Here is a 277,622-nt window from a genome sequence, read left to right on the forward strand (position 1 = left end):
CGCGGGGCGTAAAGAGGGGAAGGCAGCGGGGCTCGGGGCAGGGCGGGCGCCTTCGGGAGCCGCGGGGCCGCCCGGCAAGCGGCCGGCACGGCCGGCGGGGCCCTTCCGAGGGGCGGCCGGCGGGGCCGGGCTGCCCGGCTGCGGGAAGGGGAGCACCGGCCGCTCCCGCTCCCACTGCCCTCGGGGGTGCCCTACAAAAAGCGGGGGGCTCCGGGGCCGCCGCCGCCCCCCCCCCCCCCCCGGGGGGATTTGCGCGGAGGCTCCGCGGGCGCGGAGCGGCGGCGGCTGCAGCACCATGGCCAGAGCCTTGCCCGCCCCGCCCCGTCGGGGAGGCAGAACCTCCGCCTGGCCGTTTGGGAGATCTCCCCGCTTTTTTAAATTTTTTTTTTAATTATTATTATTTTTATTTTTTTTTTCACCGTCCTTCTCGGCTAAACCGGGCCGCGGCCCGGGGGGTCGTTTTCCCCCGTTGTTCTGCCTGTGAGTGCAGGGAAGGGCAGTCCCCGGTGCCCCCCATCCCGGTGCCCCCCCCCCCGACCCTCCCGGTCCCCCAGGTGAGGCCGGGCGCTGGCTGCCTCCGGGCTCTGCCCGCTGCGGCCTTCGGAGCCCCCCGCTCGCTCCCCGCTCCGCTCGCCGCTGCTTTGCGATGTGCCAAGGAGCCATTTTGTACGCGTCCTGCTTAAACTGCGCCCTAAATAATAATAAAAATAATAATAATAATAAAAATAAAAATATATAAACCAACGCCCAAGCGGTAGGAAAAAATCCCCCAAAGGCCAGCAGCGTTTTTCTCCTAGGTGCCGGGCCTCCGCCTGCACGGAGCGGGTCGAGGCGGGGGGCTCGGAGCCGAGCGAAGCGTTGCCGAAAAGCAGCAGGGAAGAATCCCGGGATTTATTTCTGCGGAGAGAAATCCCTTCCCTTACCCGGCGGAGAAAGGGGGGCCCGCTCCCTGTACCCCAGCAGGGGGACCGGGACCGGAGCGGGGCCGCATCGCCGCGGCCGCCGGCAGCCCCCCGGTGCTCCCCGCGGCCGGGGGATAACGGGGACACCCCCGGGGGGAAACTGAGGCCGGGCCGCGGCCCGGGAGAGCCCCTTTCGTGGGCACCGGGCTGCGGGCACCGCTCGGTATCGCCACCACCGAGGGGCAGCCCCGGGGAGCGGGGCCGGTGGGCACCTTCCCCGGCCCCGGCCGGGGAACGCACGGGCAGCAATCACCGTAACGACGGCAGCAATAAATTAGGGGAAAATCCACAGCCGGAAAATTAAGGAGATCCGATTTGTAGTGGATTTTTATTTTTTTTTCCTCTCTCTCCAGGGCAGGTTAGAATAACCTCAGCCAAGCCCCCTCCCGAGCGGCTCGGGGGCGCGGGGATGGCACCGAGGGGCTGGGGAAGGAGCAAAGATTCCTCCCCACCCGCCGCAGCCCCGTCGGGGTGCCCGGGGCACCCCCGGGCCCGTTTCTCGTTAGGGAGGAGGAGGAAGGCAGCCGGGAGGCAGGCAGGGCGGCTCGGCTCGGCTGCGCGCCGGGAGCGCGGAGGGGCTGCCAGGGCTGAGCTTTGAGCTTTCAGCCTAATTGAGCTCCCGTATTTTTATTTTTTTTTTTATTTAATTTTTATTATTTTATTATTATTATTATTATTTTTCAAAGGAAAGGCGGGGAGGGGGGAAGCGAGGAGAGGAAGAAATAAAGAAGCCGAGCGGAGCTCGCCGAGAGCCGGAGCTGCCGGGACCGGCAGGCTGCGCTCAGCCGCGGCTGCTCCCGCAGCGATCGCTTCGTTCCGCGGCTCCCCCGTTTCGCAGCAGGTCACGTTTTAGCTAAGCCTCAGATTTAAGGCAAAGCAACGTTTAGGAGCGGCGACGGATTACAATTTTTATTTTTATTTTTATTTTTTTATTTTTTTTGCGGGGCAGGTCAGATAAGCATCCCAGATAATCACATTTACCTCCCGGCATTTTATTATTCTTATTGCTGCTGTTGGATTTGTATGCGCCGCGTTCGTCGCCGCACGCACGGCGCGCTAAGAACCGGCGAGGGAAAGAGCAAAACCTAGAGGGGAAATAATGAAAACGGAGGGGAAAAAGGGGTGTCGAGAGGATCCGGGCGGGATCGCAGGCGTATTCCCGGCCCGGCTGCTCCTCGGCCCCGCGTTGGCTGCGGGGAAGGCGCCCTCCGGGCTGCCCCGACGCCCGGCCAGGTGCAGAGGCCGGACGGGGCGGGCGCTGCTGCAGGAGGAGAGGCTGTGAGGGACGGGGGGGGGCAACGGCGTGCTGGGACCGGGGAAAGGCAGAAGGAAAGGGGAGGGAAAAAGGGAAGGAAAATGTACGGGGAAGGGAAGGGAGGGGAAAAAGGAAAGGCCGGGGAAAGGGAGAGGGGAAAGGGCGAAGGGAGGGCGAAGGACAAGGAGAGGGAAGTTAGCTGCAGGTGGGTCCGCTGTGCCGTGCCGTGCCGTGCCGGGTGCTGCCCGCCCGTGCCCCCTCGTTGTTGCCGAGGGGGGCACTATGGGGCTGGGGGGGGGGGCACCCCACAACGCGGCTCCTCCAGCACGGGCGGGGAGGCGAAGCGCGGCGGGCGGGGGGCAGGCGGGTGCCGGGGCGCCGCGGGAGGAGGGTGCAGCTGGGGGCGTTCCGCTGCGCTCCGCGCCGAGCCGTGCCGAGCCGTGCCGAGCCCGCCCCGTCCCGCCCGCCCCGTCCAGCAGCGGGGGCTCGGCCGGGGCCGGGGCGCCAAAACGCGGGAAAAGGGGGCGCGGATTTAAATGCGGGGCCGGCGATTGGCTGGGGGCCGCGTGACGTCACTTCCCAAAGGGGGCGATTACCATGCGAGGGGAGTAGAAGTTGGGCGGCGGGGCGGGAGCGGGAGCGCTGCTGCTGCCGCCCGGGTCGGGACCGCGCGGGGCTCGGCTCGGCTCGGCTCGGCTCGGCTCGGCTCGGCTCGGCACGGCTCTGCCCGGCTCGGCACGGCTCTGCCCGGCTCGGCACAGCACGGCTCGGCTCCCCGCAGCCCCTTACGGTGCCTTGCTCGCTCCCGCAGCGCGGCTCCGTCTCCTCCGCTCCTCGTATTTATCTTTTTTTTTTTTTTTTTTCTCTTTTTCCCCCTTTTTCCCCCCTCTCTCTCTCCCTCTGTGGCTCCCCGCTGGCAGATCCCGGCCGCTCTGCCTCCCCTCTCCCCCCCGCCACCGCCGTGTGCCCTCTCCCCGCAGCCGACGGCAGCCCCGCCGGAGGGATGTTTCTGTCTTTGGTTATCTAGCTGTATGAGTGTTGTGGAGCCATCATAAAGCTAGATAACCGAAAGTAGAAATGACTTCCAAACCTGCTCGCCCCCGGGGAAGAGGCTGCAGCAGGACCGGCGCCGCTGGAGCCCGGAGCAGAGGCGAGTCGCGGCCCCGCCACCTCGGGGCTCCAGGTAAGCGCCGCGCCCGCCCCGTCGGGGCGCTCCCGGGGCTCCGGGCGGCGGGACGGGAGGGCGGGGAGAGGCGGCCGAGCCCCGCGCACACGCCCGCAGCGCTCCGGGGCTCAGCACGCCGGGAAGCAGCCCTACAAACCCGCTCCCGGCTGCGGGCGGCCGCCGGGTCCGGGTCCGGGAGGCTGGAGGGGACGAGCGCCCCGGGCGCCTGTCCTAACAAAGCCTCCCCCGTGCCCACCCCGCGGGTCCGACCTCAAAACCCCCCGGGTTTGGGATATTTTCCTTCTCTCTTCCTCGCTGTCTCTCTTCTCTCTCTCTCTCTTTTTTTTTTTTTTCCTTTTTGGCTTGATTCTGGCCTCCCTCTTGGAAGGTCAGCTCGCTGATAACGCGATCGCTCTCCCCCCCCCCCACGCGTTGGCTCTCGCTTTTGTCCGTAGCTGGGGGTCCCCGGGGAGGAGGGGGGGTCCCCTGGGAAGGGAAGGGGTCCCGCTGCTGGGTGCACCCCTCCTGGCGTGCAGCCGCCGGCCCCGCAGCTTCCCCGGGAGCCGAGCAGTTGGCAGGCACAAAGCCTCCCTCACCTCCGCTGCAAGCCCGAGAAGTTGAAACATAATATGTATTACAATGTCTGGCAAATAAAAAAAAAAAAAAAAGGAAAGAAAGAAGGAGGAAAAAAAAAAAAAGCAATTGGCAAATCTGCATTCCGTTCCCATGGCGACACAAAGCACCGCGCTCTCCGCCGAGCCTCCCCAGCACGTTTCCCCAGCCGGTGTGGGGCGAGCGCCCTCGGCCGGGGTTGGGGTCTCCAGGGCCCCCCCCAGCACCCTGGGGTCCGCACGGGGCATCGCCGCCAGCCCCTCGCCTGCATCCTGCGGGGATGGTCCCCACGCCGCCGTCAGCCCCCGTGGGCTGTGACATCCCCGGGGAGGCCGCAGGGAGAACCCTTCCCGCGGCTCCAGTGGGCTCCTCACGGGGTCTCTGCCCCCCGGGAGCCGCAGCGGGAGCTGGGGGCGCCGCGGCCGTGCTCCCACCGCTGGCAGAGGTGGGCTGCGGGTGCCCGGCCTGCGGGCGAGGGCAGCGTCGGGGGGCTGAGCCGCCCGTGCCCACCGGGGAGGCGAGAGGAGGGAGCCCCGCGCAGCCCCGAGGCAGGTTTTCCAGCAGCCCTTGCACGGGGGAATGGCGTCAGACGCCACGTAGGCCCGCAAAGCTAAATATGCCTGTGCACCCTTCCAGGGCCGGCAAAGCGTCGCCATAACCGCAGTAAGGAGAAAGGATCTCAGCCTGAATTGGGCTATACCGCGAGAAAGAAAAGTTCTGAGGAGCTGTTGGTATTATGTATTCTAATGAGGAGTCATTGGAGAAATTAAAAAGGGCAGAGAGAGACGACGACGGCAGCACTAATTCCGCAGGAAGCCTCCCAGGGAAAAGGCTGTGTGAGTGTGAACGCTGAAAAGCATGAAGGCCTGGAATTAGACTATCATTTAGAGAGCGTTACTAATCCGAAGTTACAGCAGTAATTCCATGATTTGCTGGGTCCCACACGCAGCGCCAGAATTAAAGATACGGATTTTCTAGAAATGTAACTCAACTGTGGCACCGAGTCTCGGCGAGATCCGAATGAATCATTCATTCCAAAGGCAGCGAAAGACGTGTCATTAAGAACCAACCTCCTTCTCTCCAGCCCATCTGGAATATGTATGCTCAATGCAATCCCAGAAATTGTGGAAGAGATCGGAGGTGGGGAGGAGGGAATGTAGTGCTTTCCCTCCTTTATCATGGTGGTTATTTTTAAGAAATAATTTTCCAATTATTTCCACAATATTGTGAGTGGCACTCGATTCGATTCTTCTTCTATTTATTTTTTTTTCCCCCTTCCGTATGATAGCATCGAGTCAGGTGCAAACGGTTTCGGTGGAGATGCTTTAAAACTAGAGCGAACAAAGCAGGAGAGAACCGAGCAAGGTGGTTGATGAATGCATTTATTCCGGAGTAATGATTTGATGGGGGATGGAGGAAAGAAACATTCAAATTCCTAATGAATATAATTCAGGAGGAATCACTCGACCAGCGTGGTAGAGAAAATCTGTTTGGTGGGAGTGTTTCTGCGCTGGCAGAGCCCAGGAGGTATTTCTGTCCCTGGCTTTTGTAATTGCAAAAGGTGAAAATTTAAAAAGAGGATTGGAGGAAAAAAAATTATATATATATACACGCATATACTAAATGTGTTTGTATGTGTGTATATAAATACATATTATATATATATAATTTTACGAAATAAAATGGAAGTGTGGAAATCAGTGTCTACATGTAAACTCTTACAAAGGATCGAAGCAAGCTTTTTCGCCTTGCTATTGGATCCGTCGTTCAGAAACCACCCTTGGCTCCTCAGTTTTTTCTCCTCCAGAGCCCGCGTTCTGGGCGGATTTTTCGGGTATTTTCGCAGGCTGTGGGGCTGGTTGGTGTAACCCACAGCAGTCCCCCCCCAAAACGGGGTTGAGGCGGGGACGGAGCGGTCTGGCCTTTAGTTTCCAGCGGGGAGAAGCCGTGGTTGAATTTTTGCTAGCGCTGAATTCTTCCTTTCCGCCCTCCCTGCCTGCACGTTTGGGGGAGGCGCGGAGGCAGCCCCGGCCTGATTAACAGGGAGGCTGAGGCTGGCAGTGAAGGATGGGGACCGTGGCAGGAGCCTCGCCAGCTCGTGTGCGTGGGCGGAGGGCAAAGATGCGGATAAAGCCCCCGGGTAAACCCATCCTCGTGCAAAACCCACCGCCTCTTTCCTTCCTTGCAGCCTGGTGCCAGCTCCTCGCTTTGTGCCCTTTCTGAAGCCCTGGCGGAAGGGGGTCACCGATTCATTTCCTTAGGGCCGGGGGTGGATTTTGGCGAGCGGGACCTCAGCCGAAACATCCTGGCAGCCCCCACGGGTCCCCCCGCATCCGAGCCTTTGCCCTGCTCGTGTAGCTGTTGGCGTCAGCGGGATCCTTCCTCCCACCCCCAGGAGGGAAGGGGTCTCCTGCTGCTGCCCTGCCCCATCGCTTGTGGGGCAGGGGCGATGCCGTGGGCAGGGAGGAGAGCCCAGGTCCCAGGGGGCCGCCCGGCGCCCTCGGCTCTTCCCTCCTCGGTGGGGCTCTGGCGGAGGAGATGGGACGCGGCGCAGGCCAGGCGCGGGTGAGGTCTCTGGAGCTGGGCCCTGATGTCTTTGTTCTTCAGGCAGTGCTGGGGATGGGCAGAGGGAGCCAGGAGCGTAAAGGAGCGGCGTGCGTGGTTTGGGGGTAAGTGGAAAACGTCAGCTGTGGGTTTACCCCGGGGGATCGACGCCCCGGGACGTCGAGTGCTCAAACTCTTCTCTTTATTTCTCTTCTTTCCCCAAAACTTCTCCCCCGTGCAGCAGGCTGGGCTCCCGGCACGAGGTGAGGGGGTTTGCACCAGGTAGCCGAGAAAGCCCAACCCGGTGCGGCTCCGGGGGCAGGTGGAGAAGGGGCTGCTCGGTGCCTGCCGTTTGAACCAGCTGCCTGTGAATGGAGGCAGGGCTGCGTGAGCCCGGCCGCTCGGTTCTGGATGAAATCCCATCAATGGGCATTTTTGTGGAATCGCCTGGCAATGGCTGGTGTGAAGCTGGAGGCCTGGCTCTCTCGTTTCTTTTGTCTCCCTCGGCTCCCACCCCCTCCGTGCGCCCTTGACTCAGGCGGACGGTGCCTCCGCTTACCTGCCCCTCGTCCCGGGCTTTGTCCGTGCCGTCGGGGAAGGGGCAGAGCCAGGGGCACAGCTCGGTGGCTTTGAGGGCGCATCCTGCTCGTGGCTGTGCCCGGGTCTGCAGAGCACGGACAGCGGCTCCCTGACGCACGCGGCTCCGTGGGTGCGAGGTGCTAATTTGGGTGCGAGGTGCTAATTTGGGTGCCGGGAGTTTTTCCGAGGTGTGAGCGCGGAGGTGTTGGCGTCTGGCCGCGCGGCACCTGGGCAATTTGTCACCCCTTCCCACTCCAAGCCCCTGGGAGCCCTCGGGACCAGCGGTGCGAGGTGGGTGCGGTGCCACCAGGCACCTGCAGTCACTCTGCCCCGGTGGGTTTGCCGCTTTTCAGCGTTTCTTACCCGGCGGGGGTGCATTTGCCAAGAGCCCGGCTCGCAGAAGCGAGGTCTGGCGCTGCTCTCCCGGCCGGCAGCACGTGCTGGGGACCTGAGCTCGTGCTGGCCCGGCGGAGCCGTCGCCCTGCCGCAGCCAGGCTGCCCGTGTCCGCCGTGGGTGAGGGCGGACGGGGCTTTGGGGTCGGCGTTTTCAGGTGCCGCCCTCCGTGTTTGTTCAGCGGCTCAGGTTTGGTTAGGAGCGTTCGCCTCCAAAGCTCAGGAGTGGGGGGAAAAAAAAAAGAAAATGGGGGGGAGGAAAGAACACAATCTCCGTCAGTTAGCTGTCTCTTGGAAACTCAGCTTGCTGTTCCTATAGAGGCTTTCTCTTTTCCTTCACCCTGGTCTGGCCTTAAGTACCACTTTAAGTGGGCTTTGCTCATTCACATCCAGGCTCCTTAGAGCAATTGAGCCCGCGGGGGTTTGAAAAGAAGGGACAGTCCCTCAATGGCAGGACCTTGGGCCAGGCTAATTGGTTTTGGTTCAAGGGGATACTGGATTTGTGAAAAGCCCAAAGACATCTTTCCCACGCCAAATCCCAGCTCTTCAGAGGGGGAAGTGAGGGGTGCCGGGTGGGGAAAGGAGCTGAAAGAAAGGTGGGGTGGTCGGACCTCCGAAACGACCCCAACACCCACCGGCCTCAGCTGGGACGGGGCACCCAGGGGTGGCACGGGGACGGGGTCCCTCCTTCTTGGGGCGGGTGGAAGGCAGGGACGGGCCTGGCGGTGGCTGGGTGCTGAGCACACCGTCCGTGGTGGCCTGGTGTCATTAAAACCAGGCTTTTTCTGTGCAAGACTACCATGGAGATGCCGGGAGGAACAGGAGGATGGGACCTGGGGAGCACCAAATCGCTTGTGTGTGTCCATAGGGGGGATTTGCTGAGGTCTTTTGTATCTCGTTTTGGTTTGGGATTTTTTTTTTCCTTATGCTGAATGTCTCTGGCACCATTCCAGCAGTCCCATGACCTTTACTCTCCCAGATCCATAAAAATCACTTAATTATTGGGCCGAAAATCAAGGCTTGGAAACAAAGCCAGCTTATGGGACCATCATTTCTTGATATATTTCCTGAGAGGACATATTTCTGGGCACCTTCAGAGCAGTGCGCGCAGCTTGTTGGATATGAGATATCAAGGCATTATTTATTGAGGAAGTCTTCACACTCCCTCATCTGTTATAATTAACTGATGACATTTTTTCTTAGGTTCAAAATATGGTGAAAAAGTATAATTAGCACGAAGCTGAGGCACTGCATTAAAATGTCTCCTATAGTTAATGTAAGATAGCCCTGCTATTTATTATAGGAGGAGCTGGCTCTGACCTCTGTGTTGCCTAACACTTTTTATTGTAAAGATTCTTGAACTTTTTTTTTTTCTTTTTGAGAACCTCTGACACTCCCATTGTTTGCTGCGGGCCCTTGAAATTCGGCGGGGGGAAGCTTTTCGGCTAGAGAAATGCCTATTCTTTGTCCCCGAAATTCCTTTCAGGTTTAGCTGAATTATGAATTGTTCGGGATCGCAATTTCCCTTCGGTTGCCTCTTTTGTGGCGCGGGGAGGGGGGGAAAAAGGGGTAAAATCGGTGTTTCACTGAAATAATCACAGACCGGGAGCAGGGTAGAGCGCTGCGGTGCGCTGGCACGGCTGGGCTGGGCGGGAGGACAGTCACGGCCAACTCCACGATCCCTTTCCACATCCAGCTGATCTTCCCGCGCCGTGTCCCAGCCTCCCGGGAGCGAGCTCCTCCAGGTCCTGGGCGGGGGGGGAAAAAATTGCGTTTGTGTGCGTGCGGGGCCTGGGTCCTGCCAGCCCCAGCGGTTCACCTTCCCTGCACCGCCGGCCCCGGGAGAGCAGCCTTCTGCCGCTGCCAGATAACATTAGCCCTGTATTTCCCAGTGGCAGAAAGCTGTGCCGAGGCTCGGGGCTCCAAATCCCTCTCCCCGTGCAGGACGAAGGTGGCGATGGGTGTGGGGCGGAGGGAGGGGGAATTCGCCACCCTCGCGTACAATTGTTTTTCTTTTCTTTTTTTTTTTTTGGCTTATATAAACAATCTATTATTTATTAGCCATAAATAATACATTTTCTGTATGTTTAGAATGCACGTGATTGCTGCGGATTAAAAACGTGCCCGGTTTAAGGCGCCGAAGCAGGTCGGGGGCACCCGGCTGCGGTTTGGCCACGGGGTGTGAACGCAGGCTGTGCCCGCAGCGGGCTGTGATGGCTCGGTCACAGCCTATTTTTAGCTCCCTCCCTCTTTCCCTGGCCAGGGTGGCTGCACAGCGAGGTGGAATTAAGGTTGCAGGGACGGCCATAAATTGAGCATTTCCGAACTTCTGAAGTGCCCGACCACGCGGTCCGAGCGAGGCCTTTTCAGGGTAGGGTTTCTGCGCTGACCGCCTCGGTTGGGGACAGCGAGCGCAGGGGTAGAGGAGCAGAAAAGACCCATCAGGGTATTGAAAGTGCTCGTCTGAATAGGTGGGGGAGTCACCGGAGCCTACACTTGATCTGAGCTAAATGGCCAAGAAGATGTCTCCAAGCTGAAAGGGGGAAGCCTTTGTTCCTCCAGCAGCGGCCTTGATGTTTTCTTTGCCTTTGGTTTTGCCTCATTCACTCCTGGGGAGGTTCGGGCTCCTTCTCTTGAGGAATCTTCAGCACGTTCAGTGAATCTGCGGGCTGGTGGAAGCGAGCGTGTCCCCAGGAGCGTGCACGCACCCGGCATCGCCCGGCCAGACGTGCACTGCCAGCTCGCAGGCACCGCTGCCTGGCACCCTGGCCTTGCACGCTCGTTCTTCCCCGTGACACTACTGGGAGCCGTCGCACGTGGTGGAGGGAAAGGGGAGGCCTTTGTGCATTAAACGGGAGATCTAATCTCTTCTTTTAACTGCCGGAAGAATTTCCTCCACTTTACCTGGGAGGTGATTACATGCAATGCAGATTTATCTGTGCTCAAGATGGCTTTTTTTTTTTTTTTTTCCTTTGTTTACTGGGAATTTCTCCATTCTGGCTCGCGATATCGACCAGGAAACATTTGGCTCTTCCTGCCCTGTAGCAGAGCGGACTCTAGGTGAGCAAATTTGTCTGGGGAAGTAGGCGGCCGCTCTTTTGTTTTACTTTCCTGGGTCTCGTCCAGTGTTGTCCCCTCGCACACACCCGGTGCTGACACTGGCGCACACTCTCCGGCCAGCAGTGTATTTGCTCTGGGTTATAATTGTACGACCTTAGGGTTTTTTGCCTTGTGGATTCCTGGAGCCTGGTCCCTGCTGGGGGCTGTTCCTGACACAGATACCTACCTACGCTTTGGGTTTCCATTGTGTGGGTACGGCCTGGTGCTTCACGAGCTTCTTTTTCATAACTTTCCCCCTCTCTCCTGCATCTCAGTTCAGCAAAGGGCCTGTCTATCTGGATGCAGGCAATAAACGTCTGTTCTCACCCTGACTTCTATTAATGAGATAGAGACAGGTAAGCATCACACATACCAACTTTCCTGCTCTCAGCAACATCAAGGAAACGGTGACAAGCTATTAATGGAAAGTGATGGTCTGGGTGCTAATTAGTGCTTCCTTTTCAACTTTTACCTACATGTCTGCCGCGATGCCCACCCCAGCCTCTCCTCTCTCCTTGCATCCCTTTGTTTCCAGCGCGTTCTTCGTTCACCGCACGCATCCCATGTCGAAGGGGCTTCTCTCTTTATTTATTTATTTTTTCTACCAATTTCTTTCTGCATCTCTTCATTCCCTTTTTATCCTCTTTTTCCCTTGGTACTTGCTGCCTGCACCCTCTTCCTCCCGTGGCTGCTCCCAGCAAAAAAAAAAAAAAATCAGCATGATGTTGTAGTGGGATCTGAGACCTCGGGGATGGGGCTGCACAAAGTCGCCCGGAGTTTCTCATCTCCATCACCGGGTAGCAATACTCGCTTGTGGCACCAGTGCACGGGGTCAAATCACCCCGGGGACGTGAGGTCAGAGATCTGTCCCCTCTTCCCACAGGTAATGCTGTAGGGAGGCTCTCGGCAGCTCACAGGTCTTGGTCATGGAGCAATTAGTATTTAAAGCAGCTCCTCTGGTGATGCCCAGAGACCGAGGAGGAGGGCTCTCTGCTGCCTGAGCCTGTAGGAGATGGCAGGTCCAGCCCCACAGAGCTTGCGGTCTAAACCCTAAATGCACTCGCTCTCCACCAGGCACCAAAGTGGCTGGTTTTTGAGATCCACCCTGATTCCTGCTGCTGCAGCAGTGTGATGCCTGGTCTCAGCTCGGTGCCCAGGCTCTCCCACATCTCTTTCTCCCGACCCTTAGGCTCTGCCCCTTCCCCAAGGACCCTAACCGTCCCCTCCTCGCCTTTTTCATGGGCTGTGGGTTTGCTGTGTCCCGAGGCGTGTCCCAAGGAGCTGCCTAATCTGCCCCTGTCATTCCCAGTCACAGGCTCGGCACACACCGTAGCTTTGCGGGGAGCGCTCGCAGGGCAGCGGGCAGAGGCAGCCATGGTTTGCATATTAGCTAATTAATTTTCATGACTGAACGATGCTGCCTGGTCTCCTGCTTATGCTCCTCGCCGCTCCCCTTCTCCCCCCCGCCTCGCTGACACACACACAAGACGACACATCTCGGACGAACGTCAGCATCCTTCCACAGCCCCGAGACGCGAGCGGTTATTCTGCTGGCTTGTCAGACGCGGGTTTCCCTGCTTCATGGTACACAGGGGCCCCCTGCTTCACGTTTGCTGATTCTTATTAGACCCAGCGCGCGAGGGCCCCGTCTCTCCCAGCAAAGCAACGCGCTGCATCCCATCCATAAATCCAGCCCTGGAACAAAGCCTCCTCTACCCTGCCCCATATTTCTACCCAGCCTGCCCGCTTTCCCCTCTCTCTCTCTTTCTCTCTCTCTCTCTCTCTCTCCTCTCTCTCCCATGCTGAAGGTTTCCTAGTGCCAGGGAGATATGATAATTCTTGTGAAGAGAGCATGAAATGCCTCTGCTCTTTGTGTCTGTTTAATTCAATGAGAATCCCAGCCCCAGATGTCATGAATGGTGGGCTTTGTGCTGGCCCTTCCTAAGCCCTAACCGCCAGCCCTGCTCTCTGTCTTTCTTGTTTCCCACCACTGGATACTGATTAACAAACTAAATTATTTTTCCTCCCTAATGATGTTTTCCCACTTTGCCCACCAGGCTGGAAGAAGCCACGGGGAGGAAAGAGTTTGTGCAAAGGATGAGATAGCCAGGGAGAAAATTAAAGAGACAGTGTTGCTCTCTGGGCTCTGGCAACGCAGGTCCGCTCGGCTTTATTTCCTTATTAGAGGACGTGGCCGTGTCTGGCTGTATTTTATGTGGCCGTGTGTATTTCAGCTGAGGGGACGGGCTTGAAAGCGTCTGCACAAGGTATGCTCTGAAGCATGCCAAGCTCCGTAACTCAATTGCAATCGTGTGCGCGAGTTTGCACGGTCCCAAATTTAAGGTCTCTTTTCCAGCCATTTCTTCATGAGTGACACTTGGTAACTGCTTGACACCCATCCGTACGTGTGGGAGCCTCTTTCTAATTGAGACAAATTCTCTTTTCCTTAATCAGACGTGACTGCGAGTTCGCGGAGTGGGATGCCTTGGGAAGGGCTGGGACGTCTCCACCTGAGCGAGGAGAGGTGAGTCCCTGGGAGTCTCGCTGAAGGACCGAGGCCAACCTGGGCATGGGGGACCAGCTCTTTTACCTGATCCCTTCCTCCGCAGCCAAATTTCCCAGCTAGGCTTTTGAAACAGGGCCAGTTCGCTGCTGCTAGAGAAGGCCAGCAGCGATAATCCAGTGAGCCTGGGTGGACCTGGAGGCAGGCGGCCAAGGCAGGTCCGTGCAAAGCCACCTGCTTCCCGGCCTCCTTGCTGGGCACCAACCAAGCTGTGGCCGGCAAATTCCCTCCTGAAGCAGGGAGAGAGGATGGGTGCAACCGTTGCGAGCAGAAAAAGCAATAGGGAGGGTGAGAGCCTTTCAAAAAAAATAAAAATAAAAATGAGGGTTTGAATTGGGTAGCTGGGAGTTACTGAGCGGGGGAGTGGATTTGGCATTTTGTTTGGTTGGTTTGTTTTGTTCAGAGAAAAGGGGCTCGCGCAGGCTCAGCCTGTACAGCAGCTGCTGCCCTCAGTGCTTCGGTGCCCTGCCATGGCTCCCGTTTTCCTCCGCTTAGACTCAGGCAGGAGAAATAAGCAGAGAGAAGGGTGTTGCTTGTCTGCACCCACCAAGCCCCTGCAAGCACAGCCACCGCATCCAGCAAAGTACTGCCTTGTGTACGGCCTTTGCTTCCCGCTGCAGTCACATCTGACCCTTATTACTTCTGCAAGGTAGAACAAGGCAGGAAAAATGGCTGTGCAGTGAGTTTCTTCATGCGCCAGGATTTATTAAGAACAATAGGGGAAATCAATCCATCTATGTAGAATACATCGCAGGCTGCAATGGGATAAAGCATTTATTCCGCTCTTGAAGGGTAGAGCTATAACTCATGGGAGGCAAAACCCTTAGCGCTCCGGAGTCCCTTCCCTTCATGTGTGCAAAGAAATGCTTTAGCCCATGGCAACCTACCAGCTATTGAATTTGTGTGGAGAATCTGCCGCCCTTCCCCTCCGCTGGCCCCTTTTTGGAAGGCAAGTCACTCATTAAAACACACCTCTGGAAAAATGAAGGGGCTGTCTGTTCGAAGGCATCTCTGCATCTCGGCTTTACTTAAAACAGAAAGTCAAGGCAGAGGAGAGAATAGAAATGTCTCGGTGACGTAAAAGCAACCCCCCACCAATTTCGAACAGAAAGATTAAACCGGCGCTGGTTTTGCTGAACTTTCTGCTGATGCCCAAGAACCAGGCATTACAATTACAGCGCAGAGGGACAGGTTGGGGTGTTGTGGCAGGGCGAGGTGATGTGCAGGGAGATCTGTGCTCTGTAGCAGAGTATCTCCACTGCTGACTACATGTGTGTCTGTATATGTCAGCACTGCTCTCTGCCCGGCTCTCCGGCTCGCAGTAGACGGCGTGCAGTGCAAAGACTGGAGCAGTAGTTAGCAGGGGCAAAAGGTGACCGGGATTTGTTATAATCTTTCTGGGTGTGTGAGAGTGTGAAGGCGGGGGGGGGGCATTAATAGTGAAATGGTATTTTCACTAAGCCTATTTTCACTGGGTCTAATCTATCTTGTGGGAAGAGGATCTCTTCAATAGGGCAGACCCAGCGAGGCTCAGGAGCTGTTTGGAGGGGGTCTGGAGAGCCGAGGAGCACGGGCAGGGGGAGGCGTAGCAATTGAGCGGACACATGTCAGACGGTCTTCCTCAGCAGAGATGACTTGGTAGGTAGCGTGCTGTTGGGCAGATGGGGTTAATTCTTACACCCAAATCAAAAGGCGACCGAGGGGGGAATGTTTTATTAATGAAAGCAGCCCTTTGTGAGTATTCCTCCTGAGGCACGTTCCCTCCACCCGCTGCCTTCCCCCCTGGCTGCTGTCTGGCCCCGCGTCTTGCTCAGTACCTGCTCAGCTGCCACTCACCCACTGATGGGTTTCATCAAGAACTGTCTCTGCATGTCTGAGTTGTGGGCCCGGGCGAGCAAGGCCATGCAGGAGGAGGGACCGGTCCTCAGCCAGCCTGGAGAGAGGACGCGCCACAGGCAGGCAGAGCTCGGGCTGTCACAGGTTGCATGTCAGCCCATCGATTGCTGCAGGGTCACTTTTTGCTGGTATCAAAGAGCGAGGGACACCGTGGTTTGCAGAGCACAAGGAAAAATGCAGGTCAAAAGCGGGCACCTCAGTGGGCTGCAGATGAAGGGGACAACTGGAGGTTGGGCTGGGGAGGTTCAGAGTGCCTCACCCACCATCTAGCCCTCTTCCCATCCCACTGTCTTGCTGTCCTGACAAGAAATGGGCTCAAGAGAAAGGGCAGAGGAGCTGGTTTCTGTGCACCAGAATGCATTCCTGCCTGCTTCCTCAGGCAGACTGGGCAGCTTGTGCTAAAGGACCGGGCTGTGGGAGTGGGAAGATCTGTGAGCAGAATTTATTTCTGTCGCTTTGTTAAAAATAAAACAAAAGCTGTTTTATGACAATTGATTTAGAAGAAGGAGGAAGCGGAGCTCAATTCCCAGAGCTCCTTTTAGAAAGGCTCTGCATGTGTGCGTGCGCGTTGTATGTGTGTCAGAACAGAGCACCCAAGGAAGGTCGGGTCGGGAAACCTCGCATGGAAGCGGGGAAGAGACCCCGGTGCATGGCTGCTTCCCTGAGGGAACCCCCGCAGGGCTAATGTTTGATCTGAGGCTCGGCTGTACTCCTCTGAAACCTTGGGATGTCAGGAGCTCGAAGGGAGCCTGGGACGGAAGAGGATGCTATTTGCATTTTCCTATGAATGCATCTATGTGTATAAATATGGTGTCTCCGTGCATGCGCACACTCCCCTACGCATGCATTTGTTTGAAGAGCAACGCACTGTCCCCGTGGTGTTCTCCGCTCAGGGCCAGAATTGGTTAGCCTGAAATTCAGACTCTTCCTGGAGGAGCTGTAACTCCCCTCCCTGCTCCAAATCTAGCGATGGCTATGGACGCAGGAGTCCCGAGATGTTTTGCCGTGCGATAGCAGAGTTTCATTCTGGAGGATTGCAACTCCCCCTTTCAAATTTGCACAGACATCAAAAGAGTCTGGAAGGTTCAAACAGATCACAACGTAATCAAAATGCCAAGCCACCGTCTGTTTCTGCCTTTGGGTTGACAAGCAGGATTAGCACCCAAGGGAAGCAGGGTGTAATAGTGTTTCACGGGCACTGTGAACAGCCCAGAAGTGCGCAGAGTACAGAAAGGTTAGCCGAAGGGCAGGTCTAGCTACAGACTTATGGTTGGGGGGTGGATTTTAAAGCAACGAGCTGTACGCATACAACCTCTGTGGATATTTACTTCAGCAGAAGGCAGGACTGTCCTGCATATGGTTATGTCATGCTGGAAGCACTTTAAGCTAAACTGGAGAAAGCCGGTCTTGGCCTGGAATATGAGTTGGAGATGTGCACCGGAGCAGCAAGCAGCAGAATCGGTTGACCTATAGGGCTGTCATGATAACGGTGTGGCTTTCCGTGTAGACAACCCCAGAGTGGAGTAGCTAGCCTGCCATCCCTTATGTTTCACTGTCTAACTGAGATGTATAACACAGCTTGTCTGCGTGCGGCTGTAATCACCCTCTTGCCCGGGTAACGCGTGCTCTGGTTCTCAGCAGTGTACTGGAGCAGATGCCAAATTTTCTATGTGTGTCATGTGCCTGTTTTGCCACGCGAAATAGCCCCATCTTGGCTAAAGGTACATGAAATGCTTCCCAAATACCGATTTTATGTCAGTAATTGCTATAGCCATCCTGAGGACAGCCCATGACCACGGATGAGAGTTCCTCATTCGGTATTTGAGCTTACTCATTTGGAGAGGAACAACATTGATGTTTCCACTGTAAAGTTCTCATGAAATGGGAAACACCAGGTGTAGCATTGTTTGCGTCATCTGTATGACCTTACCTTTACGTTTTTATAACTGACTTTGTTTTAAATTTTTGTTAAATTGAAATTTGGGAAGGTTGTGTGTTCGTTACGGGTGCCTCTGCAGATTTAGCTTGGGATTTGTTTTGTTCCGCACAGGAGAAAGGCAGGATTTGCCCGTGACTTGTTCTGGTGGCTGGGCAGGCCATGGTTTCCCTCATAGCTCTCAGCCCAACTACCTGCGCTGCTGTAGATGTCCACAAAACCTTTCCCTGGGTCAGACCCCAGTTGGGACACAGTCTCCAGCAGCTTACGGGATTTATGGGGCACATCCAGACAGGCAGCTGTGTACTGAAAGCGCCTGCCTGTGTGCAGGGTGGACCTGAGGCCCGCCTCGGCTTCAGCAGGTGCCTAAAGGGACAGGCATTGTGAGGGCACAGCCACCTCTATAATCACAGGCAGGTTCCTGGCAACGTGCACTGCCTTGTGAAGGAGAGGTGTATTGTAGTGAATAGCCCCACGAGCTGAATTTTCAGGTCAGAAAGGCTCGGGGAGAAGCTGTGGGAGCGCTATGCACCTGGCGCCTCGGCCCTGTGAGCGAGCGGCCTGGGCTAAGATGGCCGCTCGCCCCGCCTGTGGGCACACTCAGGCCCGTGATGGCGTCTCCCTGGCTCCCAGGGCCCCCCTTTTTTCCCTTCAGGGCTGCAGGGTGGCTGCCCATGCTTCCAGCCCCCGGTGCCAGCTGCCAAGGGCCGGGCAGAGAGGAGCCCGCCGGGGCAGGCCAGCCGCAGCCCTGAGGCAGCGTGGGCCCTGGCGGCCATTTTGAGGGAGGCAAGCGCTGCCTGTAAGATGGCCGCATGGGCATGAGGTGGGGTGCAGCGCTGCCTCGTCTTCGCCACGCTGCCTCCCTCACGCCATCCCCTCCTTATCTTGCTAATTACCAATGAAGGCAGAACAATAACGGGAGCTGGCATGCCCCAGTTCTTTCTCTGCCACCTCCTTCCTCGGGCGGAAAATCTGCACGCACAACCCCCCCCCCTTCCCCCCCCGCCCGCCAGCCCCTCTGTGATATTAATTGAATTAACATACTTCCTAATTTGCCCTGTGTTTTCTGCACGCCGGCTCCCAGCCGCCTCGTCATGGCTTATCCAACTGGTGGGGAAGGAGCGAGCGCATTCTTCCCCTCCGCTCGTTTGGTTGTATGCGAAAAATCCTTAATGACATATAAAAGGGGTGGCGTGGGGGTGGGGATGGCGGGACAATAGCCCATGAGGGATTTGGCAGGAGACGTGCAATATTTACCGAGATAGACCATCCTTGCTGTCGTTTTGTTGGTGGATTACGACGGCCGTTTTCACCGCGTTCCTCCATTTATTTATTTTTCCGATGGCAGGGGGGACGCGTTGGCACGCTGCTGCTTTGTACGCCTTGCTTCACCTATGAAAAGGACACATTAAGGTGTTTCCATAAACCCCTGGATGACAAAGAAAGCGCCTTTCTGCTCGGCTCGTATGCAACAATGACAGAAGCCTTTAAAACCATGATTTTTCCCCCCCAACGATTGCAGAAGGCTTCCCCTAAAAGGAACTTAAATACATATCATTAAATCTAAAGCACTAAGCTCCGCTCCTGCTAACTATGCCATGCTTTTTGTTTCTGATAGTATTTGTCCATTGCACAGAGCAAGCGATGGATGCGGAGCCTCCCCCGCCCTCCTCCCTTTGTTTAAATGACAAAATGTTTCTATGTTTTTGTTTAGAAAATAAACCTTTGTGTTTTTTTCAGCTTTTATTTTTATTTTGCGTTTATCCTGGCATGAAATCCAAACTCCCCCTCTTCCCAGATCTTGGGAATCCATGTTCCTTGTGATCGTTTTTCCCTCCTTTATCTAAAAATGCAATGCTATTTTACAGTATTTCTCTGAAAACGCACCAATAATATTTTGAATTTGAGTATTTGGGGCTTCAGGATATTGCTTTTTTTTTTATATATATATAAGCGATGAATGAAAAGCAGTGATTTAAGTGTGTAATGCACAATACAGATGCCATGCATTGTAAATACATTTCAGGGGCATAAAATCCAACACAGAGAGCCGGTGTTCCACGAAAGCCGGGAGTCCAAAAATAACTGTAAAAATGAATTGTCTGTCGGGACGAATCTCTCAGATCCCATCCAATATTTGCAAGGTTACAATATACAACTGGGTTACTTATTGGCATACATATCTCATTTTAAAATGCTGATGACAAACTAAAAAAAAAAGAGGTGAAGGAGATATTTGACTGATTATTGAATAACGTGGATTCCTTGCATTTAATTTCATACTTACATGCTATTTGCTTATCCCATGTTTATGGGTATGTGCTTTAGCTTCGTATAAATCTCTCCTGTCTGTCTGTCTCGCCGTGTTCTTTTCTGTTCTGCTATCCCATCTGCTTCTCATGGTCCTTCTCCTGAAACCACATCACAGGGTCCGATGGGGATAAAGGGAATCTGCCTCTGGTCTCTATCATAAACATGCCAATGTGGGCTATTGTGTCGGGAGCCGGCGGTCACCAGATGGTGCTTGGTTGCCCAGGGTCTGTGTCGCTGGGTTTGGTCTCTCTGTAAGCCAACAAGCCCTTTAGTATTGTGTCCCCTCAAGATCTACCCGTCCTGTCCAAGGACGATGTAGGGACCTTGGGTGATGTATCCCAGAGAGGAGATGCTTCTGGAAGTGCTCAGCGCTTTGCAGCCTCAGCCATGCAGATACGAGCTACCCTTGCAAAGCTGAGATTTGTTAATCCCCGTGCTCAGCCGTGTTCACCCCATCTGCATTCATGGGAAGGAAAATTAGCATGTTAGTTTGTGTAGGACTAAATGCTGTCCTCATGCAAAAAAAAAAGGTCTGTGCCAGCTTGAGCAGACATCTCCCCTTGGTAGCTTTAAGCACCAGGCTTGGGAAGACAGGGCAGTGATACCTCTGCATCTGTAGGGTGCAGACAAAAATCAAGGTATCTCATGTTGCCTGGTGTTTGCAAAAGGACTGGCTTGTGTGGGTATTATTGAGAAATGGTTACAGAGAGCAGCTGAGGTATGGGGCTTTCCCCGAGAAAAAACGTTCAGTGCGTCCAGCCAGGAGAGACTTGGGACAAATCCTGCTCTTCACTTGGTGTCTGCACATCCTCAGGAGGTCCTGGACGTTGTTGTGCATGTAAGCTGCAGAGGGGGAATTAATGCAGAAATAAAGATTGAGAATAAAAACACTGAATGCAGACAGATGGAGAGAGCCTGGCATAATTACATTTAGTGGAGGGCCGCCATGAATGAAACCAATTAAAGGAGAAGCAATGCTTCTATGAGAGAGAGAGGGGGGAAGATGGCCACCTCTCTGTGACTTCTTAGGCATCCATCGTCCGGTGGGGGTGAGTCCCCAGGTCACGAGGGAAAATGTGCACGCTTAGCGGGACTTCACTTATCTGCCAGGGCAAAAAAAAAGAAGGAAATGGGAAATGGAGGACACTGGCAGGGCAGGAGCGGAGCTGGCTTGCAGCCAGCGCCAGCCTCGCGGTCCCCATTGTCTCATGGCTTTAATGCGTGCCTAGAAATCCAGTATTTAGGATTCAGGTTGCCGCTGTAAAGCAGAAAGGTCGTGCTCAGCGCCGCTTGGCTTGGATTCCTCAGGCAGCTCTTTTGCCTGCATGCCCCACGTTGGGGCTGGCTCAGCAGAAGGGCTCAGGCCAGGCGTGTGCAGCACCTCGCACATGGCTGTGGTGGCTTCGTGGTTTGGGGAGGGCAGCAGGAGGCGGAAGGAAATATCCAGGAAACCACACAAGGGAGAGGGTGTTGGGGTATGTGTGCATAGGCTGAGCACGCCTTATGGACAAGCTTGGCTGAAAACCTTGCAAGCCAGGAGCAGTGCTTCTCTTTCTCTGGTTCCCACCCTATCAGACACTCAGCCAAGTTCAGAGGGAGCTCTGCAAGTCGTTGCTGCAGGTGGCCAGGGCTAGAACAGTCTTTTGGGGCTATTTCTTCTGGTTTAAGCAGCACTAGGCAGAGCTTTGAGAAGCTCTGCCCGTAGAAGGCATCAGTGCCCTCTTCTAGGGTCTGTGCCGTACCCTAAACAAAGAAATAAGGCATCGGTGCCCTGCTCAGGAAAGGTGGAGGTGGGAATGCCCCCCCTGCACTCTGGGTTGGGTGCCAGAAATCCCTGTTTTCCAGCTTTCTTCCCCTCTTCCATCCCTCTCTCAGGGGTGGATGCCTTCTGGGTGGAACGGCAGCTGGCGAGGCTCGGCCAGAATGACTCTCAGGGGGTTTATCACATGGCTTGGGATTTGAGATTTTTGTTGTAAAACCCCATCACCTGGAATCAAGGGCTGCTTGAAAGTTTCAGTTTTCACTTAAAAGTAATAAAATGGTGCTAACGAGAAGTGTATTTATGGGCATCATCATTACAGGGGAAGCTCTGGAAACAAGGCAAAGACATGCTAGGGCCTGGAATTGCCAATCCTCCAAATTGCCAGATCCTCCAAATCCTCGGGTGTTTCTGGAGTCAAAATTAATGGTTTTGAGGAGTCAGATTCCTGGTATTCAGAGCTCGAGGCTGGAAGCATGAAATGCTGCATAGCTTTGACTGGGGAGTGAAAGAGAGCCTAGCAAATTCAAGTATGATGGATTGCATTGGGTTGGATGGGGTCTGGCTTGCTCCTGCTGGGTGTACTGATGACTCTCAGGAGCGGTCCAAGCCACTGATCGTAGAGAAACTTGGAAGTGAATGTCTGCGGTGTGTGCTTCAGCCTCTGACCTGTAATAGTTGGTGATGCTGGTGAAGGCACCCTGTTCTGCAGGAGATCAAGTCGGGGGTGCCCACGTGTGTGTGTGCTCGTGAAGGTGGTGAGGCTGCACAGAGGCAGACTGGCTGTGCCTGTGGACCTGTACTGGTCTGGCACACTCTGGGGACAGCTGGCAGAACATTATTTGACTTCCCCACTGCCAGGGCTCAGGAGAAAAATGCGTGGTTTTTTCATTTCTCTGGTCCTTGCTTTAACTGAGAGGTCAGTGCTGTGCTCAGTGCCATGGGGGACTCTGCTTAAGAGCCAGGGGAGAAGGCACTGTCCCTGTGCTGTCCTCCTGGGGCTGTGCAGGAGCTCCCTGGGTTGCCACAGCCACGTCCCAGGTTGCCACTCAGACCGGTCTCAAAGGGGAACATGCTCCTTCAGTCCGTTTGTGATGCGCTGCACAGGCATCACCCTCACACCAGTCACCACTTTGTCTGAACGTGCTGTAACCAGCGTGGTTTTTAATATATCTTATGTGGAAATGTGCTGGAGCTCACCGAAATGAAGGGGAAACTGCAGGCACGAGTCAGGACTTGTATGAGCTGGCCCCGTGGCTTCTTGAGTTCTTTTGGGTCTGGCTTTCATTACCCCACACAGCCGGCTCTGCTCATCCACAGCATTTAAAGCAGCTCTGGTCCTGCACCGTCCCCGGGCTGGGCTTTTCCCGGCGGTGTGGAACTGCGGAGCAGAGTGGAAACGCAGAGCGCTAATGAGCGGGTGCTAGGCCGGGGCCCATCGGGCTCGTTTTGCCCGTGATCAGGCTCAGGGGTGACGTGGCAGAGCAAGCGGAGAGCTTGGGGAGGAAACAAACGGCTCACGTACACGGGCTGGCTGGGGAGCCCCTTAGGGGACCGCTGCCTTGCGAAGGGGAGATGTTACCTGCGGCTTGCTGGGCTTCTGTAGGCTGGTGGGACCTCAGACTTGTGTCTCTTTCCATCCTCACGTGCCAGAGGTTAAATGAGCGCCTGCTCTTGCTGCGAGAGCTTTTGGATATGGTGGTTGGTCTCTGGTCCCTAACCAACAGCGCGCAACATGGCTGAGTGCTGGGGGAGCAAAGGCTCTGCTGCTTCCCTTCGTTTGTGGAAGGGCTGCCCCGTGTGAGCATGGGGCCTGGGTCCGTCGGAGCTGGCCACAGACGCCCGCTGCATGCAGGGTTTGCCTGCTCCCCGTCCTCTGGGGGCAGCCTGGGATTGCTGGCACTGGTTGCTCGTCCTGCTGAACCTTCAGACCTGTGTCCCCTGATCAGACCTGCTCGGTACGTGTCACCCGGGCAGGCACGGGGACGCCAGGCTGTGCAAACTGCACACCGTGCCCCTGAGGGACCGGCTTCACGGCTGTGCGGAATTAGTCTGCATTTTCTAGGCCACTTCTGGAAACGGCTGAAAATTTGCTTTCCTTAGCCTAAAAACCGAGCTCTCCCGTTGGCTCTTCAAGTGACGGGCAGGGACTAGAGGTCTCCTGTGACCCGAGAGCCTGACGAAGCTGTGAACGGCTCAGTGAGGGTGGAAATGGGTTTTGCAGGTCGTTCTGCACGCAGTCACGCTTGAAGCTGTTGTTCCCCTGGTTTGGGCACGAGTGCCACGGTGCTGTCGCCTTCCCCGAGCATCCCCGCTCCCCTCTGCTGCCTGGCGTGCTCCCGTGGTGCCGCGTCAGGGGGAGAGCGTTGGTGGCAAGGGGCACCTCAGGGCTGCCGAGCCCGAGGGAGAGAAGGGACGGCTCTGGTGACGACCACTCGCTCTGCCACGCAGCCCTGGGGAGCGGGAGGCTGCGTGACAGCCCGCCTGATGCTCTCCGCAGGCCCTCCTGCCCGCGGAGCTGGCGGTGACACATTTGTGACACGAACGGAGAGGAGATGCCAGCGTGAGATCCTGGTCGTGTCAGCCGGGATCGGGTACCGGGCCCGGCCGTGGCTGCCAGCAGCTGCCCTGAGCGCTGGCGAACACGATCCAGGGCTGATCCTGGGGCGTTTGCTCCACGTGCACGCCTGAGGCGAGGTGCTGTCCTAAAAGTCTCGTGGCCCCCGCTCCTGGGGCTCTCCGAAATGCCCCTGGAGCGATACCGTGGCTGCCGGAGGGACACCGGCCGCGGATGTGACAGGCTCACGCTGGGCTTGCAGTCAGACAACGGGTGCCGGCTTCGTAGGGTGCAGGCGCAAATGTTTCAGGGGGGATTTGCTTTCCTACAGATCCTATTGCTTCCCCGGAAAGACGGGAAAACTCTGGTCCTGAAGGGATGAACACTGCCTGCACTTTGATGGCAGCCGTCCCAGGAACCGTAGGGAAAAAAAGACACCCACTGCTTTTTTCATATCTCCTTGTTTCTGTCTGCCTATCAGCCTGTCAGCTAGCTAGATGCTAATCCACATCAGCAGCAGCACAAATAAAGCTAGACTGGAGGGATGCTAATTTATGCCTGGATTTCATGCTTTGTTTTACTTCCACACTTTATTGGACAGGGTAGGCTTTGTGAGTGACGTAAAATGTCGTGTGCGCTCTCCCCGTGGCAGGTTCCTGCACATGCAGCAGGAGAAGTTCATTTCTCGGCGTCCCCTGCAGCTTTGCACATGCCTTTCTCTGCCTCCCCTGGGTGTTTTTTGGGGGGGTTATTTCCGATAAACTCCCGTCCGACGAGGCCTTGCGCTGAGTTTTGCTGTGCCGCATTTAAAAGCCGGGGATGCGTTTCCAGCCTCGCCTCGCTTTCCGTGCTGGTGCAAGCGTTTCTGCATCTAAACTGTAATTTTTTATGCTCTTAACCGGGTAACGGGACTGCAGCCTCTGTAATTTGCATGAATAAATGTCATGTAAAATCATCTGCTCGTGGATAGTGACCAGCTGAAAAGTTATGTTGGGAGGCAATCCGTTCTGAGCGCTCCGCGGGTCGGTTTAATGAGACGTTGAGATTTGCACGCCTCGGTGTCTGGGAGGAGAAGCCTGGGTGGGTGGATGGAAGGTCGCAGGGGCACCCCGAGCCTGCCGCTGCCAGGGCAGTGGAGGTGCCCTGACCTGCGTGGTGCGAGCAGGGGAGGAGCTTTGTCTCTTGGCGTTGGTGAAACCCAGAGGGTTGGTCGGGAAAAAACCCCACAGCACTTTGAAATGCACTTAGGAAAAGGGGAAATGTAAAGATTATTCAAACAAGAGTTAATAATGAAGGGTCTTGCGTGGTTTCTTGCACAGGATACACGCTGTGACCCTTGGGGTCTTTGACAAGAAGAGTCAGCCCTCAGGGACAGGGACTAGGTGTGTGGAAGGTCTTCAGCCCCTGTTAAAGGGCAGGAGATGCCCAAATCCCTTTGAGTCTCTGTGCCCAAGAGGCTGGCGCTGACTTTCCCCTGCAGCCGAGGCTTCGTCAGCAAAGTGGCAAATGACTGGTTAGGGAAAAAAGAGCCAGGCCAGAGCTGGAGAGGACTTTGAACTGGCCGCGTTGGCTACCAATCGCCCTACATCTTCACCCAGCTCCCTCGCACCTCCCGCTGCCCTCTGCGATAAAGCTAGGGAGAGGAGCCCAGAGGCGGGTCCTGCACCGAGCTCTGCCCCCAGCTCCCCCGGGTTAAACCCCAAGTGGGGAGTTAATTGCGGTCGGTAAAAGCCGCCCAAATTTACAGCAGGGAAATGAGAGCGGAATCGCGTGTCCTTGTTTCTCTGTGCCGTCAAGTAGCTTCCCGCAGCCCCGCGTCCCGGCACGCTGATCTCTGGTGGGTTTTATCTCATGTGGTGTCTGCATCGCCCCGTTAAAACCAGAGCTCTGTTCCTGGTCCTGTACGTGGCACTGTGTCCAGTGCCTGTCCCCGTGTGCTGGAGGAGAGGGATGTGGCCCTAAAACTGTTCACGACTACTCGTGCGGATAAAAAGCCCAGGTTTGCCTCCTTGGCAGCAGCTTCCCCTTTCTAGCAAAAATATTTGCGCTTTCATTGTGGCACAGCGGTCACGGGAAGGATGCTTCACCCTCACTCAGGTTCTGGGGTTTCCGTGCGAAGTTTTGCCCTGCCGTGCTGGTGGCGGGGTCCAGAAACCTCTCAGAGGACACAAAAAAGCTCCGGGTGGTGGGCCTGCCTGCAGGAACAATGTCACGGGAGCCGGGCTTTCTCCAGCTCCCAGACCTCTGCCGCAGCGAGGCAGCTCTCTTTTCGGGTTTACATCACGGCTTTTTTTTTCCCGATTAAGCTGATGGCCGGGAATAGTTTCTTCCTCCCGAGGTGCATCTGTTGGTGGAGGAGGACGTGGGCTGTGGCATTTGTGTCGGCAGCTTTCGCCGGGCCCCTCCTTTACAGCTCCTCCAAAGCAGACACGCGGGGCTGGTGCCTGCTCGGCTTGGGGGGGGACACCTCCGAGCATCGCTCGGCTCTTCCTTGGGGAGCATGGGAGGTGGATGGAGGTGCTGGGCTTTGTGCGCCTGCCTCTTGGAGGTCTCTTTGTTTTGTCTCCCCCTCGAGTACCTTGTGCAGCCGTATTTGCATATATGGAAAACGCTGCCACCATCTCCTCCCCCTTTCCCCAGCCCCGCGCTGCCTTCGCTCCGCCGACTCGTGGGCATTTCCAGCTGAACGGTGTCTGCCGAGCCCGGCCAAGCGTGTGGTGGGGCTGGGGGCGAGCCCTCCTCCGTCTGCCGTTCCCTTCCCTAGAGGGCCGTGGGGTGGTCGGGGGGCGGGCAGGACATCAGGGGGATTTTTGCTTAATTCCCTCTGACTAGCAAGGAAGACGGTCAGGTCCTGGAGGGGGGTCTGCTCCGCTCCCCGAGCCCCCGGCCCCGACACCCTTCTGCTCGCCGCCTTCCTCCCGCCGTGGCGTAGCTGGCGGCAGCCCTGCGGGAAGCATCCGACCCGCGCCGCCGCTCTGCTCTCCTCCTCTCATCCACCAGGCCACGTTTAAACAATTTTCCTCCCTCTCTGGAAAGCCTGGGAGCGGGCGGTTCTACCGATAAATCCCCTGCTCCACCGGCCAGCCGTCCAGCTCCCCAAAGATGTCCTCTGCGGGACATTTTAAGTCACTAAATCCCTGCCGAGGTGCTGCAGGCTCCATCCCTGCGGTCCTCGGGCTCAGGGCTCGCTGCACGGGGACAGCCTGGGCCATTGGAGTGGCCGGGGGCGGAAGAAGGGGGTGGAGGAGAGCCGGGGCAGCTGCGGGGCTTGTGTTAGTAAACACTTCCTTGGGTTCACATTTTAATTCCTTGCCCCCCTTCCCCATCTTCTCCCCCATCCTTTCCCTTTTCTGTACGCTCACACAATGAGACCATTGTCAAGGGGTGATTTGAATGAGGGGTCTCCGGGCATGTTCCCAGCATTGTCAAACAGAGTGGGAAAAAAACCACAACTCCAGCCTAGCCAGGAGGACCAGACCAGACTGAGACAGATGCCTAAATTAGTGACAAAGCCTTTTGAATGTCCCCCCTAGACAAGGGTTGCCTTGTGCGTGTGTGCGTGTGTGTGTGCATGCTCGTGGGTGTGTGTTTGTGGCTGGGTGGCAGCTTGCATGTCTCCCCATGTTAATTAGTTTTGCATGCATGTCTGATAAGGTGCCAATGAATATATTTGTCCTCCTTCCATTGGCGAAAGCTGTCTCGGCGGCGGGGGAGATGCGGGGCGCTGGGAGGCGGCGGGGGGGGGGGGGTGCTGGGTGCAGCCCGGGGTGATTGAGCTGTGCGGAGCCAGGAGAAGCCGGGGTGAAGCTGGGCTTCCCAGCGATGCGAGCGGCTGCCCTCGCTGCAAATTGGGGAGAGTTTAAAAGAGAACCGAAGCTTTTTTGTTTTTTTTTTTTTTTGGTTCACTGGGTCTTTCTGTTCATCTTTGCTGATTGTCTGGCTGAGGGGCTGTGGGCTCTTTCTTCTCCTTTGCCCCTGTGTCTCTCTCTCGAGTCCCTTTTTTAAGGGTGTTTATTTCCAATGGGTTTGTATCCATCTTTGTATGTACACACACACACGCAATCACTCACACAAAGCCCCGCACACAAAACCTCGGCCTGCTTCTCCAGAAAGGCAGTCGGATCCAGTGCCAGCCACAAAACACGGGAAGGAAGCAAAACGGCTGGGCGTGCGGGATGGGGCGGTGGAAACAGGGGCTGGGGAGACAAAGGGGTGGGCGCTATCAAGGGCTTAAAGGATTTATAAACGTTGGCTCGGGGTGGAGTTACTAATTACAGAGAGAAAAGTCTTTCTGCACCCCCAGTGTATGGACCAGCACATAATGCTGTTCCTAGAGTGCTTTTATCATCCGTCCGTCTGTCCGTCCGTCCATCCATCCATCCATCCGCATTCGATAGGTTCACCGAAGAATCCGTAGCACACTTAGGGAAAATTAATTTCTTGTGCAATTTATTTTTTTTTTTGCATCCTTTCCCTTAAATCACCAAGACTTCAGAGCCCACGTACGTTTCTTGAGCAGACCGAGAAGAGGCCCTAGAAAGGCGTGAGATGCCATCTCTGCCCGTGCTGCCGTCCGCCTCTGAGCAGCTGCTGTGCTGAAAGAGCAGGGAGTGACGCGGCTGAGCAGCGCCCAACGCAAGGCTGCTCTGAAGCCGGGCTCGTTTGGGGAAGTTCTGCTGCACGCAGAGGTTTGGTGGCTTTGCTCTCTCTTCCACGCTGGGGTCCTGGTGCTGGCAGCGAAGGCGTGGAGGAGCAGCAGGGTCCTGCAGGAGCCTGGGTGGGAGCTGGCGGGGCGTGGGGTGAGTGCTCCGAGATCCGCGCTGCCGTTGGAGCAGCAGGCACAGCGGGCAACCCCGAGCACCCGTGGGCAGCGTGCGGGAAGAAGGGACCCTTGCGAAACGCAGGTCATCTGGTTGGAGAACAAAGGCAATTTGGTGTGACTTATCAGCGGCGCCTAATTGCGCGGGGTGAATAATGAGCAGTGGGGGAGGCAGCCCCGCCGTCCTCCCAGCGGGCTGCAGCCAGTGGCCAAGCCCCGCGTCTGGAAACCCCGAGTCGGTGCCAGCAAATCGTGGGTGTCCTCGGAGAGAGCCAGCCCGCTGCTCGGCATCTGTGCCCCTTTCAGGGCCGCTGGGGCTCCTCCATCGCAAAGCCATTGTGCTGACATTAAGTTATAAAGCAGAGGGGAGGCTGCTGGTAGGAGAAGTCGCCGTGCAGGTGCTTGGACCCATCGTTTGCTCACGGGGTGAATCTGATGCCCACAGCTGAACCCGGTGCATTGTGGCCTTTAGTCACAAGGACGAAGAGGGAAGCAGCACCCTGCAAAGTGCGGGCAGTTCCCTCCCTGCGCTTCATCCCCAAGCAAAATCCTTGCTGGAGACCCCTTCCAGCTGCTCTCCCACCCCTCCGCGCATCCCTGCCTCCTTCATCCTGCTCCCAGGCCCCACGCGGGGCTATGGAAACCGCTTTGTCAGAGCTCCTTGCCAGGCTGAGCTGCAGAAGGGTTGTGTTTTGTTTTGTTTTTTTCCCTTTCCCCCGTTGGGATGACTATTCCCACACAAGCAAAGCCTTTTAATGAATCCGTGGCAGCAAAGTAGGTAGCGCGCTCGCCCTGCCAAGGCTGCTTGGCACAGCCGGAGGCACGTAACCGCCGTGGGCTGCCGGCCGGGGACAGAGCGGGAGGAGTTAACGTGGGGACAGAGCGGGGACAGCTCATCCCCAGCGGGAAGAGTAGCACAGACCTGTCCTTCATCGGCCTCCCCCTCATCCACGCGCTCTTCCTCCCTCCGCACCGCATCCCACCTTTCTCTCCCTCTCCCACCTCCTCCCCTGGCTGCTTTCTCCTTGCACCGCTCCTCTGCCGCGTCGTTTTCTCACTCCTCCCCCGGTTTCGCTCGTGCCCCTGCTCTCTCCGGCGTGTTCCCCTCTCGCGAGCGCTCTGCCATGTCTCCGGAGCTGGCTTTCAAGTGGGAACGAGGGGCCGGGTATTTGGGCTGCGGCGGAGGTCACAGCTATATGGGGATTGTTTAAAAGAGATTTGCCCACATCCCAGCCCATGTGACCAGCCTCAGCTGCAGGTCTCTCTTTCTTAATCTGGAGATAAGCGTGATTATCCGAGGAAGGGCTGTTCGGAGCTTTGTAACTGTGACAGGGGAGCTTTCAAGTCGCACTTTGCTGGCAGAGCAGCGTTTAAAGCCGGGGAATCAGATTCCAAGCGTGGCTTTGCATCTCTTTTCTGCTGGGAGCATGGCGCAGGGCCGGCAGTGGGGATGGGAGCTTTATTAGGACTTTGCTTATGATGCGGAAAAAAGAGCTGGGGGAGGGAAATGTTGGGGGAAGAGGGAGGCGAAAAAATCCCAATTCGCCGTTTCCCAGAATAACAGAGATGCTCCTGCTCAAGGGGCCGGGCCGGCAGGAAGGGCTCCGTGGTGGCTGGGGAGGATTTCGGTGGCTGGCTCGGCGCTGCCGTGGCGGCACCCGGACGGCGAGCATGTGGCTGGGAGGTTTCACTTCTGCACGGTCCGCTCCGGGTGCGAGGCAGCCAGGCGGCATTGGGTGCTCCTGCTCTCCCGCATCGCCCCGACAAGCCCCTCGCCCAAGAGGCCTCCAGGGCCCCGTTTGGAAATGAAACGCTCCTTGGAGCCGGGATCAGCCCGTCCTGCCCGCATCGTGCCCCTGCTGCCTGTCCCCATCCAGAGGCGGGACCTTCGCGGGGCAGCTGTGCGGGGAGGATGGCGGGGACACTTGGTGGTGGTGTGGTTTAGTGTCACGGCGCTGTCCTGCGCCGCTGGAGGGGGAGGTCGTTACAAGGGCACGGTCTCTGAAGGTTTCTTTCAGCGGGGCAGGCATCAAACTAGGGGTGAGTGGGAACGTTCAGCTGAGGAGCGGGGCGCTCCTTTGCTTCTATTTGTAGAATAGGAACTCGTAGCAGAGACGCACCGCGGCGTTGCTTTTGATGGAGACGGGTCAAGGAGAGAGAAACCTGGATCCACGCCAGGGGCTGGAATCTGGGTCGAGGCTGAATCAGGACTAAGTGCCAGCGCTCCGGACTGCCGCTTGGGCAGCACTCGCTGTTCTTGCCGTATCCTCCTTGGACGTGGTTCAGCTTCCAGCGTGGCAGCTGAGGCCAGCCTGATCCGAAGGACACCCGGAACAGTTCCCGCCTGCTCCCCCCGCCCCACGCACCCGCTTCTGGCTGGTGGGAACCTGCAGGGTTCGCCCGGCTTTGTTTGAGCAGGGGCAGTTTCTTGCCTATGTCATGGCACCGAGGGGCGGCAGATACCCCTCTTCTTCCTCTTCCCTGGGGGCGCATCGTGTTTTTTGTAGCTCAGCCCTGGTGGCTATCCAACCTTACGGCAGCCCAGGTGAGAGGTGAGGCAGGTCGCGTACCTTCACCTGAAGGTAGGGGCATGGAAATGCGTGTCGGCAGGGCTGGTGGCTCGCTTTCCCTCCACCACTTTCAGGAGGGGAGCGATTGCAAATGCATCATCCTGAGAGCAAGCTCTGAAATATCTCCCACATTGTCTGCCTGTCCCTGGAGCCCCACACAGCTGGTCTGTGGGTGGAAGCTCTGTTTTCCTTGTACCCCCGTGAACTTTATTTTTTGCTATTTTTCTCTGTGCGCCGCTTACATGAATCCTCTTCGGTGCCTACAGCTGATTCCGGGGCTTTACCGAGGATCTGGCCAACATATGTAGCCTTACTCCAGGGTACGGCTCTTGAAGAAACTGGGAGCTGGACACGGCGTGCTTCTCGCCCAGCCACAGCAAGGCTGAGCAGCCCAAATCCCTACCCGCAGCCGTGTTGCACGGATAACGCACGTGCCCCGGGTGCGGGAGAACAAGAAGAGCACCCCCCCGCGCTCCTGGCAGCCTGGCAGGCGGCAGAGGGAACGTGGGCAGGAGCACGGAGGTGTTGGCGTGTGCAGGCAGGAACACGCGCACGCTGGGGCACGCGTGCCCACCCGCACGGCCACACGTGTGCTTGCACGGCAGCACGGCCCCGTGCCCCGTCCCTGCCCGAAGCCCTGGGCTGCAAGGTGAGGGCAGGGCGGCCCTCTGAAGGGCCTTCTTAAAGGGGTTTGGGTTTTACTGGCGTTGAATCGCAAGGGTTGATTTATTTGCTGGACATTTCTGCCAGCTGTCAGGGCACGCACGGGCTCAGACTGGCCGGGTGGGAAGGAAGCAGCGAGCGCTGGCGTCTCAAAGCAAAATATTAGGAATTGGAGGCTGCGCCCCCAGCTCGCCCCAGCCTGGCACCGGGGGACATCTCGGTGCTGCAGTCCCACCGGGGCGAGCTCCTCGCCAGGACTGCCTCTGCCTCCTCCCGACCTCAGGTCCCCAGCAGATTTATTTCTCGCCCACCCGCAGGAGCACCCACACGGGGCGTGATGCCGGGGACAGACGGACAGACGGACATGGGGCGGGTGTGCGGAGCCTGGTTAATGACTGCCCTGCCGGGGCACGCCGAGACCTGATCAGCCCCTTATGGAAAGCTTCTTAGCACGGCTCGGGGCTGATGGCAAGCAGAGGGATGCGAGGTAGAAGGGATTAGTGGGATGATCCACGCGGGGAAGTGTCCTGATGGGATGCACGGGAGAAGCAGCTGAAAAAAGCAAGTGGAGTGGTCGAAGGCTGTGATGGGAGCAAGGAGGAGGAGAGGTGGCAGCCAGGAGTGGTTTGTGTGCCTGGGCTTCGGGCGGTGCTGCACAGAGCGAAAGGGAAAGCACCGATGTGTCTCAATGGGTACAACTGAATGGAGATATGGGGGAGACGGGAGCAGGATGGACAGAACCAAGCCAGGTGGTTTCCCAAAGGTGAGCCGAGCCCAAAAGCCAGGACCTGAGCAAGGTTTCCAGAGAGCAAGGAGGAGCTCTGAAGGAGCCGTGGCCATGCCTGAGAGGTGGGAGAGCCGTTTCTTCTCAGAGCTCTTCTCCAAAGCGGCTGCAGGCAGGAGGAGGAGCTGACACGGATGTGTCGCGCACCTCTTGGCAAGTTAGGCTGGTGCACGCAGGGGAAGGCAGCCTGCGGTCGGGAGGGTGAGCTGGGTGACTTACCTGCTCCCAAAATGCAGCAGCCCTGGGGAGGGAGCCCTGGGGTCCTTCTCCCCACCGCCAGCACCGCGGGCAGGGAAGAGACGAGGAGTTTCTCCGGGCACCACGTTAGTCCCGGCCTGGCCTCCAGGCTGGAGTTCGGGCCCAGCACAGGGAATAACGCACACGAGGGTCTGGAGGGTCCGTTTGCTCCCCGTCCTGCACAGCGTCCCCGTGCCGCGCTGGGGCTGCAGCTCTGCCCGCACCCAATTCCCTGCGGCACGGGGACCCTGGGGGGACCGAGGGAAGAGCTTCCAGGACCGGGACGGGAAGAACTCTGGGGACCTCCCTGTGACTTTGCTGAATTCACCTGGGTGTCACCTGGCCAGCGGCTGCGACCCAGGGACAACTTGGGGACAACTCAGGGACAACTCGGGGACAACTCAGGGACAACTCAGGGACAACTCAGGGCTTTGCTCTTGGTGCCGCCCTTCGGGGCCATTTATGACGAGGCACCTTGGTGCATCAGTCCAGTTTTGGGGATTGATAAAAAGCAAAAACCTTGACCAAAAAAAAAAATAAATTTATTTGCTCACTACCTCATTGCCATAGTAACAGAGGTCCTGAGGACACCTCTGCCAAGTAGGTCACCGCAGACCCCGTTTTGCTGCCTCTCCAGGGCCGGGGCATCCCCCCGGTAGGGCACGGGAACAACGGGGCTGGCGAGCTGCCCTTCGGTGGGGCTGCTCCCCGGGGCCAGGGCTGCCAGCACCCCGTGGCGGTGCCCTCGTTGGGGACACCAGTGACAGCCCTGAGGTGCCACCGAGGGCTGTCCCACGCCCGGACACCGAACGTGGGAAACTTCTGTCCCTCCTGCCGGCTCGGCTGGTGTCCCCTAAGTCAGGGCTCCCTTCCCGGCCTCCCATCCCCCTCCGCCTCCCTGCCTCCCTCCCCCCTTTCGCCGGAGCCTCTCTCCTCCCGATTTGCATAATTTTCCATTTTCAGTGTCCCCTTTTCTTTTTTTCCTCTCCATATGGTGCGTCCCCCTCTCTGCCTGGCGCAGGAGCCTTCCTTAACAAGCTCGGCAAAGCCCTCTCTCTCAGGGGCTGCACATGAAAGATGCTCTGTAAAAACAGAGGCCGGGAAGGAGCCCTCCCCCTCTCCCCCTTGATTTATAAGGGGCCGGGATGTGGGAACGTTTCTGGGTCGTGCTTTGGAGCCGTCGGGTGCTTGCTGCCGTCTGCAGCGCCTGTTTTACCCCCGCCATTCAGCGCAGACCCCTACGGCCAGCTCTCCCCGGCTCTTTGATCTGCAATGCAAAAAGAGCGGCCGGGGCGAGCCCGTGCCCCTCGTGCCCGGCCCGACCCCTGGTTTTGGGGTGCTCCAGCCCTGCCACATCGGGGCCAGGCCCTGCCCTTGCTCTGGCTTCACCGTGCTGCACCTCAGCAAGGCTGGGACACAGGTGACACGAGCGACACAGGTGACACATCCGAGCGGCTTTTGGTGTCATCCCCATCCCACCGTGGCCTTTCCCACCTCCGGGGCGCCTCACAGAGCTCCGTCCCAGCAGCTCCGAGGCTCCGCGAGGAGCGGGACCTGGGCTCTCCGTGACACGGGGACCCCGTCACCACCCCGCGGGGAGCCCGACGGCTCCGCCAGCGCCGTGCCGCCAGGCCGGGGGTGCCGGCCGGCGGCGCCCGCCCAGCTTTTAACGGGTTAAGCCGGTCTCCAGCTAATTTCTCCCGGCGCTCCCCTCCTCCTCGCACTTCTGTATGCAGCAGGCAGGGCCTCAGCGCAGGTTCCTGCACTGAGCTGTTGCCAGGGGAGTAGTTAGGCGAGTCTGAGCTATGCGGGGAAAAGGCCCGGGCTGTCAAAGTGTCTGAGATGAACCATAGCCCGGTCCCCCTGCAGCTGGGCCCAAGCATGCATCAGCCCTTGTTTGGAGCCTGGGAATGGCAAAGCCCAGGGAGGTTCAAGGGCAAACTTGCTATTCATTAGTCAGGGGTCCTTGACGTTCCCACTCTCTGTCTCCCTTCTTCTTCTTCTTCTCTTTTCTGTCCCTCTTTTGACAGATTCCTGGGTGCTCTGGGGGGAAAGCTCCCCTCCTCCTCCTCCTCGCCCCGGCGAAAGCCCTCCACATAAACTTCCCCAGAAGACAAGGCAGGAGGACAACAATGACAGCGAGCGGCAGCCGCATCCCTCGGGCGTCCTCCCTGCCCGCTCCCCGGCCCTGCCCGCGCCGCACGCCTCCCGCCCGGCCCGCAGCTCGCCCCCGTTTCATTATCTTGATGCTTGCAGGAAATTGTAACTTGAGATAAGAAAATGTCAGCGGCGTTCTCCTCTCGCGGAGCCCCGGTTCCTCGCTCAGAAATGTAAATGCTCGCCCAGGTGCACAGGACAAGAGGTGGAGGGAGCCTCGAGAGGCCGTGCGCGCGCCCGATGCCGGGCAGGAGATAAAACTCGCCGCGGAGGCGTTAACGCGGAGCCTCCCTCCCGCCCCGCCGCGCCGAATATTCCCTTGCTCTCAGAAGCTGAAGCTCCCTTGTAATTATCCAAAGCAAACAGCATGTGTTATTAGGTTAAAATGATTTTTTCCCTCCCCAGGCCCCCGGAGCAGAATGGAGGTGTAATTGTGCTAAGGAGTTAGCAGGGGAGAGCGCAGCTTTTGGTCACATTCAAGTTGGAGGTCTTGAGCCAGGGAGGAGGTATGAAAGGCTTGTATTTGCATAAGCAGCATGCATCAGTACAAAAAGAAAGATATCAGGGGCTTGCAAAATTCAATCAAGGCTGGGAGGGAAGAAAAAGGTTGGGGGGGGGGGGAGAACGAAGGGAGGGGAAAAAAATGACAGTGAAAAAGGTTTTTCTAAGTAACACCCTGGCGAGATTAAATTGTCCAGAAAGTTTCTCCGCGCGAGCCTGCGAAGCGGAGGCTGGGCTGAGGGGAGGGGAGGAGCAGAGTCCCTCCTTCCCGGCCACAAACGGGGCATTGGCAAGGGATGGGAATGCCATTAGGCAGAGCCTCGTGCACCGGCGTGCTGTTATTTGGGGGTGTGTGCCCTTCTCCCTGCCCCGAACAGCCCCGCGGGGCAGGTTGTCGGCGTTATCTCCGGCCAGCCGCGTTGGTCTGGCGCCTCCTGCCCCCAGTTTCTTACCAAGCGCTGGTGGACATCACCAGGCGGGGTGATGTCTCGTACCAGCGAGCATCCTCCCCATCTGCGCATTAAATGGGGTTCTCAGGAGCTCGTAGCAAGCTCAGCCTGCCCAGGTGGAGGTCAGGGGCACCCAGCAAGGGTTTCCCCTGGCAAGCACAAGGGTGCACCCTCCTCCTCCTCTCCTGGGCCTTGGGAAAGCGTCCAGCACCCTTCAGCTCCCATCCGTGCTGCCCTGCCCACCGGGATGTCAGGATAAAGCACAGCTGAGCTCACCTGGGGTGGAGCTGCCTCCTGCCCCTCCAGCTTCTAGGCTCGCCTCAAAGTTGTGAAAGGGAAGGGATTTTCCTCGGATTCCCATCAAGCGCTTTATGAATACTGTAATAAAGGGGTTACAGAAGGTATCTATTTTTAAGAGGGAAAAAAAATACCCGTGAAAATTGCAGCCTGGACCCCAGAGTGCGGAGTATTTGCACAGTTCAAAGAGTGACGGCGGTTCAGCCACTCGCAGCCCAGGAACGTCGCTGTGCGACCTACAGCACATCACATGCCAGCTACTCCCAGGGCAGCTCATTAGAGAGCCACACGGAAGATTTATCTCTCAAAACGGGCTTGCAAATATTTTATAAAATTTGCAATATTTTATAAAATTACAATTTGGCGCAATAAGAAGAATAAATTAGCCGGCTGATGGCTCCTTTTGCATCCTGGGTCCAAGAGTACTCAGGAACTGGGGGGGTATTTGGCTTGGCTCCTTCCCGCACGGCGGTTTAGAAGCAAAGCAAAGGGAGGACAGCAAAGGATGGGACTGGGTTCAAAAGCTGTGCTAGGGGATCTGTGCTTGCCATGGGGAAAACAAAAAGGAAATGGAGGAAAAATCAGGAAAAATCAGGAAAAGGGGGGAAGAAGCTGCTACAAAGTGTGGGGCAAAAGCAGACGCGCAGGGAGAGCCGCAAAGGGGACGAGACGGCACTTTTGCCCAGCAAACAGCTTTGGCTCCAGCTCCGAGGCTCAGTATCACTTTCTACAGACAGCCAAGGGCGCTGAGGGCAGGGAAAGTTAACGTGAAGATTAAAACATCAGAGGGCTGTTCCTTTAGTGGCTCTGACATGCAGAGTAATCCCATGCCCCAAAGCCTACGGAGGAAGGACAAGCGGCAACCCCTCCCCGGGCTGGTGGGGCAGGGGGCGGACGGGGGTCCGGGCGGGCACGGGGGGAGCTTGGCGTCTCGGGGACCAGGGGGGACCTGGGCGAGGTGGCACCGAGCTGCGGGGCTGGAGGGGCCGGGCAGCGTGGGGTGGGGAGCTTTGGTCCACCCGTGATCCGAGGTGTTCAGCCCTCAGCCGAGCGCTGCTGCGGTTCTGCGTGCTGGTTCCGTGCCCTGCCCTGCTGCAGGCTGTAACCTCTCCGTGTTTTCCTTTCCTTCCTAGATCCCAGTGAGCGGAGAAGGGATTTCTCAAGCCTGTGAGCTCCTCGTCGCAGTTGGCTGCCGCCTGCCTGGGCTCGCTGTCTGATGCCTCCAGGATCCTCCAGGAGGGTCCCAACCTGCTGCAGCGATGGCCCTGGCGAGGAGGCGGCTTTGGCTGGTGAACACGGAGGGTTCCTGCGGTGCTTCAGATCACAGCCTGCAGCTGCGGGGAGGGACAGGGAACCAAGGGAAAATCCCGCCTAACTCCTGTACGCCTCCGGTACCCCAAATACCCCCGGCAGAACCACAGCGCTCAGATCTGAGCAAGCCACTGCCTCCACCGGCAAAATGCTGGGTGCACGAAGGGGGCGGGAGGGAGGTCGGAGCTGGCTGGACCCTGCTTCCAGCAGGTTTCTGCAGGTTGGGCTCTGCTCATGGAGCAGGGCTTGGCCCTTGCTGCTCATCCACGGGGCTGCGAGGGCACAGCCGTCCTGGTGGCACCGTGTGTGTGGAGCCCACGGGACTGTGACTGCGTCCGGGCCGGGCAGCCCTGCTGCCGTTCTCTTGCACTGTTAAAAAAAAAACAAAGTACTGTCTGTAATTGTCTCCCATTAAAACCAACCCCCACCTCTTGCACTGTTGAAAATAAACACTCCTTTTTGCAAAAGCGAGCTGTGTCATCTGCTGCGCTCTCGGGACGGAGGAGGTGACGGGCCCAGAACAACCCCAGGCGCCCGCAGACGCATCGGGAGCGGCCCAGCCCAGGCGCCCGGGCTGCGTGGTGCCCGAGCGAACGCCTCGCAGCCGAGGGCGATCTTTATTTGGTCTGCACCCTGTCTGGGAAGCAGCCGCTAAACCCAAGGCAAACAGGCCCTGTGAAAGGGGATAATGAATATGTCTCTAAAATGATTTGGAGCCCTTCTGCTTGCGGAGCGGGGTTCCCCATTGTGCCCGGCTCCCGGCGTGCTCTCGGCAGAGCGCGCGAGGTGGCTGCTTTCCCAGCTGAAACCCGAAAAAAAAAAAAAAAAAAAAAAGCAAACAATGGGTCAAGGCCCGCATTGTGCGCGCCCAGGCAGGCAGAAGGAGCGCAGCCCGGCATGGCCAAGTTCAAGGCTGGGCAGGGGGCCGGGCGCGCGGGGATGCTAATGGGGCTGCCGAGCCTCGGGGCCGGGAGCAGGGGGGCCGGGGGGCTCTGCGTGCCGTTATCCTGCGCGGCCGCCAGCGCCCCAAAAGCGCCTCGCAGGGAGCGCTGGGGATGGATGCCCGGGGGAGCGAGGGTGCTGGTGATACTGGGAGGGGGTTGGGTTATCGGGGTGCTGGTGTTATTGGGCGGAGGGGTGTACGTGCTGGGGAACCGGTGTTACTGGGGGTGGGTTAGTGAGGGTCTTGGATTAGAGGGTGAACTGGGGTCGCTGGCGGATTTTACTGGGGAAACTGGTGCTGCAGGGAGAAGGGGCATGACAAGAGAGGAGATGGCACGGCGCGGGATCCAGCCAGCCCGTGTGAAGTGCCTGGCACGGGCATCGTGCGGGGTGGGGGCGGCTTTGGGATCCCCGCAGAGGACGAGGCTCGGCCTCTCGGAGGATGCAGCCCAGTGGCAGCGGGCTCAGCCGGGGCCCCCCCGGCCCCCCCCCTCCCCCCCCAGCCCCTCTTTCCCCGCCGTTTCCCCCGGCTCCCCCCCGGCCCGGATGAAGTGTGCGGAGACAGGCGGAGCGGCCCGTGGAAAAACACCATGGAGGGCCCGCACAAAGGGGGTTTTATTCAAATTTGTTTAGAGTTTAGCGGATTTGCATGAAAAATGTGTGAGAAAAGCCGGCTCCAATGACCTCATCCCCAGCTGCCATTAATGTTCAATTAAGTGCTGAATAGCGGCAAAGGGGGGACCGGCCGGGACGTGCAGAGAATCCAGGCTCGGGCGCAGACTGTGAGAACCGGGCGGCCCCCCCCGGCCGTCTGGCCCCGGCCAGCCCCGACGGGGTCCCCGTCCCCCCCCCCGCCGCCCCCCTCGCAGCGGCGCTCCGGGAGCTGCGCTCAGCCCGACGGGGTCACCCCCCCCCCCGGTCTAAAATAAGGGGGACCCCCCCCTCCAGGGGGATGTGTCTGGGTGCTGCTGGCTCTCCCCTGCAGCCCCGGGGGGGGGGGGGGAGACGGAGCCCCCACCGCCCGGCCCGGCCGGGCCAGAGCCGCTCTCCGCCTCGCAGCCGGTGTCAAAGCCCAAGTTCAAGTCCACGCCGAGGGGGCTCTGCCCCGGGATTCCCAGCTCCTTCCCATCCTCCGCCTTTTGTTCGCCTCTGACAATTGCTCTTTATTTCTTACACACCCCCAGCCTCCCCCCCGCAAGCCCCCCCGACCCCCCCCCCCCCCCTTCCCGCACTTGGCACCGTTTAGCTGCCTGCCTTGCAAACTTAACAGCCCCGGTTCTTGGTTATAAGCACTCAAATTCCCCTTCTTTCCCCGTATAAACACGGCCCGGGGTGCGCGGCTCTCCCCCGGGGGCTGCCCCCCCCCGGTTCCCACGGCCCGGCCCCGGCCCGCCGAGGGCAGCCGCGGAGTTGCCGCTCCGGGACACGGCGGGAGCACAGGAGCGAGCCGGATCCTGCACAAATCCCCCCCCCCGGGGGCTCCCCCAGGCCGCTGCTGCCCCGGGACGGCGCTCAGGTAAGGGACCCTCCCACCCCCCCAAATTTAATCCCTGGGGGCTGCCTCTGCTGCGGGGCGCGCCGGTACGGGCAAGTGTGGGGGCTCTCTCACTGCACCCCCAGCACCCCCCCCAAAAATATATCCTTTCCCAGGGCTTGCCGGGGGGTTGCAGTGGCCGTGGGTCCCCCCAGGAGTGCCCCCCCCCCCCGCCGCACCCCTTCCCCCGCAGGGGTGCGCGGCGGCGGCCGGGCCGGGGTGCGGGGATGCTCGGCGCTGCCTGGCGGGGGGAGGTCGGGAGGCCGAGGGGGACTTCCCCAAACTTCCTCCGCCCCCCTCGGGAGGGGAACACCCACCTCGGAGCGGGCCCGGGGGGCTCGGGGGGGACCCCGGCGAGCCGGCACCCCCGGCGGCTTCGCACCTGCAGCCGGGGACCGCCGGTAAAACCGGGCCCGCTGCCGTCGGGGCGATGGGGGAAGGGGGGGGGGGGGCGATGGGGAGCAGAGGGCTCCCGGAGGGGGCTCCGGAGGGCAAACCCCACCCCCGGGGCCTCCTCCGCCCCCCCGGGGGGGCAGGTGGGCCGCTCGGGGCGCCGTGGGGTCGGGGTGCCCGTGGGGAGCGCGGTTTAACGGGGGGGGAGGGGGGGAGGGGGGGTATAAGGGGGGGACAGCAGCGGAGCCGGGGGGCCCAGCCCCGGGCTTGGCACCTGAGCTGCGGGGGCACAGCTCCGTGGCCGTGCCCTCCTCCGGGGGGGGGGGGCTTCGACCCACGCAAAGCACCCCACGCGTGCCAGCACCGCGCTGGGATGCGCTGGGGGGGAGCGGGGTCGGAGCGGGGCCGCGGGGCCGCGGCTGCCCCCAGGCCCTGGGCACGGGCGGGCAGATTTGGTTTTCCGCTTTTTTTTTTTTTTTTTTTGTATTTCTTCGAAGACAAATTTGGGCGAAGGGGGTGGAACGAATCTCCCCTCCCGCGATTAAAATAGAGATAAGGCAAGGCGGGAACGAAAACACCTTACCTAGGTGGAGAGGGCGAGATTTGGGGGGGGGGGAAAAAAAAAAAAGAACAAAAAAATAAAAAAGGGAGGCGAGAGGCTGGGATATGGCGTGGGGAAGGCAGGAAGGGGGTCCCGAGGAGCCGGGACATTTCCCCGCGCCCTGCGCAGCACCGCGGGGGCCCTTTCCCCTCGGGGGCGCCACGTTTCCTCCCCGCGCAACACGAGAGCCGTTTCCCCACGGCCGTTATCGCCCCGTCGGGAGGGGGGAGGATTTTTTTTGGGGGGGGGGGGGTCGGCTGGGCACAGCCGGTGCCCGTCCCTCGGCCCTCCCCAAAGCACGAGCCCTGCGCTTCAAGGCGGCGCACGTTTGAAAATAGCAGAACTGGCGCACATCGGGGCGCGGACCCGCCCGCTGATGTGGGAGAGGCTTTATTATCGTTATTTATTTTATTTTTTTTTCTGTAGCTATTTAAAAAAAATAAATAAATAAAAGCGCCCCGGTGCCTCTAATCTCCGTCCCATCCGTGCGCTGCCTGGCGAGCCCCCCCCCCCCTTCTCCGCCGCCGTGGGGACCCCCACGCGTGTTTGTACCCACGGGGCTGCGTGTCCCCGCGGGATTTCCCCCCCTCAAGACCCCGCAGGGATAAAACCACCTCTGGGACCCCCACCCGGGGGGCTCCGGGGGGGGGAACGCGGCCGTGGTGGACCCGCAGCGGGCACGAGGTGCTCGGGGCCGGCGTCGCAAGGCGTCGGAGCCCTTCGGGGGGGGGGGCAAAGCGACTTTCCCCCCCGCGGCCGGTCGGCAATCAGAAATCCCCTGCGCATGGAAACAGCCCTTCCCCGGCGGGGGGGGGAGGCGGGAGGGATGGAGGGGGGAAGGAGGGATGGGATGCAGGGGAGAAGGAGGGATGGAGGGAAGGAGGGATGGAGGGGGGAAGGAGGGATGGAGAGCTGGAGGGGGGGGCGGGAGGGGGGAAGGGTGCCGCGCCCCCCGATTGGCCGCTTAAGCACGAAAATCCAGCGCTGGCTTTGAGGGGAGGGGGCCCGGGGGGTGCTGGGGGGCAGAGGTGGGCGCTGGGGCCGCTGGCGGGGCCCCCCCGGCCCCCCCCTCCCGGCAGCCATTTTGCGGCAGTGCCTGCCGTCGTGCCAGGGCCGGGCGGGGCGGGGGGGGGCGGGCGGGAGGTGCTCGCTGCCCTCCCCGGCCCGGCGGGGCTGGGGGGGCTCCGTGCCACGGTGGGAAATGTATTGCCTCGCCCGGCACGCTCGCCCATTGACAGAGATAAACATGCAAATGTGACGATTTGCATGTGATTAACATACAGGCAGATTGGGGGGGGGGGGAGGGGCCGCCTGTGTGCGCACTGCAGCGTGTGTTAATGCAACACCCAAACAGCCATTGCTGATGGCTCCCGCCAGCGGCACCTGCGGGCCCCTTTTCGCCCCCCCCCCAGCTCCCCCGAAGCTGGCACCGTCCCCCCCGCGCCCCCATCCCCGACCCCCTCCGGACCCCACTCCTGTCGCCCCTTTTCCCGAGCCCGGCCGGGTGCAGGAGGGAGAAAAGCGCAGCCCCCCCCCACCCCCCCACCCCCTCCCCGGCCCCGGCCCCGGTGCGGAGCCACCCGGCCCGGTTGGGCTCGGTTCAGCCCCGCGGGACGCGGGGACACGCGTGGGTCACTACAAGGCTGCCCCGAGCCGGGGACGTGCTGGGGCTGGGTTTTCACCTTGTGCGTGGAAGGAGGCGGAGGGCTGGGGGGGCTCCGTTCAACCGCTGCTGCTTCCAGGCTCCGCCACCGCCTGAAACCGCGCGGGGAAGGGGAAAAGGGGGGCGTGGGAGCATGGCCGGGGGGGTCCCGGGCCCGGCAGTGGTCCCCGAGCGGCCCCGGAGCTGGGGGGGGCACCGGGACGCACCCCTCGGGGTGCTCCCATCGCACCGCACCCGTGGCCGAGCCTCCCTCGGGGGGTGTCCCCCCGTCCCCCCGCCGCTGTCCGTGCCCGTGCGCGGCCGCGGCCCCAAATTTTGCACACGCGTGGCCCCACCCGGGCTCACCCACGGGGGGTGTCGGCGATTTCTGCACGTGCCGCACCCCCAAACCCCCCCGGCATTCTCACACGGGGGTGTATCCGAGCCCTGTGCACCCGCACCCACCGAGGGCACCCGCACCCACCGGCTGGTCCCGCACCCACCGTGGGTGCCCGCTCCCCGGACACCCGTGGGTGCGTCCCACGGCGGGCTGAGCCCCGCAGCCGCGGCCCCAGGGGTGCGGGGAAGGCCGTGCCCCCCCCGCTCGTAGCTCAGCCGCCAGGAGCCCCCCAGGCCGGGCATCCCCTCTCCGCCGGCTGCGGTGCGGCGTGGGGGGGGCCGCGGGGCGCCCTGCCCACACCCCCGCGTGTTTTCGTTGAAGTGGGAACCTCGCCCTGCCCTGCCGGCACGGCAGGCGAAGCAGCGGGCCGCGGGGCGAGGAAAAAGCATCCACGGAGGGAGCCGGGGGGGGCGAACCCAGTCCGAAATTGGGGGGGGCACATCCCGGGTACCCGTCACGGTTCCCCCACCCCAAAAAAAAAAAAAACCCACGGAGGTTTTGGGAGAAAGCGGGGGCGGCCCCGGGGGTGCGGGGGGCGCAGCGGGCAGCGCCCGTTCCCTGCCCCGGCTGCGGGGATGCTGCGGGGATGCTGCGGGGATGCTGCGGGTCCCCGGCTCCCCTCGCTGCTCTCCGCACCCCGGGGTCCCCGTCCCCAATTTAGGGCTCCCCGGCCCCAATTTAGGTGCCCCCGAGCCGCGGCACCGTCCTCCCGCAGCCCCCAGCAGCAGGTCCCCGGTGCGCACGGGCGGTTTGCGGGGCCGGGAGCCCCGCGTTCCTCCGCCGGTCCCCGGCGGCACCGGGGGGGGGAGAGGGCTCCGGGGCCGGGCGTTATTTGGGGAGGGGGCTCAGGACCGGGGGGCTCCGGGGGTAAAGCCAAGTTGCGGCTGCCGGGGAGAAACCCAACCGCGCCGCCTCGTCCCCGCGACCCACGGCACGGGAGATTAAAGCGCCGCCGGATTTTGTTTTCCAGCACAATTTTGAAAAGCTCCCGTGTATCTGCCCGCGTTTCCTCGGGAGAGAGGGAACACGCGGAGCAGCCCTGCGATGAATTCTTCCTGCTGAAAATTCCTCCCAAATAGAGTTAATAGATTATTCTTACAAATAACGCTGCCTCTTTTCTCAGCGCCTCCATATACAAGCGGAACTTAGAAACACCAACACCGTTGTTGTCTTTTTTTTTTTTTTTTTAAATGTACCTGAAATATAATTAAGGTTCGGAAGCCCTTCAGAACAGCCCGCTGGATAATACCCAGCGGTTCCTTCTTTTAAAACGACAAAAACACCAGGTGAAACCTCCAGGAGAAGCATCGTGCCAAGGACAATGCCGAGCGGGGCTGAACGTGTCCAGCCGGTGCCACTTACGGGAATCTTTTTTTTTTTTCCCTTTTTTTTTTTTTTTTCATTTCGGTCAATTTAGGAACTACCGGAGGGTGGAGGGAGAGTGGGGAAAAGCGAGGCACGGGGGGGACACCCAGGGACCTGCGGCCACCGCGGCTGCGGGGCGGCACCGGCGGCCCCGCTCCCGGCCGCAGCCCGCAGCCAGACCCGGAGCCCTTCTCCCTGCCCCGTTTTTATTTTTTTTTTATTTTATTATTTTTTTATTTTATTCCCCGTGCCCGATTTCCCCGGCGGACGGTGGGGGCGACCCCCGCGCTCAGCCCCGGGCTGCGGCAGGGCAGAGCCAAGTTCGCAGCGCCCGGCGCTGTTAGGGCGAGGCGCGGGGTGCAGGATCCGGCCCGGCAAAATCCCGATACCCGGAACGGGATTTTTTTTGGGGGGGGGGGGGGTCAGAAGCGGTACTGCTTCGTGCCGCCCGCCCCACGCACAGCCCTGCCCCGCAGCATCCTTAGCTCCGGTTTTGGGGCCAGCGCGGGAGAAGGGGAAGCGCCGGTTAACGAAAGGGGGCTGCGTTTCTGGCAGCAGGGTCAGCTTTTCGCCGCCGGGCTCGGGCAAGGCGAGCCCCAGGCTTGGCCACCCCATTTCCCCGTCGGGGCCCGTCGGGGCGTTCACGGGGACCAGGGCCGGGGGTGCCCTTCCCTCCCCGGCCGCGGCAGCAGCCCGGCACCGGGGAGAGCGGCGGAGGCTGGCGAAGGCTCTGGGCGTTTATTACCGCGGATAATAACTGCCTTTCCCCTATAAACCCTACAAACCATTTTTAACCCTACAAACCATTTCCTCTCCCAGCCGGTTCGTTCCGCACCGAGCCCGGCACCGACCCGCATCCCAAGCGCGGCCCGGGCGGGGGCCGAGCCCAGCCCGGTACCGACTGGACAAGGGCTGGGGGGGGGGCAAGGAGCGGAGCCCCGGGACAGCCGCGGTGCTGCGGGGCCGCTCAGGACCCCACGGAGCCGCCCCCCGACGGGCGGCCCCGCCCGGCCCCTCCTGTCCAGGGTCCTGAAACCGCCCGCTCGGCGCCGACGGGGCGGGCCGGGGCAGCCGCCGACGGGCCGAGCACGGGGCCGGGAGGCACTTTAGGGACGGGGACAGGGACGGGGACGAGGGGCCGGAGCCGGGCTCCTCGCCGCGGCGGACACCGGGGGAGCCGCCGGCTCGCTTGGCGGCGAGACGGGGCGGCAGCTGTAGGGCTGCCCCGACGGCGCCTTTGCAGGCGCTATTCTTCCCCGATTTACTGCTTGTCACCGGCGGCTCAAAGCTTCCCCCCACCGGCTCCGGGACCTGAGCTGCCTTCCCCCTCCCTCGCCAGGGGCTGTGCAGAGTGGGGCCGAGGGGACCCCCCCGTTTTTCTCTCCCCCCCCCGGGCACACGGCGCTGCCCGCAGCCCGCTCCCCTGCGCGCCCGCCGCTCCGGGGAAGTTCAAGAAGTTGCTTGGCCCCGCTCCCTGCGAGCAGAGCCAGCCCAAACACCAGCGTCTGCCCCGGAATATTTCACCGTCGGGGAGAGGGGAAGCGGGGGGGGGGGGGAGACAGCTTAAAAAAAAAAAAAAAAAAAAGCCCCCTCGGGCTCTAATCTCCCATGCATCGTTACAACTGTCCGCAACGAGGCGGGGGAGGCCGGGCTGCAATTAGCTATAGAGCCGCTCGCCTTGCAAACAGAGGGGCTCGGATTATTGCAAATTCATTTCTATTTTCCAGGCCAGCGCTTGTATTCTCTGTTAGCATAAGAATAGAGCCAGGCCCTGTGAACTCCTCCGACCTACTGACCCCTCTCCCCAGAAATGAATAGCAGCACTTTCCGTCCCCCCCCCTCGCCAGCCTCTCCAGCAGACTCGAGCCACGGCCTAAATTCCTAATCAGGGTAATTTAATATATCTTAAGCCCCTGGCTGCTTTATTTTCGCTCCTTTTTTTAGTTTGTTTTAGGCATTCACTGGCTCTCACCCCGTCATTAGAGATCCTTATTTGACGGATATAAGAAGCTGTTATGAGACTACAAGTCTCTTTTTATCTTCTAAATAAGCTGTGCTTCCCTGTAATTAGAATGGTATTCCCAGCCTTTGAGGCCTTTCAGGACCGCCTAACAAAAAACTTGCAGGAGATGAATAATCCCGAAGGACAAACTCCCCGGCCCGAGTGAGGACCGGGACAGAAAGCAGCGCTGGGCCGGGGGGGGGGGGGGCACAGTGGGGGCACCCACGCGTGTGCAGGGCCGGCCCTGCCCACACCCCCCCACCGGCTCTGGGGGCGCTGGGGGTCGGCGGGGTCGGTGCAGCCGCTCGCCTCTCGTCCGGGGGTCACCCGGCGACACCGCTGTCCCCGTGTCCCCAAAGCTCCTTGCGGGGCACCAGGGTCCTTCCAGCCCTAAACCCCTTCGGGGGGGGCTCCCTCGGAAGCCCTGGGGGCAGGCACCGAGCCCTCCCCCCCTCCCCGCAGCACCTCGGGGCCACCGGGACCCCAAGCCCCGGCCACGCCCAGCCCTGTCCCCATCCCCCCGGGACCCCGCTCCCCATGTGCCCGTCGAGCCGTCGAGGGGATGGCGCCACGGCCGCTCCTCTCGGCTCTCGTTGGCCAGCTGGCGATGACGACACGAGCCAAACTCGCCAGAATTGGCTCGGATTTATGACGTCACGGCCGCTCGACGGGGGTCCCCCGTCGGGGGTCCCGCCCCGGCACGGGAGACCGAGATTTTTTTTGGGGGGGGGGAATGAGCCCCGACGGCTCTGCCTTGCCGGGACCGGGGGGGACACCCCGCCACCCGCCCGCTTCGCGTCCCCACGCGGCTCCGGAGGTTTGGGGAAAATATCACAGCTCCACACGTATAGAAAATAGATGTGGAAACGCAGGGAAAGTGGCTGCGGGATAATTAGCCTTCTTGATGTGGTTGGAGAGTTATCTAATCCAGAGGAGCCTCAAGGCATCATTACGGAGACAATATTTCAGGAAATCCAATTCATTGGAGCAAAAATATGACATTCATTTTGCTGGTTATGTTATTACAAATATCCTTCAAAGCCGACATTTCACGGCCTTCCCCCCCTCCCCCCCCAAAAAAAAAAAGAAAAAAAAAAAGAAATAAAATAAAATAAAATGACCGGCCCGAGAGCCCCTAAGCTAGGGGCTGGGTACGAGGAGGAGGGTGCTGAGCCCGGCGGCAGAGGCTCCTCGCCTCCAGGAGCGGGGCTGGGGCGGGCAGGAGGGTGTCTGGGGGGTGGGGGGGGGAGGATTTGAGGCTGGAGGGAGCTCCCGAGGGGGCACAGGGTTGAGGGGGGGGTCAGCCAGAAGCAGCGGCAAGGCGAGGGCAAGCCCCCCGGCCCCGACCGGCGGACACCGGCGCTGCAGCCGCCCGGCTCGGCGGAGGCTGCCCCGGCTTTGCCTTGCGCCGACGGTGCGCGCTATTTTCAGCTCCGCGCCGCCTTCCCGGGAGGCGGGCGGCGAGCAGCAAGGCTCTGCCTCGCCCGGTGGGGCTGCGGAGCCCCAGAGCTTTCCCTGAAACGCCGCTGGTGCCGCTGGTGCCGCTGGTGCCACTGGTGCCACTGGTGCCACTGGTGCCACTGGTGCGCGGCGCGGAGCGGCGCTGCCGGGCGGTTCGCTGCTTCTTCCCCGCTGCCTGCGGCTCCCCCGGGGTTTCCCTGCCCGGCCCCGGCCCTTCCCACCTGTTTTAGTTTGGGGTCGGGGAGGGGGAAAGCGGGGCCGGAGCCGGAGGGGGTGCGGGTGTCCGTCGGTCTCTGCCGGCGCCGGGGATGTCCGGAGCGGCGACTTGCCAACCCCTGTCAACGAAATCCGCCCCCCCGAGCGCCCCTCGACGCCCGCCCCGCTCCCCCCCCGCGCCCCGCAGCTCCCCCGGCCCACGCAGGGGCACGGACACGCGTGGCATCCCCCGCGGAAGGTTTTTTTTTTTCGGGGAAAAGACGGCGTTTCCCGTCCCTAGACGGCAGGGTCCGGGTGGCTCCGGCACACCGGGGCCGGGCCCGTCCCGCTGGGGCGACCGCGGGGGTCGCCCCCGAAGCGCGCCCATGCCGGCTCCCCCAGCTGCCGCCACGTCTCGGCTCCAAGTGGCAGCCCGGTTGTTTTGTTTAATTAAACTCAATGTCAGTGTTCATTTTCCGCCTGGCCGGGCAGCCCTGCCTTCGCCGGAGCCGCCGTGTTGGTTACAGATGTCAGGACGCCCCGTCGGGGCTGCGCCGAGCCCGTGGAGCCGCGTGGCGCCGGCCACGCGTGTCCGCGGCGGCGGGCTGGGCGCTGGGAGGAGCGGGGAAGGGGCTTCCTTTGCAAAGCTGCCCCCCCCCCCCCTTCACCCGCAACTCGGTCCCGCGTGGGCGAGCAGCGTGGCGTTTCACCAGCTTTGTGACAGGGGCGCCCCCTCGGCCCCCTACGGAGCGCCCCCGTCCCCTGGCTGCGCAGGGACAGCAGGGCAGGGGGTGCTGCGGGCGGGCCGGGGGGGTCAGAGGCACTGTGCGGCTCTGGAGGGGGGCACAGGGGAAGGACAAGGAGCTGGAGAAATGTAGGTGCTGGGGGGGTAACACGGGATGGGGTCCGTGTAAGGTTTTGGGGAGTGGTCGTCTGGGAAACGTGGGAACAGGGTTTGGGAGCGGGGAGTTGGTGCCGTCCGGTGCTTTAGGAAAAGAGCCTCCTTCCGAGGTGCTGTGGGGGACAGAGATGCTCTGGGGACGAGCAGGGGACACTGAGGCACCCCCAAACCCACGGCAGCTCCAGGGATGAGCCACCCCATCCCCACAAGAGCCCTAGCCCAGGGCAGGGCACAGGAGGGTGGCAGCGAGGGATGTGCCCTCCTGCCTGCCCGCACCCAGCAGAGCCCCCAGCCGGCTCCCCGTCAGCCCTCCCAGCAGCCAGGCACCTCTCTGCTCTTGATTTCCCAAATATTTTTCCAGCCCCTCTAAACCTGAGGCCCTGCACCCCCCAGGTGAGCGCCAGAGCTGCTCCCGTGCCGAGCGCCCAGCCGGAGCATCCGATGCCCTCTGCCTCTCCTGCTGAGACGAGCAGGGAATAATAAGTGCCCGGTCACCTTCTCCCTGCCATTCATGCTTTCACAGCCCCCTCTCTTATCCCCCTTTGTCAACTCTTTTGGCAGGCTGAAGAGCCCCAGCCTACTGAGTCCCTGCTCTGACCGCAGCTACCGCGCGTCTCCAGCCGCCGGCCTCCCTGTCCTTCCCCGCAGCCTCCCCGGCTCCTCTCCTGCCATCGCCATGCTCTGCTCTGCTCTTTCCCAGGTCATTTTGCCTCTTTGCCCCCCTGCCAGCTGGCGATGCGAGCTGTTCAAAGCCACGTCCACAGCCCGGAGCTCTCCCGCAGCCGCCTCATTGCTGCGTGGGCAGCGGATTTGCGTTCTCTGTGCACGCTCACCACCGAATCCCCTTCTCATTTTAAGGCTTTTATCAGTGCAGAGCCCCTTCTATCCCCCTCCGCGCAGTGCCAGGGCTGTACCAGCGCTGGATGTTGGCACTTGGCAGCTTCCTCCCTTTCCCCAGCCACTTCCGAGCCTCCCGAGCACCGCGCTCCTGCGCCGCAGAGGCTCTGGCGGTGACCCCTCCGCTGCGGGAGCCCCAGGTTTTGTTACGCCACTTTGTCTCCTAACTTTTAACCGGTTATTCATTCCCGAGCTGCTTTTCAAACTTCCCTTCTCAGCAACGGGACCGGCCTTATTTACCAAACAATCAGGTTTATTGCTGTTTCTACTCATTCTTTGTTACAATTTCTATCTGTTTTCCCCATTAAACTCGGGACGTTGTGATTTTCCGGACCCCCTGTCGAGCCCTTTTTCGGAAGTTGGCTATCCTCCATTCCTATTTACAAAGACCGATTCACACAGGAGGCTACGCTCCAGCTACTGAAATAGCCATTTCATATTTAAGTCCTTCCAAAACTCCTGTGGAAATCTCATCTTTTGTCACTATTTATTTCTGTGGGAGCAGCTTCTGCGACCTTTTCCACCGCTACCTGGCCTGCGAGCGCACCCAGCTCCCGTAAGAAAGCCTCCTGTGGGGGAATTTCTTTAAGGTCTTGTGAGCAATTGCCAGGGCAGGGGATTCATCTGGTTTCCTTCTTCGGCTGCCCGGCTGCCACCGCCCAGCCCTGCCTGCACGGCCACCTCTGGGGCTTTTTATTTGCCATTGGCAAATTGTTCCCGGGAAGCTCTTTGTCCTGCCTTGCGGTTTTACATCCGTGCTGGGCGTTGCTGCTCCTCCGGATTTTCCCCAGTTCCTGCGTTTTCAGGGCACGTGTTTGCTTCTGCTCTTCTGTTTGACTGCGAGATTTCTCCGGGTGGCCTTAAATCCGCGTTGGCCCACAGCACGCTTGTTATAATGTGGGATTTGGATGGGCTCCCGTCTCCTTGCCCATGTCCCAAAACCCTGTGGGCACCGACGGGTGCCGGTCCCACACATTTTGGGCAGTTCCTGCCCTTGCTGCTCCTTTCCCCCCTGCCACAGCCACCGTCCCCACCCCAGCGTCACCTCCAGGCTTGGCACGGAGCATTCTGGGGACCTTTACAAACCCACAACCATGCACCTGCCCCATCCATGTAGGGGGGATTTACACCCCGATCACCCCTTTGGGTGCTGGCAGGGTACAGGCCATGCCTGCTAGCCCCGATTTCAAGGCGGGCATCAAATCCCGGGAGGGCGACGGTGGGGCAGCGGCAGGAGAGGCGCGGGGCCGGCAGCTCGGAGCGGAGCGAGCCCCTTGGCAAGCGTCCATCCCACCGCCTGCTGGAGGTGCAGGTGGAAACGCCTCGGAAGAGAAAAACGCACCCGCAGCAGCGGGCCCGGCGTTATTGAAGCCGCTCGTAAACAAAGCCACTTGAGTGGAGAGTATTCAGGGAGCCCAACAGCCGCAGGAAACTATAATTACGTTTAAATATTGTTAGCGTCATTATCTTTTATCCGCGATCAGATTAAAACAATTATGGGCATTTTCAGGAATTGTCCTGGCATTCTCTTGACCGGCGTTATCTGTCAGGCAGGAAATGTGATTTTCTCCCCGCGCGCTGGGAGAGGCGCCAGCAGCCGCGCGGTCCCCGGCACACCGGGAGGAGCCGGCAGCCGGTGCGAATTCCCGTTTTATGGAGAAAACTTCCCTCATCCCGTTCCCATTTGTAGGGCACGAGCCGCTCCTTCCCCATCGCTCCCTTTCCAGCCTCTTGCTCTGGGTTGTCCAGCCCGGGTCCCCTGCCCGGGTGGCAGGGTGGGGACGGAGGGGGACGTGGTCCCGTGCCATCGCCTCTGCCGGCGGCGGTGGCGGCGTGCCGGAGCGGGTGGGCTTGGCAAACACGGCTCCGTGCCTGAAAGCCGTGGTGAGCAATTTACCCGAGGAACTCATTTCAGGAGATCTAGTCTAAGTTAATTAAAGATGGCTGGCTGGGGTCATCGCCTTGGCAACAATTAAGGGCAGGAAAGACGCCTCATTAGTAATAGTTTTTAACAAAAACCATAATTTTTCATATCAGGACAATTGCTGGCACACAAGGTGGGGGGGATGAGGATGCTTTGCTCTCTGTCCGTCTGTCTGTCCCCACCACGGCTGCTGGTTACCCGCAGGGCAGGACAGGGACCCTCGGCCATCGCCACCCCGAGGCTTCCTGAGCATCCTGGCCTTGGACAGGGCCTGGGGCGGCTGCTGGTGGCAGTGCCACCCCCGCCACCACCACGGCTCCATTCCTCCAGCTGTGCCCTTTTTTTTCCTTTTTTCCCTTTTTTCTCCCCCCCACCCCCCTTTGTAATCCAGAAATCTTAATGCCTCTGCCTACTAATGCCAGGCTGGGCAGAGTAGCTTTATTTTCTACTTAATTAACTGTCATCCTGTGATTGATCAATTAATGATGGAGCCATCACGGTAATGCTCTGGGAGCTGGTGCACGAGGGCCAGGCCGAGGCGGGCGCTCACCTCCCCGCTCCTACCTGCCCCGGTGCCTGGGCACACTGCCCTAAATCCTGCCCTGACAGCAAAGGTGATGGGGGCAGCCCTTTCCCCCAGTAGTTTTGGCCCTCTGCAGGGCAGCAGCAGGAGGACCAGGGCCCAGGAGCGATGCTCCTGCCCTGTTATCCCCAGCCGGGCAGCGGGGGGTCGCGTCCTCCTCCTCTTCCTCCTCTGCCTCCTCCTCCGCCTCCTTCTCCTCCACCTCCAAAGTTGCACAAATGGCTCAAACAGGAGGGATAAATATAAACTCCATTCAGATATCCATAGAAACAGAGCTGGAGATGGAAGACCCCATGCAGCTAGAACCTTCCTCCTCCTTCCCACACACTGACATTCCCAGCGTTATTCCAGAGCCCTTTACAAAACCAGGCGGGCTGGGCAGGGGCCAACAGCGATCGCCACCAAGGTGCTGCTGGAGAAACCCCGGAATCGGGGAGCGCTGCTCCCGCTGGATAATTTATCCATCGCCGTAACAAACAACAAAAAAATAATCAGCGTTGTGCTCTAAAAGCTGCGAATCCACTCGGCGTGGATCTGCCCGCTTGCACGCGCGTGTGCACGGGTAAAGCGGGCGCACCGCGAGCGCGGCGCGAGTCCCGCCGGCTAATTGCTGCTTCTCTCCTGCTCCGAAAAGTGCTGAGGTACAGATCCGACGGGCTGAAAGGCGCCTGGCATATTGTGCACCAGCCCGTCCCCGCCGCCCAACAGGTGCTGAATACGGCCCCAACACGGCCCAGCCGGGTACCTGCACCCACAGCACCGCCGCGTGTGTCTGTGCATCGGGGACAGCTCTTAGGTGTTTAGCCAGGCGAGGCGCCCCTAAACCCTGCTGGCTGGTCAAAAGGGACTAAAACCACGGTGCAGGCAAGCAGCCGCTCCTGCGGGCTGCCCCAGCAGCTCTTGTCCTGCAGGAGCTGCGCATTGAGCTGTTTGCCTCACTGCAGCGCTGCGCACACCCCCAGGCCCACACGCGTACACACATATATATATATATATATAGTCACGCGCGGACAGCCGGCATGGAACCTTACATAGTGTCGCAAACATAATGCTATTTTTCGAGTTAAAGCTCCAAATTGTTCATCGGAGATGACACACGCTGCGCGTTCGGGGCCGAGAATAGGCCAGGCTTGGAAGCAGCTCTGGAAAATATCAACGCCATCAGCACCTCCTTGCTTCCCAAACCCAGTCAGACGCAATTCCCGCTGCCGATAATGCACATCTATGGAGAGGAGATGTTGGAAGAGGCAAATCGAGGCAGCAAAAGCGGTCTCTTTTCATAGCCCCAGCTGCTGAGATGCTGGCAAGGCCCCGGCTGTCCGAGCCCTCCCAGGCGTGCTCTCCCTTCCCACTGGAGGTCTGGCGTGGAGGCCAGCACGGCACAAAGGCTGTGATGGTTTGAAGATAAGGTCCCCCACAATGAACCTGGTGGCCGAATTCAACCCCTGGCTGTCTTTGGGTTGGGACCGGAGCCTTTTCTCGGTGCCTGCAGGCTCTGGGTGCCCAGCAGTGCCCAGACGCTCGTGGCCAGGAGGAGCAGCAGGGACAAAGCTCCCGTGGTTGTGCAGAGCCTAAAAAATATCTGGGGCTTGGGCAGCGAGGGGCTTTGTGCAGCGTGCCGTGGTGTGGGACAGGATGGGGAGAGGGTGGCAAAGCAAGTCTCCCTGTTGGGGAGCACTGAGAGAAAAAGGAGGGGTAGGTAGCTGGAAAAAATGAGTATGTATTTACAAAAGCAGCGGCTGAGCATCCTCAGGGCTTCACCAGCTCCTCTCCCCTGGTTGCATCCTGGTGGTGGGGCCTTGGTGCACAACCGAGCATAGTATATGCATACCATAAGTATATGATCATGTACTTAGGGGGTTTTAGCTAAGAAAAGTCAGGTTAAAATACTAGCCTACCATGCTCACGCTTAAAGACATTTGCAGCAGCCACCACTGAAGCCGGGTTAAGAATACCAGCTTTACAGGCAACTGGAAAACGCAGGAATTGAAGGTTTCGAGTGGTTTAGTGAATCTCTTGATAAATTAAAACATTTTTAACGTGCACAAGAGCAGACCTACGTCCCGAATTTCCACGTGCTGGAAACAGACTCCCCCTGTGCAGCTGCCGGGGCTGCCCCCGTGGCTGCTGGTCCCGGGAGCACCGTGGCCGTGCGGGAGGAGCGCAGCACCCGGGGCCGCCGTGCCCGCCGTGCCCTGACCCTGTGCATTGTGGCCGGCTTGTAAAGATGCTCCGAGATGGAGCTGGAGCCATTTAAAACCAATTAATAAGCAGTAAACTGCCCCGGCCCTCGCTTTTCATTAGGCAACCACAAAGAAACTTTATTTTAGAGTTGCAGCCCTTTTTTTTTTTTTTTTTTTTTTTTTTTTTAAGAAGGAAACTTTTTAAATATGTAATTGGCTCTGGGAACCAGGACCCAAAGGGGTTGCAAAAGCAAGGGAAGCAATTGCCTTAATCAGTCCGAGATCCCTGATTTATTTATGTATTTATTTCTATTTCAAAGCGGTGCTGCTCATCATATCAGGGCCTTTAGAAGCACAATTATTCTCTCGACAGAAGACCTAACCTAGGCTGTGATTATTTGCCTTGCTGAAAGGCAGCGTGCACCCCCCCCCAGCCATCGTCCCCCCCCCCCCAGCTGAGCGATTTCGGAGCCCCCAGCCAGCCTTCCCCCGCCAAACCGCCCCTGCCAGCACGCGGCGGAGCTCCGCGGCTTCAAAGGCCGGTGCAAATGTTAACTAAATAACGCTTCTTTATTCATCTCCTTTGGCCGCTTCTCGAGTTGCGTGAGATAAACGGGCGCCCGTCCTCGCGGCTCAAACAAGGCACCCGAGGTCACCCGCGAACCCAGCCGGGGCTGCCTCGGCTCGGAAACCCGGTGGGTTTCGTACCGGGGAGCCTGGCTCGTGCCGTGAGAAGTGTTTTGTTTAACCGGTGGGAGAGGAGTGGGGCGGGATGCGGAGGGGGTGAGCCGCCAGGCAGGGCCTGCCAAGGCTGAGCGTGTTCGGGAGATGGGAGAAAATGAGGGGAAATGGGAAAAAGCAGAAACTGGGATGCTCGCAATGGGGCGAGGCCCCTCGGAGCCCGGCCAGCCCTGTCTGTAGGGTCAGGGTTTTGGGGGCCAGTGCTGGCATTTTGCACACATTATCAGGGCGGGGGGGACTTGCATTTTCCCCACCGGCTGCAAATTTTGTCCACCAGCATCCCCATCCCCACGCGCACCCCGTCCCTGGGATGTCACCGTGCCGGGGCTCGCGGCGATGCCACACTGGGCACGGGCTCGCGAGAAATTCTCCTTTGCCCTCCCCCCCCTCCCCAACTCCCGCAATGCATATTTTGTGGACGTTTAATTGGCTGCAATTATTAACTAGCACGGACACTGGAAACCTGCCAGTCAGGAAAATAATGAACCGTTTTAATACAAATTCAGCCCGTAAACAAACGCGGCTGCCAGCGCCGCTGCGGCCGCCTGGTGCTCGGCGGAGATGCTCCAGGAGGGGGTTTGCCTTGGTGGGGACCCGGGGTGGGGAACCCTCCATCCCCACAGGACCACGCGTGTCCTCGTCCCCACGGGGACCCCACGTCCCCCCGGAACGGTACCTGCACCCCCGGGCATCCCCAGAGCATCCCTTGAGGTGCAGAGCCCAGGCCTGGGGAGGGTGCTCAGCATCATCCCCATTAATGCGGGGATGAAGCCGCAGGAACCCCCCCAGCAGAAGGTGCCTGTGCACCCCCGAGCTCTCCCTAAACATTTCTGCCCAGAAAAATATTCCTGCCAAGGTGTGGAGATCGGCTCTGCCTACTTTTGATTTATTCCAAAATTCTCAATTCTCTATGCTTCTAAAAATTTTTTCTCTTTCTCTCTCTCTCTCTCTTTTTTTTTTTTTTTTTAGTAAAATGGGCTGATGTTCCTTTTAACTTTCAGTAATTTGTAGAAATTAAAAAAAAAAATCATTTGCTACGCGACCCAGATTTTAATAGCACTCTGAAATTAATGTCTCGGGGCTTTGTTTTATTTTTTAATTTTTTTTTTTTTTGGATGAACTCACTCCCTGAATGGTGAAAAACCTCTCAAATCTGGATCATGAAAGTAGTTCTGAATTGTTTTCCTGATTTTTTAAAATACGTCTGACAAATTAATTGTTCTGTATCTGAATGGAGATGAAAATCCTCTTCCTCTTGCACGTAGTTCGCAGAAGCATATTTTAGCATTATAAAATAAAGCTAAATTTTATAAAACAGAGAGATTTTCAAAATCTAAATTACTGAAGAGGTGGAGCTGTGTTTCTCTGTTCTCAGGGACATGTGTGTAAAAAGGCATTTTTCCATGTTGTCTAGGCTGAGAATATTGATGCCTGCCTTCACAAGTGACTCCTTCCCCTGAATTAAGCAACAAGGTAGTAAAGATACAGCATTTATAAGCCAAAAAAGCAGGCACAATTTATTAAACAGCTACAATGTGACAATAAATAATTTTAATGTCAATCAAAATCTGATTATTGTCACTGAAATTTGGATTGAAAAGATAAAAGCCTGAAAAGGAGAATTGAAATCAAAACCGCAGAGCAGATTCCAATATCTTTGTTCCTTGCGATAAATATTTTGGGTGATGATTTAAAACAGATAATTCTTAATTTTTTGGGGGAAAAAGGTTGAATGCGATAGGCTTTTAAGAAAGGCGGTAAGAAAATATACACAGGTTTGGGAGGCAGTGAGAAGAGCTTTTTTTTTTAATATTTTTTTTTTTGAAAAAAAAAGGCAAGAGAAAACAAACATTATTATTATTTTTTTTTAATTGAAAAAGACTGGTTTTAAAAATTTTCTGTTGACTGCAGGGCAATGGTGGGAGAGGGATGGCTCACACTCGCTGTACAATATTCCCCCTCCGTCCCCCCAGCTTGGCAAAAACAAACAAACCACCCATAAAAACCCTGGGGACGCGCTGGCCGAAGCCCAGGCTCTCTGGGTGAAAAAGCCCCGAATTAGGGCCACGCATTTATCCGTGCAGCAAAACTTCAAACGGCCGGGGAGCCCCTGCTGCCGCGGGGCCGCGCCGCCACCGCAGCCCGGGCTCGGGGACGAAGGATGCTGGCGGCTGGGGACACGGCGTGCCGGCAGCTGGGGTGGCAAACGCCGGCCATTTCTGCTCAGAAATCATTTTTTGTAGGGGAAATAGAGGTGGTTTTTAAATACTGGGGGGAAACGGTGTGATTTCCAGCAGCCTTTTGGGTGCTGCGTGTGTGGGGTAGTGAAAAAATGATTTCCCTCGCTGTGAGCTTGTCAGAGCTGAGGCCAAGGATGCAGCTGCTGGGAGGCATCCGCATCACCCTCTTTTACCCCAAAATGAGGATGCTGAGGGTGCTGCGGGGAGGATCCTTGGCATCCCTGGGGCACCGCAGGGTGCTGCAGGGCTGGTGGGCTCTGCTTGCTGCCCTTGAGGGGCCGGGTGAGACCCTCCAGGAAGGAGAAGGGTGCCCTGCATCGCCCAGCTTTCCCCTGCACGCCTGGGCAGCAGCTATGGCTTGGCACCATGTTCAAATGACGTCTAATTTGGGGACATAAAATGCTAATATTTAACAGAGTGGCTAAGGTCGGAATCCTCCGTGCACCGTTTCAGGCATTCAGTTTTATTCTGCACCCCAACCATGCCTAATTCTTCCTTCAGACATACTCCCAATTATTATTATTATTGCAAGGATTTAGGGGCACGACACAAATACGTGCACCTGTGAATATATATCTGTATCTGGGTAGCCAATATTGGCTCAACCCCTGGCAGCAGAGCCCGCGGGTTTGGAGGTTTGGGGATGTCCAAGTGTGTCCCCAGAGCGGCTGATGGATGGACAAGGAGGAACCGGGCGGTTTTAATCAGCGTGTGCGCCGCAATAGTTGGGTGAGGAAGGGACCTGACACCCGGATCCTGTATTTGTTATAAATCACACCCATAAAAGCAGGGAGGGGGAAAAAAAAAATTAAATCGAGGGGGGAATCGCGATGCTTTCAGTGCCAACTCACTCCCCGAGCTGGAACAAAGCTTTGCCAGCCCAGGAATAAATGACGCCGCACCTAATGGCTCTTATCCCTTCCCCGGTGCCTCCGACGAGGCAGCTGTAGGGGTTTAGAGATGCGGAGGTGATAGGAGGCGGCGTCCGGGCCTGGTGCTGGTTTTACCGGCGGAGGTGCTGGGACTGGCGGTGGGGCCGGGAGAGGGGCTCGGCCCCGGGTCCCCACTCGCCCCGGCTGTGCAGCCGCCGGGCTCCTCTCTCTGCTCAATTGCACAGCGCACAAATGGAATCGCTCTCCTCGCTGTGTTTGTGGCCACGGGAGTGGAAGAATTACATCGGGCTGAAAATAGTATTTACTTTTACTGATTGAAAAATAGATGTTTGAAAAAAAAATGCAAAAGCAGGAATTGAAACTATAATTACAACAAACCGTATGTAAACTCCCAGGTAAACACTGATTATACTGTGTCATTTCAGCCAGACTTTATTAGCAAGGGAAGAGGAGAATCTTCTCTCTCTCTGCCTGCGGCGGATGTGGTGTGTAGGATCCCACCGCCTGCCATTTGCAGAGCACTTTTCACCCTAAAAAATCCCACGTTTACGGCCTGATCCCGCATGGCTCTCGTCACCCCAGCTCCCTCGGAGGAGCCGTGCCGTCGCCTTGTGCACGTGCATGGGCGCAGCATGGGGCTGCGGCGCGGGGGCCTTGGGGGGAGGCTGGGAAGCGGGCAGAGGGTGCTGGGGGGATGAGGAACTTGGAATGGGGTCCTGAGGGGTGGGGTGGGGTAGGGTGGGATGGGGTGCGTGGGGTGGGGTGGGGTGCGTGGGGTGGGGTGGGATGGGGTGGGATGGGGTGGGGTGGGATGGGGTGGGATGGGGTGGGGTGGGGTGGGGTGGGATGGGGTAGAGTAGGGTGGGATGGGGTAGAGTAGGGTGGGATGGGATGGGGTCAGATGGGATGGGGTGGGATGCCCCAGCTGCAGGATCCCCTTTCCCACAGGCACCACCCAAGCACCCGTGGGCCTGGTGGGACCCATCCCTGGGGAAAGGCCGGTGCCAGCCGCAGGGCCCCCCGTGCAGCTCCCCATCGCTCAGCCACACACCACTCCTCGTCCCTGGGTTAGGCACCGTCTCCCCTTGCTCGCTGGCTCCACACCCAGCCCCAAACCTCCAGGATTTGCCCTCTCCTCTGGGCCCCACCGGTGCCGGGGGCTGCGGCCTCCGCTGCCCCCCGGGGCAGTGCCAGGCAGCCGGGGGGACGCCGCAGCACCCCTCCGCCACCTCGGGCCGCCCGGCCTCCTGCTCCCCCTGCTCTCCGACCTTCGGGGGGGAGCTTTGGGGTGGCGGTGGGGTATGGGGGACACACACACACACACACACACAACGAGAAAAACACGGGGAGCTCCAGGTAGCTCTTACACAACAGCGCTGCGGGCCCGGCGGCGCCTACAGCTTTGCCATAGTGGCACCCTGTGGCAAAAGGCGTTACTGCAGGCCTCGGGGGGGGGACACACACGGGGAGGGGGGCTTGGGGAGGGGGACAAGGCCCCTGGGGAAGGGGAGAGAGGGGCTGCTGCCCCCCGGGGGGCTGGGGCAGAGGGGGGCTGCTCTTTGTCTGCCCGCCGCCCTCCCGCCACGGCTCCCGGCGTCTGCCACCGGCAGGAGAGGGGGGCGAGGAGAAGGCCGAGCTGGCGAGAAGGGCCGGGGGGAGTTATTGACACAGAGGGCACGCTGCTAAAAATCAAATCTCTCCCTCGCTCCGGCAGTGTTGACAGAAGAGGATGGGCAGGAGATATCAGCGGCAGACACGCGCGTCCCGGGAGAGGGCGCAGGACGGCGGGCATCGCGCTGCAGCGAGTGCGGGTGCAGGAAGGCTCTGCCCAGGATCTCTGCGGGAACCCAAAACCCTGTTTGGAAGCTGGGGGGCACCCCCTGAAACCCCCACCCCACCGGGCACCGCCGGGGAGCCAGCAGCAGAAAATCTCCCCCGACCGCGGGCTGAGCTGTGGGGGCTGTCACCAGAGCTTTGGCTGCCCAGTCCTTCCAAAAAAGAGATGTGGAAGAAGAGAAACGGGACTCCTCCGCACTGGGGGGCTTGGTGCAGGGATGCTCCCCCCCTGTGGGCCCTCTTGGCTGTGCCAGATGTCACCCCACGCACAATCGCTCCGTCACCTAGAGTAGAGGCCTGCAGGTTATAGGTATGAAGCAAAAACAACCTGGGCTCGTATGAGAGAGGAAAACCCATTTCTGGAACACCTCCAGGTTCAAGCCAGGGCACCAGGCAGGTGTTTCTAGAGAGGAATTGGACTTTACATGGATTGCAGGGACAGTCAGGGTTTAAACAGTTGGTGCTGAAGAAGTTCTGGGAGGGATGGAGTTGGGTCTGACCTCCACTTGAGATACTTGGGTGAGGAAGGGGCACAGGAAGGCCGGGGCTGCCTGCAAAGCCTGCCCCTACAAGCTGCATCCCTCTTTCCCCAAACATGCATTTCTAGACCTCAGCAAATGCGAGGAAGGGGGGGGGGGTGAGGAGTGGGCCCTCTCCAGGCATTAACCAGGGCCATGGCTGTGTGACTTTGCCCCAGGGCTTCCCAGATGTCAGCCACCTCCCAGAAAAAAACATCGGGGAAGAAAGGGGAAATAAAACCCTGTGCGAGCAGCGCAGGACAAGCCCCCGGTTTGCCTTGTTCCTGCTGTCTCTGAAGGCTTGGTTGACCCCCTTTTGGGGAGTCCTGATATGAACCCCAAATACAAAGCAAACACCACATGGGGGCCCTCATTTCGCCTGCAGACCGGGGCACCCCCAGCCCCAGTTCCCACAGCAGCAGGAGCAGTGGGTGCAGACCCCAGTAGGTCCCCCCCAGGGGCACCACGGTCACCCCATTGCAGCCCCTGGTCATGGTAAGGGTGGGCACCAGGAGCAAGAGGTGTCCCAGCCCTTCCCTGGGGTGACCACGCCATTCCCACACCCTCCCTTGTCCCATCTGGCTCTCTTTGGGCTCGTGGCCCCCCTCCACCCCCAAGCTCAGCACCCCTTTCTGCTATTAACACCCTCTGGCTCTCCGCACACCTGCAGACAATCGGGTCCCCAGCCACCTCCACCTTCCCCCCGCCTCAAAAGCTCCCCTCAGCTGTCTTTAAGCCGTATCTGAAATATGCGGTATGTAGGAGGAGAAATTCAGTCTGACAGCAGTTTAAAACACTGCACTACTTGGCAGATTTAAATGCTATTTTAAATATAAGCTATGACACAACGGACAAAAATAGCATTGAAAATACCCTGTCATGTTCCATATTGCGAGGAGTAGAGAAGCAGACCAGGCTAGAAAGGAGCAGAGAAAGAGGCCAGATGGAGAGGAGAGGTTATTTTGTTTGTTTTAAAGAAACTGGATAAATGTATTTTGTATGTGACTGGGTAAATGTGTTTTATGGAGCATGGAGCCAAAAAATAAAAAATAAATAAACCTTCGCATGAAAATCTACGTGTTGTATTCCATGTGGGATCTGCCAAGCAGGTTTGCTGGTAAATAATTGGGGCGAGGATGTATTTATTACACGGCTGTGTTGGTAATACTCAACACCAGCAGCCACCGGGCTGCTATTGGATTGCACTTGGTCACCTCTGAGCCTTTTCTCCCTCTTTATTTATCCACGATTTAATAGGAATTTGATCTGCCCAAGAAAAAAGGCGCCCTGAAATAGCTGGAAGTGACGTTAACTTGCAGCCCCGCAGCCGGGCGCTGTGGGACATGGGGCGGTTTTCCTGGGTGTTCTCCCAAACACGGGCACACCTGCGGCCGGGGAGGTGAGCCCTGGCCACCTGCTGGGGTCAGGAAACCTGCTCACACCAGGGGAAGGACGGAGCCAACGAGCAGGGGAGCTCATTTATCACACTGCTAGGCCGGGGGTGCTGCCACGGGGGGACGAAGGATGGGGCTGAGCCACCGCTGACGCCCCGGGGTGTGTGTGTATGCTGGCAGATGCCGGGCGCTGGTGTGGCTGCAGAGAGCCCGTGTGGCTCTCTGTTGGTGCGGGTGCCAAGCGCTGTGTCCACCTGGGCCCCCAGGGCATGGAGCTGCAGGGGGAGGCTTCTCCTTCGCTGCCCTTTCCGAATCAAAATGCTGTGCTCTTCTCCCAGCACCTCATTGCCACGCGCAGGGCAGGACGTGTTACATCCACCCCTCTTTGGTCTTCTGCTGGAGGGGCAGAGTTTGGCCATGCGAAAACCCCCGGTGTGGTCGCTCCATCCCCAGGGCCAAAGCAGAGGCAGGGCAGGGCCGGCACCCTGCAAAAAGCAGCCTGCAGGAGGGGCTTTTTGGGGCAGCGCGGCGTGGCTCGGAAACAGCATCGCTGCTCCCAGCACCAGGCAGGGAGCGAGAGGGAAGAAAGCTGGCTAAGCTCCCAGAGCATTACCGTGACCTTCACCAGCTCAAGGCTAAGGCAACTGTCAGGGAAGGGCAGCCACGCCGCTGCATCTTAATAAAGATTTCGGAGACCTCCCAGTCGCCTCAGAAGCCCCCTGGAGCTGGGATTTGGCCCTGGGGCTCCCCAGGGCTCAGCACGATGGCCAGGGCACCGCAGCCACGCGGGTACAAAGGGCAGCAGAGGTGCTGAGCAGGGATGGGACGTGTCACCATGGCCTGCGTGGCCACCCTGCAGCCAGAAATGTCCCCCCAGGTGCACTGCAAGCCCTGAGCACACGGCACTGATGGTGCCCAGGCTTGGGCAGGTAGCAAGGGGCTCGGAGCTGCGTGCCGGAGCGGTGGCCGGTGGTGGCATCGCCATCCTGCCTCCTCCTGCCGCCCTGCCCAGCTGCAGCGGCAGCTCCGCTCCCTCCCTCGCTCTTTGTTAAGCGCTGAATTCATCTGACAACTCAAAGAGGGGAGAGACCTCGCGGCCGCAGCGGCCGCAGCGGTTCCCCGGCTCCCCCTCTGCCCTCATTTGCAATGCTTGAGTGGGGATTTCTCTATTTACTAAGCTAACAATGTGGGTTCCCAGGGCCGGGGCTGATGATGACATCCCGGCGCTGGTGGGTGGTGGGGCCGGGGGGGGATTGCATAATGCCGAGGCAGGCGTGGGAAACCCAAGCATCTGCGAGAAAAGTCGCTGCCAGCCGCTTTGAGCGGGGCTCAAAGGGCTCCCGGGGACCCGGTGCCGAGGGCCTGGCGTGGGAGAGGCTGGGGGCTGCCGCCCTGCGCCCCGGCCCGGGCCCTGCCGCCGCCACCGGCTCTGTCCCCGGAAGGGTTAAGGCGGGCCGCGGGGTCTGCTCATTACAGGGCGAAGGGGGAGATGGCACTTGCAAATCCCTCAATTACCCGGGCCAGAAGGCTGCTCAGGAAGAGCTTTATTAACGGTCGCCGTCTTCATTAACCGCTTCTCCACAGCTGCCTAATTACGGCCGCCATTAGACTTCGCGGGGTCTCCCCACCACCGCCCTGACCCCCCGGCCCCCTGATTAACCTTAATTACCCCTCCTTGGCTGGGCGCTCACCTGAGCGGGGCCGAGGCCGGGGGCTGCCTAATTGCGGGCGTCCCCGGCGGGGGCGCGGGGAGGGGGCCGGAGGCGGCCGGCGGCCGCCCGCCCGCTGCACGCCAGATGTTCGGGGCTGAAAAGCGGAGGGCTGCCCTCGCACTGAGCTAAGAGGCGGCAATGAGATCGGTAGCAGGGCATTGAGGGAGGCGGTGAAAGGGTTTCCCACCTGAGCCGATTGGGGCCGAGCGGGGTTTGCTGGCGAGGGAAGGCCGGGGACGAGGGACGCGGTGCTGATGTTTGTCCCCGCTCGGCGTCGGGATGTTGTGGGTCCTCCTCCTTGCTCCTCTCCTCCCGTCGGGCTGTGGGGCTTGGGGATGTCACCCGGGCCTGAAGGGACATCCAGCCCTGGAGGTGGCCTTACGGCGTGTGTCCGTGTTAAATATTTCGGGCTGTCCCTTGCTGCAAGGCCATGGTCGCAGTGGAGGCCACAGCAGGGTGACACCCAGAGCCCTGCAGCTCTCCCACCCGTGGGTGCAGCCACCCCCTCCCTGGAGGAGCCCTGAGCACCCCAGCCGAGCCTCAGGACACCCCAATCTTCTCGTGGTGGCCCGTTCACCATCTGCATGCCCGGGCGTACCTCCTGGGGACCCGGCGTGACCTGGCGCAGTGATGCTGCTTGCGGCCACCAAACCAGCACGGACGGCAGCGGGGGGGCCCAGGCGGGTGGGGATGGCCCAGCCCGAGGGCCCCGCACCCCCCAACCGCCCCTGCCCACCGGGGCCTCCTCCCCGAGGAGCTGCCACAAAGCCGCCGCCGCCGCTTTTCTTCTCTCTCTCGCCGAACGCGGCGAAGCACAGCTCCTTGGATGCAGGGAAAATGGAGCCTCTTTCTCCATCTCCCGCTCGGCGAGATGCCCCCACCACCTTCTTCTGCCACCCCCCCAGCCCCCAACACACACCTCCCTTTTGGGAGCAAAAAAAATAGATAATAAAGTTCTTATTTCCACCACATTTGCCATTTCCTGGTCTAAGTAAAGAGTGTCATAAGAGTGACAAGCTAAAAGCCACTGATTACTGTGGATTCATGGCATTTATTCTCCTCGTGAAAAGAGCAAACATCAGAAATAATGTGGTCCGGCCTGCCTCAGAGCCTAACCCTGCAATTAATCAGCATTCATGTGCAGAAGGTGCACGAGCATCTGATATGCAGAGAGGGAGTAATTAAAGGCAGATGCAATCTCTGCTTCCCGCGGGCCTGGGGAGGGCAGCGCAGCCCCCGCCGGGTGCAGCGCCCCAAACTCGTCCCCCTCTCCCCCGCTGCTCCTGCTCACCCCTCTGCTGCCTCGGCCGGAGGCTTTGGGGACGAGCTCTCCTCCGTTGCAGGAGCAGGATTAGAGACCCCCAGCCCACGCCGCGTCCGTGGCAGCGCTGCGTGCAACTCTCCATCTGAGTGCTGCATCCCTGCTCCCTCCCATCTTTTACAAATGACGTGGCCATGGCCCGAAACCCCCGAGGGGCGCGGGGCCGCTCGCCTAGCAAAGCGAGCGGGAGGATTTGGGGAAGCCGGTATTTAGCCGAGCTTCCGATGCCTTGAACCCTGACACGGCTCGGTGACACCGTGAGGAGGGGGTGAGGTCCCTGGGGATTGCTCCGGGCTGGGGCTTGCCCGGGACTATCAGTGGCCTCCTCCCGCCGGGGTCTGCACTGCTGCTCCCGCTGATCCTGTCGAGACCTTTAATCCATGGGGGATCAGCAAATTAATCCACTAAAGCATGAAGGGCCTGAGCTGTGTTTAATCGCTCCCTTTTGTGTCAGGGGACGGCTAAATGACCATACAAGAGAAAAACCCACAGAAGGGTCAGAGGGGAGGCGGTGGGCGATTAACCCCCGTCACCTCCCCGCCGGCTGCGGCGCGGGGCGAGACGGGACTGACCCCGTGCGCAGCCTGGTCCCCGTGTCCCCGGGATGCTGGCGGTGGGTGCGCCATGCTCCGCAGCCCCCAGCGGCACGGCCACGAGCTGCCCATCCTTGGGTGAGACGAGCTGCGAGAGGTCTCAGCCCAGCTCCCAGCGGACGAGCTCTTATCACGGCAATTACCCCCCAACGCGCCCTTCGGGAGCTATTTCGGCCGAGGGGTCAGCAGCAGCGGTGACGGGGGCCGCATCCTCTCTGTGCCCCCGGGGAGGAGGAGCTGCGGCGAGCAGAAGCCTGCTGGATCGTGCCAGCGCGTGGTTGAGCGCAGCAAGCGCTCGCAGCCAGCACCCTTCAAAAATATTGCTCGGGGAACAAGTGACACCGCCTCCCCCTCGGTGTCCTCGCACCCCAACGCCCTCGCCCCAGCAGGGGCGGCCACGCCAGCCTGGGTGCTGCACCCCCCCCCCCCCCCCCCGCCTCAGCCCTCCTTCCCCCCCCCAGTTTGCTTCAAAAGGAGAATAACCTGCAATATATATATATTTTTTTTCCTTTCTGGAAACTAATGGACTCCTTAAATAGCAAAAATTGCACCCTGTAATTAAGATCTTGCTTTTTAAATGATTAATCATTCTAACCCCTTCCAGCGGCATCCCACTTACTGCTGCTCTCATATTGAAATGCAGATCTGAGAGGGAGGGAGCCGAGCAGGTCTGCGGAGAGGAGCAATTAAATCTTCCAGCTGTCGCTGGCCCACCCCGTCCTCCTGCTTTTCGGGAAGCCCTGGGTGTTGTCCACGGGGCTCGCTCACAGCCCCACTCTGCATCCCTCCAGTTTTGGCCCTCTGCTCTCTTCTCCCCACGTCCACCCCTCCTTTTTCTGTTGCCTCCTGCTTTCTGGGCTCAGAGGTACTTCCTCAGCGCAAGGTCCGGCCTTCCTTTCCTGTGGAAATGCTGGCGGTTCCCCCCAAAATCCACCTGTCCTCCTCTTCCCAGGTGAAAGGGGGAAGGAGGACATCAGGGCCATGGAGAATTGGTGACGCCTGCACCAGGATACGCAGTGCTCCCAGGTCTCACCTCCTGCCCTTCTCTTGGTCACCCTCGGAACAGCACCTGGTCATAAAAAAATAAAATCCCACAAAAGGTGCTCATGAACATGGGCCACCTCCCTGCACAGGCTTCCCCGCAGCCTTGACGCATCGCCTCCCTCATCCACGCTTCCCTGGGACAAACCATGGGTTTCTTGTGAGAAAACTGCTCAGCTGTGTAGAAACCACAACCGAAAGTAGCCCGAATCCCTCCTGCAGATCCTCCCCGGGCTGGAGGGAGCCCTTCAGGGGGTTTCTGTGAACACGCAGGTGGTTTCCCAGCCCGTCGTGCTGGACGTATGGGTGGGTGACAGTCAGCCAGGGTGCTGGCCTGCTGTCCCCTCCGGAGCAGGCTGCCACCGGCCGCAGGGGAAGGACCTGGGGTGTGCATTTTGGTTGTAATGTTCTCCAGCAAATCCCCCTTCCCGTCCTCCCCTCAAGCCATTGTATCTCAAGGGGTGAGGAGAAGGTGCAGAAGGCAACGCCGTGGTGAGGCCTGGTCTGGTTACAGCCCTTCGCCCTCATCCTGCCGTGGAGGTATCCCAGAGGGACAAGGTCCCTAGGTGCCTGGGCACCTTTCTCCACACAGCAGATCTGTTTGGTCTTCGTGGTCATCAGGATGGCTTGTAAGGGCATGAACAGCACCGATCTGGGGCTTCATTCTCCGCAGCTAGAGCTCGGAGGCCTTATTGCTGTGACAAAATGGGGATCACAGCAGCAGAACGCATGACAAGCAGTGGGGAGCCGTGACTGCCCTCCCACAGGCCGCTCTTAGCACCACTCTCATGCAGCCTGGGCTCCCCAAAGCACCCGCTGGTCCTCGGGGATTTTGAAGCACTAAATGCCCGCTTTGCTGGCGTTTTGGCCTTGGTTTTGCTGGGAAAAACCTTAAGCGGCCTGGCATGGAAAGACCCCCCAGAGCCCCAGCAGGAAAGTGGGAAAAATCCACCACGCTCCCTACTTACGGGTCCCCACTCCTCCGCACGGCCCCTTTCTTCCTTGCCTTCGCTTTCCCCTTTTTACTCCCTGCCCCGAGCTCCAAGGCTCAGGACCCCGTCCCGTCCCCGAGCCCCCTCCACACCGTCATTTGCATTTTCACCAGCCTTGATTAATGCCGGGGCCTGTTTATAGAGTTACAATCTCCAAATTAGGTTGCCGAAGGCATCCCGGGCCAGCCCTGGAAAAATCTCAGTGGCTGAAAGGAGCCATAACTAAGCCTTAAGCAGACGTCTTTATTCAGCTGTAATTGACGTTTAACAGACGTCTGTAACTTCGTCTGGACTTATAAAAAAAAAATAAAAAAAAAAAGTTCTCCCCTCTCTTTATGTTCCCCCCTTTTATCCAGCAGTCAAAAGTGTAAGAAACCACCACACAGCCCCACTCAGTCAGCGTGCAGCAGGGGCCGTGACAATAGTGGGGCTGAGACAAAGCCGCAGCCCACGCTGCACACACTGGCGCCTTGTATGTCTATTTACCTCCTAGAGTGGTTTATGCTAATTTATTGGCGAGCGGCGACCACTCCTGCATACTGATTCGCCTTCCCGTCTTTCTGAGCCGGGGGCCCTCGTCTGCAGGGGGGGAGTGGGGTGACCCCCTCCCGGCGGCGCCCCGAGAAAGGATGCTGCAGCGCCCGCGGGTCCCACCCCTGCCAAGCCACCGCTTCCACTGCGTGGTGGCTCCTTATTTCGGGCCCTTTTGGTGTCGAAAAGGATGGGGTGCCGGCTGTGTCCCCTCGTGCGGGGACCTTCCAGCTGCTCGAGCCGCAGCGGGGGGAACCAAACCTTAGGCTGGAGCCACGGGCACAGACAGCAATGCTATAGATAGCTGCGGAGACAGCAGGATTTTCATATAAATATCTCGCTGCTGTGTGCCTGTTCTGCTGACATGTGTGAGCATGGGAGGGTGCTCACAAGTCAGGAAGACACTAGAAATCAGGATAAAATTATTTTCTTCTTTCCTGAGTGCTTACATTGTGTACTATTCTTTGCCGCACAATGGTTAATTTCGGCGCTGGGATGTGGATTCTCAGGTCGGGTTTTAGTGACTACTCCTTGAAGGCAAAATTTCCTTCCTCCCTTGAGAAGGTGTGGTGCTGGGGAAGAGCCCCAGTGCTGCCCGTGGGTGTTCCTCCAGGCAGGAGGACAGCCGGGCCCCTCTCGCAGACCGCTGCCTTCCCAGCTGAGGGTTTTACAGGGCATTTCTGCATTCCCACTACCCAGAATGGAAGAGTAAATCGGTCCTGGTGGTTCAGGACCAGGAGAAATGTAGAGCTATCACCACAGGACACCCTCCAAGCACCAGGCCAAGCGAAAGTCAAGATTTGGGGGCAAAGCCAGGAGAAGCAACCGAGGCAAAAGAAACGAAGCCAGAAGCAATTCCTTTGATGCTGGGGACTTGCCGCATGCAGCACGGGGAGGTCCCCGATAACTGGCCACTACTGCGAGGACGTGAAGGTTGGGGACAGCCAGAGCTGGGGCTTTACGCCCACAGAGGGAATATTGGGTGAGGGTTTTGCAGGTGGTACAGTGAATGAGAGGGGAGCCTATCCAAGAGGAAGGGTTTAAGGAAGAGCGGGCCAGTAAGATGTATGAAGTACATCAGACAGCCTTCGGCCTACCCAGGGGAGGAGGAAGGGCGGTGGGCTGCAGCTCCCCGGCTCTCCCACTGCTCTCCCAGCCCTGACAGGCAATTCCTGGCTGCACAGCAGGACAGGAGACCTGCCCATGCAGTGGGATGGCACACACCACCATCCCATGCCAGAGGAGAGCCCATCTCACCAGAAAAGTCATTTTTTTTTCATCTGCTTTGTGTTGCTCAAGCTCCGGAAAGGGGCTGCGTCGCAGGCACGGATCCCGCCTTTTGTGTTCCAACCCCGAAGGCCGGGGATTTCTTTCCTTTTTGTGCTGCTCGGAGCAGCAATGACTTTCTCAGTCCTTCTGGCATCTGGTTAAGCTCACGAAGGAGAGCCCCCCGCTCCCCCCAGCCCCCTGCCCGTGAGGCAGGGCCCTGGGAAGGTGCCAGCCCCGAGCCTGGCAGCCGCAGCCCTGCCTGCACCGCTGCGTGCAGGAGAGGAGGGAGATAGATGTGAGCACCATGTCTTAGGCGAGGGCACCTCATGGTGGCAGCTCCAGAAATCGCCTGGGAAGCCTTTGTTTTAGCCATTTCCCTTTTTTCTCGCAGGGCAGTTTGCCCTGGCTGCGGCTGGCAGGGGGAGAGGGAGCTCAGGAGCAGCGTGAGCCTGCAGGGACCAAAAAGCTGGCCCCGGCCTGCAGATCGCCCTCCTGGCTCTTCCGCCACATGTCCCCTTCTCGAACCCGTGCGCAGAGGCACCAATGTGTGAAGCCAAGCCCGGGTCTTGCTTGGCTGCCCGCAGAGCATCCCCTGAGGCCACATCCCCAAGGCCCCTTTGCACTCCAACCCAACGGGATACGGGGGCTGTGGGGGTGCGTGGGGCCAGGCTGGGGACACCCACAAGCGTGGCAGCAAACCACAGACATTTAGGGCTGAGGCCCTCACCCTGACACCCCAACCAGCTCTCCAGAGGCTTCTGCAATCTTCCCCTCCCCTGGGGCTCGCAGCACAGCGGGAGCATCCCCGGGGCTCGCCAGCGAGCTGTTATCTGCCAGTCAAAGGCGTGTGAGGAGAGAACCCCCCCCCCCAAAACAAGATGTCTGGTGTGAATCTCCTGATCCCGCTAACCCGTGCAAGCGTGCAAGCGGCAGCCCCGGGTCTCGCTTAGCAACAGGGCACGGAGCAGCCCGCGGCTTGCGGGAGAAAAAAGGGCCTTTTCTTGTCGGTGAAAGATTCATCGTCGGGCTGCAAGTGGCCCCTCCCCTCTTTCAAATACTTGTCAGCGGGGAGAATACAGCTTAGATACTGGGCTGATCAGATCATGGCTAATCTGTTATTCCTGCCCGCTAAAACTGCCGGAAGACTTTCAAACAACTTCACTGGGAGCGTGTGCGGCGGGAGGGAGCAGGCGGAGGCGCCGAGCCGCGGGCAGCCCCGCGCCGCAGCCCCTGGGGGCACCTCCTGAGCGTGGGGTGCACGGGGTAGGTCCCCTGGGGACGGGGGACGATGGGCTGGCCAAAGTGTCCCCTGCGGTGAGAACTGGGTCCTCCTGGCTGCGTGGCTCCTTCTTCCCAGTCCAGCTGTTTTGGGGATGTTTGTTGTTCTGGAAGGGTTCTTGCCCGGGAGCCTCAGTCACGCAGAGAGTGCCAAAAGGTGGCCAGCTCGCAGGAAGGTGCTTTCCTGGTGGTTCCCTCCCTCCGGGCTGACGTATTTGTAGAGGAAAAAAAAAAAATAGACCAGACAAATCAAATAACTCATATTCAATGGTTTGCAGGAATTTCACGTGGTGGCCTGCATTCTGCTCTCCCACATGCGGGGGTAAAGCAAGGAGATGCTGTTAGCAGGAGAGGAGGCAGCACACTCACATACACCCCCTACAAGCACTCCTGCACCCAGCACCTGGGCCAGGGTGGGCAGCCAGCCCAGGGGACAGAGGTGATGCAGGCAGTGTCCCCCGGCTCCGCTCAGCCATGTCCTCGCCGCTCCTTTTCTCCGTGCTCATTAGATCAAGCTGCTGTCACGCCAGTGCCCTGAAGTCCCAGCCAGCAGCCCGGCTGGAGCAGAGGGGGACAGCGGGAAGGCAATGCTTTTGTCTGGGAATTGAGAACCAGAACACTTTGGCCAAAGCCATGGATTTTACAATCTTTTATTTAAAAAGTAGAATTTTAAAATTAAAATTACAATCACACACTGCTCTGCCTCTCCCTAAACGCTCTGCGTACCCATGCGCCTTGCTGATGCATCTTGCCCTGCTCCCTATCTCTCTTGCTGCCTTGCCCTGCTGCAAAGCCCTGCCAGCCCAGAACTAAGCCTGGATTTAGCCCAAATCTACTTCTGTTGGGCTCGGCACTAACCGTGGTTACTGTGCAGAACCTGCCATGGAAACGGACCCTCGGTGGGACAGCTCTGGCTGTGACAGAGAGGAAAACTCCCCTGAAGTGGTCAGAGCTCATGGGAGCCCATGGGAAGGGGACGGGGTGCTCAGCGAGCCTGGGGACAGGGTCACACCCCAGCAAGCTCCTCTTAGTCAGGAATAATTAATTACCTTCTCGAGGATCTTAGCTTCAGCCCTTCCCTGCTCATGCACCAGCCCAGGAGAGGAGGGAGGGAGGGAGGGAGGAGACGGCAGCGAAGAGGGTAGAGAATTAATTGGACATTGTGTTGGGAATCGCCTCCTGGTTGCTGTCAATCTTGGGAGTGAACAGCCTCTTGTCTCACTCAATAGGAACTTTATATGCTCCTTTAATCCTTCAGTCCGTATTGTCAGGGCTTCCCCCCTCCTCCTGTCTCTCCTTCCCACCGCAGGACTTTTGATGACCCCAGCTGTCTGAGGCAATACAAAGAAGCCCCTTAACTAACACCCTGTGATCTATACAGGCAATAAAGAGGCTCCCCTTGACAAGGATTTGCGGGCAGAATATATGCAAATGCCGGGATGTGGGTGGGTGGGGAGGTGTGTCGCAGAAGCCACTGCGTGCTTTGGCACAGCTCCCGGCCCTGGGACGGGGTGAAGGGGAGATGTGGTGCAGGTGAAGGAAGGTGGCACACAGGAGCTAACAGGAGAGCCCCTGGTCAGCCGGGCTGCACGTGAAGGCATGCAGAGGGGACACGCAGTGACACCTGTACTTTGCTCCCTGCTGTCCCAGGCAGGGTGGGGATGGATGCCTTGGGTGGCAGTGAGATGGGGAGTCCTGCTTGCGGCTCTTACAGCAGCATCTCTCCAGCTCTTGGATGCTTGCAGCCCATCCCTTCCTCCTGCAGTATGGGCTCCTCTTGCTGTCACCCCTTTCTCCACATCCCCGCAGGCTCAGGACACATGGCAGTGGCAGCAGGCAGCTCAGCGTGTGCATGACCAGGCCCCTTGCCTGCTCACAAGGATGTCCGCGCAGGCAGCATCCCCCTGACCACGGATGGGTGGTGCCACCTCTCCTCCCCTTTGTTCACCACCTCTCCTTGCAGGTCTTGAGTTTTTGCCCCCTTTCCCAAGCCAGAGGGGTGAATCCCCTGGCACGGCAGCCCCGTGGTGGGGAATGAAACCCAAGGAGCAGCAACACCATGTCTTCACGTCCACAAGCACGTGGAGGCCAGAAGTCCTCATCGAGCTCCATGGCCGGGGCATGGGGTGTCTCCAGAGGCCCGGGGACACGGGGCTGGGTGCGGGCACCGCGTGCTGCTCCTCGAGAGGCCACGGCCACCTCCTGAAGTCAGGAGGCCATGCTCCTTCCCACATTAGCACATGAATGGGGCTGGGGGGGGGGGGGGAGGCGGGAAGGGGGGCAAGCCCCCACTGTCCACTCAAGCAAACAATTTGGCTAGCAAATTGACATAATTACAAGGGACAGAGAGAAAAGAAAGGCGAGCCCCCTCCCCTGCGCTCCAGAGGGCCCGACCCCTGCCGAGTTACTTAGACCCTTTGTGAGACTCAATGCTAGGTACTGATTAGGGAACGTATGCCCTTTTCAAGGGCCCTAAGTGATTGGCTGCCTTAATCTGATTACAATTTACAGCACTCCTGAAGAAGGGGCTGGAGAGCCTTTCACACAGGCGTGGACGCACCAGGTCTGACACGCACGCACTCGCACCGGCACAAAGGTGCGTAGACGTGCGGAGCCGTGCCGCAGCCAGGCGGCTGGCACGCGCCCCTGCGGGTGTGATGAGGGGCACACGCGCGTGCAACGCCGGCACGCACCCGCAGGCGTGCCAACGCCACCGGGCACACAGCGGGTGCGCTGCTGTGGCATTCAGTGAGCCAGGGCGTGTGTGTACGTGTTCGGAAAGGGTGGGTGGGTGTGCATGCGAGACAACACCCACACGGCTGCAGCGTGTGCACGGGGACAAGGGGCTTTGCACATGCTGGCACCCCACGCGTGGGACAGCCACCGAGGCTTTGGGCGTGCAGGGAGCCAGCCCCTGTCTGGGGTTACAGCACGTACCTGCCCCCACACGGGCACACATGGGCGCAGACACAAGCACGTGCCCCTTTGCCACAGATGGGGATCCTCTGCAGGGATGCAGGGGTCCCCGCCAGTCCGCGCGGCCATTCTCCAAAATCTCTGCAGCAGCTTGCAGGAGCGGGAGTGTGATCTAAGCCCACCACCTGCCTATTAAAAGCAGGATTAAATGGTGCTGTTCCCCCCTCCCCACCCCCTTCCCGCTCTCTCTAACATCATCCCCTTGGGGAAACCACCATCTTTACATGAGATTTTCTTTCTTTTTTTTTTCTTTTTTTAACCTCTTTTCTGCTTCGTGCTCCATAGCTCCCAGGGGATTAGCAGCCAGGCTGGCCCTTCCAGCCTACTTGAAGGCGGGTTGTTTCAGCCAGCCCCCCCATGGGAACCTGCCCCAGGACAGCTTTGGTCAATGCCTCCGGTGCTTCCCAGCCAATTTGTACCACCTAATCCCTGAGGGTATCAACAGCTCCTTTCTCACACGTCCTCCTGCCTGCCAGAGCAGGCCAATCCTCTGCTCCCCGTTGAGAAACCCTCCGTCCACTGCTGGGGCCGTGACCGCACTTCAAACACGCTGGCCCGACCCCAGCATTGTTTGTCAGGGAATTAAAACTGCAAGGCCGGCCCCAGAGAGTGATTTAGGTACTGAGACCAGACTGAGCCCTGCAAGAGCACAAGCAATAAAACGCTTCACTGCCCAGGAGTCTGGGCAATTCAGGTGTCTTCCCACGAGGAGGAGGCAGAGCCCAGAGGACAGGGAGTGGGGTTGGGGCTCCTTCTGCCCGCACGTGCATGTGGAGCAGGACCATCTCCTGCTGCTCACAGACCTGTCCTGATGGAGATGTGTGCCTGCAGCCTTGTTAAAACAATAAGGGCTGCTCAGTTTTTTTTTTTTGGTTACTGAACTCCATGGCTCTTTGCAAGCTGCTGGGAAGGGAGACCAGAGGCTGTAGGAGCTGGATGCGGCCTCCCCATGGTGGGACACTGCTTCCCCACCCTGCATGGGGCTGGCATGGCTGGACACATGGCTAATGCTCAAAGCCCCTCTTTTTCCCATCCCTGTACTGGTTCGGGTTGGAGAGGGCTAACTTGGCCAACTTGAGCCACCTGGCCAGTCCAGGGCAGGAGCAAAATTATCCTGGCTAAAGCCTCTTGAGTTACAGACAACAATGTCAGTGCCTGGCATGAGATGGGGGGATCTGCTATTTCGGGATGCTGAACTGGTATATTGAGGGACACCCCAAGCTCGTCCCAAGGCGGGGGGGCTAGCCCAGGGACTAGGAATGCTGCATTTTAACAGCGATTTAGCTGAAATTTCCCTTTAGATAACAAAGCCCTTTCCCTGAGTCCCACGCCACCGCTGTGTTCAAGACAATTCCTGTGGAGGATTTTAGGCCTTTTCTTTTTTAGCTGCTCCTCTTTTTATCAACAGTGAGGTTGTCTCAGGCCAAGCAGAGACAACCCTGGTTCAGAACAGAGCATCTCCTGTGCCTGGCTGTCCCCGTCCCCTCGCCATGGCGGGGGAACACAGTGTTTCGGCGCCTCCTCCTCTGTCACAATGTTTTTCAGCTCCACCAAGCAAAGTGTCCAATTAGAGCAGAGCCTCTTGCTTCCATCTTTGCCGACATTTAATTAACATGCTGCTGCTGGCAGCCGCTGACAAATTCCAGAAACATGTTGTAAAGGGTTTTTGTCTTTACCCAGCATGGAAAATGAGGGTGTCATATCCCAAGGGGATGTGAATAGCTACTTTTGACTCCCCCCCTCAGGTGTGAGAATTACAGCTAGACGCGGTGAAGAGACCTATCAGCCCTCCCACCTCCTTTTTTATTTTTTTCCCCTTTTTTTTTCTCCTGCTCCTCACACATCACCCTGGAAAACACACAGGTTTTAGGCCTGATTTTCACTCCTGTCTCCTATAACTCCGGCTGAAGCCTGATGGCCTTGCTGGCTGGAAGGAAGTGGGGTTAAGAGACGGGGCTGTGCTCTCTGCCTTTGGGCTCTTCCCACTAGAATAGCACTGTGAAGTGGGAGGAATGGTATGATGAAAATGGAAGAAATGGCTGAAACTGAAAAAGAGGAAAGGGCCTTTTCAGCCTGTGCAGTACAAGCAAAAAAGGCTCCCAAAGAGCTGATGGAGGCCTCAGCAGAGTGATCAAGAGGAGGTGGCAGTGGGAAGCACACAAATGCATTGCCAGGCTCAAAAGCAGGCCTTGGGCAGCAGTCTGAGCACAGGGACAGCCCCTGCACCCCAGCACCACCTCCCCAAAAGCACCATCCTGTGCTCCCCACAGAGCTTTAGCCTTTGCCATGGACAACCTAGCTGCCGTGCCCTTGCCTTTTATCAAGGGGATACACTATGAAAGAGAGCCCTTAGAACAACATGTATTTATTTTATTCACAGGAACTAATTACAAAACTGAACCAGCGGGCCAGGGTAGCGGGGAACAGGGAGATTTCTCCGGCCACCCGCTGTCTCCACAGGGGCAGGGTGGCGGGGCTACCCCGGCGGCGGGAAGATGGCGACCGCCATCTTCCCGCTGCTGGCGTAGCCCTGCCACCCCGCTGAGGTGGCAGCCCCAAAAGCCGGTGGCTCACGGCGAGGCAGGCTTGTCGGGGTTGTGCATGTGGTACACATCGCTCTCCTCGTCCTCAGGCACCTGCGGAGCCGTGCAGCCCCCTCAGCTCCGCCGCAGGCCCTCATGCGACGGGCGGCAGCGCCATCTTGTGCCTCCCAGCCCACCCGCCACCACCCCAGGCCTTACCTCCCAGTAGATACCATCCTCGAAGCAGTTCTCATCAGCCGCATCACCCCAGATGGGCAGCTTCAGGATGGCCCCTGGAAGAAGCCAGGGAAGGTGGTGGGCTAGTCAGGGTCACCCTGAGCACGTCCCCGGGACGCATTGCTCAGGGCTATCCCCGCCGATCAGGGCTGATTTTGGGGTGCCGCCTTGCTCGTGAAAAAAGATGCCCAAGTGATGGTGGAATTTGTGTGGGAAAGGGGTGCTCCCCAATTCTTGGCTCTGAACCCCAGTGCACAGCCCCGGTGCTGGGCTCTGACCCTGCTACTCATGGCCCTGGGTGTTGCCAGAAGAAACCACGCTGGTCGGGAGATTGGAAAGGACATGGGGTTTCTGCTGTGCTCCCGCTGCCCACGGAGTGGCAGCAAGGACATGTTGGATGGAGGAAAGGTCCAGGTGGCCAGAGTCCAGCCTTCCTAGCAGAAGAGGGAATGAGCCAAGCCCTGACGTGGTGCTCAGTGCTAGACCAACACAAGCATCCACCCGATCTCCCTGCGAGGAGAAGATGATGCTGTGGTCTGACCCACACCACAGCGAAACCCCCATTCCTCTATTTGACCTTGCTGGGATACAGTCTTCCCTCTTCACTGCCCAGTTTGGGCTTTTAGGGTAGTCCTGTCTGTAGGGAGTCAAAAGTGATGTGAGCAAGCCTGGGGCTGCCCTTTCTGTACAGCAGATGCAACCCTTGCAACACCAGTAGGAAGGACTCATCCAGCCAAGGTGCCAGTACGTGGAAGTCTCCATTTCAATTGCAGGCTGGACTTAACCCTCACCTCTCCATGTTCTCCTCCTGCTTACCTACAAGGGCCCCCCCAGCGAAAGCCATCAGCAGAGACACAAAAATGCCAGCTGCCTGGAACCCTCCTTGGACACTGGGTGTCCGCGTCTTGTAGCTGCCAGTGAAGTCAAACGCCTTAATGAACCTGCAGAGGATGGAAATGGCGAGGATTACTTCTGGCAGAGATCTACCCTGGTGGAGAAAGGTTGTGCAGAGCCAAGGTAGAGGAGCTTTGTTGCCCTGCTCCCTTGAGGGCTCCTCCCTAGCCCCATCCCTCTTTGACAATGGACCAGGAGAGTGTTGCAATGACACAAAACACTGTTCACTTCCTCCTCTTCTGGCCCCTGGCAAAACTTTACCTAGGAGGAGTCCAAAATATAAACATTTCTTTTGTTTCAGAACTTCAGCCTTACTGGAACCCCAAAACAATGCACAGATAGAGGAAGGAACATTTCCCCACCCACTGTGCCCCAGAATAATGCCAAGGAGTGGGGTTATGATTCACTTTTTGAGGACACCAGAAGTCAGCTACAGAAGATTAGTCTTTCATACTTGAGTAAGCCCAACATAGTCAGCGCACCCCATGTTTTTGAGGGGACAAGGGACAACTCTGGACATAGAGCAAAAACTATTAATTGCTCCTCTTTTCCAGCCCATAAATCCCAGGTAAAATCTATTCTTGTGGATGAATTTCAAGCTTTCTTACCCTTCCTTTCCATATACATCCTCTGTGGCTGCAGCTGCAGTGATGGCTCCCACAATGCCCCCAATAAGGCCTGGCATGCCGTGGAGGTTGTGGATGCCACATGTGTCCTGGATGTGCAACCTGGACTCCAAAACAGGCTGAAGGGAAAGGAGGCAAAGAGATCAGAGACATGAGCACAGCCCTGGAAAGGATTAGTTCCTTCCACGGAGGACTGGGATAAGCAGAGAAAGAAGATTGGTATTATGTGTCCTGTCCAAGAGTTGAGGGTTTTTAGACAACGATGTGAGTGAAGCTGAAGATAAAATAAGAATTTATCCTCCAAACACTCTCCTGTTTGGAGACTGAGCCTTCCTGAGTGTTTTGAGGCAGTTAATGGAGTGAGAAGTGCATCTCCCTAAGGGACAATGGAAAGCAGGATCACTCAAGGGGAAGTGAATCCATTCCTGGTCTCCTTGGCAGGACCAGGGCTGCAGACCCCCAGAGCAGCACTCACCGTGAGGTAGACATACCCCACCGTGGACACGATGCCACAGATGAACCCGACAATGAGGGAGCCGTATGGAGTCAGCATCATCTCTGCGCTGGTGCCCACAGCCACACCGCCAGCCAGTGTTGCATTCTGAATGTGGACCTGCAGAAATAACCGCCCCGTCTTGGCATCTCAGAGAGATCCCGATTGCTCAGGGCTGGTGCAAATGGTAGAGCAGGAGAATCAGCTCTGAAAGTGCTTCCATAGGAAATATCAGGGCCCAATTTCCTGCTCGTTGGTGAAAAACAAGAGGAGAAGAACAGGCAGCCTCTGTCAGTAGCACAGGCACACACAGACTCCCACTCCCCTACCACACACGTTCTTTGCATCCACCAATCTGGGTGGGGAGTTGTGATGAGATGGAAATTGTCTCACCCATGTGTCATGCCAGCTCTGCTGTCACACAGCTGTACGCCCACACACATAACACGTACAAGTCAGCCCCCCGATTGCTCACAAGCTGCTGCACAGGCCCCGCTCAGCTTGCTGGGGAGCGCTGCCAAACGTGGCTCTGCATCATGCCCATCAGTAGCTCTCCTGGGAGAGCTGTGTCTGAGGTTCACCACGTGCAGGGCACCAGCCTGAACCTCATGACCACCAGGACTCACTTCCCACCTGCTTTTTCAGTGCACCCTTTGGGTATCTGGTTGGAGGCTGGTTGCACCATCACGTCCCAAAACCCAGTTCAGCAAAGGACAAGTGTCACTTGCTTCCTGGGCCCTTGGTCAACCTCATTAAAAGTTCCCTGGGGAGCATAGGGCTCTCGGCTCCCAGCTTACCATGTCCAGCTTGCCTTTCTTCTGCAGCATGCTGGAGAAGGCCATTGTGGTGAGGACACAAGCAGCCAGCGAGCAGTACGTGTTAATGGCAGCCCGGTGCTGGGCATCCCCGTGCTCAGAAATGGCTGAGTTAAAACTGGGCCAGTACATCCACAGATAGAGGGTACCTGGTGGGATGGGGAGGAGGGGGCAGAGAAGAGAAAGGGAAAAGAAAGAACACAGGAATTGAAAAAAAACTCTAAAGGAAGATCTTTTTATGCAGAGGGATGTTAAATCCCTGAGTCCTGCTGGCCCAGAGCTGTGACCCCACATTGGGACCAGCACCAGGTGGGGCTGGCAGAGGAGGGGAGCCAAAACACTGCTTTGTCTTCCCAGACACCACCTCAGCTCTGGCACTGATGAGGGGAGCTGCGTAGTCCCAAGGTGCTGAGAACTGGAGCAGAGTGCTTCTCAGCCCCTGATCCTGGTTTTGCTCTGTTTTTTCCAGTGACACAAGGAGGAACCAGCTCTCTGCAGCTGAGCGGTACGCACATACCAGGGAAGATGAGGCTGCCGCTGACTCACCGATCATAGCGAAGAGGTCAGAGTGGTACACAGAGCCCTGCTTGTCCTTGCTCTGCTCCAGGTTGGGTCTGTACAGGACGCGCGTCACGGTGAGGCCAAAGTAGGCTCCGAAGGTGTGAATGGTCATGGAGCCACCTGCGTCCTTAACCTGCAGCCATGGGAAAGCAGAGGTTCGTTTCTGGAACCGCCACTCCTAGTGGAGGTGAGATGTGGTCTGCATCCAGCTCAGCTGGTCTGCCCACCCATTTTTCCAACCTGCATTCAGCCATGGGGAGAGGGGGACTGCCTAAAGCCTTACGTGAAGCAGGTTGAGGAGGATGTACTCATTCACCGCAAAGAGCGTGACTTGAAACAAGGTCATGACGAGGAGCTGTATGGGGCTGGTTTTGCCCAGGATGGCCCCAAAGGCAACGCACACAGAACCCACGCAGAAATCAGCATTGATTAGGCTGGAAAACGGGAAGAGAAATTGTGGTTTAGTAAGGAAATACTCTTCATAACTCACCCACACCCACCTCTAGAGATCCCACCCTGAGACATGTAGGTGGTTGGGAGCCAGCCCTGGGATTCCCACTGACCTTCCTCCCAGCCTGACATATTGTCCAGGCAGGGAGCTTCCCCCAAAACTGTTTCCCATGGAACAGTACCATGGGAGGTGGCACCCCAGAGCCTGTATCTCTCCTTACTTCTCCACTCCAATGAGGATCTTCCCGTTCTGGAAAGAGTGGAACCAGCCTTGCATCAGGAGAGCCCACTGGATCCCAAAGGCGGCAAGGAGGAAATTGAAACCCACGGCTCCGAATCCGTAACGCTTGAGGAATGTCATGAGGAAGCCAAAGCCCACAAAGATCATCACGTGGACGTCCTGGAAAGCTGTGCACAGGGAAGGAATCGTCAGCTCTGAGAGGATGGCAAGGCTGCGAGTGTTGCTTGAATTTGGTGGGGAAAGAAAACACACCACATCATGGCAGTAGGGAGGAAATTCAAAGGAAAATGTGTGTGTCTGTCCCATGTCCCCACATTTCTAAGTGTGAAAATGTCTTAGCTTTTGGAAACTGGATTTTTGGTTAAAAGGTTCAGTCTTGAAAGACAAAAATATTTATTAAAAGCTGTTTGCAAGAGAAGACTGGAGACTAATGGAGTGTGCAAAGGAAAACATTTTTCTATTCATGTTGTTTTCTTCCCCTTCTTAAAAAAACTCAGAAAACATCATGAGAAATGAACAGGGTCTGCCAAATATTGTTAAAACCACACAAATGGTCATTTTGGGTAGGCCCATCCAACATAGGGGTCCTGGTGATGGCTCAGAGCAAGTGTTTAGGGAAAAACACGAGAACAGGGGAAGTTTACAAATACATTTTTAATTGCTGCTGAAATCAGCGGCAAAATACCCTTGAGAACAGGATCCCACCTTGCGAGATTTTGAGTGCTTAAACCAGAGAGACCCAGTTCTTCCAAGAAGTGCTTATACCTGCGAACTGGAGCCCCTCAGATGCCCTTCCCCGGGGGAAACCATACCTGCATGAGCCTCTTGAGAGAAATACTCGGTGCAATAAACCTGCTGTACTTTTTAATGCTAAACGTTTCTTTCAGATAAGCATCACTTTGCAATTAAGTGAGCTGAAACGCTGCGTAATTACGAGTTAAACCATGCAGACCCTCACACTGGAGGCCACTGCAGTGAAAAAAAGTAGGACATGTAATAAGCTCAGGGCAGAAGAAATTCAGTGACAGAGGACCTGCTCTACCCCCGATCCTCTGCTGGCCCTTTGGCATCCAGCAGCCCTGGATCTGCTCCTCGGGGACGGTGGGGCTGTAGCCACTGCCTCCACTATGGGCTGAGTGAGGGTTTGGGTGTGTGCAACTGCAGAAGTCTTGGCTCCCATCCTCCGGTGCTTTACAAGATCTTGCAACTTGAGTGAAGACGAGCGTTTGGACAGGCTCCAGTGATGTAGCGTCAGGTTGCGGAGACAGGTTAATTCACTTGTTTTCAAAAATGCCTCCACCTATGAAGATACTCGTGAAAGATGGAGATGACGAGATCTGCAGCTGACCCTGCTCAGCAGAGGTCACTTCAAGCAGACTTCTCCCCAAGTCCTAAGAAGCGGTCTACGTAACTCTGGTTTTACCGTGCAGTCACACACGCTTTCTCTCTGCAGCTATATTTATTCTCTCCATCTTTTTTTTTCCCAAGCATAAGCAGCACAATACACAGCTATAATTATCTGCCGCCATTCGCATCATATACTCCTAATTTCATCCTGAAAGCAGAAATACACGGGTCAGAGGTAGGGCTGCGGTCTGTGTGCCCTCGGAAAATACAGAGGATCCCTGCTGCGTTAGACCCTGCAGACAACCAGGAGGAAAAGCAGGTCTTTCTTCAAACTGCATGCAGTCTAAAGCCTTTTTCTAAACCTTGCCTTTGTTTTCCCTTGAGAAGAATGACACTTGCGTTACATGGCACTGCCATGCCCTAAAGGTTTTGTGACCTTGCTTCTGTGGGAGGGCAGTTGGTGTCGCTATCCACAGGAGGCATTTGGGCTTTGGGAATACCACCTGTGCCGAAGGGTCTGATTTCTTCTCCCTAGGGCGCAGATCATTCATTCATTATGGAGTATCAGCGTGTGATACAAAATGAGAAGACAGTGTTGTGCTGCCTGGAGTCGACGGCACCAGTGACACGACTGCACGAACGCGTCCTGCACTTCCTCATCACTTCAGGTCGTCACTGCTCGCCCACTGCAACAGCTTTGGGCAGGTCCTACGGGCAGCAGCAGTCACAGACGTGTTAATACAAATGACCCTTGGGTGTTTAACCATCGTGCTCTCTTCTAAACAGAACTGGATGGACGTGGACTGAAATGCTTTGGTTCTGCCATCTTGCTGTGTTGGTCTATCCTTGTAGAGAGAGGATTTTTCTGATTAGATACTGGAGGAAAAAAAGCTCCTCTTTGGGTACGTGAGCCCTTCCTCAGGTATGGAGCAGAAACAAAACTCAAAGCTAACCTGAGCTAAACAGCCGCTCGTAGGCTGATCTAGTTGTGTGAATCCGCTCGGCCATTTGAGGAGGAGATATCTGGTGCTGCGGACCGGCGGTGGGCGGTGAGGACAGCAGGGCTGCAACGCTCTGAGCTCCTACAAGCTCGTTCTTGGCCCCCCCGGTGCCCTCCCAGCCCTTCAGCCACGAGGGTTTCTGAGCAGTGGCTTTCTGCAAGCAGCTCGTTTCTGAACCAGCTAATCCTCAGCAGCCACAGGTTTCTATAGCTCCTTTGATTTAGCAGGTGTTTTTTAATGGAAATGTTCTAAATAGATGCATGACTCAGGCCCGTTGCTTCCTTGGAAACAATTGCCTGCAGAAGCAGCCTGTTCCCCACGGCTCGCAAAGGAGATGACCAGCCCTGGAGATCAAAGCCAGCCCAGGGCACTGCCTGGCCAGAAGGGCTTCAGCCACCTGGGCAATCCCCGCGGCAATCGGGCGCCGTGAGCGATCAGCCCTGGGAAGCTGGCAGGTTACGAGGACTCTGGCATCAAAATGGCAGCAGCTAAAGGGTAATTTGCTCGTGAGGGGGAGGACGTAGGAAGGGGAGGAAGATGTCACAGGATCTCAGCAGCCGTTCCTCCGTATGCACGGGGAAGCTTGCTCTGATCCGGAGCCGAGGGAGGGGGCAGCAAGCCAAAACTTGCAGGGTGCTGGGAACACGTCAGCCCTATTCCTGGAGAAAAGACGTCACGTACTGGTGGCACGGCACCCTGCCAACAGACCCCCAGAGCACCGGAGGGCCACAAGGCTTTTCTGACACTCTTGGGTGCGCCCAGAGCAGTGTCAGGGGAAAGCCCAGCACTCCAGCAGTCAGTGGAGACATTACCTCTGAGAGGCTCTGTCCCAAGCCAGATATAAACGGGCAAGACAGGAGAAGCACTTGGGAAGGGACTATCCAGCTGAAACCTCTCCTCTAACCTCTCCCCAGACACTTGGGGCAACAAAAACATCTTCTGGGTGGTGTGTGTGTGCTGGGCTTGTTGCAATGGAGATGTTGGAGCACTCGCAGACCTGTGACACTGCCTATCCCCAGCCATGTCCTGCAGCTCTTTCCTCCTGCAAGCCCATCCTGGGATGGCCTGCCATTGAAGGTGGAAGATTAGCCCAGTGTCTGCTGCCCTTCTGGAGGTCTGCCCTTGCTTCCCCTCCTGGCAAGGGTGGTGGTCTCCAAAGCCCATCCTGGAGCTTCAGCCTCAAGATCTGAGAGACGCAGTGCTGTGGGATGGGATGGGATGGGGTGGGATGGGATGGGATGGGGTGGGATGGGATGGGATGGGATGGGATGGGATGGGGTGGGATGGGGTGGGGTGGGATGGGATGGGATGGGATGGGATGGGATGGGATGGGATGGGATGGGATGGGATGGGATGGGATGGGGTGGGATGGGATGGGATGGGGTGGGGTGGGATGGGATGGGATGGGATGGGGTGGGATGGGATGGGATGGGATGGGGTGGGATGGGATGGGATGGGATGGGGTGGGATGACGGCCAACCAGCACTGGGACTGGGCTTCCTGAATACTCACACGGGTATCGGAAGTAGAAATCGTTCTCGATGTCGCTGGTCAGGTTCATCTCGTGCTTCTCTTCCTCCCAGTGGGCATCGGCTTCGGGGCCGAAGCGCACAAAGACGCCGAAGAGGATGATCATGGCCACCTCCCAGAGGAGGCAGACGAGCGGGAGCCGCCAGCGCATGTAGGTGTTCTTCGCCATCCCCTGGTGCCTCGGCCGCTCCATCCGCAGGTACGCCCGGCGCCCCGGCACGGTGTCAGCCCGCGTCCCCGTGCCTGGCCGTCGCGGGCAACATATATACGTCGGGGAATGCGAGGTGGGGCCCAGGGAGGTGCCTCCAGCAGGATCACGTTTCAGACACGGAGACTCGCAGATTTGCTCTCTGCAAATCTCCTCCCTGGGAGGAGAGCCGGGGCTCCAGCACCTCTTCTCCCGGCAGCTCCCAGCAGCAATGAGCCCTGCCTCCCCGGGGGACTCCTAGCCGTGGAGCTGGCTGTCCTGCCCCCTGCTCTGCCCTGCCCCACAGCCCTCCCCGTCCCCTTCTCGGAGCGGGGCCAGGCGTCCTGACCCTGCCACCCCTGCAGCCTCCCTGCCCGTGCTGCCCTGCTGCCCTCGCCCCTCGTTCGGCTCTGCAAACGCCCTTCCCCATGGCCGAGGATGCCAGGGCAGCCTGAGTCACCGGGCGCAGGTCCATGAAGGTCCGTGGGACAGTCCCAGGAGGAAGAGGAAGATAGATGCTTCCAACCAAACGCCAAGGTCATGCACAGGCACGCCGTGGCCCTGCCAAGGCTGCCATGTATCTGCAGGGAAGTGGAGCTGACACATCGCATCCTTTCCAGGAGTGGGTTACGCAGCGTGTCCTCCTGGCAAGGCGAGCTGAGCTGGGGCTGCAGGAGCCGGCTGCCAGAGATGGGACTGGAGAGCTCAGCGCTGCGGGCTAAACATCCCCTTCTCCAGCTTCCTTTAGTGTTACTCTAAACACAACCTTCCTTTTTCCATCGTTCTGAACCAGGTGCTCTGCCCTCAAAGAGCCCGGCAAGTCCTTCAAGAAGAGCCCAGCTCCTTCCTCTGCCTGCGGATCCCGGAGATGCCTGTCAGTCTTCCAGAGATGAAAGACTGCAGCCCAGGCAAGCTGCCCAAATTTGCTGATGGCATCTAATTGTGGCCTGCAGGCTGAGCAAGCAGCGCTGATTTCTGTGTTGATTAGGCAATAATTTGAGTTTATTATTATTTCTTGTTTGCTTTCTTCTCAAACTGACAGATGGCAGAAAAATGCCGTGGATGGTCTTGAGAGACTGATGGCTGCACAAAATCGTTCTCCAGTCCCATTTGGGCTCCACGCAAGGCAGAGACAGCTTTGGAAAGAACCTGGGAAATGCAGCTCGGGAGCAAGGAGCAGGTTTCTGTGGCAGAGCAGCCATTGAGAGATGCACCACGGTGGGTGACCTGGGAGCACGTAACCCGTGATGCTGCCCAGCGGCTGAGAAATCCTCTGGGCATCCAACTACAGGGCATTTGCAGCCGTACACACCAAGAAGGGATCTCCGGCCAGAAAGAAGCCGAACCCCCTGAGCGACACCTGAGCCCTAATTGCCAGAAGCACTGTTGATAGTTGGGTGTCCTCCTGTCTGCTACCTGGCGGGACCAGTCCTCAGCCCTGCCCTGGAGCAGCTCTTAGAAACCTTGAGAAAGGAGACACAGAGGCACAAAGGAGCATTTCGTAACATAAGGGGACCTGCTACGGCCTGGTAGCCTGGCCCCAGCAGCTGTGCTCTATGTGGGGACTCTACTCTTTAGCAGAAGAAAGCAAACCACAGAGCTTTCCAGGCTGGGGTCTCACTGAATTGGTGGCATCCCCCAAAAAGCAGCACCAAAGCCCTGTCCCTGCAGAGCCCGGGAGGTCCCACGTGGTCTGTCCTGCGGCAGCTCCGTCCCCTGCCTCCCTCCTCAGCATCTGCGGGCAGAGCACGAGGGATAATAGCTTTTCCACTGGCCCGATAGTCTCACCTTGCTGCACCGCCTCGCACTGCCCCTTCCTTATCGACCTGCAGATCAGCACGCCGCCTCTGCCAGCCCGTCGGAGCCGGCACGCTCTGCTGGCTGCTGCACACGGGGCTCGGCCCTCATCTGCTCTCACCCGCCTGTGCCCTGGGAGCCTCTTCCAGGAGCACTGCTCCCCAGGCGGCTTTGCAGGGCGATACGGGAATTTCCACGCCAGGGTGAGCCGCAGCCGTGCCTGGTGGGGGCAACACCCGCCTAATGTGCCGCGGTCCCATCACGTCCAGCGCCCATAGTGCCAGGTCCATTGCAAGCTGCCCTTCCCCTCCCTCGCAGCAATTAACGCCTTCGAGTGTCAGCCACCAAATCCCCGTGAGCGTGCGGGTGTCTTTGAACGTACCCTCAGCCACCCTGCCCAAGGTTTGCTGAGGAAATCAGCAGGGCTGTGCAGGGACTTGGGGCAGGTCCGTTTGTCCTTCTGCTCCGGGACGTGGAACTGGGCTGGTGGCGGGCAGGTCCCGGTTGCCTTGGGAAGGCTCTGGGTGAGGGTTGTACCGGACTGGTCCCAGCTGGGTCTCTCCCAGTTCCTCACTTTTACGAGCACTAAAAATATTTCAGAGACGTAAAAACAAAATCTGGAGTGTGCAGAAATCCCTCCCTCTTGCCCGGAGGCCTCTGGGCAGCTTCGCCCAGGAGAGGAGGGCACGGGGACTCCTTGGTTCACTGCGAGCTGTCCCAGCAGATCTTATCGCTGCCCGCGCTGGGGCACGGGCGCTGGGCTGGTCCCAGAGGTGACCGCAGAAGGTATGTGCTGTGCATCGTGCTCCTCTGGAGGGAGCACAACGGGACACATCCCGCTCCACCCTGGAACTACGCCGGAGCTCACGCCAGTGAGCAGATGGAGACATCAAATTCTCTTCCATTAAGACGGAGAACCGAGGAATTGGCCCCAGTTGCAGGTATTCACAGCGCCCAACTGCTCCCCAGCAGGCAGCAGTGACCTCACCGTCACGCTGCACCCAGGCCAGTGACACCTCCGAGGACTTTAATGTCCAAGAAGCACCCAAACCTCCCTGCAGCTCCTGCTGTTGTCAGACTGCTGCCCAGAGGCACGTCGGACAGTAATGCCCAGCCCTGCTTGCTCCTCCAAAATTCGGGGCAAAGCAACAACAGCCACTACCAGCAGTGCTGGGCGCACAGGATGGACAGGGCACTGATGGGACATGACGTGGGGAAGCTCCGAAGCTTTCACGCAGCACAGGAGAGTCTCTGGGCTTCGTCCAGCATCTCAGGTGACTTGTTGTGTGTGGGTCCTTGAGGAGTGTCCTGGAAGCAAAGCACCTGAAGCGATCCAAAACAAAGCTTTCTGGCTGGCTCAGCGGAATGCAAAACAAACTTTCCACTGGGGCTGAACAAAGCGTGGGTATGGTGGGAGATCAAACCTTGCATTTAGGTCTGGGCTTCCTCAGCCCGTATCTGAAGTGAGGCCTCACCATTAAATATTGCTCAGGGAGAAATGTCGGAAAAAGGTCAAAAGAAAGCAAGACTATTCTAAGTTCAGAAAAACACTTTTTGGATCAAAGTGCCAACCAAACGTGAGCCCAATCTACAAATGATTTTTCTGGCAGCCCTTCCTCCCACAAAACCACGTTTGTCAGCAAGTAAATGATTGTCCAGCAAGAGCCCAGTGGCTTTATTGGAAAGAGGAAAAGTCAGTGTCCTTGGGGAGCGGGCGGAGAGGGCAAACCGCTCAGCGAGCAGCACAAGCGCAGAGCAGCGCAAGAACAGCGGTGTGAGCGGCTCTGGCTGTCAGGCTGGGAAACAAGCAGGTCACTGGGGCTCAGCCAACATCTCCCACAGCTTCCCCAAGAGCTGGATCAGCTTCAGGAGCAAATACCTGGCACAGGCAGGGAAGGAGCAGGGGCTTGAGCAGCAGGGAGGAGGAGAGGTGGGTGGCTGTCCCCAGGGTGGGGCTGTTGGGTCCCGTGCTGCCACACTGGGCGCTGCCACACTGTCCCTGTACCCTGCACACGTTTCTGGTCCCAGGCGGTCCCTGGTAGGGCAGGTTTTGGTCACACTCTGCTAAGTGCCCTCTTTGGGCTGCTGGGACGGATGCCAGCTGCTGTGCGGTGGCAGTGGGAGCACCAGCGCCTTGCCTCATCCTCAGGGTACACACTCACCGGTGACTTAGTGACAAGTGGCACGGCCGGGAGCAGCCCCCAGCCATGGCACCTCATATGGGGCCAAGAGCAGCCCCCAGCAGGAGGGCCGGTAGCTCCTGGGGCCCTGGCCGGCAGGGCAGACCCCGAGCAGGCTGAGAAGCAGCTCCGAGGCATTCGGCTGCCTGAGCCGTGGTTCCTCCACTTCCACGCAGGAGGGAGCTGCAGCAGAGGGGAGCAGTGGGGCACCCCGGGCTGTCATTTGCCCCCCAACAGCGTGTGCGAGGGCACTGCCCTGATGCAGATGAGCGCATGCTGGCCTCGCGGGGCGTGAACGCAAGGAAGGTCAGGGACCGCGGAAGGTTCGGGGCCAGCAGGAAAGCTCCAGGAATGGGAGACAAGGCCGGGCATTTTGCACCGACCCCAGAGCTACGTTGGGCAGCGTGAACAGAGGGGCACAGCGCGGCTCCCCGCGTCCCCGTGTCCTTCCCGTGCTCTGGGTGGCCGCTCCCGGGGCCGGGCGGCAGTTCCGGCCCATTAACGGCGCCGGGCGCTGGTGCTCCATAAACACGCCCGGCCGGGCCGGTTCAGGCCAGGGCGCGGAGCCCCGCGGCCGCGGGGGGCGGGCGGCGGCTGCCCACGAGCGGGGGACCCCTGGGGAACGGCCCCGTGCTGGGCCCAGCGGAGCGGGGCTCGGGCACCGCCGGGCTCGGGCACCCCCCGCACGTGGCCCCGCCAACACCCGCCGGCGCGCCCCCGCCGCGCTGACGTCACCGCCACGGAGCCCAATGAGAGGGCGGCCAGGCGATGACGTCACCACCGCGCCCTCCCCTCCCGCCTTTAAGTTTGAAAGCGGCAGCGGCCGCCAATCGGCTCGCCCCTAGCCCTGGCCACGCCCTCTCGATCTCCTCCCCGCCGCTCGCCAATCAGACGCCGCGCCTATCAGGCGGCGCGCGGCGCTTGCGGCCAATCAGCAGCTAGCACCGTTCCCACATGGAGCGCGGGCCCGCACAACGCGCATGCTCCCCCATTCCTAGCGAGCCAATGAGAGGCGCGGATTCAGGGAGGCGGGCTGGCGGCGGCGGCCAATGAGGGAGCGCGAAGCTGAGGCGCGAGGAGACGAGCGCGTAATGGCGGCGGTGTCGTGAGGGGGCAAGGGGCCGCCTGGGCCGTGAGGGGGCCGAGGGGCCGTGACGGGGCGGCCGCCGCGGCCGCCGCCATCATGTCGGTGCCGTGCTCGCCCAGCGCCGTGTTCCTGCTGGACACCGCCAGCCCGTGCCGGCGGGCGCAGCTGCGGCGGGGCGCCCTGCGCCTCCTCAACCACCTGTGCTGCCGCTTCGGGCCACCCCGCCTGCGCTGGGCCTTCCGCTTCTTCGACTCGCTGGGCGGCCGCGGCGGGGCCTCGCGGGGCGGCGGCTTTCGGCAGCCGGGGCCCGGCGCCTGGGCGCGCTTCGAGGAGGAGCTGGCCGAGCGCATGGGGGCCGCCGGCAGCGGCCTGCCCGGGCCCGCGCCCCGCGCCGCCCTCACGCACGGCGGGCTGAAGGAGACGCTGCTGGGCTTCCAGTGGGAGCGGCCCGAGATCGCCTCCCCCGCCAAGCCCCTCCGCGGCAGCCGCAGATCAGCGCCCGGGCCGGCGAGGGGAGAGGCCCCCGAGAGCCGGGCGGCCCCCGAGGGCTTCGCCAACGCCGTCTTCCTCTTCTCGCCCTGTCCCCACTCCGGCCGGGAGCTGCGGCAGTTCGTGTCCGGCAGCGCCGCCGCCGCCCCCCCAGAGCCGCCCACGGCCCAGGAGGTGGCAGAGAAACTCCTGCCCAGGGGCGTCCAGGAGCTGCTGGCGGACCAGAAGGTCACGCTGTACTGGGTGGACACCGCCGAGTGGTCGCAGGTAGGGAGCAAAGGCTCTGCTGGGCCATCTCTACACTGAGCTTCTGTACGAGAAGGGAGGGAAGATCGTGTACTGTGTGGTGAGCTTTGGGTGGGAAGGAGGTCTGCAGCCACTGCCACGTAGTCCTGGTCGGTAAGATGCTGACAGCTAGGATCACGGAACCATAGAATATCCCGAGTTGGAAGGGACCCATAAGGGTCATTGAGTCCAACTCCTGGCACCGCACAGGGCTACTGAAAATTCAGACCATGTGACTAAGTGCGCAGTCCAAACGCTTCTTAAACTCCAACAGCCAAGGTTGCCCTGTCCCAGGTGCAGGACCCGGCACTTGCTTCTTTTAAACTTCATGTGGTTGGTGACTGCCCAGCTCTCCAATCTGTCCAGGTCTCTCTGCAAGGCCTTTCCACCCTCATCCGAGTCCACAGCTCCTCCAAGTTTGGTGTCGTTGGCAAATTTGCTCAAAACACCTTCTAGTCCTACATCCAAATCATTTATAAAAACATTGAAGAGGACTGGCCCTAAAATAGAGCCTTGGGGGACCCCACTGGTGACCATCCGCCAGCCAGATGTGGCCTCGTTTACCACAACCCTTTGAGCCCTGCCTGTCAGCCAATTGCTCACCCATCGCATGATGGTTTTGTTTAGCTGTATGCTGGACATTTTGTCCAGTAGGGTCCTGTGGGAAACTGTGTCAAAAGCTTTGCTGAAGTCCAAAAAGATCACGTCAGCTGGTTTCCCTTGATTGACTGGATGGGTGATCTTATCATAAAAGGAAATCAGATTTGTTAGGCAGGACCTGCCCCTCATGGACCCACGTTGGCTGGGACCAATGACTGCATTGTCCCCCAGGTGCACTTCAATAACTCCAAGGATCATCTCCATAATTTCACCAGGCACTGACGTGAGACTGAGGGGCCTGTAATTACCAGGGTCATCTTCTTTCTTGCCCTTCTTGAAAATTGGCACATTTGCCAGCTTCCAGTCCAGTGGGACCTCTCCAGATTCCCAAGATCGTTGAAAAATAAATGAGAGAGGTCCCGCGATGACATCAGCCAGCTGTCTGAGCACCCTGGGATGAATCCCATCCGGACCCATGGACTTGTATGGATCCAGGAGGAGCAGCAAATCCTGCACACGGTCAGGGTCGGTTGGGAGTTTGTCATTCCCACTGTCACGGTCCTCCAGCTCAGGGCACCCTGGGTCCCGAAGCCCAGCATCAGCATTGGAGGCTGAGGCAAAGAAGGCATTAAACGTCTCTGCTTTGCCTATGTCCTTGTAATGGAAGCTGTCCTTGTAATGGAAGTTCTCCTTTTGACTGAGACGTGTCAGTGATTTAGTAACTACAGTGTTTATTGGTGGGCTGTCTGTCTTGTCCTTGGAGTTAGGTAGCAGTGTGACGGTTCAGGTGTCTAGGTACTGTACTCAAAACCTCATCCTTGAAAGGACTGGCTACCTCTTAGTTCACTTGGAGTAGTCTTTTCTCTGTTGGGTGCCCCTGGAAGTTGGTAGAGTCCACGAAAACACTTGGGAAGAACTGAGCTGCTCTGTGTATGCTTGTTACACCACTTCTTCTAAAAACATGCGGTCTTTATTTGTCGTTTGGGTAGAGATTGTCTCACTGCCAATGGTAACTCGAGGCCCCTCTGTTACTTCATTTCAGGTGATCGGATCCCCGGATCACGTTGGGTACTGGACAATGCTTGAGCTGCTCCACCAGATAGGAGGCACCATTCTGCCGTCTGAAACCTTAGTGCAGTGTCTGAGCCACCACAGGGCGCACCTTGGTCATGGCTTTCCTGAAGATCTAAGTTCCCCAGTGCCGCAGACACTGCCATGGACGTCGCTTCTGCCACTGGACTCAACCTTGAACTGCTTGTTTTCGAAGCCCTCCGTATTTCAAGCAGCATTCCCCAAGCAAGAAGGGACGTTGTTTCTCAGCACACCTGGTAATTTTCTTTAAAGGCATAATAATAAGGCTGTTAGCCAGGGTGCTTGATGAGTTCCCCTTGTGTACAACATGAGCGGGAGTAACTTTAGATGTTTAAGGGTCTGTGTTTCTTATTAGCATGTGTGTTTTTAAATCTCCAAGTGTTCTTGTTCCTCTGGTACAAGAGCTATTGGCCTGTATTCCTGTTCGGGTCTCTTCCAAGCTTTCCAGAAGTTTGGATGCATGAGGAACTCTTTGCTGGTCCCATACTATATAGGCATACAGCCTTCTACATGCTTTAGCTCAGTTTCTTCAATCTGGCTAAAGAAGATGCATAAAAAGGCCCTTCAAAAGAAAACGTAGCTTTAAAGCAGCATGCAGTGTGCGTTTTCTTTCTTTAGTAGTCCCTTCATGAGAGCCTGGGGAGATCTTACTGAAGAGCTGTTCCCTGTTTAATCTTGGTAGTTGTTTTTCTTGTCTTGAAATTGTCTCCATCCAGATAAAAGAACCTTCTACACAGTTTAGGGCTTTTGTTTTTATTTTATCGTTGCACAGGAGGAAAGAAGCAGGAAAACTGTGCTGTGATTCTGGAACCTCTAGCCATGAGCCAACAACAACTGCGTTGTCCGGTCAATATCTTCCTGAAAGGCAGCTTGACGGGTTGGAACTGGATGCAGGCTGGCAGCTTTCTCACAGAGAGCTGGATACTGCACATTTCCGAGGCTGACTGTGCAGAACATAACCGGGTACTGTTTCATCAGCTGTTGAGGAGTCTAGCGGCTGAAGAACTGCACATGGTAAATCCTTCTCTTTGCCCTAACCTAGTATCTGTTGTGAAACAAATTGTGGCAAAAAGGGTGACAGTGTCACGTTGTGAAAACAATAATGTTGGTATTTGTTACACTGCAAATTGCTCATTTGGAGCTAAATTTGGAACGTTTTTTAGAAGATCACGGATGTCTACAACCAGTTTGTAAAATGTTTGTGCTCGTTAAGTCTTTGTATATTTCCAGAAAATGTAAAAGTGTATTTTTTTTTAATGTAGGTTGCTGACGTGTCTCTATCTAAGACGTGGTGCCCCTGCACTGCTGTTCTGTCACCGCTTTCTGAGAGCGCCGCGGTTCTCACTCTCCTGCGTGCTGAGCAGACCGCAGAAGCTCAGCGGCGCAACCTTGAAGGAGCTGTGGTGGAGGACTCTTCCCAAGATCCCGCTCTGCATCTCCCAGATATTGTGCATAGTGTGTTGAGTAAAATTGACATGACAGCGGAGGATTCTCTAGCTAGCACAGGTAGGCATTAGGAAATGCAAAGCTTACCGTATTTTGATCCACTCTAGCTTCAGAGCCTTCCACTCCGAATCAGATCTCATGATTTCCTCAGTGAGGAGTCTCGTTTTGTCTTGATTTCTGTGGCTCAGGCCTTTCAGTTTTATTGACAGCGTTAGTTTCTGTTGCCTTGTAGGTAAAGCACAGCTGCACATGCCTGGGGACAAGTTTCTAAAAAGTGTCACGTGGGCTATCTCTGTAAAACCTTTGCATGTGGCTGCAAGGAGACTGATTTTGGCTCGCCTCTTTTGTGTTACTGTGAATCTTACAGGTCTCCCAGCCTGATGTATGGCTAGTAAATTGTCCCTCTGTGAGCTGAGCTCTGGAAACCTCTGTCTTAGAGCCTCTGTGGAGGCCTCAGAGCCTTCTGCCATTTCATTTAGCTTCCTTCTAATATTTTTATTTTTGTCTGTTCAGAAGAAACTCCTATGCCAGACTGGGTCCAACGGGAGCTGTCCAGTACAGGGAGCTGGCATCCTTCAGCGCTTGAAGCATGGTATCGTTCATCAAATGTTTGTGGAGCGGGCTCAGACCTGATGGAGTCATTCAGGTACTTTTTATGAAACAAGTCTGAGTAGCACTCAAGAATTTCTGCGCCCTTTTGAGGGAGCGTGGCTGTATTGTTGCTCAAAGTGCTAGAATGAAATGCTCACCTTAGTAAAGTGAGCACAGAAATAAAAGCATTATATGCTTTTGCTTCAGTATGCCTTGGTGTGTGAGACAAAAGGGAGTGGGAACAGGATATTTGGGTAGCAGTCAGCTTGCATTAAGGTCTTGACAGCTTCAGGAGTGAGATAGATGGTTTAAATGACCAAAGCTATTCAGATCTGCCAGGTGGCAGATTGCACCGCTTCTGCTTCAGTAAGATTCGCTGCAAAGTACTGGAAGACAAGTGGTTTTGTTATCGCTGTTGGTGTTTGCTGAGAACGTATTAATCTGCGTTCTTTAAAGGTCTTGCTGAATGCAACATAAAAAATGCACAACGTAGGACAGCCTAGGTAGCGTGAAGCTGCTCGTGTGCGCTTCTGACATGGATCAGTGGCATTTGTCGTACATCAGGCAACTCCTGCTGTGCTTGTTTCCAGTTTGGTGTGATTCTTTTAAGATGGTGGATTGGGTGGTTTTATTGCTTCTGTAAGGCTGTTAGGGAGCAGGCTTTAGAAGAGTACCAGCCTGTGTTACTTGCACTGTAGAGTTGTGCTTCCCTAAGGCTTAGAGGAAGAAAGGCTTGCATGTAGAAGCAGGCTCATGTGCAGTAAGAACAAGAGGTGTGCCTCCCCCTCTCTTTTTTGATACCTGTGTTGAATTGCTCTTTTATGTAGGCTCCTGCAGGTTCCTTGTGCTAACGAGAAGGATGGTGCAGACCAATCTGAAGTGGAGCTCTCAGAAAGTCTGTCTGAGCTGTACCAAAGAAAATTCAGTGAAATATCTGCCACAGCTGGACCAGGAAATAACAGAAAAAGACGTATGTATGATTTGAGATTATATGTGCATGTTACCAATTAAAGATGATAGAAATTTCTCAGCAGGCCTCCTTATTGTATAAACCCTAAAGATCCATCCTCTCCTGAGTAGTGGCATGCTTTAGATTTCTTTCTCTATTTAAAGACAGCATAACTTAAATATTAGTATTGTCCTTTAGTACGGCCCAAATGGCTTCTAAATTCAAGGCTGCACAGCGACTGACGATTAAAAAGCAGCATGCAGAGCTCTGCACTTTCACTGGTTGTTGGAACAGGGACCTCTGCAAGTTCTGCTAAATATTGGAAACCTCTTTATTTTTTCCTAGTTTGGAGAAATTAAGTACTTTGTTTTCCAGAAGAGTTTCATCGTTACATTTTAGCATGCTAACCAGTGGTGCATGTATCCTCATGATATATCCCTGTTTCAGGTACTTCTATTTCTGTGACACAAAATTGCTTCAGGTATATGCTACTTCTGATTCTACTCCTAACTTACCTGGAGTGAAAATTTTCGGTCACTTCTGACTTGGAGAACTAGCTACCTCCTCTGCTGCCTGTACATTTCATGGAGAAATACAAACCTTTTAGAGCCTATTTATTTTCAACTAAAAGTTACTAATCTTGCCTGATAGCAGCACATAACTCTAAATGATGTTCTCCCTTGGTGGTGTTCCTGCCTCATTGTTCGATGGTGGAACTAACTCGCTTCCTGTTGTGTTGCAGGTGGGGTTCCCCGAACTCCAGTCAGGCAGAAGATGAAGACCATGTCCAGATCCCTGCAGATGCTTAATGTTGCAAGACTCAATGTAAAAGCACAGAAGTTTCAACCTGATGGTGTGTCACCAACAGTGAGCGAGAAGGTTCCACAGAAGCTTTTGGCAAAAAGGTTGGATGAAAAACTGGAAGAAAAGGTGCTTAAAGTATCAATAGGTGTGTACTGACTTAGCAGTTCTGATATTTGTAGGAGGTTATGTTGAATTTTTAAGGAAGGGAGAGAGAGAGAAAATAATGGAGTACCAGTAGGTAGGGAGCAGATTGTTTGGGTTTCTATATCTTTGTGTTGGCACACATTGGTTATTACTTCTAATTTTTCACCTTTCTCTCAGTTGGTTTCTGTAAAGGTTTACGTCATAATGTTATAACTTCTGGGATTAATTTCCTGCTCCATCTGAAAAGAACAATAAAGATCTGTGGTGTCCTCTGTTGTAGTTCTGTACCAAAAGAAGTAAAGGGAAGTACCCCTTGGTGATGTGTTTGGATCATTTGTTCTGGACCTAGGGCTACTTCTGTTATTGTTCTGTGGTCTGCATGCCTCTTTGTTGGAGAAAAGTCTTGTTAACAACCTCCTATAATCCTTTCTTCAGTTGGAATGGGGTTTTCATCAGTAGGGTGTGGTAAACTGGTATTTAGTTGACTTTAACCGCTTCCCTTGCAGACTTCAAAACTGAGGAGGAACTGCAGGCCCACCTAGTTACAAGCTATCAGAAGGCTGTTGCTGAGGAAGTTCTTTCATCTGTGTGTGCCCAGAACATGATCATGGCCATTAAAAGGTTCTTGAAAGTACAAAATGCCAAAGAGAAAGAGGTAGGTGAGAATATGTAAGCAGGGTTGTTACTAATCTAGGAATTAGAGTTTTTGCTATTTCAGGCTTCTTTTTTCCTTCAACTTACCTTAATTTTTTTTATATGTTTGTACTTGGTCAAAACCACTCACTCTTATCTGTGCTGAATCAGTAGTAAAAATCTGTAGATAATTGTAAAGAATGTCAGAAAATCCATTTCAGTTATCAGTTCACACCATTGGTAAAAGATTGCAGCAGATCCTTTTTCATTTACATTGACCTCATTTTGAATTTTAATTTCGCTTAAAGACAGTATTTTAAAAAAATAGATTCTAACAAACCGTATCTTAAAGTTGTCTTCTGTTTTTGCTTTTCATGATTAATCTTTGCTAAGTCACTGAAATCAAAGCAATTCCGTCCTTGAAGGAGAAGAAAAAATCAAGCTATTCCCAAGATAGTGGCACAAAATTACAAACTTCGTTGTAATTGTGTCTTTACAGGTGGCCTGCATGGAACGAGTCAGAAACCATCTCCTGAAGACGAGCAAAGCGCTCAGACAACAGCATGGCTCAGAGAAAGGAACCAAAGTCAGAGAGTACGAGACACTTTATTTGCTTCAACTTCAGAGATGCTATAGAGTTAGTTAGCAATTCTTGATGGTAGCTTTTTTTTTGTGCAAGTGGAAAGGTATTTAAATGGGTAAACATTCTAAAGAATCTTTGGTTGCAGTAAAAACATTTCGTTAAATGCAAATATATATTATATGACGAGCATTGCAGCCAATATCTGAAATAAGACATTTCCCATGCCACCAAAAGGAAGTATTAACTGATTTGGGTTGTCAAAAGGAGCCACTTCCCCTACAATATTTACTGTTTTTTTTTTTGAGTAAACATTTTGAAGTAAATACTCAGTTTCCTCCAGACAAAGGGGGCGGTAAATGACTGCTTGTTTTCTTAGGTGTCAACTTCAGGTATTCTTGCGCCTTGAGTTGTGTCTTCAGTGCCCTTCACTACAAAGCAACACTGATGAAATGGAGCAGCTGTTAGAAGAGGTGAGTAAACTGTAGACCAAGTTGTGGTTTTGGATGGCACGAGGGATGTAGATCTGGAACTTGTAGTTTTCCCCTGATTCTACTGTAATGTTCTGTATTCCTTGTTAAAAATCTGATGTTAACAACTGTCATGGCCTAATTCATTTTCTCACCTGGCTTCCTCCTCTTCCAGATGACAGATATGCTGCGCATTTTATGTCTGACTGAAGACCCAGCTTATCTTACAAAGTTTCTAGAGGACATACTGGAATTGTAAGTTTTTTGGGGTGACTCAATTGTTACTGAGGACTCTGGTTTTAGTTGCATGCTCTCTGAGTAAACAGAAATCTACAGCTTTGATTTACTGCGTTATTGTAATTCTAAGAAGTTTAGACTATTCTGCTTGCTACACTTTTAATTAACGTAAACATAGCTGATAAGCATGTAAACTAATGGCAAAAAAGCTTTTTTTAATTGATACCTAAAGATTCCGTTTAAACCTGGGGATTGTAATGTAGTTGGTTTTGTGGGGGACTATTTGATGTGGGTTCTCTGATGCTCTAGGTATATGAATTCTATACCGAAGACCCTTGGAGATCTTTACTACAGTCTGGGTACACGAATACCACCAAAGCTGGCATCCGTTCTGCCTTCAGACTTCTTCAGCGATGATTCAGTGACTCTGGATAGCAAATCTCCGGGCCTTCCAGAGTCTTTATCATCTGCCCTAACTCCCAGTGCTGTTTGCCTACGCAGCGAGGGTGATCAGCTGGAGGAACTGCGCACCCGATCTGCCAAAAAGAGAAGGTAATAATCCCAAATAAGCAAGGCAGCTTGTTGCAGCCTGGCCCTGTGTCTGTGGAGCTAACTAAGCTATAGCTCTATCGTTTTGGTTTCTGTTGCTGAATGGCTAGCTGGGGCAAACTCTCACTTGCTGAGAGCTCTGCAAGCCTGATGGGAAATATAAAGGGCTCCCAGTTTTCATTATAACTTCCCATTGTTTTATTATATCAAAGTGCAATCCTGATTTGATTCTGTATGCCTGCTCTATGCGCAAGCAGAGTTTGTGGGCCTCTTCTCAGAGGAGTTCTACTACGCAGTTAGGTGACCCTGTATCACTAAAGTGAAAACTGCGATTTACTGGAGCCCTCTGTGTTGGGGATTCTGTGTACATTTCTGCAAACTGTGAAGTGAGTTTAATACCAACCTTAAAGTTAATTATAGTAGTTATATTGCAAATCATTTTTCAATATTGTAACAAATGATGTACTAACTAATAATTTGCAGTCTGAATTTAGATAAAGGCTTTCTATCTCAAGAGTCAAACCCATGTTTAATTGTCGTTAGGTTGATAGCTACACTTCTGATCTTATTTTAACTTCACCTTTGTATAACTTCTAAAGGAATAGTATATTAGCCAGACACAGGAGCATGACAGAAGCATCACAGAACTTGCGTCAAATTGAGATTCCCAAGACAGCCAAGACTCCCATCAGAAAGGTAAAACTCTCACAGAAGGGTTGTGTGTGGGTTGCTTGTGCAGGGGTGCAGCAACATTGTGAAGTGACACTTGAGTGGGGAAAAAAAAATCTTGCTTTGTATTAACTCAGTAGGTATGCCTTGTATCAAAACTTCCAGTGAGTCTTACTTCTTTATTTGTTTTAGGAGAGCTCACGGTCTTACCTTGCCACTGAGAAATCCCAACAAATGCCTCTGCAGAAAGAAGCAGTGCAAGGTATATTGACTTCTAGCTTTTCCATGGAAAGGTGCGTCTTCAGCACGTGCTATCCCTGTAAATTTCAGTGAGCTCATGAAATCATGCTGAAGCATCCTGGAGATCTGAAGGAAACTTCACTGAATTCTGGAAAAAAAACTTTGAGGAGAAAAATGTTTTCTGTGTGCTCACATACAGAAAACTTGCATCATATATCCTGAAAAAAACACACAACCTTTCAGTTCTTCCTTGGCTGTTGCAATTATTTCCATCTGCTCTGAAAAAAAAGTGAGGGCAGGAGAAAGCTCTTACATCTGGAAACAGGATGTTTCTCCTCAAAAATACATAATAGATTTAAATCCCACATCTGTTCCCTGAACCCACGTGTACTTCAGTTGAGACTTTGTAGCTTACTCAGTGTTGCTCCATCTGGGATGCTGGCTGGCTGCTTTTTCTGCTATGGCACCTGCTAGCAGCTTATTGCTGGAAAGCATGGATAATACAAATTTAATACAAGTCCAGGATGGATTTAGAGGATGATACAGTCCAGTAACAACTCTCCCCACCCTCCCCGATAATCATACCCCCCCCCCCAAAAAAAAAAAAAAAACACAACCAACCAAACCACGCCACTTTTCAGTGTGTTCTGGCCTCTAAAGTACTTCTGACTTTCTACTTTTTCATTTTAATCTGATTGTTTCTTGCTTTGTCTTGCCTCACAGAGGTTACAAAGGTAAGGAGGAACCTCTTCAATGAAGGAATACGTTCACCATCCAAAAGGTCTATGAAAAAGATGCCTAGAAGCCAGTCAGTATCTGCTGTGGAAGGCCTAAAATACAAATGCTCTGATGAAGGTGCTAAAGGTAGGTCATAACTTGCACGTGTAGGATAGCTGTGGAAGAGCTTCTGTAACTAATTGTGCAGTGTTTTCAATTCAGGAGAAAGCATTTTGAATCATTGCTGTGGTTGCTTGTATAGAGAATAGGATGGCATTGGAACCGAAACCTGTTTTTTACTGAATTCCGTACACCTCACAAAGAAATCAAATGTTAAAAATGCTTGGTTACAAAAAGATCTGCCAATGAAGGTTAAAGAATGAAAGTAATCTTATGTGTGTCACATTAAAGTTAGTGCTATTAATAAATTAAGAGAATAAGAAGTGTAGACACTGGACTCTTAAATATGTAAAATAATTTGAGTGCTGGGAGGCTGATGCCTAGTTGTTCCATATTGGCAGTCATTCATAAGCTGAAACCCATGTGAAATTAATTCTTTCTCCTAACTGCTTTATAATTATGTGGTGCTATATCCATTCATTGCTTGAATTTCTTTATTTTTAAGATCATCACAAGTTACTGACCAAGAGAGTTGCAGAAACACCACTACATAAGCAGGTCTCTAGGAGACTTTTGCATAGGCAGATCAAAGGCCGGTGAGTAAGCTCTTTCTGAATTTTGTCAGTAAGTGCTGGGTGTTTAACGGCCGAGCACACGAACCAGATATCTTCTTTGTGTTGAAAGTGTGTCACCTTCACCTAAGGTAGCAAAGAGAACAGAGAACCAGTGGAGGCTAAGTTTCATTGTGTAAGTAAAAGTACTTTAATTCCTGCAGCAAAGTGCTGTTTAGGTTTAGCTGCTGCTCTGAGAATTTCTGAAGAGGAAGCCTGTGCTGCAACCTGCGCAATCCAGGCTTAAACTTAGCAGTTTCATGTGGAAGCAAATGCTCTAGCTGTAGGATAGATAAAGATGCTTATACTCAGTCATGTCCTAATAGGAGGCAGAGTGCTTACTGGCTGCTCCGAGTAGCCCCCAAAGCAGTGTATTGTTGTAGAATATAGTACTGCGTTTCAGTTTTCATGGTAAGTTCCGTTTTTGTAAACGTGAACAGTATGTAAAGTCTAAATTGCTGGTTTTTTTCAAGGTCTTCTGATCCAGGCTGTGACACTGGTGTTGTAGAAGAGTCTCCAGAGAAGGCCATAATTGGTAAGCAGTAAGGTTTTTTGATTAAAGGTATTTTTGCTGTGTTGTAGTCCTTAAGGCGAGTGTGCTTCAATTTAGGTAACTCACAAATAAGTGATACAGAAGTATTCTACAGTTCTTGGTGGAGCGCAGCCTCCTCTGATGGAACTCCTTGCAGCTTGCTGCTTTGAATACCCTTTGACTACCCTCTGCATTTTCACTTGGAAAAGTTGCTATTTACCTTTCTTAAGTGAAGGTATTTGAAGGACTTCATGGGTCAACAAGACCTTGAGCTGCTGTAATTATGGTCAAACTAGCACACAGGTTTGTTTTTTTTTTTTTTGAATGTAATGTGTTAGTGCTGGGACCCTAAAACTGCTCTGACCTCTACTGTCCCAGACAGGTGTTCTGCAGAGCCAGGTGGCTATGTCATATTGGCTGCTGCTGTTTCTCTTCCCCAGGAAGGAAGAAGAAAAGAGCATGGTTGGGCAAGTAGGAAGGTAAAATATAGTAAAAAGAGGAGAGTTAACTAAGGGAGAGTTAACTAACGTAATCTGGATGTAACTTGGAATGAATATGGATTTTTCTAGTATTCCTTCTTCTGCAATTGCTGGAGAGGGAGGAAAGTGACCATGACTTAAGAGGACAGGAGACTATGATCTGGAGGGAGACTTGTGTGCATTAGTACTCCAAACATCCCAGGAAAGTAGAAGCGTTTTTCTTCACATACTTGCCTTTGTATGTGAGATAATGTTAGCTGTGTGGAAGTTTCTTCTTAGTGTGTTCTTTTCCATTGTGATCTGTTCCTGAAGATGTCCCCGTTGTTGAGGGAGAAAGAAGGCTCAGTCTCTGATGTTGCCTTTCAGAAGCAGGTTTAAGAAGAAGTCCACGCCTCAAACAACTGTCTTTGAATAGGACCCACTCTGGTGTTTTCTATTCCGCTACGCAGCCCAGCTCACAGAATTCACAGCGAGTCCACCAAGGACGAGAAGAGGAGAGCTGCACTCAGCAGGACGTAGCAGGTACTGAATGGAACTTGAGCAGGCTGATACTGCTGATCTGAAAAGCTGGCATGGATAGCCCTAAGTCTGATTCGTTCTCTAAAAGACTGTAAGGAGTGAAGAGCTATCATGTAATGCCTTCTGTAGAGAAAAACTCATCCCGACTGATTTTTGAACTGAGAATCTCCATTTGTAGGATGGAGAGGCAGCTATTTCTATGATGAACACACTGCCAGCTTCAACTAGTCAGGCCCATCTAACAGAATATCACTGATTGCCATTCTGCATCCCTTAAGTGCAGTGCAACCCTGTAAAATTTGGGACAGAAATCCTAAAGCTGCTTTGTCTCTTGGCGGCATAAAGCAATGACTGATGGGTTGTTCTTTGCTGGCTTTCTCAGTAGGATTATCAGTTGCAATGGTTTCACTTATTTCTTTGTTTTACCTACTAAAATCCTTAGTCTTGAACTAGAACTTTCTGATGCTATGAGCTGTAAATAAAATAGGAGGCTGAGCTTTTTCTTCTTTTCAGGAGCACTCTTTCTATGGATGGATATTAGTTTTAGTTTGGGAAATAATAATTCTAGTGAATCTTAACATCAGGCTAGAAAAACTGCTAGGGCAGGCGGCTTTGTACACTACCTGTCCATACATCTGAAGTGATTGAGACAATTGTTCGTGGCAGGTTACTTGGTGTTAGTTGAATTGTGCTATTCTACTTCACAGGCATTAAGCTGCACTCCAGGAGCCCCACAGTCCAGACTCCCAAGAGACTTTTTTTTGGTGCAGTCATTGATAAGTGTAGCCCTGCAGAGAAGCATCCATCTGGAAGGACGAGAACAAGAAAAGATTCTTTAAACTTGGAGGAGCTGACGGCCTGTCAGGTAAAAACACTTGCCCCTCTCTCTTCCTTCAATCCCCTTACTCTATTTATGTTTAGTGAGACCTATACATCTTAAATTTAGTGTTTAAGTCTAATCAGTTTGCTTTAAACCTTCAAGTAAATATTAAGAAGGATGGATACTACTGTTGGAATAGAACAAGGCTGATTCCGTTTTTTTCCACTGCAGACTCCTAGAAAAACACCTATTAAATCTACGCAGAAGCTACTGAGTTCTGCCAGTAAACTACCAAGGAGATCACCTCGCATTCTCCACAGGACTCCCCAAAAACTGGAGAAGACTCCCAGCAGAAGTCCAGCTGCTAAGCAGAGTGCAGCTAAGTGTTTGGGAAAGTACTTTTCTTGTCCTGTACAAGGGGTCAAGTCCCCATCTGCGTTAAGGGAAAGTAAAAGGGTTCGCTTACTGCAAGTAACATCTAAGGATTGTGCTCCACAACAGAAACTTTCCCCTCCTTGCAAAGAGGCTGGCTTACAAATGCCGGAGCGTAACGAGGCATCAAACACTGTGAACTCTTCACTACCTCGGAACAATTCAAATCCACTTGGTTCTTCCTCATCTGCCCTCCAGGAAAGTTTTCTTACAGAACTGCGAATACCAAGGTGTTCCTTGAGATCCCTCTCAAAATTATCCTCTTCAGTTGGTACTCAGAGGCATATCTTTCCAAGTGAAATCCAGGTGCAGTCAGAAGCAGTATCTCAAGCAACGGAAAGCACTCCCAGGAAGCTTGAAGGTTCAGGTTCAAAGTTACCTACCTTAGCTGCCAGCCCACCGACTGTAGGAATGGCTGAGCTCACTGTGAAGCTGGAGTCTCCCTTCAATTCTCCTCTCTGTAGAAATTCTGCAAGTGCCGCAGCAATCAGCTCTCCTTCTCATGCGCAGGCTAGCGAGTCTCACGGGGAATTTAATGCGCCTAAAAGATCTCTTCTGAAATCTCCAGGTATCTCTGGTTCTTTGCCGAAGTCCCCACTTGACACCTCCAAGCAAAGTGGATGTGAGCCAAATTCTGGAGGAGAGGACCTCACACGTGCATGTGAAACACCTTCCAGAAATAAGGACAATCATCGTGATAATGGTGATAACTCTTGTGTAGAAAGCCTCCAGCTCTGTAAGTCCCACAGTCCTGAAAATACCCCTGTGTCAGAGAAAAATAAACCGATGGATGTAATGGCTCAAAACTCTTCTCCAGGAAAGGACCCAGGAAATGTGGAAGAGCATTCCTCTCCGAAGGTGCCTGCTGGAGAACATACGCTGAGTGCTGAGATGGAGCGTGAGCAGGTGGTCAAGGGGGGTAACTCCAGTGCGAGCACCTGTGAGTCCTTCCTGAGCAGTTCTCAAACAAGCAGCGATGAGGTGGAGCCAAGGAGCCTACTGAGAGAAGAATGTACGAGGACAAAGGCTCCATCTCTTAGGAGACGCTCCAGATGTGCTCTGAGTACCTCACCTCCTCTACCGAAGTCTGCTCCTGCCTACTCCTTACGCTGCACGGCAGACAGGAGGCAGCGGGAGGCCGCAGCACGGATGGGGAACCCTGAGCTTCCAGCCAGGTTCTCCACTCCTAAAAGCCATTGCAAAGTGCCTTCTGCTAGCCCACCGACTTACGAAGTTGAACTTGAAATGCAAGCTTCAGGCCTACCCAAGCTTCGCATTAAGAAGGTTAGCTCTTGCTCAGCGCTGGAAGTTCAACCTGAAGCAAACGCCAGCAAACCCAAGGGAGGAGAAAGCCCCTTCGGTGATCTTGCGATGACCTCGTGCAGCAAACACCCAGGGAAACTTGCAGCTGCCTGTGTCTCACCCTCCTGCTTCCGCTCTTTCCACAGTACGCCTGGGAAAGGTGGGGGACAGACCTACATCTGCCAGTCGTACACCCCAACGAGCTGTGCTTCGAACGCCACCTCCCCGTCTCCCCTGGAAGCAGAAGTTCCCCAGACGCCTTCTCCAAAGCTGAAGGGGAAGAGCACCCCTGATGCTATCAAGGACTGGCCTCGGAGAAAGAGAGCAGCGGGCAGCACTGCTAACGCTAGCTGCGGTCGAAGTGAGAAGAATGCGGATGAAATAAGGATGTCAGCAGGCAGAGAAGAAGTGAAGGTCTTGGAGCACTGCAGTAGCAAAGTAATAAGTATGCTCGGAGAGTTTGAGCTGGAAGGGATTTGCAGGCTGCAGGATCAGGCGTCTCCTACCGATTCTGAACCCAGAGCTGAAGAGAGCTTTGTCGTGGGAACTTTCGGCTTAAAATCTCGGAAGCGGACCTTTACATCTCTGTCTCCGGAGAAGGAGGAGAATCATGAGGCTAAGAGAACTTGTGGTGATAAGCACAGCTCGGATCTCTGTGTCTTTTCCCCAGATGAGGGCAACAGAAGCAAATCAAGGATAGACTCGGTGCTTTCTGAGAAGCCCAGAGCGTGTTCACTCGTAACTCCTGTGCAGCACAGTTGCATGGGGGATGATGATGTCTTCCTTTTATCAGGTAATTAAGTGGCACTCTTGAAATTCAGAGATGGCTAGAAGTGTGGGGTAGGAGAGAGAAAAGGCACGACTACTTTCTTTCTGTCTTAGGGAGACTGAGGTAGAGAGGAAGAGTGGGTTGCAAATGACACGGAAGCTAATTATGTGGAGAGGCAGATCAGATGTGAGGAATTCAGCTATTGGCATTGTTTGTGAGCATTTCATCAGTGGAGTAAATTTCATCAGTGGAGTAATAATGATGCAAGAGATAATATGAAAGAGCAGGAGGCTGGAAAAATTAAAAGGAAATGTTATGAATTGCATCCAATTGCTCTCTGTAGAAGCACATAGTGAAAAAAGGTTCTGTAAGGTAACTACAGCACGCAGGATGGAATACAAACCATGACTTGAGGAAAGTGACAGCGCTTATGCTGCAGTACGTGTTGAAATTGGACCAGGCAATGGATTTTAAGAAAATGAAATGCATGAAGATGCAACTGCAGACTTGCTTGGTGCCAGAAACCCCCTGTTTTAGACAAATTCTAAATATTACTTGTGCTGATGGGAGCTTCAAGGTAGAATAAGGGCTGAGACTTAGCTAAAGGCACTCTCGAGCTGTCAGTTTGCTGCAGTGTGTCACTGTGCTTCTCCAGGCGCAACTCCACCGGTGAAGAGCGCGCTCTCTGCCAGCAGCCTTCTGGCACTGACTCAGTCTCCGCTGCTGTGTAAGGGGCAGACGCCGCCGTCTCGGAGGAAACGTGCTCGAGGTAACCACGTGTGCTGCAAGGGAAGGCTGGGCTTGAGCAGGCTGCCCAGCGTGCTCCCCTTGCCCGCAGTTAAATGAGAGCAAAAGCATGCTGGGCCAGGGCTTGGGCTTCGTGCAGAAAGCCTGTATGTGTATTGGCCACTTCTGTATCTGTCTTTCACGTTTTCAAGAAATTTGGCGTGAACTGGGAAGTTCGGAAGGTGGGGTGGCAGCAATGAAGGAAAGCGTAGCAGAACAGAAGTTCAGCGTACTGCTCCTCTTGATACTGGGTTTCTTGGAGTCACCAGGAAGTAAATTTTTTGGCAGATTGTGGCTTTAATTTCTTCATCTCTTGTAGAAAGAGAATCGGATGCCTTTGAAGCTATTACCAGCCAGGAGCTGTCTCCATTCCACGGCGTGGCTTCCAGGAAGCGGCCCCTCAGCAGGACTTACTCACGGAAAAGGCTGCTCAGCTGAATTTGGAGCCATACAACATGGGATTGCTATTATCTGAGCTGTGCCATGGGGATTTTAACAAGGAACTTTTAATTGGTGCTGTCCTGGAGCTGTCTGTATTGGTGGGAGAGGGGATGCAAGGATACAGCAGTGGAAATAAGGACTGCTCTAAAGGTTTTAACCACAATTATGGCAGCTCTCTGTCCTTTCTGACACTTCTCCCACGTGTAGTAGCTGAGTTGTGCGGTGAAGGTTCAGTCCTGCTCAGTGAAGAGGGAGAATTGTCCACCTTTGACAGCTTTCTTGTAAAAATAAACTGATGCGAGTTTTCACAATGTCACTTGGTCGGAAGTCTGTCTCTACCCCACGTTGTGGGCAAGAGGTTGTGACTGCATGAAGGAGGAGGCGAATGTACAGAAAGCAGGCTGCACGCTCCTGCTCTTTGTCTTGTCCTCATACTAACTGGGTCCCTGTTCGTGGCATGCTGGATGCAGCTAACACAGGGACTCTTCTTTGAGAGGTAAAACTTGGGATGGGATAACTGGAGATGAGATCAGAAGGTGATTTGTGCTTCTGACTGCTGGCTTCTAACTCAGTTAATGTTATACCTCAAAATGCGAAATGGTAGTTGTGGTAGTGGTGCTCACACCTTCAACTGAAGCGGGGGGCTTGTTTCTACTCAGGAGTCCCCCCATCATTAAAGCAGGTACCTGGGCCTTCAAATCTGCCTCTGCCAGGGGCGGTACACTTAGGTACTCCTCCTCCACGTGAATGGGGTCAGTGCCAAGTTACCGGCCTGTATTTAACCTCCCTTACATCTGTAAGGGAACACTGCTTTATTTAAAGCAGTTTATAGGCAGGAATGGAAAACAATATTGAAGCAGGGCTGCTTTTATCCTGGATGCTTCAGACAATTATGCTGCTGTCTGCAGCTGCTTTTCCTACTTAATATAGGAAGCCTTCCACCTCAGGCTCTGTGGGCAGAGGAAATGCTGAACTGCTGAATGACAAGCAGCGTTGTGAACAGGTATTTGTCACCGTTGTTCCAAGCACTTACAAAAGCAGACACTCTTAAGTCAACAGTGGGGCAGTGAATGGCTAAGATCTCATGCACTGAGCTGTAAATAAAACTCCTTTCCTGCATACCCGGAGTAAATGACCACTGTAGCCTCTGGCAACTGCTTCATAAAACTCACTCTGCTTTATTAGAAAAGTTACAAAAAGTTACTACAAAAACCTATTTACAAGTTCTCCGAAACTGCTGCGCATCACCCTCAGGCTGCTAGGGCTGCGCGAGCCCCGCAGCAGAGGTTTCCAAACTGTAAACAAGATTTTAGTGTCAGAGGCCAGGGTGGGAGGCGTTTCCCCCTTCCCCCTGTTCAAGCTGCGGAGGGTGCAGGAGGAAAGGCGTTGGGTCGGTGCTGTCCAGCGTGGCAGCAACACGGAGTGTAAGCCGGCTGTCCTGCGCCTCGCACGCTTGTTTCCCGTATGAAAGTCCTGTCGTTGTCTTCCTTGGGCATCTGAAATGAAACAGCGTTGTAGCCAGGCTGGCGCAGGGGGCAGAAAGGCTGTTAAGCGCCTGTCAGCAGTACCTGCTCCTTCCTGCCCCGTGCCAGGGGAGTGCTAAGCCTGCGTCTAGAGTGGGTTTTTCCTAACGTCGATCATGGCTGGATGGTGAGGCATGGGGCTCACGTTCAGGCTGGCTCGGCGGGGCTCCCAGCGGGGCTTGGCAGGAGGCAGGCCCCGGGGCAGCTGCACCTCGTGGGGCTGCCCTGCCCTGAGCAAGTGCTCTGTGTCCCTCCGCGGGTCCCCGGGGCTGTCGTTGGGCAGGGACGAACGCCTCCAGGTCGATGGCAAAGGGGCGTGCACCAGGTCCCTGCCCTCATCCCGGAGGCGATGGCTTTCTTCAGCGGTGGCCAGAGGCACGGGCAGCTCCCCAGGGCTGGGCTCCTCGCAGGTCCCAAGTGCGGGGGGAGCTCTGTCCCCAGCCCCGTGCGCGTTTCTCTCCACGCCTGCAGGGAAGGAGTGAGATGAGCATCAGGATCTCCACTCTTACATCAGAGCGAAGCACTGCCTTGAAGTCCTGCCTTGATTGTGGTAGGGAAGGCAAAGCCTGGGCCTCCTCTCACCTTTGGTCCCTCCTGGCTGGAGACTCAAGTTGCTCAGCCTCTGGCTCAGCTCCTGGTTCGCCCGCATGTACCGGCTCAGCTCCTTTTCCAGCACCTGAATCCTCCCCTCGTACTGCAGCCTGCTGCTGGCCAGCCCCTCGTCCATGTGCTCTGCAAGGGAAACCGAGGCCACCTCCAGCTCTGAAGGACAGACGCAGCGTCGCTGCCGCCCGGCTGGGAGCTGGGTGATTACCGCGGCTCTGCTGGAGCAGCAGCTGCATGTTCTGCTCGTGCTCCTTCTGCTGCAGGGTGAGCTGGCGATCCATCTCCAGGCGCTGCCGCTCCACGGCCACCTCCAGCCAGCGCACCAGCTGCTGCTGCTCCTCCAGCTGCATCTCCAGCTCCGAGAAGGCGATGTGCTGCCGGTGCTGCTCCTCCCGCAGCGTCACCACCTGCCCGGGCCCAGAAGCGAGGAACAGCTCAGCGCCTACAGAGCCTGGGAAGCCTGCCTTGCCCCGCTGCGCCTCATCGAGTTAGTTGTTTGGTACAGCGTGTGAAGGTCGTTATGAAGGGTAGTAATCCCGGGGGGGCACAGCTGCCTCGTGGAGGGAAGAGCAACGCGTGGCTGCGCTGGTGTGCACTGCAGGGGTGCAGGCTTCCCATCGCTAGTACTTAAGCCTTTCTCCCAGGTGGTGGGAGAGGTAAGGATCTATGGGGTCTCAGATTTGTAGGGCAAAAGCACGGCAAGAGGCAGGCAGAAGGCTCGAGGCAGAGGAAAACAAGAGGTTGGTCAGACACCACAGCCCCCCCCCCGCACTCCCACCTTGTCAAAGTACTTGCAGAGCAGAGCCCGGGTCTCGGAGGAGGAGAGGTAGCTGAGCTTGGCCATGAGGTTCATCTCGCACTGGGACAGCAGGCTGGCCGAGGCCCGCAGGACTCGCTGCCTGCACGTGATGGACTCGTTCTTGTACTCGATGGCTGCATCCAGCGCCTCGATCGCCTCGTCCAGCTGAAACAAGATCCGTTCTTCCTGCCGGGGCAGAGCTGCAGTTACCAGAGAGCAAAGGGTTTGCTGCCTAACCCCCGCCCTCGACCTCCTTTTTCATCTCACGGCCACGACAACGCTGACGGGGGTTGGGATGTGCCCAGTTTGGGGATGTGGAGGAGCATCTGCTGCTGACCCCATGCTCATATCTTTACTTCCAGCCCAAGAAGAGGTACCTCTGGGGACAGCAGGGTGCCCTGGCGCAGCTTGTTGTCGAGCTCCAGCCTCTGCTTGAGCAGCTGGTCCTTCTCCTGGCGCAGGCCGTTGATCTCCTGGCGGATCTGCTGCTGGTCGTGGGCACTGCCGTGACGCAGTTGCCCGTTCTTCTCAGTCAGCTCCTTCTCCAGGTGCTCCAGGCGGCTGGACACGCGCACTATGTCGTCTGTCAGCGCCTGCGGCAGAAGATGCTCGATGGGATCTGCTCCAAAGGAAAGTCCCCAGCCCCTTTCCACCCCCTCAAGTGACCCCAGGCACACGTAAGCCAACGATTTCCAAACAACCAGGTCAGAGGCACAGCACAAGCAGGCTCTCCTGTAGAGGCAGATTTCCCACCTGCTCTCCAACACCACCACCTATCCTGGTTCTGCCGGACCCAGGACAGCACCGATGTCTTTCAGCCTCCCGCCTCTGCTGGAAATCAAGCGAGGGGCAGAGGCGGCACATTCATGTCCTACCTGGCTGGAGCGCAGTCTCTTGCTCTCCAGGCCATTCTTCTCCTGCAGCAGGGCTTCCTTTTTAGCCACAATAGCTTCACGCTTCCTCAGCTCATCCTCCAGCTCATCTAGGGCCCGGCGCTGCTCGAGAACTTTATCCATCTCCATGTCCAGCCACTTCTTCTGCTCCTCAATTTTCTGAGGGAAGGAGAGACAAAAAGCCATGCACATGTGCAGACAGCAGCAGCGCCAAGGACTGCTAGCCTAAAGAGCAGTGGGGTTGATTCCATGTCTGCTAACCCGTACGGCCCAGACTTCACTGCTTTTATCCTCCCAGCTTGCCAAAACACAGAGCTGAGCCAAATCCCCAGCTGCCAAGGAGCCCTTGGGGGGCTACATCTCCCACCACCACCCTTCTGTGAACAAATGCGATTTCAAGGCTTCTCTACTGATGATTTAGGAGAGATCCTGGCCCTGGAGATAAGACGTGATTTAAGATTTTTGCTAACAGATGCAAGTGACATTATATGGACTGTCCTCCTTAAGGGAAGGACGGACTCGTAATCAAGTGTGCCAAGTCTCGAGCTGAGGCACTGGCTTCCAGGCCTCCCTGGTCAGCCTGGCACAGGGCTGCCCCCTGGACAGGACGGACGAGGCAGGCTCGCTGTGCCCGTACCTGCTGCTGCTCCAGGCTGATCACCGAGCCGTTGCTGCCGCTCCGCCGCTTCCTCTGGAAAGCTGCGATTTCCTCCGTTTTGATGCGCAGGATTTTCTGGTGCTGCTCGTGCTTCAGTTCCAGTTCCTGCACGGGAAGGAGCAACCGCTAGCCTCGAGGGGGTGCAAGCTGCTTGAGAACCGAGCACTGCAGGCTGCTGGACAGGTTATGCTCCCATCAGCTCTTTGGGAGCTCTTAAAAAAAGAAATGCAGCACCCGCCGTCCTCTCTCCAGCCTGATGCTGAGAATCACAGACAGCATCAGAGCTACCTGCCCCTGCACAGCCCATCTATCACCTCCACAAATGCAGCAGTCGCACAGCTGCTCCTGCCAGCTCCTACCTTGACGCGGTGCTGCCGCTTATTCATCTCCGTCTCCAGCCGCCGCTTCTGCTCGCTCTCCTCCCGCAGCCGCCGCTGCAGCTGGCCCTGCTGCCGCCGCATCAGCTGGATGTTCCTCTCCAGCTCCTGCACCCGCTTCTCGCTCTGGGCCGAAAGCGACACCAGCCTCTCCGTCACCTGCTTCTTCTTGCACAGGACCTGCCCGAGGGCGAAACCGCTTGGTGGCCCCCGAGCCCTTGGCAGGGTGTCCCCAGCTCCCACCACGGGGACAGGGCCAGGCGCCCTCTGTTCACACTCACCTGCGCCTTGCTCTGGGCAGCTGCCACGCGCGTGCGGTACTCCTGCAGCTTGCGCTTCTCCCCGGGGTCCCACGGCTCTTTGCCCTCCAGCTCCTGGAGCTGCTTCTGGCTGTCGCTCAGCTCGGCCCGCACCTGCTCTGCCTCCTGCTCCAGCTCGCTGATCTTCTGGCAGTACTGCTTGTTCAGGGCCTGTGCATCCTTGCCTGCAAGGCAGCCCCTCCACGATGACCTCCAGGTCCCCTTCCCTCCCAGCCAGGGCACACCTTCCCTCTCTGTCCAAATATTTTTGGCAGGTGGCTACAGACTGAGCGCAGGGACTTCCAGCCCTCCTCCTCCAGCAATTCTAGGCATGGGAATTTGGGTAGAAGCCAAGGGGAAGGGTCTTAGGCAGCAGGAGGCACAGGGAAGCAGTGCCCTGCTGCCAGCAGAAGGGACGGGGCACCCAGCGAGGGAAGGGGAGGATGGAAGCAGGGACCAAGCATCCCACCTAGAAGGAGATTTCGCAGGGGACGGCTGCACGTTCCCCAACCACCCCCTGCTTATCTGCCTCTCCGGCAGCTCTGCACCTGTCTTAATGAGCTCCGTGATCAGCTCCTCCTTCATGCGGATGTTGATGGCCAGCTCTCGGATCTTCTGCTGTGCTTGCACCAGCCTCCACTCCGAGTCCTTCCCTGGAAGGCGCTCCCGCCTCCGGCAGGCCTCTGCAACACAGATTCCCAGATAAGGACTCCCCCATCCTAGCCAGGGGACAGAAGGACAGTTAGTTAGCTGCAGCACTGCCCGGAGTCACCTGCTGCGTACCCCAGAGCAGGCAGCTCTTCCCACATCCCAGCAGGCCAAATCTCTCCTCAACAAAAGCAGTGAGAACTCTATCTGCCCCGCTTTGTCCCCTGGGTTCAGCCAGGTGGGACTCAGTGCCCTTCTACCAGAAGTACCCAAAAAGCGCCCCCAGTCCCACCACCTACGGTTGCCACTTGCCTTTTAGCAGCTCCAGCTGCTCCTCCTGAATCAGGCGGGGATTGCCTCCGCTCAGCTCCTCGCTCAACTTGCTGCACGCCTCCTTCTTGCTCCAGCTCTGAATCCCATTTCTGGAAAGAGCAGCACGTTAATCAGCTGGGGCTGGGCACCACCAGGGCTGTTCCCAGCAAGGACCTTGAGATCCAAAAGGGTCGGAAAAGATCCTGGTGAGCTCCCCAGTGAGCAGGCAGCTGTCTCAGCAGCACCGCTGACCCCAGAAGTAGCATTTGCTTCTACACCCTGTGCAGAGGAGGCTGAGCTCCCTGCTGCAGCACTGCTGTTCCCAGCTCAGGTCAGGCCAGGCTCACACACCTACCAAGGCAACGTAGGGTGCTGGGACAGCCTCAACTCACCGGCGCTGGCACAGGGACTGTTTCTGTTCCCACTCTTCCTCCTCTTCCGAGGAGAGCTCTGCCAGCTTCTCTGCGTCCTGGCTGAGCTCCCTCCTCAGCACCGTGTCTTTGACCTCTGCGTTGCTGGGCGGATGCTGCGTGTGATTCGGGTGACAGCCTGCCAGGTCCTCGTCCTGGAAGGAGGGATTGCTCTCAAGCTGCCGGGGCAGAGAATCAGACGAAAATATGCTGCAGGAGAGCCAGTGACCACAAAAGCAGCTGACTCTCATCTGGGAATCACTACTAGGCACACAGAAAAGCCACAAAATAGTGTTTGCAGGAGAACTGAGTTTTGCTAGAGGCAGACAGCTGCTGCTTAGCTGAGCAAAGTCTGGGACCTGCCACTAACATGGAGGTAAAAGCCTCAGTTTGGAAGCTTGAGCTTTTCTCGAGACGAGAATCCTTCCTGGTGTGCATGCTGAGTGTGGCTCTTTGGACTATGCCTTTGACCAGGTTCATGTTCAGGGGTGGAAATAACAATTCCTATGGCGAAGGGAATCACAGCAAAAAGGCAGCAGCTCCTCAGGGGCAGACCTGTGCTCTCACCTTCCTACAGAGGACCCTCCCACTTTGCTCGGCAGGAAGGAGCCCCGAGGGAACCACGTTGAGGCCGTGGGACTGCGCAGCAGCCAGAGGGGCCGTGTGAGGCCTCTGGGCAGCAGTGACCAGGTGAAGGTCTTCCAGCAGTTCTGGCACACACAGGTTTGGCATGGCCATCTCCAGGCGCACGTGCAGCTCGGAGATCTTATCCTGCTGTTCCTGCAGTTTGTCACTCTGAAAGCAACAAAAAAATGTCATTACATACATGTGGATCCCACACCTGCTGCAGAGGAGCCCAAAGGCCGGGTTGTACCTGCCCTGTTGCCTGGACTGGGGCAGGTCCAATTTAAGAAAGCAGAGCCCAGAAATACCTGCAGTTTGTACTGCTCCATGGCATCCTCCAGGGCAGCCAGGAAGTCACGGTTCTCCTCCTCCAGGCGCTCCACCTGTCTCTGCAGCTTGGCCACATGCTCGTCTTTGATGGACTCACACCCCTTCTCTGTGTTCACCTGTCCCCAAAATACAAGAGACAACGTCAGCATTCACCGTTGTCCGTCCCTCCCTGGGCTGGCCTCCATAAGGGCTCTGCAGGCACAGCTTTGTGGAGGTTTTGCTTGTGAAATAAATCTCCCAGCTGCAGCTGAGTCCAAGCTGTTGCTGTCTGCAACACGCTCTGGGAGGACCATGGCTTCCTGCCCCCCTGCGGCCTCTTGGCCACATTGCTTTTCCTCCACTCCCTCTCCTGCTTCTTCCACCACGTGCTGTGGCTGTTGCTTTCTGTACCAGCGGCGGGACAGGGGAACATCACCTCCTTCCCACCTCAGCGCTGAAACACCTCAAAGACTTGTTACCTGGGCTTTTGCCAGCTTTGAGCCTCGACCTTCGAGGCTCTGATCTTCTGCGGAGGTGCTCTCGATGCCGCTATCCAGCCCGGCCGAGGTCAGCTCGCTCCTCTCGCTCTCCACCGTGCACAGCCACTCCTTCACCCGCAGGATCTGCTCCACCGTGAGGTTGCTGTCCTCCTGCAGCTCCATCAGCAGCCGGTACGCGGCGTCCGTGCAGGTCCGGTAGTGCGCGCACTCGGCCAGCAGCCGAGCCGCGGGGTCTGGGGCGCCGCGTTTGGTGGTGTCGGAGCGGTTGATGATGCGGGTCTCCGAGCGGTGCCGCTGCTCCAGCGCCTTCTGCAGGTTCTTTATCTGCCGGTGAAGCTCCTCAACGTGCTCCGTCTCCTTGCGGCAGTTCACCACCGCCTTGTTCTGGATGTTCTGAGCTCGGCTGGCGTAGTTCAGCGTGTTGAGGCTCTCATCGAAGTCGGAGGAGGAAGGGCTGACGCAGGCTATCATGACAGTCTGGGCATTCCCCCCCAGGGAGTCTTTCAGGATCCTGGGGAGAGCACAGACACGTGTGATTAAAATAGCTGAAATGCAAAATAACGCAGGAACCAAAAGGTTTCCAGCCCTTTTCAAAGGCTAAGCCCAAGGAGAATGATATTCTCGCTCTGCAGCCAGCTCAGCACTATTGCAGTGAGCAGAGTGATTAAGCAGAGGACTAACAGTTTGCACCACGGCAAGTTTCCATCTGCGTAATGCCTGAAGCCGTGTGCTACCCAACTCTGTGTTCCTTGCTACGTATGTGCTGTGAGGGAACACGCTCGAGACTGCAAAGGGCACCTGCTCAAGCTAAAAACTAACCGCAGGGTGGCTCGTCACAGGCAAACCACCAAGCAAACCAAACAGAAGCATCTTTAGTCACTGCTGGGCAGAACGGCCAGGACACCCTACATGGACACCCCACCACAGATTCAGTAGCATGACTTAAGCAAGCCTCCTCTTCTGCAGCACCACCACGAGCTAGCCTGAAATTGGTAGCCTGGCCTCACTGTTTTTCAGCCTTCCCTACGTGAAAACCCCCACACAGGGCAGACTCATGAAATGCCAGAGCAGCAGAGCTCTCGCAATCAAGCAGTCACACCGAGAGCCGTGGTGTGCGAGCAGAAGGGATGAGTCGCCCTGCAAGCCCCTCTCAGTTAGCTTGGGGTCTCCGCCACCAAACCTGGCAGGCTGGGCATGGGAAAGGCCATCAGCTGGCCAGAAAGCCACAGGCAAGCATCATGTCCCTCCTGCTGGGCCACCAGCCATGAGATTGTGGGGTCCCGGTCCCAATCTGTACCTGGTGATTTTGGAATCCCTGTAGGGAATGTGGCTGCTCTTCCTCCGAGGGTCCCCCAGGGCGCTGATGACGTTGCCCAAGGCCAGCAGCCCGCTGTTGATCTGGATGCTCTCCTTCAGCCTCTCCCCCGTGTTTCCAGTCTTCACAATTCGTTCTGAGCCCGCCAGGTCCACAAAGTGAAACTTGGAGACCAGGACCTGGCCCGAGGCGGGGACCGAGGGGTGGTTGTGGAGGGCGAGGCGGGTGATGCGGCCGGCCCCGCGCCGCTGCTCCATCGTCACCGTGAAGATGGTGTGCGAACGGCTCGACTGCGCGTTGATGTGGGTGGCTCCCGTGTGCTTGGCTGTGTTGCCCATCTCCAGCAGGCTCAGCACCTCGTCCAGCCCCTCCACCTCTGACTCCTTCACGCCGCTGAGCACTGCAACAGCAAACGGAGCCACGGTCGTAAGTGATGGGCTGCCCGAGGAAGGCCTGGCCCTGCTTTCAGGTGCCTAACCCCAAAACGGCCTCGGGAACGGGGAGAAAAGGCAGCCCGAGAACAGCCACACGTACCGATGTTCCCCTTGTCATCCTCCCGGATCTGGATGTCTTTGCTGGCCGTATCCACCTGCAGCAAGTCCCGAAACTCCTCCTTGTACACCTCCAGGTAGGACACCCGCACTGTGTAGTCAATGAGGTCGTTCTCGTCGATGAGCCTGAAGGTCTCAGCCATGGCTCGCGGGATGATGCCCTGCTCATCTTCGTTGATGGAAGCTGGCAGAGAGACAAGGACACGGTCACGGGATGCAGCGGGTGCCCGTACTGGCCAGGGACAGAGGCAGGAGCCTGCCGCAGCACACATTGCTTCTGGAAAGGAGCAGCCTTGCTGCTTTCCCACTGGGAGCTGAGGTTAAACCTCCCTGTGGGTGTTTTATTTAAGACATGGGACCTTGGGGCAAATCCTATCCCCCTGCTCTCCTGCACAGCGGGGGCGGATTCGAGCACACGCTTCTTCCTAAGGTGCATTACTGAGCCAGCATCGCGCCTGAAGCTGAAACGTGCTTTCCTTTGAAACCAGCATTACTCCACAAACCTTCCTAGCTCGGAGGAGTTTTTTTGTGTGCTCGGAGACTGCTTTTACCGGGCCGTGGCACCGCGCCGTTCGAATTTCAAGTCATTCTGCTTTTGTCTCCAGCGGCCCCGTAAAACGACAGCCCCCGGAGCGGCTGGGAAGCCGAAAACAGACCGGGAACGGGGGGCGAAACGCAGCGCCTGCGACGGGCGCGGGGCGCGGAGACCGGCCGAACACCCCTGGGGGGGCTCCGTGAGGGGAGCGGGGGCTGGCACCGGGGCTGGGGCAGCAGCGAGGGGGTGGAAGCCGCCCCCCGCCCCCTCACCCTAGGCAGACCCCGAGCCCCGGGGGAGCCCCGGGGAGCCCGAGGGCCGTCCGGGGGTGTCCGTGCCGCCCGGTACCCACCGACGCTGGCCTCGCCGATGGTGTAGGTCTTGCCGGAGCCGGTCTGCCCGTAGGCGAAGACGGTGGCGTTGAAGCCCTGGAAGAAGGCCCGCAGCAGCGGCCGGACGCAGGCGCTGTACACGGCCGCCTGCCCCGCCGCCTCGGGCAGCACGGCGGCGAAGCGAAAGCGGCGGCGGTGGCCCAGGGCCACCTCCCCGGTGGCGGCGTCGCCCCGCAGGCAGGGCCGGTGGCCCCGCAGCACCTCCTTGGGCAGCAGCGGCCGCACCCGCACCGCCACCCGCACCGCGGCCCCCTCCGGGGCCATGGCCGGGCCCGGCGCGGCTCGGCGCGGGGAGATGGCGTCAGGCGGCCCCGCCCGGCCCCGCCGCTGGGGGGGAGCGGGGCGGGGGGACGGGGGGACGGGGCGGGGGGCGAGGGGGGACGGGGGGGCCGCCGTGAGGTGAGGGGGGCACCGGGCGGCCGGGGGTGTGCTCTCGCTCGGGGGGGCCCGGCGGTCCTGAGGTGCCCTGCCGGTCGTGATAGACCCCATCAGGTGGGAGATGCCCCACCGGCCGTGATATACCCCACCGGCCGTGATATACCCACCGGTCGTGATATACCCCACCGGTCGTGATATACCCCACCGGCCGTGATATACCCACCGGTCGTGAGAAGCCCCATCAGTCGTGAGATGCCCCATCTGTCATGATATACCCCACCAGCTGTATCTCACCAGTCAGTTGTGAGATACCCATCCGTCATGAGATGCCCTGTCGATCATGATCTACCCCCATTGGTCGTGATATACCCTATTGGTAGTGATGTACCCCATCAGTCTTGAGATGCCCCATCAGTCATGAGATACCCCATTGGTTGTGATATACCCTGTCGGTCGTGAGATGCCCCATCCATCATGATATACCCCACCAGTTGGGAGATGCCCCATCAGTCGTGAGATTGTGATATACCCCATCGGTTGTGAGACGTCCCATCCGTCGTGAGATGTCCCGTCAGTCATGAGATGCCCCATCCGTCTGCAGATGCCCCGTCAGTTGTGAGCTGCCCCATCTGTCATGATATACCCCACCAGTCGTGAGATGCCCCATCTGTCATTATATACCCCCTCGGTCGTGAGATGCCCCGTCAGTTGTGAGACACCCCCTCCATCACGAGACGCCCCATCGGTCGTGAGGTGCCCCATCACTTATATGGGCTGCGAGATGCCCCACCGGCCACATCGGTCGCGACACGCCTGTCACGAGATGCTCCGCGGCTCACGAGAAGCCCCGTCAACTCGTGCGACGAGCCCGCGGGGAGGTGACGAGGGACGGCGCGGCCCTGCCGAGGGACGGGGCGCCTCGCGGGCAGGCGTGGGCAGCCCGCTGGGCCGCGTGCTGCAGCACTGCTGCGGGCAGCCCGTCACGCCGCGAGATGACGGGGCCAGCCCCAGCGCTGACGTACGCCGGGACGAGCCGATCGATAGCAAAGTTTTTAATCCCGCCGTCCGCAGCCCTGGCCGCAGCTCCCCTGCGGCTGCTGGGAGCGGTGTGGCCCCGGCGGGTCCCCCGGGTGCCGTGGGACGCGCCGGTGGCCTCGGACACGCTGCCGGGACCGCTGGCAGGGCACGGCCGCGCTCGGCATGGGGCTCCGGCTGCGCAGGAGCGCCAGCTTCACCCCCGACCACCCTGCCCTCCTGGAGGTGCCCGGCCCCGCCGCCCTGAAAGCAGAAGCGAACGTGCTCGTGATGGGAGCGGACAGCGTGGGGAAATCAGGTAGGAAACGACCGCGAGCTGAGAGCTGAAACTTTACGGGCAGGGAGACCCCTTTCTACCACAAAAAAAAAAAAAAAAGACGAGAGCTGCAGCAGATTTTGGAGAATAAGCTGCGGAGAGCAACCCCGCTGTGCTCCGGGCGGGAGGGGGAGATGGGGCTCTGCTTTCGGGTACCGGGCTGGGGAATCTGAGCACGACCTTGCAGGCAGCGGGAGAGCGATGGGGAAGGCGTTTTCCACCGCGCTGCGGTCTGCTGGTGTGCTGGTTCGTGCTGTGCCCCCCCGCTGTTTGCAGACCAGTGGCTGGAAGGGAGGGAATCCGAGGTTTGTGGGGGGAACGCTGCCTGAGTGTGATTAGGGTCTGCACCGACCTTGGTCTGGGTTTACGCATGAATCCGGGAGGTTTAGGATTATTTTGTGATTCTTATTCTCCCCTTTGCAGCCCTGACTGTGCGTTTCCTCACCAGGCGCTTTATCGGGGAGTACGGAGACATGGGTGAGTGCTGGGCCAGGGCGAGTCCCGTTAAACGCCCACTGGGGACTGGGAGGTCAGAAAGTGAGCCTGATCCCGATCCTGCTGCAGGGTTTGGTTCCTTCCCATCCCCTCCTGTGCTTCCCTAGAGCCTTCGCCTGCTCCTGGGAGACTTGAAGGTTGTGATTGTTCAGTGAGCCCTTTTTTTCACTTCAGAACCATTTCTTTGGGGTGCAAAAAGGTTCAGGTGGCACAGGTGTGTGTGGGCTGAGCGTGGGGTTCTTGTGGCAGAGGTAAATCTGTCCCACGGCCCCAGCTGCTGCTGTACGGGGAGAGCCTGAGGGCTGTGCCTCGGGGCTTGCAGTCTCCCAGGGTGGGCACTAAAGGCTTTTAGGGGACAAGACCTGGTGCAAGGGAACTGTCTCTGGGGTCTATGTGGGCAAGCATCTTTGTTCTCTTTTTTTTTTGGCAGAATTCATCTACAGCCACACCCTGACTGTGGACGGCCGAGAGATTCTCTTCCACATCTGGGACGTCCCCAACTCCCAGGTGAGAGGGCTGCACTCCTCACTTGTCTTCACCCCAGGAAGAAAACCCAGCCTTTGCTAGAAGCGGCACCCACGGGCTGGGAGCCCCAGCTACACAAAGCTCTCGCGTCAGGCTCGCTCAGCAGATGGTTTGTAGGATCTGAGCCCTTTTTGCCTGCTGAGTACAGGGCAGCCGCGTTGTTCATGGCAATAGTCATCGTAGCACACGGTTTTCTGACCGGGGAGGACAGTGAGGCACTGATATTACCCCTCCGGACTGAGCACAAGGCATTAATGCAGTGGGAGTGCCCCACGGAGGACCCCACGCTGTTATTACCTGTGCCAATTCCTGTCTGTGTGGGAAGGGGAGGGCAGCAGCTCTGACTCCAGTGTCCCTTTCTGGTCACCTCCATACTGCTCACTGCCATTCCTGTCCCGATGGGTTCAGGATCTCCTCACCCTGCGCTAGCAGGCTGGCATGGAGGGGAGGAGGTGGGTAAAGACACCCTCCTTTCTCTTTCCCCAGGACCAGGCAGATGATGGCTCCTCGGAGGAGAAGCGAATCCAGTGGGCAGACAGCTTTGTCCTGGTCTACAGCATCTGCGACCGCGCCAGCTTCAACATCCTGCCCCCCAAAATCCAGTTCATCAAGGCGGCCAAGGAGGGGCAGAGCCAGGAGAAGGTGCCCATCATCATCGTGGGCAACAAACGGGACCTGCACCACCAACGGGTGGTGTCCAGCGAGGAGGGACGGCTCCTGGCCCTCTCCCTGGACTGTGGGTTCTACGAGGTCTCTGCGGCTGAGGCATATCATGGGGCCCTCATGGTCTTCCACGGGCTGGCCGAGCGCATCCCCGACACCAAACTGGCCCTGAAAAAGGGTACCGGCATCCGGGGCATCGTCAAGACCATGTCAGCGGTGTTTGCCCGCAAGCGAACGGACTCCCTCTGAGCCGCGGCCTGAGCATTGCTCCTCTGTGTGCTGCCCGGCTGGACAGAGCCTCCCCCAGGTGCCCGTGGAGATGGGGTGCGTTTCCACGAGCACGGTGGTTTCCTCGATTACCTCCGAGCCTCAGGATCTGGGTCTCCTGCCGCACGTGGCTGGCGCAGCCAAGGGTCTTCCCCCGCTAAATCCTGGCGAGCTCTTGGCTCTGTGGTGGCTTTGGGGCACGGTCTCGGCTCTTTGCCGTACCAGCTTTTTAGGTGCCCCCTGCATTCTCTGTCTGCCTCTGCAGGTAATTCCTGCTGCTCCAGGCAGTGCCATCCCCAGCTCCTTCTTTGGGAAGCCGCCTGGGTGAGCAGGGAGGACTCGCCGCCTCCGCCCCGCTCTGTGTCCCCAAGCTGTCACCTTGGCATCCTGCTGCTGACCCCGGAGGACATCAGGCAGGGTCCTTGACCCTCCCGTCCCATCCTCCTTCTCTCCGTGACTCCAGGCAGAGCTGCGCTGGTGACCTGCTCCTCCCGGCCGCAGCCTTTTGGTGGCTGTGGACATTTCCCTTGTGCAAGTGGCGCGCGGGCTGTGCATGGGAAAGTCAGGCGCCGGGCTCGTTCCCAGGATGTGGGATTGTACCGTGCGTCTCGTAAACCCAGACCTCTGTGAGCCTGCGGGTCCCCGGGGAGGAAGGGAGGTGGGGAGGAGGGCAGGGGAGGCTTTTCCCCTTCCCTGGTGTGCCTGGGAAAGCAGTGTGTAGGAAGGGGGTGGTGTGTGCGGTACAGACAGTGATTGCTCTGCTCTGTTCTCCTCTAAATGGAATAAATCTTCTTTGGCAGGAAGCCCCTGGCTCCTCGTGGCTGTGAATTTGTACTCCAGGCATGGGAAGAGGCACGTATGGTGCCGGGCACTGCCCGAGCATGGCGAAAGGCAGGGGCCCTCCTTCCCATGGTGTTCCCAGCCCTTTATGGCTCGCCGTGTATACCCAGTTAGCGCAGCCTCTGCAGGCACTTTCGGGATCCCCTTGTGTGACCAGGGGCTGATTTTTCCCTTCCTCAACCCATTCTGTTCCTGGGCTAGCTCTGGTAAAGCGAACTGCACCAGGGGCAGGTAGGGAAGGTTTATTACTGCAGCAGATACAACCACAAGTTGCGGGAAGTGGGGCAGAACTGCAGGAAAAGGGGGTCCAGGCACTCCACCCGCTGTCACCGGTCTCATTTCTGACCCTCAACAAGGACCAGGGTGGCCCAGAGCCGGTCCCTTTCTGCTCTTTTCCACATCTCCTTCCCTTCTCTGGTCCCCTCTGGTCTCTCCTCCACCTACTTCTCCCTCCAACAGCAGCACTTTTGGCTGCCTTTGCTCTCCCCCTCCTGGCCCCAGCGCACTCCTCAGGGAAGAGCCACCCCCGGGGCAGAGCAAGGACCCTCCTGTGTCCGCGGGGGGTGTGCGTGGCGGGGATGACCACAGGGCAAAGCGCCCCGTGGGTTCTCCTATGGTCTGCTTGGGCTCCAGCATAGGAACGGGGGGTTGGCACCCCAGCGGGACACAGCCATGGATGCGACCCACGAGCACGGACAGACACCCCCAGAGGGACGTCCCTGCTCGTTGGCGCACCGATATCTGTGTCCGTGCGGGGCGTGGGGACGCGGGCAGCGGCGGGGCGAAGCGTGCTGGGGGGGGCCGAGCCGTGTGCCCCCGCCATCTCAGTCCTTCTTGAAGGCCGGGCTGTAGAGGTTGGCGTAGTAGGCCCGGCTGTACATGGCCTCGGGGCCGAAGCGGTAGGAGCCCTCGCTCACCCGCCGGTTGTAGGGGGCGAAGGCGGATTTCCGCGGCAGGGGGCACTCGGGCTCGAAGGCCGGGCTGCGGTAGAGGTTGTGGCGCACGAAGAGGGGGTCCTCCAGGCCCAGGAAGGACAGCGGGTGGTGGCCGCGGTACAGCCGCCAGTCGCCCCTCAGCTGGGACTTGTCCTCGGCGGGGGCAGAGGCGGGCTTGCCGTCCTCCTCCTTCTGCTCCGTCTCAGGGCCGGCCTTGCTGCCCCCGGCCGCCGCCTCGTCCTTCACCGACTGCCTGCGGAGCTGAGAGCCGGCGTGAGCGGCGGCCCCGAGGGAGGTCTCAGGGGAGAGACCTCAGGACGGGACATTTTATCCCCACGGGGGTCCCCAAAGGAGGAGGGAGTGGGCGGCCGCAGGACACGCGGCCCCTGGGGAGCGGCGAGAGGGGACGGGCAGGAAGGGAGGCGGAGGAGCGGGAGGGGGGGACGCGGGCTCGGCCTGAACTTTTGCCTCCCCAGGAATTTACGATCCCGTCCTGGAGCACACGCAGGGCGAACGGCGTCCCGACAGGGACAGAAGGGCGTGTGTGGCGTGGTGGCTTCAGGGCCTGGTGTCACTGGGGTGTGCCCTGCCTGGGGGGTGTCGCGGGGACTCCCCATCACAGGTTTTGGTGACTCTCTGGCCCTACACGGTGCCGTGGGGGGTGCTCATGGGGAGAGGTTGGACCTAAAAGGCTTTGCTGGAGGTGGACGGGACCTGCTCTGCGATGAACTCACCGGCACGTAGCTGTACAGGGTGCCCAGCAGATGCTTGGGGGCGCTGACGAGGGTCCCCCCCAGCGCATCCACCGTCTCCATGGCCCTGGACAGCCTGCGGGGGGTGAACAGGATCAACCCCTCGGCCGCGTCCCAGGCCACGGCGGGGACCTTCTTCACGCTGGAGATGCCGGAGGCGCAGGCGCTCTGCAGGTTGTGGGCCACGCTGCCCACCAGCCCGGGGCCGTCCCCTGCCTGAAGAGAGAAGCCACCACAGCCACTCGTGCTGGCCCCCACCAGCTCCCCCCCCCTCCAGACCCTCGCAGCCCCCCGGGACCCCGCATTTCCGCTGCAGGCAAAGGCAAAGGGCACCGACCCCGACCTGCAGCTTCCCGTCCTCGCGTCCCAGCAGAGCTGCTGCCAGCGGGGAAAGTTCCCAGCCCCGGCTCTCTGTGTTGGCAGCAGGGCCCCCCCAAAACTCCATCCCCCCCACCCAGGGTCCTCCTGCCCTTTTTTTCACTGCCGGGACCGTGCAGTGGAGGGACACTCGGTGTCGAGTCCCCAAAGCAACAACTGGGAGCTTGGTGCTCGGCTGGGGAATTGGGGCACCTGCATCGTGCCCGGCCCGTAGCCATCAGATTTGGGGGGTTTAGGATTTTTTCCCCAAGGAATAAGCCAGGGAAAGTCAATCATCTGGCTCATGCCCAGCCCCTGGGAAGGTGTCAGAAAAGGAGTGCGTTTATTCGTCTTTTTGGAGAGGAGAGTGAGGACATGTTGGGACCAGGAGGATGCTTTGGGATGACCCCATCTCACCGTCCTCCTGTTTCTCCGTACCTCACTGACGTGGCTGTCCTCCTTCTTCCCCGCTTTCTCCTGCTTCTGCTCCGGCACCTTGCTCTGCCGCCGGCTCAGCCAGCCGCCCGCAGTGCCCTGCCCCTCGCCGTGGCTTTGTGGTGCCTGGGGTGCGCTCGGCTTGGCCAGGCTGCCCTGCGGGGGCAAAAACCAGAGCTCGGGGGGAGCCCCGGGGCGTTGGGACAGGCTGGGAAGGGGCTCTCACCGCAGCACGGGGTGGGAGAGGTGAGGCACCCCCCGTCCTGATGGTATCTGGTCCTCCCACGGGGCGTTTGGTGTGGGGAGGATGTTATGGTAGGGCCATAAATCAGCTATATAGATTGCAAGCCAGCTAGAAATAACTCGTCCTGCTAACGTGCTGCAAGCTGTGTGAATGTGCTGATGGCACGGAGACTGCTGGCCCCAGCTCCCACTGCTGAGCAGGGGAAAACTGGCAGCGACTGCCCCTGCTGCCTATTGTGCTCTCTGGGAACATGGGAAAAGGGCTCTCGGGTTTTACCATGGGAAAAGGCGATGAAAATCCCATCCCAGCCTTCGGTAGGAATCCCAGCATTTCAGGTCTGGCCTCAGGGTGTGCGTGTGATGCTGCACAGGGGGGTGTTCCCATAGCCCCCATTTTGCTGGGGGGTCTCTGGGGGGATTTGCAGCACTCACCACGATGGGGATCCAGGTGACCAGCTCCTGCCCTTTGGTTTTGGCGCGCTGGAGGCTCTGGGTGGTTTGCTGGTAAGCGCGGTGGGAGACGGTGCTGACCAGGGCTCCGATCCGGCCCAGGGTGCTGGGAGCACTGGGAGTGCTGGGAGCACTGGGAGCACTGGGAGCACTGGGAGCTCTGGGAGCGCTGGGCTTCCTCTGGGAGACCTTTGCTGCTGCCCCACGAGTCTCTTTGGGCTTCTGATCTAAAGGCAGAGCAGCCCAGGGCCGGGCAGCAGGGGTTACAACCCGGGGGGCAAAAACAGCCCACCTGGGCAGCCCCACACCAAAAGCCTCCGGTGGCCAAATACCAAGCATCCTCCCTCCACCTGCACCCCATAAGCGAGGTGCCACCTCTTATAGGGCCAGCCTCAGGGTGCTTCCTCCATCCCAGCCACCCCCTGCCCTGCAGGGACACCCCTCCGCAGCCCCCCTGGGGGTGATTTGGGCATCGGGACTACCTGCTTCCTCGTCCTCTTCTGGCAGCAGGTACTCCATCAGCTTCTCCAGCCCGCCCAGCGCCGTGTCGACGCCGGCGGCCGCCATCTGGCTCACCGAGTTGCTCCTCGTGTACCTGGCCGTGGTCTCCACGGTGCTCTTGGTCGCCTCATAGCCCTCCACCGCCAGCCCCAGGATCTTGTCCATGGAGTTGCCAATGGTGCTTTTGGCACTTTGGATGGGGGTGGAGATGGTGTCCTTCAGTTCGGAGGCGAGCTTCAGGCAGAGAGATGGAGAAGAGCCCTGCTGGCGTGCTCTGGGTGGCAGGGGACAGCCAGAGGGACCACGGAGCCCCCAGCCGTGGCCGCACCAGCAGACAGCCCCAGGAGGGGCATGACAATTTCCCACAGCCTGGGCTGGAGGCGGCTGGCGGGGATGGCACACAGCACACCGCTGACCTATATCTGGGAGCTACCCAACCCTTGTGGCCAGCTCCTTGCTTCGGGGTGCCCCGGAGCAGCCCCTCACCACCAGCAATGACCAGAGGCAGGCGGGAAGCCAGCCCAGAGCCTGCCCCATAGGAGAAGCAGCGTGTGCTCCACAGGGGGGCTGCAGGGTCCCAGAGGCTGCGGCTGTCCCACCCGTGACCTACCTTGTCGACGGGGTACTGCAGGGCAGGGATCTTCTCCTCCAGGTGGTCCAAGCCCCGGCAGGCCAAGTTGTTGGCTACAGTGACTGCCTCGGGCAAAAGCACGAGAGCGGGCTGGTGAGAAAGGCTGGGGGCTGCGCCGGGGGTGCTGTGTGCCGCTGCCAGCACCACGGGAGGCTCCCCCTGCCGTGTCCCCCCTGCCCCCTCCCCACCGGCAGCGCTGGAGGACTCACACTGGGGCTCCAGCCTGCGCACCACGGGCTCCACGCTCCACAAGGCCAAGGTGCTGGCGCCCTGCACGCCCCGCTCGTAGACCTCGCACACGGAGGCCATGAGCGGGTGGGCCTCCTTGGTGCTGGCGTAGGTCCGCTGGAGGCTTTCGCAGGTCGAGCTGACCACCGGCAGCTGCAGGACCCGCTGCAGCACGTTCTCCTGAGCATCAGAGGGGGACGGTTAGGGGCCAGCCAGCTCCCAAAAAACGTCCCATCACCTACGGACGTTTGGCACATCGCTGTGACCACCCAGGAGCTCAGCTCCCACTGGAGGAGGAGGGCACGTCCCCAAGCCCACTTTCCCCGCTTTCCAGTGTCAGCTCAAGGCTCTGCTGCACCAAGCAGCTGCTCAGGAGGCTGAGGGCCAGGAGGTGGCACAAGTGAGAGTCCCCCAGCCTCCTTTCCTATGGCTCAGCTGTGCAAAACCAGGCTGGCTGCTGCTGCTGGAGGAGCAGCGACCCCACAAACGACCCCACAAACGCCGTTGGAGCGCTGCTGGTCCCCACTCGCCCCATCTCCCAAGCCCGACTGTTCTCCTTCCAGCTCGGGGTTAACTTCCCTGATTCTCAACTAGATAATTTCAAGCATGCCAAACGTTATCCTTTGCTCTGTTTTATTACAGGTAAAGATACCACACGGGGCAGCACAGGGTGCGTCTCGCATCCACCTGGCGCAGCCCGTATGAGCTGCCTGGCGCTATTCACACTCTGCCCTTTCCTCTCCCTCTTCCCACACTCACCTTGGCACTTCCATCCTGCAGGGTCTGATTCTTCTTGGCCGTCATCGCGACACGTCCGCCTGCAAAGCAAAGTCCAGAGCCGCAGGCTGTGCTGTGCTGCCCCTGGGCTCCCCGCTCGCTGCTGCTCGCCCCACGATGGGCGGGAGCTGGGCTGGGACACGCGCCTCCCCTGGGTGCCACGGATGTGCCATTGCCTAAGGCATGACTTTTTACCAGTTAAACCCTACAGCCAACAACTCCACGTGCTCCTCCCCTGCTAGCGGGCCTCAGCAGCCGAGGATGCGAAGAACGGTCTGAGAGGCATCTGGTTCGGAGGAGCAGGGTAAAAGCAGGATGCAATGTGTTAGCAGGACTGGAAAGAAAGCTCAGGGTAGCCAGGATGGGGGGAGAGGTGCGGAAAGGTAGGAAGCGGGGAGAGGAGCGGAGAGAGGAGCTGCTGGCAGGATGAGGCGGGCTGAGAGGTGGTATTTGGGATGTGGGGCTGTGATGGGGACAGTGAGATCTCCCTGTGCACCACCCCATGGCTCAGCACCTTCCGCTCTGTCCCCGTGCACCCAGCTGGCGAAGCACCACGAAACCCCCAACAGTGCTGCTCCCACCTCGGTGACACCCACGAGCACAGCTCCGGCTCCCTTTTCTCAGCAGCAAACTGAATTCAGGAGATTTAAGGAATGCAGGCAATCCCTGCCCTCACCCCGACTAGTCCTGCTGAAGCTGTCCCCCCTGTGGGGACCGGAGACTCACCGAGGGTCTGCCTGTCCAGAGCAGGAGGTGGTGGCAGCGCCGTCCCTGCGTGCGGGTCCTGTGCCGGGGTGCGCGGTGCCCCAGGCACTACCACCCCCAGGCCCCACCTCCCAGCTGGGTTCGGAGCCACGGGTTGCTGTGGAAACTGGGCAAACAGCTCCCCGAGGCCACCCAAATTTGGGACGGGTGGCTGCAAAAATGGCCCCTCCGCCACCATTGCTGCAGGGCCTGGGGGCTGCGTGCGTTCGATCCTGCTCTGCCAAAAGAAGGTGGGAAGGTGCCATCCGCGGACCCGACCACCTCAAAAGCGGTAGAGTTTGAGCAACAGGCAGCCAGAGAGAAGGTGAAGGGGTCAGGCAGGGTTTCCTGCAGAAAATGGGGGTGATGGCTGCAGAAGAGGTTAAAGCCTTCCTGTGGTGCCTGGCTGTGGACTGTGACACGGCAGGAGAGGAGGAAGGGGCGTTGCAATGAAGGCCTGCAGCTCGTGGTTGATCTAACACCGAAAAAAGAGTTGAAGGAGGGAAGGAAAGGCGGATGTGATGGAGCCAAGCTGCAGGACAGGAGGATAAAAGTGTTTTGAGTGGGGATGAGCAGCACCAGGTTCCTTTACCAGGGCCAAAGGACGAGACCGTCAGCACGGGAGGCACAGGCCTGGCTGGGTGCGTCACCTCTGGGACCAGACATGATGGCAGACACTCCATCAGGAAAGCTCCAGGCATTTGGAACAGACAGAATCAGACATAAAAATCATGCTGTAAGTGATCTCTGGAGGTCACCTCCTCCAGCACCCGCTCAAAGCAGGGCTACCTTTGAAGCCTGCTCAGGCTCCTTGGGGTCAGTCAAGCCTTGCAAATCTCCAAGGCTAAAATTCCCTTCTCCCTGGGCCCCAGTTCCAGTGCTAAGCCACACTCATTGCAAATTACTGTTACCTTATGTCCAGCTGGAGCTTTCTCTGTTATTACATGCGCCTGCCACCTCTTTTCCTTGCTCTGGGCACCTCAGAGCAGTTTGTGCTCCAGCTTGCACGGCTCGTGCTGCAGACCCCTAAATGTCCTAACCCCTCGGTGATGCTGGACTCTTCTGACCCTCAGGATCTCTCCTGGGCTGGTGGGGCCAAAACAGGTCGCAGTCCCATGAATGTGGCCTACAAGCAGTGCAGCAGCTCGGCCTCTGTCCCTTAACCCCCGTGCAGGACACAGAGGTGTGCGCCCAAGCCTGCGTGGCTCTGGGCTCCTGGCAGCACGGCTCGTTCCTCCTTTCCTCCCAGAGAGCCTGGATTTGCTTCCAGCCCTGCAAAGCTCGCAGACCTGCCTTGCTTGCTGGGCTCACCCCTTGGGAAGAGGCACACCAGTGTCCTGGGACAGAGGCACACCAGGGTCCTGGACGGGCTCCAGCGCCGCAGCGGGGTGAGTCACGGCTCTCCAGACAGCGGGACAAAGGGCAGCAGCCTGCTCACAAGTTTACTCTCTTGGCACCGATGCTTCTCCCAGCTCTGCTGGCCGGGTAGGGGCAGTGCCAGCCTTCTCCCCGCCTTGGCATGAGCTGGGATCAACAGTCAGCGCAGCCTTTGCCCTGCTGTGGCCTTTCCCCTTCCCCTCGCTGCGCGGCAGAGGCTGTGCCAGCCCCATGACACACACTTTCTGCAGGCAGCATTTAGAGCCCGGATCGGCCGGGTGCAGGGCAGCAGAGGTTTACATCCTTGTCTCTGCAGTCTGCTCCATTCCCATTAATATACCATGGTTGGGGGTGAGACAGAGCCCTAAAGACACGTGAAGCATCGTTATACTTAGGTCTGTAGGGGGGCTGGAGAAGTAGTTAATTTATTTCCATGCCCAATGGCAGGATCACCATCCCCAAATCACTGCTGGCAAGTGTGTGTCCAGTTACTTCTTAAATACTGTCTTCCTTGGCAATCTATTTAGTGTTTTGTTTTACTTCAGTTCAAAATAACATCACCTGCGTGATTTAATTCTCCATTGCAGCGATATAAATGTACCTCTTGGATGGAGTTAGAGACCAATTTACTGCCTTCCACTTGGCAGAAAGCCTTTTAGACACATGAAGACCCTTCACACCCTCTCTCAGTCACCTTTCCTCTACAAAGCCAGTTCATTTGATCCCTCCCTAGAGATGTTGGGTTTTAGACCTTTGATCACTCTTGCTGCTCACCTGGGACTCTTGAATGGCTCACACGTTTCTTGAAATATCGTGCCAAGCACGGTATAAGTGCTAGGAAACCCTTGTCTGTGAGCAGATTCCTTATCTCACATACCATTCTCCTGTTAATTGCTACCATTATAAAATATATATGAGACCAGTAATTCAGAGGGAAATTCGTGCTAAATTGTTGCCGAACACAACGCTTTGTACATTACTCAGGAAGTGACATTTTGGAGCTTTTAAATTTGCAAAGCTCTTACTGCAGGGGACAGGAGTAAACAGTAAGCTACCAGCAGGAGCTCAGTTTTAATGGCTATCCCTTCCCCATCCCTCCCCGCCTCAACCAGAGATATTACCCTTCACTCTCTGCCCTGAGCAGGTGTTCATTATTAAACAACCGCAGCAATTTGCCCTACAACACAAAGAGCCATCCAAACGACAGGCTGTTTATAAGGTATTTCAGTGCAGGTGTAGCCATTCGTTTCACCTAGCTGTGCCTGTGCTGGGCTGAAGGCTCCAGCACTAACTGCTTGTACTCAAGGCAGCTGATGGCAATTCCCAAAATGCCATTTTTCAGGTGATTTCATGTGCACTTTTACCAGGTACTCACATGTTTACTTCTTAATGTTTTTGCATCTGAAATTGGGGTTGTAAATGAGCCTGTCAAATCTGGCTGCCACCCTGCTCCTGTGAAAGGAATGCTCTATAACCCGAGAACAAACACAGGCAATATGTCTTCAATAGTTTCGCCCAATTTGGAGATATGAGAGAGGATTCCTTCTTCGGCATCTCTTCTCCACCCTCTAAATCACACACAGACACGGTGTCATTCTTAGATAAGTTTATTGCTTGCGTTCAAACAGCTGTCCTTATTCCAACTGCTGGATTAGAAACATACAAAGAAAAGGCACTAAAAGGATCTTCTCCACTTGATCATGATTCTATGGCTTCAGTCGCATCACGTTAAAGTACATTAAATTACTAGCCTCCAGCTGGGGAGCAGAAAGGCAAGTGTTAGTGCTTAACATCCAGTAAAGTTACTCCTGTATGCTCCGACCTGTTCTATACAGAATGGGGCAGGTAAGGCTGAGAAAGGCTGAAAATTCATTGCCCTGTCTCCCAGGTTAAGTCTGTACTTGTTAATCCACCCCAGTCCCTCCAGGAGAAACATCAAGAACCGGCTTGTGGCTTTGCATAGTGTTTGCTTGGCACAAGGGCAAAAAACCCACACTACTCCCTCTGCAGAGGGCAGAGCGAGGTATATCTGGCCAGGGGCCACATCAGCAAGTTAATCTCTTTCCCTTTACCTACGAACTACAAGGGAAAAAGAGGAATCAGCTTGCAAAACAGCGGAAGATCTATTTTGTATCCAAGAGGTCCCCTGAGAGGAATTCGTAATGCAGCTTCTTGCAAGAAGACAAAATTCTGTAGACAAAGGGTAGCCAAACCTCCGCTGCCAGGACATCGAGATTCTTCTCCTTTCCTTAGGAGAGGAGTTAAGAGGCTGTAGGGGTTGCTGCACGCTAGGATAATGATCAATCTGACCGAGGGAGGGATGGGTCACACACTGCCAGCATCTCAAAGGCAAGGGGAGTAAAGGAACAAAACAACCACACTATTAAAAAGGGTATCAGGAGGAAGCCCTTGAAGGCAACATATCCATTATGGTCTGAACTGCCAGTACGCTCTGCTTTTAATGGTGTTCATTTCCATATTAAAAAGAAGAGCTGCTGCAGGCCATGTTTGGTCTTCAGACACACTTAATTATCCTGCTCAGCAACCTCTTTTTTCAAACCCTTCATTGGCAGCCTAAGACTTCAGATTCAAAGTGGAAGTGATTCCAGGCATGACCACAACGACTTAAGGTAAACTGGGGCACTGCATTACCGTGCCTACTCAATTCCACAGCCTTCTCCTTTTAATAAAGGAGACCAGCACCTTTTAATTTCTGTTTACAGACAGTATCAGGAATAATAAGAGAGTACCTTGGTCCTGGTTAGAGTAATCTCTGTTCACATCTCCTGACAGATGAAACAAGGAGTCCTTGCATCTGAAAGCAACAGAACACACAGGCCGAGCTCTGATGAAGAAAAGCGATAATTTTGTCTCCTACATGATGTGCAAATTTGTCTCAGACAGTGTGGTGTACTCTGCGAAGTCAGGAGCAAAGACTGCACGTCATGTAACTGTGAGACAGTTGGACACAGCATTTCTCCTTTAACCTAGATCAGTGCCTGGCAATCGTTCCCATCTAGGTAACTGAAGAGCAATCATGCTGTCACAGGGCAAATATAAGGCATTTTCAAATGGCAGAACCAGCGAGGGAATGCAAAAGAAATCTCATGGTTGTGATGGGAGGATAATGAGGATAAAGAAAGAAAATGTGAAACGTGAATGCCCAAATCCAGGTAATAAGCTTCTCTTCTCAAGGAGATTCTGATACGATCAAGTCCAACTCCATTCCCTTCCCTCCAGGAGCTTACACAACTGGAAACACACCCTTGCAGTTTGACTCGACAAGCTCCAAGACAGCCTTCTCTCCTTAAATACAGGTTCCAAAGCTCCTTATTACAGTGGATGTTTTCAAGTAAAATTAAAACAGAAGAACAAGCTGCTTATCACACTGCGATTAATGTAAAATGGTTGAATTGAGAATCATGGGGGCTTGGGAGTTAAGGTGCATGTGTAATGGGAAATGTAGTGCTCAGGAGAGGTTCCAGATTCACAGCTTTGGAAAGTCAGTTCCCTACAAATCACAGCATTATCGGCAATGAGAGCAGCTTTTCCCAGGCACTGTCCTTCACCGAAATCCTCAGCTGGAAAAGTCAGAGTAAGTGGCCAGCAGTCCTTGGCTCACATTAAGGAAAAGAAGAAGGTGCTGATGCCCTGGGACAAAGCTGGCACTCACCAGACCATAGGTCGAGCGTCAACAGTGCGTGCTCATGTAACGTGGAGATCACTGGAAGGTCAGGTAACACCACTTCTCAGTTAGCATCAAACCACCGCCCACAGACGTCAGGATCCAGCAGTCCAGTCCCATCACAACACTCCGGCTTCCCTTCAGGCCATTTAAGCAGAGTTCCTAACTTGACTGAACACGCTGTAGAAAGTTTGACTGCAGGAACCTTTGACTGGCGAATTCTAGCTTTCCAGTGTAAACACGATTAATTATGAGTCCTATTACCTATTGCAGTAGTCTAGGCAGCTATTTCGTAACCCTGTATTAAAATAAAGGATCATCAGTAGTTCCTTATCTGGCAGCCACGTTCCAAGTCCTGTCTCTGTTTGTGCAATGTTATTCTGTCTTTTCCCATCTTCACTCCATTGGGCACCATCTGCAAAGAGAGAGGGAAGGAGCAAGGGTGGAGTTCATTTATTCAGGGGACAAAACTCATCTTGAGGTTACTGTGAGATATCTTCATTTGTAAAGTGCCACAGGGAGAACAAAAACCTGTCAGAGGTTCAAAGCTGTTGGCTCACCGCACACCGTGTGGTTCCTCTCTGTCACTGTTTCAGCTTCAGATGAGGGCTTGCTAATGTGAGGATCCCCACCAGAGAGGAGAGGAGGCCACAGAAACCAATCACTCCTGGATTGGTCTTGTAGATCCCCAGTGTATCCAAAGGACCCGAGAGATCACAGAGATTCTTCACCATGTCTAGCACCAGCGGAGGATGATTTTTAAGTATCTGAAACAGGAGGAGGAAAAAACCATGCAAGCCATCACATTTCAAACAGTTTAGTTCCTGATTTCGTTTGTCCCAGGAAGAATTCTCCTTAATCTTTTCTTTCTGTACAGCGTGTTCCAGCCTCCACGAGACCTCATACCAATCCCTGGCCAGGTTCATCAGCAGCGAAAAGTAGTAGCACTTGGTAGCCCAGTTCCGCCACTTTGGCGCATCGATGTCAGGCTGGAGTCCAACGCTCTTCAACCACAGAACCGTGTCGCAGATGAAGTACAGGGCACGGGTTAGGTTGGAAGCTGTAAGGCAGACGCGAGGGACCACGTCTGGCAGCTGCGTAGTTCTCCTGGCTGCTACCAAGGCATGCACCGTGTTGCCCAGTCGGAACACTGCAAGAGACACCACAACGGTTAGCATGGCTACTGCAGAGACACAGCTCTAGGCAGGGAGACTCCGCACATCGCTGCCCACACGTACATTTCTTACATACATACTGCCCACATGTATATTTCTTACATTTACATAAACTTAACAGGCTTTGGGCATTTGTATGCTTAAACATCTTCTCCACTCTAAAGGAAAACTGCGAGTTTGCAGTGTGAGAGGCTAGTATTAGGGAGGAAAGGGGTGCAAATCCCTCAGTACTACTGTCCTAAACACAATTTTGTCAATAGCCAGGAGTTGCCAGCTTTTCCTGCTGCTCCATTTTCAGTGCTTGGGTGTGCTCTGGACCCATATGACTCTGAACAGGGCAGCGACACAAACAGAGCCTCCAGTGTCAGTGGTACACTGCTGTGAATTTCCCTTAACGCTGGACAGGAGATGTTACGGCATAAACCCCATTGCCACCACGAGCTACACCTTTCCTAAGCTTCTGCAAAAGCTGGTGATTTACATGCTGAGCACGCTGACACCCAAGTCCCTCCTCAGTCACGAATTTGTCAGAGGTACACATAGTTCCCTGCAAACAGGAGCAGTATATTCCACTTCAAGCTATAACACTTAACAAACCCTATTTCATGCCCTGCACAGTTTAGGTTTCACCTCATGAATGTTAATACTGTATCACACAAAATACTTTTAATAACCTGCTGCGCTGTAACAGTGATAGATGTTGGCTGTACCCAAGTTTAGTGGAGCTACAAGCGCCCTGAATTTAGGCCTGAAGCCTACTAGAGGTTTGTTTAGCACAAACAAGAGAATTATGGCTATGCTGATAAACCAGCTGGCCTCTCTCCTGGAAATTACCATACTCCAGAGCTAATTGGCATAATAAAACAAATCTATGGTAACACATTAAATCAGCGTACTTGCCTCACGTATTGAAATTGTTCCAGGATTGAGTAATTGATAAGTAGGTGTAAGATCAAGCTGAAAGCAAACAGGACAACCGCAGCAACAAACAGCACAGCCCTAACAGATGCAGGGGTGACACAGAATGAAGTGATGCATACAGTTAGACCATGAGAAAAGTAGGGAAGGGTACATAATTCAGTAGAGTGTAAGTGCTAAAGGAAAGTCATGTGTGAAGTAAGATTTAAGAAGCCACATTGAATGATGGTTCTTCAGAGGTGATTTTCATGGCGTGGTGATCTTTAATGTTAAGATGCCTCACTCTGTTAGCTGGGAGGACTAATGGGAGTGCAGTAAGCCAGTTGTGTGTCAGAACTCCTTGTTCTGCCCCTAAATAGGGATGACAACTTTGATTCCTGCAGCAGCAGCTGGCTGTTACCTTACTTCTCCAGTTCTCCCAGCAACAACTCATCGGAGAGGAGGCTAAAGAAGCGATAAATGTCATTTTAGCCTTACTGATTCTGGCAAGCCAAGGCAGGGTAAGGATGTTGACAGCTCTGCGAGTACATTAGAAGGGTTTTGTGGCTCTAGGTGAGGCACAGAGAGGGCCAGGCGAGTTGGGTGGAGGTGCCCGTGGCGGAGGCCGTCCCCGGGACACCGGTACTTACTCTTACGGCCAGAGCTCATGCTGGCTTCCAGCTGCTTCAGCTTCAGCACCAGCTCCTCCTTATCGGCCTTACGCTCTATGACATAGCTCAGCAGCATGCACGTGTACTGCGTGGCTCTGCAGCGGCAAACACAGCAGGAACGCGGGGTGAAAACGCGACGGGCACACGGGGCTGGGGGGCGACGACGCCGGGGCTGGGGGGGCGCCGGGGGCCCGCGGGGCGGCCCCGCACTCACCGTAGGAGCCGCTCGCGGCCCTGGCTGCGGTCGGTGAAGTCCACGAAGCGCTCCATGGCGGCGGCGGCGGCGGGGCAGCACCGGGAGGAGAACGGCGGCCGCCCCGCTCCGCTCCGCCCCACTCCGCCCCGCCGGCGGAACCTTGCCGCTGCGGCCTCTGTTCCCCGGCCGGGCGGCGTCGCTGCCGGCCCGTTGTCATGGCGACCGGCAACGGCGGAGCAGGTGCGGGCCGGTGACCCCGCGAAAAGCTTCCCCCCCCCCGGTTGTTTTTTTTTTTTTTTAATGCCTTCTCATAAATCTTAACAAACTCAGCCCTAAACTTTTCCTTTTTTTTTTTTTTTTTTTTTGTAAATGTAAAATATCAATGTCTGTGTGGCCGATATTCGCAGAGCAGAACAAAAACTATAAGTAACAGAGGGGCTGCAACAAGTGGAAATGAGCTACACAGAACAAGTTTGCTGTGCCCATGCCCAAAGGAACCCCCTTCCCTCTTAAAGATCATTAACCATATTTTCTTTTTTTTTTTCCCTTTACCTCATGAAAGTAGATATTGTGCGATTCTTCGTTCTCCTGCACCTGCTGTGGTTACTGCACCGGTGGTGTGCTCTGCACTGGGAGAGGCAGCAAGATGCCCGCGCGTGTCCGGAAGCATTCCCTGGAGATTCCTCCGCCATCTGAGGAGGACTGGCTAAAGGATGACGAGGAAGACTTCTTCCTGCAGGATCCCGAGCGAATACGTGATGCGTTGCCTCAGCCCTTCAGGATGGTCAACAAACTGGTGATGCTGGTTTTTGAAAATGCTATGGAAATCATCGAAAGAAGGGAGACGCTCCGAGAAGCACAAAAACTGAAGGTCCAGCCCACAAAATGCTTTCCTACAGCTGAATTCCAGGTACAGAGCCCCTTACACCAGGGATAGCAGCAATTAGCTTGCCGGTTTCTCTAGAGAATATCCATTCAGTTGGCTTTACATCCTCCTGTTCATCACCTTCCTCAGAATCCACCACCATCTCCCCGATTCATTTCAAAAGGCTGCAGTTTCTCAGCTTGTCTGACAGGTTCTGCTTGCCACCCATCTATCACATCTCTCTGAAAAGAAAGAAGCAGGTATTAAAGAGTACTAAATTCACCTTCTGCTTCCTTGGCTGGCTCCACCCTTGTTGGCCCAGAAGGTAATTAGTCAGTAGCATGCAAATGAGCAAGCTTGGCTTTGTGTAATAGTGAATATGCTGTGAAAGGTGGGAGCAGTTTTTTATTTTTTATTTCTGAGAGAAATAAACTCTCTAATTCCTGACAGAGCAATCTCTGTGACAGAGGAGATGAGACCTTCTTCCCCTGCTCTTCTGATGAAAGCTCATGCAAAAGCTTTTCCCTTGTAGAATAAATCAGCCTTTGCTATTGGTAAAAGGTTAGGAGAGTATTGCTAGTGTGGCTGATGTATCCTCCTCGTCTGAAGTGGGGTGCACACATCTTTTCCCTTTCTTGGTAGGTAACTGGAAGAGCCAATTGCCCGTCAGTGTCTGGAAAATTCATCTTTGTTGGTCTGTCCGTGGGTCTGGCTGCCTTCAGGAGGTACGACTGTAAGCAGGTCTGTGTTTGGGATGCAGTCAAGACAGAGATTTGTGTCATCCGCTCCTTGGACTTGGGGAACGAGCACCATGTCCTGCTCACTGTGGATGAAGTGGGTAGGTGTGACGTGGGTTTCCCTGACCTGGCTGGTGGATGGCTGCGCTCTGGAGCTGAGGGGTTGGTAGCTGCTTTATGGAAGAGTGCTAAATCAGGAGGAATGTGAGTGTGGCTGTTGTATTTCCTAGAAAGCCCTGCGAAAAAGAGTGTTAGGTAACGGGCTGTAGGGTGATAGAGTGGCCCTAAGGCCTTGGGATTAGGAAAGGGTGTGGGTTTGGTGTCGTAGATGCAGGGCTGAGGCTGAAGTGCAATAGGTTTTAGGAATAACTTGGACCAGATGAAAAGAAGCATTGCTAGGTGTGACCTCCTGCTTGTGCTTTGTTTCAGCACCTGTAATTGCACAGCCCTGTGGTAAACAAGTTTGTTTGTTGATTCATCTGAAACCTGTCATTTCTGGTGGAGGTGCTTTTCAGACTGTCTTATCCATCTCTGTGTACAATCGAGTGTTTGCTGGTGATGACAAAGGAAGCCAGTGAAAGTGTATTGCTGGAAGCAGTGGGATATTCTTCCTTGAGCCCAGAAAAAAACAAAAACATAATCCTGTCCACTCTCCTGGACATACTGTAACAGCCCTCTCCCAAGAGCATGGCTACCATCTGTTCACTTTCCTCCTCCTACTTCTGTATTTCTATTGCAGGGCTTGTCTCGCTCTTCTGCTTTCACAGGGAAAGCTTCCTACTCATTAAGATCTTAAATGAGGTGGTAAGTACTGATTTAATTGCATAGACACTGCGTAAGGACTAGTAAATAATCAATCATGAAGAGTACTAATTGCCTTCAGGAAATTCGGTCATGGGCAGCCACATGCTGACACCAGAGCTCATTCACTGAGCCAGAAGCATGCAGGTTGGCTGGTGGTGTGACATATACTCTCTGAGCGCCAAAGTCATCCCATGCCAACGTCCCAGAGATGTATCTGCAGCAAAAGCAGCTGCTGGAGGTCCCTGACACCATCCTATATGAACCAGAGGAATAAATCTTCATTTAGACTAGTCTCAGGGAAGTGATTTTCAGAACTACTGGCTTACATGCACCTTGAAAGGACAGCCTGATGCAAGGCGCAAACTAAACATCTCTGAGGTGTTTACACAGAGCACACAGGAGTAGCACTAAGGGCCACCAGACCTTCCTGCCAACCCCGAGGAAACCTGAGAAACAAAACCCTAGGCACAAGATACTTTACTGGGAAAGAATATTCAGTTCTGTTCTTCCAACAGTATTGAGAACTGTGTAAGGCCGTGGAGCTCTGTGACTCAGTGATCTTGCTTTGATGCCAGCCTGCTTTTCTTTGGCAGGAAGATATTAGCAAGTGAAGTACTTGTGTGGAGGTGGTGCTGTCCTCAGGAGGTGATTATGCAGGAGTCCTGCTGCAAGGCAAGTGCAAGAACATGGTGTGTTCGATGACGGCTGTTGTGTTCTAGCACAGGGGCCAGCAGCAATGCTTTTAAAATGTTCCAAACATTCTGGGTTCCCAGGGATCCTGTTCCTAGCCTTCCCAGTCCCTCTCCCAGCTTAGAGACATGCTTCTGCTGCTTTCTTTCCTCCCCAAAGGCCTGGTATGGATCAGCACTGATCCCAAAAGTTGGCTGACTGGAACCGGTCAGTGCATTTCCCAGCTACCATTAGGCTTAGCAAAGCAGAGGCTCAGTGAAGGCTCCTCATGTCCCCAGAATTACTTACCTCAGTTCTTCCTCTGGTTCACTATGGCTCGCTTTTATGCTGCAAGCATGTAGACCTGAAGAAATTTCTCTGCCAATGTAAGCCAGACAGCATAGAGACAATTTCTAAAAGCACTACAACCAACTCTCCTTGCTATACTGTTCTGCTGTTTCATGGCAGCTGCCTCTGTCAACTCATTTGCTGCTAGCAGGTTTTCTGGACCCCTCTTTGGTGGTACCTGCCTGGATATGTGCTGAGAACAATTTATATTTGATTGATTTAAATATGTATCTCAACCGTTTGTAGAGAGCCAGTGTGTGAAACCATGTCTCACTTTCTGCTTTACATCAGAGGCGTCAGGTCAAATTCCCTGACTGAATTGCTTGATGGAATTTGTTTGGTGGTTGTGGGGCTTTGAGGGGCTGAACTGGATGAAGGCTGTAATGTCAGCCTCAGTCAAGCATGTGAAACCCTAAGTGGGAGGAGAGGTGGGTTGTATGGAGTTCACCAGGATTTTATATTTCAAAAACTCTCCACATTTTGTTTTAATGATATAAGATAACAGAGGCTGCTTGCTTGAAAGACCTTTACTCCTTGTTTCCAGTTGCTCAACAAAGTTTCCCAATGCAGGCAGCTCAAAAGTTTGGCTGGAGGTCTACCGATTGCCTAAGGATTCCTGGCTGAAGGAGACAGAGAGGAGCCCAGGAGCTGCAGCAGGGCTGGCTTTCAGGGAGATGAGGTCAAGCTGGACATCTGTGGTACGAAACAGTTCCACCCCTCTCCATGCTATTTTTTCTTATACCCTTTTGCCTACAGGTCTTTCCCCAAACCTTGCTCTTGCAGACAGCGACAGCAAGATACAGGCTGAACAAGTCTGTCAGCCCAGGGGGATGGAGCATGTGTCTCTACAGCTGCCCATCCCACATTTCACAAGGCCTTTGTGTTATTGGGACATGTTTACTCTCCCAAGACAGGCCTTCCAATGAGGTTCCTTTGGTCCCAGGGCTAGCATTCCTGCTGCTCCTCCCTGAAACCGTCAGCTCCTTTCCCAGCAGTATTGCCCCATCTGAGGAGGCCCTGTGCAAGGGTATTCTCACAGGGTTTCTCCCTTATGTTATTAGGGGAAGGTGGAGGAGCACAGTGGGAATCAGGCCTGAGATCTCCACTCAGAAGTCTGGTCCTGCAAGGGCCTATGGCTTGGGTTCTTGTTTTAGGCTGCCTACGAGGGGGATCTGGGCGGCTCATAGCTGAATCCACCTGAGCAAGGCAATGTCTCCGCCCTGCCTCAGTTAGTTTGTTTGAACTAACCAATGCAATCACCAGTTCGTCGGCAAAAAAGTCTGGAGCCGCATGGAGACTGTTCTACAGAGTTAGTAACTGGCCTCAATGAACGTCCTGGGCTGTTGAGGGAAATCTTAAATGCTGAGTCAGTGCTTAACCCTCTCCTACATCACTTTCACCCTTCTAGATTTCACCTTTCCACACACAGACACCTTCTGCCCAGAACCTCCAGCTAACCCTCTGTAATACCTGCCTCATACCTCTTGCTTCTCCTTCAGCAGAGACTTTTCTGGGAATTCAAGAGTGAACTCCTCCACCCTTTGTAATGGTGTTAAGGAACTAGTGGACTCCTTGGGTTTCTGTGTTTTGGCCTGAAGAATGAGCCTAAAATGAGTATCTCAGTATAGGAGGCAATGTGAGATTTGCCTATGCTTCCTTCAGGAAGCATTCGATTCCCGTGAACTTCTGACAGGTGAAAACTTAGCAGCATTGAACACAACACAGCTCCAGGGAAGCCACTTCTCAGGCTGACATTTTTCTGTTGCAGGAGTCTTTCGTGTCTGCAAACAAAGCTGAGGCAAAGCTGAGTCTCCCAGTGCTGCTGCTGAAAGTGAAACCACCCAAGCCCATTACAGGTCAGGGACTGTTTCTGTACTTAGAACATGCTGTCTTCTTCAGGTGGCAAAGGAATCATGACCCTTAAGTCTACAGAACAGTCAGAAAACTTCAGTAATGTGCTCATTTGTCCCTTCCTGGCCTATCTTTGTTAGCACAAAACACTTCAGTGTGTCTGGAAGTGGTTGTCATACACCCTTGGCTTCATTGTCACCAGAGAGGGAGGAGGCTGCTCCTAGATTCTGGCAACCTGACAGCACCCTTACTTTTGTCACTCTGACTCCTGGATTCAGGAACATACTGAAGCTTTACAGAGAGGATGGGGAGGGAGCAGACATTGGGCTGGGACGATGTCAGGGAGAATGCCACAGAAAGGCAAGGTGAGCAGGGTCCTCTGACTTGTTCTAATCCCTGCCTCCAAATACTGGGAGATGGGTTAGTGATATGGAAAGTCTCAGATAATACGTTAAGGTTGAAATACTTATACCAGGAAAATGCAGTGTGGTCTTCAAGACAATGCCACCCTGAAGGTGGGATCGTAAAAGTGCATCTGGGACTCTCCCACATCTTCATGGTGCCTACTCCTCCCAGGGCTGTGCCTCTTCCCTTTATGTTTGTAATCTAGGAACTAATTTTAAGAGCCCTTTGGATGCCTTGAAGAAAGTGGATGATGGCAGCGTGCTTGGCTTGGGGCACAATCACCTGATCAAGGACTCTCAGTGGGAGCAGCAGGAGGCAATCTTCCACAGCACTTACCGGGAGTTTCTGGAGGCTGAGGGTGAGAGTGAGAGCAAGGATGAGGTTCCCAGGTGAGTGAGCGTCCCAGCCAGCATTTCATTCCATGAGACTTCAACATGGGACACTTCAAGTGTAGATGGAAACCTCTTTCTTAGCTCTGTTTCCCAGGGCTTCAGGGCAGGGGGCTAGAGCAATTCCAGAGCCTGTTGCATCACTACCTACTTATCAAGGCCTTTCTTTACTTGATTCCTTTTTCAGGCGTGCAACTTTTCATTTTCTCCTGCCCAGCTGGATCCTACAGGAGGGACTTGAAATAAAAGTACAGCCAGGTAACTCAACTGAGCAAAAACATGTTAACATGTGAAGTTTGTCATTGCATGACATTGAGCTCCAGTTAGAACTCAGTGACTCTGGGTTGGGTTGGCTCTATAAATTCCATCTTCAAAGGCATAAGTCTGGGTAAAATATCAGCCCTAAGACTTTAAAGTCAGTCACCGGCATGAAGTCAAACAAACTTGGCTCCTTGGTTTAAAATAACTAAATGAGGGGGACACATAGGCAAGGAAAAAAAAAAAAAGACAGACAAGGGAGAATTTGTTGTGTTCTAGTTTGTGGGAGCAGAGTTTCTATAAGTCTTGTCAAGGAAACCAGGAAAGCCTTGATAAGAGCTTTCTAATTGGGGTTTTGGTGTCCTGGATTGTTCCTTTCTTTGTTCCTTGATATCCTCTATTTTCATTGTCCCCATCTCCGTTCTAGATGTTCCAGCTACCATCAGTGTGTACTGGGATGGAAGCCACAATCTCTGTTTCTATTTACTTAACCGTCCACTCAAGGAAAAAGTGGATAAGGAAGTCTTACTTTCCATAACAGAGCACTTTGGGGAGTGAGAGTATTCAGTGGCCGGTAGCTGTCACTCAGCCAGATCTTCCACTATTCAGGGAAACGAGGAATGGGGAGGAGAGCTACACCATATCTTGTGTATTTGGCTGCTATTTGGATTGCAGGGTTCTGCGTTGTACAGGCTGACAGAATCTTTAGTGAAGCAACCCCATCAAGAGACTGCAGAATAGTACATGTTTTATTGGGAAACTGGAAGCTGGTACCATGAGAGAGAATGTTCTGCACTTTCTTATCTGTCTTTGTGTCCTTCTGTTTAGATGCTGATCTGAAACCTGATGTTGTGTGGCCATGTGCAGCTCCAATTGCATGCTCAGCTGTCAGTTCCTGCTCCAGGTACCTGGCACTGGCACGTGAAGATTCAGCAATAACTATTTGGGATAAACACGTAGGTGAGCTTGCCTTTTGGTACTGTGCACTGGGATCACAATGGATAGATTGTTCCCTTCCTTAGGAGTGTAAGGCTCTGGCTTGGTGTGAGCAGGGAGCTGCCAGTGAATTTACGAGCAAATCTGAAATTAGTTTGGACTCGCTTGTTCATGGGATGCTCTGCTAGAAGTTGCCAAAGCAGCCTGACTCCATAGCCCTGATAGAACCATTCCCATGCACAGCAATGCTGGGGCTGTGAACTGCTGCAGCGAGGACTGACACCTCTCTCGTCCTGAGGCTGTGGGACAGTCACTGCTTTGCCACTGCATCCTCAGGCTATCTTTGAGGCTGTTGTGGCATCACAGTCCAGGGATACTTCCATCAGTGGAAGTATCATTCTGCCACGATGCGTGATTCTTCTGGCAGAAGAATCTTCCTCTGCCATCAAGGCTATTCTGGTAGCTTTTTTTTTCTTCTTAAACTGCTGCCTTTTTATTTATTTATTTATTTAGTTGGTTAATTTTTATTTAATGCCTCTCCAGGATATCCACTGTCTGTGACTGCCATGCCAGAGAAATGTCCCATACGTAGCATCCACTTCCTGCAGAGTGCTGCAGCTGCCAGCAGTGAGACACCTTGCCCTGGTGTAGATCCTCCCTCTCCAACCGTGGAGCTTTTAGTGCTGTGTACAGATGGGTCTTTGTATTCGTTGAGAGCATCCAGGGCCAAGAAGCCCAGCATCATGCTCCTGGCAGACAGGTGAGGTAGTCTCTGATAGATCTCACTCCAGACAAAGCTGCATTATAGTGCTCAGGTCCATCAGGGAGGCCCAGATCTCTGTGGGATAGAGGACTTTCTACTGCCTTCACCCAGATAGCTCTGCCATGTTGCTGTCAGCAACAAACACGGTTTTACTAGGAGTCAGTCCCAGTCCTAAAATCCAATGGTTGTTCTAGAACGATGGGTGTTCCTGGGTTCTGTGCACCAGAACACAGGGGCTTGTAGCACTGCTGATGTTCAACTAGCTGGGTCTCTGCCAGGTACCCAGGGCACTTCTTTCTTCTGTCCTTGCCAGAGTAACTTCCACTTGGAAGTCAAATTAAGCATTTCCTGACATCTTTCTATCAACTTTACTTTCACTTATCCCCTTGGTTTGAGGAGAAGAGAGGCTGCTGCTGCTCTGGGAGCTAGGGTCTCCTGTCTCCATGTCAGGCAGGGACTTGAATCTCCAATGTAGTTCTTGTGCAGCTATGCACATGGATAGGCCTTGGGGGTTCCTGCCCAGGAGGAAGCAGGCTTTGTTTGTATAGGGAAAGGACTTGGCTGGAACCTCATGCCAGCCCCTGTACCATATATTGCCATTGCCATTATTACGGCCTCTCAGTACATGTGATATGCATGAGACAGCGGCATAACCCTGCGTCTGTTTTATAGGCCTGAAGATCCAAATCTTGTTGTCAGCGCAGTGGTGCCTGTCCTGGCATTCCCCAGTGCTGTGAGTATGGCTGTCAAGTTCTTTAAGAGCACAGGTCCATCTGGCCTAGCACCCTCTTTCCAGTGATGGCTTTAACTGGGTACCTAGAAGAACAAGAACAGGGCAAGCAGATGTTGCTCTCCTCACATTCTTTCCCAGCCTCCAGCTATTTTCAGCTCAAGGACTTCCTGCACTAGTTACAGTTCTGCATGTACCTTCTAACTCTCAAACGATTTCTCTTCCTTGATCTTACTTGGTATCCCCTTGTACCTTTCCCTTGTTCTCTAATGACCGCTGAGGTGGGAGGCACTGGAGGCCTGCATGTGGGAGCGTCCAGCTGCAAAAATGAGAGGGTCTGGCTGTGAAGCTTCCAGGATCAGAGTCAAATACAGGAGGGCATCATGGTGGGAAGTTGTAAGCACAAGTCCAGGCAGACCTTTCAAGTAGCCTCCAAGTTTTCAGGCTTGGGGAGAAAAAGACTAAAAGCCCTTCACCAGAGCCAGCCATGCAGAAGACTGCATCTACTTAATTTCTGACTTGTCCTGCTGCCCCTTCCCAATCCCAGCCCAGCAGTTCTGGTCCAAGTTCCCTGCACAGCCTGTTCTTGACTTGCTGTGGTCCTACGACTACTGGGCAAGCAAAGAAAACAGCATCATAGTTGGGGATGTCAAGTCCTGAATGACATTCCCTGCCCTTTCCAGGAAATGCCTTTCACCTCTCTTAGATCCACCTTTAAGTGTCAGCTTGCTGTTTCAGGCCCTGGTTTTCTCCTGGGATGGCACGGTGTTCTTGATGAACACTGCCACATCGCAGACTGTTTGCTGCTTCAATAGTCCACCTTCTCATGCTGTAGCATCCCCCTGGCAGCCAGTGTTCATGCTGGATACTGTGAATTGGTGCCTGCTTCTTTGAGGTGGGTATCAAGATGAAAAGTGGGACCGTGCAGTGATGTGGCAGTGAGAGGGCAAAGGACACTGCCGGGCTGTGTTTCTTGGCAGGCAAATGTCTGGGGAGGGCACAAATTCTCACAGCATGACCTCATGAGTTAATCTACAAGAATCGCTCAGACCCGACAAGCTCTTGTATACTGGTACATCTCTACTAAGAGACCTACGCTGTTCTTGTCTCTGTCTAGGAGACGAGCAGCAGGCAGATGCATTGGCACAGAGCAGAGCCAGACACAGCACCATCTTCCTCTTTTACTTCAACTCCTACCCACTGGAGGAGGCTTTCCCAAAGAAACCAGATTTGCCTTTCAAGTCCTTACAGAACATGTCGTTGTTTGAGAGATGTAACATGTTCCTGCGTGATAGGTAAGAGTCTCCTTCTGCCTGATAGGTAAGTGCATCGATGTAAGCTGTGGCGTTGCTGAGGTCCAAGCAAGGTCTCGCCTTGGAGCTTCTGGGTTCTTCTGTGTACTGTGACACAGACTTATGTCTGGATAAAGTTGATGTTCAGCTAGCTGGATCCCTGCCAGCCACCAAGAACATGTGCCCCTTCCTCCTCCCCTTCTTTCCTCCATAGAATAATGTGCAACTGTAAGTCAGGATGCCTGGGGCAGGCCTCTCATTCCAGGTAAAGAGGACTTGCTAGTTCTAAGTTACTTTTGGGTAACACAGGTTGTGCAAGGTTGTCGGATAATACGATCCTTGCTTAACTGTTGTCCTCTTCCTTTTGACCCCATAGACAGGCAGAGCTGGGATCTCTTTGTACCTTGCTGCTCACCTCCATTCTTGGGTTAATTTGTTGCTTAATTTGTAAGTTAGAGCTTAGCTGATGTGCTGAATTCATGCTGTCACTAGATGGCAATGCGACATCTCTTATTGGATGACTTTTTCCTTGAATCCTTACCTGGAGCCTGTTCCATGTCAGTGACATTCTGTTCTTTCTTATCACTCTGCTTTAATTCTCTGTTTTGAAGTGGAACAGGTGGGTACAGGTATGACCTTATAGGACTTATTAGCTAGTAGTCTTTTCTGATTCCTTGTTTCCAGGGTGAATCCTGTGGTGTTGTCTGATTAGTTAGAGACAGAAGTGTAAAAGTTTCATCCTATGCCATCGGTTTTGTCCCCCCTTCTTAAAAAGATGGAGAGCAGACTCTTGTCTGCCTCATGCCAGAAACACTGGGGAAACATCCTTTCTGGGTACTGAGAGCTCAGGCCAGAGCAGACTAGATATGACTGCAGTGAGACCTGTGTCTACAGACTCTCAGGCAAGGAGAAATACAGAGGCTACTGCTATGAAGAGCAGCCCCAGGGACCCTTGGGGAGCCAGGCTAGGGTTGTGTGAGCACTGGGAGAATGGCAGGGACTGTTCTAACCCCCTCTTCTTCCCTTGCTAGGCAGCAGCGCCTGCTAGGACTTGAGGAGCAGTTGCCTGAGTACTGGAGTCGGCTGCAGGCATGAGCAGCTGCCATGGACAAGGAGAGTCAGAAAATAAAGGGACAGAAGAAGCCATAGTCAGCCTTGCATCCTGAGGACCAGGCTCTGCACTATCCTAATCCTACAGACCCATGATCCAGCACTGATACTTTAACAGCATCTCTATTCAAATCTATCCTGCTGCTTTCCAGCCTGGGGCAATTTGTTATCTGAACTATCTGCTTGTCTGCCACAGCCACAAGGATCTGCTCCCGACTCTCTGTTTATCTAACCTTCAGCTTGTTCCATCAGGGTTCAGCTCTTCCTCATTGAAGATCAACACAGCTGATGGAAGAGTCTTCAAGTAGGAAAGAACTCTTACCAAGGTGGTAGGTGAAAAAACTTCGTGCTTCAGCTAAGGGTTTGTGCTGGATCTCTGAGTCTTCTCAGAGACCTGGAACATCAGAGCAATATGGTATGTTACAATGTCCCTCCTTAACAAAGCCTTTCCTCCAATAAATGTCTCTCACACTTCACAAGACTGGCTTTTTACCAGACTCTGATTTTCTGTCCTTCTGTTTCTGAGGCTCACCAGTATGTGTCGTCTTCTGTTCTAACCCAGATGGGCAGGCAGCAGCATCCTTGTGCTCAGCAAGGGATCTGGTCTTTTCAAACTAGGCAGCAAATCAGCCATGAAGGTGGGCATCCCGAGCATACAGGGTTGCAGGGCTAAGCCCCAGTGACCCTGCAGAGTGTTTCAGGCCTGACCTAGGCTGCTCCTCAGTCAAGTTCTTTCTTTTGACTTCAAAGAAGGAAGATTTGAGATGAGACTACTTAGGATTTGCAGGCTGGAAATGTTCACACAAGATCACTGGGTTAAGTTAAAGATAGGATTGGTGTTAGAGCCAAATATTGATGTCACTGAGGAGCAGGACAGAAGCTGGGGAGTTCAGAGAAGTCAGGGCTGCGCTGAGCCAAAGACAGGCCAGGAGCATGGCCAAGCACACAGATCAAAGGCCATAGAAAGCCGAAGCATCCCTTCAGCAGCACAGGACAAGGAAGTTCTAGGGGCAATGCAAGCATCTGTACATTTGTTTCTTGATCCAGAAGTGCTGCATTAAGTTAGTAGTTTGCCCTCTATAAGCAAAAACCTGTGCAGGCTCCCTGATCAGTCTTTCACATCAGTGTTTTCAGTCCTGTGGCAGTATCTAGATGTTAGTTTCAGAGTTTGATTGCTCAGTCAGGGGCTAACTGCATTTTTGTACTGGGTGTCTTTGCTCGGGGCAGTCAAGGGTCTTCTGGAACGTGGGGGGATTTAAGAGAGGTCACTGAAAACATGCTTTCTTGAGCATCAACTAAATATCTCTGCCTGGCTCCTGGCACTGTGTAGAAGCTGTGCTGTTACAGCTGCCACCTCAGGAGGGGTTGTGTTAGTGCATGTAAGTAAAGGTTTATATAAAATCATGAGAAAGCCTTGGTCTTTTTACAACCAATCGTGCTTCCAGGGTTAATGTCTAATCCACAAAGAATCTTACAAAGCTGCCAGCAACCATTCCTGTGTGCAAGGGTGGGCTGTATTTTTTCCAGGTCTCCATCTAGTGATTCCCCCAAAGGTTCAGCAAAGCATCAATACACAGAGCCAGAGATTCAGCACAGATTGAGCAATGTAGGCACTCCCATGCCAAAGTCCCACTTCAGTTTTTAATAGCAAATTGTCTTATTTTGAATTGGGTTTAGATGAGAGGTCTCAGCTCTTCTGGAAATAACAGCAACCAGTCTGTTTTGGAGATAGGAAACAGGAGAAGCACTCCATTTGTTTCACAAGTTTCAGATGGCTGGTTTTGCTCTGGAGAAGTGCAAGCTATTTGTATTTAAACCTTCCAGTGTGCTACCTTTGTGAAGGGTTTTGAGGGCCACAGTAAAGTGCTTTGTGCTGTCATTTTCCGTCTGCCGCAGACTACAGCTCCACAGCTCATCTGATTGTTATGGATATTGATACTGGGTTGTGTGAGCACTTGCCATCTGCTTCAGTGCAAAGTCAAGCTGGTTAGCTCAAACTACCTTCAATGCCTATTTAAACTGAGCCACCTGGTTTAGCAATAAAGTGATCAAGGAACAATCCTTGATCTTTTCCTCTGTTCTTGCTGTGGTGGCAGTAACAGCTAAATTATTTGGTTTCTATGGTAGTTTAAGAAACAATGGACCTTCTGCCATATCTGGGCACAGGGGATTACTCTGGGCAGGAAATCCTAGTTCTGCATTGCTTCCCGTTCTGCAGAGAGCCAACACAACTACTGTGTGTCTGCTTGAGCAGCACTAAATCCAATTCTTACTATTTGTGCAAATGTAAAGGGTTTGGGGATCTGTGCCCTCTAACCATACTGCGTCTGCTGCCTGCCCAGAAGTGGAACGGGGCTTGCCTAGCATCCATAGAAGAGGCAGGACATGATCTGCTAAACAGTTAGGTGTACTGTGCACCCACCAGTTTGTGTGTATTCATCTAAAGATGTGCTTGTTTGTTTGCAGTTTGAATTTACTCTAAAACCCTAATCATGTGCTTGGCCAAGATAACCAGGAGCTGGCAGGCTCCGCAGAGAAAGGAAAACAACAAGCAGCTGTGGGAGGCTGATGAAGAGCCTTTGTTTTTCCTCATGACTTCAGCAGGGGACCATTTGTTTCCTGCTTCTTGAAAGGATACAAAAAAATCGGTATGATCAGCGTGTTGACATGCGTGTTGGTCATGGAGCCGTGTGCTGAGCTCCACAGCATGTTCTGGAGAGGATCAGAGGCTCCTGATTGCTTATTCCAAAGATGATGCGCTTGCCAGCTTTTTTTTTTTTTCATTTCTGGTCTCTCTGTGAGCCTTAGACAGCTGTAGATCTGAGCCAATTTAAGCTGTTTTGATGCTGGAAATTATAGAAAGGCCTTTATGTTAGAGATACAAAGGTGAAAATCAAAAGATGAAACTGCTAGAGTTTTGGCTGGGCCAAGTCCTCGCTCAGTGACAAGTTCGGTGAACTCTGAGTTGCTTCCTGGGTATAACAGGAGCAAGTGGGCTCTGTATTCAAAAAGGAAAAAAATACCGGTTGGATTGGGAAAGATTGTGTGCAGGAGGAAGAGGAGCCCAAATCCACAGAGAGGCGCTCGAGCAGCATCGTTCCAGCTGAGCCAGGTTGCTGCCCAGCTATGCGGAGATGGTTTCTGTGGGAGAAGAGGCTGTACTTTAATCTCTCTAAATTATCTGCTGTTCTCTGCAAGAAGCCAAATGTCATCTTATTTCTTCGCATGCTTGCTTGTGCTGTGGAAGCAGAGGAAATCAGAGGCCGATCTGATAACATTCTGCCGCTCCTGAGAGCCAGCAAAGGTTTGGGCTGTTTGGGTGAGCCATGTCTATGGGGCTGTAAAGAGTGTGGTCCTCACAACAGGAGTACTGTGTGCTCCGGGAGCTGCGTTCCTTGCACCCGTGTTGCCAGCCTTGATTCAACAACCCTTTTATCCCCCAGTGCCTCACCACATACAACCTGAAGCCATCCTAAGGAGGAATCTGCAGCGATCTGTGTGTGCTATCTGGGGCAGGTAATGTCACTGCAAGGCACCGAGGGATATGCGGTGGTGGCTGGAGCAGGGCAGCCCCAGCAAGTGCTGGTTTTCTGTTTACTCTGGAAGCCGGGGCATAAGAGGTTGTAGGGGCAGCCCTACGATGCTGGGCCTAGACACAGGGGAACCAGGTACTGCATCCCATTCCTAATTGCTCAGACAGCCCTCACTGCCCAAACTAGTGTCACCTGTAATGCCAGTTCCCTGTACCAGGCCACAGTTTCTCTTCTTTGAGTCCAGGCTATAGCTGGGGATGTGCTGCTGAGCCAAGCTACGGGGATTATGCTAATAATCTCTAATGCTTTGTGTCAGGCATCTCAGTTTGGTTTAATTTTGGGTTTCTGCCCAAATTAATTTTGGGTTTCAACCCCTTCCGGGTTGTCCATGTTTCTGTCCCAGCTGGTGACTGTCTCGTGTTTCTGGTGCTGCTCTGTCTAGGACCTGGTACAGAATTTCATGTGCACTCTCATGGGCCACAGGGAGCCTGGCTCAGCTGTCTTTTATACATGCTTTTCCAAGAGCATGGCCAGTGGCTAGGATGAGAAATCAGCTGTGTTCTTGAAGCCAAAATACAGGAGGAAGTTGGCTGAGCCTCGCTGAGGGTGTTAGGAGGAGGAGATTTGCATGATTCCTAGGGTGATGCTGCGTTCTGGCCGTAACCCCGTGGATTTACAGGCACTTCACATCAACGAAGACAGACAAGGCCTTGCTGTTAACAGCTTCCCTCTATGTAGGCCAACAGAGCAGCAGAGCGGCAGCAGAGGATTTGTCATCACGAGAGCCCGGCCTTCACGTGGCACACCTCTGCGCAGCGACTGCTGCCTCAGCCCCAGGAGAGGCCTTGCTCTGAGAGGAGGGAAGGCGAGTGACTCACGTCGCTGCTGGTGCTGCAGGAGGGAATGTACCACATCTGCGTGGCTAACCGGCCTGGGCTGCCATGTGTGAAGTGCTTCTCCTGCCCTCAGCTCCTCAAACCGAAGGGCTTTGGGGTTAGGAGCTTGGTGCCAGCCCAGCTGAGCAAAGGGCAATTCTTCTCCATACACGGGGCTGGGTCATTGTCGTTCAAGGGTCAGGGGAGAGGGGAGTAAGTGTGTGATGTGAGGGGGTGTGCACAGGAAATGGGGCTCTGTGGGGGGAGAAAAACAAGTCCCGCGCTGAGCTATGAGGAAGAAACGCTAATTAGGCAAGGAGGAGGAACCTGCCAAGCTGCAATCCTGACCAAACAATCAAATAAGAGTATAATATAGCTTCGTAATGCAGAGTAAACACAGCATAGAGGATGCTTCTGAATTAATTCTGGTTTGAAACAGTGATCATTTAAAAACATCCGGCACCCTAATTTTAAACTGCATGTCACAGGCTCCATCACAGCCTGTGGTAAATCGTCCCAGTTGTTGATCTACCTGTGTTGTTCAAAACTGCACCCAGTTTTTGATCTGAGTAGGTTACGTGCCAGCCTCCAGTCCTTGGACCTTGCTGGATCTTCGTCTGGCAGCTGAAGAGCCCACCAGCAATAGGTGTGCCTCATGTTTTGGGACTTACAAGCCCCGTATGTGTGCAAAGCTGGAGTGGGGATGCTAAATGCTTCTCATTGTCCATGGTGGAGCATAGTGGTGGGTCTGAACTGCAGTAAAGGAGGCTCAATTTGGGTATGAGGAGAAATTTGTAGTGGTTACAGGTGCAGCATTGGTGTAGTTCTGCTGGGGAGCCGTGCAGCTTTCATCAGTGGAAGTTTTCTCAAGTATCTGCCAGGGATGACATAGCATAGACCTTGATCAGGGAAATTCACTAATATAAGAAGATCTTGTGAGTTGTTTCTAGCCCAAATTTCCTGTGATTCTCAGTTTCTAGCAGGGAAATGGTCTGGGCTCCTGAAACCTTCTCTGTACACTTTGTGTTCTGAGCCTCAGTCCCCACGAAGGTCAAAACATACTCTTGGTCCAGAGGAAGAAAAAAAGAGAAGAGACTTTCACACAATTCCTGGGACAGTGCAGAGAGGCAACAGCATGGGGGGCAGACCAGGAAAAGGTCTTGTAGTTGCCCAGATGGGAATTACGTGGTCAGTTCTGTGGCAGTCTCCTGGCAGATCCTGCAGCCGTGATGGTTGATGTGGCAAGGCTAAACACCTGCCATGTTGTACCTTCCTGCCACTTCGGCAGCCCTTAACCTACACAGCACTACTTTGCTGTGAGGAGGCAGTGGATGCTATGTTTTTGCCATCTCTCTCTCTCTTTTTTCCCCTCTTCCTGTGTTATTTCTGTGGAATTTTATATTTTAGCAGTTCATATTCCTAAAAATATTTCTGCTCAAATCCTCGCTAGAAGGTACATTGCACTGGTACACGTTTGTGAAGGCTGGATTGTGTTGATCAGGTTTGTGGACAAGCATCCTTCCTGCAAATTAAATGAGAGCCAGTGCTGCTGAGTGGAGTAACAAGAGGTAAAGCAGATATAAGTGATAAAAGGAGGAAGCCCAGAGTTATTTTGCTTTGCTGTGATCACTTTAATCAGCAGTTTTCAGGAACAAGTTGTATTTTTCTTCAGTGCACATTACCGGTGTTGTACATCATCATTCCTCTGGGATCAGAAGGGCTGAGGTTATTTTCTTGTGGGAACCAGAGTGAAGAGATAGACTTGCATGTTTCCTTTATAAAATTCATCGGAATCAAAAGCCTTCCTCTGTAAATTCTCCACCTCTTGAGGGAAAGCCTGAAATCCAGATCTGGATTTTACACTTGCATCCCTCTCTGACAACACCGATCCTAACCTTCCAGATCTGGGAAGAAAATATGGAGCCTAACTCTATCATTTAGGCTACCTGTTTTGCACGTGCACTTTCATTTAAGACCATCTTAACAGTTTCTCTTACTGAATACATTAGGGTAGTCTCATTATAACATAATTATTTTGCTGAAACACATGCATCTTGTTGCCTCATTTCAGAGCTTCCCAAGGAAAAGCATTAATACAGTTTCATTATCATCGTGGTGACAACTGTTTTCCCATCCAACTTTGAATTTACTTTCATTCTTTGGGAACAGGGCAACTGCTGGAGCCCCTCTCCCTTTTTCAAAGATGATATCCTGCAGTTAGGAAGTATTAACAAGGCACTGGGGTAACAGAACAGCTGCACAAAAGGCACACAATCAAATATAATGAATTGTTGGTGAAAAGATCAGCCAATTAATGCTTTCAGCTGCTGCAGCTCAAAAAAAAAAGACATATTTCTTCCCCCAAAGGTAGATCGAGCACTGTTATGAATTCCTAAAAGCCTCTTTAGAGAATTTAAATGCACCATCCAGCTTGAAGCTGTGGACTCACGTAGCATTCCAGCAATAATATTTTCCCAGGGATGAACTGTTCCTGAACAGAACAGCCACTGAAGTGCATTTCATATGGGAGGGATTTCAAGTTAGCAGGAGCTTATAGTTATATAAGTAAGGTAAGTATAATCTATCGGAAAGCGAAGTGTTTTGCCAAGAAGCTTGAAAAAATCCTGTGAAGATGTTTTCAAATTTTGAGTACAAACCCAGTATTTTTCACTTGCCTTTATTATCTAGTTAGAGGTGCAGCGTGAAGGAAGAGTAAGACCTCAAAGGAAGTAGGTTGTATTTTTTTTTATTTGTTTGGCTCAAAGGAGAAATATTGCCATATTTTTTTTCATTCATTTAAAAAAATAAAACCAACATTTTTGACTGAAATGGTCTTCTGAGCAAAATCTTGTTTCACTTAGCTCCGTGTACATGCTCAGTGTTTTGGGAAAGAATAGAGGCATGGTTTTCAAAATGAGCCATGATCTTGGATGTCTTTATGTTATAATATTCAACTAGAGCTCCTTCAAATGGACCAAGGTTTCTTTGCTGTCCCCAGAAAGCCTACTTTTAGGATTTTTCATTTGATTATAAGATATTTTACTAGAAAATACAATGAAGATTTGACTGTCATTCACTAATGATGAGGAAACAACAAAAATTTCCATTGTGCAATAAAATTGCAGTGGACTGAAATTGTGACCACCTCTGTGATTGCTGTGCCTGCAGCCTTCCTGCCAGAGGTGTGTGTTGGTGACAAACAGCTCACATAAATAGGGTGGGCCAGAGGAAAAGATGCAGGGACCTGGAAGTTGCCTCCTACTGGCAGCATGTTGCCAAGAAAGTAAGGGGGAACCTTTGAGCTAAAGCTCCTGGGCACTCAGGGACCTTCTGGGCAGGATGCTAAGGAGGGCAGGGAGCTGCAGGACTTTTTCTTTTGGGGAGCAAATGCCTTTTACGCAATCCTTTCAGACTCCCTCTTGGCTTCAGTGCTCTCCCCATCACAGTGAGGCTGATTATTTGTGCTAATGTCCTCACCTCTGGTGAACAATATTGCTGCTATATTTAATATGAGTGAGGGTTATTACAGTATTATCTGGAAGGAGCCATGCCCATTATAGGTTGCTGTGTATTTCAAAGCTAGTTTTAATTAAAACTGCCAATAACTTTTGAGGTCTTCTGGAGTGGAAGTAGAGGACCAAGGTGCTCAGGTGGTTTCACTTGATTGTTCAACTAATTATTAGAAGGGAGGAACTGGGTTCACTGGCAGCTAAGCCCTGCAGTTCCTGTGCTGGCTGTGAGTCCATCAGAGCCTGGCCAGGCTGGGCTTCCCAACATATGGGTATTTTTGGGACCAGGATATTATTGTCCGCAGAAGATGTTCACCCTCCCTCCACTTCCACATCCTCAGCTTGATCTTATTATGAGCCAAAAACGTCTGTGTTTGATCAAACACCCTGAGAGCCAGAAAAAGGATCTAGCTTTTCAGCAGTTGCTCACTCTGGATTAAACACAGGGTTTTCCTTCTCTGAGCAGCGCAGGATGTCCCCCCAGCTCCCTCCCTGAACACCCGTGTGGTGTGGGTGTGAAGGATGTGAGGAGGAGAGCCAAGCACGGCCCCAAGCTCCAGGAGATGAGGACATCACACCTCCTGCTCTGCCAGTGAGTGTGGCAACATGGGGTTGTGCCTCCCCTTACCTTCGGAGAATAGAAAAGAGCCTCACAAGTGCGATATTAAAAGACTGAAATGAACATGCAATTAGAGATCAGAGAAGCCTTCTTACAGGAAAGTGCTAATTAGTACAATCAGAAGTGCCTGCGTCTGTCTTTCCCTGGGAACATCAGAGTTCAAGCTTTTGATAGTCGGAGTGAACTTGGAAAATTCATTTTTACCCAGCACCCAATGGTTGGTATAAGCCATGTGTTTGATCTCACAATGGGTTTTCTCTATTCACCTTCATCCTCCAGGCACCAGTACACTTAATATTGTAATCACTACCTGCAGGAGAAAATCATCCCAGATTTACTCTCGTGGGAGATTTAGTCTCGGATTTGCAGCCTGTCCCTTTTCTCAGGGTGCAGAGGCAGTCCTGCAGTATTGTATGATGTGAATAGGCTGGAACAACACCAAGTCATCCATCCCATTGCTGCAATGATATGATTAGAGGCCTCTGTAAGCAGCCCTGTGTATACTTTGGCATTATTTTGATACCTAATCAGTTCACATTGAATCAGAATTAGCACCATAATACAAGGAAAAAGACAGCATATTTGTCTGGGAAAATACAGGCAGGCAATGATGGTATGTGTGAGTGATATTCCTTCTTAATGGTGCCATGTAACCATTTTTTCTTGGTCTGGAACTTCAGTCTTGTTTTCCTTAATAGCCAGTTCTTTCACTCTGTTCTCCTTCTTCAGCCTTAAAGTTATTTACAAGGTACTTCTAAAAGTGGGTGATTTAGGCTGCTCTAATGCTTGGTTTGTTTTTGTCTCATCAAATTGCCTGCTGACCTGCAAGCAACGGCCAAATCAGACTGAAATTAAAAAGGTGGTGGAATATGCCCCAGTCTCTCCTCAATCAATACCAGCCTAAATTACCGCAAACCTGGAGCCATGGTGCATGTAATACATCATTTTGTAACCCCATAAATTGCTTTTAGCCAGTCTCTTCTGATTTCTTTTTAATGGCCTTTCAGCTAAGATCAAGTGTAGCATCAGTTTCGCATCAGCTGTGTAGCCTACCCAGGGACTGCCTTGTGTTGGCACTGGGATGATCTCAGCCAAATTGTTGTGACTCCTCCATGCTAGTCATTTCTGAGCCGCCCCGAGATGCCTCCCTGTGGTGAATTGCACTCAAAGAGGCCACAGCTGCCTGCAAATCCTGCCCTTGTTTATCTCTTTTAAAATAGGAAGCAAGAGAGGTGGAGAGGGGATGCCTGCGGCCTCCAGTGAGCGCAGTGGGGTAGCAGGGCCCTGAGCAGGGCCTTGCTCCTGGGCCATCCCTTTGCTTGCACGGGGCTGTGTGAGACGTGGAGAGCAGGGGCCGAGCCTGCCCTCCTCCCGAGGCGGCCCGGGGCTTGTGTGGGGATGGAAGGTCCTCATCATCTGCTCGCCGGTCTGCTCTGTTCCCAAAACCTGCTGCAAACGCGGCCCTGACCCGCCTTCAGAGCAGGCATCTCCACAGCTCAGCCACAGCCACGGTGGGCACTGGGAGAGCGACTCGATCCCCTCCACTGATCCTCCACGTAGGATGCCAACTCTTCTGTAAAATAAAATGTATTCCACCCAGGCTAGTTTCATGGGGGTTATCAAGGGCCCACAGAATAAGAAATTGCATCGCCTTCACATTATGCAAGTCCCACTGTTGGAGGCCTTCCAGGCCATGGCTGGCTGGGAAGAGAAGTCAGCTGGAGGCCCACTGCTCCCCCTGTCCAAACATTAATTGAAAAAAAATATATTTTTTCCTGTAATTTAAGCGACATTTCTCTCAGACTTAACCTGAGGGTTGGAGGTCAGATTTCCAAATCAGAAATATCAAACACCCCCTCCTTCCACCAAAACACATCCCCTTTAAAAAGTACTTAATTGGAAAAACGTGCCTGTTATCAGAGGATAGAAATGCAAATGTCCTATTTCAAGCTGGCATTTTAGAATGAAATTTTCCATTTTGGTTTGTTTCTAGTTTTCTCATGGGAAATGCCAACATTTTTCTACTGGAACCGAGGGCTCCTTTCAAATGACTTTAGTTAGGAAGAAAATTAATTTTTCCCTTGGGACAGTCACAACATCAATCTCAAAGGAAAGAAAATGCTTCTGATGCTCCAGGAGAAAGCACTGTGTTTTCTCTTGCGTGCCAATGCCCCCTTTACTGCTCAGCCCCTGAACCAGCTGCTCATGTCCTTGCACATAAAATAAAGGTGCACAGGGCAGCGAGTAGTTCTGGGGACATGCTTGGGAGCTGTGGCAGAGCAGCCCTGGGTAGCTCTTTGCCCTCTTCACCACCATCTCCAGCCACTTGTGGTTACACCTGGACACCCACAGATGTCCCAGAAATGAACTTTTGCTAACGACCATGTTGTGAATGGGTATTTCATTGTGGAGAGCCATGAACATTCTGTACATCAGCTGCGTGAACCAACACTGGGCTATGGGACTGAGAACTGAGGCACTGGAGACACCCAGCCCTTGATGCTGCTCTGAATCAATGAACCCACTAAGGTGCTCTTCTCTTAGGGCCAGATGCTGCTGCCCTGACCCCGTGGAATAGCATTTGCTCCATAAAGAGCAGCCTGAACATCAGCAGGACTGTCTGGGGAATAACTGCTCTCCCGGTCTTTATTTTAAAGAGAAAATCAGATGGCACCACAGGGCATGCCAAAAGCTCGGAAAGCAGCACGGCAGCTTGCTGGGGCTGCAGGGAAGCATCCCACAGGGTTCCTGGGATGGGGCCAGGGGTCTGGGTAGGGTGTACCCGCTCTGGATGCTAAATGAGAGAGCTGCCTAAATGCTTTGTGGCTCCACAGACTCTCAACAGGGAGCCTTAAAGCTCCTCAGATCTTCTGTAATGAAATAACGTGCACATCCAGCTGCAAAACCTGTGCTGTAGGTAGGCAATCCCCAATTATGTGAGATTGCAGGATTCTAAACTTTCTGTTAATAATAATAAAAAAAAACCCTCTTAATTAATAGAGTCTGTAATAGCGACACTGGCATAACAGACCAAAATTTGACAAGAGGAATTACCTCAGCAGAAATGTAATAATGAACTTTTGTGCAGATCACAATACCGATAGGCATAATGTACTGCATCTGGTTTCAATTTGCTTTTTTGACCTTTTGTTGAAAATGAATTTTAATAGGCAATTGACTTAAATAATTGGTATGTGTTCAAATCAATCCTGGAACGTGATGGCTAAGTGGTTAAAATAATTGAGGTGTATGAAAGGGTTTTTAAAGATTTTTAGCTTCATATCAGAATGATGGTGTTATAGAGCTCAGCTCCATGGCTGCGATATGACTAAAGCACTGTTTGTCCGTCCCTTGGGCACTACTACTATTTTACCTCCCATAGCCTTCCCAGCAGTGTTGCAGGGTGGGTGTTTCTCCTGACCACACAAAACTTGCCCCAAGGCGTGCTCCTGATCCTGTGCAGAGATAATGGAGACGGAGGATGGATTCATTTATAAAGTATGGATAAGAGCCGGGGACACCTCATTGCGCCCCAGTAGTGTGTATGGACATGTATATAATGCTGGATATTACTAAGAACCTATTCTCTCTTCTGATATTAATGCAAACAGATTTAACCCTAGGAGCAGCAAAGGTTTCTCTTCAGCAGCATAAGCAGATACAACTCAGTGACACATTGCTGCTGAATTGCAGAAAGACATGGCTGCTCTTATTACATCTGTACGCATCTTATTTTTTTAATGGAAAAAGTGTGCTTTGCTGCTGACTCTGCCTTGAATGTCTTTTTTTTTTTTTTTTTAATCACATAGAGATGTTTGTTTCTTTGTCCAGGAAAAAAAAAAAAAAAAGAAAAAGAAAAAAGCCACCAAAAGCCTTTCCATTTGGACTCTGTCATCTCTTCCTCTAGGCTGGCCTCTCTTCTCTCTGCCATGAAGGAACACAAATGATTTGCCTTGAATGTCACATGTTTCCTACCTGGGAAGCGCATGCAGGAGGTGAAATCCAGCCAGGGAATAGCATTCTGCAGGGAGAAAAAGCAATGTGGTTGAAAACAGACTTAAAACTCCCCCAGAGCTCAGTGACAGCTTTTTCACAAGAGAGAGAGAGAGAGAGAGAGAGAGAGAGAGAGAAAGGGCCTTTTTTCTTCTATTTAAGAAGAAAAATATATGTAAAAAACAGATGTTTTGCAAAACCACCCACCTTGCTTTGTCAAAAATTCATGTTTTTGTTAGAGAAAATTTTTCAGTGGAAAGGGACCCAAAGTTCATCTTATTTCCCACAGTCAATTGCCTGCATAGAGAGCTGGCTAGCCCGAGACCCAGCATCTTTAGTTGAACACCTCGCTGTTTGCCAGCTCTGGGAGTCTGAATTAAAGATCTTTAACTCCTTGGGAATTACAGTATGTTGTTGTACACATCAGTTATTACCAACCCATCCTATCTGCAGCAAGTTCTGTTCTCCTTTTCATGCAGCTCAGAGGAGCTGGGATAAGAGCTACATTTTGTGAAAGCACCTGAGCTGTCAGGCTGACCAAAGCTGCAAAGCAAGGAGATCAAGGTCTGCTTAGGGAACCCCTGTAGAAGTCTGGGGTAGGACCTTCCAGGTGCTGATGAGGAGCTTTTTGGGGTGCATTGAATCCAGACCACCTGAAAATCATTTAGGGCCATGAGTTTATAAAAGGCTCTTTCCCAACCCAAAATGATGCTGGGTAAGTCTGTTGGGCTGCAGGGTGAAGAGCTTCTGCAGAGGAGAGGATGACTGGGGGAAGAGGAGTTGCTTAGGGTATGGATTAAGGTCAGTGGGGTACATGCTCTGCTTTTTCTTGGAACAGCAGCTTTGCTTTGGGGTTCAGTCTCTCACTGTGGGATGCTGAGGAGCAGGAAAGGGCTTGTATTTTGGCAAATCAGGTAAGAAAACAAAGCTACTGAAGTATGCTGTAGCAACCTGCTCCTTCAGGGAGCTCATTTGGCTGCAAACTCTTGCAGTTCAGGCAGCTTTCAGTAGAGCTGCTCCATCTGATGCCAGAGAAGCCCACTGTTGACTTGGGTTTGCAATAAACACCCAGGAGGCACTTAAAGATGTGAAATGCAATTCTGGCTCCACTAGTAGGTGGCAATGTACTTTGTGTCCTGGCACAATTTCTCTTCTGATATGTGTTTGCCCTAGGGAAAGAGGAGGTTGAGCTGGTTAAGCTGCCCTGCTCCTTAGGGTGAGCAGAAAGGGAAGGGCAATGGTCTTTGGTTGTTGTGCCCCAAACAATGCCTGCTCCTTTTCTTTTGCTGGCTGCAGAGAGATGACACTGAAACGTATGAGAATGTGTTTTAACTGATCAGGAAAGCTTAAAAAAAAAAAAGTAGCAACCATCTTACATCTTGCACTGTTGGTTAAGACTAGGCAATAAAGCCACTCCAAGACCTCCTGGTGGATCCGAGGGCAGGTCAGATGGAGTGCCTGGTGAGGCTGGCTGTCCTGGTACAGGGGTGGCCGAGGGGAGGGCCAGGGTGTCGCTGGGGACCACAGGCTCTTCAGTGAGTGATGCTGATGTGCTCAAGATCAGCATGGAGAAACCCTGTGCTCCCCCAGTGCATCTCTGGTGAGGAGTGGAGCCTTCCTGGCCAAGGAGGCATCTTGCAGTGCTTCGCTCCCTTGCAGACCAGCGTCATTCAAGCATGGTTTTGCTGCGTTGTGTTCAGCTAAATTTAAGATCTATTTAGGAAGAGTTGCCACTATTTTTAGCCCAGCTCAGTTCCTCAGTCTGCTTTTCTGTGCAGCTGCACATGCAGCTGTACCAGGGTGAAGGAGGGAGCAGCACAGGGCTGAGGACCAGGGTTGGACCAGGAGGGTATTCCTGTGCCTAATTCACCCCTGGGTGGGGGCTCTGAGCTCCCTGGGGGTTTGAAGCGGGGGAAAATGATAAGAAACTTGGGCTCTGTGGCTGGTGTAGCCCTGGGAAGAAGGTAACTGCTGTGGTCGTGCTCTGCCATGCCTGGCACCAGCATCTTGGCTCAGCTCAGGCTGGGTCAGGCTTGGTCCCACCTGGGAAACCAGTGCTTTGAGTGCAGGCTGGTGCCATGGTGCTCTCATCCAGCTCCCCTGCAAGGAGGTGTAAATCCTGATCACAGCTCCTGTCTTGGCTGAATGCGTAGCAAGCTGAGTTTGGGTGACATCTGGCTCCAAACATGATTTCCCTCTTTTCACCTGCTCCCAGTTTCAGAGCTGCACTCCCGGCAGTAGATTGAGCAATGACATCAACATCCTTGCCTGTATTTTAGCAAATACTTCATGCTTTTAAGACTTTTTGCCTTATTAAACCAGGCAGGCAGGAGCTGAAGGGCTAGTGAGGAGAAACCTGTTTTGTACACTTTTTTTAAAGTTGCAAATTCCATAGGTTAGAAAACATTTTTTGCTATATTTGCTCTCAGAATGGAGTGGCTGCCAGCTCAAATATTTTTGTGGTGCTTCTGTAAATAAGGCTCACAGGTAAGACTGATACAGCAATCTATCATCGTGCCAAGTGGCTGCTCCACACAGTGCCTGCGATTTGATCCTGGTGCTGAGTAACTTCTCTAATGTATAGGGTGAATAGTCACAGCTTTTTTTCTCCAGGGTATCCCTTCTCTAGAAAGGTAACCCAAATCTTTCAATCAAAGCATGTTTCCACTTAATTACTGCGTGCCACAAGCCTTTCAGTGGCCACGTTTCCCAGATGTGACAAAGATGGCAGTGGGCAGCAGGTGGATCTGATGCTGATAGAAAGGCACACGGGAAACAAATTTACCCTTTTCTCTTTAAGTGGACATCCTCAGCGGCGTATCCGTCATAGCACTGCTTAGATAATCTGTCTTCTACAGTCTGAAATCTGTTAGGGTTTGAGGGTGATGGGGTGGAAAAAACGTCTTGGCACTGTTGAGCAGGCTGGGAGACCTCATCCTGGGGTGGCATTGGCAGCGTGGGGGAGCCAGATCCTGTGAGCGTCAGAAAGCAGCCACTGCACTTATACACACACGTCCTGGAGCTCAGGTGAGTGTTGGCCACCTACTGAGAGCTGCAGCTTTCGGGCCTTTTGCATTTCTCCTGGCAGAATTGGTTGAACTGCTGTGTCGAGGTAATTTTTATAAAACGCTTTCTGCAGCTATACATTATGTACTCAAACAGTTCCCCAGCGCTCAAGCAGTGCCTGGAGGAACAGTGCCTTCTGGAGACATCATTTCATTCCAATGTCTTCTGGAAAGTTCATTGCTGCCTTGACAAAATTCAGTTTTTATTAAAAATGATTAATGTCTAGAAATTTAATCAATGCGTATTCACGCAGCAGCAGCAGCTTTACTATAATAGTTTGATTTTAAACAGCTTGTGTCCTGATGCGTGAGGTGCATTATATTATTTGACAGCGGTGACATTTATATTTGTAATTACTAAACGGTGACAATCCATTGGAAAGCCTGCCCCACTTGAGGGAGCAGAATGGATGTGAACGTGTGGCACCAAGAAGCACAAAAGTCACAACACATCAGTGGATCCTGAGATTAAAAAGCAGGGAGTGACATTCTCCTACCAACAAAAGCACACGCGCGTTCCCAAATAAATTGCTGAGTTCTAATTATTTCTTCTGTATTTGTGAAATATTCTCCTCCTGCTTGTTGCCTGACACCGTTACCTCTTTCCTAACACAGGAAGACCCTGAAAGCAGAAAATTTAGTACGCAGGAGTCATGGGCCTCTTGGGGTTTGATTACTGAATGCTGAAAAATTGGGTGAGTCGAGCTGGGATAGAGATCCCAAATTTGATATAAATCTTGATGAATTGGTCAGGGAAGATGTTTGGAGCTGCAGTTTTTAAAGCGTCGAGATGTAGGATAAACTTATCAGCTGGTGCAAGCTATTTTGGAAGCAGCTTTAGACTATTAACACTTTGCAGATACAATCCCTTCCCTGCAAGAGGAAGCTCAGTATTTATCCAAGTGCCTGAAAAACTAGGGTAGTAGGGAAAGGAGATATCCCCGGGCCTGCTGGTAATTAATAGGACTTATCTCCTACTTAAGAAAGAGCTGTGAGATGAGAATTGCTACCCAGATTGTGCAGATATAATAATCACACGGAGCTTTAAATGAAATCCATAACTTGGATGGCTTACATCATCTGCTCGGGTGCCCAGTGACACCGGGCTGAGTTTGTCCTTGACGTCTGTCTCCTTTTTTCATCTGTAAGGTCTCTTAGGGCACTTTCCATATTCCTTTTGGGGCTCTGGCCTGTCCACGCTGCAACCAATGGGAGGAAAAGACCTTGTGGGATGTGCTCAACAAGCAGAAAGCCCCTGCAGAACTGCTCCTGTACAAAACCTATTTCCTTTCCCTTTGGCCCTCCAGCAGCCCCTGAGGTGGTGCCCAGCTGTGGGGTTGAGCACCTGGCTTTGGGGCAAGGGGCACACACAGAAATGGGGTTTGCCAGATGTGCAGCAGTGTCTGGGCCAGGCTCTTTCATGTCAGACATTAATTATTAGGGCAAGACACAAGGACTGGTGTTATCTTCATGTCACTGTGGGGTCTGACAAGGTGGTCTTCAGAGCTGGTGGGAGACAGCTGTGAGAAATAGGGGCATGGACAGGCTGTCTGCTGGCTGCAGCAAGCCCAGGGTTTACAGATCGAAGGTGTCTGGGATGCTGAGGTCCTACTCAGACAACAGAGCACTGGGACTAGGGATTAGTGAGCCCCCAGACGCTGGGACTCAGGCACAGTTAGGTCAGAGGCTTTATTCTTAATTAAATCTTTCATTACAATAATCCAGCAATGGCAAAAGTAGCACAAGGCTTATGGTATCCTGCTTAGTTTAAATAAAAATGCCATCAAAAATAAGTGACCGATTTGTTATCCTGCCTTGGGTTCTTCAGAAGATAGCAGATGCCATCTTTTAGATGAGACCGAAGTTTTCCTCCCCAAGTGTTTTCCTAGTTTTTTAATCAAACTTTGCTTTCAGGAATGATCTATAAACTCTACCAGTATTTATGTAAAAAGAGGTTCATAATTCAAAATGAAGAAATGAAATATTTAGGTAAGATTAATCCTGAAGACATCAGTGCTTCAGCTGTGCAATCACTCATCTTATGTCATGGGCATATTTGTTTGGCTACGAACTTTTCTTTTGAAAAGTCTCGTTCCAGGGCAGCTTAAAATATTAAAGCAGGTGCAATGGGAACAAGTTTTGGATAGAAAAGGATAACAGTAGGGGGATGGAAGCTGATAGCCTTTAATCCAAAGGTAAACTGCCATAATCTGGCACAGGAACAAAAATAATTAAAATTGCCCTGTTTTGAGAGCAGTCTCTGACCATATGTGCCTACTCTGTGCGGTTCTATGGGTTGCTGTCTGAGATGTCCCTGGGGAGGCGGCAGGATGCTGCAGTCACATCGCCCCTGCCTGGGGGAGATGCTCTGGTGGTTCCTTTCATCCTGGGGTAGATTAAAGCTGCTGGGGCTAGAACTGTCTAAAGGGCCCTTTTGCTGCAAAGAAAGCACTGATCTGGGGGCAGTGTGGTGGAAGAAAATACAAGTACTTGCTGTATGACCCCAGAGACGGGTGTCCTGACTTAGAGCTAAACGTCCCATGGCTGCATATGCCTCAGGACCAGTTATTTCAGAAGCTGCTCCAGGTGAAGTTCATCTTGACTTACCATTAAGGAAAACACTGGCTTTCTACTGCCTGTGGTCCCTCCGAAGCTGAAAACCTAACTACAACACAGCTGCTTCTGGGGCAAGTTGGGGAAAACCTACCTCAAAAACAAGGGTTGTGTGGTCTGCTTTTGATGCAGTGCTGCTGACCTGCTCCGTGCCTTCCCTTCATTGCCAGGTGGGTCCCTCCATCCCAAGGGTGGCCCTGTGCTCTTTGGGGCTGGGGCCACCACGGAGCCCTCCTTGCTGTGTGGCTCCAGCAAAATGTTGCTGTGCGCTTCTGCCTGCGATGCTGTTGTGCCACGGTGAATTGCGGCCAGCTTCGTTAAATGAAATTGAATCTTGAATGTCCTGAGGCTGAGAGATATTTTGCTTACTTGTCTATAGTATTTCCAGACCTTAAGCCTGATTGCTGTTGTGGCAACCTTGAACTTTTGCTGTTTCTCATCTCGCAGCTAAAATGATTCAGTCTGGCAGGAGGCTGGTGAGGCACTGAGCTGCTTACGAATGCATAGCTTGTATCAATAAGGAAAATTAAATAATTCCTCAAAACCACACAACATGTCAGTTTTGCCACAACGTAGTCAGCTGTTCACTTTTTTGTTGGCTTTTTGTAGCTTAAGTTTTCTTAAGATGCATTGTGGAAGTGATACCCAGCCCCATTTGGGGGTTATGGTGACACATGGGCTGAGCAGGGAGGCTGGCAAGGATTAGTCCTCCTAGTGAGAGGTCTTGTGAGTCCTGCTGGGAGGCTGATAAGGAGTAGAAAAGATTCACTGAGAAACTTGGTGTGAAACCCGTGTGTCAGGCAGGTGGAGCCACACGGATCTCCAAGGTGTTGATTCCCACCTTGGGGCAATCATAACTCAAGACAGGGCTTCAAAAGAGTAGGGACATGGGGCTCACAGGGATCAGCTGCAGCACTGAGCTCAGACACTGTTCAATAAATCTCTGCTCCAGAAGATGCGCAGAGCATCCATCATGTCCCTACAGGCTTGGGGAGTAAAGTACAGAAGGTCTTGGTCATGCCAGCTCTAGCATGAGCTGTCCTGTCTGCGTGGGTCAGCTGTGCTGCTTGGAAGTCTGTGAGCTTCTCAGGAATCAACTTTTGCATTTGAGCAGGGGAGAGGACCAAAACATTTGTCTTTGTGCTATTGATCGCTTGCCGTGGTCCTGCGGTGAGTTGGAGAGGACTGGGAATACAACAGTAACATCAGACACCCCGTTTCTTCTCCAGACAGAAAACGCGTGCTCAAGATTGTGACATGGGAATGTTCCCCTTGTTGTTTGTAGTCTGGCTAATGCTAGTGAGGACTAGGAGAAACAAACAAAACAAAAACAAGCAGAGAGAACAGGAAGCCTGGCAAGTGCTTGTTACACAGCTCAGCCCTTTTCTGGGCACTCGGGCTGAGGAAGCTGGGTAGATCCCGAGGATGCTGGCTTCCCTCACCTGAACACCCTGCAGTGCTTGTGCAGTTGCCTGTGGTCTATGGGAGCTCCTCTAAATGCAGGTAGGATTAATTGTGACTGTTTCAGTTTGATTTGCCTTTATTCTGTGATTGCTACTGCCACAGCAAATGCGAGCTTTGTGACTTGGATTTACACAGTCTGGAGAGATTTGCATCATGGCAAAGTTGCTCTGCTCCAGCCAGGCACGCCTGGGGGTTCCTGCACCTTCTGTGTACCCACTGCTACCTGCTCAGGTGTGTGGAGCTGAGCCAGGGCATGGGAAATTCAAGGTATCTGTCCCAGGGCCTTCTCAGGTTTTAGCCTTTGGGATTACGGCAGCTGAAGCACCCTAAATTTCCTCTTCCTGCCTTGTGTTGCATGCTCTCCTCTCCTCAGCGTTGTGATGCCACCTCCTGCTTCCCCAGAGGCCTGGATGTGAGGTCTGGTGAGGGGTGTAAATAGCCGGGCTTTGCTGTATTCAGAGCAACCGAGAAGGAAAGCAGAGGCCCTGTAAAATAGCAAAGCTGTTACTGCTGTTGGGATCCATCAGGGCGACCTGTGGTGATGGAGCTGCTGGATGATGGTGATGAAGCTGTTTGAGGGTGGCTGGATGGTTTTGTGCCCACTCAAACAGTGAAGTTGCTCAAAGCATGAAAGCAAATGGGCTCTCAGGTGCTGTGCTTCTGATTTATCATTAGCAAAGAGCATCCCGGTGTCAGTCCCACAGGGGAGGTGGCTGAGACCAGTCAGCCGTATTTACAGCCTGTGCCGCTCTGCAGCGAGCCTGACCTCTGCTCTGTAGCAAAACCTTCTTGTGATTCAGGGTTGTACTGGAGTGGAGATAAATTAAAGGCCTGAGGGTTTTATCAGACTAAGTATGAATGATAAAATAGTGCTGGCATTCCTGCAGTCTTATAATTTAACATAAGGTTCATTTAGTTTGATCATGCCCCTAAATTTTTAATTTTTCACTGTTAGATTTACTTCCCTCCTTCCTTTTCTGAGAAACTTGTAACTGTTTCATGGAGATATTCTGACGAATATGAACAGCTTTGCGGATGTTACTGGGGCTCTTGGTACCCACAGAAATTGCTGTCTGGGGTCAGGGATAAAGCAAAGGAGCTGAAGGCTTGTGAGCATCTTGGCTTGAGAAGGAACCCCAGCCCTGCTCAGGGGCTGCTGCTCGGATATGCTCAGACCACCTCATGGGGAAAGGTGGGCATCAGTGGGATGGTGAGATGTCGATGTCATTGAAGAAGGAGCAAATTAGGTGCGGAGCAGGCAGCTACTGGCTGAGCCTGTGCATTACTGACTCTCAAGATCTGTCCCTCTCCTCCCATAGGAAAGCTCTTCCAGCCTTGCTTCCTCTAAGGCTTAAACACTTAACTGACCAAAGAGTTTACTGCAGAAATCATACACAAAATTCCCCTTGTGCCTAAAGATTCTATTGTCTTATGTTGCCAGTGGAGACAGGGAACATTTCGGATCTTGGGACTCAATGCAAAACCAGGCAGGGTCTGATGTTACTCTCCCTGACCTAGTTATAGACAGCAGTTGTACCCCGGTCTTTCATTTGCAAACCCAAGTGAGATATTTTTAGTCTCCTGTTGAGAGATTAGCTAAACAGCCATGCATTTTTGTACCTGTTCTGTCTTGAATTCAGGATGCCTGGCCCTGTCCTGATTTTCAGGTTCCCTACTGCTGTCTGAGCAGTGACACTAATCTCCAGCTTCTCCTGGGCAGATCTTCTGTAACAATTACAGAAACTCATTAGCCTCTCTGATGGCCCGTCACATCATCGGCTTGTTCTCCTATCAACAAATACACAAAGGTTGTTGTCTTCCTGGGGGCTATCTGCTGGACTCTCATCAAATATAATTCACAGGAAAGAATAATTTCTGTCTCCTCCTGTCCATGGTACTTTCCCTGAAATGGAGGCATACTGGTTTCAGGATCTTAGTAACTTACAGCCCCCGTATCTCTGAGAGGCATCTCTGCAGCTGAGAGGGTGAAGGATATCAGCTTAAATTTGGTATTGTCCAACAATTCTGTTGGCTTAATGGCTAATCAAAGCAGCCATGTTAATGTTGGTGTCTGACTGCCCTGCATAGTAAGAAATGGATGGGTTAGTTTACAGGTGATGCTTCTGTAGTGATGTTTTTTCACTCCCTCTGGGTTTTTCTACAGGCCTTACAAGAGTCTGGAGGGAAGGCTGCTGTGGGGTTCCAGCATCCTTGCCTGGTTTGGAAAACAGCTGGTTAGCCGACAAGGGAATTTGACTGCATCAAGGTGGATCTGGGTTTTACTGCTGTTAACTACCCTTGGCTGTTTGGAAACTTATTATTATTTTTGTGAAGAAAAATCAGAAAGTGTCTCTTGCTAGGGTAGCGTGGTTGTAATTGTAGGGACCTGAGTGGAGCTGCCTGTGTGTGAGATCCAGTTTGCCCCTCTGCACTTCAAGCTGCCACAGCTTAAAGCTCTTTAAACACCGGCTATTGGTTCTCCAGTCAAGCCAAATGAAATGCAAATATGTTGTGCGGTTACTGTTAGCCAGCTGTAGTAGCTAGTGATTTCTGAAGGGTCAGGTCAGGCTGTCTTGGGCACTTAAAAGTGGCCTCTCAGAGCAAGCCACAGCTGGGCTTTCCTTGCTCTGGGTAAAGCAATGCACAGGGCATCATCTCTAATCATCAGGTCAGTTCCTGCGAAAGAAAATCTGATCAAACCCTTAATTTATCCTCAATTGATTAGATAGCAACTGCATGTTGAGAAGACACTTACAAAGACCACTTCAACCTTAATAAATCCCAGACCAAAAGACAGCTCTTAATTTTCCAGTTGGCTACGTAGAATTTGTTAAAGCCATATTCTGTGGAAATTGGTTCGCCCTAGAGAGCTTCCAGTCAATCACGTCGTGCCTTAACAAAAGGCCTCAGTAGAGCAGCAGATGAGCATTGAGGTCCTGAATGGTTAAGCGTGGTAGGTAGCTTAAAAATTACTTATTAAAGGAATTATTAATGCCTGTGTGAGTGATACAGCTGCTCTAGAGCATTCAGTGGTCTCTGGAAAGGAGACCTTGGTACCACAACAGGAAATGCTAATTGATACAGCCAAGATGAATGTGCTTTGAATCCGCAAGTTTCTCTAACTTTCTAGGCTTATTCAGGAGTTTAAAATACATTTATTACTTTTTTTCCTCCACCAGCATCTTGCTACCCAAAGTGCAAATGGGGCTGTGTAAAGTGCCTGGTCCTCCCCACTCACGTGAAGACCTGCCAGCATCTGAGCCTGTTCACAACTTCCCAAAAGTCAATCCATGTGAGATGAAGCTGCTTGGGGCAAACCAAGGCTTTTTTTTTTCCTAATTTCTGTTGGCTGTCATTCACAAATAAAGTCAATTTTCACTGACTTCAGCAGATTGCCTCATTCCTTAGTGGAGCAATTACCAGCAATGTGAACGTCCAAGTTCCTTGTGACATTCTTTTGTGGATGTCTTGCTATAAGTCTGCTTTTTGCTGCTATCAGCTATGTTGTGACCCTTGCCAAGGCGAGTACCACATAGCGAGGCCAGGTGCTGTGGAAGAAGAGGGGTGCTTTATGCATAGGTACAATGCAGCCACCTTCCAGCTGCTGTTCTCGATCCCAGCGCCACGCAGGGCCGCAGTATTTGTAGAGCAATCCTTTCAATATTTGTTAAAGCTATCCATGGTATTGGGTAGGGCTTCCTTTTGTGTTGAAATAGTTACCGAATGTATGCACAGAGATGTTTCCAATAGGATTACTGTATAAAGCAGAAAATAAACTGAAGAGCTGCCCAGCTTGAAAAACAGGATGGATTTTTCTTAAATACCTAAAGCATACGGAAATTAAGGCTATTCTTAGTGGAGAATTTTTTTCCTTGCAGGGGTCAGTTCTGGTCTTCAGGGTCATTTTTCACTGATTTTGAGGAACATTTCATCCTAACTTGTAACCACAAGCTTTCTGCTACATAAATTATGTGAAGTAATTATAATCTAGACTGTTTATTTCTGGGTGGACGTTATGGACTTTAGATACCGTAACTGCTAGGGGGAACATCTTTTAATCAACTGTAGCTTAACTTTGTTCCTGTTTAGGTCTAGGGCTCCTACCAGCCTCCTACTTTCCCATTCAATTTTGCTAAATCCAAGTGGAAAATTGAAGGTAGTGCACGTTCCTCCTCATCTGGTGATTGAAAAGATAAAGAGTGCAGGTGAGCACCTACGATAAGAAACTTAATCCCAAGAAAATCTTTAGGTGAACTGTGGCATGGCCTCGCTTCTGTCTTCAAAAGGTCTGTGGGGGAAAAATGATGGGATGGAGCCAGGACAGGGGAGCTCTGGCCAGGTCCTGGCCTGCCATCCTTCCCCATCAAGAGCCGGGTGTTCTCAAAGGCAAGCTGGGAGCACCAGAGCAGCTCGCCTGTGCTGCAAGTATCACCGTAATGAGAGCGCCGATTGTCCTGGAGTTATGCATGGATATGAATTAAACTTTTTTCATTAAGAATAAATACATTTCTAGCTCTTGTTGTGAGAAACCTCGAGCTAAGTATAGCCTAAAGCATTTAAGCAGACGGCAGATGAAAATAATGCAATGGGGGAAGCTTTTTAATAATGATTCTTAGGGCTTAATTCATGACTTTAAAGATCTTAGGGTTGGAAGTCGGAGGACTCCTGGAGTCTGAGGCACATCAATAACAATAATGGTCTCTCTATGGATTGATGAGCTCAACAGAAAGGAAAGAAACCAGCTGTGCTTGGTAATGGTGGCAGATAAGTCACAACTTTTGAGCAGTGCCTTGTCTGCATGTACCTGGGATGCTTTCACTTGGCAAACGTGAGCCAGGAGGGTTTAACAGGGTATCCTGACCCGGTGCAGGTAGGCTGCAGTTCTCAGCCAGGCTGAAGACCTACACATCTCCAGTGAGCATGCATGTCCTTAAGGAAGGCAGGTGTCAGGGATGGTGTCTGGGCCCTTTGCAATGCCCCCAGCTTGTGCTGTGGTCCTGGTTTTTGCTCTTCAACCTCCACGTGCCAGAGCCATTGCCCAGGGGTTGTCTGTTGCATTCAAAGGGCTCTGTTGGAGATGCGTGGAAGTCAAAGCTCCGGGCCTCATGATTAATGGTAGGGGCTGCAGATGCAAATCCGTGAATTTTGTTCTGAGAATAGTAGTAAGGCAATATATCCTGGCTGTCAGGACAGTGGTAATTCCGGCAGGGCTGCTATTGCTGGGCTGGAAAGCTGTTCCTTTCCAGCAACCAGCCGTATGAATCCTTACTCCCTCCTCATCTGAATGGAGGAAAAAAAAAAACACACCAACCACCCTGTTTAGCAGGCAAGTCAGCTTTCCTGCAGCCTGATAAATACTCCAGGCTTGATAGTCTTTCTTCCTCCACAGAAATGCTAGTAACCGTTTGCCAGCTGTTTGCTCTGACCTACAGTCATCGGTGTCCATCAACATGCTTTTTCAGAGGTGACAACACGAGATCCGGTGGCAATCAAGTAATCTGCAGCACTGCCCCAAGATCTATTAGACAAACTGAGCGAGGCAGGAGCCAGGGCTGGAAATTGCCTTATGCTCCAAATCTTAACTGCAAGAGGTATTAAATAAAAAGGGCTGAAGTCAGATAAAACAACAGGGATAAGCTAGACTGCCTAGACACAGCTTCTACAGGGGTGTCTATTCAGGCTGATGTTGTTTGGGTTTAAATGAAAATATAGGAGGGACACGGAGCCCTAAGTGGGCTGTTATGTACCTTGCAATAGGAGCAGGACAACCACACATTCTTCCAGCTCATTTTCTCTGGTCAGGTTGGTTTGGTGAAGGGTTTGCATGCTGGATGAGGCAGTGCTGTGGCTGGGGGCTGCCTGCGTGCAGCCAAGTACTTCTTGTGCTGCTCCTGCTCTGTCCAAAGCCTCTGGGCAGCTCTGCTCTCATGCTTGGGGCTGAGCTGGCCCACGGGTGGGCAGTGGGGGTGTTGGTTTGTGGGATCCATGCAGGTACCATCAGGGCTTGGTCCAGACAAAACTTCTGGTTGGTAAAAGGCCTGTCCAGGGGAAAGGAGTTTGAGCTGTGCTGAATGCACAGAATTTTTCTGCACATCCCATAAATATTCTGCAGCAAATAGCAATGGCTATAAAACAAATGTATATGATTTTGTTATCAGCAAAACTCTTGTGCTGTCACTTGAATCCTCCTCAATCAGAAACTTTGCCAAAGCAGCATTTTTTTTTTATTATTGTTGCAGACGACAAAGTTTCTTGGAAACAAAATCACACTCCAGAATTAATAAACGCTGATCTGGAAGTTCCCGTTCAAGGGGATGATTTGCTGGGCAGGAATTCAAATTCTCTGCATTGTCAGATACAGCTTGTTCTCTCCTGAAGCACGAAGCACATCCCTGCACACCTGTGCCACGAGCTGCCCCCAGGAGCAGGATGTAACAGGGTCAGCTCTGCAGAGCAGCTGGAGGTCCTGCTGCTGGGCATGGCTCGTTTGTTCAGCATCTCCTGCAGGAGGGAGGCAAAGCTGCTTTCTTCTTTGGCCAGTAGCTTTGGTACAACCTAGGAAAGTGGCTTGTTCCTCCGCCTTTCTTCTCTTTGGGTGGCAGTGGTCGGGATTGAACAATCTCTGTGTGGAGATGCACGCAGGCAGGACAGCAGCACTAACTGAATGCATTTTACTGCAATCTATAGAGTTCTATTTTTTTTTTTCAGTGACTGTAGCCAATTCCCACTACAGAAGCCCAGAACGTTTCTGGTGCTCAGTGCGCTTCCAAACCCATTCTTTCTGCCCATCTCAAAGCTCCTTGCACTGTCCCCATTAACGCTGCGTTTAGGAGCTGGCTGGCACGAAGGCAGTGGCCCTTTAGCTGCCATGAGCTTAAGGCTGAAATAGCTGTTTTCTGTCTGAATGTGGAGCTGGTGCACAAGGCAGCGTGACGTGGCAGGAGCAGGGTGTCTCCTGCTTCTGTATGGCAAGGGAAGCCTTTAACAAGGGCCCTCTGCTTTAAAAAAATTTTGGTGGTCAAAAAAATAGGTAAAACAAGAATATCCCAAAGCCACTGTCCTAGAGGAAAGTGGTGTTTTTTTGAGGTCATTGGCTGTTCTGTGTTAGATCCTTAATGAACTTAAATTTAATTCTCTGTATTTAAGTCAGCCAGGTGTCTCCACCTGTAATTAGGTGGTCTCAGGCACAATTACTTCCTCAGCTTTCTTCAATCCTTTGCTCTGTGTGTTCCCAGGGACACCTGGTCAGGCCAGCAGCCCCTGTAAACCAGCACAGTTTGACTTGAGCTGTCTGCTGGTTTGGGTCTTGGACTGTCTGTCTGTCCTTTGGTTGCAAAAAGGGGCTCCCTACTGTAATGTCAAACCTGTCTGCCCCACAGTGGCCTTTTAACCCTTCCTGCTCCCTCTCTACCAGCTCACCGGGTGCTCTTGAAGCAGATATTCGCCCTGGCCAGTGTCGACAAGCTGGCTGAGCCTCCTGGTCCATCAGCCGCAGGTGCTGACTGCCAGCTACTGTCATTTGGATCATGGCAGAAATTAGTTTGCATTGGTAAGGTACAAAATGAGACCAGTTAGTGTTGCTGTCCCCCGGACACCCACACCCACCCCATGCCTTCCCATATCCCAGGTAGAGTTGGGAGGTGATGGCAAGCAGCTGGGCTGGTCCAAAAGTGCGAGCCTCCCTCCTTGCAAGGCATTAACCTCGGCATGGTGAGACGTGGCAGGGAGGGGAGGTGAGAGCTGCTCAGCTGGGCTCTAACAGCGCCTTGTCTGCTGAGCTACAAGAGCTTGTTCAACAACCACGGGAGATTTCTTTGGTTTAAGCATACATCATAGCTCGTTTTCCTGAGTATCTGCTGGAGAGCTCTTGAGGTTATGGACTTACCTCGGTAATTCTGCTCTGAAGTGCAGAGGACGCATCTTTGATTTCCTGTTTTCCCTGATGTCTCCTGCTCCCTTCTTGCTCTCCCTGATAGCAGAACTGGCTGAATGTAGGCTGGAAGGATCAAAGTAATCTCCTGACAGGCCTGCTCACCTCGAGGGGCTGGTGTGCTCCATGCAGCACGAACGTGCTTCACCTTGTGGCTCTCCTTTCAATGTTTGAGGTTGCTGAGCCAAGCTCACAGCAGAATTGGCGAGGAACTGCACTGGTGGCAACACCTCTCTGAGCTCCCACACCTGCCAATAACGACAGCCTTGGTGGAAACACCAAGGTCCCACCTCAAGGATGGAGACCAAGGAAGCTGACCTTGCACAAAGATCTTTGCAGATGGGGCCAACGTATGTGTGCAGGGACCTGTGCTGGCAGGAGAGGCACCGTGTCTCGCAGTCACACCCTTGTCTCGTGCATGTCACAGCTCCTGCACTCTGCAGAAGCACTCAGCGCTTCTCAAAATATTTGCCCTCCAACAGCTATATATCAAATAATCCTCAGTAGCATGTAGAACAAACACATCCTTGTAGAGCAAATGAATCCTGGCTAAACTGCCTCATTTCGTGGAGTGGTACAGCAACAGCCACCAAGCTGAACAGCCATTGCTGCTTAATTCTTGGCTGATGAATGAGCCAGCAGATTGTTTTTTGGGTTATCCTCGTTTTTATCCTTTCCATTGCCTTGCTTCTAGACCCATAGCCTACAGCAGTAGGTTAAGGGAAAAGCTCTGCCGAGGTGCAGCAGAGCCTCTGGAAGGCACAGCACGTGCAAATGGTGAGCTGATGTCTGTATTTTGCAGAGTAATCTGTGCCTAGTGCTTTGGGAGTGCTCTTGGCACTGGCTGTTTGTGTTAATTGGGCATCACTGCTGGAGCCCTAAGAATGCCTCGAAGACACAATTCAACTTCATAGCTTTTCTCTGTTCCTGTCTCATCTCCCTGACTTAAATGGCAGAAACCTGTAATGGTGTCGTGATGTCTTCCTGAGTTGCAAAGCCTTTAGCAGTGCCTGACAAGTCATCAGCACTGAATAAGGGCCTGTCCTTGGGGGGTGAAGCAGGTATCCTCTACCTCCCTGCACAGCAAACCCACTGCTGAAATTTGGGCAAAGCAGCTGGGAGATGCAGGGGCTCAGAGGGCTTCCTACGGCTTCTGCTGCTGCCTGGGACCACTTTTCCTGCTGCTGCAGTCTCTTCCTTCCCGTGGGCAAGGCAAGGCAAAAGGACAGACGAGGCAAAGTGACTATTGATTTGAGTCTTGTTAGCTCCTCTCTGCCTTTCTCTGGGACTGTTCAGTGGCCCTTGCTGGGATGGTATTGCCCTGTTTGAAGGTCTGTTCCAGTTGATGGCATCTTGCCTTGACTCCTCATCCACCTTTAACGACTTGGGCAAGCTACACTAGGGTAAGGCTTCACACAGCTGACAGACTGCTCTTGTCCTTTGTGTGCTGCTACTGACTGCTAATGCAGTCTGTGCAAAGGATTTTTCTTTAGAGCAGGGTGTCAGGATGCTTTCAAGTGTTTGTGTGTAAACAGGGGACATACAGTGGTCACCAGCCATCCAGCTCTGAAATGCAACTCAACCAGTGGTTGTGTAATGTGCACAGCGGAGGGAGATCTAGCAAAAAGACCTCGATTTGGTCAGTTGGTGGCCAAGCGGGGAGCTCTGTCCCATAGCAGGGTAGAGAGGGGAACCCCAGGACCTGCGTGTGCTCAGCAGCAATTTCTGATGTGCCTGGGGACAGGACAGCCATCAAGGGGAAGCCCTCTGGGTACCCTTGGAAGAAAGATGAACCACGGCCCTCTGCAAATATACCTTATTATCCATCCCTTATTTTAAGAGCTCTTTGGAGCGGTAGTGTTGCTCAAGAACTGCTCTCGCTAATGTTGGCATTAATTTGAAGGAAATGCTAGATTACATCTCCCAGCAGCGGGTTTTAATTTTAAGAAATATTGTACTTCAACCTATCAGAAGTGCTGTTTGCATACAAAACAAAAATTAAGTCCAGTGAAACTTACTGAATAAGCACTAATTACTTCAAGTCCATTACATGTGATATAGGTTATTTTCAAGAGAGCCTTAACTGAAAAAGGAGCTGGAGACTTTTAACTGCTTATCTGCCAGTCCCAGCCAATTACTGGCTGTAGACAGAGTTGAAAAGGTTTAGGTTAAATACCTTTTCACTGAAAAAAATGAACCTGCAGAATATGGAGAGACTTGGAATATCCTTGCTTTAGCTTTCAAAGCTTCTAATTTGATAAGATAGGAGATACTCCTGGAGTACGACTGCCTCATTCAAAGCCTTTGAAATCAGCAGGGCTGGGGTGGGTACGTTGCGAGAGCACCCATAAAGTACTGCCATGATCCATCTCAGCACATTTGCTTGAGCACCAAAGTCAGGATTTTATCAAGGAAGAGTTTTGTCTTGTGCAGAATCTCTACTCCAACACTGAGCACCTTTGTACCTCCCTACAAGGGGTGCTGAACACAGAGGGCATCTCGCTGCTCTTGGGCTGAGCCTGGGAAATTGGTTGGACTTGAAGGCACCCAACAATAATGCCTTCTTCCAACTTAATCTCCAATGTTTCCAAATGCACTTGGGCTCCTCAAACCCTTTAAATGTGTTTAAGAAGTGTGAAGCATTTTAAGGACAAACTTCTTTTATTTTCCAATATTATACGGGTTTAAATCTCCCTCATTCCTCATGTTGTGTTTTCTGCAAAGCAGTTATCAGCCTTTGCTAACTTACCAGTATTTAACGTTTCTGTGGCTTGTATTCTTGCTTTAAGTAGATCTTACATTCACCTGACTGGTCAACACTCGTAATATTTAAACCCACTCCATTTTAAACTCTGGTCCTGTTTTGCACTCGGAGCATGCCTATGCTGCCTTGATTGCTGATTTGGCACCGGGGATGAACCGCTGGCACCTCTGTCGCACTGGTAGCTGAGCTGTTTTGTAAGGCCACGAGAACCCAGCCCTCAGCAGAGCCACGGGCTTTGGTCAGGGCTCAGAACAGCTCTCCGTGGTGCTCGGGGCGAACGGCGAGGCTCGCTGGGGGCACCCGACCTGCTGCTGCGCAGGAGTTTGTGCTGCTCCTGCCCTCCGAGCCAACTCCGAAAGAAATGTTTTGCCTGCTGTCACCAGGCTCCTCATCAGCACGATGTGCTGAGTAAGAAAAATGTAATTCACCATATATTAGGAAGAATAAGCAATTATCCCTTGTCAATTAAGCCTTCAATCAGTGCGTATAAACAGCTGGTGATGCAGAACAGTCTTCATTTAAAATTAGCGAACCTTTTTGGAGAGCTTGTTAATTTCCATATATTTACCAAATTCCCTTCCTATAAAAATACTGTGTCTTCTTTAAAAATCTGTGACTTAATCCTCTTGGTCTCCGGGGCAAGCGAGGTATTTTTAGGAGTGACTAATTAGTGAACGTGTGGAAATGGGGAGTGTGGGGGGGGACTTTAATGCTGCTCTGAAAAGAGCGCTGTCACTTGAAATGGTCGGGTGAAGGCTGCTGGTTATTATGCATCGCCAGCTGTTCCTAGCTCGGACAGACGAAGTTGGGCTTCATCTTGCTGACAGCTGCCCCATGCGCTGGGACAACCCACGGGCAGACCCCGAGAAGCAGCAGGGTTGGTGTTGGGTGCAGGGGGTGCTCCTCGGTGAGGGCTGCTGATAAGCTACTATTAAGGCGAGGCATAACATGCATGGCAGTTCATTTTGGCTTTAATTTTATTTAATAGTTCATAACATTTAATCTCGGTGTTTAACTAGCTTAAATAGAATGAACATCTTGTGCGCTTTTTATGTTAATTGGCAATATTTTGCTGCTGACTGCTCCTGTGCTCTCGGTCCTGCTAAAGCTTTCCCTTGATCTTAATTGATGCTCTCCAGGCCTTCTGCTGTGACACAACAGAAACAGGTTGTTTCTCCTCTCTTCTCCTCTCTTCTCCTCTCTTCTCCTCTCTTCTCCTCTCTTCTCCTCTCTTCTCCTCTCTTCTCCTCTCTTCTCCTCTCTTCTCCTCTCTTCTCCTCTCTTCTCCTCTCTTCTCCTCTCTTCTCCTCTCTTCCTTCTGAATGCACAATGTTCACCAAATAGTGGAAAAACTTGGATTTCCAAACATAACTGCTTCGAATCACCCGAGATTGTGTACAGGCTGCAGTGCCGAGAGGAGGGGGAATTCTGCAGATCTTTTCCATGACTAATGTGCTCTATCTACCCAAAGAAGTTAAATTTATTTTGCTTTGCTAAATTGGCGCTGTTTTAGGCCAAAGTGGACTTTACCAAGGAGTGGAACAAATGATACCATTTTGAGGTTACGTGCAATGGACAGCTTGGGAAATGGTTGGCTTTGGGGAAGACGCAGAATCGAATGAACTGAGCCAGCTAGCGGAGTCTGCTTTGTGGAGAAAATGCCCTCGACCCTCGCCCCCAGTGCGGCAGTAATTCTTCTCTACCATCACAAGTGAACAAGAATTATTTTTCTCATCTTGAGGGATGATGGGCGGAACAGCAGCAAAAATCCTGTGCATTGTCTGCTGTCTGATTGAATTTTAGTCAGGGAACTTTCTCCTGTCCACAGCCCCTCTTGCCTGGCGCTAATAAAATGAATGGAGCACAGTAATTCACCCTGTCTGTGCTCCCCTTAATAGACTGCATCATATTAGAGGGTCTAATAGGTACTGGGAGCTCTTCTATATAACTCATCAGTATGCTTATGGAGTGCGTTTTCCCCTCACCTTTCTCCAGGGTATCTGTAAAAGTACAATATGCAGTCCGTGCTCATCATTAAACCAGAGGTAGTAGGTATTATTGCTTCTCCGGGGACTGCAGAAGTACTGGCTGTGTAAACTCATTTGCACCAGCCAGGGGTTAGAGGCCTAGATCTGAACTTCAGCCTATCACCAGAGCTAATGTCTGGCGATAGATGCTGATGGCAGGATGATTGATTGACTGAGCTTAATTTCTGCGGTGGCTGAAGGATAAGGGTAGAGAAAGGAACGTGCCTGTCTCACAAATTGCATGTTATTATATGGATATAGATATAGATATATAGATATATGGATCACCTGCTGCTGCTCGGCTTATCAGGAGAAATAGAAATGTGAATCCATGTCAAACAAAACCAGAATTATTCGTGCCCGTCTCTGTGTCTTTTTGCTTTGGATGTGAGAGGCCGTGCCTGGGGCGGGACACGTCTCCTCCATGAAACCCAGTGCCCCCAGAGCTGCTCCCTGCTGCTCTCCTTGCAGGGTTTCCTCGCCCGCTCTGCCCTTGCCCTGCTCCTGCATCATCCATCGCTCTGTGCTGGGTCTTCAGGGGCCCTCTTTCAGCTTTCCTCTCCTGCTAGGGGAAGCTCATGAATGCTGAGGCATTGGTTCCTGTGAAATTAGTGTTTCTCATCATCCAAGTTCTGTGCAGCACGTGGCTGAGTAATACCCAAGCACTTGCCTGAAGCTCCAACAATGCTACTACCAAAAACCTAAGTGTGCGTTTTGCTTGGCTCTGCCCTTTTGATAGGGAAACTCGTCAAGCCCCTCACTCCTCGTAATCCTTACAGCAGTGACGTCCGTGCCCCATGGCAGCAGGGAGATGTTGGTGGTACCTCTTCCTCCTGCTCTTCCCTCCATGTTTCCATCTGATGAATAGAAATGCCTAAAGCAGTGTACTAACTTGCAGAGTAAAACAATTAATTGCTGCTTCCTGGCCCATGAGTGAGCCCTAAGGGAGCGGTGCCACGATCCTTCATCCAGAAGTGCTGCTGGGGACCTTAGCGGGTCTGGTCTGCGGTGTTGGAGCTCAGCTAGATAGGAGAAGCACACAGCATGCCAGCCCATGTTATTTATTCTCCACAGGAAGCTGTGCTAACAGAAAATGGAATTTATAGACCCCTCTATGAGTTTATTTAAGCACATATCGGTCCCTCCCCATTTCTGCCTCTCTTGTGGATTGGTGAGGTCCCAGTTCTGCTTGGACTCTGGGGCAACCAGCTGACCGCTCCATCCGTAATGACTCAGAGCAGTAACAGGAGCAACTGCAGTTTAGCAAGTGTGAACCATGCTCTTTATTGAATTTCGTTATAGCTGCGCAATTAAGCTTGGAATAGTAAGTTACGGTTAATGTGTTTATTAGGAAATCTAGTGAACCAAAGCAAACATATCCATATCTGATCTGACAAAGTTATTTTCCACCAGAGTTAATTAAAGAAGAGAATTCCTCCTGACTTATTTTTTTTGCCTTGCACCTTAAAAGCAGGTAATTTTAAACTAATTGGATTGTTAACCGTTCTCAACAGAGAGCAATTCTTTCTGCAGGGGTTTCCCAGCCACACTGGGACGTAGCTGGGGTTTGTATCTCATGGGCCTTGTGCAGTTAAGCAGGACCGAGCCTGGTGCCAGGCAGCAGGACAGAATATTTTGATGTACAGGGCAAGCAGCAAGGAAGGGGCTCGTTCTCTGAAGCCAGGAGAAAAGTAAGTGCTGTAGGAGCACTTGTGGCAAGATGAAGGCAATTTTCAGACTTCTTAAAAGTGCATCTACCTAGAGATGGAGGTTTGCAATATCTCTGTTAAGGTAAAAGAAGCAGTGAGGAAGGCTTCTAGGCAGGTATGTTTGTTCCTGTTTTCCTTCTTCTTTCTTTTCCTAATGATATCACTGTTCCAATAAAATATGCCTTCTCTGTAAGCCTTCTGTCTCCCTTATACTCATGGACTGGAGGAGATTTATTTATTTCCAGAAGGGCAGATATGCCCCAAAAGGTGAAGGGTAGGGCATTGATGCCCACTACCTGAAGTGCTGCAGCTGCGTGGGTGCTGCTCAGCTTGGTGGGATGGATGTGGGGCAAGCCAGGGCTGCGTGCTAAGGGGGCTCATCCGACAGCTGGCTAGGGTGGAATGTCTCAAGGCAGGCTGTTTGGTGCTGCTCTTTTGCTTGTTGCTCGGTGTTTGGGGTGAATAATAAGAGATGGGTATCAGTTTTCTTGTCTCCTTTTGAAATACGTAACCTTCTGCAAATAAAATTGCCTTCTATGCGTTTCTGAGCCTCTACAAGTAGAGCTGATCTTTCCCAGTGAGCTTCCGAGATGCTGTAAGATTGAAATGTTTGCAAGCAAACTTTGTTTTCTGGAGACCGGTGCGGAGATACTGTCAGCTCTGTCATACTGTCCAGCTTAATACTGCAATCTCTTTAAAAGCTGTCATTGCATCTGCCGCCTGTTAGGCAAGAGTGATATTTTTTAATAGTGAGAAAACTGATTACTTATTGTTTGAATGTCATCTAAGATTAAAAACTTTATTCAATTACCTTCTGAATGGTATCTCGGTATGATCTGATATACGTGTAGTAACGTGAGCTGATTTGATTTTCCCTGGCTGAAATATTCATCGCAGGAGGTGAAAAAAACCAAAATATTCTTCAGCAGTAAATTAGTATTCTTCCCCTTCTCATAAAAGATCAAATGCTTGTGGTATTCACATATTTCAAGCTGGCTAGGATTCAAATCATGGATGGTCTTGTAAAGTTTTCTGTTGCCCTTTTTAAGGAATAGCTGTTTATTCATTATTTCTGTAATGAAAAGCGAGCTCTGGCTCATCAACATTGATTTCCGTTCCACAGTGTCTGAACCTCTGGTCTCACGGAGGCAGAGCCGTGAGTCAGTGGGTGTCTGAGCTGCTTTAAAATGGTTAAACAATTATAAATTACGTCAGGACTGGACCTAGTTCTGTCTCCTGTTGGCAAGTCAACTCCTGATGGCCAGTGGCGTTGTCCTTTGCAGGTGCGTGCCAGGTGGGTTGAGCACCTTCCCCTTCCCATCCCTCCTCCCGGTGTTCTTCACCATACTGAGAGGTTGCAGGACACCACAGAAAGCACAAATAAACCAAATTATGATGCTTGATGCTCTGGCAAGCCTGCTTGCTGCAGGACCCAGCTCTTCTGCAATCTCCCTGGTCGTTCTATTTCCCAAATAGGCACCTTTGCAGCATTGCCACATTACAGCCTGGAGATGGGAAAATTATGCACTGGCTTTCTTGGGAATTTTCACGTTGTTTTTCCTCTGTGGTGTTTGAGTCACTTTTTCATCATCTGCCTCGCGGTGGGTAGAGTGGAGGTCTGTACTAGTGCAGCCCTATTTGAATTTTATAGCAGTTTAGCACCACTCGCTGTGTGCAGCCTCTCCTGATTTTATTTCTTTAATAGCCATACAGATGCTTTCATGCTGCCAAACTATCTGCCACTGTTAATAAGGGGGGAATTGTGCCTCCTAGGCACCAGCTCGCGGGACTGAATAGCCACTGTGGCAAGGAGAGTTCAGGGTGGGATTGTGCTTCTGCGAGCCAAGGGGAAGATGCCTTTGTGGAAAGGTCCCCCAAGCACAACGTGGACAGCTGCAGTCCAGACCAGCATCATTCCTGTACGGTACCAGCCTTGCACTGCATGGCCAAGGGAAAGCAAAGGAAATTTACACCATGTTCATAGTCTACTTCAAGGGACAGAAAATCATTGTGTTCCTTGAAACAAGCTCATTTTGCATGTAGGTTCATAAAGTATCTGCAACATGAAAATTGAGTTTCATCAACCATAAAAACCCAGCAGAGGCCTTAATCCTTGGATGTTAATCTAAGATAAGAGATGGGAGGGCAAGAATATGACACGGAGAAAATGTTGTGTTGAAAATTGGTCTGTGCTGGGCAGGACGTGGCACAGGCAGCTGGCAAATGCTAGGCTGGGACTTGTGTGTGCCACAAGGGTCTGTTGGCTCTTTGTCTTCAGCCAAATGCAAGCTGAGTTGTTGTTATTTTTCATAAGAACAATATTACTGACCTCTAGGTGGTGTCTTTGTAACAATGGCTGGAAAGTCATCCTGTATATTATATCTGAGTGCTGGGTGGCGTTCCAGCTTTCCAAAATACAAACAATAAAACTGTGCGCATCTTTAAGGGACGCCTTGCTGCTCTCTTCTCTAACATCATGCAGGAGTTTTGGGAAACTTCTAGTGGAAATCCCCAACCTGATAAATTTTAGATTGAATTTCTCCTTTTCATGGCTATCTCATATTTGGTGGCTCATGGGGTTCCTGTCTTCTGTTGCCAACAGGTGAGATCTGAGGTCAGACCAAAAATGCTCATTAGTGCCTGGCTGTGAATTTAGAGATGAGGATTTTTTTTTTCTAATACTACTGTTTTAATTCAGCCCTGGAAGGCTGCTGTGCAGTGAAGCCCAGTTGTGTCAGAGCTGGTGTCTCCCACCCAGCTCTCCACTGATTTATGGTTGCCCTTCCTGGGCCAGTGCCATCACTGAAAGTGCCAGGCAAGATTGGTGCCAAGACCAGTGCTGGAGAGCTGAACCCTCCGGGACCAATACCCCCTCCTGGTCACCTCCTTAGCGAGTTCCTCACCCCCTGCCAGTTCTTGTAGCAGGCTCTCTCTTTTTCACTCCCAACTAGCAATTTCCCATGCAATTTTATTACCAACTTCTTTACAGATGTCCAAACAGATTAGACCTACTGTATTTCCCCTGTTGAAAACCAGTTATCTTTGTAAAGAAAGATATTGGATTCATGAGCTTCCCTTTGTAAATCCGTGCTACTTTTTATACCACTTTCCATTAACTACCATATCTTTTAATTATTGTTCCCTTCATAACTTGTTCAGGAAATCTTGCACACTATTGCAGTCAGATTAATGGGCTTCTCTTACACACTGTTTTACATTTGCTGCTCCCTAGCACACAGTGCCATCTCTGCCTTGATAGATTTACTTTTTTAATTATCACTATCCTCAGGAATTACCCAGCTCCCCAGACTTGAGTGTGCTAAGCTCCGAGTTTTACTTCTACTTCAGATGGGGGTGATTTCCATTTCTATTAACTCATTCGTATTACTCATCCTATTTGCATCCCAGAGCTCAAAATCCACCTCTTTGAGCACAAATTGAAGCTTAGTGCTCATTTAGTTTTGGGACCATACCAAGTCACGGTTATTTCTGACTGTTCCTACCATGCAGGAGGCCCCCATGGCGGGTGCTGCATTGGAGAGACTTTGGTCTGAGATGGTGGCTAGAGGAGGTTGTGTAGGGAGGAGCACAAGGGAAGCAGAACATACACTGGATTTTCCCTGGTAGTTTTCCAGTCTTTAGTCTGGAAGTCTTCACTGCAGCCACAGTGAGCCTGGAGCCTTTTTTGCCCTCTGATTTATATGGCCAGCAGCCTCTCGGGGATCACTCTTGTTTGTTTTGGTAGAGGCATTTCTCTTACTCTGGTGCCAGCTTCAGGTCCTGCCAAAGTTGTTTAAATTCTCAGGGCTCTTGCTCTCAGCATTTTTGTACTGTAATGTGCTTTCCTCTGTTGTTTCTTGCTGGCTGGATTCAATTCCCTCGGTGAGCCGGACCTCCGTTACCTCCATCACCTCCTTGAACTTGCTTCCTGAGCATCACTGGGGTCTTCCTTATTGCCCCTCCCTGCACTCAGGAACCTGAGCCCTGCTTTGAGCAAGGAAAAACACCACCACAGGAACCCACTTCTCCTTGAAAGGGGATGTCTGAGGTGCAGGGAATTCCCAGGTCCTCTCTGACACTGCTATCACTTTACATCTTGCATTTCTTTTCTCCCTTGTGTCTCTACCTTCTGTCGTGGTGGTCCTTGCAAGGCACTTGAAACCTCTGCAAGTGACACTCTCCACCCATTTCCACGGAGTAGACCAAATGGAGAAGTGTAGTAAAATGCATTCTTTCCTTTGATGAACAGTTTTCAACACTGCCTTTAGGTCCCTATGCCACATGCCCATACAGCATGCTTTAAATCCATGCCTATCCTGGGGAAGGAAATGGGGGGTTTCAGACTGGCTTAGCTTCAAGGCAGTGCTCTGGATGTCTCCAAAGTGAGATGCACCAAGGCAGAGACTGCAAAACCAGGATATGTGGAGAGAAAAGCAGGAAAAGCCTCTGGGTTTTCCCATTAGGGAGGTGGCTGCCAGCAGCGAGGTGCCCCTTGTCATCCCCTGCTCTACAAATATGACCTGAACGATGAAGCAGGATGTGCTGGGTGGGAGCGACATGTTCAGGAGAGGAAGAGGATGGCAGTGTCCGGGAGGAAGGCTGGTAAACGGGTGTGCTCAGGGAAGGAGAGCTGTGTCTGATCTGGGGGGGGAGAAGACAGAGCCATGTCCACCCCTCCTGCCAGGACTGTCTGTGGGGATGGGGAGGTGTTGTCGTGGGAGGTAAAGGAGCTCAGAGAAGCTGAGCACCCACTGGAGCACAGGGTGCATGACACTTCCCGATTACCAGAGTTTCCCAGTCCTCACACTTAGCCAGAGAACAAGCTTCTGCTAAAATAGACGCTGGCGCCGTGCCTTGGAGCTAAGCAAGAAATGCCTGCAGGGTTTCACCGGAGAGAACAAGAAGAAGAAAAAAGCCATCCTTCCTGATCTGATATGCAGTGCAGCGTGTTCTGGGTTTCTTAACGCACTCTGGGAGACGCCATTCCCTCTGCGATGCTGTTATTTGCTTTATAGTTATCGCTTATTTCTATTTATGCTTTCTAAACTGCTCCTGCCCTGGGTGCAAGTACAAGACATGCTTCGGGAAGGGAGGAGGATGATCTGAAATGTCTGGGCATTTCTGAGCAGGGAACGACCTGGAGGTGACAGCCTGCGGGCGGCATAGATGCTGGGTCCGGCCGCAGGGCAGATCTGGAGGCAGGAGCCGAGCTGTGGTGGGCACCAGGGCTGCAGCCACCTCCTGCCGCTTTCCTTGGGTGTTTTGGGGCTGGCCTGGTGGGGTCTGAAGACTCTGGGCTGGCGCAAGCTCAGCACCGATGCCCCATGGGGTAAATACTGAGCAGGGGGCAGGAGCTTGCCCACTGACTGCGTGGGCTGATGCTGAGGTTTGTTCGGGAGGGGACAGCTCACCAACCACAGCTAAAGATGCAATCACCTAGTGAGGTGCTGGGCCTTGGGGTAACACCTCCAAAGCTTGGCCACAGCTGAGAAAAAAACAGAATTTACCTCCAGGTGCATCCAAATCACCTGTGAAAGGGCTGGGTCTGGGGACAGAACTTAGCTCTTTCTTTTTTCTCTTCCCTTAAAAAAGCTTCTTGAAATTCTCTAGGGATGGTTTGTTCTGCAGCTTCTCCAGGTAAGATGTGTTCTCCTGCAAAGTAAAGCTTTGCTGCTGTCACGTGTCTCTGTTTCAGTGGCTTTAGTGGATACTTCTCAGGCCCAGTCTAGACACAGGATTCTGTTATTCTGTTTACTAGAGAAAACAAACAAACAAACAATTTTTCTTAACAGCAGTTTAAAAAAATGGCCCTGGTTAATGCAGTTTGCTGTGGCAAGGAGTGCAGTGTTATTTAAAGAAGAAAAAAAAACATTCAATTTGGTATAAAGCTGAAACCTGCCCTGAAAGAAATGTGTTTGCAATCTCTTTTTGTATTTTTTCCTTTCATATGAGAAAACATGAGTATGCAGCCTGAAAGATGTCTAAGTCTCATTGTGCTCACAGGCTTTTTCTGTGATCAAAAGCGAGCCCTTTCAGCTCCCCATCAGCTCTGTATCTAAGCCCAATTTGCATTGATGTGGCTGTGCAGTGCCCCAAAATACGCTTTTATTGGTATTTGCAAATAATTAATTGAGGGGTTTGTTGATGTTATTGCACACACTAAAGCCTTATAGGTTAAAGGAGAGCATCAAGCCTTGTAGCAGCGTTAATTAGGAGAGGAAAGAAAGCCACAACAAGTGGGAACTCACACTAGCAGCCTGGTGGGGATGAATCTGTTCTCCCAGGCACAGCAGCAGGCGTGTGGGGCTCTGGGAGGTCTGAAGAGCAGAAATAACCAGGACCAGAGGTGTCTCTGTGCTCCAGAGAATGCCAGCAAAAGGTCTAATTGCGAAACGCTAGTTTGAAGCCGTTTGTAGTTGTTTGTTAATGACGGTTTTTCTGCATGTGGAGGGGTTTTCCTGTTCCAGATGGGGGTTGTGATGGAAAGACACAAGTTTTTTTAAAAGGAAGAGAAAAATAAAAAGTGGCTCTAGGCCAGCTCAGAGTTTGTTTGTGCAGGGAAAAAAAAATAAATTAAAATCTCCGCTTGCTGGCTCTGCTGATTTTAGGATGCTGGGGAAGTTGTGCACAAGGAGGTCAGGCGTACAAATGGCCTTGATGAGACTGTTTGGACAGAATAACGTTGAAACTAGTCCCTGATCAAAATATTACTTAGAAACATATAAACAAAAACTGCAGAGAGTTGAAAGCTGAATAGTACCCTGTGATGTCAGCACACTGCTAGAATAAGTTGGTGTGGGTTGTAATTCTTCCTGGGTGCTCCTCTCTGGACACACCTTTTTGGAAACACTGCTATCCTTTACTGCTGTAAGCACAGGGGTAATTCATCAGTGTGTTTTTCTTTTTCTTTTTTTAAACATCGCTAACCCTGCAAATTAAAAAGAGACCCATGAGTAATTAGGCTTTTCTTTTTCCTTTGTTAAGTGCATAAGCAATGGTGACAGCTGAAAAATGCACATGTTTTTCTCGCTCCGATTCTGCAGACCTTGGAGGTCCCTGAGTGCAGGAAAAAATGTTCCGAGATACAGATTTCCTTGGATTCCCCGCAGAATATTTTCCTCCGTCTTTTCAATTGTCTCTGTCTACACAGGTTATAAATCTAGTTCAGTAGAAGCAAGACAATTTTTAATGGAATTTTTTTTGTTAAAACTAATTAAACATCTGTCTCCCTCATCACCACAAATGGACAGAAGATTAACTACAAAATAATGGCCAACTTGGAATTTGAGCAAGAAGTTTGGAAGACTTGATAACTTGCATTCACCTTCTGCTTCATAGGTTACTGTGTTTTCTGGATGTTACAGGAAATCACTGGCAGCTCGGGTTTCTGTGGTCACTTGAAATGGCCTGTAGAGCAGAGTTAATATTGGCAAACGTTCAAGGAATAGAAACTAATTGATTAAGACCACCATCTCCAAGAGTGATTTTTATTCCCTTAATCACGTCTTCATCATCTGCAGTTTGCAGGCAAGTCCTGACTTCATGCATCACAGTTCTGTCAAAAATCACACCGTCTGTTATGGAAATGCTGGGAGGCTCTTGACAAATTTGGAGCAGACACCTTTATTTCACTCTGACATTTTGTTGTAGGCAAGGCTTAATTAGGTTTCAGGAGTGATGGCCTTTCCCGTGGATGGTGTTTTTGCAAGTATAACGTCTTCCCGCAAGAGACGGTCACAAAGCACTCTGTCTCCTGAGCACTGGATGTGAACCTATCTATGTTTGCGGGTTTTAGTTCCCTGCTAGCACCACGCCTGTCCCTTCCCCTGGTTTTAGACAGCTGCAGGAAGATGCCAGTCCTCCAGCACCTGGCACAAGGGGGTTATGGTGTGTGGTTTAATGCAGGCAAGCACCAGCAGCCCTCTCTCTACATCTGCTGAGCTCCTGGGGGACTGTTCCTCCAAGTTATTGCACATTTTGGGTTGACCTTCATTTGTTGGCCTTGCTCAGAAAGAAGCAGCACACGCTCCCTGCCAGGATGACAGCAGCAAGTGGTGGAAGGGAAGCCAGTGGTTCCCCCAGGGGGTCCCCTGCCCAGGCACAGAGACCCCATCCTTGTGCTGTCCAACCTGGGAAGGGTGGCTCTAGTGCCTGAGGAGCCCTGGGGATAACAGGAATGCCCCTGGATAACAGGAACACATTGGGATCACACAAGTTTCTTCAGTCAGCATTTCTCTTCACCTTATGTTTTTAATTGTTCAGCACATTCATTTAATATTTCAGTCGTTTTATTCTCTCCAGTTTTCAGATATGAAAGTCTTTCAAGCGATTTTGGCAAGAAATCCACGAGCGCGTTGGCTCGATATTCCTCCCTGTTTCATATTTTGATGTAGCTCTTTTATTTCCTTTTCCTCCTTTCTTTTTCTCTTTTGGCACCTCAGCCTTCATTTGTTAAGGAAAGAAACCTTCAAAACCAAGGAGTTTCTTGTTTATAATATCGTGAATAAATGAATGTGAGCTCTGTGATTAATGTGCCTTTACACAGAGCATCGTCACGGTGCTGGGGGGCAGAGAATGCTTTGTGCTGGCTTTCTAGAGAGCATGCGGGGAGCTGGAGACAGTGCCCAGCACTCTGGGAGAAGATAACAGCAATAAAAGGATGCGGATGCTCTGAACGCAGAGGTTTATTACAAAAAAAGCTATTGATAGGCTTTAATACAATGAGCCTGGGCTTGTGCAGGGCAGAGGTGTTTCCCTCTTTAGCTCAGGAGAGCTGCCATCTTCAAACCGAAGCCGTGGTTATAAGCCAGGACGGTGGAGCTGTAACTCCTGCTGCTTCTGCACCACCACCAGCAGTGGCTGGTGCCACGGTGCCAGCGGGCAGCACCCTGTGGCAGTGCTGTCCTTGCTGATTTCAGGACAGAAGCAAGGCAATGAATCCATGAGGAATTAATTGTCCCCTCCAGCTGGCACCCTGGTGGCCCCCAGAAGCACTGGGAAGAGGAGGATGTCCTGGAGGCATGCGGGGCATCTCCTCCCATGGTAATTTACCCACCCCAAGTACTTGGGCTGGCATTTGCCCTCCAAAGGGCTGAGCTCCGTGAGCAAGCAAGAACAAAACAAAAAGTGGCACCTTGACACTAATAGAAACCAATAATGTGGTGCCAAAGCAGAGTAGATCCAAACCCTATAAAAACAAAGGTTGGAGCCAAGATCAATGCCTTTGACATTCAGCTGCTTTTAGCACGGAAATCACATAAGATATTCACTTAGCAGGAGAAAACGAGGTTAAATGGTTAGCTGAGAGAATAATTAGGCAATGTCCATGATTTTTTTTTTCTTTTCAAAAGCAAATTCAATTTATCTGACTGTGAAGGCTCTTTTCCATTGTTTGTGTCTGACCAAGGGCATGGGATCAAATCTCTCTGCTTTGGAGCATCTCCAGAATAGAACAGGGGCAGGCAGGTGCCCACCTTTGCCCGTAGGGTCTATGTCAAGCATGTCCAGGTTGCTAGGGCAACTGGGGACCAGTGGTACTCTTGCACCAGGCTTCCTCTTTGGAGTGTGGGGTGGAAGTGGAATCCAAAAAACCTAATGTAACGCCAAACCTAAGCTATTATGGCATTTCAAGGGACTTTTAAATAAGCACAGCGTCAGTTTTACATCATACCATTCACTTGTTATCCTGAGGGATGGCGTGGCTTTTCTGCTCATTTCCTTGGCATTGTCTGTGATGGATATAGCTGCCTTCATCTCTGTGAGGTCTTGTAATCTAGCAAGCCTTGACATCTAATGCAATGACATCTAACGCAATTTGAATAATCAACAGAAGCAGATAATGAAATGCCAGTGTCGAGAGGAAAATTCCCACAGCTTAATGTCCCAGTGCAGAGCATGGTGAGATGTACCGAGTTCTGTAACCTACTAAACTAACAGTGGAGCCGACTGAGCCGTACACGTGAGGTATCTTCTGGTGTGCCTGGATATTAACCTTTGAAAGCAGGTGGATTCTGTCCTGAGGTCTGGGGCTTGAAGCTGTCAGATTTTCTGTAGGAAATGAGGGTCCTGGGTTCCTTATCCAGCGTAGAGCTGGATGATGCTTGGGGCTGGTTTGCAGGAGAAGACTCAAAGTTTGTGAGTCTTCATCTCCTGTTGTTTGTACCTGTGAACATTTGAGATATCAGTACTGCATGGCACGAGGTGCATCCCTGCACTAATAAAATCTCTTTGTTGTGCCTAACAGCACTTCACATAACTTCAAGGGAAGATCACCTGGTCGTCCAGATCCTCAGTTCTCTGATAACTTCAGAAAAACAACAAAAAGCCTTCTAGAAGAGCTGTAAAATAGTTCTGGTCCTTTGGGGGTAAGTAACATTAAAACTTAGCAATTGGGTGACGTTGTGGTGTAAATAGGAAGGACTCGGGGAAGTGGGGGAGGAGGAAACAGCTTCATCCAGATGGCATATTTTGGGTGCATGTTGCAATAAGCACTATCTGAGAAGGGGTGGAGGGATCTGTCTTTTCTACCTTCCCCATCTTCATGTAAATCTCCAAGAATAAGTGATTTTGCATTTTTTTTTTTGGGGGGGGGGAACACGGGGTAAACACTGGCAAGGACAGCCTTTCAGCATCTCTCCTTCTGAGCTTGGAGAAAGCAAGGGCATGTGGTGGAGATCCAGGATATGCTGCGTGCTGCTTGCTGTGCCAAAGGTCTTAGCAGCTGCCTTGCTCTGGCCTCATCCTGCTGTGAGTGTGCAACATGTAACGGGATTTGCATTCACTGCTTGCAGTCAAGGAGCCAAAGCTGGCTCGGTCTGAATGTTTTCTGGGTTTTCCAGATGTTTGCAGTCCTGATGTGAACTCCCACGCCGCTTTTACAGGCTTCACATGAAGGACAGAAGGAGAGAAATCTCCTCTGAATGGGCTGAGGGCAGGTGAATGAACTGATTTCATTATGCTTTTGTGCATTTCTTTAGTCCATTAGAGTTTTTAATGCATTTAAATTAATGTGTGGCAGCATTAACGAGGGTAATGTTGATCGCTGACCTATGTGATAACCACTAATACAGTCTCCAATTGTTTTTTCGGTATTTTCTTTTGCTGTGCTATTTTATCGGCGACTAACCTCTCTTATGCTGGATATAAAAACATCCTTCCTCAAAATAACATGTTTCTTTTTGGAGGGATTTTGAGAACAGAATTGCTCCAGTGACTTATTACATGCCCAAAAGAATTCTCCAGCACCACCTCCATATTACATTTGTTTTCTTTTTAGCAGCTGAATTCTCATATTTGTGAAATCTTTGCCCATGAAAGGCTCGGGTGTAACCTGCCTGCCACAGACATGGTTTTTGGATGCTGGGTGCCCAAGTGCCCAGTGATGTGTCCTACTGGCACGAGGAGAGTGGGAACGATGCCTGATGGGACCAGGGTGCTGCTGGCTGCAGGGGATGTGGGCTTGGGGAAGAGAGCCCTGCTGCTGCTACTTAGGTTAGGGGAAAATGGGTGAGACTGCAATAAAAATAAGCTTAATCACATTGATAAAAGAGGTAATAGGTAACCTAGTTTTGCGCAGGCTTGGGGCTGCTGTTCAGTCTTTTCTAGAGTCACCAGAAATGAAAGAAAGGATGGGGCAGAGCAAAACAGATGTCCCAGATACAGCTGGCATTTCTGATAAGCTGACTCCGAAAATAATCTTGCTTTGTAAAAATTGATTTTTTTTTCCTTTTTTTTTTTCCAAAGAACAATAGAGAGCGAGTTCTTGCTTCCACAAATCCTCTCTGAAGGCACAGTACTATATAAATAAAACTCTGGTTCAGGGGGGTTGTTTATTTATTTATTTATTTTATCTTTAATATTTAATTTAAACCATCAGTTTGGACTGACATGTATTCACTTCAAAAGGGCATCCCATTTTTTTCTTTAAGGAATTGATATTTCCCCTTTTAATGGAACCTTTATATCATGTGAAGGGAAGAGGAGAAGGCTAGTATTTCCCTAAACATCATCGTGCTCCCACAACCTTGTTTTCTCTGCGATGGACTCAGATTAAAATCAGGTCCTTTATGTTCCTCCTCTCCTAAAGAACAGGCCCACTAGGAGGATTTACGGCATACCAGGACAAAAACAGAGGGCTGGGGTGTGTGAGGCTGGCTGCCCTTACTGCTCTTCTTGCCCAGGTCCACTGCGACCAGAGCTGCTCATGGACCATTGCACCAGTGGGAGCCAGCATTGAGCCTTGCACTGGGGGGTCTCTGGGTTGATGCTTGGAAATGGGGGGGCTACACGGGTCCTAGGAGCACCCCTGAACCACCTGCCACGTCTGCAACCCCAGCATCTGTACAAGCTGCCCAGCTCTTTTAGGCACATCACATTACAGAGAGCAAGTTCCCAGGGCCAGCAGAGCTTTGGAGCAAATACTTTGTTCATTTTTTTTTTTTTTTTTCCTTAAAAGTGTTCTTTATGTAGGGGAAAACATATTTTAAAATCCAGCAGTAGGCATTAAAATGAATGTGTTTCTCTTCCAGGAGTTTGTTCAATGTGCAAATAAAATCTGCCTTCACGCACAGAAAATCTGGAAGGTTTCAATTTAAAATTCATTGGCCTTTCTAGAACAGTGTGTAATTTTTTTGTGTGTGCATGTAGAAATGTATTGAGAAGGTTCATCTCATCTGCATAAACCACCAGAGAGTAAATGCCAGTTACAGATTCATAGACCTACAAAAATATACATTACTCTTGATTTATCCTTCTGATAAGATTTATAAAGAACGGCGATAGTCTCTGTTAAAGGGAATGACTCCAGCTGGCATAAATAAAAATAAAGTTAATGGCACAAGTGATGATATCAGCCCAGAATGTGATCTGAGCAGTAAGAAGCAACACAAATTAGTAGCTGATGTCCAGAGTAGAGGATTGCATTTCCTATTTGCACTAGCGGGGTGTGAGAGCTCATTTGGGTCTGCAGGAGAGTCCTCATGCGTGACTCGAAGGAAGAGCAATGAGAATTATGTTGCTGTTGCCCCGCTCGTCGAAACAGCAGTGTACACTTAAGTCTCTGCTGCTGAATTTGACTCGTTTATTGCTAGATCATTTGACACTTTCCAGCGTGATGCGCAGGGACTTAAAATGCATACATCTCAGGAGCCCTCTATCTAATTTCATTGCAGGCTGCAACAAAATGTAAACGCGGAGCCCCACATTAGCTGCCATCAAATCAGCTCTGCTGCAATAATGTAAAAATACTCAAGAAAATGATGTATTTGCCCTGAGAAAAAAAAACAAAACACCTGCTCGGGGAGGATGCTAGAATATATTGTCTGAAGGGGAGAGAGCATCCAAACTGAGAGTGAGCGCGCTGCGCTGAGAGATTCAGCGTGACAAAATGAATTCCCGGCTGTTGTGCTTCTTTGTGGGAAGGGAAGCCATGGCCGTGGCTCGAGCAAGGCACAGTGGAGCTGGGAAAAGCCACTCCTGACCTCTGTGGTGGCTTGCTTTCTGACCTGGGCAGCAGCTATTTTAGGTACTTGCATAGCTAGAGCAGGGTAATTAAATCTCAAAGGGATGATTTGAGGTAGGGGCAAGTTGTGACACTGACTTTCTGTGCCTCAGTTTCCCAGATACTGTTAGTATCATGGTGTGTTAACCATGATTATGTTTGGTATTTTGAGAGTCATAATTATATTGTTGTATATAAGCATGCATAACATTTTTTTTTGCGTGGTTTACAATCCCACTGCATCACTACTATAAGGATTGAGTCCAGTATTATGGTTTCTGATTCCCATAATTATCCCATAATTCACAAATCTCTGGAAAGCTGGAAGCCAGCACTGATATTTCAGTTAATATTGACAGGATGTTTTTTTTTTTTTCCTTTTTGGTTTTTTTTTTCCTTTTTTTTTTTTTTCCTTTTTTCTCCCATTGCGTGAACCCTTCTCGCTGAGCCTTGCTGCCTTTTGGTGCCCTCTTCCATCGGATAGCGGGATCAGACACGGATAGCTGTGGGGTTGTCAGCAGGTCTCTTGGGAACCCCCCCAGAGCAGGACGCAGGTGAGGAAGAGCTGGCTCTGTTGGTCCCCTCTGGGTTTTCCAGGAAGGGGTAGCACCGGAGGGGTGCTGCGGAAAGCAGTCCTGCCTGGCCTCCACGCTGCCTCTTCCTCTGCGTGTACAAGAGATTTGGAAAGGAGGCGATGATGCTCATGTCCCTGCTGTGCTCCTACAACGCAACTGAGCTGGTCTGAGCGTTCCCCGCCCCAGTGCACGATCTGAGAAGCATCAATGAGCTCGGCAAGGAACGCCTGGCTGGAGGGCTGGGACCTTTGCTTGGTGGTGCCAACCTTGTTACCGTGATTCTTGTCGCCTGCCTGGCACTCCTTGCATGCAGCACCTGGACTCAGAGAGATGAAATAAGGGAGAAATGCATTGCCTGTTACCAAGGCTGATGCTTGGATTGCTTTCAAGCAGCCACTGGCCCACGAGCAGGAAATCACAGCCTTGGTGGAATACCTTTTAAAAAAGAAAGTGGAAACTCTTGGAAAGTTTGCAGAGGGTATGAGTTGAATGGAGGCTTGGAGAGCTCCAGGATATCAGAGGTATCAGTCGGTAGGTCTTGTGTCTGCTCGGCATGAGAGCCTAAACCTAGGAGGATGGCTGGGCAGCAGCTTGCTGTCCTCACACCTGGACTTGCCCTACAAACGTGTCTGAGGCTGGGGGAGAATGACAAAGTGTATTCTCCCTCTGTCAGGCTTTTCCAGAGACCCACTTCTATGGAAAAATTTTTTTCTAATCCCTAGTGTAAATTTGTTCTTCATCAATTTACATCTATTTGTTCTTGTGCCAATATTCTTCCTTAGCTTAAATCTCTCTTCTCTCTCCCTCATGTTTACCCCCTTGATGTATTTATAGGAAATAACCCAGCCCCTCTCAGACTTGGTTTTGCAAGGCTAAATGAGGCAACTTGTGCAGTCTCCTCTTACAATGTGGGCTTATCCTGGTTCCTTTCCTCCTTGCTCTGAGCTGGACATTGCTGCGCACAGGGGACCACAAGGGGCAGGGTGTTCCCAGCGAGGCTGTGCCTGCTGTTACCAGTGATGCATGCCCTGTTCTGTGCCCAATAAATGCACCAACATCTCACCACTGTGCATAAAGCCACAGAAGGCAGTAGTGCCTTTGTGCTCTGTGCAGGAGTAAGTAATGAAAATATTAACAAGATGGGTCCCAGACTTGGAGGAATTCCTCTAGTGACCCCCACCCAGCCTACAAATCCCCTTTTGAGGTGGTATGTCAGCATCTCTCCTGCAGGAGGGTGGCAAACTACACAGCAGTCTTGAGTTAATCCAAATCATTTCCAATGAACTTAATTTTTCTGTCAGCTGCTTTGCTGAAGCCCAGATAGGTTATATGTGCTACTTTAAAAAATGGGGATTTTTATCAGAGAGAGATAACGGCGTAGCTGGGTGTGATTTATCTTCGTGCGTTTCCTCCTGCCGCCATTTGCTTTCGGAGCCCTTTCACAGATTCACAGATTCACAGATTTTTCTAGGTTGGAAGAGACCTCAAGATCATCGAGTCCAACCTCCGACCTAACACTAAGTACTCCACTAAACCATATCCCCAAGCTCTACATCTAAACGTCTTTTAAAGACCTCCAGGGATGGTGACTCCACCACCTCCCTGGGCAGCCCGTTCCAATGCTTAATAACCCTTTCGGTAAAGAAGTACTTCCTAACATCCAACCTAAAACTCCCCTGTCGCAACTTTAGCCCATTCCCCCTCGTCCTGTCACCAGGCACGTGGGAGAATAGACCAACCCCCACCTCTCTACAGCCTCCTTTCAGGTAACTGTAGAGAGCGATGAGGTCGCCCCTGAGCCTCCTCTTCTCCAGGCTGAACAAGCCCAGCTCCCTCAGCCGCTCCTCGTAAGACTTGTTCTCCAGACCCCTCACCAGCTTGGTCGCCCTTCTCTGGACTCGCTCGAGCACGTCCATGTCCTTCCTGTAGCGAGGGGCCCAAAACTGAACACAGTACTCGAGGTGCGGCCTCACCAGAGCCGAGTACAGGGGCACAATCACTTCCCTCGACCTGCTGGCCACACTGCTTCTTATACAGGCCAGGATGCCGTTGGCCTTCTTGGCCACCTGGGCACACTGCTGGCTCATATTCAGCCGACTATCCACCAATACTCCCAGGTCCTTCTCGGCCAGGCAGCTTTCCAGCCACTCATCTCCCAGCCTGTAGCTCTGCTTGGGGTTGTTGCAGCCCAGGTGCAGGACCCGGCACTTGGCCTTGTTGAACTTCACGCAGTTGACCTCAGCCCATCGCTCCAGCCTATGCAGATCCTCCTGCAGAGCCTTCCTGCCCTCGAGCAGATCGACACACGCACTTAGCTTGGTGTCGTCTGCAAACTTACTGAGGGTGCACTGGACGCCCTCATCCAGATCATCAATAAAGATATTAAAGAGGACCGGCCCCAGTACCGAGCCCTGGGGGACTCCACTAGTGACCGGCCTCCAGCCAGATTTGACTCCATTCACCACAACTCTCTGGGCCCGGCCATCCAGCCAGTTTCTAACCCAGCGAAGCGTACGCCAGTCCAAGCCCCGAGCAGCCAGTTTCTCGAGGAGAATGTTGTGGGGAACGGTGTCAAAAGCCTTACTGAGGTCAAGGTAGACCACGTCCACAGCCTTTCCTTCAGCGTGTATTAAAAAGCCTCACTTGCTTGTGAATTCAGACTAAAGAGCCCATCGTTGTCCAGATTACTTGTCTACACTTCCAAAAAAAAAAATTGTAATATCATATTTTCTTATTCTATCTGATTGCACAGATTTAATAAATAAATCCTTGCCTTGTAGCTATCTTACATCCAGATTTCCACATCGGTGCAGGGAGGGCGCTGGTTCCTTCTGTGATGAAATCTGTTGAAAAAGACCAGCAAATGAATCCCAGTCACCATGCCTGTAAAAACAAATGCAGGCAAATAAAGCATCCTTGGGCACCCTCATTTTTCAGGCTGTGTTTAAGCAGCACGGCTTCAGGTTGCAGCACTGTCTCAGTGTATTTAACCACCGTGCCTTCTGCAGGAACAAGCAGTTCGGATACGACACAAAGCATTTGGCAAAGAATGGCTGCAGAAAGGTTTGCAACGAGCTCTGTGCCACAGAGGTTTGTCGTTCAAGCAGAATATCCTGTACGTACACTCCAACTTCTATCATTCTCCAAAAAACTGCAAGCTAACGTGGTCTTAGCTGAGCTAGTATGATAGATGGCTGTGTTATAATTGAATTAGTTGGGAAGCATTGACCTTTTTGATATATAATGTCTCTGAATGTGAACAACAAATACAAACTAATGCTTTTATGAGTTTGCTGGGCGAGTTTGGTCATCAATTGACTCGTGATAAATAAGATGTTGTACGCTCCAGTCAATGGAAAACATGTTTGCAGGTCCTCTGCTTGTACTTGTGCGCTTTGTGAAATCAGCTCTGCAGGCACATCATACTCAGGTGCAGCTTTTATATTATGAACTGGACTCGGATGCGGATTCGAGTCCTCAGAGGACCTCGTATTTCCTGGGTAATGACGAGCCCAGCAGCCGGTGCTTGGTGTTAATTGTTTGCTCCCTCCCTGCGTGGCCAGATTAGCTGACAACGACCTGATGAGATTTCTGCTGTTTCTGCAGCACCTCTCCTGGTCAAAATAGTTATAGATCAATAGCTGTTACCTCCAGAAGTTGTACTGAAAGTGAAGGGAGAGGGGAAATGCAATTAGAAGAGAGGAAGCTATTTGCAAAGAATCCACGTTGTTTGTTTTTGTGGTGTTGCTGCATCCTGCTCCTTCCAGCTTCACAGCAGAAAATGAAACTTTACCGTTTATCTTTTATTTGGTTTGGATTTGACAGAAGAGTCACTGTTTCTCTAACATGGGACAATTTGTTAGTGTTCATTTGGCCCTGATAAACTCATATTGCTACTTGTACTGGAGTCAAAATAACTGGTCTCCAGGAGGTGCTGGGGGAGCCAAAAGCTGTCTGATCTGCCTCTTCCCATCCAGCCTGGGCCAGGAAAGCTTGTCCTGCACCCGCTTGCTGGCTCATGTGCAATGAGCTGATGGGTCTCAGCCTACACATGGACATTACTCACCTTCAAAAAGGCTGGGGGCTGGGAGCAGGAGGGTTGTCTGCTACCCCTTGTGCCAATTTGCAAGCGTAGATAATTCCTGGAGGCTTCTTTGGGTTTTCTGCACCTTTCATGTGTGGTTTGCAGGTGCTTTCTTATGCGCAGGAATTGCCAAATCCCTCTCCAGATCTGAGAGTCACCAAAAGTCTAGCAAAGAGCCCAACAGCCACAGCAGCTTCTTGCAAGCACTATTGATTTAGGTAAAAACATAAACATTGCATTCTTCCAGTTTGTGTCTCTGTCTCTGGCCTCAGGCTCTTCCTTTTCCTCTGCGGGATCAATTACCTTCTTCTGCTTTGATGCAGAACCTGGCATGCCCTTTTGGAGCACAGGAGCGGGGGCACTGCTGGAACAGATCGGATCAGACGGATCTCTCTGCTGCAGGATGCTGTCTCCAGGAGGGCCAGCAGCGGGCATTTTAGGGAGCACTGCAGAAATGCATTGTCATGGCTTAGTTTTCACCCGAGGGAAAAAAACCAAACACATCAAAGTACCTCCAAAGTGTTGTCGGTGTAATCCACACAAGAGCAAAACCAGACCAACCAACCAGCTACAGGAAGAAATTAAAGTTATCACTTTGTTGCTTTTGGACATCTCTGACCCGTCCTCCCCTTTCACCCCCCCATCTTTGAACACCTCACAAAACCCCTCTGTGTTTTTGATGTTTATTGCTCTAATCCTAGGTCGTTTCAGTGTCCATAAAATAGTTAAAAATACATAAAGCCACCTCAAAAAGCATCCCAAGGGCAGCCCAGCCAAGGGGGAGATGGAAGCACAGCACCAGCCCTGTGCCCTCCCTGCACAGAGAGCTGGGTGCCCGCAGCTGCATCTAGGAGCTGGACTCGATGATCCTTGTGGGTCTGACTTGGGATATTCTGTGATGCTGGGATTCCTTCTTCTACGGTTATCCAGTGGTAGTCTTAAACTGAAAGCAGTGACAGCAGTGCTGCCTTTTGCTCTGCAGAGCACCTACAGCCCTGACCCTGAAACACGTTGTGCAAAAGCTGGTGTCAGGAGTTGTGCTCAACTGGTTCTTGGTATCGTCGTGCTCCTGGGCAATCCTGCTCAGCTCCCTGTCTCCTGGTGAGACTTTCCTGAGTCCTCCAGCATTTGATGTGCTAAAGCAGGTCAGATACGACATGCCCCACGGCTCCTCCCTGGTACAGAGCAGAAAAGCGATCTCTTTAAGATTTACACCTTTCCCATATGCAAAACCCATCGTGTCAAAACCACCATGTAAGATGTGGTTCTATGTGGTCCCCACTGATAAAGCAATTATGGAAGAACTAGACTTCGACATTCGTATAATCCCCCCAGAAACTGCAGGGGAAGTGTAAGGACTTAGAATAACTCACCCAGGGAGGAAACCTTGCAAACCTAATTAAATTCGATAGAGATATATAGAAAGAAGAGACATTCTTTTTCTCTCTGACCTGCTCATAGTCAATGGGAGAAAAGATTAAATACTAGAAAGGTTTCAATCTATTTATTGTGGTTAAAGAGCCTCGTGCAGGATGTGTCACAAGCAGTTCACTGTCTAGGTAATGTAATTTAACTTATTGTGATCCATGTGGGTCATTTGTCTGTCTTCTACTATTTTTCCGAGCATGGGGAAGCCTGATTTCCTGGCTAATAAAGGCGAGTTGTTATCATGCATCTTATTATGTCATGCGGTACTTTATGTGAATGATCCAGTGACCCATCACAGAGTGGTTATGAGGGGAAGGAACACAAGAGAATGGGGATACCTGAAGATGTAATTCCCTTGTTCTCTGATGGCAGCCAGGTGGAGGAATCCCAGGGCTGGAGAAATCCCAGGGCTGCTGAAATCAATAGTGTTGTTTATTTTTTTATTTACTGCCAGCCATTCGAAATGAAGTGAATGATTTAACCCCAGCTGAGCCTGAAGACAAAACCCGGTGTGTGCTGCTGCCTGGCTGTTTGGATTGCAACCAGCACCCTTTGTGCCAGATCAAGGTAAAGGTATCCTGAAGAAGCCAAAAAGGAACGGGCTCGGCCATAGTGAAGTTCTGACTTGCTCTGCACACCGGACACCACCCGTGGCTAGGAGCACGAGACCATGCATACCTTCAAAGGATGGTAAAGCAGACAAATGCAGCTCAAAGGAACGGATCTTAGGAACAGTGAACAGTGCAGAGACTTGGGACAAAACGTGAGACAGCTCCTCTAGTGCATCTGCAAGTCGCCCCGCACAGGCCTGGTGTGTGGGAGGTCAGGAGAAAGTCGTCTCCCAGGGAAGCTGACCTTGACCCCCACACAGCCATTGCCTTCTGCCTTCCCATTTGTCTCTCCCCTTTCCATGGACTGAGCCAGGACATATTGCTTAATCCATGAAAGCCGTGGAGCATCTGGTTGATACATGATCTGTATTCCCACTGTGAGGATGCAGGAAACAGATAAAAACAAAAGCAATGCCAAGGAAGCCCGAGGTTATGTGGAGGTGTGTCCCTGCCCACCATCAGACACGAACAAGCTTGGGCCTAGGACAGCTCGCAGAATAAGACACTGCTTCCTGGTGCAAAACTGACAGAGAAGATGGGAAACTAGAGCTTAGAACAAGTGAGAAAACAATACTGAGAGCAAAAGGCAAATAGGTGCAACTTTTGATCTGCTAGCAAGAGTCAGAATTAATCCTCTCTGTTGCAGTGATGGTTGCTTTCCCTGAGCCCTTGGGGCCACCTTGAAAATGAGAGCTTCTTGTCCTTTCACTCACCCGTGATTTGCAAAGGCTTTTCATTCATTTTCCAAATCACAAGGCTGAAATTAGGAGGAAGGGCTCCATCCCGTAGGACAGTGCCAGGCATTTCTCTGCAAGGGAAGCCGTGATGTGCTGCGGGGCACGCAAACGTGAGGATGCTGAGTGTGGGTTGGGGCTTCAGATGTTGGTGTTCCCCAGCTGAGCATCCAGAAGTATTCAAATCTGTGGGGAAATTTTGCAGTAAATTTGTTTCACTTTTAAACTCAAGAGGGATTGAGCACTAGACAACCACAGAAGGCAATGATAGCTTCTTCATTCCTTGATGTCTTCGGTGGAGACTGCAGGCCTTCCTGGAAGATATTTTTTAATCAAATACATACCGCTGAGCTAAACACAGTAGTTATTGAGTGAAATGCTATGGGATACGTTATTCTGCAGACCGATGAGCTAATAGCCTCTGCTGGCCTTAAAACCTGGATGGGCATTTTAAGAGGATTCTATAAAAAGGCCCTCCCGATAAATAATTACTCAGGGCGGTAAAAGCTAAGCATTTGTGAATTCCTCAGTGACCACGAGAGATTTAAAGACTGTTTAACATATTACCCAACTGCCAGTGAGGGCAGTCTGATGTCCGTCGGTACGACTAGAAGCTCTCCCTTGGTTTCTGCGGGCACTCAGTCAGAGAAGCGGTGCCAGGGCTAAAGGCAGGCAGGGCAGTGCCACCCTCCATCTCAGAGTGTTGCTGGAGGTGAAATGCCTGCCTCCAGCTTTTAGCTCTCCTGGGAAGGTTATTCTGATTTTCCTCTAGAAAACCTCGATGGGTAAGACTTGGGGACAAGCCAGTAACCAACGGAGAGACAGATTGCATAGACAATCCACCTGAACGTGCAAGAAATCAGCACGCGCTTTGCACAGCTTGGAAACACCATCTCCTCTCCGGTACTCGGTATGGGAGGTAACACCTTCCTCAGAGCTCCCACTGCACAAATACCCCTCCAGCCTTGACCCGAGGTCCTACGCAGCCTGTTGTTGAGCTGTGGTCATGGAAGTATTGCAAAGAGGACAGGTGGTGACCTGTCACACTCGCTGCTGTCGGATGAAGAGGGACCGGTGCCTAAGCAGGCAGAGCAAGGGCTGAGCGCAGATAAATGTGAGCCACGCTGACTCCATCTGCACAGCCTTCCAGCACCCTGCAAGGTGCTCCTTCCCTCCTAGGGGCTGCATTTGAAAAGCAGCCCTTGATTATCTCCCCCTCCACACACACACTTTCCACCTAAAAATCAGTTGCATCTGTGCATGTTCACTCAAGGAAGAGAGCTTGAAAGTGCTGCTACCTGGGAAGTGTCTGAATCTTTTGCTCGTGATTAACTATGCATTCTGAAAGATCCAAAAGAAAGAGCCAAGGTGAAGGCTCATTTATAAAAATATTGTTCATGAATATAAATACTTGAGTCGTTGTGGGTCTGCTTCACTTGGCCAAACAAGCTTAAATATAAAGTTTCTTCTCTTAGATGAATTAGCCTGCGACCATTTCAGTCATCTGTGTTTTTATACAAGGTCTTAAAAATTCATTTTACAAATGGTTGAACATGTATCATTGGGCTGCTGGTGGTGTTTATTTCTGATGGGCATTTACGCCAGCAAAAGCCAGTTGTTTCCACGCCCACTGGAAAGGAATTCAGCATAGCAGAGGGAAGCTCATTAAAACATTTCAACCAATATTCAAAAAAAGTAAATTATCCATTGCACTCCAGATTTACTTTTCTCTTTGTTTGTAAATATATCGGGGGAAAAAATCACTTCTGCTTAGGTCTGGTGTCAAGTGTGCTGGTTTGAAGGATTTGGCATATTCTCCACTCAGCACATCTGGTATGGGTGGATGCTGTTCAATACATTTTTTTTTTGTCATTGTTATATTTCAAGTGATCTTGAGCCAAAAAACATTTAGCCGAACAAGAAGTTTGCCCATTATCAATCACTCCCTGATAACCACTGCCAAGTTGAAGACGCATCTTTCCAGGCACGGCCTGCATGCTTGCTGGCCACAGAAGGCAACTTAAGCAATATTGATACCCTACTGAGATACCCGAGGAAGTGCAAACATGGAGTGCTTGATAAAAATAGCAAACTGCAGGCTGCGTATTGCTAAGTGCTATTTAATGATGCAGGAAGTTTTGGTATTTGTCCTACCCTCCGAAAGAATAAGATGCTTCACCCAGGCTGCGACAGGGAAGAAGAAAGCAGCTGGGTCATGTCCAAGGTAAAATGAAAATGTATTTTCTTTTACCTCTCAGTGAAAGAGATTCATCAGGAAATGATTTGGGGGTTCCTGAGAGGTCCTAAAACACTAAGTTGGGTGTTGGGTTGCTGGTATGTTGAGCTCTTGTATTTCTAAAGGTATGATCTTTCCCAGAGGCTGCAATGAGGAAGATGAGCAAAAGGTTTACTGCGTGGTAGTTTAGTTTTAAAACTAAACAGCACCATCATTGCTCTGTGAAAGGACAGGACGGTGTCAGAAATATCTTTATATCAGGGTGATGTATGCAGGAAAGAGACTGTGGCCCCCGTAAGGAGCTGGGCACTGGCTAAGGGTGCAGAAGGCGGGTGTGCAGAGCCCTGGCTTGGGGGGATGTCACCAGCAGGTCACCTAAATTTGCCGGAAGATGCTGGAAGGGAAGATCAGAGCCCTGGGGGGAAGGAGGAGGCTATGGAGGAGTCAGACAAGGAAAATGTGCCAGCGACTGAAGGAAAGAGGAGATGAAAGGGAAAAGGAGTGTGGAGAACAAAGCGCAGACGTCAAGGAAATGTGGGGAGGGGAAACAGAGATGATGGTGCTAAAATTAGATGGGGAACAGGGACAGGGAGAGCTGATCTGGTGCCCTCCCCTCAGATAAATTCCCACTGAAGCTGCTGTCAAACCTGGCTTGGGACAGGGGGTTGAGAATTGGGGTCACTGGGGTCCAGGTGGGAAAGTGAGGTCTCTGCAGCAGGTTTAACTGTTTCAAACCAATTTTCCAGGTGACTCCTAATTATATGCTACCAGTCACAGCCTATGAAAGGCTAATGAAACCTTTGTCATTAATTAAATGTAATTTCTACATGCTGAGGGGGGAGTGAGGGAGCGAAACAACGGGAAAAGTGACCGAACCTGGCTCCAGCTGTGGTCTGGGTTCAGGGCATGGCTCCTCTCCGTTGTGCTCTCCTTGCAGAGCATGGTTTGATGGATCTGGGGCTGTGGGAACAACATTTTGCACAAAACATGCTGCACGTGAGGCAGGAGCAGGGCCTGTGCGTGGAGGAGCAGGGGTGCAGTGCTCCCATCCACTGCCATCCAAACCCCCGCACTTCAGCAGACATCTTATGCTAGATAAGGGATGTGGTTCCCTTCCTCTGAAGTTTTGAGCTTTCAAGTCACTGCAGATTCTCCCCCAGGTTTTTGCAGTTTCCTGTCCCAGCTACAACTCAGGCCAGTGAATGCATGCAGGACGGCCCACCAAGCATGTGTGAGCTGATGCTCGCCTGCCTTTTCCTCCCAGGAGGAGCTCAGGATTAGGTGCTTGGGGGCACCCTGTCGGACAGGGTGTTGTCGATCAGACCTCCTCTTTCACAACTGCACTATTATTTTTATTTCTTTAATTTCTAGCAGACCAGCTTTTGTTATGGGAGCCAACACTGGAAACCTATCACCGTGGTTTTGGGCATCGTCAGTGCAGCTCCAGCCTTTAGAGCTTCAGTCAAATACTGAGCCTGGGCTAAACCAAATAATATCAGCCAGACCTGGACAGGTGGTAAGAAACATTTCCTACTTTTGCCTTGGTATTTGCAATTCTGAGGGGCAGAGAGAGCTTTCTGGTGAATTTTCCCGTTTCCCGTGACCTGGAGGCGTGCTCTATAGGATGTGGTATGGGGCTGAAATCATCCAAGCATGCAATTTGCAAGTAAATGGTTCCTTACGGCACAAAACTAGCTGAAGGAAGCATGCAAAATGGGGCTCAAGGACACTGCCTCTTTCACTGCTGATAAGTAGTGGTAAGAATAAATGTAGTTCAAACACCTTCTTCTTCCATTTGCAAAGAAGTATGCTTGCCTTCTCCCCTTGTATTGGTTGTTGTATGCGTAAGTGCCTTTACAGATATATGCACACTGAATCACATACAGTTTTCCTCAAAGTCAGTGGAAGGACTTGCACATCAGTGGGTTTCTGACAAAAAAAACCCTCTCCTGATCCCTTGTTTCTTCCAGAAAAGCAGAAATCTGTATCTAAGGTTGTCAGAGTAGGGAAAACACACAGCTTTATGCCAATTCGGCCAGAGTGGTGTGATGTCCATGGTGTGTTTGTGCACGCAGCCCTTCCAATTGCTTCGTCTGGGAGAGAAAACCCGATATTCCACCTCCTGAAGGTTACTAATGAAACGAAAAGTCAAGGCTCTGACATCTTACTGCTTTATTCACCCGGCAACACCTCTATTAAAAACTCTCTGCAGTACTTTCTGGGTGGCACAGCAAGCTGGCCATCGGCCGGGAGAGAAGCCCTGCTGGGACATGAGGTAAGCTCCTTACCTAACACCCGAGGTGGGGACAACCACGTCGTGTGGCCCACACAGTACCTTGTACATGGTGGTCCATGCCGGTGACCCCATCCGAGCTAGGGCCACCATCCCTTTTTTTGCGAGAGGAGTTTGGGTACCGCCGGCAGCAGCCACCCGTGCGCCCCAAGCCCGTTGCCCCCTGAGCACCGCGGGCACGCAGGGATGGATGCTGGGGGAGCGATGTCCTCCCCACCCAGACACAACTGGAGAGATGCTCCACCGCATCTGTCCCCAAACACCTTCCGGAGGATTTGGGGTGCAGCAGGGTGGGGAAATAGCAGGGCTGAAATTGGGGCCGCAGCTGGGCGCCTGCTGCCCCCCCCGCCTCCTGGGGGCTCCGGGTGGCTGAGAGAGCCGGCGGCACTCGCGAGAAGAATAAATAAAATAATCAGAAAGGGTTTGCAAAGCCCGAGCGAGCATCCCCGGTGCCGCAGCGCTGGCTCCCGCCGGGCCGCGCCGAGCCGAGCCGGGCCGGGGCCCCCTCCCGTATCTGCGGGCTCGGGGGCGGCGCAGGGAGGCTCGGCTTGTGCAGCCCCCTCCCTCCTCTCCTCCTCCTCCTCCTCCTCCTCCTCTCCTCCTCCTCCTCCCATGCCAACCTGCTGCCGCCTTTGTCAGCGCAGCCCGGCGCTATGGCATCCTGCTGGGGCTTCAGGCTCGGGCTCTTCCTCCTCCTCTTCCTCCCGGCTGGCAAGCGGCTGCTGCAGCGGCAGGGCCAGCCCTGACGGGCAAGAAGGAGGCAGGCGGAGCCCCCCCAGGTGAGCCCCAGGTGCCGGGGGGAGGCATGCAGAAAGGGGCACCGGGGACAAGCGCTCCCCAGCCCCCGGGGAGGATGCGGGGACGTGGGGGGGGGCAGGGGGGGTGGCCTCAGCACCGGCACCCCCCGGGGGTGGGGACACGGGGGGGGGGGGGTGCAGGTTGGAAGCCCCCCAGCCCGGGCACCCCGAGGTGTCACCTCTTTGTCGGGACTCAGAGAAGGGGGGGGACTCGAAAATCTTAAAATTCCGTGACTTCGGCAGCTGCGCTTTGGTCCCGCACTGCTGGATCTGTCCGCGGGCAGCCGGAGGGGAGAGAGCGGGGGACCCCCAGCCTGCACCCCTAAATCCCTACTGGGAAGGGATGGGGAGCACACGGGGCCGGGGATGCTGCACCCACTGGTGGGGGGGAACGGTCTGAGCAAAGTCAGCTGTGGGGTGGCAGCGGGGGGGGTGGGTTTGCCACGCAGAGACGCAGGCTGAGCACAGAGGGAACGAATCGCTCACGTTTAACTCGCTCAGACCTCTCCGTATCTATCTGACGGTGTTTGCAGGGGTGTCTCATTGTGCACGAATTTGGGGGGGAAAAACCGAACTCAGATGTGCTCTAATAACGCATCGACAGGAGAGTGTTGGTGTGTGTCTGTATGGGCCGATAGTTGGCAAAGGATAGCCGGGAGCATATGATGCAGTAATAATTCAAGTAATTTACTGCACAGTTTTAGAGTGATTGACTGCACTTTTCCAGACCATGTAGAAACCTTAACCTGGGTTATGTAACTGAACAATACAAATAATAAACCCGATGTTATTGTGCAAGAAAAACCTAAGGCAAACCCTGTTCGACTTGAGCGCTGACACCGCTGCGGGGGCACGCTGTCTTTGCCCACAAGTTCCCCACCAATTTGTGGAGGAGGCTTTAGGGGCTGCTGAATTTTGCAGGGGGACTGAAGTCCCCGTACAGCTCATCCTGCTTCTGCCGAGGAGCCTGGGTTTGCCCGTTTGTCCCCTTTGGCTCTGGAAGAGCGAATAAAAATCCCGGCAGGGAGCCAGCACAGGTCCCTCCACCCTGCTCTTGCACGCCTGGGGGGACAGTCCCATCGAGACTGCATGAGCCCGGCTGCTCGAGAGGACTTTTCAGAGGTGCTGAGAAGCCATCGTGGGGATGGGGCTCCAAAGTGCACTTTTTCGTTATCTTTTTAACGGGCAGCAAAAGGCAGGGGGAGGAATAAGGTGTGTGGAAAGGGACTCTGTTTCTGCTGGGTGTGCGCGCGGTGGAAGGCAGACGGAGCTCAGGATGTCTGTCTGTCAGAAATTCCTTCTTGTTTTGACAGGGAAATGGATCTGTGAGTATGGGGGGAAACAAAACTGAATCCCGTCTCCAAGCGTTGTATGTTTCATGTGAGGCGTGCGCTGCCTGCCTTGTTTTATTGTATCTGGCGCTGGGAAGACAGGCTGAAAGATTTATGAGCTCAAGTTAATAGTAAAACAGCATATTACAGCCTCTGTATTAATGTTCTCCTGCACTGAAGTAGCTTGCTCTTTCTGGGGGAATTTATGCAAGGATCGCTCGCTCTATCTGTCGTCGTGGTAATGGTATTATAGGGTGGCCCGTTAGTCACCGTGGGGGCAATCAAAACCAGGATGCTGCCTCCCTTTCAGCAAATCAAAGGGAGAGGGAAATGATGACTCCAGCAACTATACAGCCTGTGTGTTAGCTGCACCTGCTGTGGGCACTGGGAAACGGGGAGGACAAATGTCAGAGGCACCAAGAACAGCGAAGGAAATGAAGGAGGACATAGCAGAAGAAGATAACACGAGCTGTCTGCCAGCAGCCGTGATTCGGGCTCATCCAAGGCACCTTTTCAATGCCAGTGGCGGGACTTTCTCTTGAATCACATCCTGGGATTGATGTGCCCCAATATGCACTGCCCTTAGTGGATGCAGTGGCGGCTGAAGGTGCCACTTGGCATCTGGGAGCAGTGGCACTGATGAAATGAATTGCTGTGAATGGTGAATTTACAGGGGAACCAGCAGGTGGAGGGGACCCTCGCTCCAGTGCTGGTCTGGGGAGTTGAGGAGGGAAATTTTATTCTGGCAGGTTTCCCTGGGCCACGGGGGAGAGTTCTTACAGAGGATTGATTCCCAAAGACACCAGAAAATAGAACAGCATCTTCCCCTTGTGCAGCCGTGAGGGATGGAGGTTGCAATCGCAGTACTCTTGGTCTGCGCCTCCAGAGGCTGAGGTAGCAGCTTAACGGTAAGAAGAGAGCTCAGTTCATTGCTTTGGTGCAGGGCAAGAAGGCATCGATTTGTGGTGAGCCCGGAGCTCATCTGTGCACAGAGTCAGACCCCAGCGACTGGCCGTGCAATACGATGCTGTACGAGCCCGTGCTGCCATATAATTGTGCTGCCAGGGCTGCAAATGTTGAGCCTGAGGAGCTAAGTCACAGCCCCCCTCCCTGTGTTAATAAGACAAAGTCATTAAGAGTGAAATGTTAAGTGGCTCATTTGGTCAGAGGCTGTCTGGCTGAGGATAAATAAGCAAGGTCCTGGCCCTGTGCCCGATTTTCTCCATGACTCTGGAGATCAGTGGCAGTTTAGGGGGTGTGAAGGGTGCGTGGTTGTGCTGGTAGCGAGGATCAGGCAGGACTTTGGTGGAATTGAGGCCATCCGAGCAACCCCATGCTGCTATGCGTGCTGTGGGTACTTTCATTTACTCTGCTGCTTTTGACTGGTTCACGACTCTGTACCCTCTCTGAAAGGTCTTCCTATGCTCATTTTGGAGCTTTGCATTTACGTGCCAGGTCCAGGTCTATTCTGGTCCTGCTCTGAGAGGTGGTGAATGATCATGGACCTGAGATGGTGCCTGGCCAAATGCTCAGAGCCTGGGATGTGCAGCTCCCAGGGTGACTTGACAAGAGACGGGGGAGACTAATGTGCAGCTAAAAGCTTTGGCACCAGGTTTGCCTGATTTTTGCATCTCTGACCCTGGAAGTAAGGTTTTAAGGCTTTGTCCTTATGGGGTATTACATCCTGTTCCCTTTATTATTCTGTTCTTTGCAGCCCGAATCTGCTGGGTGTTCCAGGGGCAGTGTTTCTGATGCTCTGGAACAAGAGAGCACACATTTCCATGCCCAGCCTGAAGCCCAAAGGTATCTTTTACACCTGAGTGCGTTCACACCAGAAAGGTGTTTGTGAGCAGCCAAGGGATGAAGAGGAAATTATTCCAGCTCCTAGATACCTTGCTTTTCCTCAAGGCCTGCATTTAATCTTGCAACCTGCCTTTTCAATTCCCACCTCCCATAGCTGAGCCTCAGTTGAGCAAATTGGCCAAATTCCCACCTCTACAGGCTCAGCTCTCTCCCAGTGACCCTTGTCTCAAAGCCTCTATCATCCCCTGTCCCCTCTCTGCTTTACAGCTGACTGCCACCTTCCAGGCTTGGCTCTGGGAAAGAAGGAGACAAACAAACTGGTCCCAGCCTGAGCTAGACCAGGTCTGGCAGAGCAGCTCCATGTAGGATCCGTGCTTCAGTGCCGCTGCCTTATGGCTTGGCCGTGGGTTGAAGTCCCCAAAAAAGGCTCCTTGTTGGTACTGATGCAGCTAAGTAAAAGCAATATGAGGTATGTGGGGCTTCCTCTGAACCTACTGAAGATGTCAGCACGCAGCACCTTTGAAAATCAGGCTGACCCAAGTTTTACCAAGTCATAGGATTTGGAAACCTGAATGGAAGTTTGCAGTACTGTAAGAATGGCTTCCTGCAAAATAGAAAAAATTCAAGAAATGCTACCCAGGTTACCCTCACTGGGATGAGAGAGCACAGAAGGAGTGCTGGGAAAGGAAGGGAACAAAATGGGTTGTCAGTTTTGAGAAGTATTTTATTGCAAACTGACTAGTGGTGTATTTTAGCAGGACTGTGAGCAGGGAGAAAGCAGGGCTCTGGCAGGTCAGTGCAGGCAGAGCAGTGTGTGTGTCAGGCTGTGAACATGCATATCCAGGTGCAGGTTTTGTGAGAAGCTGTGAAGTTACAAAAGGGAGGAGATATTTGCTGTTGCTTGTATTCAGCACGGAGGTGACAAAAAGACAGATTTCCACTCCTGCCGCAAATGGCAGATTTATAACGTGCTGAAAATTGAGTTGCAGAGGCAGTCCCCTGGCAGCCGGGACTGTCTCCTGCAAGCCCCACATTTGAAGTTTACTCCGGGAGTGCTTGGTGGCTTTGGTGGCAGGTAGAGCAGCTTGGACACAGCCAGGGTGCTTCATTTCCTGACGGTGACATGTCAGAGAGATGCAAAGGCAGGCTGATAAAGAGGCTGTGCCTCCAAGCACACTCAGTTGATAAAGAGAGAAGGGATACAACCATCCTCCTCCAGCTTTTAGCATTACTTTCTGCAGCCAGGCGCTGAGCAATATAACATTTCTGCTCTCTTGTCAGTTAGCAGAAAAGCTTTGCTGCTGTGCATAATACAGGAGCTTTAAAAGCAAACATGCATGCTACGGAGGAACTGGAAAATCCCTGTAGTCATTGGTTTCTGAGAGCGGTGTTTACAATCACTGGAATACATTCATGCTGCTGCTCAACTTCTGATCAGAGGCAGCAGAAAGATGTTTCTTAAATAAACAGCCAAGTCTGCATGGAGATCTCCTTCAGATTCACATAGGCAACTTGTTTTTCTTTTTTTCTCTCTCTGGAAGCTGCTGCTGTGGCGTTTGCTATGAAAGCTGATGTACGGCAGCTTCTGACACTGCTGGTGATCAGCAGCGTAATGTGGGGTCAGGATGAAAGGCTACAAGAGAGGGAGGAGTTGTTCAGGGTTCCTGGGACCATGCTCAGGAGTCCTGATGTTTTTGGGTGGGAATCGGCTTTTTTAAGGAGTAATAAGAAACCTTGCAAGCCTGACTTGTGCTTTGCCACTCAGGTGGATATTCTGCTCTTGATGCAGATGGAGAGACTCGCTCCTGGGGTCATTGCAGGGTGGGAGTGAATGGGGGAGGCACCATAGCTCTTTGGGAAAGGAGAAATATTATTGTCATTCCTGTCAGTAAGAATAACAGTGTCCAAACATAAGAACTGCAGCATCCCATGATCTGTCTAGTTTTGTAAACTGCCTCTCCTAGTAGCCAGCAGCAGGCATCGACAAGAATATTCACTACAGGCAGATGAAAAATAACCTGCATCCCATCAGCAGCCTTTCTTAATCTATAATAGCTAGAGGTTGGCTTCCACTCTGAAAGCGGGGTTTTACATCCTTCCCAAGATGTTTGCTCGTGTTAGCTGTGCTTGCCTGAGCTATTCTTATTACCCATATAAATGTGCAGCCTTTGCTCTCCACCTCTGCCCTGGCTCTTCAGACTGGCGAATGAAGCTGCACTGCCTGGGTTTCTTTGGGAGCCCATTACTGAAGAGGATGTGCTCCGTCCTTGATATTTCTCAGTCTTCACATGCTCCCTGATTGGCAGACAGTCCTCTAACATCTGCTGGATTTGTTTCAAGATTCAGTGGGATATTTTATTTTTTAACTCTTTCGGCTCTTTTCTAAATTTTGCACTTTATTTCTGAAATGGGGCTCAAAGATTTTCAGATGTGGCCGGGCAGCTCTTCCATTCCTGAATTGTAAAGTCAGGAAAAGGTATTTCTGCAAAGTGTATCATACTATCTATAAGAAATAATATAGAATAGAGAGTAATGTTTTTAAAAAAGCATGATGCTTAGATAACTTCTAGCAGATAACTTCTAACTTTCTTACTATCAGAAAATCTTCCTGTGAGCATTTTGCAGTCAATATGGAAACAGCTGGAGTTGTCATGGTGTGGTAGATCACCTCTGGTTACAGAACAGGGGTAGAACTATTGCCAAACAACTCGACACATCTGCACTTTCATAAGTTGATCAGATGTTCTGTGAAAGCCCACTAGCAAGCAGGCTGTGGTGTTGTATCTGCCATGAGTTCAGCCCCTGCAAAGCTTCTGCTGTTTATTCACTTGCTCACTTTGGCAGATAGTGACACAAATGGGCTTCCTTGGATGAAATCCTGATCCCATTTAAGTATTATTGACTTCACTGATGCTAGGATTACAGCCATGGAGTTTGGAAACAAGAGGATGGGTTATACAACCAAGCCCCTGACTTCATGGTCAGGGAGGCAGGTCCAGGCTGTGGCTGAATTACAAGATTCTGAACATTATCTATGGGTGACTTACAATCTTTTTTTGTTTGCTGTTGTGTGTTGCTGTAGAAGTGGAGCACAGTTTCCAGGATAAACAACAAAATACGCTTGAGCTATGGAGTCCAACCAGGAAACCTCACTCTTCCTGGTGAAGATCTTGGAGGAGCTGGACACAAAGCAGAACACCGTTTCTTACCAGGATCTCTGCAAGTCACTCTGTGCAAGGTTTGATTTGTCCCAGTTGGCCAAACTCAGAAGTGTGCTGTTTTACACTGCTTGCCTGGATCCTAATTTCCCAGCGACTTTGTTCAAAGACAAAATGAGATGCACTGTAAACAATCAGCAATCAAAGAAAATCATGGTTGCAGCAGATATAGTAACAATATTCAACCTCATACAAATGAATGGGGGAGTGGCCAAGGAGAAGCTTCCAGTTGCAAGGCAGAAAGTGAAGAAGAAAGAGTCCTTCGAGTCCTGCAGATCCGACACGGAAATCTGCAACGTGGCAGACTGCGTGCCCAATTGCGAGCTGAACGACCAGGACTTTAACCAGGGCTTTCCGGTCAGAAGGTCTTCAAAATGCAGGAAGATGGACTGCAAAGACTGCCAACAGTTCGTTCCCTCATCAGAACCCAACTTTTTGCTTGGGGTCAATAAGGAGATGAAGGGCCGGGCTGCCTCTCTGGACAGGCTGCAGGCACTGGCATCCTACTCCATCGCCACGTCTCCGCCGTGCGAGATGCAGAGTACATACTTCCCCATGAACATTGAAAACGAATCTATTTCAGACCAGGACTCCTTGCCAATAAGCGCAGGTCTGAAAGAAACCTTCATTTCAAATGATGAGCCGTTTGTGATGCAGTCGTGCATCCAGAAAAGGAATATATTCAAAGAAGATTTTCATAATCTGATTACAATATCTCCCAACTTAATACCACCCAACAAAAAGCCAGAAGATGGACACAGAGAGCCTCAGAACAGGAAAGAAAGCTCTAAGCAGGCTTTCTTCAACCACAGCTTTGAAATGCCATACAGCAGCCAGTACTTGAATCCAGTTTATTCTCCTATACCAGACAAAAGACGAGCGAAGCATGAAAGCCTAGATGATCTTCAAGCTTCAACGTATTTTGGCCCAACTACTATTCTTGGGCCCCAGGACAACAAAAAGTGGACAGGAAAACCAACCAAACAAACTGCCTGGCCAGCTAAAAGCTGGAGCTTAAATACTGAGGAGGTACCTGACTTTGAACGATCATTTTTTAATAGGAAGCAGTCAGAAGAGAAGATGCGCTACCAGAGTTCGAACAACCCGTCTCCAAACTTTCCTTCAGCTGACAGGCATCAGTCCTACCTAAATGCAAAGGATCAGCAACCAATTATGCAGACAAATTACGCTGTGAAACAAAACGGGCATAAACCCAAGGAAATTCCTTCCATTCTAGATGTGGAAAAACATGAGCCGGTCAAAAAGTTTAAGGACAAAAGCATTAATTGTACTTCTGTTCAGATCTTAAGCATTGACAGGACCACGAGTGTCGGGACACAAACAGAGCAACAGGTCCTGGACCACAAAAAATGCAAGGATATGTGTGCACCAGGCCAAGCCAAGTATGGAGAGCGGCACTCCCTTAAGCACTCAGATGATGACTCTGAAATTGTGAGTGATGATATCAGTGACATTTTCCGGTTTTTGGACGACATGAGTATCAGTGGGTCCACGGGAGTGATGCAGTCTTCGTGCTACAACAGCACTGGTTCCCTGTCTCAGGTGCATAAATCAGACTGTGACAGCTCACCTGAGCATAATTTGACTAAAATCTCCAACGGGAGTGCCTGCAACAAATTAGAAAAAGTGGTCCGGGCAGATGTCAGTAACACTGACGATGAACTGAAAACAAGTGTCTGCAAATTGGTTTTGAGGATTGGTGAAATAGAGAAGAAACTGGAGTCTCTCTCAGGCGTCCGTGAAGAAATCTCCCAAGTCCTGGGAAAATTAAGCAAGCTGGATCAAAAAATTCAGCAGCCAGAGAAGGTCAGTGTACAAATAGATCTTAATTCACTGACAAGCGAGGCCGCGTCAGATGAAAGTAACTCCCCGCAGATATTTCAGTGCCACAACACTCCTCATGGAGGCAAGCTGGAGAATAATCCAGAATGGTGCTGTTCAGACGCCAGTGGAAGTAACAGCGAAAGTCTTCGGGTAAAAGCCTTGAAAAAAAGTTTATTTACTAGGAGGTCATCAAGATCATTAACAGAGGAAAATAGTGCAACTGAATCCAAAATAGCAAGTATTTCAAACTCTCCCCGAGACTGGAGAGCTATTACGTATAGCAACCAAGTTGGCATTACAGAAGAGGAGATGAAAGAGAGAGATGGAGGAGAAAATAAAGACTGGCACAGGAAATCTAAAGAGGTAATTTCAACCTTAACTCACATAATAAGCATTTGAAAATAATCTAGTTATGAATGTCTTCCGCAGTCATCACAAGCCTTGGGGTATGACAATGCTTTGCCCCGCCATATTATGCCTGTCTTTATTGTTATCATAATTGAGTGATTTTGTACCTATATATTCTTGCTTGGCAGCTGCAATATGGTCAAGTTGTTCCTAAAAGCATTTTGCTCTTTTGAAAAGGGAGGGGGGTAATTTGGGTGAAATCTTCGAAAGAGGATGATGTTCTTCATCATCAGGGGCGATATAACGGAGGCTGGGTAATTAACTTGGTGAAAAGAGCGTGAGGAAAATTGTTACAGTCTGAAATTCTCCAGAGGTTGGTTTAGAAGGGATAGTTTGAAATTGCATTGTGATGGCTTTTATCAGAGAGTACATGCATATTTAAAAGGCAACAAAGTAGATTCGTGGATTCAAGTCCCTCAAGAAAAAAATCCCTCTGTGTGCACCATGAGATGCAAACTGTAGTCATGTTTTCTTTGTCTGACTTTCATGGTCATTGACATGCATCTTAAACCTTCCATGGTGGAAATGCAGCATAGCTGCCCTCTTGGTTTGGTCAGCCAGAAAAAACTCTGCCCAAATCCCTCCCAGCAGCTGCCCACTGCTGTCTTTGCAGATCGCATCCTTATCGTGGCTGTCCTTACACTTGGCTCTGGTTGCTGCTTGGTTAAAAGTGTGCATGCTGAGGGTTATTGTTTCTGTTTTGTGGAAGTGGAGCCCACTGGAGAGGGTTGGGGACCCTTCAGCTTCCCAGTCTATCAGGAACACGTGGTGGGCATGCTGTGCTTCCTTAGGAGGGGGATCAAGGGCAAAGAATGATTGAGGAGGGAGAAGATGAGGTTTGATAGGGGTAAGTGCAATTGGATTGAACGAGAAACCATAAACTATGGTTTATTAGCAGGTTGCAGATGGGGAAAGGGGTTACCTTTATCAAGCCCAAACCCTGGCATTTCTGTACATTGGTCTGCCCAGGATGAAGTAAAGACTTTGAAGGTCGCTTCCTCACTCCTGTGGTAGACCATGGCTGATGCTAGATTGGTAGCATGGATGATGTGGTGCCAAGGGGGTAGCACCTGGAGGCTCCCCCCACGACTTCATCCTGTTGAGATTTGATCTGGAAACACAAATTTTGAAGCTTGTATGGGGCTCCGAGCTTTACCAGATCAGGTAGGCATTTCTGAATGTTCAGGCTATTTTCAGAATAGTTTTATAACCCGTAAACAATACAAAACCTAAATTTCCTCTTCTGCGTCAGCTTTGTGATCATGTTATGGAGACTTGTCTGTAAAATACCTCTTTGATCTGGTTGTGAGAAGAGGGTGGGCAAACAGATTAAGTCCACCATCCGAAAACTTTGTTCTAGCTGATACTTCTCTTATCTTGGCTTAAGCAGTATCATATAGTGAGTCTGAAAGGAATATCTTTGTCCTTTGTGTTTAACCCCCTCATAGTCCTGTTTCTTCTCTCAAATTCTTTTGAACCCTATTGCAGGCAGACAGGCAATACGAAATCCCACAGCCACATAGACTCTCTAAACAGCCAAAAGATGCTTTCTTGATTGAACAAGTCTTTAGTCCTCATCCCTACCCTGCATCACTCAAGTCACACATGAAGAGCAACCCGCTCTACACGGACATGAGGCTGACGGAGCTGGCTGAAGTGAAACGCGCCCAGCCATCATGGACCATAGAGGAATACACAAGGAATTCGGGGGATAAAGGCAAGATTGCAGCATTGGATCTACAAGTGAGTCCCATTTGTTTAATTTGAATGGCTTGTTTGTGAATGGATGTTACCAGAAAATGAATTTAATAAGGGATTTGGATAGCTCAGGAAGGAGCTATGCAGTGTTGAGCCTCTAATCTTGCTGATCCCTATCCATCCTGGCTAAGGACAAAGAAAAATGTGGATGTTTGATTGCTGAGTGATGATCATTGACAGGTTGGTGCTTCCACTTTGTTCTGTAATGGAGAGATGTCTGCTAAGCCATCGCACTGTTGTTAACTCTAAAGAAGAGGCTGGGGATAAAGGGATGGACAAAAGGGGGAGGTGAAACTGGTCCCTAATTGCAGTAAGGTGGTGGTGCAGAATCTGGCATTGCTGCTTTTTCTTTTATCCTTGTTCTCTCTGAATTGTTCACAGAGAATTTAAGTGTTAACACTTTTTCCATTTTGCTATGAACATGAAACAAAATATTTGTAGAAGACATTCAATACCATCACTCTTTTTGAAATACACAGCTGTTTGAAGCTCTGAAGTGGCTGTTGGAAACTACAGTCATGTGAAGGGCAGATCAGTTAATGGTGGGTCATATTTTAGTTCAGCTTGGAAATGTGCCTTTGAGGTAGATCTCCCAATGGTCTCTGCTTGGGAGAGTGATCTCTGAGAGTGGAAACCGAGTTTGTTTGTTTGAAACTACACCACATGTTGTGTTCCCTGAGTAAACAATGCATTCCCAACCACTAACAGGCCAGACCAGATCTAGCCCAGATCTATATCCTCCCCTTTAAAGGCAAAAGGGGAGACCCTGCGTCTTCACCATTTCTCTACTGATTTGTTCCTACCAGGCTGCACAGCTTGCCAATGCAGGCATAGCCTACATAGGTATATAACCTAAAAAGAATAACCAGGCTCTTCTTCCCGGTTAGTCTGATAAACACAAAACATCTTCTAGGAAGGAAGATCTCTGAGCCTAAAGGGGAAACATAAAGAATGTCATCCAAAATGTGTAAAGACCAAACAGCTGTTGCAGCATTGGGTCGTGAAACACAAAAAGCATCACATAATGAAATCAGCCCTTGATGCACAAATCATGGTGTATCGCATGTATACATTTATATAGCAGCATGCAGAGCCAGCGGAGGGGACCGGTGCTGCCCTCAGATGTCTTGGGCTGGAATTTGCTTGTGCAGGAATTTGTGCAGACTGCATCAACCTCCAGGCACAGCTCATGCAAACGTCCTTGACCTCACCAGCCTCTGCTCCTTGCTGTGCTAAAGCATACCTGGAGAGAAACCGAGTAGCACAGGGAACAGGCTGCAACTTGCCTCAGCTGCCTGCTGCTGTTTGGGATTTAAAAGCATCAGAGGGGTTACTAAATTCCTATCCCTGGCACTGCAGACCATATGCTGGAGTAGGAATAGACTGAAAGAAGTTCCTCTGCAGTAGGCAGCCACAAAGCATCCCTTACCTGCTGTGCGGAGGCAACAGGGGAGGTGATATTTGGAAGCACAGCTCCCCTGGGAGAAGTGTTCTCCATCTGGTCCTTGTAGGACCGTTTTCTTCCATGTCAGCAGCTCTGCATCACTGTGAGCAAACCAGAGAAAGCAGCTTATTGCCATCATTTATCTTTAGGATAAAGGTGATAAAACTTTACAGGTTTGATTCTCTCCCTGCAAAAGGACTGTCAGAATTGCATCTACTCTGCAAAACCCATGTCTAGACTTTATAATAGAGCTTACTGACAAACTTAAAAAATAGACACAGACTGATGAGTGGGTTTTTTCCTAGTGATTAAGTTTATTAGAACTGAAAGTAAATACATTATGCTTTAATGAACATTCCTACGTCTGGCAATGAAATGGGAAAGGAAGCTGATTAACAGTAATGGGCCTTTTTAATAATGCATCTTCCTTCTGAAGTAGTTAAAAGGTCAATATCAAGGCAGAGAGGTCCAAAACTATAATTTCCTTGAAGCATAGCTGTCTTTTATTTTTTTTTTGTGTGTGTGTGTGTGTTTTTAACCTTGGTTTGCTCATTTAAAATTTCTCCCAGTCTTCTTTTAAAGCAGAAACTGCAAAAAACTACAGTCATGCCAAAGCTTGTCCCAGCACAGGGTCTGTTTAAATCTCATTGCTTTGCCCTGCATATGAGGAGACGCTGGGATGAAGCATTCAGTCAGGCTATTTTTTTCTGATGCCCTTAGAGATGAGGTTGCTGTTTTATTTCTGGTTTTCTCTTCAAAAGGCTGGAATAGGTCATTCACAGATCGAATGGTACACTCTGAAGACTCAGCTTGATGGTGTCTGCTTCAGAGTACAGGCATTGTCATAGAGATCTCCATTAATTGATCATAAAACTGTTGCTTAATTTTAATTGTTTGTTTCTGGGGCAGCTATAAAACCACTTCTTGTAGTAGTTCTGTACATAAAGCAAATAGCGCTGTCAGGCAAAGCAAGGTTTCAGCTGGTAGCTCATGGCCACAAAATCTGAATTAGCCAATTAAAGGCTTACCCAAATCCCTCTCAAGTCTGCTGGGGTTTCTTTGTGCTGGGTCCAGTGAGCTTTGGATCAGACCCATTGCAAGCACAAAAAAGGTATGTGTTGGTATTCTCACAGGAACGTTTCTATATGGAACCTTTTTCAGTTGTTAAAGAATTGGCCTTTTGGGCCTCAGACACGGGAGACAGCTTCAAGGAAAAGCTGTCATTTTTCAAACATTTTTTTCTCCTCTTCTTCACATTTTTGCTTTATTTCTTTCTTCTGGTAAGTGCGGTATAGTGTCTAGTGTTGGGTTTTCCCTTTTTCCCCCCCCATTTTACCTTAGAGACAGGATGAAAGGAAAAAAACAAGCAAGGTGGAAATGCAAAGCATTAAGAGATTGAAAATTCTAAAGAAGAAAAAAAGACAAAAAGAAAAAAAACTATATGAAATGCAACATTCAAATGAAGGCACTGATAGAGTCCCCCAGGTTGCCTTTCATTTTGTGCCCAATTCAGATTTCAGATTTCCCTTTTTTTTTTTTTTTTTTTCCACCCAGAGAGAATCAGATCAGACTTTGACAATGAGCAGAGTATTGCTTCTGTGGAAATGTAGTTTGTGCCCTTGAGGTTAAATGGTCTCACCTGTAGAGATGGTCTGGAGATGGTGTAATATGGAGTAGAAAATCTTGTCCTATGTGTACAGATCCTCCTCTTGCCTCAAAAACTGAGAGTACATCTTGCTGAGTGCATGGGTCTTTCCCTAGCTGCTGTCCCTCATTCCTGTGTGGTTTTTGGTGTAAAGAAACAGGTTGGCTCATGAAAGACATGAGAACTTGTGAGATCTTAACATCACCTGTGGCATGTATGAGGTATATGTACCTCAATGCCACATGCAAGAGTAAATGCCGCAGCACTCTCTGCCATGCGTAGTGACCTCTTCCGTGGGCAGAAGGGAGGATGTAGCAGAAGATGAAGTTGTACAAGGAGGATGAGGAGACCTGCCTTTGCAGGCAAGTCAAGGAAGCGAAATTAGGGTTAGCTTTGTAAAATGTAGTTCATAAGGAGTGTGTGTTAAGAACCTTTCTCACCAGCTGGGCTTTAATAATTTAAAAAGCAGTAACAGACCGGTAGTTGCTGACATCTCTGCTGTCTAGGAGATAAAAGAGATCTTATTTAAATGCCACCAAGGATGACGAAGTTTCCGGCAAATCAGAAGTATGTCAGGGATTTTGAAGCAGAATTAAACTGTTGCGGGAGTTTATTTTTTGCAGTGTTTTATTGCCACTTTCATCAGCCTTATGGAACTGGGACCTGGAGAAATGGAGTTGAAGGGATGTGAGCAGCAGCAATAACCCACTTTATCCTGACAGCAGACCCAGATGCAGCTGAGAGGCCTCCAGACACACCTGCTTTATTTACTTATTTTATTAATAACAGATCCCAGGCAATTAACAACTGTTTCCTTTTAATTTTTAGACTCAAGAATCTTTAAACCCAAACAACTTAGAATACTGGATGGAAGACATTTATACTCCTGGCTATGATTCCTTATTAAAACGCAAAGAAGCCGAGTTCAGAAGAGCAAAGGTTTGCAAGATAGCTGCCCTAATAGCAGCGGCAGCTTGTACAGTTATTCTGGTCATTGTAGTTCCCATTTGTACAATGAAATCCTGAGTACGTGGACAGACTCGTGACTCCCAGCTGTGCGCATCTCAGATAGCTCATTCTGTATTTCAAGCACCCGATGGCAAAACTGTAAGGAATTTGCTAAGGAAGAATGTTCTGAGGATATCCTGGTGGAGATTGCTGTAAACGTAGACAGAACACAAAACGACGAGAGAAACATTTTTTTTCAAGAAGTATTATTTTAAATAACAGAGCATGTGGCAGAGTTGATGGGAACTCGGTTCGATTTTTATGCATTTTTAAAAGTGCAATATTTTTTTTCCTAAAGAAACAATATAATGTTTTACAGAATCAGAGACTGACAAGAATCCAGGCAAAAGAGGAAGGTTGTCTGAGCTATGTTGCATTTACTGGAGGTGTGAGTACCTGGAGGTAGCACTGTATAGAAGGGAATGTTCTATATGCATTACATCGGGGAGCTAAGAATGTCTTAAAGCTCTCTACAATGTAGAAAACTCTGAATGTATTGTATTTATTTACAGCATTTATGTATTTCATGATCATTTGATTGAAAGCAGACTGTGTAGCCATGAACAGAGTTCATTCCTGTGTTCAGATTAAAAAGGGCTTTTTATATTTGGTCTTGCCCTAAGACCCACTCTATCATCACTGAGTACTTATCTAAGTGCAATGTGCTGCAGACCAAAAAGATTATGTTTTAAAGCAATCAAAAGAGGTTTTAGTTGCTTCTGTTGAATAACATTTGCATAGAGCTGGCAAACATGCCTTGCCAAAAGGGTATTCTTTACCTCTGCAGACAGTGAAACTGTCTCAATTTCACTCCTGCCAGCAAGCAAAGCTGGCAAATCCAAGCAACACTCAGTTAAAGTTCTCATAAATGTAATCTGAACAGTTATAATTTTGTCACAAAGTCTTTGTGCCTTTTTTTAGACTGTAGATGAAACAGAACTGTTTAATTTTGCTATTTTGAGCCCATAACATAAATCACAACATAATGGGTACTAATGGAGGTTCTCTTCCCGCAAGCCTTCTATACAGTTCAGATTGCTCCTCAGATTGCAGGGCTGGAGGTTACTGAGCGCTTACATTAAGGGCACAGTCTTACAGCACGGGTGGAAACTTGCTGTTAGTGCAATGCATTCGGCACAGGGAGCTCGTCTGCTTCCCTTAGTGCTAATGTACTTAAGAATGATGGTTGACTCTGTTGGACAGCAAGCAGTCTGTAACCCCACGAGAAACATCCATTTAATGCTTTATCCCAAATGCACGTAGCAGTTTAAAAGGACTTCTCGAGTTATGATAGAAATGATGTGCCATGGTTAGTGAAAGCAAATGCCCAGACAGTATTTCTCTTCTGTCACGAGTGGATGTGGGGGGGGGGAGGGTAAGAAAAACAAAAATAATAAAAAAAAAATCAGGAAATAATGTGAACTTGCTGGTCTGCTAAGGGAAAGGTGATTCTTGTGGTGAAAGCTCTTTATGGAGGTTCACTGGGTTCCTTTGGAAGCAGCCCCCTGGTCACACCGCAGCTGAGAGCATCCCCTGTCTGGCTCTTGAGCTGCTGGGTCTCTCTGGGCTCATGGGGTGTGCACCCTAAACCTGCACCTCCTTGGTGCAATCCTGACCCAAATTCTGTGGTTTTAGCCCCTTCCTGATGCCAAGATTTCTCTCCTTCCAGATGCTGCAGGATGGAGTCACAGCAGAGAGGGAGTAATTCACACTGTCTATTTTGGGCTCCCCTTAGGCCTTCAATCACGGTGTGATTCAGAGCACCTAAGTTTAGGAGCTCAGGATCCATACGTAGTAAATATAGACAGGTAGAGAAACCTCCAGGGATGTTTCAGAGCTGCCAGCAAGATGTCTAATATTAGACATGTGAACATGCTCTGCGGGGGCATTGCTCTGCAGTTTACCTTACGCACAATTTAGGTTGGTTGTGTATGTAGAAATCTCTTCCTGGTTCCAGGCAGCATCAGAAAGACCTCAAGTCCCTCGTTGGCCCCACTACAGCAAGCAGAAGATGTCAGAAATAGGCAGAGTGGCCCCGTGGTTGCAGAGTCAGGTCCCATCTGCTCATGCTGGCAGAGTTGTGTCCCTCAGAGGGTGCAGGATGGGTGCTGGGTGGACACCGGACAGACACAAGGCCTCCACCAACCCCTCCTCTGCCAACACGAGCGGTCTGACCGTGTGAGACCCAAACCTCCCAGCTGAAATCAGCAGTCTTAGTAATTTACATTTAGGAAATATCTGATTATCTGAGATAGGGAAAAGATGCAGGTAATGGTATTGATCGCGGGCAGGTTGGGGCCGTGCTTGCACTGCTGCATTAGAGGAGGTTGAAGGGTAGAGGAGGTTGTGTGTTTAGGGGTTGCCATCAGCTCCGCAGAAGTGCTTGGTGCTGGCACAGGAGGAGCTTTTGCATTAGGGATGCCCAAAATCGTAAGAAGGATCTGGGAGGTGATGGAGTCATGGGCGATGTGGAGCTGGTCCAACCCAAGCACTCAGCACCCCGAGCATCCACGCTGCCCCTGACTGAGTGAGGTGCTTTTGCCCATCCTCCCTTTGCACAGGCAGCCGGTGGCACCCATCCCCATCGAGGCAGTGATTTCCCTACACAGGGTTTGGCACAAATCCCCTCTTTGGAGCTTGACTCGGCTCCTGCAACCCCTGTGAGCATCCCAGCAGTGCCAGGAGCCCGAGGGGAGAGGGGAAGACAGAGCCTGGCTCCACCTCTGCACCCCACAGATACCTCCAGGAGCCGCTGCCTTGCCTTCCCTGGGGATGATGGCCATCACTAGGCGTTCCCAGGAGGTTCTACATCTGGCCAATGTCTTTTTGCTTAAAATAGGTAAGGTGGTGCAGTGGTGGGTTGCCACCACCAGAGGAGAGCTGCCCAGGGAGGACGGACCCTGCAGTTCTGCAGGGAGTATATCAGCTAGGGGAAATCCTGACAGTATTAACCTGCGAGAATATTGTGATCGACCTTGTGAACCAGTTATCAACTAGTATATGCTGTATACTACATGATAGACTTTTGTATTAAAAAACAATAAAAATAAATTAAAGCTATAGGTACATTGTAATCCTTGGTGTGATTGAAAAAAAAGTGTCCTAGATTGTATTATTAATTAAAATAATGATGAGCATATTGAACTGTTTTTCGTATTTATGCCTTATAAACTTGATATATTACACGATAAAATGCAACTGCAAGAATTATAAAAAAATAAATACTATTTGAGGGGCAAATCTCATTTGCTTTTCCTAAAACAAGAGTACTGCTCAAATCAGCTCAATAAATCATGTGTGTAGAAAAGCAAGAGCAGGATCTGTCCCCAAATGACTTTTTAGGATTTTTTTTTTTAAATGGGGCTTTGGTTAATGTACTATGTAATAATTTTATTTTATAAAGTTACTGTACAATGTTGCCTTTTGGTTCATTTAAATATAATACCAAATAAATTTGAAAAATTACAGTGTCCCAAGTTTTAATGAAACAGTTATAATAATTTATTACTCCATTGCTTTTCCTCTTTTTCTTTTCCAGGGACATCAAGATAGCCACGGGATGTGAGTGTCTCAGTGTTAGATAACTAAGCATCCTATCTAGTTCTTGGCAGAATTGCTAATGGATTTCTTACTTGTGAAATAATAAGATGGCAGAAGATAATGAAAAATGAGTTTGTTGGGTTTCTTTTAAAATCTTCTTTGCATTACGTTGTCTGGGCTTCTGGAAGATTAGCTCTTGACACTAATCGTAATATTTCATTTTATAGGTCATTTCATGTCTGTGTTATGCCATATCAACTGTTCTAACAAGGTCATGACTAATATTTTGGTATTTATTTCCCTTATGTGTTTATGCAACTACTGTCCCTTTTAAGTCAGTACTATAGATAACTATTTATAGTCACTTACCTATCAGCAAGCAATCAGTTTGCTCAGGATCTCTGTGTGGATTTAATTTGCTTTTGACTTGTTAATTGCAAAACCAGGTTGTTTAAAATTCCAGGTGTTGCAACTGAAAGTAATCCAGCATCAGAGACTGCAAAGAGGAGCTGCAGAAAAGAAGACAGACAAATAATGAACAATGACAGGAAAATATAGTATAAGCTCCTGATTTCCTCGTCGCTACTGCATATACACCTTTAATGCATTGCTTTAGCGAATCTGTTCAGGATGGGGACTGCAGAAAGTTAGGCTCCTGGTGTACTGGGGAGGCAAGCTGGTGGAAATGTAGATGCCCACCTTTCAAATGCCAGGCTGCAGACGGGGTCCCCTTGGGATGGGCTCTGACCCCACAGTTTAGCGTTGTCATTATTTTGGGGGACTGCAGCATGGGCTCGCATCAGTTTCAGGCTTTTGTACTCACCCAATCCAGAAGCTTACAAGCAAAATGCCCCCTGGGTTTTTGTGTTGTAGTGTGAGTCCAGGAGCAGAAACTTTCATAAAAATGCTAAGTGTGATCACGCTTGTGCCAAAAAAATCCAAAGGGCTCTGGCACAGTGTTCCTTAGCCAAGAAGCTGTATATATAGGAAATATAGACATCATCTGGGTCATCACTGTGCTGGAAAGACCAGGCAGCTGCCAGGTTTCTGCAGTAACTGCTGGAAGAGCCACTGAATCTCAAGGTAGAAGAGGGATCCTACGTGTGACGCTGTGTCTGCAACAAAGACACAGCTCCACATAATCTGTGCTTCTTTGAACGTATTGCTCACAGCAATCAATTGTACCGGTTGAATAAATTCTTTATTTCAGATATAGCTTTGATGAATGGCTCTGCCTGAAACACAAAAGAGTCACAAGCAAAATATTGGATCTCTGGGCCATATTCTGCCCTCTGAGATGTTCCTGTGACTCCATCCCATTCAATCTGCACACGGAAGAGGAGCGAGTAGCCTGTAGCCTGCCGAATTGTGTGCAGCATGGTCCTATTTAAAAGAAAGGTCAGTTGTGTTGGCGTGCACTTTGGGAAAAGGCAAGCATCTGTGGGAGTAATTATAAAGATGAGATATTTCCTTTCATCTAATTTTTACTTTGTTATCTTTTCAGGAAAGAGCAATATATCTTGTAAAGTGCTGCTCTGCTAGTAATTCCTCCAGCAAGCTTCACTTCACATGACTTCAGAGACCACATACCATTCAATCTCTTGCTGTTACATAAATCTTCACAGACCGCTTAGAAACTGGAGCAAAATCTTCAAAGGAGGAAGAAGCGAGCTGCCAGCAGCCAAGCTCCTCCCATAAGTAAGTTCCTTTTGGTTTTATGTAATTCTTGTTAATAGCACAAACTATGTCTACAAGAGCCACATGGCTCTGCCAAAACCAGTACTTAATTCTGTATAGAGTTGAGGAAATGGTGGGAAAAGAGTGTTCAGAGACGTGGTTGCTGCTGAGGATGGAGGCTTTTAGAAATGAAGAGCAGCTTCTGCCCAATTATCCATCCCCAGGCCTGTTTCTCCCTGCCCTCCTGGATCTGTGGATTTGGGGATGTTCCTCTGATGCACTAAGCAGAAATAGTGTCCCGACACATGCTTCAGACTCAGATCCTGTGCTTCCTCAAAGTTAACCAGATTCCCTCAGTAAATATGGGGAATTTTTTGCTGGATAATTTTCTGATGCTTTGGCCTCAGTTAAAGCCCCCCTCAAGGTCCAAGCTCTCCTTGTCCCACTGGTGGGGCTGGCAGCCCAAAGCAGATACAGAACTGCAATTCGGTGCTTCTTCTCACCGATCCCCAAAACATCACGAGATTCTGGGAATCCCAAAGTTATGTCTCCTATTTGCTTTAATGTTGAGCGTTGTGGAAGTTGCATTTCTACACCTGGCTGCAACCAGAGGATTGAAAATTGATTTAATGTATTGAAAATACTAATAAATGTGTGAAAACACTTAGGAAAGATGTATTTCTGATTGCTGATGGTTTTAAAAAATAAAGCCAAACATTGCTATTCACAATAAAATTACTGTTCTCCATGCTTATTTTGAGCCCATGCAATGTGTGCTGCCTGCATGTTGTCCCCATCAGGCCCCAGGGCTCCATCCCATGTCCACCTGGGCCACATGCAGACATCTCCGTTGTGTGAGTGGAAGGGCAGAAAAGAGGGAATTACCTATGGTGAAACAGCCCAGTTTGGGAGAGGGACAGGAGAAATGTGAATTATTCCGCCCAGCCCTAGAAACAATGGGGAGTTTGCTTGCTGCTGCATAGCTTTGCTGTAAACTCTGCTTTAGTGACAGACAAATCTCTGCCTGCACTGAAAAATTCCCAATCTGCCATCCTATTGGGCTGACACTGCCTACAATAAAACAAATCTTTGTTGTTCTGAGTGTTTTTCCCCACATAATGGTGAGGGGAGAGGGGAGGAACAAGGAGGTTGAGTCATTTGTCTTCTTGCTTTGTCTTGGTAATGAAATATTGCTGCTGAACTTTACCCTGCCTTTCCTGTTACTATTTTTTTTATTTTTTTATTTTATTTTATTTTTTTGCAATGGCTAACATTTAAGAGGCTCATAAAATTGCATTACCAAAATTTATGACTGTACAGCAAATGTGTGCAAGTGCATTAATTCTCTTCAAGGCCAGTGTCTTGTAGCTGCAAAATTAATGTTATGGTGTGATTTCTAGTATGGCTAATTGCTGTTCAGTAAAGCAGAACTCATGGTTTTTCTCACCTTATGGCACTGAATTCCTTGGAACAGCCTTTCCCTGAGGAGTTTGTCAGGTAAGTGTTAATGAAGGATACATGCACAAGACCCGAGTATGTATTTTTATACATTTTTAATGCAATTAAAGACTTGAAAACCTTGGTCTTGTGAGCTTGTTTGGTTGGGTTTGAGCTCCTTTGGATGGCATTTAGTTCAAAGGTTCAAAAGCAGACATCTCTGAATGCAGGAGGATAAAAACAGGCCTCTTAACCACGGCTCTGGTCTGGAGAGGCTGAGCTGGGTGCTGGCTGTTTGGAAGTGAGTGAAAAATAACAGTTCAGTAAGAGTCTGGATTACTTGAAATTATCTACACCTAGCCTTACGTTTTCTTACTAAGCAGAAAAAGTCACTTCCTGCTAGAAGACTGGATTAATATTTGTAGCCTTACCAATTGAAATAGATGTGCTAATCTAGTATTCCAAGTTGAAGACAGGTGTAGTAAAACAAATAACAAATGATGAGTGCTTGCTTGTGTGCTGGTCAAAGAGAGGAGTTTGGGGGAACAGTCTCAGGGTACAGAGATGGGAATTCAAAGGGGGTCCAACACTGCTTGCCGTCTTCTTCAAAGCTTTGTCTGACAGCCAGAAGAAAGCTCCGTGCTCGTTGTCTTGGTCCAGTGGGCACATGGGTTAAAGCATGTGCAAGATCATTGCGGTTACAAGCACAACCCTGACCACTCGGGACTCAAAGAGAAAGTATGAAGCGTCGAGCTACTGAGATGCACTGGAACTCAAGGGCAGGGTGGTGAAGTCCAAATTATGCTGTGTGTGGTCCCAGAAAATGGCCTCCAACTACAGTAGACCCTGTGCTTGTGCTAAATGATTACTGGGCAAAGTGGTCAGCCATGGCAGCCTGCAAAGATCTGATTGTGGACAAAAAATAACTGCTTGGGTATTGGAGCATCCGTGCTATCTTAGCCTCCCGGAGCCTTGTTTGGGTCAGTGGCATTTGCGTTCTCTCTACTGGAGGACACAAGCTGACAAGAGTAAGGCATCCCTGGGACAGAAAGACCAGTGAGGGGGGAAGATAATCTGATGTGAAAGCTCTTGACGCAGTACCGTATGTCTTGCATGTTTTGGAACAAGTCGCTTGATCTCTGCGTGCTTTAGCTTCATGCCAGTTACACCCCACGTGTCTCTTCAGGCTCCTTCTTGGAACTGAGATTTTCCCTTGCCATGTGCTTGTGAAGTGCCCAGGAAAACAGGGGCCAGATAGAGACTGAAATATCTCACAAGCGTTGTCTTAATGCTTATAATGGCATTAGCATTATCATAAATAGTTACAGCCAAATTAGTCATCAGTGGGGTAGCTCTGGTGGTAAGCAGCGATCCAGCACCTGGGGGATATCAGGCTCTGCCTGTCAAAGTGTTTTGGTGATGAATGTCGCAGGGAAAGCTTTTGGGGAAGGAACGTAGGGGAGAGGAGAGCAGGGGAAGCGCAGCGCTCCGCTGGGATGGCAGCACAGGGACAGCGGGATTAGCGCTGCTGGAGCTGGGCAGACAGCGAGCATCTGCTCGGGGCCACCCGGATCAGAGCACAGCGGGAACGAGAAATTCTTGGACTGGTTATCAAGGAATCAGGAAACTCCAGGATACTGTACTCATGGGGGATTTTTACTACCCAGACATCTGCTGGGTAACAAATGCAGCTAATCACGGCGATAATGTACAGCACTAATTCACTATAAATTCTCTCCCATATGTTTAGAATTGTATTTACAGTAGGGAGGGAGTGATAGTTGTTCATGAATCAAGGTGAACTGAGTAGCTGGTGCAGAGTTAGCTGTGTATTGTGGAAAATAATGACAGGCTGGAACAGAATCCCTCTGAAAGCACGGCTGTATTTCAGGTATTCTAAGAGAAAAATGTTTCTGTAATTACTGATTACTTTAAAATGTACTGATCAAACCTCTAATTTCTCCAAAACCTCTGCTCACCTTGAAGCACGAGTTCACGAGGGGGAGCTGATGAATTACCTGTCAGACTAAATACGCCTCCTCCAAATCAGTTCTGCAGATCGGGAGGTTGAGAAGGGTTAAAAAACAACAACAACAAAAGAACAGAGATAATGGCTGCTCAGCTCACCAGTAGCAAGTGAGAGTATGTGGTTTTGTTGATATACTTCCGTGTCCTTCCTTCAGTTGCAGGCAATCATTTCACCACCTAACTCCCTGTGGCCCCAGAGGAGCACAATGAGCTCAGGGATACCTAATACTGAGGTGGGTGGAGGTGTCCCAGCCCCAGAGCTCGGGGCTGAGCGCTGCTGGTTAGTGTTGAGTTACGGTGCCTTTTCCTTCCCATGGGCGATTTCCCTGCTCCCCAGTTGTCTTGTCCCTGCTCTGCCTCATTGTTCGTGGGGGTGTTTTGGTAAGGATGCCATATGCGAGGCCCTGGGATTTGCATAATGGCATTACTGCTTATTCCTCAATTGCAATTGTGAATATGCAAATCTGCTGACACTGGTTACTGTAATTGCCCTGGCCAAGTTCATCCCCAGCTTGGAGCCATTTACTACTAACAAGGATTTTCCTTCTGGTTTCTCATTTCCAGCTGTGGGTAAGGGAGAAGACCCCTTGAACAGCTGCCTGAAACAAGGGGGGAGTGAAAAGCAAAGAGAGAGGGCTGCAAAACTCTGAGAAGAATAACATCTTTTTTAAAAGAGCTTGCAATACTTTTTCCCCTGTTATTTTCCTTGCAGGAGCTCATGTTCGTGCTGCTGGTGAGAGATGGATGGGTCAGATTACTCCATGCCACCCACTGCAGCAGTATTTTGTCCTTGCCGTGGCTGTCCCCCATTTCTGCCTTCCCTGCCTGCTTCCTGCTGGAAATCTGCCTTCAAAGCAGAAGGGCTGAGATAACAACCGACCGCTACGAACACGGCTGTCTGTTCACAGGTGGTCCAGTGGGTCACTGAGAGGCAGGCAAGGAGTCCAGCAGAGGATTATCTCACTGGGAGAACGGGGAAAGCATCCTGAGCATGGGGGGTTTAGGGTCACCTGTCCCAAGTTGGTTGTTGTTTTGGACAAAAGAAGGATCGATGAACCGTGGAGTATTTTAACATGTCTAGAGCACGAGCTCTTCTCATTAAAACATAAACTGATGAATCTTTTCCACTTCTAGTACCAATATTTTTCTCAAAACAGTGTTTTGAGTACTGTTATTTTTTCCTGTGCCTTTTCAAATAAGTAAAGAGAAAACGAGAGCAATTGCTTTATTTTCTGGAAGAAATAGGTAAAACAGGAAAATCGATGCCTTGTAATTCTACCTGAGCAAGGCTGAAATGCTGGTGTCCAGCTTCCCAGGACTTCTGAAGAGGCAGTATTTCACTGAAAACACCCTACAGGACTGGCATTCAGTAAGAAGAACTGTCCTCAGATCCAGCTACCTTTGACGGCATCACGCACCCCTTGACTCCAGCAGCAGCAGGACCAGGCCCTGTAGACTTGCTCCCAGAGAATTTTCTGGTCCAGTTCTCCCCTCAGGCACACGCTCATGGTGTGAAAACACCGAAGGCTGCAGTGGGTTAGATCTGTGTCGTCCCACCAAGACCTTGCTGTCACTCTCACTGGTGAACTGATGCTGCTGGTGGAATAACCTGGACTTCCCAAATTAACAGAGCAGGCCAGGCTCTGCAGGAACGTTCTTTCTTCATTTAGCCTAATATTAAGTGAAGTATCATTTCAATTAAAACTAACACTAAAGTTGGTTTATAATCAAATGTATTATTTAAAAGCTCTGGAAGATCATTGTACTATTTCCTTACAGATTCGCCTGCTAATGCTCTGCATTCTCACAGCACCCAGGGTCACCCATATTCTTCTTTTCCTTTCCTCCACAGACCTGCTATCACAGTTATTTTACATCCGAGTTAGTACCAAGGCTGTGAGAATGTCACAGCAACGCAGGTCAAGCGTGCGAGGAGTGGGTATCTTGACAGATTTGAAAGCAACACTTTAGCCTCTGCATGGGGACATGTCCGATGCCATTATGTGTTAATGGATATGATTTATTTCAGAGGGAAGAAAAAGGAGAAAACCCAGGCAAATGCAGAACCAATGATGTATGGGAAACAACAGAGTTTGGAGTATAAATGCAGACAAGCAGCATATTTGTTGCTGATGGTGCTATGATGTTCCCTCAGATAATAAAACCATTTTGTAACCATTTGTCTGTGTCATGAGCTTGCACACATTTTGTCTCAAAGTTTTTCATTTCTAATGAGCCTTTCGGTCCTGAATATTTTTTCTCAGATCAACAAAAATGGTTTGACATCTTTTTGTAAAAGCCTTCAGTTTAATGTATTAGTACGTCCTGTTCCCACATCAGTTTCTTCCGTTCTCTGAATCTCCTCTAGCGCTCCTTTATCAGCCAGATATAGGTGAAATACCTGGAAATAAAGATGTATGTTGTTGCTGCAGATAATGTTCCTAGTGTTCCTGAGCTCTGCTTTCATGCCATACCTGGCAAGAGCTTGTCATGCTCCTTTTCTGGAAGATTAGCATGAACTGAAACACTTGGAAAGCAATTGGTCCCCACATGGTTTTTGACTCTTTCAGTGACTAATCTTGTAAGGGTTGTTCACCTTGCTTCCACTGCAAGAATTTTTGCTGTACCATAAAAATAATGAAAAAATAACTGGAGAACTAGATTTTCATCTTATTCTATGAATGAAGCAGTACATAAGAATTATTTTTCATTATGTACAAATGAGCTATGTCTTTTTTTAGGTGAATTGTCATCACGGAAGGGAAAGAACATTCTGGGAACTGAAGCGTGGTGGTCAGGGCAAGTAAAGGACAACAGCATTGCTTGTACTGTTTTCTCATCATGTATCTCTATAATCTGTAAGAACTCCTCCAAAAACCTTTATAAATAAGAAGGCTAATCTAGTGTGCAGTTTTATTCAGTGTTTCTTACCTTCTGGGACCAATGTGAAGAGGTGAGGTTATGATGTTGATGCCTGTCAGAAGCTGAGTTCGTATCACTAAGACTCTTCAAGCATATAAAGTGCCACAGCCATAGGAATCAATTTTTATATCTCAGAAATTGTGCAAATAAAATGTAACCACTCAGAAACGCTGCAAACAAGTGACATGCTGCTGCTTTTGTGTTGTGGAGCAACACGGCAATGTGGAAGCAAGAGCAAGTCCAGTAAAGGACAGGACTTGCAGATGTCGTCGCTTCATGACCAAAGTGTCCCACCCCAATTCAGACTCCTTGTAGTCAAAAATTATAGCCGCTGTGAGACTTGAAATATGTTCATCAAAAGAGATTTTCTTTTTTAAATGTGAGCTTTCCCCTCACATTATGTCTATGAAGTTGTCCAGGTTTCCCATCTTTTGTTTTATTCACATTTCCCCCAACAATATTGGGTTATCTTTTCACCCCTTTTCAGTTTGCCAGAGGTTGTAACTGGTAGAAGTGAATAAAATTCTTCAGGGTTAAGTTCTGCTGCACTGCTCTGTTTTACTTAAATACATGATCAAAAGACAATGCACCTTCTGAGGAACATTTTAAAACAGGAGCAAAATCTGGCAACTTGTTGCATGTCCTCAATGCTTCAAGTCTTACCCAGACACTTTGATCACAGCCTCCTTCGACACTTTTCATGTTGCTTACAAAGTTACTCTATGTAAAAACGTAGTGTATAATTTACTTTTAGCAAGAAAACACAGATTTATGATGAAGGCGGGAGATGGCCGGTCTCTGGGTTTGAGTCATGCACAGATCCTGAGCAATCTCTGTGCAGCTGCTGTGGAGGGGACTTGCCAAGTGACTGACAGCAGGGACACACCACAACACATCGCGGCACCAGTCACCAGCTATAATGAAGTGGAAAGGTGACTTTCTGCAGTCAGGTTTCATTAGTTCAGATTTGGAGACGAACTTTCCTCAAAATTGTATGGCATCCCTGGTGTCTCTGCACTGATCCTCTCACCCGCCCTGTCTGCTCACCTATTTTTTGAGGCGTCTGGAAGCTCCTATGGACCAGGAGCCGTATCCTGAATTGGGGCAGGCTTCTCCAGAGAAGCCATGGAGGTTACTGATGCAGTTCAGCCTTTACTGAGATTTAGTCCTAAAGAGACTGTTCCCACCACAGCTGAACCGCAGGTAGTGCCGGGTTGCTCTTCTGCAACTGCAGTGCTACACTGCTGTATTGCAAGAAGAAAAGTGGAGGATGACTTTTGCATTTGAAGCAGTATCAGGGCATGAGTCAGACAGCATGCGGCTACCCTGGCTGGAGAAGGGCCAGGGGAGAGGGTCTGCGTCTCCCCTTCTGCACCTTGATTTTCAGAGATTGCATGGAATGCATTGAAATTAAGGAAACAAACTTCCTTTCTATCTGGACATCTCCATCATGCCCGCATCAGCCACAAATAACTCATCAATATGGTTTACACTGTGCTGCCCTCGAAGGCTCAGCTTGCCAGCCCAAACGAAGGAGCAGCGGGAGGCGAGGAGCCGTCCCTATTCATTCAGGTGAGTTGTGAAGTAGGCCACAGAAATGCTTTTTTTCCAACACAGGCAAAATAGGCTGTTCAGACAAATAATTTCTGCCTGTGACTCTTCCTCTTACAACAGAAACCATGGCCCTAATCCAGTAGAGCACTTTAGTATGTGCTTAACTGGAAATTTGTGAGTGGCCCTGCTGTTTTCAGGGGATCAGCTCTCCTGCTTAAAGTTAAATATGAGGGGTGGGGGACAGCAGGTGGATGGATGAACGGCACGATTGCCTGGGGGCCCTGCCTTATTATCTACGATTATACGGGCTTAGCATTTGGCTGGATCCAGGCCCATTTGAACAAAGAAGCAGGATTAGCTGGCACACAAATAGGGAGCAAAGCCAGAGGGTTCCAGCAGTGTCGAACACAACTTTGTTACTCTGACAGAATGTATAAAAGTGAATGAAAAGGCTGTATGATTGCTGTTGCCGTCCTGTTAATTAGGCTGAACTCATGGTTCATTAGTGCTATAATATGCTTCCATCTTAACAAAGCCCTGTTGGGTGTATGAAGCCACTTTACTATTAGTAAAGTGAACCCTTATCAGAAAGCCCCGTAATTCATTTCATAAGACGTCGTGACATATATTGTACTGAAATTGCACTGGAGAGACAGATTACTTGCTTAACACTTGCTTTGCCTAATGAACATCCTAAGATGTTTTCAAAACCAAGTTTTTTATTGTATTGGGAGCTCCTCTGACCTCATGCCTAATTACATTGTATAGTCCTATAGCAGGGTTTCAAGTGCTTAATAAATAACCCAAATTGAGCTGAGCTGCTTTTCCTCTTGCACATTCTCTCAGTGGCATTGTGAAAATACAGCTAAGCAATAAAATCCTTGTTTCTTGCTGTCATTGTGGGGAAGGGAGTTTTGCGTATAACCAGTGCGATATCGCTGCAGCAGGAATGCAGCAGAAGCACTGGCACAACCCACACTGCCACATTACCTTCTTGCAGTGATCAGAAAGCAATACTGATCAAGCAGCATAGCAAAAACTTGGCATAGAAATAAGAAATAAGATGTACTGGCTCATTCACTACCCCCAAGGAAACACTACACTCCCCTGACACTACCCCTTCGTAGGCAGAAGGTGCAGTTGTGGTGGTGTTAGGAGAGATGCTGAACTGGCAGTGGTTTTCCTGTGGACTCCCTCTGCAGGGAATACAGTTTGGATTAAATCAGAGCACAGGTCCACACTGACTTCTACTGGGGAGCTGACTTAAGCCAGCCCTGCCCTACTTGACATCACCACTTCTTCAGCAATGCTGGTAGGTTTCTCTGGCTGCCTTTGAAACCAAATTTGTGCAGACTAGAGTAAGTGAGAACTAGCGTTCCCCCCAAAGCCCAATGAGCTTTTGCTGACTTTAATTATTTGACCCATCCACCTAGTGTAGCATATGGTAGCACTCAACAGTGTGATCAGCACCATGGGAGTGACTGGTTGTGGGTGGAGAGAGAAAGAGCAAATGGGAGAGAGTGCATGTGGGGAGGAGGGACTGTAACATCTACCACCAAGCACAAAAGAAGGGAAGAACTTAGTGTCCTGCTCACAGAGGTATGAATTTGAGGCAGAATAACTTCCCAAGCTGTGTAACAGATTGATAGGGACTGCTAGAGATGTGAGGCAGCTTGTGGTTTGTGCCCCAGTGACTGCCAGAACCACAGCCAAACTCAGCAACTCTCTCTGCTACAGGCTGAAGTTGAATGTCAGATTTTGGCTTTATCTCACTTCAGCAGGAGGAGTAGCACGGTGCTCCACCATCTCCCCAGAAGGTCCTCATTTGGTGGTTCCCTCCCGGGAGCCCCAGTGGCAGCACCGCTGCCTGCTGCTGCCGAAAGCAGCTGTGTCTGGCAGAGTGGGTCCTGCGTGGTGGAAAAAGCATCTCTGAACTGCTCGTCGACTGTTTGCTCTCCCAGCTCAAGCTGCTTACTTTGCCATCCAACTCCATGTTTGAAAGTCATTTCTAGGTGTAACCCTGCAAAATCCATGGATTTTATAACAGGGTGGGTGCAGTAACAAACAAGCACAGCGGGTGATGGGATCAGTCCCACGTTCCTGTACCAGCTGCTGCACGATTGTACAACCCCAATGAAATTAGCACCAGCAGCACCAACATGGGGGGGAGCAGAGCTCATTCACACCAAAACCGATTTGCCACAGTGGTCCAAAATGAGCACTGTGATTTGAAATTTGTAACAACGACAATTGGGAACTAGTGGTGGTTTCACAGAAGGAATATTATGTACTGCCTAAATGTATTATTATTATTATTAATTATTATTATTATTATCTATTTATTTATTATTATCAATAAGTCTTACAGGCATGGAGAATGCTACAGTACAGTAAATTGGGAAGACTCTGAAATATTTTATTTCAAAATGGAATTATGCTTTTCTTGATGCCTTAGTGCCACCATCACCATAAGCCATGGCTCCTGAGTGTGGCCAGGTCAGTTTAAATCCAGAGCAGATCCCTTGCTATGTTTTGCCGTGCAGCTGTAGAGATGTTGAGCTGAAACAAAGTGAAGGGGCCAGTGGCAGGACAGGACAGGAATGGCTCTTTTGGTGGCAGAGCCAGCTTAAATCAGTTTAAAACAACCACAGAACTATGGTACGAGATAGGAAATTGCTGATGTTCTCTGCTGCTTATGCTGAAGGACTCACCTACAACTGTTTGGTAATTTACCCATCTGATTTCCTAGGTTCATTTTCATACAGGTTACATATCTAAGTGAAAGGGGATAAAGAAAACCAGTGTGTCAAATAGCAAGAACTTGTAACTGCCCGTTTATGCTTGTGGTTTTTAGTATATGTGATCTGTAAGAGCACCTAATTCTCCATTCTCTTGTCTGGGCTTGTCAATGTGAATACAAAATAAATGGTCCATTATCAATGCAGTCCCACAGAAGTGACTACAACAGCAGTACAAGATGCAATCTACTTGCAAATGTCTAATCCATTTATACTGGGTTTCTTTGTTGTTGTTGTTGTTGTTGTGTTTTGTTTTTAAGATACCAGTCCTCGTGTGAAATAAATATTTTTTTGGAAGGAGGTGGTCAAAATGTAGCATGTTGAGGAGCACAGGACCCCCTTCCCCCTTCCCTGTATTTGTGAACCATCTACAAGGATGGTGGTTGTCATGCATATGTATTTTGCTTCACCTGTCATATGCCTTAATTTACTACAGTGTTTTGCATCTGGGTCAGCTGTATTTTTATCAAGCATTAACATGCATAAGGGTTTGCCAGAGCTTCATAGAAATGCTCCTGAAAACTACATTCTTCCACCTCTTTATTGGAGCAGATTATATTGTGTTTGAACTGTGTTTGAACTGAAGGTACACTCATGTGAAAACAGTTATATTCATAACCCACACCTAAGCAATAACAAAGAGCTCAGTTAATGAAAATCAGTCAAAGGAAATCACTGCCCACCCCTTCCAAGATCAATTAGAGAGATTATTCCAGCATCCCTAATGCTGCCACACCGCTGTTTTACTGTGCAACTCCTCTTCCCTTTAGACGGCTGAGGCAGGGAGTCTGACAATAATGTGTGATAAACAGTGCTGGAAAAAAAAAGCATTTATGGTGCTATTACCACCATAAATTCCTACAGCAAGGGATGATACTTGGACATTATAAATAGATAAGGTCTCCCTGGGAGTCACACATTCAAATGAGCACAAGAATGGAAGGTCTGGGGCCAAAAGCTGCTGCCCCAAAATGGATAGGAGTGTTTAAATGATATCTTCAGGCAAAGGCTGGCAAAGTCTTTCTCAGGGGTTGTACTGTCTTTGGAGGACAATTTGGTGTGGCAAGTTGTAATACTCAATAAGTCAAGGATAAGCTGGAAGATGACTGTTCCTCCAAACAGAGAAGAAAACATCCTTTCTGGCAGCACATCGGTAAAATTGGATGCCCTAACACCACAAGAAGTGGAGTAGCCACTGGAGAAGAAATACAACGCATAGAGAGGGGAATCAAACATTTTGTTCTGTGACTATAAGCACAGCAGTGCAAGTGAACCTACAGCTGCTGGGACATGATGATGCTCCACTGGCTTCCCAAGACATACAGCAACTTATGCCAGCTGAGAGTCTGGCTTTGTTGTGGACATCCCAGTTTCCAAATGGGTCGTCCTCTTCCCCTTTTTCCTCTTGTCTTACATCTCAACAACAAGGAGTGTCTATCAGGGATTTATTTTTCCCACTGCATCAGAAGGTAGGCTTGAGCTTTAACGAAGCAGAGCTGAACACTAGAGTTTCTTAATAATTGGCAGAGGTCTTCAAATCTGAGACTAGTATTTATCGATAATGAGAAACTGTCAGAAACACTTTGAATATTTGTCTAATACTAATTGGTCTGCCAATTTTTTAACAATGTGAAAAATTAGCATTGCCAAAACATTATTTTTTGTTGCAAAAATGCACCAATCCTTGAACCAGCATTAAAGACTATAATTCATTGACTTGCACAAATGAAAAATGTTCATAATCATTTTGGTAAATATTTCATTTAGTGTAAATACAGATTCATTTTATACTGCAAACATATGCTAAGGCATGTAAGATTTATTTCAAACAGTTCACAGCACAAAGAGCTTCTGCATTTTTCAAGTGAGTCTTCCTTCTGCCAGCATCTGGAAGCTAAAGGGGAGGCGGGAGAAGAGGGCTGACCTTTTCCTCCAGTGGTCATGACTAATTCACTGAATAACCACTTTTTGCTCATTACAGCCTTGTTTTAATATGCAATGTGATTCACATACAACACTACTAAGGGAAAAATGCCCCAACACGAATAGCTAGGGACAGAGAATGGAAATGCTAATCTAAGTACCCCTATGTTTAAATAAGAGGATTTGTGGAGCGCAGCAGGAAGAAGCGAGGCATCAGTTCCCTTTGAGCTAAAACCTCCCTCCTTGCTCTCTGGAAGTACAATTCATCAGCATAGCACATTAAGATGCATTAGTTTGGCCATGTTAATTCCTCCGAAATATGTTTCAACCCATTGTGTTTCCAAAATCACAGAACAGTTGATTTAGCTTTACGTGCTTATGCGTTGTTGGCAAGATATGACATTTCGTATTTGCCTTTGTAATATTCACTAATCACACACTTCAATTTTCTTGTCTGAGCTGTTAATAAAAGCTTATGAACTTCTGACTTCTGATTACAATCAGGAAATGTCTTTTTTTACACAGAAGGTGCTTGCTTTTGTCACGCCAGAAGACGGGGAAACTTCCACTAATTCCCTCCATTGATAATTTTTATCTTGGCTTTTCTTGCTGCTTGCGGCCGCCTTCATCAAAGTGTGTTAGACCACGTCTGCTTGCAGAACATTAACGGGTGCTCCATGCTTTGCTGGAGTAGCTACTGGAAATGGCGTTTAACATCTTCATCGCTGTCCACAGCAATGGGGTTTATAACTGAACAGGATGCAGCAGTTATGGGCAGTGGGCAGTGGGACTGCCCTGTGCCAGCAGTTCGTGGCCCTCTTCAACATGTTGCATCTGTCTGCACACACTTTCTTCTCCTTCCCTAAGAGTGTGAATCTTTCTGTTGTTCTTCCTTACAGTTACAAGGAGACGTGGCTTGTGCTCTAAGTCACTCCTCTGATTGTACCAAGTCAGCCAGCTACAGAAATAACCAAAAACGTGTCATTTCTCATATGATAAATAGTGTGTCCTGGAACGGGGCTGGATGTGAAGACTTGCAAGTAAGGTGACCCAGGCTCGCTGCCTATCAAAGTCACACTCCCTGGTAGGCTGCCCACGGATTTCAGAAATAATCTAAAAGAAGAGTGAAAGCTCAGCCTGCACCTGAGATTGTCAAAAGCATTGTTAACAGCAAAGCCGACAACTCACTTTGTCTTGGAAATTCACCGGTGAGGGTTTCACATCTTGTTGGAGTCCGTTCGGTCTCTCAGAGAAATAAATATAGATGTGCAGAAGAGCGCAGAATTGCTTCAGCAGAGTCTGAAACCACATGGAGCCCCCAGCATGAGATGGTCCTTTCTGAGGTTTGTGGAATTCTGTGCATGTAATGATGGCTGCAGTGAAAGGAGAGTGCCTGGAAAGCAATCAGCAGTGATCCAAGCAGCAGTGATCCAATGAGCCAGGCTAGTCCTAGAGAAGTTAGACCAGGTGAGATCGCAATGTTATGTTTCAGATGTGGAGGGATGGGGAGAAGAACCACTATTAAGTGGGAAAATAATGAGCCTGTGCAGCAGAAATATTTCATTCAGGGAGGGTATTGCAGGGTTTGCTAGCCTGTGAATGGATAACTTGCTGCTCTTTTATTAATCCTGGGTGTGGAAATGGCAGGGTGAATATACGGTTAATTCTCAGTAAACACTCACAGTGAAAGTCTGGTATTCCAGCTGGGTCAGAAGCAGCCAAAAACAGTGAGAGAGCCACTGAGCTGGCAGGCTTCACCCTGTGCCAGGCCAGTTTCTGATGAGCCCAGCTGGACACAGCCTCCTGAAGGACCCAGCAGCATCTCCTGCAAAACTAGATGGGTAACAGGAACTGCCCAAGAGATGCCAAAACACTCAGGGATGTTAAGGACTTTAAGTTGGGGATTCATAACAATAGATCAAAACTTATCTCTGCAGTGCCAGAAATATTGGGAAACCTGAAACTGCAGGCAACTCCCTTGGGTTTGCTCTCTCTCTTATAAATTCTGACCTTTGACTCAGCTGCCCAGACACTGTTTGGATTTTTACATTGGTTTACCTCGTAATTGGATGAAGCTCAGCAGTTTTGGCCGAGTCTCCGGGTTCAATCAAATCTTCATAGATATATGAACTCAGAAACTTAGCATGAAGCACCTACTGGGAATTCACATCACAGCCCCAAACGCAATAAAGCATTCTCAGGAGCAGTGTTGAATTGGCACCTTGTACAGCTGCCCATAGGGAACTTAAACATCATCTGGTCCTTTGGCTGTGATGCAGCTCCTGCATCCCTGTCCCTGTTTCTAGCATTTTGGCAGTCTGTGTCTCTGCAGCAGTTGCTTCCTGCTCTGGCTGCTCTGCAAAGTTCCTTAGATGTGCTGGTGTGCTGATGGGTTGTACAGAGGCATTCTGCTGCCTCTTGCATCAGAACTTGCTCTCGTCTGAAAAGGCTACATGAGTAGACTTATATTCACGTATATAACTTAACTGTTCTCAGACACTTATTTTTCTGCTGTAATATGTGCAAGAAACACAGCAGGATGTGTGACCCCCCAAAAGTCTCCTGCCTCCAATTTTCTATAGCATACTTTCTGTGTCTCAGGCAAATCTGCCCTCGTTTTGCTCTGTCTTTGATTTCTGTATGGCTTACTTACGGGTGTGGGTCATCTGAAGACTCATGGTAAAGGAAAAATATGAAAATAAGGTAAGTTGCTCAGGTTTGTTATTGAGTTTTTGAGAACCATGCCACATTGGCTGTAGTTTGTCAGTAAGCAATTGCCATAGAAGTTGCACTGTTTGTTATTTGGATGTTCCTATAGAAGCCCTCAGTCATCTCTCTTTTTTTTTTTTTTTTTTTTTTTACAGAAATTGAAAAATATCTCTGGGTCAAATATTGCTTTCACACTTGGACTCTGTTATGGTGATAAAGAGTTTCAATATTTGCATTACTTGCTTGCAGCTAATGCTACGCCCCTGGAGGTTCTCTGAGTAGGAAGAACACTTTCTGTACAGGAGCAATATGTGTGGAAAAGATAAGATTTGCAATTGCATATTAAAAAAAAAAGGGGGGGGGGGGGGGGGGAAACAACACATAGGTCAACTGAGCAGCTGGTCTCAGTCCTGTTTCCAGTGAGCTTCCTTGTGGCCAGGCTCAGCTCAGAGAGTTTATGGAAGCATGGCACCGTTTATGGCACTGGTGACTGAACTGTTATTGAACAATTGTTAGGAAATAGCCTACGTGAGAGACAGGAGGCATAGGAAAAGCTTTGGAAGGTTATTTAGTACAGTGAGATTTTTTTTCTGAGTTCACCTTTTCACTTGGTTTCTGTGACCAAAATAAAATATTTTGCAGCTAGTGTTCTTTTTTTTTTTTCCTTTTTTTTTTTTTCTTTTTTTTCCCCTGAAAGTTTTAGATGAGTCACTGGATTTTATTTTGGAAAAGTACATTAAGAAGTTGTTACCGCTCTGTTCTCATCCTTATTTTTCATGCCTGGGGCCACGCAGTTCAGGAGACGAGCAATGGGCAGTGACCCAGAACCCCGCAGCCTCTCCCACGTGAGCACGGGAGGTGCTGCAGGGGCTGCGACCTTGGGAAGGCAGAGGTGAGATCTCCTTGCTCTCTGGGTTTGGGATAGCTGTGCCTGCTATTTGGATGACTCCATCCTGAAATTGCTATTTCACGCGTCATTGGTCAGACTGCAAAGGCAAAAGGGTTAATAGACTTAGAGGGGTTTTCTGCGTAGTAACTTCTGGACTTCTGAATCACCAGAGCATCCCCACAAGCTGAGCTGCAGAGCTGCAGAGGACAGAGGTGGCTGAGCTGCCCGTGGCTCTGCTTAGCACCGCAGTTCGTAATGCAAAAGCCCGATAAATACTTGAGACTGTGCGTGGTGATACGAGTTTGGCTGAAGTTTCCAAATCACCTTGCGAATTGTAATTTTCCAATTACTCATGAAAAAGAAGTAGAAAGCAGAGGTCCAGCTCTTTTAAAGGGTGTCTGAAATTCGTGACATCCAAGGTTGCTGGGGGACAGATTTATGTGTTTTCATCGTATGCCCCATTTCTCTTGTGCTGTTCCTTGGCCAGCTCATTTTCCGAGATCATTCTGATTTAGGATATAGATTGTGCCTTCCCCTCCCAGTCACTCCCCTGCTGACAGTGACATGCTTTTTGAGAGAATACCTGGGAACACAAATCCATCAGGAATTTCAATGAGAGTGGTTTGTTTGAAAACAGCAGCTCTGAGTTTTGTACATCTGCCTCCCGACGGATGCACATTTCCCTATGGCAATGCTTCTCTGGAAGGATGGTCCTGAGCTGCCCTGCCAGGATGCTGGCAGCCTTCATCTCATGCAGGAGCAAAACATAGGGTACGTAAGAAATTTTCTAGCAAAAGAGTATTTATTGAGGGTAGTTCTGAGGACAGTCACTCTGAACTCAAGCACCTAAACTCTCCTCACTTGAGCTCTCAAACCCTTTAGTTGGTCTGACCTTCAGAATAAGAAGGGAAGAGGAATGTGTCAGACCCCTGCCAGACACCGTGCTCATCCTCCACACTGACCTGAGAAACGAAGTATCTTATGGAGAACTTCTGCCCTAATTCATTTTTGGTTAATGGGTAAAAAGAGCTGGCACAGCTTGAAAAGTGCAGCGCGTGTAGTTTAGGAAAGTCTCAAATTGCAGTGGGAAGAGTTAAACTGCGCTTAGTTAGTCTTGTTAATCTGATTTATTAGTAGCAAAGACACTCCCAGCAAAACAGCAATCCCTTAGATTTTTGTAAGAGATCTGACAACTGTTTTGCAGAGGCATATGATAACATTTAAGAATATTAAAAAAGCATATATAATTGCCTCCTAAGAGAGGCATTTGTGCAAGAGAGTAGAAAGTGGCAGATTTGATGAATAACAGTAGAGAAAAGCTGAACTCTCAGAAATGATATTATGAAAGTGATGCCTAAAGAATATTTTCACAGTGGCAAAACCTTACATAAATATTTAGGGAGTACATAACTTGTTTTCCCACTCAAAGACGGCATTTCTGCAGAAATAGATGTACAGATCTCTCCCTTGAGTAGCAAGTATTGGACCCTGCCCACAAATTTCTGTGCCTTAGAATTCAGTTGGCAGGGAAATAGATCAGATATTAATATCAAAGATAGGGGAAATACTTGGACATCGTATTTTTTTTTTTAAGTCTACTTTCCCAAAACTTAATTTGACATTAAATAATGTTCTGCTCAGGGTACCAAAAAATGTAACTTCTATGTCCTTGAGGTTCAATACCTGGGAAATTTGTCTGGGGTGGGAAGAAACAAAGCCTTGTTGCGGTGTCTCCCTGGGATGCAGCTGCTGTACTCTGGCCTGCTGCAGTCTCATTCCAGGGCACCGAGCAGTGCTGGGCAGGCAGGTTTTAGAAATGTTGTTGTAGAGCACTGGAGGATGTGCAGCATGTCCCGGCACAGCCAAACCCAGCAAGTCATTGCCAAGTACTTTTATCCCCAAGTGTCAAATTCTTTTTTTTTTTTTTCATAGTTTTTTCTTTTTAAATCATGGCCTTGGTACTCTCACACTGAGTCGAGGCAGCTGAGCAGGCTGGGGGAGTGGGGTAACTGCCTGCACATCAGCACAGCATCTTTCTTGCAGTGTCCTGGTGCTCCTCTCACTTAGCTTTGGCAACAGCATCAGGAAAAAGGAGAAGGAAGACAAGGGAAGCATGACTGAGTGCCTGCCAGAAAGATACCAAGTAAGAAAGGGCAATTTTTTTATGTCACCGCTTTGCAGAGGAAAGTCACCTTTCCCAGCAGCTTTTGAGACAGGGAGGAGAATTCATGAAAGAGCTTTGAGATAGTTTTTGGCCTTGCACCTGCTCAGGGCAACCATGGATAAGAGCAAACCATCCTTCCCCATCTCTTTATTTTTGGAGACATGCACAGGGTTCACCTATGAGGTGAAGGCCGGCAAGAGGAGGCGAGGAAGTCACAGGTGGCTGTTGCAAAACATCTGCTGCCTCAGCCCACGGGGAATTTTTGCAAAAAATCAGCATTGCACCTGTAAGGCAACCTTGGACGCAGGAATGCATCTGGAGAAGCACAGCCATGCACACTGCATCTAGTTAATTGTTTTAACTGGCCAGAGAAAAACACTTTTATAACATAAGACATGTCTGAAGGGAAGCAGATGTGGAGGTCTTCTCCATTGGGTTCTGCCCTGGGACGGAGCGGAGTGAGCAGCACCCTTGGTGCAGTCTGGGTCTGCAGTCAAAGTCCCCTTTTAGCTCTGGATACCGAGGCTACTGTTCTGGGATAATTGAACTTACGTTCTTTCCTATCACAGGACAAAAATAAATAGAGGCTGGAAGGTGTTTAGGCCTGATGGCATCAGGAGTCCCTTGAGGCACTATTGTAGGGTGAACTTAGCTATTGAAGGGATCAAGCGTCACCTGAAATAGGAGATGCCAGAGGCCCTTCCTTCTGTCTGTCCAAAAGGAGGTCTGTGCAGTTAACTTCCTACACCTGACATCAGATCCTTTTTTTTTCCCCGACACTTAATATATGCACTTTCTCACCCATTAACTTTCAGAACCTGCTTAATGCTGTGGGTCTGGTGCACGCTAATTCTTCACAGACCTTGAAGCTAAATAGACTACTCCGTCAGTGCCATGTGAGGCTGTTAGAAAGATGGATGCAGTAAAGCCCTGTAGCACCTATACACTGAGCAGCTGTGGCTGTCGAGTCACTTTTTCAGGAGGCAGCAGGGCCACGTAGGCGGAAACCCACGCACGTGGAAGCCAAGAGCCCTGTGGGGCCCCTGTGGGCCATGATCATTTCCAACCTGTTCTGAGCCTGAGGGAGCTGGAGCTGGCTGAGATGAGGCCAGTTGCTCTTGACAGTGCTTTGAATGTCCTGAGTTTAAGAAACAAGTGAAACTAAGATTTAGTTATTGCTTTGAAGACCTATAAGGAGGGGAAAAAAAAAAAAAAAAAAAAAGATGGTAAAGATAAGTTATCAAATCTCCAGAATCCGATCTAATAACACCACCGTCTTCTTCAGCTTCTCTCATGGGTTAATATTTTTATACCAAGTTAAAACCGTGCAGTTCAGACAGTATAATCCAAAAGTCATTACAGAAGAGGATAATTCCAACTTCCAACCTATTATTTAAAAAAAAAAGTCCTACAGGGAGTTAATCATACTGAGCTAATAGTTTTCATTATCACTGATACGAGCATAAGACTTTGCAAAGTTCTCTGAAGAGCAACTCAGTGGTACGGTGCCATCAGCTTTTACGGTTTCAGGTTGCTTGTTGTAGCCCATGTGAGTATGCTCTCAGTACATCTTGGCTCCTTGGTGATGCAATAGTTGCTTTATCTGTTCCTTCCTCCAGCAGCAGAGTGCTCTTCCAGGAATTGCCATAATGAGGAAACCTCAAAAGATCACCCGGAGAGGGAATTTCCAGGATTCTATAAAAATTTAGCGGGGTTCTGCAGAAATGGTTTGAAAAAAACCTAGAGAATTGGGCTCTTTCTGTGGGGAGCTTTAAGCATCCAAAATATTTCTCCTGTGGCATTGTACATCTGTTGAACTCTTCTGAGTGATTTCCAGAAAAGCATATTTTTTCCTCTTGAGACCCTGAAATTCTGCACTTTTCCACACAAAAGGAAACAGGAATATTTGTTTCATAATTACCTTGGCCCTTTCTGATTCAAGTTTCTCTGAGTCCTGGACTTGGTTGCAGGAGGCTCTGTTCAGCTGGTGCATTTTATTTCTGTAAATAAAACAGCTCCAAGCACCACTGTACCAGAATCACTGCAGAGCACCAGTACACATAGCAGCACTACCTCTCAGCGCTCACTACCCAAAACCACTCTCAGAGTACTACTTAAATTATCTTTCCCACTAAAGCCTGGAGAATTCAGACTTTGTGAAATGGTTAATCCCATGCCACTGGGGCTGCAAATCCCATAGGGTTGAGACTTGTGCAAGGAAACACGGATGCCCAGCAGCAGGAGCTCTTGGGGCTGCAGAAGGCAAGTGGTCAGACTGCATCCTCACCAAGACCAGCCCTGCCAGATCAGGGTTGATAGCTAAATCAGATTTTGGTTCATAAATTTGTTATAATGCATCATTCGGAGCAGCAGCGCTAGAAATATTTAAAGGTTCTGCAAACCCTGAATTTCCATACCGTGCTATTGTTCTCTTTTCTTTTTTAAACCCCAGCTGGGGCCAAGCTCCTCACTGGCGTGCACTGCTCTGACTTTGTGAAGCTGTGCTAATTGAGAGCAGCAGAGGATCCATCTCTTGTGTTATGTTTAAAATATTCATACAATTAAAAAGTGCTTTGAAGTGCTCTGGAGCTAGATGCACTCTGCCTTACTTTGGGTGGTCAGGAGATGAAAATGGAAATGTTTTAATTGGATTTGGTCCTAAGAAAGTGTGCCGTGTCCTTGTTGGGATTTCCTTGTTAAGCAATACTACATCCTCTCCTTGTAGCTCAGTGCAGCTGGCCCTGTGCAGAGGGGACCGTGATAAATGGTTGATTTTAATCATCTCCACTTTGGAGTGAATTAGGAAGGAGGGGCACGTTTTTATTCACTGAGCTGTTTTACTCCACGGAAAAGGATTTGAACTAAGGAGAGAACTCAAATGCATGTTAACTGTAGGACGGCTTTGGACTTGTCTATTTGTTTCGCTTTTTACAGTGAAAACCGTTTACTCCAGCTTCTTACAGCTGCATAACAAGGTGCCATTTTCTAATAGGCAATATTTAAAGGTCACAAAGAGCCTTGCTGCTGTAAATTAATGGCTCAGGCACTTGCCGTGTGCACAAGAATTTCCTCTCCCTCCCCTGCACCAAAGCATCCCAGCTCTAGGTAGGAGCCACACAGAGAGAACAGGGGCTATGGCATACTCGCTATGTGGAAACACCTTCCAAGAAGCTGCCATCACTTGTGACATAGCGTTGAATTTTCAGATTTGTTGTACTGTTGCTGGATGGTTTTTTGACATGCTTGTCTCATTTCGGATTCGTTTACAAATCTTTCAGTCTCTGTTTTTGCAAAGCGTTCACTTAGTCGTCTCATCCTCAAGCTTTGTTGGCTAACATCTTTTTGGTGATATAGCTCTGGCACAGCTAGGAAGTAACAGCAGATGAAATGAATGTTAGCTTTCCCTCTGACAACAGCAAACATTGATACCTTCACAAAAGCTTTTTTCCCTCCTGGAGTTGTGGAAAAAAAAAAAGTGTGTATATTTATATAAATACATTTACATAAATATATTTACATATATTTATTTTTGTGAATGCACATATATAATATATATGTGTGTATATAAGTAAAATTACATATATACACAGAAATAAATGTGTGTATATATACACACACACAGAGTCACTTGACGTATTTCTGGAAAGTTAGATGACATTGTAATCATTCAGAAGTCTACTTCCTTGCAAGTTTAAGTTGAAAAAACTGCAGGCAACACTAAATCCAGTGATTTTAGTCACCAAATGAACTTGCCCCTCAAATGTGTATTTCTGTGACACTGTCCTTCCACCGCAGATTAGTTTCCTAATTTTATTTTCCTCTTTCATCTTCCAGCTGCTTATCTGTCCTTCCAGATTCATTACCTCTCCATTCCTTTCCCCTTACTTCCTTTCTTCTCCTGCTGTGTTCCCATTTTTAATGATTTATCTTACGTTTTATTTTGTAATGTTTATATCTGCAGAATGAACTGGTTTTATAACCCCCCCAAATGAGCTCTATAATTAATTTTCCTCACAAAATTAATGCTCACTGCTGCTGAACAACTTCTTGCTGATAGTGATGCATGCCCTGATATTGATGTTGAGTGATTTCACTGCAGCTCAAGCCACAGATTCTGGCTGAGTCAGGGTTGTATCATGATGGGGAGGAGGTGACCAGGCTGGGGTAGGATTTTAAATGCTGCTCTTCTGAGTCAAAACAGTCGTCCCTCTGTCCCCAGCCCCTGCTTTTAACAGCAGCATGTAACAGATGCTCAAGCAAGAATATGAACAGGAGGAAAGTTCAGAGAGCTCCTTTCTTAAGCAGCCAGCTCCTCTTCCCCTTCTTGCCCTGGTTTACAGCAGTCAGAACTGGGTGACTTCCTAAGCAGTGGCTGCATCTCAGTCATCACATTTAACAGCCACTGCTTTGTCCTGTCTTCCATGCTTGCCTAATCCACCTGTTAACTTATTTATCCTTTCAGTCTCCATGATCCTGTGGCAGAGAGTTGCTCAACTTCATTATGCATACAGGAAAAAATACTTTATCCTGCTTATGAGTGTGTGTATTTGCTTTTCCTTTAAACCCGTGCCCTGACCATTTCACTGGGTATCTCATAGCTCTTGAAGTGCGTAAAAGGGCCAGGAAGATGCAGTACTGATGGGTTATGAATCTCTGTTCAGAGTTGGGACTCTGCAAAGTGAAACCAGCTTGCTGTCAGCTGAAAACTGAAGTCCATAAAGGTGTGAGCATCAGTGAAGGGTTGCATAAATGCTACCGAAGGTGCATAAATCAAGCAGAGTATTTTTAAATAATGGCATAACACTGCATTCATTTCCCCTGAGCGTCCTTCCCCCTGTCTCCGAGCAGAGGGCCGGGACCTCTGGGTGCGTGCATGGTTTGCTGGGCTGGAGTCACCACCTGGGGGGGCCTGGAAGGGCTCCTGGGGTCACAAAATCGTTCTGTTTGTTGGGATCACGCTGGCGGAATGAGAGGGGGGGTGTCACAGGCTGAAGGTGCCATGCAGGTGTGGGGAAAGCCCCACAGGAGGTTGTACGTGTGGGAAGTCTGACGGGCGCTGAAGTAGGCCCCGTGCTGACTGCTCCTCACCTGCCTGCTCCTGGGGGAGAGCGGAGCTGTCAGGAAGGGTTTTGTCCTTCAGTCCCAGCTGTTTTCAGTATAAAACGTAGGGTGAGCATGTTAGGTGCTTCAGCGGCTCCTTTCAGGTGTCGATACCCGGCCAATATGCTGCAGCTCCTGTCCCAGACTGAGGGGAGGAATGGGCCAGTCTGGAGCAAATGCCGGATGGGGGAGCCTGCCCAGGTCAGGAGGGGAACCCCATCTTCTCCTCCTGCATCCCTGACTGCTGGCCTAGGATTTCTGAGATTGCGTTCCCAAGTGGCTGAGGATGGTTTGATCCTGAAGCTGGATCCAACTACTGCTTTCAGGAGCAAGACGTGATTCAGAGTGGTCTTTGTCTGGGTTTCGTCTGAGGGCAGGTGTGCCTGCCTGCCTCCCAGCCACCGTGGCATTGCCCAATAGCGGGAACACAATGTGCATCTCCCATTTGATTATCCATCAACATGCAGCTCTGCTGCCAGTTTGCATGAAAGAGAGACGGTGGGAAGAGCAGCAGGAGGCAAGCAGTGCACTCGCTTTCAATTTGCCCATAAAGGAGGAACAGAAAGAGAAGAATGATGAGGTGGCCTGCAGTGCTTTGTGAAAGGGAACATCTTTTTCAATTATCTACGTCTGCATTGTGTAAAATATCAGGAGTCCTAGTACGTTCTCCCCAATATCCCTCTTCTGTCAACACAGATCAGCTTAATGCACAGAAATGATACGTGATATGAACAGCTTATTCAACACGGTAGGTAATTGCTGGGCACTCCATCCAACAGTATGCTGGGCAGCCTTAATACTTTGGCTGTGACCCTTGGGAGTGTTTTTTTTTAAGCTTGCAGTCTCCTTTATCTGCTCCTGCAGTTCAGGAATAAGAATTATTTTTAGGAATATTTCAGGATAAAGATCCGGCCTGTGAATCTGTGAAGAGAGTCCCAAGGAAAACATCTGAGGTGGGTGACTGCCTTGGAAAGCTTGGACGATGCAGAGAAATGCAGTGCGTGACACCACGTAAAAACATTTCCATCAGAATTGCTCTCCACCCGCTGCAGTCCTGGTCTGACACAAACCTTCATCTCTGTGCAAGAGAGTTCAGCATTTTCCTTCTCACAAACTCCTATGGAAATAAGCATCCTCAAAGCTTTTAATACAGTGATCTTTGGCAGGGGCAAACTACTCGGGGCTCTTTTCCATCCCCTCCCTCCCCCCCATGCTGCCTCTTGATTATGCTGGTAAACACTGCAAAATAAGATAGAAAGACCTTTTAGCATCAAGGACATTATCTCCCTAGCAATCCAGTACTTGCCAGCCTGAGAAGTGAGACCAGATGTGCTTTGTTGCTCTTGAAGTACCAAAAAAAGCACTGACTAACGGGTTATTAACTTAGGAAAGTTGTCCATCCACTAGGAACCATAAATAATCCACGTCAGCCTCTCTGCCCGACTCCGCGTCCAATCCCCCCTGCTTACGCTGATTCACGGCCAGATGAGATTCTCCTCCTCGCAGCTGGCCAGCAGATTATTTTGGGCAAAGATGTGATGAACCGAGCTGGAACCACCTGCTGCCCCTTTGGTTCTCGTTAGCTCTGCGCAGCTCTTGGCGTCGGACTTGATGATCTTTTCTGGGAGCAAGGAAGGACAGAGGGTCCTGATTATAGCTGGAGAGCATTGCCATCTTCCTGGGGACGGCAGCCAGAGCCACGCTGGCATCGATGCTTCTCTGTAGAAGAGCTCAGTGCTGCAGCAGTGTGGCTTACAGGCTGGCTGTGGTTTGGGAGCTTACAGCAGAGTAAATAGCTTTAGGCACACATGCTTTGATGCTCTGGAAGAAGTTCCTGTCCCCTGCCGATTCAGATTTTGGGGGTTTTGCTGCTGTGGGGTGTGATCAGTCCCTCTGGTGGGCCTGGAGGTGGGCACTGCCCCCCTGCTGCAGGAGTGCTGGTGCCATCACCATGTCACAGCTCGCTCTGGTTTCTTTGGGCTGGTAGCAGCTTAGAATCACAGAATCATTTAGGTTGAGATGGATGAATAATGCAGACAGGAAGAAAAAAAAAAGAAAGGAGCTATCACGGCTTGATAAGATGCACCCACACTTAATTTCTGCTTGTCTCTGGTAAAACTGTTATGTTAGAAATAGCCTGACTACTTCTGACTAAATTTCAGCTCAGTTTTCACGCCTGATGCTCAAACATGGCTTTGCTTGCTTACATGCATACGCATCTGTTCAGATGGCACAAAGCCTACTTACATGTCAGCAACATGCCTGTTGCACTGGGGGAAAGTGTCTCTTTCCACTTAATTAACCTCTGGGAGGAAAAATGCCAAAATGGGCAGAAAGAGCTTCAGGTCCTCAGCCTTTGCTGTGTCTCCCTGATCTCCCACTTAGCATGAACGACTTGCAAAGGTTGCTGCGAAGAAGAAGAAAATAACGTTTCCTTCTCTGCAGTATAAAGCAATGGCTTAAACTTCAGCAAGGATGTTTCAGACTAAAAGGGCGGAAAAACCTTCTAATTGTAAGGATGAGGGATTCCTGGGGAGGCCACAGAGATCCCACAGCTGGAGATCTTCAAGAAGAGGCTGGATAAATATTTATCAGGAGTGTCACAGCCACGGTTGAGCTTTTGTGAGGGAAGGGAGTATAGAAAATAAACTGTATTTCCAGCCCTTTGATTCCATGGAATAGGTAAGAAAATGTTAATTTTAAAAAAGAAAAATAAATCTTCCACTCCTGCTGCTCCTCTAGGGCAAAGAATCTGGATATGAATTACCCATGCCAGGAAAAGGAAGCTGAAGAGGACTAGGCAGTGTGCTTCCCAGCCTGTACCAGCCAGCAGCTGTGGCATTGCAAGCTGGAGCAGCCACAGCTTCTGAGTTTCCTTCCCAAACTCAGCAATAGGGCACTCAATAGAAATCCAGATCTCTGTGTCCATTCATATCTTCGTCTGTTGTTGCTTTAGCTTTCTGGGCTGGTTAAAGCATTCTTTAGGAAATACTGTTAATGGTTACTTTCTGAATTTACCTTTTTTGCTTCTTTTTACTTCTGGAATCTCTTTGGTTGTTACAAGCCCTATCCACATTCCCTTGGTCTGCTTGCATCTTGCTTGCTGCCGCATTTTGTGTTCTGAATGCTGCTCAGTTGCTGTGTTTGGCTAAGCTGAAATACAGACTTTCACACCACATTTCTGTGCCTTGCCTGGCCAAAAAGCCTGAGACTTACGATGGCACTGATGCTATAATACAACTTTGTCATTACCATGCAGAATTGGCTGCTGGTTGGATGACAGGAGAGGGCAGCCTTTTGGGTTCCCTAGAAGCAACAAGAGATGTGCTCTGTGGTGGGACATCTCTGTCTGCCTCCCTGTTTTGGGTGAGCAGCTCCTGCACCAGGCTGAAGCTGGCCCCGGCACACATCCCCCAGATCTCTGGGGCAGCCAGACTGTCTGCTGCACGTGGGGAAAGGAGCTGAGCCTCTCCTTCGTGCAGGGTGAGCAATTATCAGAGCAGGGGGGAAATGGTTATTTCCCTCCTCAACCTGGTAGCTTATGTGTGGGTAGCAAGATAACGATGCACCCCACAGTACAGGCAGCCCAAAGTCCCTGCTCGCAGAGCACTCTTACCCACGAACACATTAGGTGGTTTATTTGCAGAAAGCCAGCACAAAAGGAGCCTGTGGAAATTCACTTAGCAATCAGCACTTGTTTTTTGGCCATGGCTGTTACCGTAGCAGATGAGGCTTATATGACCCCAAGACCATCCATCTTCTTGAATAGAGGAGATGCTGTGAGCACAGGGTGAGGTAGCAGTTTTTTTCCATTACTTTGCCATGGTCCCAGCTGCTTGCCAATGGCTGTCTCTTCTGTCTCAGTTGATTTGGAGCCAACTGCTCTGCATCCAGATCTTCTATTCCTCCCCAGAGTATGGCACTTTCTAGGTAAATCTGTGTTACTGAGGCAAAGAGAGGTGCACCCTGAGGTCAGCAGAGCGCTGGCAACCTGTGGTGTTTTGCAGATTTTCCTTTAAGCTGACAAACCACTCATGCAGGTGTTGTCATTGCTGTAGGTCATGAATATACCGTGTGTCTGGTTAGGTAATAGCCTGCCAGCAATACTGATTTGGGACTGAAAGAACTGTAGTTTTCTGGCCGTTGAGCTTGATTTTGTACCTGTGTCTGAAGAGGCCCTAAGCAGGGAAAAATATATAGTCTAAAATGGCTAGGGGGAATGAAACTGCAGCCTAAGGAGGAGAGACTGGGACTCCCCATTTGGAGACAAGAGGGCATGGGTGGGGGGAACACAACAGAGTCTTATAAAACCACAAATCTAGTGGCTGAAGTGCACTCATAACTGTTTTTTTACCAAATCACACCATATGGGATCTGGTCAGCAGCCGACAAAAGCAGTACAGTTTGTTCTGTGTAGGCATGGAAGAGATCCAGAACCCAAACCTCAAAAAGGGGAGCCTCCAAATTGTGCCGTGCTCATGTGAAAGGTGGTCCTAGGGGCCAAATATTTATAAACAAAACTACTTCACTAGGTCTGTGCCAACATGTTCATAAAGCCACTCTCAAGTCTGCTCTTAATTCTGCGGCAGGGAGACCACTGGTTTTGCTTGAGCATTCATCAGATTAATGTGCCACCAGCATCATGGCACGGCCAGTGGATGAGTTCCAAGCAGGCAACAGCACAGTTACTTCAACAGGAAAAAAATACAGTTTTAGGGTTATGATGTGTCGTATAGTGCTCCTGCTTTAATATTCACTCCCTGAACTGCTCTCTTGGATGTGTTAATTCCACAAGCCTTTGTCTGCTGCTCTGCTTTCCTCTCACAAAGCCAGGAAAGAACAAATAGCAGTGTAATGCAACATGCCACAGTATAAATGCCCTCCAAAGAACAACTGCTGAGACTGTTGACATGAGAGTTTGTAAGAGAAACAAAAGAAGATATGCTGATTCTGCCCGTTTGCAACCAAACTCGTGCTGTGCCTGACTAAATGTTATGTCAGAGCTCTGTAGCTCACAGTTTTTCTGATGGTTTGCTGAGGAATAAATGTCGTTGTTTAAGTTATGCTGCTAAATTTCGAGTTGCAGGGTAGGAGGACTCACCTCTCTTCTATCAGCTGCCTGTCTAAACACTTTTATGAAATACAGACATTAGGTGAGAAATCCGACTCTGTTTCACAATATTCTGTAATTATTAAGAGGAAGAGAGCGATACACAGACCACCCCTGACTGCAGCATAAGGGTAACACCTCCCACCTGCCTGTCGGTTCGGCTCAGCATCACCCTGTGGGTGCGAGTAGGGAAACTAAACTGCCTGCTGGAGGCTGCTGGCGAGCACGTCCTCACCTGGGGGGAGCTGGCCTGGGACCGCTGCAGCCTGGTTCACAGCTGGGGAAAACGTGAGGGGAGGTCGGTTTCAGAAAATCATATACAAGTGCTTGGTGTTGGACAGGACAAAGGAGATCTGTGTCATCCCTGCCACCAGCGGCAAACGTGGAAGAAGTGGAGGTGCAGGAAAGGGTCATGAAGAAGGCCGGTACTGCGGACAAATGTGGAGCCCAGGCTTGCTAAGACAAAGCAAGTATGCTCCCCAGTTCCCAAAGTACCAAGGAGCCAACAGTCTTACAGTTGCCTCTTCTTGCCTACCCCTGTCCACGAGACTTGTCTCCCTGGGGCCTTGTGTTACTCATTCATGTGGTGTTGCAAAGGAAACACATCATTGCCCTGAGGGGTAAATCCTAAAGGACCTTCGTTTAAAAGATGACGCAGTATAAGAACATGGTATAAGAAAGCAGAAGAAATTCCCTTGCAGTTAATGACAAAGGATTAATAAAGTTGGCTGAGGCAAGGAGATCAAGGTATTTAAAAGGGAGGAGGAGAAGGTATTTCATGAGGCCTTGCACCCCACTCCTTTCCCCATGCATTCTCCGCTGATCCACAGGCATTTGAAAATATGCCTCTGGTGGGTATTTACAGCCCCAGATGGTGACTTTTTACTCCCTGCCCGGAGGGGCATGGACTGAATTTTCAGCTCTGGTGACTGCTGTTTCTATCTCAGCCATCACACACGGGGGGCTCGGTGGAGATCTGACCCTCGAGGGACTGCAAGGAGCTGCAATGAGCAGGAGAGGTTTTTAAGGTACTGTGCCCATGGGGAGGATGAATCCAGGCCACCCCCAACAACAAAGCTTCATCCCAGGCTGACAACTGGATCTCTGGAGCCACCTTGCCTTTTTCACCTAGGTGTTTGCTTAGGGCCCTTGGTCATTCATTAAATATCTTTTGTCTCTCCAGCTAATTATCTAAGGCTCTAAAATCTGAAGCAAGGCTTAACTCGAGAGATAGTGATAATAATAACTTAGCATTTATCCAGTAGTGTCCCATGGTGGGAAGCGCTGAGCTGATCTTTAGTGCTTATTGATATTGGTTTCCCTCATGTATCAATCTGGGAACTTATCAGGGCGAAAAAGCATTCAGTCAATAATCTCCACTGAAACCGTGGGGTAGCACATTAATTGGATGCAGGCAGTCCAACTGGGAGGGCTTGGCAGAGCTAAACAGAGGTCTTGGGCTCACAACCTGTTTCCGAGGCAAAGCCTCTCTGAAGATTTATTGCAGAAAGGTTCAGAGCACTTGGCACAAGGTAGATCCTGAGCTTCCTTAGTCCAGCTCCTGAGGAAGGTAAATCCAGTAGCATTTTGCATGCCTGGATTCCTTTTGACTTGCATGCACGAGGCACATGCTGTAAGCTGATCCCCTAAAGCTCCTTCCCTAGTTGGAGGAACTGCTGAGAGCTCGTGACAGCACCATACCTATGAGCAGGGTGTTGTTGCTTGGAGCTGCAGGTTTCCTTGAAGGGCTATGAGGCAGCACACGAGAAGCTGGCTTGCTTCAGAGGTTTAGTGTTAGGTGAGATGAATCCAGACTGAAATGCTTAATTATGCACTGTAAACTTCAAGCAACCCTGCAGGTAAGGCAGAGCTTTACTGCCTGGGGTAGAATTATCACAGCTTCTGATTAGGAAAGGAAATTATTTCCTAAAGCCCTTGGAGCAGCTGCTTTCTTGCCTCGAGCTGGCTGCTCTGGCCATAGTCCTTGGGAAGAAAAGGAGCAGTCCCTGTGCTTGGAAGTGGGCTGAGATTTAATGGCTATGAGTCCAGCTAGATATTACCTTCGGATAAGGAGGTTTCTTGATCTGCCCTAAACCAGACTGATAATATCTGACCCTACAACAGGCTTCCAAAGTCTCTGTGGCAGCCGAATTAATTGCACAAAGCTACTGACAACAGCAGCACCTGCACAAGTCAAACTGACTGGCAATTCCAGTTAACAGCATCTGGCAGTTTCAATAGAAGTGTCAACAACCCATGCAAAGGTTATTGGAATTAAAGTGAATTACAGAATTGGTTCTAAAAACTTAATAAGCTCATGAACTCAGGAGACTGGATACAGGCTTTGGCTTTAAAGCTGTTCTAGTGCATCCTTCTGGTAAAGGTTATCTCTTTGACCATCTGTGAACGTAGAGCACACAGAAATAAGGCTCTTGGCAATCTTTCCGTTCACAATTTCTTTCCTAAAGCAATATTATTCACAAGCTTCCTAAGAAGAGAAGCAAGTCACCAGAGAGAAAAGGGGAGCATTGGATATATGATATGTCTCATGCAAAAGCTCAGATCACTTCAAATCATAGGAAATTTGCCATGAATTTCAGGGACTAGATAAAATTTTCCTTGTGAAGTCTGCCTAAAGAAAAGTGCAATACAACATCAAAAACAGTGATAGCTTTTCAATGGATTTCATTTTTAGATCAGGCACTGGACAAGAAGCCTAGCACCACTGAAATCAATGGGATTTTTGCATATGGTGTTAGTAGGATTTCATCTACTAACCTCATGCTGGCTCTGTAGCAGATTCTGCAAACTTTCCAGTATCCAAGCTGGTTTTAGTCACCAAATCGCCCCTTTTCATTCAGAGGGACAACAGACATGACTAAGGGCTACTCAGGGATGGAGAAACTCTCTGAATCATCCTGTGTGCTTGCAAGCCAGGTATCATCACTCATACCTCTGACCATTAAACACTCATCATGCATACTGCAGTACCTGCAGATAAAGTGTTGATGTTTCTAGGTCAATCAAGCAGCTGGAGATGTGCCAGCAGGGTGAATAGAAAAAGTCTTCTTTCTAATGTGATGACGACGGTGAATCCTTTCATCTGAGCACCTCACCTCTAAGCCAGCATTCCTGTTCCTGCCAAAGGCCCTCCTGACATGTGTGGTATTTGTAGGCTTGATGCATGTGTAAAAAAAGAACAACATTGTACTCGAAATCCTTAAGACAAACTGCAAACTTAATTAGAAGCAGAAGAGATGCATGTTCCTTAGTGAATTACTCCCTGACAATGAAGGAGTGCATGCTCAGCTGCCTCCCAATCAGCTCATCCATCTCATATCTAAGGCTGCCATCATAAGTTTCTCTATTTTTTATGTCAACCAAAGAACAGATATATGGGTAAATAGGCAAAAATTAGTAAAAGGAATGGAAATTAATTGCCATCCTTCATTAGGCCACTCACCTGGTCCTTTATGCAGACATGAAATACGCCAGTGCATAATCTTTGTTGCTTTATACGCTGGCTTTAGGGCATTCAGGCAACTGCAAACATTCCCTTTAGTGTTTCCCTTTGTAAACTGAATAGCTGAAACTTAAATTAGCATTTCTGACAGATGCTGCATGCAATGAAATGCCAGACTTCCTGGTGGGGGGAAGAAATGCCTCTTTCAACTGGGCAGCAGTGTGTTGGTAATTTGAAGGGAGGAGAGCACTGACTGCTGCTTTCTGCCCGTGCTTTGACCCTCCCGCTCTGTGTAGCCTTGGGCATGTCACTGAACCTTCCCCTGCTGGTTTCTCTTTGTGTAAAAGCACAGAAAGAAAAGTTCCTTTCCCTGCTGCTTTCCATGGCCAGGGTCTGTCTCTCTGGGCCCTGCCTGGCTGTCAGGACATGTCCCAGCGCAGGTACCAGCACGGCTCGCTCCATGTCCTGCGCCACCGACGTGCACTGCTGGTTTTTGCATGCTGTTATGCTGTCTATCACAATGCTGTCACTTGAGGAAGGACCCCAGGATGACAAATAAGTCCGGCCTCTGCTGTGAGATTGATTTAGTCACTCCTGGCCTGTCACTGCGGGATGTATGGCAAGCACGGCCCAAGCAGACAAGGCCGACCTGGATAACCAGCAGGCTTAGCCTGCTCTCAGAAGTTGTGTGCATGCAAGCTGGCTTCTCATCGTCTTCCAGAGCTCGCCTGTGCCAAAGCTCACACAAAGATGTTGGCTGAGAATGGACTTAGGGGGGAATGGCGTGGGGGCTCAGGGAGAGGGTGGGAGCCTGGACCTGAACACATCCTCACAGGCACTCTGGATGCGATCCTACCAGGACAGACCACTGTAGCTTCAGCTCAGCAGTAATAATTAAATAAATACCAAAATGTGGCTTCTTGTACTAGCACTGAGACTGGATATCCTAAAGAAGTCAGTAAAGAAGCTTGTGTTATAGGGCACTATTGTAATACAACAGCAGAGGCATTTAGATCTTAGACATAATGTGAAGAAACATGGCGCTTTCTGTGTGCATTTATTTACATAACCTCTCTCACACCTCTGGTATTGCTAAAGTAATTCCCAGCTCACAAAGTAATATGTTTTTTTTTCTCCAAATCTTTTTTTTTGGCAGTTCTATATTCTTCTGGCCACTGTCTGCTGCAGTTGGTCATGCTGGACTGTCAGCAGGCAAAGGGATAGCTTACAGAGGAAATGGAGTCACTTTCACAGTAAAAGCTTCAGAATTTGGCTCAGATGACTTCTATATTGCATATCATTTCTAATCTTTTCCGCACAACATTTGGAATAATCCCTGCAAGGATTACTTGGATTAGTAAGATTTACATTAGTAGTAATTACAGGTTTTTATTTCTCCCAAAGACATATTTTACATACTAAAATAAGAACATTTCAAGTGTCTGCTTGGAGGAGGCAGCCCAAATAGTGCAAGTACCTCAGTCTTAATAATATTGCCTAAAAGATGAATACATGTTTTTTTCCCAGTAGTACCAGAAACAGGGGCGCCCACTGCATTCAGAAGGTTGGAAGTGGGGAGTTACTCCAAAGGATGAAGCCGGTCACTTTGGATTTACCTTGTACTGCTAAGAGCAAAACTGATTGCTGATGCAGTCCAGCACCTGGTACAGAAACCCTAATGAAACCCTGTACAAAAACCCTAGAGGGTCTACAGGGTATTATACAGCATAATAGAAATGAGTTCAATTTTTCAGAAAAATGGGTAAAAGATCCCAGCAGCATTATTCTCCTCTTAGCACTGAGTTATGTGTCCCATCCAGCGTAGCTTTGGGCAACAAGGTGAATAACGTAGTGATGTCATATTGCTTAGACACCTGATAATCGTACCGTTTGTAAAGTTTACCAAGCATTAGCAGAGCCGGAGGAAGAAAGACAAAAACTTATCGATAACTTGCACTTTGCTGCTTTTATAGCAAAGTCTTCCTAAAGAAATCGAAGACCTAGCTGGTCTTGCATGATGGGGAAAAAGAGAGAAACCTCCTGCTTCCCTTTGAAAAAATCTGCTTCCCTCTGAAAACCACATAGAAAAGCCAGACACTGGAAAAAATCCTGTAATATGTGTCCTTCCTCTCACCGAATGGTAGTGGCAGGCAGCTGATAGGAAGATTAGTCCACCAAGAATAAACTACATGTGACAGCATTTTCAATGACTTTTAGAATTTTTTAAGAGTTGGAATAATGTCATTACTGTGTAACATTGCCAGATTCTCTGATCTCCACAAAAACACAAACTGTATCCATAACACTCAAGAACATTTTCTATTTGCAATAAAAATTTGCATTCCTAAGATGTCCCTTAAAAAGGCAGCAGGCTGCTGTTCAGAGCCAGCTGATGGGAGCGTGCAGGGCTGCCCGATGCAAGCGCACACTCACAAATGCTGTATTCCTACAGAAATGAAGAACAAATAAGTAGAGAAAATAGTTCCCAGGCCTCTTTGGGGAAAGTTTCAAGGACACTGCAAAGCTAACACCTAGAGCAGCACAGTGCCACTGGAGATGTTAGTGCTGGAGCCATGGTCAGCAGTGTCTTTTTGCTGGGTGACCTGGAGTGTTGGTCACCCAGGCTCAGCCCAGCAGTGACATGGGGACCCTCAGGCATCATTGTTGTCTTCTGTCCCAGAACCTCAGAAAGGCTATGAGTCCTCTGTCCCCAGACTAGAGGGAGGAGATTGTTATGAGCTTGGCCAGATGAAGATTAAGTGTTTTTCTGTGGTTACCCTGGTGGGAACTGCTTGTTGCTACTCCTGTATGTAAGGGTTGAGGAACGTCACAGAGAGCTTCTACTGGGTTGGTTCAGTGTTCATGTTTTGGTTGGTTCAGTGTTCAGTGTTCATTCTGTGTTCATGTTTTGAGGCTGCTGTGATATTGGGACACTTGTCTGGATTACTGTAGGGCTGCTTAACACGCCTCCTGGCAAAGAATAAGATTTTCAGCTGTGCTGCTGAAAAATGTACTTTTTTTTTTCTTTTTTTCTTTTTTTTAAAGTCAGGGCTAATAAATGCAAAGCAGATGGGGAGGTGTCCTCCTCACCTAGCAGAAGCAATCCCACCAGCTGCTGAAATGCACAGTGGGTTGCAGCTTGTACAGGGAAGCTGATGTCCTCTCACGCCGTCTGGACTTGGTGGGCAAGAAGGACAAACATCTTATTTACTCTGTGGATAGCAATTTACGGACCAAAAAGTGAAAGGAAGTATCTGAAATGAACTTTGGCTATTTCATTCTCAAGGACAAACAAAACTAATTTTGCTTTCAGGCTCAGACTGCCTGGGTGGCTGTTTCCAGCACAGACAACAATTTTTAAAGAAATTTCTTGAAGCTAAGATTTTAATGACTTCTCAACACCATATCGCATCCCTTGGATTTGCATCATTTGAACCATATTTTTGGAGGCAATTTTTCAAAGTGGTGCACAGCACTTTATCTGCATGAATGCCTTCGCGTGAGTGATTCATGCTTCTAAACTTTGGATGTACAAAAGGGGTCCAGGCGTTTGAACAATAAAAGTATCACATTTTTCTTCTGCTTCCAGCGGTTCATCTGGGAAGGGTCAGTGTGTCATTCAGCTGGGAGAAAATCACACAGCTGCTTTCATCCTCGCTTGGGGCAAAGACCCCTTGAACCATCGCAGCCTGCACGGTGCTGTGCTCTGCAGAACAGGCAGGCTGGGGGGCTGCACCCCAATGCACCCCATGTCTCCTATCTGTGTAGGGATGCTCTGGGACTGTGCAGGACGCAGTGCACTGACCTGATGGACCTATGGCTCATCACATCTGCACCCTGCCCAGGGAGCTGCCTTGGAGGCTTCATTGAATTATTGCTCTGCAGGAGGATATTGGAGAGCCTGTGGATGGAGATCTGCTCTTCCCTCTGCCTTCACCCCCCTTCTGGGCTATGCCAACAAACTGGCCTTTGCTCTGACAGCTCCAAACAAAAGGGAAATCTAGGACAGTACAGGGAGGTTTCATTCACCGTGTAATCATGTCCTAAAAGAAAATAGCCCTCTTGTCCTGGAGATGGATAAATTAAATAACTCTCCAATGTTCTCAGTTCGGAGTTCAGCCAGAGCATTTAGAACCTTTAAAACAACCAGGGAAGCCATCTGATTTCACTGTGTCAGTAACGATGCCGCAGCTTTGAGAAATTAATTTCTCCCCCACTGCATGCTCTGTTTGAGAAATGATACCACATCGTGAGAGACTGCACCAAGCTTCGCAGATCACATTGCATAACAGGATGCTGGCTAATGATCCAAGATAATAGAAGGCAAAAGCTGAATACATTTTTAAAAATCATCACATGCTACAAACTAATGCCAGTACTTGGTACTGCGCAGGAGAAGGGGAACTGCTCTAAATGCGCTGCCCAGATATTCCATCAGGAAGAATACATTTTAATAATCTAAATCAGAATGATCTATTTCAGCTTTTCAGTGAGGGAATCAATGAAACACCTTGGGCTGGATGCTCAGCGGGTGTAAATCAGCAGTGCTCCATCGGAGGCGACGGGTCGTTATTTCTTACTGCTGGAAGAGGAAACTCAGAGTAGATACAGTCAGCAGTTAATAAGTCCTCTAGTCCCAAGCAAGTGGGACTTGCAATGCTACTGTCATTAACATCAAGCAGAAACCTGCCCTCACTGTAGATTAATAGCAATATTCCCATCAAAGCTCCCAAATACCTACAGCAGGGACCCTGGGTGAAATCCAGCCGGCATCAGTTAGCATTAGTTAAATCAAACCGCTGGGGCTTATTACGAAGGTTAAGCTCCGCAAGAAGGACACCGTGGATTGTGTAAGCGCTGACGCACCTCCCCTGACCTTGCTTCGCGGCTGGTGCCGCACGTTTCTGTCTGACACCACCAACCAACTTCACTGCAAATCCGAAATTACGTGGAAACCCTGTGATCTCCTGTTTTCCAGCGTCTGGTGATGATCTTGCTTTTACGAGGCTGAATGTGTGGAAATCAAGAGTAGAGGACAAGGAGGGGAGAACAGAGGGACAGCACTGCTCAGTAAAGCAGCCCAGTCTATTTTTTGCCCTTTTGCAGTTTTGTTACTCCTGACTTCTTAGGTGAATGGATTTTTTTCCTGTTCAGAATAATTCTCAGATTTCTTACAAAAAATAAAAAAATAAAAAATCAAACAGGAGTAGATTTGTTCAGTTTTCTCCTGGAAAAATTTCAAAGTCATTAGGAAACAGAAAGAATACATATGGCCAGCCATATAGCAGGCATAATAACCAAGAACAGCAGGGGAAGAAAGTCAGACTGCGCTGCCTGTGAGACACCCAGGCCTGTTTGGAAACCCTGTGTCCAAACAGCATCTGGTCAATTACAAGAAATGCATCAAATGAAATTCAAACTCATTTAGAAGTGAATTAAAACAGGAGGAAAAGAGAAACATTTGCAAAGAATATGATTGCAGTGAATAATTCAGACAATACTAAGTTGTGTCTTCAAAATGCTGCACAAACATTTGCTCTGATTTCACGAACACGGGGCTGTCACGGTACCTGTCCTCTGGGGCCACCGTGGGGCTTTCTGGTGACTTGATCTGAGTGGGGAACACGAGCGCTTTGTGCACAGAGCCAGACGTGTGCAGCAGAAGGTAAGGCTGCCTCGTAGCCTCATGCAGGAAAAACAATAATTCCTGTGGTCAAGACCAAGGCCAGGGGTGCCATCGTGTCACCTAGAGGTGTCATCGTGTCACCTAGAGGTGTCATTGTGTCACCTAGAGGTGCCTGAGCATACGCGCATGTCCCTCCTGCTCGCCTGGGGAGCTGCTCTCTGCGACAGCCCGCAGGGGTTCATCACCTGCAGTAGCCGTTAGATTTGATGGGCAGCATACAGACAGCAAATGGGGTAATTGGAATCAGCGGAGAGGGAAAAGCCTGGATGGAAATGCTTTTTAATGAGGTTTCGAGTCATAGAACACAGCTGCTTGTGCCATTCTCCTACCCCCTCCTGCATTCCTGCGTGTCTTTGAACTCCTGCAAAGCCCAGAAGCCCATGCTGAAAACTGAGCATATATTTGGGCACCACCCTGCACGTGTTCTGTGCCTGCTCAGCAGGGAACAACAAGAGGCCCCATCAGCAAGGAGCGAGCAGACAACAGAGGCACTCAGCAAATAGGTGCTTAGTTATAATATTTCCTCCAGTGCCTATTTCTGTGTCTGTCTGGGGTCAAGTGCAGAACCACGTCTCCTGCACCGCAAGCTCATTAGCCTTATTTCATCTCTTCAAGGGCTGGACACAGATCCTGACATTTAGCAGGGAGAAGCAGATCTTCGGTCCAAGCTTGAGATTAATTGTTGGCATTTCTCTCCCCTTCCCCCTTTGATGTGTGTGAAAATACATATATTTGTGTATGTCCATTACGTGAGGTGAGCAGGAGAGCAGCCCAGCGGGGGGACAGCCCAGAGATGCCGAGCACAGACCCCAGTGCTGCCCCTGGGCACCAGCAGCCTGCTGACTGCTCCTAATGAGAGAGCAACAGCAGTGGAGAGCAAGGTGAGATCCGCAAAGCCCTTCTGAGTGCAGGAAGCATCAGAAAAGTCATTCAGCTCACACTTCCCTCTGCTTCCCGCTGGCATATGGCTCGGCCGTGACAAGGTCCATTTCGTTGCTGTGTGCATGCAGGGAGCCAACACAAGCAAGCAGCAAGTGTTGTACACAGCCTTCCTGACCTCTTGCTTTACGTTTGTTGCCTTGCCTTTGTTGCCTCTTGCTATTTTCAGTGGTGCAAAAGGGAGCACTGGGGGCATTTAGGCTATTTTTGATGCTTGCAGCAGGGTAGGTGAGTGCTTGCATGGATTTGCAACAGTAGGCAAGAGCCAATCGCAGCTCAAAAACCCAAAAGCAATCAAAATGGTTTCATCACTTCAGTCATCTGCATCATACTTGGGAAGCAAAGGCAAGAGAAATTAATGAGCAAGCACAGCCTGAGAGCCTGGCCCTGCTGAAAGCAGTATGAAAGCAACCCTGCTTCAATGGGTGCGGGATGTCTGTGGCAGTAAGGCCCATCTGCTTGCTTAAAAGCAGCCCCAGTTTGCAGTCCTGTGCTCGAACCCGGTAACCAGTAAGTAAACCAGTCTGCACCCCAAACCCACCACCGCTGTGGCTCTGCCAGCCCATCCAGAAGGTCCCTCAGCCCCGGCCATCCCCTGGATGAGTGGTACCGAAATGCCACCTAGCTATATGCAGTCCGAGCTCTATTAAACCCTTAGCCCCAGGGACATGGGATGCTCCACCGCCCTGCCTAAGCGATGCTCTGCAGGAGGGACTTGGCAGGGATTTCCAGGGCTGGCTGAGGAGCAAGCCAGGTAGGAAACAGCACTCTGATTTTCCAAGGGGAGATGAGAATAATACAGCGCAGCCTTCCCCCGAGGAGGCAGAAAGAGCAGGACATATTACTCTTTCGTAGGTCTGTAATTAAGATTTTTCCTCCTTACACATCCTGCTGGTTTCTGTCCTGCTGACCGTGTCCTCCCATCCCTGATCTGCTCGTGGGTTGCTGCTGCACAGCCCTGACAGCTTGTAAGTCAAATGGTGCCTTCAAGTGCAGCATCGCTCCCAGGAAAAATCCGCCTCACACAGCACAATAGTGCCAGGTGTGATCTTTCCCCGATAAAACATGGTTTATAAGGGTTTGATGCTCCCTCAAATGGAAAAATTCAAAATGTTGCTAGAGGAACTGAGCACCTAAATCTTCTAATGAGCAAAAAATTTATCAGTACTGCTACTACAGCAGGCAGGAAGACATCGTCAGACAGTAAATCTGTCGTGGTGGTTATTGCCATTTAATATTGAGTCAATATAAGTAATGTCTTGGAGTCTTTCCACACAAACTGATAAAGCAGCCAGGACATGGGCTGCTCTCCAAGCAGCGAGTAGTTTGAACTTGAGATTTCTGTAATAATTTTTCTCACTCGGTGCCGAGGAGGAAAGGGTAAGTTTCAGGGGGCAGGAATTAGCTGGAGGACTGGGTTGAAGTCTTGGCTCTGCCTTTGGCTTCCTGTGTGACCTTGCGCGAGTCATTGAATGAATCTGAGTTGCTGTGCAAGAGAGATTGCACTTCTGCTACCCCCAACTAAGTTATTTCAGGTCTCTGGGATAGAAGTTGTCTCTTACTGTGGTTTGTATGATCTCAGCTTGATCTGAGATCTGGTGCATGTCTTGGACTGAAGCATAGGAGACATTGCGGGCAATTATATATTCCATAAAATTTCATTTATGAGGATCATTTAACACAGACCCTAGTCTCGAATTAATTCAGAAAAATCTGGCGGTGGGTCTGGTGATGCCATAGTTTTGTGTACACAGTCCTGGGAAATTGATTTGAATATTGTGGCACACTGTGACACATATCCCCACATCCAGTCTTCACTCCAGAAAATCTAACCCAGGGGCCCAAATCCCATACCATCACATGGATGGGGGGTAAGATCACTCTCCCTCCACTCTAGGTTCATGTATTCAGCTGACTTTTTCTTCTATTTTCCCAGCTGTGGTTCCCTGGAGAAGTGGAGGGAAGGCATCCAAGCTTCACTCCTGCTCCCGCGGGTGCCACTGGGATGCTGCGCTCAGCCCCAGCCTGCTCCTGCAGCTCGGACAGAGCAGTGACAGGGACAGGGTTAGACTAAGATTTCTCTTTGTTGCTTTACAAAGTCTTTGCACTTTTGTTTGTTCAACATGTGTTCCAACTCGACACAACACAGAGCTCTAATGGGTTAAACACGGCACCCAGATAAAACTGTCCCAAAAGGAAAACAGCCTGAATCTGGCTGATTTGAAAAAGCCTCAGTCAAAGGTTTTCACTGAGATATTGAATTGATGTAGCAGTTTAGAATTTATTTAATATTTATATATTCATGCCTAGCATCCAAATAGGTCAGGGCCCTATCATGCCAGGGGAGATACAGGCGCATTCGCATGCACAACATCTCCAGCACATTTTGAAGCCACTGATGTTACCTCCAGGCTGGGACTGCAGTCACCAAAGCCCTCCTAATGGGGAAAATGCGTTTTCCACATATTTCTTAATGCAACGAAAACCCTTGGTGGAAGAGTTTGGATTACACAGACAAATGAGTTTTCTCTGAAAGTCTGTTCTTGGAGGCTTTGTTTAAGGCAGGGAAGTCTTCTGAATCGGTGGCACTTCATTCCTGCCTAAATGTAACCCAATGCTGTATGGACCCTGGACTCAGGCACTCTAGTAACTGGGGCTGAAGCTCAGCATTGCTCCGGGAACTGTGCAAAGAAGTTTGGTGAAGTCTATATTTCTCCTTTCCCTTCCTCCTGCCTCCGTCTGCCTGCGAACACAGGCACTCAGGTTGTACTTGTGCTCCTGTACATGGCATGCATTACAGACTCCCATGTTTGTGTATGCACCCAGATAATGCTGGGCTCTGAATATTTGGATGCTAGCATGTCTGCAGGTTAATTTAGCAGCCCAGACCTCGGTAGCCCTTGAATTGCTGGAGGCAGAATATGCCCGAAGGGAGCTGTGGGCATGCAAAAATCCTGGCAGGGGGGAAAGGGAGGAAGAGAAAAGAGAAAAGAGCTCCGTCCCCAGCCCCTCTCTGCTTGTGGCACAGCAGATGGTGGAGGGTTACGAGACAGCAGTTCCTTGAGGCTTAGCATAAGCCAAGAAACAATAAAAGAAAGGGGGGGGGGGGGAGAGAAGATAGAAATGAGAATTTAAACAGATTGTCGTGTCACCATTCTATTCCTGCCACCTCAGCGGGAAATTAATCACATAATGTCATATAAAGCAAAGCTGGCCCTGGAGGGCCCATCCAAAAACAGCTCTGCCTCGAGGGCACGCGTGAGTCAAACCTCAGGGGAGGACAAGGACAGCAGCTGGGGGGGGCCGGGGCAGTGGTGGCTGGGCTGGGACGTGCGAGCAGCTCATACAGACAAAAATCAGGCTTGGATCTGTCCCATCAATGCGTCCAATGGCTCTGAGAAGTGGAAGAAAAAAAAAAGAGCTGCAAAGCCAAGCTGGGGAGGTGCAGCTCCCCTGGGAGCTGCACTGTTGGCTGGGGGCTGCAGCAGGGCAGGCAGGGAAAGAGACCAGCCTGACGGAGCCGCGGGTTAGCAGCTCCTCGGCATCACCGAGGAGTAAATGGACCGTTCTCTTAATTGCAAATTTACGGCCAAGATGGGTACAGAGGAGTCCATATTTCTTCACAGGAGTTGGATGGCCGTGGAGAGAAGGCTCCCTGGGGACATATCTGGGATGTGGACGGACGTTACCCATAAATACAGTGAAATAAGTTTCCCATTAGACTTAAATCCAGTGAGGCGGCATGAATCACCTTAAACATGCATAACTCTCCCTTATATATCACCTCTGCTGAAGCATTAATTAACCCATAACAACCATCCCCAGACACTCAAAAAGATCTCTTTCTTCATTCTATCCCAGTGTAGCTGCTGGAGAAGGAAAGTAAAGGTTTCTGGGTCAAACCGCGGTCTGTGCGCTTGGCTCTGCAAAAAGCTGTGGTGAGGGTGCTCTGCTCTTCATCGGGGAGACAGCTGAGGACATGTGGGACTACATGGCCCGGGTAAAGGGGTGGCTTTAGGGGATATGCTCAGCTCCTTACACTACTCGTGCTCAAGCGCTTTGCCTGGGTGGTGCTATGTCTGATGGCAGACCCTGGTAAGGCAATAAGACTTGCCTGGAATATGGGTATTTTTCCTTTTCATTGACTGGCTTTATACAACTATATCTCCCCCACCAAAAAAAACAACAAAAAACAAAACAAAACAAAAAAACACACAAAGCACATTGGCCTGCATTAGATTGCACGGATTGGTTTGAACTGGGCTTGCAATCAGAGAAAGGCAGCTGAAAGAGCCAAGAAAAGCAAATAAAGAAAAGGTACAAAGCAAATAAAAGGGCTACTTAAGGTGGCTGCATCTCCAGTTGGAGCTCCTAGTATTTGTGTCTGTGCCAGGAGAATGAGAAGCCAAAAACAGAGAGAGAAAGAAAGGAAGGAAGGAAGGGAACAAAGTGGAAAAGAGAAATTAATCCTCAAGTAACTGAGAACAGGTGCTTCATTTGGGCACTTGGATGTGAATGTGCTGCAGTTGGTTGTTCTATCGGCTGGGGAATTCAATAAGCGAGGCTGGTGCACTTATGACAGAGCTCAAAGAACGAAACCCCATGTAAATTAACTACCTTCCACCAGCCTGTGCTTTATTAAAAAGCACAAGTTGTCAAGGCACTGCCTTGAAGGTCACTGCTCCAGGAGCTTGGGCAAAAGAATTAAAACCTGAAACTCCTAAATGCCTCGTGCAGCTCAGGGGATTTGAGTTGCAACCCTGTGTTTTTCCTTCTGCTGACAGGAGGCTGGTGCCTGCCTGACTTCTGTGACGGAAACGTGCTTGCTCAGAGCCTTGGGCTGTGGCAAAGGAAGGAAGAAAAAAAGAGATGGCCTCACCCAGCTGGGCTTTTTCTCTTGAGCTGTGGCCTCTGTGTGTTGTCTAGAGGGAGATGGAAAGAGCCATGGTACCGCCATGGCATGGCGTGGATGGTGTCTGCTCCTGCACAGCACAATGCTACGGCATCCCGGCTCCATTTGATGCAGGATGATGTTTCACAGAAGAGTTAAAAGCATCATGTCAAATATAATTATGAGACAATAACAGCCCATTAGTTCCAGTGCCTAATTTTAAACCTCAGACTGTCTAAAAACCGTCAGTCTGCTTTTAGAAGAGCTGTCAGTTCCTCAAGGTATAAATAAGAAGCGTAGAGAATGGATAATCTTTGCCTGTCTTAGGGCCAGATATCATCTTCCAAAAAAGGTAAAATTCCCATTTCATCGTTCACTCATTGAGACTTTTCTTTCTCGCTAAATCTGTGCGATTCCCCCTGGAATGAGCAGCCTAATGTACGGGCTTTATCTGCTTTGCCTCTAATCCTTTGTAGTTCCTTGGAAAAGGCAAAAGCATCGTGGAGAGGCACCATCCTCCAAGCAGCTCAGTTCATTCCTGGGTTATTCCCAATCTGACTGGTTTCTCCTTCCTTTGAAGCATCCCCTCTGGCTGCTCATTGCCCCACACACCACTGCCGTTCGGGCTCCTGCACTCACCCCAACTTGTTCTCTGGATTCAGGCACGGGTCAGAGCACTCAGAGCGAAACATCCTGGGTAATTTGCAGGTCGAATTATCTACGGAGGAAGAACTAATTGGTCATGTGGGTATGAGCCGATACAAGGATTTTATTGCTTGAAAATCTTTAGTTAATGTTATACATATGCAAATAATGCCTTTAAATGTTAGGGCGCCATTTGGGTTGCTGTTATAAATTGCTACACAAAATATCTCCCCACCCCCACCGTGTGATGCAGAGTTGATTATCGTGTGTGTGAATGATGCATCAAAAGCACCTCACATACTGAGTCAGGGTATTTTCCACTAATGAAGTCCCCAAAGAAATGCACCACAGACCTTCTGAGCTGCGATATTCTGATGGCTTGGATATATCAGAGATAGCTCAAATAGCGTTAGATATAAGATCTCCCTAGCAAAATTCTCCAAAGAAGCACACGAACATCAAAGAATCTTAACTCTTAACTCCTATAAAATATTCTTCTATTTGGATTGATAAGAAATTAGGGTAGTGCCCTAGATACATAGCTAAGAGAACTAGTGTGGCTCTTGAATTGTTGTGGCTACTTGTTTTTATAAAATTATAAACATATTGAAATAATTAATTTTTGCCTTACAAAAATACATCACTTTTTTATTTGCAAGTCTACAGCACATGGTCATAATATACTTGATTTCTCACTGTTGACCAAATACACACACTAATAATGCTCAAGGGCTGCACATTAAATTGAATTGAAAAGTGCCTGCCTTTACCTCTCTCAAGACTTTCCAGGCTGCTTTCTATGGTTAACTATTGGTTCCACTCACGTAAATGAAACAAGCAAATTCTCTATCAGATCAGACCTTATCTGTTGAAAATAGACATTGTCACAGACCATTCCACACGATGAATAAATTCCTATCTTCACTTCTTATCATGAATAATTAGAATATTTCAGTTCTGCACCCTGAGTCATAAACAATGATAAAAAGTTAGTAATTCAATTAGAAATCGGATTCTTTTTCTAATGAGCAACTATATATTGTGATATCAGTATTCAAGCCTAGTGCTAAAAAGGAAATATTTGCAGGCTTGCTAACAACTTCACTGAGCTCTCTTGAAAATATGGAACTCCTGGTGCCCAGCCCCGAGGGTGGCTGTTAGTCCATGGGTTCCCGCTTTGCAGGAGGCTGAGGGTTACATATGGAAGTTAAATCTGGGAACTGGAAATCGGTTATGAAAAGATGTTCCAGTAGCAACCCCCTCTCCCTGGGTGCTTTGTAAAAATTCCTCCGTGTCGAAGCTGGTGAAAGCTTTGGGGCGCCTCCGTGCCATCTTCTGGGGCAGCCACCATGCGCCACAAAGTCGAGTCATGTCTTCTGCTTGCCCCATGCCTTTCCCCCAAGGAACAAAGTAATTTGGGCGCACATATTACTGCTCTGGGTATCTTCTCTCCCCAGACACCTGCCCTGCACTGGGGTGGCATGGATGTGCCAGCTGAAACGCTGCAGGGAGTGTTTTGCTGTCTCACTGCCGCAGAGCCCCCTTCGCCGTGTTTTAGCACATGGCACTTGAAAACAAAGTTATCAGAATAAACCTTTTAGCTATAAATTGGAGGTATTAAAGATCCATGTGATAATTGTCTTATCTGGCTCCAAATGTGCTTATGATGCTGAGAGAGAGCAAATTGGATTACGCTTGAAACAGGCTCTTCCATTTTCATAAATTACCTGGAAAAGCAGTGAGGGCTCAGAAATGCAGACGCCTTGTTTTTGACAGATTGTGATTTCGTTGAAGGATCTCACGGAAGGGAACAAGCAAACAAACAAGCTGAGAAAGGTCTTTCTGGGAGGAAAGGATGGAGAGTTAAAAAAAGCATGAACCAGCCCTGCAGAAATGCAGCAAAGCAGCAACAGAGGAATGTGGGGAATACTAAGTGACGTGCACCCAAACCCAGACCTGGATAAATTCGGGGGTATGGTTATCAGAGAAGAACCAATCTGCGTCCCCCAGCTCATCTCTGCCAGGTTCTGCAGGGTCAGATTGTCCATGCTGAAATTCAGGTTTTATCCTCACTCTGCCCTCCGCAAAGGGTGAGCCCACACGTGCCTCTGGGTACAGCATCACGGAGACCCGAATTTCTGAAATGCTGGCATTCATCAGGACCACACCGGTTTTCAGCTGCCTGGGACCAGCAGGGGCTATGGCTTTCGCTCCCCATCCTCTGAAAGCCGCTAGAAGCCAAACCCTTGGTGGCATAAAGGAGTTGTGCAAAGCATACCTTATTTTATATGCTTAATTCTAGCTGGTTAGAGACAAATGGGAACAAAAGTGGCAGAAGATATGAATGGTGTTTTAATCTAGGGAAGCTCTTTCAAAATATAGCAAAGAATACAGCATAGCCGTAATAAATATGAAAACTTTCTGGGCTCTGGTGTACAATAAATCTTGAGTGTTTGGTTAGTGATATTTACCATACTCCTGACACAGACGATCTTTTCATTTCCCCATCTTTCTTTCACTCTCACCCCTCTTTTTGGAGGAGAAAGGCTAAAATATTTATTTCAAAGCAGGTTGCTGAATTCATAAAATATGTTTTAAGATATTTCTCCACTCTTGTCAGCTCTTTGTAAAAACTCCTTGGTAAGCTCTTTGGAGATCCTAAGTGGATTTTCCTCCTGTTGGTTTGCTCAAAATGTTTATTGTTGAAAATTACTGGCATTAAAAAGAAAAAAAAAATAATAAAAGCAAACCAAAAGCTTTTAGAAAGGAAAACTGAGAAAGGAAACTTAGACAAAGCTAGGAAGGGTTTAGCATTAAGGAATATACAGACAAATGCAATGAGGCTCCAGACTGGGCCTCCAGCTGGAAAAGCAGCTCTGGGGAGCCACAGATGGGTCTGTCCTGGAGCCAGATGTTACGAGCCAAGGTCAAGAGAAGCCTTTTGCAGTGGTCCTGGGAAACTTACGACCAAGGCTGCACATTTCCAAGGGACAGTTACTGCAGCAAAATATTCTTTCTTGTGCCATATTTACAGACATCCCTGGAGAGCCTCACCAGGTCAGGCTGGTCTCCTGGTGTCAAGCCTGCAGCAGCCAGAAGGGGTGGGACGAGTGGGGACTGGGCTGATGCCTCTTCTCTTCTTCTGCTCACGCTCTGGCTGTGAGAAGGGGAGCCAGGCTAATATGCAGTACTGAAATTTTACTGTCTTCAAGGCTGATCCTCCTAAAGCCAACTGCCTTCATTTTAGGGCAGTAAATTGCTGGCAGCACAGAATAAAGAGACTGAACTTTCTTTATTAGCCTGAATTTTCTTTATGGGTTTGCCAAAGGTCTTTTTTTTTTTTTTCCTCATTCAGTTCTGGCTCTCTCTTCATGCTCCCTCCCTATTTTCTGTTCTTTTTAATTTGCCTGTGAACACAAATGAAGACTCTAAAACATTGCATGTGGCTTGTTTCTCCTTATCACCTGCACACTTACTCTAGGTGAGATCGTTGGCACGTGGTAGCAGTGTAACTGCCTTTGAACAGCTGAGCAAATACATGAGTTATTGCGCGTTGTTAGCAGCTGGGAGGAAAGAGAACAGCAGAGCCTCATACCTTTTGCATAACTCTGTGCATTTATTAAGAATGTATATGAAAAAGGCACATTTCCCAGAGGAAGAAACCAAAGTAAGAAGGGTCTATTCCTACGCCTAGCATCCAAACTGCCCCAGCAGTGGTCTCTGAAAGCTTCTTTCCAGGCTGTCTGGCAGCTCTGCTTGGGCGTCATCTCTGTAATATATCTACTATTCCTCGTTTTCTCTTTCCCACACACATCTAAAGCATCCCTCCCTCATCATATTCAATAGAATCTTAGGGAAAACTCCTTTTACCACATCATTCAGGTTCACGGGTGTCTTGGCATGTGTCCTTCTTGGAGCAGCTATTTCTGCCTGCATTTTGGGGAGGGCTCCGCAGTGACCAGTGGCTCCCAATCCAATCCAATCCAATCCAATCCAATCCAATCCAATCCAATCCAAGAACAAAACCAAAGGGAAGAGGCCAAAGAGCTGACATGAGCTGCTAAAGGAGAAAAACCAGCAAGGAGAGGGTGCACTGGTTAAATCCTTGCACGTTTGCCTCATTCATTCCCCCTAAGGCAACATCTTTATTGTGGTCTTTGCTCCTACACAAGCCCACACATCATTATAGTTGTTTACATACCATCACTAGCAATAATAATAATAGCTAAGTAATAATTCTTCATTTGAATGTGATGAACGGCTGCATCTCTCAGTAAAAATAAATACATGGGGAAAGGGAAAATACATCATTGTTACTAGCAAATGAGGCATAGTGCAAGAAATTAAAATATCTGGCTCGTGGAAAAGCAGGGAAAAACAACTTTGCAAGGAAGTCTTAAACCAACAGGCATAAGGATCATTTATCGAACGTAAGAGAAATTAATAGGGAAAAGGGATAATTAAGAGAGATATAAATGTTTGCTGAAGTTCTGTATAACTGAATACCAGCAGGCATAAAATTAGAGCTCAGATAAGAACATAGATTAGAACTGCATACTTCGGCTGACACAATCAATTTGTACAGTTTATAATTTTATTTTTTTATTTTATTTCTACATTTTTAAAGGATAAAACACATCCAGGCAAGACAGACCCCATAAGTTCCCTGACACGTAAATGCCTAGCTCAGTAATGGAGCAGATGAAGTTAAATTTCCCCTTTCCACGCAGCAAGACACCCTGCAGCAGTCATCCACCCCAAGCACTTCTCCTTCTTCAGGCATTTTCTCTACTGTTCACATAGCAAAGGTAGAAAAGGGAGGAAAGGGACTGGGACGCTAGCAGCACTCTACCTGCCAGCCAGGCTTCCCCATCCCACCCAACAGTATCCTTGGGAAGCCCTGCTGAGCAGGCAAAGCCTGGGATTTCGGGGGTTAGCACTGCCAAAGTTCAAAGGCAGTTCAGGTGAATGCTGCCAGCTGAGAGCTGTTACAGCAAAGCCCAGCCTGCTTAAGCTGAAGGCTTTAAAAGGGAAGGAAAGGCAGGTGAGCAGGCCATTTGCCTGCAGAGGTGATGCGGTGTGGTGAGACGTGAGGCTCAAGGTGGGTCACGCTATGCAATGCTGCTCTTACACCCTTCAACACTTTGCTTCTGTGCTTCCAGGCTTGTCATGTCCATGCAGTGGGTGCTATGGCCAAACTGGCAGCTTTCTGCTCTGGGCAAAGACACCTCTGCTAGACCCTGCCATAAGGATGGCAGCTGTTGCTTTCATCTCTCAGGGCTTTGCTGGCCTCCTTTTCCTCCTGCAGCAGTGGTTGTGCTGTACTGGGGCAGGGGATGGGTGCTGGGCAGGGGAGGGTTGAAGCTTTTGGGCTCTTCAGTGCTCTAGGCACCTAGGAAGCCAAACCTTTCTTCCTGGTGGGATGAGGCTCTTGTTTTCAGTCCTCAAAGGTTTGGATTTTACTTGGTGATGTGTCAGGATTTAGCTTGCTCTCTGAAGCTGGAGCTATTGGATTCATGACTTTGACGGAGCTTTCTGTACCAGCGAGGGGGGGAGGGCAAATAGATTGGAAATATTAATTTAATAGCACTCTAAAGCAGCTTGTCCACAACCTGCTGCACATCCAGAATATGCAGCAGTGAGGAGGCATAATGTTTCAACACTTTTTTAAAAAAAACTTTCAAGCTTATGCTGGAAAAATTATCATGCTTGTGCTCTCTAGTATAAATACGTCAATGTTAAAATCATGCTCTTGTTATGTTTCTAAGCACTTTTCTATAAGGAGGATGCAGGATC

The 277,622-nt window shown here is 51.4% G+C and overlaps 9 protein-coding genes and 4 long non-coding RNA genes across 43 annotated transcripts in view; 9 read left to right on the top strand and 4 right to left on the bottom strand.

Moving 5' to 3' along the window:
* Positions 1–232: 232 nt before the first annotated feature.
* Positions 233–37,885, top strand: LOC310904706 (uncharacterized protein). Of its 8 annotated transcripts, none has more exons than XM_083849819.1 (5): positions 233–3,400; positions 4,631–6,663; positions 13,064–13,133; positions 35,269–35,369; positions 37,244–37,885. In XM_083849819.1, the coding sequence occupies exons 2-5, from the start codon at positions 6,533–6,535 to the stop codon at positions 37,251–37,253; spliced, it is 312 nt and encodes a 103-aa protein (XP_083705945.1). In that variant the 5' UTR covers positions 233–3,400; positions 4,631–6,532; the 3' UTR covers positions 37,254–37,885. The 8 variants fall into 8 exon arrangements, 4 of the variants coding, with proteins under 4 accessions (XP_083705945.1, XP_083705944.1, XP_083705946.1 ...); XM_083849818.1 differs by lacking the exon at positions 4,631–6,663 and adding an exon at positions 10,528–10,570; XM_083849821.1 differs by lacking the exon at positions 233–3,400 and having other exon boundaries at positions 4,827–4,830; positions 6,602–6,663.
* Positions 37,886–39,657: 1,772 nt separating this feature from the next.
* On the top strand, positions 39,658–61,738 carry LOC310904987. The gene is made up of 2 exons (XR_014588713.1): positions 39,658–39,879; positions 60,033–61,738. It is a non-coding gene; the product is annotated as an uncharacterized lncRNA (long non-coding RNA).
* Positions 61,739–76,128: 14,390 nt separating this feature from the next.
* On the bottom strand, positions 76,129–84,923 carry RHCG (Rh family C glycoprotein). Of its 4 annotated transcripts, none has more exons than XM_083849563.1 (11): positions 84,479–84,923; positions 80,599–80,785; positions 80,211–80,361; positions 79,913–80,060; positions 79,349–79,515; positions 78,534–78,671; positions 78,041–78,177; positions 77,355–77,479; positions 76,521–76,594; positions 76,314–76,415; positions 76,129–76,255 (listed from the first exon to the last, which is right to left on the bottom strand). In XM_083849563.1, exons 1-10 carry the CDS (start codon positions 84,687–84,689, stop codon positions 76,350–76,352), a joined length of 1,404 nt encoding a protein of 467 aa, XP_083705689.1. In that variant the 5' UTR covers positions 84,690–84,923; the 3' UTR covers positions 76,129–76,255; positions 76,314–76,349. The 4 variants fall into 4 exon arrangements, with proteins under 4 accessions (XP_083705689.1, XP_083705687.1, XP_083705686.1 ...); XM_083849561.1 differs by having other exon boundaries at positions 76,350–76,415; positions 84,479–84,911; XM_083849560.1 differs by having other exon boundaries at positions 76,334–76,415; positions 84,479–84,911.
* Positions 84,924–89,708: 4,785 nt separating this feature from the next.
* On the top strand, positions 89,709–107,364 carry TICRR (TOPBP1 interacting checkpoint and replication regulator). Of its 2 annotated transcripts, none has more exons than XM_083849553.1 (22): positions 89,709–90,503; positions 92,164–92,449; positions 92,986–93,227; positions 93,476–93,719; positions 94,173–94,305; positions 95,078–95,220; positions 95,942–96,148; positions 96,654–96,802; positions 97,280–97,374; positions 97,740–97,833; positions 98,006–98,085; positions 98,377–98,619; positions 99,216–99,312; positions 99,478–99,547; positions 100,249–100,389; positions 100,868–100,958; positions 101,447–101,508; positions 102,351–102,506; positions 103,211–103,368; positions 103,555–105,850; positions 106,482–106,595; positions 106,932–107,364. In XM_083849553.1, exons 1-22 carry the CDS (start codon positions 89,844–89,846, stop codon positions 107,048–107,050), a joined length of 5,880 nt encoding a protein of 1,959 aa, XP_083705679.1. In that variant the 5' UTR covers positions 89,709–89,843; the 3' UTR covers positions 107,051–107,364. The 2 variants fall into 2 exon arrangements, with proteins under 2 accessions (XP_083705679.1, XP_083705680.1); XM_083849554.1 differs by having other exon boundaries at positions 102,354–102,506.
* Positions 107,365–108,205: 841 nt separating this feature from the next.
* On the bottom strand, positions 108,206–118,102 carry KIF7 (kinesin family member 7). Of its 3 annotated transcripts, XM_083849556.1 has the most exons (19): positions 117,765–118,101; positions 116,861–117,061; positions 116,309–116,726; positions 114,991–115,522; positions 114,511–114,648; positions 114,146–114,373; positions 113,561–113,757; positions 113,169–113,278; positions 112,757–112,891; positions 112,191–112,393; positions 111,892–112,089; positions 111,512–111,637; positions 110,857–111,033; positions 110,359–110,574; positions 109,961–110,167; positions 109,391–109,589; positions 109,159–109,308; positions 108,622–109,041; positions 108,412–108,549 (listed from the first exon to the last, which is right to left on the bottom strand). In XM_083849556.1, exons 1-18 carry the CDS (start codon positions 118,066–118,068, stop codon positions 108,665–108,667), a joined length of 4,116 nt encoding a protein of 1,371 aa, XP_083705682.1. In that variant the 5' UTR covers positions 118,069–118,101; the 3' UTR covers positions 108,412–108,549; positions 108,622–108,664. The 3 variants fall into 3 exon arrangements, with proteins under 3 accessions (XP_083705683.1, XP_083705681.1, XP_083705682.1); XM_083849557.1 differs by having other exon boundaries at positions 108,206–109,041; positions 113,561–113,733; positions 117,765–118,102; XM_083849555.1 differs by having other exon boundaries at positions 108,206–109,041.
* Positions 118,103–118,387: 285 nt separating this feature from the next.
* Positions 118,388–122,286, top strand: LOC310904639 (ras-related and estrogen-regulated growth inhibitor-like protein). The gene is made up of 4 exons (XM_083849694.1): positions 118,388–119,515; positions 119,957–120,010; positions 120,459–120,535; positions 121,040–122,286. The coding sequence occupies exons 1-4, from the start codon at positions 119,383–119,385 to the stop codon at positions 121,463–121,465; spliced, it is 690 nt and encodes a 229-aa protein (XP_083705820.1). The 5' UTR covers positions 118,388–119,382; the 3' UTR covers positions 121,466–122,286.
* Positions 122,287–122,550: 264 nt separating this feature from the next.
* PLIN1 (perilipin 1) lies at positions 122,551–129,510 on the bottom strand. 4 transcript variants are annotated; one of them, XM_083849688.1, is made up of 9 exons: positions 129,288–129,510; positions 127,615–127,673; positions 126,837–127,035; positions 126,607–126,689; positions 125,978–126,230; positions 125,478–125,722; positions 124,806–124,958; positions 123,993–124,226; positions 122,551–123,519 (listed from the first exon to the last, which is right to left on the bottom strand). In XM_083849688.1, exons 2-9 carry the CDS (start codon positions 127,657–127,659, stop codon positions 123,148–123,150), a joined length of 1,584 nt encoding a protein of 527 aa, XP_083705814.1. In that variant the 5' UTR covers positions 127,660–127,673; positions 129,288–129,510; the 3' UTR covers positions 122,551–123,147. The 4 variants fall into 4 exon arrangements, with proteins under 4 accessions (XP_083705814.1, XP_083705812.1, XP_083705815.1 ...); XM_083849686.1 differs by lacking the exon at positions 129,288–129,510 and adding an exon at positions 128,359–128,590; XM_083849689.1 differs by lacking the exon at positions 129,288–129,510 and adding an exon at positions 128,309–128,376.
* Positions 129,511–131,344: 1,834 nt separating this feature from the next.
* PEX11A (peroxisomal biogenesis factor 11 alpha) lies at positions 131,345–137,069 on the bottom strand (the record flags this gene model as incomplete). 3 transcript variants are annotated; one of them, XM_083849691.1, is made up of 3 exons in its annotated part: positions 131,345–134,588; positions 136,161–136,276; positions 136,930–137,069. In XM_083849691.1, the coding sequence occupies 3 exons, from the start codon at positions 137,067–137,069 to the stop codon at positions 134,023–134,025; spliced, it is 822 nt and encodes a 273-aa protein (XP_083705817.1). In that variant the 3' UTR covers positions 131,345–134,022. The 3 variants fall into 3 exon arrangements, with proteins under 3 accessions (XP_083705817.1, XP_083705819.1, XP_083705818.1); XM_083849693.1 differs by lacking the exon at positions 136,930–137,069 and adding an exon at positions 136,396–136,586; XM_083849692.1 differs by lacking the exons at positions 136,161–136,276; positions 136,930–137,069 and adding an exon at positions 136,396–136,923.
* WDR93 (WD repeat domain 93) lies at positions 137,024–170,523 on the top strand (the record flags this gene model as incomplete). Of its 2 annotated transcripts, XM_083849690.1 has the most annotated exons (13): positions 137,024–137,287; positions 137,885–138,080; positions 140,371–140,498; positions 141,569–141,656; positions 142,262–142,445; positions 142,633–142,703; positions 143,131–143,216; positions 143,531–143,663; positions 144,183–144,399; positions 145,075–145,135; positions 146,250–146,427; positions 169,370–169,471; positions 170,385–170,523. In XM_083849690.1, 12 exons carry the CDS (start codon positions 137,024–137,026, stop codon positions 169,459–169,461), a joined length of 1,698 nt encoding a protein of 565 aa, XP_083705816.1. In that variant the 3' UTR covers positions 169,462–169,471; positions 170,385–170,523. The 2 variants fall into 2 exon arrangements, 1 of the variants encoding a protein (XP_083705816.1); XR_014588488.1 differs by lacking the exons at positions 137,024–137,287; positions 137,885–138,080; positions 140,371–140,498; ... (7 more) ...; positions 169,370–169,471; positions 170,385–170,523 and adding an exon at positions 147,456–148,015 and having other exon boundaries at positions 146,036–146,427.
* Positions 149,115–156,756, top strand: LOC310904640. The gene is made up of 2 exons (XR_014588489.1): positions 149,115–150,838; positions 150,978–156,756. It is a non-coding gene; the product is annotated as an uncharacterized lncRNA (long non-coding RNA).
* Positions 170,524–186,074: 15,551 nt separating the features above from the next.
* LOC310904605 lies at positions 186,075–195,743 on the top strand. 2 transcript variants are annotated; one of them, XR_014588476.1, is made up of 3 exons: positions 186,075–187,272; positions 191,879–191,999; positions 195,618–195,743. It is a non-coding gene; the product is annotated as an uncharacterized lncRNA (long non-coding RNA). The 2 variants fall into 2 exon arrangements; XR_014588477.1 differs by having other exon boundaries at positions 187,187–187,272; positions 188,620–191,999.
* Positions 195,744–206,164: 10,421 nt separating this feature from the next.
* On the top strand, positions 206,165–233,208 carry MINAR1 (membrane integral NOTCH2 associated receptor 1). Of its 11 annotated transcripts, XR_014588472.1 has the most exons (7): positions 207,662–207,873; positions 214,108–216,451; positions 217,985–218,239; positions 222,172–227,289; positions 227,396–227,589; positions 231,189–231,266; positions 231,746–233,208. XR_014588472.1 is itself a non-coding variant. In XM_083849602.1 (4 exons), the coding sequence occupies exons 2-4, from the start codon at positions 214,154–214,156 to the stop codon at positions 222,367–222,369; spliced, it is 2,751 nt and encodes a 916-aa protein (XP_083705728.1). In that variant the 5' UTR covers positions 207,662–207,873; positions 214,108–214,153; the 3' UTR covers positions 222,370–233,208. The 11 variants fall into 11 exon arrangements, 1 of the variants encoding a protein (XP_083705728.1); XR_014588466.1 differs by lacking the exon at positions 207,662–207,873 and adding exons at positions 206,165–206,317; positions 206,877–207,076 and having other exon boundaries at positions 227,396–233,208; XR_014588468.1 differs by having other exon boundaries at positions 227,396–231,266.
* A 42,077-nt stretch (positions 233,209–275,285) lies between these two features.
* Positions 275,286–277,622, top strand: part of LOC310904641 — a 17,932-nt gene continuing 15,595 nt past the window's right edge. Inside the window, exon 1 of the long non-coding RNA XR_014588490.1 lies at positions 275,286–276,927. This is a non-coding gene — a long non-coding RNA (uncharacterized lncRNA). The remainder of the gene's footprint in view (positions 276,928–277,622) is intronic.

The sequence above is a fragment of the Anser anser genome (assembly GCF_964211835.1).
Source record: "Anser anser genome assembly, chromosome: 10".
Lineage (NCBI taxonomy): Eukaryota > Metazoa > Chordata > Aves > Anseriformes > Anatidae > Anser > Anser anser.

Excerpts from the sequence above, each read along its gene's own strand:
- RHCG (XM_083849563.1), bottom strand. The coding sequence starts at position 84,689 with ATGGAGCGGCCGAGGCACCAGGGGATGGCGAAGAACACCTACATGCGC. Across the intron at positions 78,178-78,533 it reads TGGGGTATGTCTACCTCACG|CCTGTTTTGGAGTCCAGGTT; the intron begins GTGAGTGCTGCT and ends CTTTCCCTTCAG. Across the intron at positions 77,480-78,040 it reads GATGTATATGGAAAGGAAGG|GTTCATTAAGGCGTTTGACT; the intron begins GTAAGAAAGCTT and ends CATCCTCTGCAG.
- MINAR1 (XM_083849602.1), top strand. The coding sequence starts at position 214,154 with ATGGAGTCCAACCAGGAAACCTCACTCTTCCTGGTGAAGATCTTGGAG. Across the intron at positions 216,452-217,984 it reads GGCACAGGAAATCTAAAGAG|GCAGACAGGCAATACGAAAT; the intron begins GTAATTTCAACC and ends ACCCTATTGCAG. Across the intron at positions 218,240-222,171 it reads TTGCAGCATTGGATCTACAA|ACTCAAGAATCTTTAAACCC; the intron begins GTGAGTCCCATT and ends TTTAATTTTTAG.
- PLIN1 (XM_083849686.1), bottom strand. The coding sequence starts at position 128,575 with ATGGTGGCGGAGGGGCCATTTTTGCAGCCACCCGTCCCAAATTTGGGT. Across the intron at positions 127,674-128,358 it reads TCTGGACAGGCAGACCCTCG|GCGGACGTGTCGCGATGACG; the intron begins GTGAGTCTCCGG and ends TTTGCTTTGCAG. Across the intron at positions 124,227-124,805 it reads AGGACAGCCACGTCAGTGAG|GCAGGGGACGGCCCCGGGCT; the intron begins GTACGGAGAAAC and ends TTCTCTCTTCAG.
- TICRR (XM_083849553.1), top strand. The coding sequence starts at position 89,844 with ATGTCGGTGCCGTGCTCGCCCAGCGCCGTGTTCCTGCTGGACACCGCC. Across the intron at positions 93,228-93,475 it reads CGGCTGAAGAACTGCACATG|GTTGCTGACGTGTCTCTATC; the intron begins GTAAATCCTTCT and ends TTTTTAATGTAG. Across the intron at positions 100,390-100,867 it reads CTCTGATGAAGGTGCTAAAG|ATCATCACAAGTTACTGACC; the intron begins GTAGGTCATAAC and ends TTTATTTTTAAG.
- KIF7 (XM_083849555.1), bottom strand. The coding sequence starts at position 118,068 with ATGGCCCCGGAGGGGGCCGCGGTGCGGGTGGCGGTGCGGGTGCGGCCG. Across the intron at positions 113,758-114,145 it reads GGAGGGTCCTCTGTAGGAAG|CTTGAGAGCAATCCCTCCTT; the intron begins GTGAGAGCACAG and ends CTGCCCCGGCAG. Across the intron at positions 109,590-109,960 it reads TCTGCAAGTACTTTGACAAG|GTGGTGACGCTGCGGGAGGA; the intron begins GTGGGAGTGCGG and ends GGGCCCGGGCAG.
- LOC310904639 (XM_083849694.1), top strand. The coding sequence starts at position 119,383 with ATGGGGCTCCGGCTGCGCAGGAGCGCCAGCTTCACCCCCGACCACCCT. Across the intron at positions 120,011-120,458 it reads CGGGGAGTACGGAGACATGG|AATTCATCTACAGCCACACC; the intron begins GTGAGTGCTGGG and ends TTTTTTTGGCAG. Across the intron at positions 120,536-121,039 it reads GGGACGTCCCCAACTCCCAG|GACCAGGCAGATGATGGCTC; the intron begins GTGAGAGGGCTG and ends CTCTTTCCCCAG.
- LOC310904706 (XM_083849818.1), top strand. The coding sequence starts at position 3,295 with ATGACTTCCAAACCTGCTCGCCCCCGGGGAAGAGGCTGCAGCAGGACC. Across the intron at positions 10,571-13,063 it reads TGTAGCAGAGCGGACTCTAG|ACGTGACTGCGAGTTCGCGG; the intron begins GTGAGCAAATTT and ends TTCCTTAATCAG. Across the intron at positions 13,134-35,268 it reads CTCCACCTGAGCGAGGAGAG|GCCCCCGGAGCAGAATGGAG; the intron begins GTGAGTCCCTGG and ends TTCCCTCCCCAG.